At 38.9% G+C, this 288,358-nt stretch overlaps 1 protein-coding gene across 2 annotated transcripts in view; it reads left to right on the plus strand.

Annotated features, from left to right (window-relative positions):
- The first annotated feature begins 275,101 nt into the window (after nucleotides 1–275,101).
- LCORL (ligand dependent nuclear receptor corepressor like) overlaps nucleotides 275,102–288,358 on the plus strand; it is a 675,371-nt gene continuing 662,114 nt past the window's right edge. For both annotated transcript variants that reach the window (XM_053704102.1, XM_053704103.1), the window contains exon 1: nucleotides 275,102–275,211. In XM_053704102.1, the coding sequence (XP_053560077.1) occupies nucleotides 275,115–275,211 (97 nt within the window). In that variant the 5' untranslated portion in view covers nucleotides 275,102–275,114. The remainder of the gene's footprint in view (nucleotides 275,212–288,358) is intronic.

Raw genomic sequence — 288,358 nt, forward strand, 5'->3', positions numbered from 1 at the left:
ATTTACAACCCTGTTCACTTAACTTATATCACCTACTGAGGCCAGTTAGTAACAGGTATAAAAGATCAAATCAAAATTTCAATTCTGGGGGGCGGAGCTAACCGCCGAGCTAGACAGTCGCAGGGGTTCAGAGCTCCGTGAATTTTACCCTTATAAGTTAAACTTTTGTATGTATACTAAATTTGTATGCATTCTACTATAGCTGCTAATCTAAAGGGACTCAAATGAACAGTATTTGGTGACAATTCTACTACGAGAAAACAAACTGGAGGCAGTTATAGAGAGATTCCAGCACCCACATCTGGAAAATTAGGCCTGAGGAATCAGGCCCTCAGTCTCATCGCATACACCGCTCAAAATGGAGGCAGATTACATGGCCATACAAGACCTTATGACCGATTTTGAGCTACGGATGTGTAGCAGATTTGACCGCCTCCTGCACCTAATGGAGTGTACCCATATGCGAGTGAAAACTTCTGAGCCAGTAGCGGAAGAGGCGGCGAAGCCGGCAACTCAGAGTGATGTCAAACAAGTTGCCCTTGAAAGATCTTGGAGACCTGTATTGGCCCCGGAGCGGAGAGAGGCGGTCAGCTTGCTGGGGGTGGTTGAGGACGGCTTCCATGTTTGGAGGAAGAACTATGCAGATGCGGCGATGAGTCTGGGAGCCGATCCGAAGAAGCCTTTGTGTATCGGACTGACTCATGCAACTGTAGGAATCTCTCTGATTCACCCTTGCGGCAGCCTGGTTCAGCGGAGCTGATCATCACTCAACACGCCACACGACGAACCTGTTTGGGCAGAACTGGTATAGGGTAAACCTATCTTTATAGACCGGGCTTGTTTGTGAGCACTTTGGTTTCATTGGCCTAAATGACAGCTTCGTAGCCCGAAGGATCATATGAGACCCAATCTGCGCTGCCAGGCTGTTAGTTAGCAAGACGGATAGTCTTTTCTATTTCATCTCCTCCATGTCATATATACCACGTACAAACTTTTATTTCATAATCATCAGCTTCCCCAGAGCAAGTGTTTCCGAGCCTGTATGTTTATTGATCTGACACCTATGCTGAGTTTGAGCCTTTCTTACTACTGTTGACATTTATTTGTTCTTCAAGCTTCCACAGATCAGGTGTTGGTTGGGAACTATGAGTATGGTTAAAGCTAACTATATTATGAAAACAGATGCTTACGGCTTTCAACAGAGTCCTTACGTACTAAAGACTGCCCACAGCATTTGCACCATGTGGATAGCTGTTTTTTTTTTTTGCCCTGTACATTCTGCTGTATGTTTATTTCTAAAACACTACTAGAGTCCCCTCTGGATATTATATACGACTAGGAAGAAGGGAATGTACAATATAGGTATTGATTAGGTTGAGTGCTATGTTTGGTGAAGGGGACCCTATATCCAGATTTTCACCCGCCCCCCCAAACCCTAAAACCCCTAATGTGTGGTAAGGGATGAATAATTTATCATCCACATTTTTTTTTTTTGGCAGAGTTCTGAAGTCTCTGCCCAGTTTGTAGATCCTCTGTTAGAGTTTGCCCTTATATTAGAGTAAAATTGGCTCTCCAAATACCCATAAGGTCAGACTATTATGACCACTCTCCTGTGTTATATTGCTAGCAGACTCTTCAGCTTTTAATTTTACTATGACTGCTGGTTCAAATGAAAGCCTCTTGACAGTGTTAAGGCTATAAACCTGACTTATATAGTTGTGCCTTGATGATACATTTGTCTCACTCCCAACCCCTATGAAATCATCTCGCATATAACATATTTAAGGGGTATGGGAACTATATATATATATATATAAGTGTGTATCTTTTGATGTACATAATAGCAATCTATGGATTGGTCTTTATCTGGGCATTTTAAACTCTATAGTCCTGTACTCAGTCTACAAATATTAACTGTTATAGTCCTTATAAAATTCGCCCTGAAGGTTGGTGTATTTATTTGGGAGTTCTCAGGCTCCCCCAGAGTTCATTAATCCTGGCAGTTCTTTATATCATATTAACCTTTAAATTTTAAGAAATCTCAGCCTCTTAGAATTTCTGTTTCTTCAAAACTGTGTGAACTATAATGGTGTTAATAGTTATGAGCCTACTATATTAGACCTCAAACCTCTCTGCTTGCATTGTTGTTTTTTTGTTTTGATTTTCTTTTGACAATATGTTAGTTGTCACTAAAGTAACTACTGTGAGTCTATATCATGATATTTTATTTGTCCTCCTTCAATAGTTGTATCTGATTTCTGGACCTACTCAGGGTCCTGGAAGACATTTGAAGGAGAGAGTTTAGTGCAGGCCCAAAAGTGACCTGTGTTATCTAAAAATCCTCTGATTAGTAAGTCAAATTCATTGGAGCCCAGGAGTGGCCCCAGCTATTATAGAGGAAAAAGAGGGTGATGTTAGGTTTGCTCCCTAAATAGTATGCATTTAATTGATATTCCTAGTGTAGAATTACATGGAATTGTTATGCCAAGAGCTTTAGCCTTATATATAATTTCTGTATCCTAACATTCCTGTTATTAATCTTATTATTTAACTTATGTGCTTTGTTAACTGTGCGAACTGTACTTGTATTTGTATCTGCTTGACCCTCAATAAAAAATATTTAAAAAAAAACAAACAAAAAAAAACAATTCTTAAAGGGACACTCAAGTCAAAATTAAACTTTCATGAATCAGCAATTTTAAACAATTTTAAACAACTTCACAGTTTACCTCCATAAACAAAATGTGAACAGTCTTTTTATATTTACAGTTTTTTAATCACCAGCTCTTACTGAGCATGTGCAAGAATTCACAGAATATACATATCTGCATTTGTGATTGGCTGATGGCTGTCACATGATACAGGAGGAGTGGAAATAGACATAACTTTGAAATTTGTCAAAAAAAAATCTACTACTCATTTGTTTAGACATAGGGGCCTATCTATCAAGCTTCGAATGGAGCTTGATGGCCCGTGTTTCTGGCGAGTCTTCAGACTCGCCAGAAACAGCAGTTATGAAGCAGCGGTCTAAAGATCAAAGATCGAAAGATCAAATCAAAAAGACTTTAACGTAGACATACATACATATACATTTCTAAATATGTATATGTGTGTACATATGTATACATAGGAGCCCTTTGCAGTAAAGTAAAGGAAAACGTTAAATATGCAATATGTATATTTAAAGTGATAGTCTAGTCAAAATAAAATTTTCATGATTCTGATAGGGCATGCAATTTTAAACAACTTTCCAATTTACTTCTATTATCTAATTTGCTCAATTCTTTAGATATCCTTTGTTGAAGAAATAGCAATGCACATGTGTGAGTAAATCACACAAGGCCTCTATGTGCAGCAACCAATCAGCAGCTACTGATCATATCTAGATATGCTTTTCAGCAAGTGATATCAAGAGAATGAAGCAAATTAGATAATAGAAGTAAATTAGAAAGTTGTTTAAAATGACATGCTCTTTCTAAATCATGAAAGAAAAAAATTGGGTTTCATGTCCCTTTAATAAAGGTTTTAACTATGAATTTAATATGCAATTTCCTGTATAGGTAACCAGATCTTCAGGAAAAGCAAGAAAACTAGAATCATGACTGTAACATCTAGAAATGACAGAATCACGTCTTTGTGCCAAGGATTTCACTGTTTGCCGGTTCTGTCTTGTTTGATGCTGACCAAGATGATTTTTTTTTTTACCCACACGATTATGGGCACAACAAAAAACAGTATTTACAATATTCAGAACCTTGTGTCTCAATCTACTTATAGTAATGGATATTGCTCAAAGACAAAACCTTTGTGATTTTCCAATTTTGGCTAAATATTTGCTGCTGCATTATTGTAATGGAGGAAACCTTATCACTAAGCGGTTTTATGATTTACAGTGTGAGAACTGTAAAAAAACTTTTTTAGAAGATAATTTGAAGCCACTTCCTTCTAACAGAAACCCTTAAAGTTCTTTTTGATTTCAGATGTAGATCTCACCAAACCGGAAAACAGTTCTGTCTAATCAACAATTGGAAATAAGGGGGAAAAAATACTTTAAAAATATTAAAAGTGTCACTATATTCATTGAGTAAAAGTGGTAGTATACCCATCATACCTATATACAAATGGCATTCAAATTGTTTACTAGTTGGATTACAGAAAACCACAATTAAAAGCTCTTAATTTACGCAAAAAAGGAATTTTGCTAAGGCTTATAGGTTTAAAAGGGGGATAAAAAATAATAATAAAATAGTGAAATAATAATAAATAATATTAATTGGAAATATTTTCACACACACAACTGGTTCAAATTGTTAAAAGTATAAATTAATAAATTTATTAACATCCTCAAAAGCGGTGTAAAGATACGTTCATATAAACACACTATGCCCTGCAATGAAAATAAGCAACTATGTCTCAAAATAGTTTCAAATCCGCTCTTCGTAGTGAGAGAGTTAACTTCCTTAATATTATTCCTTTTCCAGGGAAGATGATAGCCCCAAAGGAACCTCCAAATTATTTCCAAAGGATAGGTAGGTAATGGAAACCGTAAGCCGTCTATGTAGAAAAACAAAATCGGCTAATTAGGTAGATATCGACAGCTGTTTGAAGCTTAGTACACCAGTACTTACGCATAAGTAAAAGGATATCGGCTTAGTCTCCCCAGCTCTCCGTCTCTCCGGCGGCCCTTTAGGAATCCTCTTGCACCTCTCACCACAGACGCCGTCTGGAAACACAGCTTGGCCACCGTTCAGGAAAGATCAAATGAAGAAACCGGTGAGCGCCAAACGAACAGCACCTGAGCAGATTACAAAACTACGGAAGTCCTTAGAATCAAGATCAGGTGTTACAAGCATTCATGAGATCACTGAACAACGTGTTTAAAATCTTTATCAAGCTCAGTTAGCAAGTCAACAATACCGGCTATTTATACCCAATTTCTTAAAGGGGCAGCCTGTATTAAGTTCATATTAGATTCATACAATGATGTTCGGACTTGGAATTTTAAGCAAACATATGCAAAAATGCAAATGGTAGTAATTCAAAAATAGCATACTTAGAAAAAACCATGTTACAAAAAACTTACTAAAAATAATATTACATTAAAAAAAAAAAAAAAACAATTGCATTTGTAAAGGAATACTTATGTGAACATCTTTTGGACTAATCACCCTTACGTTTCAGTGAGTATATTTAGAGAGTGAAGTTGTCATTGCGTGCAACCAATTAGAAATCAGTAGAGACGAAGCCGCTTCAGGGAACCCTATCAGACGTAAGCATCAGGATACGCCCTGAATATACAGCGGCTTATTGGTGCGATGATGGGCGTTCCTAAAGGACGAAGCGGATTGGTGGGGATAGAAGCTGTTAGCACTATATAAGAGGGTGGCACCCGGGCCTCGGTTTGCTCTAACACATTGACAAAGGCTGATCAACACAGCCGAAACGCGTTTGTGACAATTGTAAGCACTTCGGTGCACATCTATATTGGTTTTATTTGCTGTCCCTTGTCCCTGTCACCTGAAGCAGAGGGAGCTGCTATCGGCCAGGAAACAGGGGGACAAGGTGTACAGCGATTTAGTGGGTACTATAAAGGTGTTTATTCTCCTTTTTTTACCTTTAATCAGAATAAAAATTCAATTTTTTAAATCACTTCAGTAGGAACTAGATTAAACCCTCAACCTTAGGTTCCCTTACCTGTTAACTTGTACTATGCTTTAAACAGCTGTCGATATCTACCTAAGTAGCCGATTTTGTTTTTCTACCTAGACGGCTTACGGTTTCCATTACCTACCTATCCTTTGGAAAGAATTTGGAGGTTCCTTTGAGGCTATCATCTTCCCTGGAAAAGGAATAATATAAAGGAAGTTAACTCTCTCACTATGAAGAGCGGATTTGAAACTTGTTCTATTTTGAGACATAGTTGCTTATTTTCATTGCAGGGCATAGTGTGTTTATATGAACGTATCCATTATTATCGATTGTGTTTGAATTGTGTTTGTTTTTTGTTGTATTTTAATGTATTAACTTTTTATTTTTATTTTATCAATTTCTTGCATATCAAGTAACATATACATTTTATTGCTGAATTATTAAAGTACATTTGTTTGGACTTTACACCGCTTTTGAGGATGTTAATAAATTTATTAATTTATACTTTTAACAATTTGAACCAGTTGTGTGTGTGAAAATATTTCCAATTAATATTATTTATTATTATTTCACTATTTTAATTGTGTTTTTCTGTAGTTTGGAGGTTTTGGGAGTACTCCTTTCTTAATTTCTGTTTGCTTGTAGGTCATTGTGCGCTGGTCTTTTACTCTTTGTTACTAGTTGTATTACAATAGGTTAATCTCACAACTGTAAATCATGATTCCCTTACATACTGTACAAAGGAGTTAATCCTAAACAACTCTAACATAACTTTAAGATGTGTGAAACGGCCATTGTATAAATGCAGTTTTGGCTGGATTCCCGGTAACAAACACTTAACAACAAAAACATATTTTCAGGAACTTTTCTAGTGAAAACTTGCTCACAGCTGTGGATTTTTAGCAGCCAAATCCAATATGGATTTTGATAACTGGAATACAGGCTTCCAATATCGACCAAAACCAAAACCTTGTTACCGAAAGCTGATATTGGAAAGATTAGAATCAACCCCAAGGTTAGGTATGGGGATAAAGGTTGTGGTAATGTAATGCTTGTGAGATATTTTCCTATCAGACCAAACTTGGCCAGTAGACTTCTTATCCAGGTGTCAAGTAGAAGGATAAGGAAATATCCCAGAACAAGAGAACTGGCAAGTAAATGAGGTAAGCAGTGCTCACAGTAGAGAGGGCAATCCTTCAAGGCACTACAGAGGATAACTGGATAGTCAGGCGAGCAGAATTCGGCAATAACAAGGCAATCCAGAATATCAGCAATACAGGGGTTAAACAGTCGAGATGTCTGGAACAGGCAGAGTTCAGCAACAATAAGGCAGTCAGCAATTCAGGGGTTAATCAGCAGATTTGTCTTGAGACAGGCAGATTTCAGTAACAATAAGGCAGTCAGCAATTCAGGGATTAATCAGCAGAGTAGTCTTGAGACAGTCAGAGTTCAACAACAATAAGACATTCAGCAGTTCAGGGGTTAATCAGTAGAGTATCCTTGAGACAGGCAGCATTCAATAAGCAATCAGCAGTTCAGGGGATTATCAATAGAGTAGTCTTGAGACAGGCAAAGTTCAGTAACGATAAGGCAATCAGAAATTCAGTTTAGAAAAATAAACACCCAGGAGCACACACAGTAACACCTATACTTGGGCAAAGTGAATAAAGTGAGAGGTACTTACATAGGCACAGGTTCGTGCCAAGAACAGCAAACAGGAGAGCGGCATCAGAGGCCAGAAGCGGCGTGCAGCGATGACATCATCACCACAACAACTGCAGCAACTATGGCAACGGCCGTGGTAGGAGAGTGCAAAGCTGCTGCCAAGACGGAGTGGAGTGACACAGCCCCCATCTCAAAGGGTACCTCAGAGAGGCTTGGAGGGTTGAGCAGTATGAAACCTGGAGACCAAAGATGGAGCATGCACATCACAAGCTGGAATCCCCCACAGAGTAACCCTTCCAATGCACAAGGTATTGAAGTGGCCCATGCCTGTGTCTCGAGTCTAGGATCTTAGCGACCTCATATTCTGGTTCACCATGAATCAAGAGCAGAGGAGGAGGAGGTCTGAGTTGAGTATATCTGTTTGTGATGTAAGGCTTTAGCAGTGATATTTTGAAGACTGGGTGTATGCACAGGGTTCTCGGCAAACAGGAGAAAATCTTTTAAGGACCTTGTAGGGGCCGATATACCTAGGCCCTAATTTATGACAGGGTTGACGTAAACGAACATGTCGGGTAGAGACCCAGACCCATTCACCTACTGAAAAGGCACGAACAGTTGCTCGATGATGATCGGCAAACCTCTTGTATCTGGAGACAGCTGAACGTAACTGAGAGCAAATATGTTGTCAATGAGTAGTGAGGTCAGTAAAGCGATGTTCTGAAGCAGGAACCCCTGTAGGCTGAGCAGAAAGAGGAAAGACACAAGGTTGGTAGCCTGCAGCGGCTTGAAAACATCATAGAGAAGAGTGCCAGTGAGTGTTCTTTGCCAGTTCGGCTAGGGGTAACAATTCAGACCAATTGGCATGTAGAGAATTGACATAGGCTCTGAGATAGGCCTCGAGATCTTGGTTCGTTCTCTCCATTAGCCCGTTTGGGGATGGTAGGCAGAGGACAAGGAAACAGTAGTTCAAATCAGCTTGGAAAAGGATCTCCAAAAGGTAGAGATGAATTGAGGACCTCTGTCAGAAACAATATTCACAGGAATATCATGAAGTCGTACCAATTGGAAAAGAAAAAGAGTCTATAATTCTTGGGCAGAAGGTAGCTTGGTTAAGGGTATGAAATGAGCAAGTCTAGAAAATCGATCCACCACAACCTAGATAACCGTATGATGGTCAGAAGGAGGGAGATCAACAACAAAATCCATGGCTATATGAGTCCATGGCTGTTTGGGTATAGACAATGGTTGAAGTAGGCCATGAGGTAGGGATCGAGGAGTCTTATTAACAGCAGAAGTCTGACAAGCCTTGACTCCTGAGAGTTTGACTTCATGGTAAGCCACCAAACATGTTGGTAAAGGAGTTCTTGTAAAACGAGCATAACCTGTTAGCTTGCTGCCCTGAGCCCAGGAAAGCACAGGAGTTCGAAGATTTAGAGGAACATAAAGGACATCAGGAGCTGCAGGGGCTTCAGAAGGTTTTCTTGACTGGACACGTTGCAGTCTTTGGAGAAGAGAGGGGTTAAGTTGAGCAACCACACAAGAGGGAGGAATGATTTGGTCAATAGGAGCATAAGAAGAGTCATTGGACTGAGGAAACTGAAGGGAAAGTGAATCAGCCTTTTTATTCTTGGTCCCAGGAAGGTAAGAGACTATAAAGTTAAAACGAGAAAATAATAAGGCCCATCTGGCCTGTCGGGGATTGAGTCGATGAGCAGTTTATAAGTAAGTTTGAATGGGGTTGGCGGTGCCCTCCAGCCAATGTCACCACTCAGTAAGGCCCATCTTAATGGCTAGGAGCCAATTCCCCACATCATAGTTCCTCTCTGCAGGGGTAAAACGTTTGGAGAAAAAAGCTACAGGATACGATTTGGAGGTTGAAGGATCCCTTTGAGTCAAGACAGCACGAGTTCCTATCTCTGAGGCATCAACATCTAAGATGAAATGACGAGCTGTATCAGGATGGCGTAATACAGGAGCAGTACAAAAGGCCTTTTTTTTTAGAGAAAAAGCATTCGTAGCTGCTCGAGGCCAATTATTGCAGTCCATGTTTCATTTAGTTAGATCATTGAGGGGAGCAACAATCTTGGAGAAGTTCTTTATGAACTTGCGGTTATAATTAGAGAATCCCAAGAATCTTTGTAGCTCCTTCAAAGTGGTAGGTTGAGGCCATTCCAAAACTTCTGTTAGCTTTGTAGGATCCATGGAAAAAGCCTCCTTTAAAATAACATATCCGAGGAACTGTGGAAAATATGAGGATGTCATCCAAATAAACAATGACATTACAATTAAGGAGGTCACGGAAGATTTCATTGACGAAGGCTTGAAAGAAAGCAGGGGAATTGTACAACCCAAAGGGCATCACTAAGTATTCATAATGACCTGATCTCGTGTTGAAGGCAGTCTTCCACTTGTGTCCTGGGAAGATACAAATGAGGTTGTATGTCCCAAGAAAATCAAGTTTTGTAAAGTAACAAGCATTTTGGAGTGAGTCATAAAGTTCAAGGATCAATGGGGATAGGGTAACGGTTCTTAATCGTGATGTTGTTCAGAGCTCTGTAGTCAATGCATGGGGGCCTATCTATCAAGCTCCAAAAGGAGCTTGACGGCCTGAAGACTCGCCAGAAACAGCAGTTATGAAGCAGCGGTCACAAAGACCACTGCTCCATAACCTGTCCACCTGCTCTGAGCAGGCGGACAGACATCGCCGGAAATCAACCCGATTGAGTACGATCGGGTTGATTAACACCTCCCTGCTGGCGGCCGATTGGCCGTGAGTCTGCAGGGGGCAGCGTTGCACCAGCAGCTCTTGTGAGCTCTTGTATTGCTCTCCGCATTCAGCGATGTCCGCAAGACCTTTGTTAAACAGAGGCCATGGTCTCAAACCACCATCCTTTTTGCTAACAAAAATAAATCCTGCTCCTGCATGAGAGGAGGAAGGGTGAATAAAGCCTTTAGATAGATTCACTTGGATATAGTCCTTCATAGCTTTAGTTTCAGCCTAGGACCGCACATAGGTCCTTCCCTTAGGAAGCAGGGCTTCGGGAAACAATTCTATTTTGCAGTAGGATAAGAGGTACTGAAATCATATTGGCTGTTCAAAACAGCCAATAGGATAAGAGCTACTGAAATACTATTGGCTATTCAAATCAGCCAATAGGATGATAGCTACTGAAATCCTATTGGCTGTTCAAATCAGTCAATAGGGTTTCAGTAGCTCTCATCCTATTGGCTGTTTTGAACAGCCAATAGGATTTCAGAAGCTCTCATCCTATTGACTGATTTGAATTTGAAGAATCAAATCAGTCAATAGGAATGCAAGGTACGCCAATTTTGAAACAACGGCTACCTTGCATTGAAGCTTCAGTGTACGGCGGGGGCCGTATGAAGAGGACACTCTGTGCTGGATGTCTTCTCTGCTCTGCGCCGTTGTGATCAAGATAGAAGACGCCACCGCAATGGATGAAGATGTCGCCGCCTGGATGAAGACTTCTCGCCGCCTGGATGGAGATGGATGTCCGGACTTCAGGAACCATGAGTAGATATTTTGGGTTTAGTGTTAGGTATTTTTTTTATTTTTTGGGCTGTTTTTTTCAGATTAGGGTTTGGGCAATGCCCATACAAATGCCCCTTTAGGGGCAATGGGTAGCTTAGGTTTTTTTAAGCGTTAGGTTTTTTAATTTTGGGGGGATGGTTGGGTGGTGGGTTTTACTGTTGGGGGGACTTTGTATTTTTTTTACAGGTAAAAGAGCTGTTTAACTTAGGGCAATGTCCTACAAAAGGCCCTTTTAAGGGCTATTGGTAGTTTATTGTAAGCTAGGGGGTGTTTTTATTTTGCAGGGAATTTTTTATTTTTATAGGGCTATTAGATTAGGTGTAATTGTTTTTATTTTTGATAATTTTGTTTATTATTTTTTGTAATTTAGTGTTTATTATTTTTTGTCATTTTAGATTTTTTTTAATTTTTCGTAGTGTTAGTTTTTTTAAATTAGTAATTTAGATTTTTTTAATTTGTAGTATTTTTTATTTTATTAGAAAAGTAATGTTAGGTTAATTTATAGTTTAATGTTAGGTTTATTTTTATTTCACAGGTCATTTTTTATTTATTTAAAGAAAGTTATATTGTAATTTTAATTTAAAATTAGGGGGTGTTAGGTTGAGGGGTTAATAGATTAATTTAGTGTTTTGCAATGTGGGGGGCCGGCGGTTTAGGGGTTAATAGGTTTATTTAGTTGTGGAGATGTGGGAGGCCGGTGGTTTAGGAGTTAATAGATTTATTTAGTGTCGGTGGTGTGGGAGGCGAAGGTTTAGGCGTTAATAGCTTTTATTAGTGTCGACAATGTCAGGGAGCGGCAGAATAGGGGTTAATAACTTTATTATAGTGTCAACGATGTCGAGGAGCGGCGGAATAGGGGTTAATAACTTTATTTAGGTGTTGCCGATGTCAGAGGCAGCGGATTAGGGGTGTTTAGACTGGGTTTATATTAGGGTGTTAGGTTTAAACTTAACTTTTTTTTCCCATAGACATCAATGGGGTTGCGCTACAGAGATTTTTCATTCCGCACTTCTGGTGTTAGTTTTTTTTTCTAACACTCTCCCCCCATTGATGTCTATGGGGGAAAGCATGCACTAGCACGTCAAAGCAGCACTTGGCTTTTGTGCGGTATGGAGCTTAACGCACAGCACAAGGAGGCTTTTCAGTAACTCGTAATGGCAGCACTATGGAGAGTGAAATAACGCAACTTTTTTGGCATTCGTTTCGCACCCTTTTTAGCGCAAAACTCGTAATCTAGGTGTTTGTTTCTTTGATTTTATCAAAGTTAGTGAGCACAATACATCAATCAATAATTAATACTGGCACTTTTTTTTATTTGCAGTGCCTTTTTTTAAAACAAAATAAGCACTGTATTATATACAGTATATATATATATATACAGTGGATATAAAAAGTCTACACACCCCTGTTAAAATGTCAGGTTTCTGTGATGTAAAAAAATGAGACAAAGATAAATCATTTCAGAACTTTTTCCACCTTTAATGTGACCTATAAAATGTACAACTAAATTGAAAAACAAACTGAAATCTTTTAGGTAAAGGGAAATAAAAATAAAAAAATAAAATAATATGGTTGCATAAGTGTGAACTCCCTTTTATAACTGGGGATGTAGCTGTGTTCAGAGTTAAGCAATCACATTCAAAATCATGTTAAATAGTAACAGTAATAGTCAGTACACACCTGTCATCATTTAAAGTGCCTCTGATTAACCCCAAATAAAGTTCAACTGTTCTAGTAGGTCTTTCCTGACATTTTGTTAGTCGCATCCTACAGCAAAATCCATGGTCCGCAGAGAGCTTCCAAAGCATCAGAGGGATCTCATTGTTAAAAGGTATCAGTCAGGAGAAGGGTACAAAAGAATTTCCAAGGAATTAGATATACCATGGAACACAGTGAAGACAGTCATTATCAAGTGAAGATAAAATGCAACACGGCCAACAATTTTAACATAACTGTTGTGGAGAGCTTTGTGTGTTAGGAATAGTATTTTGAGTTTTATCCTGGGTAAGGACTGGCATAGAGAAGTAGCAGTAACCCTGGGGAAAGCAGGCATTGCATTAGTCAAGAAATGATATAGTGAATGAGTGGACTTGAATTTTAGCTTTGTATTTAATGAAAAATGAACACAGTTTGCCAATATTTCATTGATGAAAGAGGCAGGATATGGTGAGAGACTGGATGTGGGGCTAAAGGCGAGGACAGGGACAAGTAATGCTTCAGGCAGTAAACAAAGAGGGCCCCATTTATCAAGGTGTTGTCATGCCTGCTGTTACCATCACTTTTTAGACTGCTTCTTCTTCTCTGGTCTATCGGGCTGTTTGGTGTGTTGCCTTTATTGTTTCTACTGCTGGGTTTCACTTCCCTGATTAATTATTCTCCACCTGATCTCAGCAGCCTCTATTTAGGAAATCCTTAGACCTAGGTTCAATGCACCAGCTTTGATGTTATAAAATCACTCTGTGGCTGTTCCAGAGTGCATTTACCTTGTACTTCTAGTTATTCCTGTCCTGTCTGGTGACCTCTGTCTGTGTTCTACTGACCGCAAGTACCCAGATATATTCTGTTTTGCTTCCTGCTGTACTTATCCTAGACACAATTATTTTGTATACTCTAAAATCTGCAACCTATCTCAGTTACCAGTCAAGTATTACTGTGATTATCAATTCATCTGCAACAACCGCATTGTATACTCTGACCCTGCAACATATCTCAGTGGACAGTCAATTATTACTGTGATTATCCAGTCATCTGCTTTAACTGTATTGTATACCTTGACCCTGCAACATATCTCAGTTACCTGTCAAGTATTACTGTAATTATTCAATCATCAGCTACAACTGTATTGTATACTTGGGCCCTGCAACATATCTAAGTTACCAGTCAAGTATTACTTTGATTATCCAGTTATCACTACAATTGTATTGTAAATACTGACGCTGCAACATTTCTCAGTTACCAGTCAAGTATTACTGTGGTTTTCGACATCTGCTACAACTGTATTGTATAAGCTGACCCTGCAACAAATCTCAGTTACCAGTATTTATTAGAGATGCGCAGCAAAGGAAATTTTGTTTTGGATGAATATTCAGTGGCTGCACTATTGGGTATTCATTTAATTTAAAACTAAACAAATACAGAATTTTCGTTAAACATTTACATTTGTTTTTGTTAAATATTAGTGAAACACTCTGTGACATGATTTAGAAGGGAAGGAGATAGGGTAGTAGAAGATACATAGATTTAGGTATAATCAGCATAGAGATGCTATTGAAACCCAAAATGCATATGTGTTTCGAAGGAGGAGGAGAAAGAGAAATATGTATTTACTTGAAGTTTAGTAGATATAAAGTAAAAGGTGTTTACATTTAAATTTAAACTAGTGTCAGTTGTGCATTTCCTACTAATGCTCATAGGAATTTTCAGGAAGTGCCTATAACCAATAAGCATTAAAGGAAGTATACATTAGACAATTAGAAAGAGGAATAAGTCAACGATGATTAGCAGGACTACACAACTGATGCAGCTCTATTCAGTTCCACTTACATTTAAAAGGTTTTTCCTTCCTTTTTTTTTAAAGTAAATCAACATGCTTAGATAATGCTCATTCATATAGATGCTTTGTGTGCCTTTAAGGACTAGATATGTAGCAACAACTTTTCATTTCAGTGTCTGATATAATATCTTCTTTTAGAATCATAACCTCATTCATTTATGACCTGTCTAAAAATCTCTAAGTTTAGCTTGTAAACTATTGAGCATTGGAATTTTATTACTTTATAAATATTGAGGAGGAAAGAGAGATATTGTCGTAATATAGAGCTTATTTAAAACTGAGAGTCTGTGTTAGCCTTTATCCTTCTGTTACCCTGTAAATGTTGCACACATATACATTCATGGTTCATCTGTATCAACCGTATAGAATCAGTCCAGGATTGGACCCAACTGTTAGCGTGAAAAAATAAACAAACGCTAGCACGTTGAGAGGAAACCAGGACGTGACCCACTCAGGAACAAAAAATGAACAGGTTAATTTGTAGAAAAAGAAAACAGTACTCACAGATGCAGGTATTCGGATTAGAGTTTTAAAGCAGGCAGAAGATAAGGCAGTTGAGTGATCAAATGAGGCAGTGAACAATGTCCCTTTAAACAAGTACAAGGATGAGGCGGCAGAGTGGTCAGGCAAAGCAATGGTCAATGTCCCTTTAATCAAGTACAAGGATGAAGCTGCAGAGTGGTCAGGCAAAGCAATGGTCTGTGTCCCTTTAATCGAGGACAAGGATGAGACGGCAGAGTGGTCAGGCAAAGCAATGGTCTGTGTCCCTTTAATCAAGTACAAGGAGGAGGCAGCAGAGTGGTCAGGCAAAGCAATGGTCTGTGTCCCTTTAATCAAGTACAAGGGTGAGGCAGCAGAGTGGTCAGCCAAAGCAATGGTCAGTGTCCCTTTAATCAAGTGCAAGGATGAGGCAGCAGAGTGGTCAGGCAAAGCAATGGTCGGTGTTCCTTTAATCAAGTGCAAGGATGTACTCACGAGCCAGAAAGCAGAAGCTGGAATGCAAACAACAAACGGGTACCGGAGCGATGTCCCGCCGAGGCTTTTAAAAGCCTAGTGACGTGAAGGGGACTGAAACAGGAAGAGATCCGGGAGCCGCGGCAACACGGCAATGATCGGATCAGATCATGACAATCTGATTGTCTTGACTGAGAATGTATAGTTAAAAATCTTTCATAAGAGTTCATTTTGAGGCCACTGTTTACATTAAGTAACAATATCAAAATTATCTATATTCCATAGAATATTGTTTACATAGAAACATTTTAACTAGAAATAAATCAAGTATATGCATATTTTCATAATATGTTATGTAACTAGAGCTATTCAATATCCCATTTTCTCAGAATTACTTTTTAGCATCATTGGCAGGCAAATAAGATAATTCTATCAGTAGAATATTTACATCTCAAACTAAATAGATGAACATATTAGCAAAATAATGGTAAGCCTATAACAATCAGAAAGTTAAAATAATATTATATACACTATATGGCCAAAAGTATGTGGACACCTGACCATCACATCTATATGAGAATGTTAGACATCCCATTCCAAAACCATGGTCATTAATATGGAGTTGCCCCACCACACCACTTTGAATTTGTGCCCATTCAGCATTTGTAAGGTCAGGCATAGATGTTAGATGAGAAAGTATGGCTAGCAATTGGAGTTCCAATTTTTCCCCAAGGGTCAAGGCCAGGGCTTTCTACAGGCCACTTGGGCTCTTCCACACCAAATTCATCTAACCATGTCTTCACGGATCTCACTTTATTCACATACTGGAATAGGAAAGAACCTTCCCTAAACTGTTGCCACAAAGTTGGAAGCACCCAATTGTCTAAAATTACTTTTTATTCTGTAGCATTAAGATGAACACCCATTGAAACTAAAGGGCTTTACCTAAATCCTAAAAAACAGCCTCAGACCATTATCCCTCCAAACAGTAGGCACTATGCATTCCAGTAGGTAGTGCGGCAGCTCAGCCATGGAAACTAATTTTATGAAGCTCCTGATGCACAGTTGTTAAGCTAATGTTGCTTCCAGAAGTAACAGCTGATAGGTGATTTTTACTTGTTACCTGTTTCAGCACTTGGCAGCTCCACTTTGTAAGTTTACATAGTCTACCACTTCATGGATGGGCAGTTGTTGCTCTTAGATGCAATAATAGCACTTACAGTTGAAAGGGGCAGATTTAGATAGGCAGTAATTGAATGAACTGATTTGTGGCAGAGCCATGTTTAAAGTATCTGAGCTCTTCGGTTTCACCAATTGTACTGCCAGTGTTTTATGGCTATGTGCTGGATTTATGCACCTGTTAGCAGTGGGTGTGGCTGAGCACATGAACTGGGGGTGTCAATCATCCCGATCGTTTCTAGGGAAATGCTTTAGCAATGCAGCCCCCTGCAGATTCGCAACCAATCGGCTGCTAGCTGGGGGTGTCAATCATCCCGATCGTATCTGATCGGGATGATTGCTGTCCGCCGCCTCAGAGGCGGCGGATAAGTTAAGGAGCAGCGGTCTTAAGACCACTGCTTCCTAACTTATGTTTCCGGCGAGCCTAATGGCTCACGCAGAAACTGCTGCATTCACAGCATGTTAAATCAGCCCCAAAGTTTTTACCCACTTAACACCAAAAATAGTTTCTTCTTGTATTAAGATTTAAAATGTAGAACATAGAAGAATAACAAAATTTCACACACAATGGGCTAGATTACGAGTGGAGCGTGCTTCCATAGGCTCTAATGGGTGCCTCATTCTTCTGCTGTCAGACACGGCAAACCACCTAGAGCAGCGCAGGGGGCAAATCACGCAGTGTTGGGCAGCAAAATAAAAATATATGTACATGAATATTTACATATATATTTATGTGTTTATTTGTGTATATATTATATATGTATATAAGCAAAAACCACAGTCCCCCATGCAAGGTTTTTTGTTTTTTTAAACATGTTATTTTTTTTTTTTTATGTTACTCTACAGTCCTCTTTATTTTGGGGGGAACTTTTTTAATTAACCAGAGGTCTGACCTCTAGTTAATGATTGCTAGCACTAAGTGTAAAAATGAGCTTGTGGTAGCATTAACCAGTCACTTGTAATGGTTGGTTATTTAACATTCGCTGGTAAAGGGACAAATTTGCCTCTTTACCAGCAAACGTTAAGATAGCGTCTCACTTGTAATAGAGCCCATTGTATTTGACAAGTATGTTATACATTTGTTTTTTTAATTAATATGATTATATTCAAATGGTGTAGTTGTGATTTGTTGTATTGTTTACAAATACATGTAATGTTCCCTTTGTCAGTAAATATTAATTAAACTAGTATTGTAACAATTGTTTACTTTCATAAGGTTTTTTTGTCTCACTTGGTTGAGAGCATTTTCTTTATTTTTAAAATTGAAATGTAATAATGTGTAAACCTTGATAAACTGTAAACTGCAAGCACAATGTACACAATGTGTTTTGACATCTACAATAAAGTTTCACATAAAAATGTTTAATTAGGGCTTAAAACTAACAAGCCCAGTATTATATTCTGCTATATTTATTTAGCTGTTCACTGGCATGGTTTTCATGCTCTTTTGTCCATTGAAAATAAAAAGATATGTTTGTGTCTACTGAGTTTAATTCTAACAAACCTTATAATTTGAATTTGTGTTTTTAGAGTGTCAGTCACTCATTAGTTTCTTAAATAACAAGGAACACACTCAGTCAGTTGGCATTTTCCAGTGTTTTAATTGCCTGCTGTGATATAATTATTGTGACATTTTGGAATACTTTTAACATCCTGAATTAAATATTCTGACATCCCACAGAGCAGTTCATGAAAACAGTGAAACTGTATTCAAGTAATTAGCTGTCTACAGCTGTCCTTATATGTTAAAATTAGTTACCAACACAGAAAGAAGAGCTAGAAATCAAATCGCTTAACAAATAAGTGTAAGTTTAGAAACATACTTCAGCTCTAACAATAATCTAAAGCAACATTTACCAGCCTATTGGTCTGGAACCCTTGTAAGTTCTAGATTTTCTGGAAAGGATAACAGATGTTCTTCTCACTGCAGTACGCCAGATGTTATGATGGATACGGTCATGTGAAAATTAATGCACACAAGCAACATCTTAGCTCTCCAGTCAGCACTCTAAAGCATAACAGTAAGTATGGGATGACAATACATTGACATAATTTGTTGGGAAGTTGAATTAGAAGATAAATAGTCTATGGAAGAGGAAATAATGCAAAACATTATTAAATAAAAAGGAGGAGAAATGAAAGGTGAGGTGGAATGAAATGGAGGTACAATTGATGGAGAAGAATTTATTTACAGTTTTAAATGAAGGATTGCAGAAACTGATTCTGATAGTATACTTTTATTATACTTTTGTCCTAAAGGGGATAAGATTCTCCATAAAATATGCAATTATAAATCACTAAAAATCTTTATTTATTTTGTATCTTAATAAAATTTTCCTCAAGAATTGTTTTTTTTCCTGAAGTGCATAGTGCAGAATTCAGAATCCTGACCCAGGTACAGTTGCAAGAAAAAGCTTGTTAAAGGGACACTGAACCCAATTTTTTTCTTTCGTGATTCAGATAGAGCATGCAATTTTAAGCAACTTTTTCATTATTTACTCCTATTATAATATTTTCTTCATTCTCTTGGAGTCTTTATTTGAAATGCAAGAATGTAAGTTTAGATGCCAACCCATTTTCGCTGAACAAACTGAGTTGTTCTTGCTAATTGGTGAATAAATTCACCCACCAATAAACAAGTGCTGTCCAGGGACTGAACCAAAAAATAGCTTAGATGCCTTTTTTTTTTTTTCAAATAAAGATTGCAAAAGAACGAAGAAAAATTGATAATAGGAGGAAAATAGAAAGTTGCATAAAATTGCATGGTCTATCTGAATCACGAAAGAAAAAAAATTGGGTTCAGTGTCCCTTTAACCCTTAGGTATTAGCTAGATTTCTGTATTGATTACTCGTAAAATGTGATCTGATTTTCATCTAAGCCACAATTATAGACAAACACAATGGTCCCCCATTTAAGAACGTTTGGACAGTAAGGTTCAATTCTGTGAACCTGTCTGCCCAGCATCACGGTCAGCGAGCAGCCATAACCTGCTCGCATTTAACATAACAAAAGCAGGGTGATTTTAATCCGCTAGCTCAGAGCCGGTGTATAGGTTAGGAAGCAGGTGTCCGATGACCGCAACTTCTAAACTATCGGCTGCAGGTTTTTTCATGCAATCCTGCACCAAAGGCGTACCAAAGCTGGATCCCAAGTTTGATAAATGAAGCCCAATGTGACTAAATTAATAACACACAAACAGTTGTACTTTTCACATTTTTATTGAAGAAATTGAATCATTCACAGTGCAGGTTGAAAAAGTAAGTGAACCCTTGAATTTAGTAACCTGTAGTTCCTCCTTTAGAAGCAACAACCTCTGCCAAACATTTTCAGGTAGCTGTTTATAAGACTTTCACAATGTTGAGGATGAATTTTTGATATTTCCTCCCTACAAATCTGTTTCAGGTATATAATAATATCTCTGGTTTGTCGTGATTTCACAGCCCTCTTCAGGTCATGTCACAGCATCTCAGTTGGGTTAAGGTCAGGACTCTGACTTGGCCATTCCAAAACACCAATATTCTATTTTTCCACCATTCTTAAGATAATTTACTTGTGTGCTTTCGGCCATTGTCTTGTTACACCACTCAACCTTTCTTAAGCTGTAAAATGTTTTAATACAATGTTGAATAAATTGTTCCTGCAATGATTACAAGTTGCCCATGCCTCAACCATGCTTCACAGTTGGTATGAGGTTTTGGTGTTGGTGTGCTGTGTCCTTTTTCCTCCACACATAGGGCCAAATTACACGTGGAGCACAAACATTTGCGCCTGTACAATAAGGGGTTTATTGCTGGGGATAGTGCTTGTCGGGCTTACCGCTCACATTGCAAGTTGAAAGTTAAGGCGATCACTTGAGCGCAATCAAGATTTACGCTAGAATGATTACTCTGGATAACTGTATAGTGAAATATAAAAGTTGCCCAAAACACATAAAAAATAAATTACAAAGTACACTTACGCTCATAATAATACCATCTAATAAAAATTATTCAATAATAATATTGCATAAAAAAGTTATAAGGACTCAAATATTAGGTCTCAGGTGTTAGAAAAAAAACTCAGGCAAAGGGTTTTAACATTGAGGTAAATACATATACATCCCTAAAGACAACCACCTGAAGGTTCTGTGAAATAAACAATCTTCAGCAAAAATAGGAACCAGACAAGATTTCTTCAAAAACAGGGGTCAAATTTATTGAAGTTTCGGGTTGTAAACCTCCCCTTCCTTAGAACATGTTCTGAGGAAGGGGAGGTTTACTCCCCGAAATGTCAATAAATTTGACCCCTGTTTTTGAAGAAATCCTGTCTGGTTCCTGTTTTTGCTGAAGATTATATATATATATATATATATATATATATTATATATTATATGTGTGTGTGTGTGTTTGTACTTATGTATTTATGTTACATATTTATATATATATATATATATATATATAGTATACTGTATATATATTTACAGACATATACACATATAAACACATAAACACATATGTACACATATATAGACATGTTTAGTGCATTGGAGCCCTTTGCAGTTAAGTAAATGAAGGTTTTAACTATGTATTTACTGTAAATATTTCACATTCCAATACTCTGCATATAGCAGAATATCTTATATGTATTTATAAATATTCCTATATATATATCTATATATCTATAGCTATATATAATCATCTATCTATCTATATATATATATATATATATATATATATATATATATATATATATATATATATATATATATATATAGGTGTAGATATATATTGTACCAGAAATATACACTGTGTGCAGAATTATTAGGCAAATGAGTATTTTGACCACATCATCCTCTTTATGCATGTTGTCTTACTCCAAGCTGTATAGGCTTGAAAGCCTGCAACCAATTAAGCATATTAGGTGATGTGCATCTCTGTAATGAGAAGGGGTGTGGTCTAATGACATCAACACCCTATATCATGTGTGCATAATTATTAGGCAACTTCCTTTCCTTTGGCAAAATGGGTCAAAAGAAGGACTTGACAGGCTCAGAAAAGTCAAAAATAGTGAGATATCGTGCAGAGGGATGCAGCACTCTTAAAATTGCAAAGCTTCTGAAGCGTGATCATCGAACAATCAAGCGTTTCATTCAAAATAGTCAACAGGGTCGCAAGAAGCGTGTGGAAAAACCAAGGCGCAAAATAACTGCCCATGAACTGAGAAAAGTCAAGCGTGCAGCTGCCAAGATGCCACTTGCCACCAGTTTGGCCATATTTCAGAGCTGCAACATCACTGGAGTGCCCAAAAGCACAAGGTGTGCAATACTCAGAGACATGGCCAAGGTAAGAAAGGCTGAAAGACGACCACCACTGAGCAAGACACACAAGCTGAAACGTCAAGACTGGGCCAAGAAATATCTCAAGACTGATTTTTCTAAGGTTTTATGGACTGATGAAATGAGAGTGAGTCTTGATGGGCCAGATGGATGGGCCCGTGGCTGGATTGGTAAAGGGCAGAGAGCTCCAGTCCGACTCAGACGCCAGCAAGGTGGAGGTGGAGTACTGGTTTGGGCTGGTATCATCAAAGATGAGCTTGTGGGGCCTTTTCGGGTTGAGGATGGAGTCAAGCTCAACTCCCAGTCCTACTGCCAGTTTCTGGAAGACACATTCTTCAAGCAGTGGTACAGGAAGAAGTCTGCATCCTTCAAGAAAAACATGATTTTCATGCAGGACAATGCTCCATCACATGCGTCCAAGTACTCCACAGCGTGGCTGGCAAGAAAGGGTATAAAAGAAGAAAATCTAATGACATGGCCTCCTTGTTCACCTGATCTGAACCCCATTGAGAACCTGTGGTCCATCATCAAATGTGAGATTTACAAGGAGGGAAAACAGTACACCTCTCTGAACAGTGTCTGGGAGGCTGTGGTTGCTGCTGCACGCAATGTTGATGGTGAACAGATCAAAACACTGACAGAATCCATGGATGGCAGGCTTTTGAGTGTCCTTGCAAAGAAAGGTGGCTATATTGTCACTGATTTGTTTTTGTTTTGTTTTTGAATGTCAGAAATGTATATTTGTGAATGTTGAGATGTTATATTGGTTTCACTGGTAAAAATAAATAATTGAAATGGGTATATATTTGTTTTTTCTTAAGTTGCCTAATAATTATGCACAGTAATAGTCACCTGCACACACAGATATCCCCCTAAAATAGCTATAACTAAAAACAAACTAAAAACTACTTCCAAAACTATTCAGCTTTGATATTAATGAGTTTTTTGGGTTCATTGAGAACATGGTTGTTGTTCAATAATAAAATTAATCCTCAAAAATACAACTTGCCTAATAATTCTGCACTCCCTGTATGTAGAAATTATTTGAAGAACATTGGAATGTGAAGTATGTGTAGACCCCACTAACAGGTAATCCTTACTGACTATACACCTGCACAATGCTCTCTATGTCCTTTCTGCTCTTTCTGTCTGCCATCTTCCTAAAACTCACTGCATGCCCTTATAACATCAATAATCCCCACACTATCCTTATCTCTCCCTCCCTTCTCTCATCCCCTATGCTGTCCTCTCATGAACTACTCTGTTTCCTCAGCAATACTTCCCCATCTAACTTTCCTGTGTCTAATCATACACGCTCCTACAAGTCTCACTCTCACCTTCTATCTATCTATCTATCTATCTATCTATCTATCTATTAGGTTCTTGTAAAGCACTGCTATTCACCCGTAAGGGTCTCAAGGCGCTGAGGGTTGCAGTTCAGTCGAAGAGCCAGGTCTTGAGGTCCTTTCTGAACTTAGTTAGGGTGGTAGCTTGTCTGAGGTGCAGCGGGAGGGTGTTCCAAGTTTTGGCTGCCAGTTGAGAGAAGGATCTGCCTCCCGCTGTGGTTTTCCTGATGCAGGGGATGACTGCGAGGGCTTGGTCGTCCAATCGAAGTTGTCTGGCAGGGGTGTAGAAGGTAACGCGGTGGTTCAAGTATTCGGGACCGATGTTGTGGAGGGCCTTGAATGCGTGGGTGAGAAGTTTGAAGGTTATTCTTTTGTTGATGGGGAGCCAGTGCAGGTCCCACAGGTGTTTGGTGATGTGGCATTGACGAGGGATGTCGAGTATTAGTCTGGCCGAGGCGTTCTGGATGCGCTGTAGTCTCTTTTGGGGCTTGATGGTGGTGCCGGTGTAGAGAGCGTTACCATAGTCCAGTCGGCTTCTGACGAGGGTGTGAGTGACAGTCTTCCTGATTTCGGTTGGGATCCATTTGAAGATCTTTCACAGCAGGTGAAGTGTGTGGAAGCATGCAGAAGAGACGGGGTTGATTTGCCGGTCCATGGAGAGCGATGAGTCCAGGATGACGCCTAGATTTCGTGCATGGTCGGTGGGGGTTGGAGGGTGTCCGAGGGCTGTGGGCCACCAGGAGTTATTCCAAGCGGATGTGGTGGGACCGACAACGAGGACTTCGGTCTTGTCTGCGTTCAGCTTTAGGCAGTTGTAGTTCATCCAGGTGGCAACTGCTGTCAGCCCTTCGTGGACGTTTCTCTTGGCGGTGGTGAGGTCACTGGTGAGTGAGATGACTAGCTGGGTGTTGTCGGCGTAGGAGACGATGTTGAGGTTGTGTCGTCGGGCGATGGCAGCGAGAGGGGCCATGTAGATGTTAAATAGGGTGGGGCTCAGCGAAGAGCCTTGGGGTACACCGCAGCTGATTTCTGTGGGCTTGGAGGTGAAGGGTGGGAGTCTAACTTTCTGGGTTCTGCTGGTGAGGAAGGAGGTGATCCATTCCAGGGCTTTGTCGCGTATGCCGGCATCGTGTAGTCGGTTGTGGAGGGTGAGGTGGGAGACGGTGTTGAATGCTGCTGAGAGGTCTAGGAGAATGAGGGCGGCGGTCTCTCCTCGGTCGAGTAGGGCAAGGATGTCATCTGTGGCGGCAATGAGGGTGGTCTCGGTGCTGTAGTTGCTCCTGAAACTGGATTGGGAGGGGTCCAGGGTGTGGTTGGCTTCGATGTAGTCAACGAGTTTCACGTTGATGGACTTCTCAATTACTTTGGCCGCAAAGGGGAGCAGAGAGATTGGGCAGTAGTTCTTCGGATCATTGAGGTCAGCTATGGTTTTTTTCAGAAGGGGTTTTAATTCTGCGTGCTTCCAATCATCTGGGAAGGTGCCGGTTTCGATGGAGCAGTTGATGGTGCTGCAGAGCTCAGGGGCAATGGTGTCACCCGCTTTGTTGAAAATGTGATGCAGGCATGGGTCCAAGGGTGCTCCGGAGTGGATCGATCTCATGATTCTGATGGTGTCCTCTGGGGTGAGGGGGTTCCAGATGGTCCGTGGGGGGTAGGCGGTGGTGTATTTGGGTGAGGTATCGGTGGGAGTTGGTGGTTAGGCGGTGGTGGGTGAGTTCTGGGGTGCGAAGCTGTCACAGATGTCGACGATCTTGCGGTGGAAGTATATTGCGAGGTTATCGCAGAGGTCTTGGGAGGGCGGGATGTCGTTGGTGTCACTGTTGGGATTGGAGAATTCCTTGATGGCTGTGAATAGCTCCTTGCTGTTGTGGACGTTGGCATTGATTCTATCTTGGATGGCTGTCTTTTTGGTGGTTTTGATGAGGTGGTGGTGGGTAGTGATGGCTTCTTTGTAGGCTGTTTTATTTGAAGGGGTCTTGCTGGATCTCCAGGTCCTTTCCAATCACCTGCAGTGGCGTTTGGAGTCCTGGAGGGCAGGGGTGAACCAACTAGCCTTGTTGGTGGGTTGGCGGTTGGACAGTTTCTTGAGAGGGGCGAGGGTGTTGGCACAGTCTGTGAGCCAGTGGTGGAGGTTGCGGGCGGAGGAATTGGCATCTGTGGAGGTAGCTGGGGGGCACTTGTTCAGGGTGAAGTGCAGTTGGTCTTCGGTGATGTTGTTCCAGTTTCTGCGGGGTGGGTGGTGCTGCCAGAGGTGTGTGGTGGGTTTGTTGAAGGAAAAGTGTATGCAATGGTGGTCAGTCCAATGGAGTTCGGTGATGTGGTTCACTGAGATGTGGTTGCCTGCAGAGAAGATAGGGTCGAGGTTGTGTCCGGCTAAGTGGGTTGGGGAGTTGACGAGTTGCTTTAGTCCGATGGTTCCAAGGTTTTCTAAGAGGTTGGTGGTGTTGTGGTCTCTGGGGTTGTCTAGGTGGAAGTTGAGGTCACTGAGGAGGATGTAGTCTGTTGAGGGGAGGGCGTGGGGTGTGATGAGGTCGGTGATGGAGTCGCAGAAGGCAGGACGAGGTCCGGGAGATCTGTAGATGAGGGTGCCGCGGAGGGTGGTTTTGGGACTGACCTGGATCTTGAAGTGTAGGTGTTCTAAGCCTGGTGAGTGGTAGTCGGAGCTGGTTGTGACGTGGAGGGAGTGTTTGTGGACGATGGCGATGCCTCCTCCCGGTCGGTTGCTGCGGTCCTTGTGGGAGATCTTGTATCTGTTGAGGATGGCGATGACAATGTCAGGCATTGATGTGGGGTTCAGCCAGGTTTCTGTGAGGAAGGCAACATCTGGGGAGGGGAAGTTGAGCAGGTTCCAGATTTCGACGGCTTGCTTGCGGACGGAGCGGGTGTTGAGGAGGATGCAGTTGAGGTGGTTGTGGTTGTTTTTGCGTGAGGTGACTGGCAGGTTAGTGGTTCGGAGGGAGGAGAAGGCGCGTGAGGTGACTGGCAGGTTAGTGGTTTGGAGGGAGGAGAAGGCGCAGTTGCGGCAGGTGAAGGGTCCTATGGTGTTCATCAGGGATGCGTGGTGGCAGGCAGATGATCTACGGTGTTGAGATGGAGGAGGGTGCTGGCATCGTAGTGGTGGTGGTTGTCCAGGCGCGGATGGGCGCTGATGGACTTGCCTTTGGTGCGCCAGCGCCATACCCGCTGCGTGTGGCCGCTGCACGGTCGTCCAGCAACCTCCATTAAATAGGTGCTGGGAGGCGGGGGGCAGGGCAGTGGCTGTAGAAAGAAAGTTAACAAAGGGAGTTACCTGTGCTGTGCTGGGAGGCGGGGGGCAGGGCAGTGTGGCATGGGAGAGACAAGCAGGAAGGAGAGCAGGCTGGAAGAAGAAGTGTCATTTATTCAGCCCTTGGCTATAAAATGGCACTGGTGTGTCCCATCTGCGCAACACTCCCAGTCCCACCCAGAGAAATTCCTCCCTGCTACAGCCCCATCACGCTGTAGAAGTGTCACTCTCACTGCTACTACTGCTTGCTGCTGGTGACATCTCTCCTAACTCTGGCCCTGCAGCAATCAACACAATTTTACACTCTTGCTCAGTCTCCAACAATACAAACGCAAGGTCACGCGATCCCAACAATCTCATCTCCATTAACCCACAGCGCTTATCCCCTCTCTTTTCTTGTGCCCTCTGCAATGCATGCTCTGTCTGTAACAAACTTACAACTGATCACAACCTGTTTGTTTCTAACAATTTCAATCTTCTAGAAATTACTGAAACCTGGCTATCTTCCTCTGACACTGCTTCCATTGCTGCTCTCCCAGGTGAGAGACATGGTCAGGGCAGGCGAGGATACATTTTGCCCCCCCCCCCCGCCCCAATTACATACCATCCTATTGCTAGTGAAAGGGAAATGAAACCCACATTTTTCTATCATGATTCAGATTGAGCATGACATTTTAAGCAACTTTCTAATTAAATTCTATTATAAATTTGTCTTCATTCTCTTGGTATCTGTATTTGAGAAGCAGGAAAGTAGGCATAGGAGCTACACTTCCTGATTGGTATATAAATGCAAATCAAACAGTGGTAGTGCAGCATTGCAAATCAAACAATGGTAGGGCAGCATTGCAAATCAGACAGTGGTAGCACTGCAAAGCAAATCAAACTGTGGTAGTGCTGCACAGCAAATCAGACAGTGGTTGTGCTGCATTACACATCAGAAAGCTGTTGTGCTGCATAGCAAATCAGACAGTGGTTGTGCTGCATTACACATCAGACATTGGTTGTGCTGCATAAAAAATCAGACATTGGTTGTGTTGCATTACACGTCAGACAGGGCTTGTGCTGCATAAAAAAACAGTAAGTGGTTGTGCTGCATTACACATCAGACAGTGGTTGTGCTGCATAGCAAATCAGACAGTGGTTGTGCTGCATAGCAAATCAGACAGTGGTTGTGCTGCATAGCAAATCAGACAGTGGTTGTGCTGCATAAAAAATCAGACATTGGTTGTGCTGCATTACACATCAGACAGTGGTTGTGCTGCATAAAAAATCAGTAAGTGGTTGTGCTGCATTACACATCAGACAGTGGTTGTGCTGCATAGCAAATCAGACAGTGGTTGTGCTGCATAGCAAATCTGACAGTGGTTGTGCTGCATAACAAATCAGACAGTGGTTGTGCTGCATAACAAATCAGACAGTGGTTGTAGAAATAAATTATTCCTATTTAAAACTAAATACTTACCTATAAAATAAACCCTAATATAGCTACAATATAACTAATAGTTACATTGTAGCTATCTTAGGGTTTATTTTTATTTTACAGGCAACTTTGTATTTATTTTAACTAGGTAGAATAGTTATTAAATAGTTTTTAACTATTTAATAACTTCCTAGTTAAAATAAATAAAAATATACCTGTAAAATAAAAAAAAGTTACAATTACACCTAACACTACACTATAATTAAATTAATTCCCTAAACTAAATACAATTAAATACAAATAAAAACAATATCTAAAGTACAAAAAAAAACTAAATTACAGAAAATAATAAAATAATTACAAGATTTTTAAACTAATTACACCTAATCTAATCCCCCAAACAAAATAAAAAAGCCCCCCAAAATAAAACAAAAGCCCTACCCTACACTAAATTACAAATAGCCCTTTTGCGTGGCATTGCCCCAAAGTAATCAGCTCTTTTACCTGTAAAAAAAAATTACAAATCCCCCCCAACATTAAAACCCACCACCCAAACAACCAACCCAACTCTAAAACTTACTCAATCCCCCCTTAAAAAAAACTAACACTAACCCCTTGAAGATCACCCTACCTTGAGAAGTCTTCACCCAACCGGGCCGAAGTCCTCAACGAATCCGGCAGAAGTGGTCCTCCAGATGGGCAGAAGTCTTCATTCAGGCGACATCTTCTATCTTCATCCATCCGGCGCGAAGCGGGTCCATCTTCAAGACATCCGATGTGGAGCATCCTCTTCTTTCAATGGCCGACTGAAGAATGAAGGTTCCTTTAAGTGACGTCATCCAAGATGGCATCCCTTCAATTCCGATTGGCTGATAGAATTCTATCAGCCAATCGGAATTAAGGTTGGAAAAATCCTATTGGCTGATGCAATCAGCCAATAGGATTGAGCTTGCATTCTATTGGCTGATTGGAACAGCCAATAGAATGCGAGCTCAATTCTATTGGCTAATTGGATCAGCCAATAGGATTGAACTTCAATCCTATAGACTGATTGCATCAGCCAATAGGATTTTTCCTACTTTAATTCCGATTGGCTGATAGAATTCTATTAGCCAATCGGAATTGAAGGGACGCCATCTTGGATGACGTCACTTAAAGGAACCTTCATTCTTCAGTCGGCCATCGAAAGAAGAGGATGCTCCGCGTCGGATGTCTTGAAGATAGACCCGCTCCGCGCCGGATGGATGAAGATAGGAGATGCCACCTGGATGAAGACTTCTGCCCGTCTGGAGGACCACTTCTGCCCGTCTGGAGGACCACTTCTGCCGGATTCGTTGAGGACTTCGGCCCGATTGGGTGAAGACTTCTCAAGGTAGGGTGATCTTCAAGGGGTTAGTGTTAGGTTTTTTAAGGGGGGATCAGGTGGGTTTTAGAGTAGGGTTGGTTGTGTGGGTGGTGGGTTTTAATGTTGGGGGGTTGTAATTTTGTTTTACAGGTAAAAGAGCTGAATACTTTTATTGTTTTCTGTAATTTAGTAGGAGGGGTTTTGTACTTTAGATAATTTTTTTAATTGTATTTAATTGTATTTAGTTTAGGGAATTTATTTAATTATAGTGTAGTGTTAGGTGTAATTGTAACTTAGGTTAGGTTTTATTTTACAGGTATATTTGTTTTTATTTTAACAAGGAAGTTATTAAATAGTTTTATTTAGGTGGCGGTGGTGTGGGGGAGGGCAGATTAGGGGTGTTTAGACTCGGGGTACAAGTTAGGGTGTTAGGTGTAAACATTCCCGTAGGAATCAATGGGATATCGGGCAGCAGCGAACATCAGCTTTCGCTGCTTTCCAACTCCCATTGATTCCTATGGATTGAAAACCAGGTACGCTGGGCCGGAATAGGGCTGAGCGTACCTGGTATATATTTGATAACTTACAAAAGTAGTCAGATTGTGCCGAACTTGCGTTCGGAACATCTGTAATAACGTAAGCATCGATCTGTGTCGGACTGAGTCCGGCAGATCGTATGTTACGTCACAAAAGTCTACTTTTGCCGGTTTGTAGGGTTTGATAACTAAGGCGAATCAGGCTCGCCACAAATACGCTGCGGAATTCCAGCATATTTGCAGTTGACGGCTTGATAAATAGATGCCACTATCTGCACAACTGAACATACTTTATTTCACAAAGGAATAGATAGTGGGTGGGTACACTGTGGACCTAGATCAATTAAATTGAAGGTACTCAGGTTTCTCCATTCAGAATTGTGGAACTGTTCCTGAGCTGCCATCTAGTGTAAAAATTCGACTGGAGGGGAGGAATTACCCACAACTTAACCTTCATTGCCAATGCAAAACCTACACCTCCTTCTAGAAGGTAATACTCCAAACTATGTGCTATACAGCTACTTTAGTTCCTAATAATACAAACATGATCTAAGGGAGATTAGACACTTCCCTCCTCCATAGCTGCTATCAGATTTCTATATGCTTTCAAATTAATTGTTAATATATCTACGCAATTACCACTCACCACACTTGCCGCTGCTGGGTCCTACTTAATTGGATGTCATAACTTACTCCAAGAAAATCAGTACAAAAATAAAGCAAGCCCTGAACACAATCCTCTGCAATAATTCTCTGATCCTACCCAGCGCATGCAGAAATACTATAATAGCTTTCATAAAGCTACAGACAAAATGGCGTCAAAGAACAAAAACACTGATCGAAGAGCACTGCATCAGGCAAATGTCCACCCAATACCAGGAACACCAAGCTCTTCAGAAGAGGGAACCACAGTCCAAGATCCACACCCAATAGTAGCTCAAATATCGGCCTTATTTCTTTCCAAAATAGAACAGCTACAAATGGGAGTTGAATATCTGTCGACTGAATTCAAACAGTTTTCAAGAAGGCTAACCCATATTAAGCTATCGTGTTTCAGAACATGAAGACCATCACCGAGAACAGTAGCTCAATTGCAACATCAAAACACAGAACATAAAGCACGACTTGACGACCTTGAAAATAGGTCTCGTAGAAACAACCTGCGCATTGTGGGACTTCCTGAAACAGTGCAAAGTTCAACCCTGTTTCACTTTGCAGAAACAGTCCCACAAATTCTCAAGGTAACAGAGGCAAACATTCCTTGTATTGCAGAAAGAGTACACAGCGTGGGACAACCTAGGTCAGGATAGTCCGCCAATGAGACGCCCAGACATGTATTAATCAAATATCTGAACTTTAAAGATCAGGTTGAACTGCTCAGGGCTTACCGAAAGTCTGGACCCTCCTATTTGAAGGAAATAATGTTCTGATATTCCAGGACTACTCCTCAGAAGTTACCAGAAGGAGACGAGAGTTTTCACCATATTGCAAACATCTGATGGACAAAGGCAGAACAGTAGCACTACTATTCCCAGCCAAGCTACGATTACATACATCTATTGGACCAAAGTTCTTTGACACGCCAAAACAACTACAACTCTTTTTACAGTCAGAAGGTGGCGACCCTGTAGTAAACAACCATCATGAAAATCAAATAGCCGTAGCAGAAGGCCCTTGAATCAGCATTGAACAGAATAAGTAATTCATGGGACCGTGAACTGTTTTTCTTCAAAACCTAGCAGAAGGTGGATGTAAAGAACTGGTGGAAGCTGATAACATATCCTTTTCAAATTTCTTTTATAGAGGACATGATTCAGAGGACATAAAGTGTCAAATGGAAAAGTTTACAGTTCTGTTGTTTTTAGGTTATATATGTAACTGTTGGTTATTGTTTTATAATATAATTCTGAATATGTACCGTATGTTTATTTATAGTTGTGAATCCAGAAAGTTTCTACCACTCCATAATCCTTATATATTGCATTTTCTACAATGAAAGAAGCAACAAAGCAAGGAGAGTAATAAACCAGCCCAGGTACCTTACACCCAGATCAAACCGCAAGTATCTTACCCAACATACCAAGTTCACAATGATTGTGTTTACATAACGTTACTTTTATACACCATACCCCTTTGTACCCACAATGGCATTCCTGATTACTTGGAATGTTAGTAGAATTACATCCCCAATTAAAAGAAAAAGCATACTAAGATTACTAAAGAGTAAGGGAACGGACATAGCCATACTAACAGAAACACATCTAAATACAGTGGAACATCTTAAGCTAAAACAAGGTTGGATCCAGGAAGTTATTAGCACTTCATACTCAGAAAGCAGAGCCAGAGGGGTAGCTTTGCTATTTCGGAAAGGTCTATCTTACAAAGTACTACACACTGAATTGGATCCTGAGGGCAGATTTGTACTATTACACATAGAATTTGGAGACTTCCAAATAGCACTAGCGGGAGTTTATGGTCCACTTAACAATAAAGACACCTTTTGGTCCAAAATACATAGACATTTACTAAAATCTGCTCACCTTCCGCTGATAGTGGGGGGGGCGACTATAATATTGCACCACATGTATCGCTAGATAGATACAGAAACCCTGCATTTACACTACTTATACTCCGACCGTTGACATATACTAAAAGAGACACCAGGACCTTAACTAAACTTAAAAAAGGACTTGGATTGATAGATATATGGAGGTTATGAAATCCTGAAGTCAAAGATTACACATGTATTGCCCCTTCTAAACATACTTTATCCCATATTGATTACTTTTTGGTATCCAAAACACTAAGTACTCATATCACAAACATTAAAAATTATGTAGTTACCTTATCTGATCATGCCCCAGTAAAGTTAACCTTAACTGAAAAAATAGGGACTATTTTAAACAGGTCAAATCTGCTAGGATAATCTCTTATTATAAAAAAACTTAAAAGCTACAAACAAAATGCAGGCAAGAATCTATAGATTTGGCAATAAAACTGGTCGCTCCCTTGCAACCCTAACTAAACTAGTCAGACCACCGAATATAATATCTGCAATTAACAATAAGGGAAACATACCGCTAGATTAAGAGTTTTGTCGGTAAAGACCTGCGGTGCTAACAAGCCTTTTTTTTCCAGCGCACCTTTAAGACAACGCTGGTATTACGAGTTGTCTGAATGGCTGCGTTAGCCTCAGAAAAGTGAGCGTTGAGCATAATTTAGCTCCACTTCAACCCTCAATACCAGCGTTGCTTACGGTAGCGGTAAGCTGGAAAAACGTAAATGTGCACGATATCCCCATAGGAAACAATGGGGCTGAGCTGGCTGAAAAAAAAACTAACACCTGCAAAAAAGCAGCGTTCAGCTCCTAAAGCAGCCCCACTGTTTCCTATGATGAAACACTCTCTAAGTCTACACCTAACACCCTAACATGAACCCCGAGTCTAAACACCCCTAACCTTACACTTATTAACTAATCTCCCGCCCCCACTATCGCTGACACCTGCATTATATTATTAACCCCTAATCTGCCGCTCCGGACCCCGCCGCAACCTACATTATACTTATGAACCCCTAATCTGCTGTCCCTAACATCGCCGACACCTATATTATATTTATTAACCCCTAATCTGCCCCCCCCAACGTCACACTTATTAACCCCTAATCTGCCGATCGGACATCGCCACTATAATAAATGTATTAACCCCTAAACCGCCGCACTCCCGCCTTGCAAACACTATAATAAATTTTATTAACCCCTAATCTGCCCTCCCTAATATCACCGCCACCTACCTACAATTATTAACCCCTAAACTCCCGCCCCCAAAGTCCCCGCTACTATAATAAAGTTATTAACCCTTAAACCTAGTCTAACCCTAACACCCCCCTAAATTAAATCTATTTTTAATAAATCTAAATAAAATTACTAAAATTAAATAAATTATTCCTATTTAAAACTTAATACTTACCTATAAAATAAACCCTAATATATCTACAATATAACTAATAGTTACATTGTAGCTATTTTAGGATTTAAATTTATTTTACAGGCAACTAGAGTAGAGTGCTTTTTTTCCCCCGCACCTTTTAAATACCGCTGGTATTTAGAGTTCACAGAAGGGCTGCGTTAGGCTCCAAAAAGGGAGCGTATAGCATAATTTACCGCCACTGCAACTCTAAATACCAGCGGTGCTTACGGACGCGGCCAGCTTCAAAAACGTGCTCGTGCACGATTCCCCCATAGGAAACAATGGGGCCGTTTGAGCTGAAAAAAAACCTAACACCTGCAAAAAAGCAGTGTTCATCTCCTAACGCAGCCCCATTGTTGCCTATGGGGAAACACTTCCTAAGTCTGCACCTAACACCCTAACATGTACCCCGAGTCTAAACACCCCTAACCTTACACTTATTAACTCCTAATCTGCCGCCCCACTATCGCTGACCCCTGCATATTATTTTTAACCCCTAATCTGCCACTCCGTACACCGCCGCAACCTACGTTATCCCTATGTACCCCTAATCTGCTGCCCCTAACACCGCCAACCCCTATATTATATTTATTAACCCCTAATCTGCCCCCCCCAACGTTGCCACCACCTACCTACAATTATTAACCCCTAATCTGCCGACCGGACCTCACCGCTACTATAATAAATGTATTAACCCCTAAACCGCCGCACTCCCGCCTCACAAACCCTATAATAAATAGTATTAACCCCTAATCTGCCCTCCCTAACATCACCGACACCTAACTTCAAGTATTAAGCCCTAATCTGCCGACCGGACCTCACCGCTACTCTAATAAATGTATTAACCCGTAAAGCTAAGTCTAACCCTAACCCTAACCCCCCCTAAGTTAAATATAATTTTTATCTAATTAAATAAATTATTTCTTATTAAATAAATTATTCCTATTTAAAGCTAAATACTTACCTGTAAAATAAACCCTAATATAGCTACAATATAAATAATAATTATATTGTAGCTATTTTAGGATTAATATTTATTTTACAGGCAACTTTGTATTTATTTTAACCAGGTACAATAGCTATTAAATAGTTAATAACTATTTAATAGCTACCTAGTTAAAATAATTACAAAATTACCTGTAAAATAAATGCTAACCTAAGTTACAATTAAACCTAACACTACACTATCAATAAATTAATTAAATAAAATACCTACAATTATCTACAATTAAACCTAACACTACACTATCAATAAATTAATTGCATACAAATACCTACAAATAAATACAATTAAATAAACTAACTAAAGTACAAAAAATAAAAAAAGAACTAAGTTACAAAAAATAAAAAAAATATTTACAAACATTATAAAAATATTACAACAAATTTTAAGCTAATTACACCTACTCTAAGCCCCCTAATAAAATAACAAAGCCCCCCAAAATAAAAAATGCCCTACCCTATTCTAAAATAAAAATTGAAAAGCTCTTTTACCTTACCAGCCCTTAAAAGGGCCTTTTGCGGGGCATGCCCCAAAGAATTCTGCTCTTTTGCCTGTAAAAAAAAACATACAATAACCCCCCCAACATTACAACCCACCACCCACATACCCCTAATCTAACCCAACCCACTCTTAAATAAACCTAACACTAAGCCCCTGAAGATCTCCCTACCTTATCTTCACCACGCCGGGTATCACCGATCCGTCCAGAAGAGGGTCCGAAGTCTTCATCCAAGCCCAAGCGGGGGCGGAAGAGGTCCATCATCCGGCTGAAGTCTTGATCCAAGCGGGGGTTGAAGAGGTCCATCATCCAGCTGAAGTGTTGATCCAAGTGGGGGCTGAAGAGGTCCATCATCCGGCTGAAGTCTTCTATCAAGCGGCATCTTCAATCTTCTTTCTTCCGGCTCCATCTTAATCCCGCCGACGCGGAACATCCATCCTGGCCGACGACTTCCTGATGAATGACGGTTCCTTTAAGGGACGTCATCCAAGATGGCGTCCCTCGAATTCCGATTGGCTGATAGGATTCTATCAGCCAATCGGAATTAAGGTAGGAAAATTCTGATTGGCTGATGGAAACAGCCAATCAGATTCAAGTTCAATCCGATTGGCTGATCCAATCAGCCAATCAGATTGAGCTCGCATTCTATTGGCTGATCGGAACAATCTGCCGCTCCGTACACCGCCGCAACCTACGTTATCCCTATGTACCCCTAATCTGCTGCCCCTAACACCGCCGACCCCTATATTATATTTATTAACCCCTAATCTGCCGCCCCCAACGTCGCCGCCACCTACCTACAATTATTAACCCCTAATCTGCTGACCGGACCTCACCGCTACTATAATAAAGTTATTAACCCCTAATCCGCCTCACTCCCGCCTCAATAACCCTATAATAAATAGTATTAACCCCTAATCTGCCCTCCCTAACACCTAACTTCAAGTATTAACCCCTAATCTGCCGACCGGACCTAACCGCTACTCTAATAAATTTATTTACCCCTAAAGCTAAGTCTAACCCTAACACGAACACCCTCATAAGTTAAATATAATTTTTATCTAACGAAATAAATTATTTCTTATTAAATAAATTATTCCTATTTAAAGCTAAATACTTACCTGTAAAATAAACCCTAATATAGCTACAATATAAATTATAATTATATTGTAGCTATTTTAGGATTAATATTTATTTTACAGGCAACTATGTATTTATTTTAACCAGGTACAATAGCTATTAAATAGTTAATAACTATTTAATAGCTACCTAGTTAAAATAATTACAAAATTACCTGTAAAATAAATCCTAACCTAAGTTACAATTAAAAGAGCAGAATTCTTTGGGGCATGCCCCGCAAAAGGCCCTTTTAAGGGCTGGTAAGGTAAAAGAGCTTTTCAATTTTTATTTTAGAATAGGGTATTTTTTTATTTTGGGGGGCTTTGTTATTTTATTAGGGGGCTTAGAGTAGGTGTAATGAGCTTAAAATTGTTGTAATATTTTTATAATGTTTGTAAATTATTTTTTTATTTTTTGTAACTTAGTTCTTTTTTTATTTTTTGTACTTTAGTTAGTTTATTTAATTGTATTTATTTGTAGGTATTTGTATGTAATTAATTTATTGATAGTGTAGTGTTAGGTTTAATTGTAGATAATTGTAGGTATTTTATTTAATTAATTTATTGATAGTGTAGTGTTAGGTTTAATTGTAACTTAGGTTAGGATTTATTTTACAGGTAATTTTGTAATTATTTTAACTAGGTAGCTATTAAATAGTTATTAACTATATAATAGCTATTGTACCTGGTTAAAATAAATACAAAGTGGGGGCGGAGCCAACTACTGATGGAACAGGACGCACAACTCCTGAGCTCCGGCAAAAACTAATGAATATTTAGCTTTATAGAAAGTATAATTTACACTTTACACCTGAATCCTTGACCTATACTCATGTAGCAGTGGAGCAACCTTCTTACAGCCTATTTCCACGAAGTTTATACATCCACTGCGGTATCTGCTTGACCCTGTTCCAGCTGAACTAACCACGAGGCAGAAGTGTTTTTTATACGGACCCTCTACTACCCAACTAAATATGTCGGATTTCTACAGGCAGATGAAAGCCTTGCTGGAAAATCTAGAGGAGAAATTGGATCAGAACTTTATGGATGTAAAGTTCATACTCAAGGAGCAGCATGTTATGCAGAACAGCCTAACACTTAAAATGGCGGCTATTATAGACCCTGATGAGACCGGCGAATCCTTCCAGCTTAGCGCAAAAGCGCTGCCTTCGGAGCTAGTTATTTACCATGGGGAACGAGAGTCTCCCCATCCCAAAGAACTACCCCTGCAACCCTCCTCGCCCGCAAAGAGAGCTGTCGAGACTGTCCCTTTGGACCGGCAAGGGAGTGTAATACAGATGGGCATGAAATCTCACCCACATGGTTCATCTGGGTATGTAGTGGCGAGAGTAGCAGCATTGCGGAGCGCTGCTGGGCTGTTTCCACATCGGGCAGAACCATTCTCCAGAAACATCTCCCAGCTCTTTGGTAGTTTTTTACCGCAGATCAGCGGATTGCATCTGTATGGGGAGAGACGGATCATTGACACAGGCCAAGTGTCATTTGCAGTGGAGTCTGTTGCCTACGCATCCGGAGCGGCGGTGATGGCCCTTAAAGAGCAGCTCCCAGGAATACTCTGGAGAACACAGAGAGCTGCTGTAAACTCCAGACTGGCCAGCGGTATAGGTTAGAGGAAAGACAAGCTAAAGGAGAGATATAACCCGGGCAGGTTATATTATTGGGGACATTTTTGTGACAATCGGTAGATAGTGTTTACCCCAACAGTTATTTTTGTCCTCACTGAATATGCACTGTTATTACCTTGTTGGTCCCCGCAAGTTAATTATTTTTAATTATTACTATATGTTCAAATGAGATAAGTATTGCATATATGTGATTACTACTAAATCGCTTACATGCTGTTTCTGAGTTAAACATGCCAGTGTTTCATGCAGATGCTTTATTTTATCTGTCTTACTCTTTTTAATAACTAAAATAGCCAAAATGTAAATAAGTGTTCTGGAATATTGTGACCCTTGTATGCTTCGTACCTCACAGTATAGCTTTATGTATGGTTTTATTGTCTCCCACACGCTGCAACCATCCTAGCAGAAGGATCATTTTACAAATGGTTCCTTTTACCATACTAACTATAACACTAGCCCTAATTAGATCAGGACATTTAGAGATATAGCTCTTACAGAATTTTACTTATGGGACACTGATTTTGCACCTAAGGCATGGATGACGACATCACTGCCAGATAATGGGTCCCTATTTTTCCCCTAGTTTTCGCCTCCTTTGGGATACATACTCCAGATATTATGCATCCTAGCTTACAAGCCAGATAATGTTTATATACTATTTGGACATTATATATTGTTTGATTTTGTTGAATTATAAACCATTGTCCATTATCCATGTTAACATCCCAAATAAGGTGGCTTGCACTACTTCACAAGGATTCTCAGTTACGCCCTCATTTTAGTTCATTTATGCTAGAATGGATATGTTCTTGTCCCACTCCATTTTTATTAAGTCTCTTGTCCTGAAGCTAAATGTTTGCTCTCTGCACACTTAAAGTTAGAGATATGTTCAAGGGCAAAGGTATGGTATAGGGGCTTGAGGGGACATTAAAGTTTTTATATATATTGGTTAGATAGCAAGGAAACCAGTTGCATTTTGCTTATAATACCCTACATGCAATGCAACAGTCTGTAAATGTGCATAGATTAGATATTTTCTCGCAGAAATAAGTTATGAGATATGAGATTCAGATTTATATCTTTATTTTGCTAAAATACTCTTGCATCGCAATCCTGCAATATAGGCCTAGAGGATAACCCTATTATATATTCAAGAGCTAGTATCTTTAGGCTTTATTGCAATATACTATACGTATATGCGACAACTCTTAATCCCTATAACTCCTCCACATTATCTACATTCCTCAGAGGAGTTAACCCCTTTTATATTTATACCAACATACGGTGTAGATTTATATAAATTTGTTTGGAGCCCACAGCTAACCTATCCCAAAAGCTATCTTTTGAATTGTTGCATCCTTTTACTTAGCCTGCACATGTTCCCTGCCAATAATGATATACTCCCTATGTAGAATTTACTGGTAGCACGAATCTCCGGCTCCAGCTGAGCTCCTCTCCTCCCTTTCCCGCTGGTTTACTGCCTGTGGGTCATACCCTTACTCCTTTTTCCCACATCGCTTATAGCTAGCATTTCCCCAGGTGAGGAGCTCCCCCAGAAGTTCCCTATATGCCACACTTCCTAATATCCCCGCTCCTGCAGAATTTTACTATGGTCAAAATCAGCCTAACCCCATAATCTCCTGGCCCATAGTTTATAAGTCTTACTATGATGACAGTGCTAAGCCATCCTAAGACCTGATAATGCTCCTCTACTAACTAATTTTCCTTCAACCCTATAGGTACATTCATATTATTAGAGGGGAAGCTTAATGACAGAGAATACCCTAATCCGCCCTATGATTTACTAGATATAACCTTCCCTAGATAGTTCTGGGGTTCCTCTACTTGAACATTTCTAAGCTCCTACCTCATACTTTAAAATACTCATACTTATATAAGGCTCCGCCCCCCCCGCCTCTCCACCATCTCCCCTATATGTATAGCGGTGCTTACCCGCTGAATATCCCCCCCCCCCTATATATCTCAGCCCAAGAGTGGCTGACACATAAGCTAATTCTCCACAGCCTGATACCTCTAACTCTGATATTCTATTAATTGTTTTCTATAGTACTGTGGAGATCATTTGTTAATAATGTAACATAAAATGAAGTTATATTCCACCTCGCCTAAACTTTTGTCTATCTTCATATTAAGATTTAATATGTGATTATATTGTTACATGTGTATAGACAATGTATTATTTACTCTGATGTAACATTGGCCTCAGGGCGAATTCTGTTTGTTAATCTATACTTTAACTTCAATAAAAAAAAAAAATTATTAAAAAAAAAAAAAATACAAAGTTACCTGTAAAATAAATATTAATCCTAAAATAGCTACAATATAATTATAATTTATATTGTAGCTATATTAGGGTTTATTTTACAGGTAAGTATTTAGCTTTAAATAGGAATAATTTATTTAATAAGAAATAATTTATTTTGTTAGATAAAAATTATATTTAACTTAGGGGGGTGTTAGTGTTAGGGTTAGACTTAGCTTTAGGGGTAAATAAATTTATTAGAGTAGCGGTGAGGTCCGGTCGGCAGATTAGGGGTTAATACTTGAAGTTAGGTGTCGGTGATGTTAGGGAGGGCAGATTAGGGGTTAATACTATTTATTATAGGGTTATTGAGGCGGGAGTGAGGCGGATTAGGGGTTAATAACTTTATTATAGTAGCGGTGAGGTCCGGTCAGCAGATTAGGGGTTAATAATTGTAGGTAGGTGGCGGCGACGTTGGGGGCGGCAGATTAGGGGTTAATATAATATAGGGGTCGTCGGTGTTAGGGGCAGCAGATTAGGGGTACATAGGGATAATGTAGGTTGCGGCGGTGTGCGGTCGGCAGATTAGGGGTTAAAAAAAATTATTAGAGTGGCGGCGATGTGGGGGGACCTCGGTTTAGGGGTACATAGGTAGTTTATGGGTGTTAGTGTACTTTAGAGCACAGTAGTTAAGAGCTTTATGAACCGGCGTTAGCCCATAAAGCTCTTAACTCCTGGCTTTTCTCTGCGGCTGGAGTCTTGTCGTTAGATTTCTAATGCTCACTTCAGCCAAGACTCTAAATACTGGCGTTAGAAAGATCCCATTGAAAAGATAGAAAACGAAAATGGCGTAGGGGGATCTGCGGTATGGAAAAGTTGCGGCTGCAAAGTAAGCGTTAGACCCTTTCCTGACTGACTCTAAATACCAGCGGTAGCCCAAAACCAGCGTTAGGACCCCCTAACGCTGGTTTTGACGGCTAACGCAGAACTCTAAATCTAGGCGATAGCTATTAAATAGTTAATAACTATTTAATAGCTACCTAGTTAAAATAATTACAAAATTACCTGTAAAATAAATCCTAACCTAAGTTACAAGTACACCTAGAACTACACTATCAATAAATTAATTAAATAAATTACCTACAATTATCTAAACTAAAATACAATTAAATAAACTAAACTATAATACAAAAAAAACAACACTAAATTACAGAAAATAAAAAAAATTACAAGAAGTTTAAACTAATTACACCTAATCTAAGCCCCCTAATAAAATAAAAAAGCCCCCCAAAATAATAAAATGCCCTACCCTATCCTAAATTACAAAGTAATCAGCTCTTTTACCAACCCTTAAAAGGGCTTTTTGCGGGGCATTGCCCCAAAGTAATCAGCTCTTTTACCTGTAAATAAAAATACAATACCCCCCAACATTACAACCCACCACCCACATACCCCTACTCTAAATCCCACCCAAACCCCCCTTAAATAAACCTAACACTAACCCCCTGAAGATCTCCCTACCTTGAGTCGTCTTCACCCAGCCGAGCCGAATTCTTCATCCACGTGGGGCAGAAGGGGTCCTCCATCCGGTTGAAGTCTTCATCCAAGCGGGACAGAAGAGGTCTTCCATCCGATTGAAGTCTTTATCCAAACAGAATCTTCTATCTTCATCCATCCGGAGCGGAGTGGCAGCATCCTGAAGACCTCCGACACGGAACATCCATCCGGGCCGATGACTTCCCGACGAATGACGGTTCCTTTAAATGACGTCATCCAAGATGGCGTCCCTCGAATTCCGATTGGCTGATAGGATTCTATCAGCCAATCGGAATTAAGGTAGGAAAAATCTTATTGGCTGATTCAATCAGCCAATCAGATTGAAGTTCAATCCGATTGGCTGATCCAATCAGCTAATCGGATTGACCTCGCATTCTATTGGCTGTTCCGATCAGCCAATAGAATGCAAGGTCAATCCGATTGGCTGATAGTAGCGGTGACGTTGGGGGCGGGAGTTTAGGGGTTAATAATTGTAGGTAGGTGGCGGCGATGCTAGGGAGGGCAGATTAGGGGTTAATAAAATGTATTATAGTGTTTCCGAGGCGGGAGTGCGGCGGTTTAGGGGTTAATACATTTATTATAGTGGCGGCGATGTCCGGTCGGCAAATTAGGGCTTAATAATTGTAGGTAGGTGGTGGTGACGTTGGGGGGGCAGATTAGGGGTTAATAAATATAATATAGGTGTCGGCGATGTTAGGGACAGCAGATTAGGGGTTCATAGGTATAATGTAGGTGGCGGCGATGTCCGGTCGGAAGATTAGGGGTTAAAAAAATTTATTATAGGGTTTGCAATGTGGGGGGGCCTCGGTTTAGGGGTTCATAGGTAGTTTATGGGTGTTAGTGTACTTTTTAGCACAGTAGTTAAGAGCTTTATGTTCCGGCGTTAGCCCTTAAAACTCTTAACTACTGACTTTTTTTGCAGTTGGAGTCTTGGCGGTAGAGGCTGTACCGCTCACTTCTTCCAAGACTCGTAATACCAGCGTTAGCCAATTCCCATAGAAAAGATAGGATACGCAATTGACGTAAGGGGATTTGCGGTAGCCTCGAGTTGCGGAAAGAAAGTGAGGGGTAGACCCTTTCCTGCCTGCGGGCGTTAAAAAGCAGCGTTCGGACCCCTTAGGGGTCAGCGCTCGTCGGCATGTATTAGCTCTAGAATTACCACAGTTATCCAAGTAACGGTCGGAGCGATCAAAGGAACCATAACTGATTTAATGAGCCATTCGCAGTTTCACTGTACCGGCCGTGCGTAAGTGCTTAAGGCCATACAAAATACACCCCTTGGTAACACCCCGGGTCCAGATGGTATGCCTTTAGAGTTTTATAAGTTATTGAAAACAGATCTCTGGAACCCTAACTAATTTATACAACAGTATTGTTACAGGACAAACCCATCCCAGTCAAAGATTCACTGAAGCCCATATTAGTATAATTCTAAAACCAGGGAGAGATCCCATACAGCCAGCATCATACCGCCTAATCTCACTACTCAACACAGACTATAAGCTACTGACCAAGATTTTAGCAACTAGGATAGGACTGGTATTACCATCAATTATTCACGAAGATCAAACAGGTTTTGTACAGGGTAGGTCCTTGTTTAAAAACATCAGAAATGTTTAATTCTATCTTATTTTTGGAAACATAGAAAGGCACTAGACAGGGTTGCCCACTCTCCTCTCTACCATTTGACATCGCAATAGAGCCTCTTGCTCAGGCCATAAGAATGGAAATGGCAGGCTTAAAGATTGGAACCTCCACCATGCATTTATCGCTATATGCAGATATATTAACCTGTTTCATCTCAGACCCATACTCTAATTTACCTCAGATAATGGCACTAATTGAAAGGTATGGCAGTATCTCAGGATACCATATCAACCAGGACAAATCAGAACTGATCTGGTTAACTAGAGAAGCCCCCAAATATATCCTTGGTTATGATTTTAAGGTAGTCTCAAAATAATTTAAATATTTAGGAATTAAGTTATACTTAACCCTAACTCCTGGTACGGCCTTAATTATAACTCCCTGATTGGGAAAATAACAGATCAGTTGATTAGCTGGAAAGATTTACCCCTCTCACCATCTGGACGAATAAACTTAGTTAAAATGATAACCTTCCCAAAATTATTATATGTTTTCCAAATGTTGCCAATTCTACTAGAAAAAAAAGACCTAGAAGTACCCAATTCTAAAATCCTAGATTTTATCTGGGCAGGAAAGAAACACTGTTTAAGCTCCCAAAAGCTTTCGAGTTCAGTATCCCATGGAGGCTTGGGCCTCCCAAATCTTTTATTCTATAATTGGGCTGCCCTCTCAAAATTTAGATTAGACTGGCTAAGTCAACAAAATCACTTCACTTTCAAAACTTTGGAAGAATAAATAATTAAACCTTATTCGCTAGCAGTACTACCTCATTTAACTCCACAGCAAATCCAAAGACACTTAGGTGAAATACTTCTTATTACAGGGCCTTTAAAAGCTTTGAGATCACTTTGTAAGTGGCTTAAAATCCCACAAAATTGCACTAAATACCTGCCACTTCAGGGAAACCCTAACTTTATTCCTGGCATCACTATACAACCTTTCCAAATATGGCACCAAAAAGGGCTCCGAAATATTCAACATATACTTGATGAATCAGATAACTCAATCAAGAGTTTTAGGGCACTACAAACGCAGTATAATATACCAAATGCACTTCATTTTGTATATCTCCAAACGAGACACTATGAGATGGATATACTAACAAACAAACAAGACCTATTACTCAACTAGTTTCATTAGTTACTCAAGGGATATATACAATCTCTCCAATATATAGATTACTGTTAGAACCTAGAACCTATAAACACTTCTACTGTTGTACAGGTGGCTGAAAAAAGGTCCAACTCGGTGGAGGATGCAGTAGCACACTGCTAATACAGACTGGCATAAAAACTCTACGTAAAATAACTCTGTCTCAAGACTTGCGAGACTCACATATTAGAATGCTACATCAAGCTTACATAACTCCCAAGTTTTATCAGAAGTGGGCACCACAAATAGCAAATGTTTGCCCAAAATGCCAAAAAGAAAACCCAGATTTGATACATTTGCTGTGGCGTTGTCCTCAATTGGTAAGATATTGGAAAACAACAGCATACTGACTTAAAAATAAATGTATCATTGACTTCAAAGTAGACAATGAATCCATAATCTTACTGAAATTACGGAAGGGTCTAAAAAGAATGGATAAACTATTGGGAACGGTTTTATTAATTGCTAGAACACCAGATGACAATTGAATTGTATGACTCAGTAGGTGACATGGCACATAGGACATCTAGATTTATGCATAAATGGGAATGCTATATACATAGTCTACCTCAGCACTACAAACACAGCTATTGTATCCTTCGAGAACTACAGAGTTTATCCTAAATGCCAGACTTAGAGGAGAATGGTTGCTAGACTTTGATTGAAAAGTTTAATACTATTGACACTAGAGAGGATTATTTGTTTTAAAGGTTGCTATAAATTAACAATATCTCTGACATATCACTGGATATCACAACTGCTTGGTTAAAATCTTTTATTGTATTTTGGTTTTAGTTTAATTTTGTTTATTTGTTTGAATTGTTTGATTTGATTTTAAAAAGTATAAAAACTCAGAAGACATTGCTTCTTAAATATTAACCTATGACAAGGACTAATATGTACTTCACTGAATGCATGGGCACTACAAGCTTTGAGAATATTTTCTATTGTACTCAACGTTAACTATTGTATTTTATTTAAGTGACTGTACTTCATAATATTGCCAATGTCACTGAGATGATAAATAAAAATATTTTTTTAAAAAATTGGGGATTTAATGGGCTTGTAAAAGAGCTGAATGCCCTTTTACGGGCAGTAAAAGAGCTGAATGCCCTTTTAAGGGCAATGCCCATACAAATGCGCCTTTAGGGGCAATGGGTAGTTTAGGTTTTTTTAGTGTTAGGTTTTTTTATTTGGGGGGGGTTTGGTGGGTAGGGGGATTTACTGTTAGGGGGGACTTAGTATATTTTAAATGTAAAAGAGCTGTTTAACTTAGGGCAATGCCCTACAAAAGGCCTTTTTAAGGGGTATTGGTTGTTTAGTTTAGATTAGGGGGTGTTTTTCTTTTGGGGGGGCTTTTTTATTTTCTACACCTAGATTACGAGTTTTGCGTTAGAGGCTATGTGGTGCTAACGAGCAGTTTATGCTCACCACTCACTTACAGGCAGCGCTGGTATTACAGGTTTTTACAACCCAGACAAGAAGTGAGCGTTGAGAAAAAGTTTGCTCCTTACCGCACTCCAATACCAGCGCTGCTTACGTTAGCGGTGAGCTGGCGTAACATGCTCGTGCACTATTTCCCCATAGGAATTAATGGGGAGAGCCGGCTGAAAAAAAGTCTAACACCTGCCAAAAAGCAGCGTAAAGCTCCTTAATGCAGCCCCATTGATTCCTATGGGGAAATACATTTTATGTATACACCTAACACCCTAACATGAATCCCAAGTCTAAACACCCCTAATCTTATACTTATTAATCTCTAATCTGCCACCCCCGACATCGCCGACACCTACATTATATTATTAACCCCTAATCTGCCGCTCCGGACACCGCCGCCACCTACATTATACTTATGAATCCCTAATCTGCTACCCCCAACATCGCCGACTCCTACATTATATTTATTAACCCCTAATATGCTGCCCCCAATGTCGCCGCTACCTACCTACATTTATTAACCCCTAATCTGCTGCCCCCAACGTCGCCGCCACTATAATAAACATATTAACCCCTAAACCGCCGGACTCCCGCCTCGCAAACATTAGTTAAATATTATTAACCCCTAATCTGCCGGCCCTAACATCGACACCACCTACCTACATTTATTAACCCCTAATCTGCCGCCCCCAACGTCGCCGCCACTATATTAAAGTTATTAACCCCTAAACCTAAGTCTAACCTTAAACCTAACACCCCCTAACTTAAATATAATTAAAAGAAATCTAAATAAAAATACTATAATTAACTAAATTATTCCTATTTAAAACTAAATACTTACCTATAAAATAAACCTTAAGGTAGCTACAATATAACTAATAGTTACATTGTAGCTAGGTTAAGGTTTATTTTTATTTTACAGGCAAGTTTGTATTTATTTTAACTAGGTAGAATAGTTACTAAATAGTTAATAACTATTAAAACTACCTATCTAAAATAAATACAAATTTACCTGTAAAATAAAACCAAACCTAAGTTACAATTACACCTAACACTACACTATAATTAAATTACTTCCCTAAATTAAATACAATTAAATAAAATTATTTAAAGTACAAAAAAAACACACTAAATTACAGAAAATAATTAACAAATTACAAGATTTTTAAACTAATTACACCTAATTTAATCCCCCTAACAAAATAAAAAAGCCCTACCCTACACTAAATTACAAATAGCCCTTAAAAGGGCCTTTTTTCGGGGCATTGACCCAAAGCTCTCTTACCTGTAAAAAATTTTACAAATCCCCCCCAACATTAAAACCCACCACCCACACAACTAACCCTATTCTAAAACCAACCCAATACCTCCTTAAAAAAACCGAACACTAACCCCTTGAAGATCATTCTTGAATTCTATAAGCCAATCGGAATTAAGTTAGAAAAAATCATTTTGTCTGATGCAATTAGCCAATAGGATTGAAGTTCAATAATATTGGCTGATCCAATCAGCCAATAGGATTGAGCTCGCATTCTATTGGCTGATTGGATCAGCCAATAGGATTGAACTTCAATCCTATTGGCTGATTGAATCAGCCAATATAATTTTTTCTACCTTAATTCCAATTGGCTGATAGAATTCTATCAGCCAATCGGAATTGAAGGGACGCCATCTTGGATGACGTCACTTAAAGGTACCTTCATTCTGTGTTAGCCGTCGATTGAAGAGGATGCTCCGCGTCGGATGTCTTGAAGATGGACCCGCTCCACGCCAGATGGATGAAGATAGAAGATGCAGTCTGGATGAAGACTTCTGCCCGTCTGAAAGGCCACTTCACCCGGCTTGGATGAAGACTTCTCCCAGCTTCATTGAGGACTTCGGCCCGGTTGGGTGAAGACTTCTCCCGGTAAGGTGATCTTCAAGGGGTTAATGTTAGGTTTTTTAAGGGGGTATTGGGTGGGTTTTAGAGTAGGGTTGGTTGTGTGAGTGGTGGGTTTTAATGTTGGGGGGGATTTGTAATTTTTTTTACATGTAAGAGAGCTGATTACTTTGGGGCAATGCCCCGCAAAAGGCCCTTTTAAGGACTATTTGTAATTTAGTGTAGGGTAGGGCTTTTTTATTTGGGGGGGGGGGGCTTTTTTATTTTGTATGGGGGATTAGATTAGGTGTAATTAGTTTAAAAAATCTTGTAATTTGTTTATTATTTTATGTAATTTAGTGGGGGGGTTTTGTACTTTAGATAATTTTATATAATTGTATTTAATTGTATTTAATTTAGGGAATTAATTTAATTATAGTGTAGTGTTAGGTGTAATTGTAACTTAGGTTAGGTTTTATTTTACAGGTAACTTTGTATTTATTTTAGCTAGGTAGTTATTAAATAGTTAAAATAAATACAAACTTGCCTGTAAAATAAAAATAAACCCTAAGCTAGCTACAATGTAACTATTAGTTATATTGTAGCTAGCTTAGGGTTTATTTTATAGGTAAGTATTTAGTTTTAAATAGGAATTATTAAGTTAATTATAGGAATTTTATTTAGATTTATTTAAATTATATTTAATTTAGGGGGGTTAGGGTTTGGGTTAGACTTAGATTTAGGTGTTAATAATTTTAACATTAATAATAATGTTAATATTTAACTAATGTTTGCGAGGCGGGAGTGCGGCGGTTTAGGGGTTAATATATTTATTATAGTGGTGGCGATGTCCGGTTTGGCAGATTAGGGGTTCAAATTTTAATTTTAGTGTTTGCGATGTGGGGGGGGCCTCGGTTTAGGGGTTAATAGGTAGTTTATGGGTGTTAGTGTACTTTTTAGCACTTTAGTTAAGAGTTTTATGCTACGGCGTTGTAGTGTAAAACTCTTAAATACTGACTTTAAAATGCGGTACCAGTGATGACAGGAGAGGGTCTGCCGCTCACTTTTTGGCAGACTTATAATACCGGCGCTATGCAAGTCCCATTGAAAAAAGAGGATACGCAATTGATGTAAGTGGATTTGGCATTTCCAAAGAAGTGAGCGGTACACCTGTACCTTCAAGACTCGTAATACCAGCGGGCATTAAAAAGCAGCGTTGGGACCGGCCAACGCTGCTTTTTAAGCCTACCGCAAGACTCATTATCTAGCCGATAGGGATTAGGTTTAATTTTTTTATTTTTGATAATTTTGTTTATTTTTTTCTGTCATTTAAGACTTTTTTTTTAATGTTAGATTAATTTTTTTGTAATTTAATGTTAGGTTTTATTTTTAAATTAATTTTAGGATTTTTTATTTTAATTGTAACTTAGTTTATGTAATTGGGGTTAAATTAGGGGTGTTAGGTTAGGGGGCTTAGTAATTAAATTAGTTATTTGCATTGTGGGGGGGTTGGCGGTTTAGAAGTTAATAGGTTAATTAGGTTTATTGCGATGTGGGGGTTTGGCAGTTTAGGGGATAGTAGGTTAATTAGGTTTATTGCAATGTGGGGGGTTGGTGGTTTAGGGGTTAATAGGTTAATTAGGTTTATTGGGATGTGGGGGGTTGGCAGTTTAGGGGTTCATAGTATAATTAGGTTGTTGTCTGTGTAGGGTTTGGCAGTTTAGGGGTTAATATTGTAATTTATTTAGTGGTATTGTGGGGGTTTGGCGGTTTAAGGGTTAGGTAATTTCTGCTGTGTAGGTTTGGCGGTTTAAGGGTTAGGTTTTTTTGTTAATACTTCGTGCGGGCAGTTGTTGTTTTTTTAATACTTTGTGTGGGCGGTTAGTTTTATTTTTATTTTCATACTTTATGCGGTTAGGTTTTTTTTTTTTTCTTGATGCTGCTTCGTTTGACTACGCTGCATCCCGGTTGATTCCGAAAATGTCAGGGTGGTGAAAGAATCCAGGTGGATTCAGGTGGATTCTTTTGGCTGCGCGCGCAGCCAACATTCATTTTTTTTGAGGATGCATGTGCAACTGGCGGCGCCGATGGACACGTTACAAACGTGATTATAGTATAGATGAGTCTAGCATGAGAAGAGGTGATAGTCGCAGATGCAAGGAACAGGTCATTGTTGGATCTTAGTGGGCGGGCTGGAAGAAACTTGTTTATTAGACAGGATTGGTAGAGGGGAGCGGCGTTGGTGAGAGCTTTGTATGTAAGGGTGAGAATTTTGAATTTCATTCTGCTGTGAATGGGGAGTCAATGAAGGGACTCGCAGAGAGGTGCAGCAGATACAGAGCGACGGGAAATGTGGATCCGCCTGGCAGAGGCATTTAGGATGGATTGAAGGGGGGAGAGGCGGGAAAGATGAAGGCCAGTAGGTAGGCTATTGCCGTAGTCCAGTCATGAAATAATAAGGAAGTGGATAATTTGCTTTGTGGTGTTAGCGCACAGAAAAGCTCGAATCTTGGAAATATTGCGTAGATGGTTGTGGCAGGATGTAGAAAGCGATTAGATATTGGGGCCGAAGGATAGATTTGAGTCAAGTGTAACTCTGAGGCAGCGGACTTGGGGCGATGGGGAAATGGTGATGCCGTCAACAGGGATAGAGAAGTCAGAAGTTGGCTTGAGCTTGAGGGGGGATAAGAAGGAGCTTAGTCTTGAACATGTTAATCTTTATGTGGTGAGAGGCCATCCAGGATGAAATACCAGATAAGCTTTTAATTTGAGTTTAAATGGATATGAATTTTTCTTTTATGATAAAGAAAGAACATGCAATGTTAAAAGATATCAAGAAAACAAAGCAAATTAGATCATAGAAGTAAAATAAAAAAATGTTCAAAATTGCAAGCTCTATCTGAATCATGAAATAAAAATGTTGAGTTTCATGAACTTTTAAGCTGCTGTCCAGCTGCTCCTCTGCTGCCCTGAAGATCATCTTCATAGCAAAAAACAGACAAAATCAATTTCCATTAACAAACAAATTCCAAACAACCCCATGAGCAAATATTAGATAAAACAAAATAACTTTCTTTTGTGATGAATGATTTGTCTGATAATGAATGAATATACAATAATTACAGTTACTTATAGTTATAAAACAAGTAAGATCAAGGAGGGCAGTGTAGCTTGTTAATTTTCAGTAAAATATTTCCATTGTTATTTAAAACTGGAATATTTAATAATATATTTATAATATGTGCTAGAATATTTTTTTTTATTTTTTTTTATAAACATTTTTTTATTGAAGTCTTAAACATATACAGCATGCCCCAAAACATTTACAGAAAAAGGTGCATATACAGTAACATTAGATGAGAATTACAGAGAAGACCCTATAGAAAGGGCATTATGTATCCATATAGCTCAAATATTATTATAAGATTTGGGCAATTGATAGTAAGACTTCAGTTTTATAATAAAGGTAGTGAAAACAAAAATGGTCCCCTCTGTGCCGTATAGAAAGTAAAAGTAGAGTATCTATTCAAGTAAAATTTGTGCCAGGGGGGAGTTAGCTTTATAATTTTATGGGAGGGGGGAATGCAGCGGGCGAGAGCCGCTCAATATAGAGTGGGGGGGGTGAAGGTGGAGGGCGGAGCCAGTCAGCATGTCAGGTTTGTAGATATGGGAAACTATACAGAATGAAGTATGATTTATAACATAGCTATTGGAATGTGAATATATATGTATATCATCCGTCTTTTGGGGAAGTATGACATCAGGGCTATCAGGATATAACGCTGTTGTATAATATGTATAAACAGATAAGTGCCTGAAATCAGCAATGATAAGTCCTGAGTAGTGTAAGCATGTACAAGTAAATAATGGGAGGATCATTCTATAACCCCTACAGGGATTTTATATAAGTGACTGTTTTAGGGGCAGTTCCTAACCCGAGAAATCCGAAATCAGGGGACGGGGTGTATAACTAATGCTTACACTAAGATTACGAAGGAAAATTTCTCCAATGTTAAATATTGCCGATGATATCGTTCTTGCACGAGTAATGTGATAAAAAGCTTGAATAAGACTTAGGTGTTTTGTCATAGGAGGTAGAAGGTGTCAATAAGTAGCTACTATAAAATAGAAATATGGTAGAGCAAATTAGGAGATGCAGTCTACATAATGCTAGGATTCTTGGGACCTGTCATGGGCTCATTACTTAGGGTCATGGCTCGGAGGCTTAAAGTCGTGATAGCAATTAATAGGGTAGGTTTTTCTCTCAACTACCTAGGAAAAAAATGAGGGGCTACATTTTTGATCTACCCTTAGAGCATGCACGTATGATAGCCTACTAGAAGGACTTTGAGTCTGTATTACACTTACCATGACTAAAGTCTATGTCTCTATAACGTAAGAGAGGAACCACAAATTAGGTATCATCTAGGGATCATAGCTAATTGCAACCAACATACATAGGAACAGAACATATCTTTTCACATTAAGACTTTAAACAAAACGCCACCATAAAGTATGCAATGTCAACAGTAAACGTCATAATGCTAGCTAACTCTGTTTAGCAATAACTAAAAATAGCATTTATCACATTAAAACTGACATATAGAAAAGCATAGTTAGCAAAGTGAGAGGAGTCCTAGAAAGATCTCAATAAACTATATTGCATCATATAGCATTGCCCATAGTAGGTGAAGTAGCAATGACCGCTAATAAATAAATGAAAGGTAGATAAAATATTAAACTATGAAATAGTTGTGGCTTATGGTTATCTTATAAAAAAAAATATTCTGGGTGGTCCACTATTTTATCAGAAATTAGCCTTTCTCTACCTATGGTAGCTTAAATATGAGTAGCCATCACAACCCACCCACTAATGGTTGTAGCATGTATATATCCCGCAAACATTCAGAGTGTCAAGGTCATACAGAAAAATAGAACAAAACCCCATAAAAATATTAGGCAATTAGACTTTGTAGACAAATATTTTCCTATTTATACTTAGGACAAATAATCTATTAACTATATTATTCAGGCTAGGGGTAACTATTGGGAAGAAGTCAGTATAGCCCTTAGGAAGATTATATCTGGAGGATATCCCCTAAGACTCTGTTTTGAGATATATAAGTTTCCAGCATAATATAGAGGTCAGAGAACAAAACGGATATGTACAGAAACCAGTGAACCTAGGATCAATTTAGTGTATACATAAACTTAGCAAGCTGCACTAATATGAACGCTATACGTTAACAAGTAATATTTAGTAAGCAAAGTGTCACTAGGAGTTAGATGAGTTAGGGCAAGGTAATTATTTCCTAATAAGAACATAACCACACTTATCAAAACCTTTGTACTCCAATAGAGGGAGCCTAAAAACATATGTAGGAAGTAAAATTAGGCCAACTTTAGATGTATTGTAGATAACATGAGAGTATTAACTAGGCTCATGACTATTATGAGACCTTGCTGTCAGTGGTAGTAGGCTATTATAGGAAGTAACAGAACATACAATGTAAGACTGCACGTGATGGTCCTAGGTACACAATCATGTAGTTTCATTTGCATCCATAAAATCCCGTAGGAGCCCTCAAACCTTGTCACATAAGTAGATAAGTAAATCGGAAAGGTCTTCATGTATCTTAGAAACTTTAAAGAATATGTGTTGCTGAACAGTGGGGATATGAGCATATTATGGGCTGAGCTTGTTTGTTGTGAATCAGGGTGATGTGGCAACCTGTTAATAAGCATATAACATCAAATCACAGGAAGATATCAGTCCCAACCAGGATTAAGCTGTACTACACAATAGTGAGGAGAAAACCTAAACCGCATTTGTATGAGTAATAATTAAAACAGCAGGAACACAATATGGGGACACAAACTATTGCTAATAAAATAGAAATCCTGTAAGACGTTTAACCTCAAACAAACAGTACAAAATGGACAAATATTACTTATAACATTCAAGAAATAAAATAAGGAACGGGTGCTCTCAGAAGTAATAGTTCTCTGGGGTAGCGAGTGTGAGCAGTCAGAGTCCTTGAATTAACATGCTTAGAAGTTCTCTCTGCACTAAAGAGGAAGGCAATAAGCCGACTTCCCTGACACAGTTGGAAAATCTCTCATTACCCCATGCCACACCTGTCGATGTGGTATCGGACAAGTGGGACCTTCAGGTAGAGAGGGGCTACCATCACTGGAGCGTCGTTAATCAGGATCGGCCAGGTTTCAAGTAACAAAGAGAAAGCTCCCGCCTCAAGGTTCAGGGTAATGCGCTGTGCAGCGAATACTTCTGGTGGGTTTAGTCTCATGTGGGGGCTAAAAGTCACTGAACCGGATTTAAATGTGAGAGTGGCTCCTAAAATACAGGAACAATCCAATCCATAGCCCAAACAGTCGGCTGCATCTACCCAGGTCACAGACAGTTCATCCTCCAATGTTATTGCAATATTAGGCGATGTGGCGGAATGACAAAGGATCTCCGGTACTTGCGTGTCCATATCGACTTCCTGAGGTTTCCAATATGCATCTCGAGTCAGTAGCGATCCATCGTATGCCGGCTCAATCATGTGTGAGAAGAGCTGTGAGTTGTTTTGTGGTTTGACACTGTCTGCATTAGCCACCACATTGCGCTCTGCAGGATCTCTCTCCCCAAGTTCCCTGTACACCTTGTCAGTTGGACCCAGCGAACTTGCAATGTTTAGAGCTGGAGCATGGGGCCTATCTTTTACAAAGGGCTTACCAGTCGCTTCCCTCAAGCTCCCGGATAGGGCAGCAAACTGTTCCTCCATCTTGTGAGTGAGCTGTTCCAAAAGCATAATCATCTCTGACGCCATATTTGAGTAAATTAGCAGGTCTTCATATGCCAGAGTTGTCTAGGAGAGGGGGGTATGTCCTGAGCTGTTTAGTGTATTACGGTCCGCAAACTGCAAGGCTCTTACCCAGTCTCTGTATGCTGTATATTTAAACTGCGGAAGTTAGGGCCCTCTTCTGCACCGTTACTGCTCCGGAGCTTCCAATGCGCCGTTATTAAAACCCACTGCTTGTTCGCACAGAGCTTTCATATTCCATCTAGAATCAGTGTTAAGGTTGCACCAGAGTGGCTCTCCAAATCAGTGTGAGTCGAAGATATCAGGTTCGTGGGTAACCAGGCCGTCTCATCGTAATGCTTTACACCTCCAGCCAGGCCTCAGTTAGTTTTCAGTGAGAAGTCCACTACACCGTGACTAGATGTCTGTTAAAATATAAATCTGCGATCCGGTGGCTGCCCCCAGTAATTTATAGCACTAAATTATTAGTTTATAGATACTTATAAAAATGTTCCTGTACGGAGCTCCTAATATGTGCGTCTTCACCGGTCGGCTGTTGGCTCCGCCCCTAGAATATTTTTTAAATATCTTTCATCCATAATAAAAATAGTTAAAAAATATTATTAAAAAAAAATTACAGCACATTTTTTTCTGAAATAAGTCTGCTCTACTACGGAAAAGGTAAAGGGACAAAAAATCAAAATTAAACTTTCCGGATTAAGATAGAGCAGACAATTTTAAACAACTTTACAATTTACTTCCATTAACAAGATGTGCTCAGCGTTTTTATATTTACACTTTGTGAGTCACAGAATATATGTAAATGCATTTGTGATTGGCTGATGGCTGTCACATGATAGAAGGGGAGTGGAAATAAACATAACTTTGACATTTGTCAGAAAAAAAATCTACTACTCATTTGAAGTTAAGACTAAGGGGGGGGATTATCAAGCTGAGACGGACAGGGGCGCATATATGCGCCCCTGCCTGCCACAGCTCCCCTCTGGCAGTCTGACTTCTCCTGGAGAAATTCAACATTGCACACAAGCGCTATTTTGCGCTCGCGTGCAATCCCGCCCCCTGCCCGCGCACAGCCAATCATGCGCAGGCAGGAGCTGTCAATCTCCCCGGTCAGAAAAAAAGACTGGGTAGATTGAATTTCGCCAAACAAGAGGTGGCTAAGAGGTTAGCAAAGCAGCGGTCTGATGACCGCTGCTTGTTAAATACGGCGTGCAGGTGTAGGGGCTCAAAGGCTGGCGAAAGCTTTTGAAAAATCGACCCCTAAGTGCTATTGCATTGCCTTTTTATCATGCATTTGTTGATTATGCAAATCTATTGTATTAACTGGTCCTTTAAATTAGTCTGTGCAGCAAAAAAAAAAAAAAATTGAAGCCTGATGGAATGAAATATATAACATGCTGAAGGACATGCACTAAATGTCTACAAATGCTTTCAAAACAACGGAAAATTACTGCAATTGCTATGCTTTATGCACTCTTTTTGACATTTAAATAGGACATAAACCAACATTTTTTAATGGAAGTAAGGTCTCTACTAACAAGATAGAAATTTCCTGTGCAACAAAAAGATATTTTAAGGTCAAGCAATACAAATATAAATCATAAAAAAGTGTTTGGTAAGTATACCCGTACAAAATCTCAGATTTACTTCTGAGATATAACATTATTACATGTAAATAATAAGCACCATACTGAAGAGGTGTTTACACAAGACATATCTAATTGAAAGCAAAATCACCCAATGCTCATTATCTATTTTGTATTATGCTTGTTAATACATACATGCAGTTTTTTTTCCTTTTTTAAAAAAATATTAATATGTGATTACTCAAATTATAGTAATTTTTAAAAAAAATACAATTATTTTTTGTGGTTGGTTTAAAATTATAATTGATCTTTTATTGTATGAAAAATAGCTGTTTTCAAGCTTAATATTTATTTTGGAATACAAGCAATTCTTCAGTTAAAATGAAATAATGTGCATTGTGATATTATCAAAATACATTTACTACTCAATAGAGAGAAAAAAACATTAATGTGAGACAAAAATAATTAGTTTGTTTTATCATACAGGCAATAAAAATAATAAAATATTAGTGTTGACAGATATTGAAAAAAATCAGCTTTTACTTATTTGGTAATAAATATAACACAGTATTTAAAAAACATGACTCCAGTCAGAATTGTGGTTTTTTTTTGTTTGTTTGTTTTTTTAAAGGCAATTAGGCATTTTGAAAAATGTGTTAAATTTATAAAATGCTTAATCTCAATATATTTTATAAACAGATACAATATGGAATATATGTATCAAATAACATACAAAAAAACATAAACAGAAAAGTATTTTATTTTTATTCTAAAGTGTACAAAAAGATGTCAGTCAATTAGCTATGGAAAAAGAAAATTGAAGAGATCCTGATTAGCATAAGCAAATCACAGATGGCATTTTTCAATAGAACTTACATGGTTAAATCATTGTCTTATTATATCCAATAGATTATAAAAGAAAATGGTAATTACTAGTAAAAATGTCATGTGGGTCACGTAATTCAATCACATAACCATGAATCTATTTAGCAAGCGTATTATATAAAAACATTTTTGTAAAAATGCTTTATGATCATATACCAACCAACTATATATTAATAATGCATGTATTAAATAATTTGGTTATATAATCAAAAATTATTTATCTCATAAATTATTTTTGGACTGTCTCTAAAAAAAATATTCAAACACCAAAGTCAATTTTTGTTTTTTTCCTATCTGGGGAAACCAGACTGCATATAAATAGTTAGAATGACCTTATTCTCTATAGATCAAATGACTTAGTCTAACATGGGGCGCGATCCGATATAGATCGTAGTTTGCGGCGCAAGCGAGGGAACCCGCGTCGCCCGCAGTTTCAGCTCGCAACTCGAGCTATCCCATATACGGCGCCGTCAGATGCTAACATGCCGTAAGTCAGATAAACCAGCGATGTCCAGAAATCTGCGCAAGTACAAATTTCTGGCGTCACCAGTGCTTTGCACCACGTTAGAAACTGCCGGCGCCTACAAAACCTGACTAAAGTCTAAATCACCCGCACTGTCTAACACGCCTCCTAAACATAGCCCGACACGTCTAACCCTCTATCCGCTATCCCCCCTCACTATCCTAACAACAAAATATGTATTAACCCCTAAACCGCCACTACCTAATAAAGTTATTAACCCCTAAACCGCCGCCAGCTATATTAAATCTATAACCCCCTAAAGTGAGCCCCTAACACCGCCGCCATCTACCTTACCTACCCCCTAAAGTGAGCCCCTACCCCACCGCTATCTATTTTAAAATTATTAACCCCTAATCTAATCCCCCTACCCCGCCGCCATCTGTATTAAACTGTTTAACCCCTAAAATACTAAACTATCCCTACCACTAAACCTAAGTCTAACCCTACAAATTGCCCTGAAAAGGGCTTTTTGCGTGGCATTGCCCCAAAGTAACAGCTCTTTTGCCAGCCCTTAAAAGGGCTTTTTGCGGGGCATGCCCCAAAGAATTCAGCTCTTTTGCCAGCCCTTAAAAGGGCTTTTAGCGGGGCTTTGTCACAAAGTAAACAGCTCTTTTGCATCTAATCTACATCCCCCTACACCGCGGCCACCTATAATAAATGTATTAACCCCTAATCTAATCCCCCTACACCGCCGCCAGCTATATTAACTATATTAACCCTAATTATATTAGGGTTAATATAGTTAATATAGTTATTATATTATATATATTAACTATATTAACCCTAATTATATTAGGGTTAATATAGTTAATATCGTTATTATATTATATATATATATATAAAGTATAATAACCCTATCTAACTCTAACATCCCTAACTAAACTCTTATTAAAATAAATCTAATATTAATATTATTAATTAAAATATTCCTATTTAAATCTAAATACTTACCTATAAAATAAACCCTAAGATAGCTTCAATATAATTAATAATTACATTGTAGCTATGTTAGGGTTTATATTTATTTTACAGGTAAATTGTTAATTATTTTAACTAGGTATAATAGCTATTAAATAGTTATTACCTATTTAATAGCTACCTAGTTAAAATAATTACCCAATTACCTGTAAAATAAATCCTAACCTAAGTTACAAATACACCTACACTATCAATAAATTAAAGAAACTACAAATATCTATCTAAAAATACAATTAAATAAACTAAACTAAATTACAAAAAAAAACAAACACTAAATTACAAAAAATAGATAAAAGATTTTTAAGCTAATTACACCTATTCTAAGCCCCCTAATAAAATAATAAACCCCCAAAATAAAAAAAAAATCCCTACCCTATTCTAAATTAAAAATAGTTCAAAGCTCTTTTACCTTACCAGCCCTTAAAAGGGCCTTTTGTGGGGGCATGCCCCAAAGAAAACTGCTCTTTTGCCTGAAAAAAAAACACAATACCACCCCCCAACATTACAACCCACCACCCACATACCCCTAATCTAACCCAAACCCCCCTTAAATAAACCTAACACTGCCCCCCTGAAGATCTCCCTACCTTGTATTCACCCCGCCGGGCAGAACTCTTCATCCGATCCGGGCGATGTCCAGTCAAGCGGCAAAGAAGAATTCTTCATCCCGGTGATGTCTTTCTCCAAGCGGCAGCAAAGTCTTCTTCCATCGGGCAGCATCTTCCATTAAGCGGCATCTTGAATCTTCTCTCCACCGACGCGGAGAATCCATCCCGGCCGACGACTGAACGACGAATGAGGTGCCATTAAATGACGTCATCCAAGATGGCGTCCGTCGAATTCCGATTGGCTGATAGGATTCTATCAGCCAATCGGAATTAAGGTAGAAAAATCTGATTGGCTGATTGAATCAGCCAATCAGATTCAAGTTCAATCCGATTGGCTGAACCAATCAGCCAATCGGATTGAACTTGAATCTGATTGGCTGATTAAATCAGCCAATCAGATTTTTCTACCTTAATTCCGATTGGCTGATAGAATCCTATCAGCCAATCGGAATTCGACGGACGCCATCTTGGATGACGTCATTTAAAGGTACCTCATTCGTCGGGAAGTCATCGTGCCGGAAGGATGCTCCGCGGCGGAGGAGCGAAGGAAGAAGATTGAAGATGCCGATTTGCTTGAAGACATCGCCGATGGAAGAAGACTCTCTGCCGCTTGCTTGAAGACATCACCCGGATGGAAGAAGACTTCACTGCCGCTTGCTGGAACATATCGCCCTGATCGGATGAGGAGTTCGGCCCGGCGTGGTGAAGATAAGGTAGGGAGATCTTCAGGGGGGTAGTGTTAGGTTTATTTAAGGGGGGTATGGGTTAGATTAGGGGTATGTGGGTGGTGGGTTGTAATGTTGGGGGGTGGTATTGTGTTTTTTTTTTGCAGGCAAAAGAGCAGTTTTCTTTGGGGCATGCCCCCACAAAAGGCCCTTTTAAGGGCTGGTAAGGTAAAAGAGCTTTGAACTTTTTTTAATTTAGAATAGGGTAGGGAATTTTTTTATTTTGGGGGGCTTTATTATTTTATTAGGGGGCTTAGAATAGGTGTAATTAGCTTAAAAATCTTGTAATCTTTTTTTTATTTTTTGTAATTTAGTGCTGTTTTTTTGTAATTTAGTTTAGTTTATTTAATTGTATTTTTAGATAGATATTTGTAGTTTCTTTAATTTATTGATAGTGTAGGTGTATTTGTAACTTAGGTTAGGATTTATTTTACAGGTAATTGGGTAATTATTTTAACTAGGTAGCTATTAAATAGTTAATAACTATTTAATAGCTATTATACCTAGTTAAAATAATTAACAATTTACCTGTAAAATAAATATAAACCCTAACATAGCTATAATGTAATTATTAATTATATTGTAGCTATCTTAGGGTTTATTTTATAGGTAAGTATTTAGATTTAAATAGGAATATTTTAGTTTATAATATGAATTAAATTTATTTAATAAGAATTTAGTTAGGGGTGTTAGGGTTAGATAGAGTTAATATAGTTAATATAAATACTATAGTAACTATATTAACCCTAATATAATTAGGGTTAATATAGTTAATATATATAATGTAATAACTAAATTAACTATAATATACTTAGGGTTAATATAGATAATATAGCTGGCGGCGGGGTAGGTAGATTAAATTAGGGGTTAATAATTTTAATATAGATCGCGGCGGTGTAAGGGGTTCACATTAGGGGATAGAGCAGTTAGATGGTGGCGGTTTTAGGGGTTCACATTAGGGGATAGATCAGTTAGATGGTGGCGGTTTTAGGGGCTCACAGTAGGGGGTTAGTTTATGTAGATGGCGGCGGTTTAGGGGTTAAATACTTTATTAGGGATTGTGGCGGGGGATCGCGGTTGACAGGGAGATAGACATTGCGCATGCGTTAGGTGTTAGGTTTTATTTAGCAGATCGCGGTTGACAGGGAGATAGACATTGCGCATGCGTTAGGTGTTAGGTTTATTTAGCAGCCAGTTTAGGGAGTTACGGGGCTCCAATAGTCAGCGTAAGGCTTCTTACGGCTGCTTTTTGTGGCGAGGTGAAAATGGAGTAAGATTTCTCCATTTTCGCCACGTAAGTCCTTACGCTGTATATTGGATACCAAATTGCGCGGGTTTGTTATACCTGCCTATGGCCCAAAAAACTATGGGCGACGGCAGAAATATACGCGCGTAACTTCTAGGTTACGCCGTATATAGGATGCCAAACCCGCGCAAATATTGGCGTTGCCGACTTTTGCGGGCGACGATTTTTATCGGATCGACCCCATGATTTCCACTAACTTGCTTTAGATAAGATATTTTTATATTTTTTGTATCTACATTTTTACTGGAATATATATATATATATATATATATATATATACTGTGCTAGATACACAAATCTGTTTTAACAAAAAGCTTTAGAAGTTTAAAATATGCATGTTCTAATGTTTTGGTTATTATTCTTATTATTGCTATCATTATTATTACTTTTCAGTAGCACTATATAGGAGGGATAAAATATAAATATAGGACAGGGACAGACAGTTTGAGAAAATATAGGTGAAGTATATTTTTCTCAATATCACAAAAACCATTAATGTATTCTATTAAAGGATTCCACTAAATGATGCCCAGGGCAAGGCCATCAAAAATGTGAGATCCATTCATTGCCCAAGAATTAAGGAACCCAGCTATATAGTACCCCCTACTTTAAGGCCTCCGCATCCTTAAGGATCCTGTCCATGACCTTAGCGTAAAAGATCCCCCAGGGATCCTGACCCACTAGTACCTCCAAAATATAACTACCTACCACACATTTAAATACTTCCCTCTGCTTGTGTCAATCTAATCTGTCCCTTAACTAATCAAATTTTCAAATACAATAGAAAGCTGTAATACCTTTTTCTTTTTTTTCTACTTTTGCTAATAAACTCCCTGAGGAGTACTATTTTGATGAGTTTTTACTTAACCTTGTAACCTTGAAGCCATTTTGGGAAGATCACAATGAAGGGTTAAATAAAGTATGGATATTTCTTAGGGGTATTTAATAAACTAAGGAACTCAAGTACATTAGGGTCCACAATGCTGGGTAATAGGGTGGAATGAGTGAATGACAGCAGGAACAAAGAATACTGTGTGAGTATTAGTAGCCAGTTATGGTTAGGTATTCAATATTGTCGGGGTGTTTTGTAGTGGGTGGGTCTGGATGTAAGTGGAGTTTTATAAGGGAAGGCATTGGGATAGTGGGTCTTGCACTGGTGGGTGCATTCTTTTTTACAGGTTTTAATGTATGAGTAGCACCCAAAGTTGTTGTAATTTGGTTGTTTGGTTCAGTGTGGGGTCAGAAAGCCAGTGGGTTGTTTAAAGTGGGGACAGCTGTGATAGGTAGGAATTATGATACTGGGGGTTTTTAGGTTATGAGATTAATGCGATTGGAGGTCTTGGGCTAAGGGGTGTTAATGTGGTGGAGGGAAGAAGTAATTAATGTGGTGGTGGTGGTGATAGGCAGAGATGATTTACAGTGGGGAATATTGTATGGGTTATGTGGGAGTGTTTTATTTTTAATATTTTTTTATTATTGTTTTTATTGAGGAGTTCCATAAAACAAATATTATACATACATAAAAGAAAATATGCTTAGAAATAATACAAATAATGTTTAGAATGCATTCACATAATTCTTAGACAATAATCCTCATTTTTGTCCCTGTTGATAGGAATTCGGATTACTCTTGGATCCTTGATTTAATATAAGAAAGAGATATAGGGATATCATGGATTTGTGTAAATTAAAGGCCAAAACTAAATATTCTAATGCAATATTAGAACTAAATATATTGCACCCTGCTCAGCTATGTTGCATATACACTGTGATCAAAGGGGTGTGGAAATGTAGAAACAGAGAGATAGAGTATGTACCATGTTTATATTTCAAATTAGGTTGATTCCCCACACTGGGTATGGGGCCGAATGGATGGATTTTCAACAATATAAACAAAGAAAACAATAAGGCTGCAGGCTTGTAGGCAGAAACGGTATTGTGATCCCCATGGAATTATCATTGTTTGGGTAACTTCCAGTATAAAACGACTAATAAACTTGTAGTATATTTGAGATGTCCTTTTTTCTTATTTTTTACCCCTCTCTCATGGCTCCGGCCACTAGCCACAAGAGAGAAACCATTATGGCACTAGGCAGGCATGTAAAAGTAATAGTGTTATGTTAAATACATCTCGGCAGCTTAATGGGTAGATTAAGGATGGAAACTATGTGTGTAATACATTTTATCCTAGGAACATTTATCTAGCCTATTGCCTCAATAGAATAACTTTAACTGTAACATAACCAGTAATACTTAAGACTAACATATATTTATGGGTTAAGTGATATTATCTAGGCTGTGTGAAACAAAGCTAACATAATAGAACACAATGGAATGCTTCTAGTAATATTATAACCATCCCCTTAGTGCAAGTGGCAAAAAGGGTAAGTTACTCTTATTCCATCAACCCCAAGATTTAGATAGTAAGAAAGGCAGAATCTTATTCACATTGTAATAGTCTATTTTGGAGAAGTTATTGAGGTGTTTCAGGTCCAGATAGAATGTTAGGTTAGTGTCTTTTGCAGCCCTTCTAGAAAACTTGAGGATCGTGTATTATCGTACCATTTATGGAGAACATCAGGTTGGTGAGCGATTTCACTGGATATATCATCTGGACCAGTGGTAATGAGCAAGAAGCATGCTTGTGTTTTGATCGTGGCATTGCGGGAGACCCCCACTAACTCCCAGTCAGCCACGTATATTGGTGAATGTCCTCCCGTCTGAGAGAAGTCACTCCGTATGCTGGAAGGTTCCTTTATGGTCGAAAGTATTTTATTTGAGCATCCACCATTTGAAGTTGCCACAGGAGGACTGCGTGAGATCTCTGATGATGCCCCTCCATGCTGTGGCCTGGGTAGTGACCCGGATTCAACCTCCGGGTGTAGAAGTTCCCTCTGCTGGATGTCAATAATGGGCAGGTTTATTTCTGATATTCTCTCATCGGTTTCTAACTCTGTGTGTGTGGCAGAAAAATGCCTCAGCAGGTAATCCAAAGGAGCATTGTTTATGAGGTATTGACATAGTTCCTCAAATCTGGCCATGTGGTAACTCAGGCTGTCTTGTGGATTTGCATTCCTTGCGGTAGCCATTTTAGTCTTAGGATGATTGAGGTCTTTTGTGTCGACTCACCTTTCTTGAAATATGTCTTTTCGTTTGTGTCCTTTCTTATGAAAAGTTTATGTGGGTAAATTCTGTGCAGGTCTGGTGATGGCAGAATACTTCGGAATACTGAGTGGGGTAGCGTTGCCTACTGTGAATCGTTGCTCTATGCCTCTACTGTCTTGTTCCAGGCTCCAGTATCAAAAATACAGGGTGTATTAGGATTTTTAAAGCACTACTATGTGCTAAAGCCCAGTAGTGTTCAATAGAATTGATTTATGCTGTGAAAATTTCCTGTAATCGGCGGGTTATTGGAGTCTCTGGAAAGTGTGACCACTCAGGATTGCTGCTAAGACACCCCCTCATATGGGAGTGGTTTTTATGTTATTTATGTACAAATACTAGTGTAAGAAAAAGCAACCTCACATCAATCTTGCTTTCCCAAAGTAAATATGACTTTTAGAACCCCGTCATCAAGTATTCAAATAACTGCTCAGCAAGTCCCAAGCAAACCTAAATAATGAAATAAACGTCCCACACTTCAATCACTGAAAAAGCAGGTAAGCGCAATACTGAACCGCAGCCCGCCACAAACTGTAGGTCCTGGCATCCACTCAGCAGAGAAGGGGACCAACTCACCCTTCTGCCAAGACCTGCCCAACACGAACCGGGTCGGATGAATGATCCTCAGACGGAGTGTAATATACATTTTTACCTTTTACACATTCTCTATCAAATTGTGAGTCTAGTCCTTTAAACATTTATTAATATATATTAAGGTTTGCTAATCTGCATTGGTCTGTTTATCAATCATGATTTACATCATATTGCATAGTGCTGTGATTTGCATCATTATGTATAGAAGACTGCTATCAGAAGACAATGTCAAAATATTTCTAGTACAACATTTATATTATATTAAATTTTATTGTATTTACCTAGAGTATGTATATACATGTTGAGGAAAAATGTTTGATTATGTATTCCTCTTCTTCTCCACAAAGTCTATTTGTTAAATATAGTTCTTAGGATATACAGCTAAAAGGTTAACGTGGGAGTGTTTTTACTTCTGTATTTTGACCAATCACTGTGAAAGGATGTATTTTTAAACTGACACCTATTAGTGGTTAGTAGGTCTACGATTATGGCTCCTACCGAAACGCATAAGACCGGCTTGTTTCCTGTGTACCCAGTGCTGGTGTTTATGAATTGTATCCTTCTACAATAATGTTTTGGATTTTAACCTTTCATGGACCCAGGAATTCCTTTTTTTATGTACAAATATTATCTCAGTGTTACAGCAATCAGTGCCACCAGATTATGGCAGACCTAATAAGTAAGATATTACAGAAATTATACTGATTGCTCACAATCATTTGCAAGATGCTTGTGACGGACAACACAATGCCTTAAGCACTTCTCATGGAAGGTAAAAGTAAGTTTAATTTCATGAGACCCTTAAAGATATAGTATATTGTTAAGCACCAGGAATTTGCAGCTCTTAAACCATTGAAGCAAAATAATTTTATATTTGTAAAACATTGTATGATTTAGTAATTACAAAAAAACAACAAAAATAATTTTACAATTAATAACAACCATGAAATAATTTATAAGCGATTCAAAAAGGAGTATAGTATAGTATAGTATAGTATAGGAGTAACAAGTGTGCTGATTAAAAGGAAAGTAACAAACAAACAAACTGATCCTCCCACACACTCACAAACATCTTGACTTCGGTGAGCTGTTCAGACAGAACTGAATTCCTTCAGCTCTCTAAAGCAAATCTTTTACAGAGTTTAAAGGGACTTTAATTTTTTTTTCTTTCATGATTCAAATAGAGCATGCAATTTTAAACAACTTTCTAATTTACTCCTATTATCAATTTTTCTTCGTTCTCTTGCTATCTTTAGTTGAAAAAAGAAAAGTCAGAACCCTGGACAGCACTTGTTTATTGGTGGATTAATTTATCCACCAATCAGCAAGAACAACCCAGATTTTTCATTGAAAATGGGCCGGCATCTAAACGTATATTCTTGCTTTTCAAATAAAAATACCAAGAGAATGAAGAACATTTGATAATAGGAGTAAATTAGAAAGTTGCTTAAAATTGCATGCTCTATCTGAATAACAAAAGAAAAAACTTGGGTTCAGTGTCCCTTTAACTCTGCAATAACTTTGAATTCAAATACAGACAATTAATTCTGTAAGCCAATACATGTTCATATATTACTCTGTGATTTAAAAAAAAATACACAGAATAAGTACAAAATAGTTTCTTTAGAAAAAAATCGAATAATTTTAAATTACAGAACCATGAACTTTGAGGGGCCACAAGATTTATCTTACCAAATGTATGCAGGAGAGTTTGTCTTAAAATATGCAATCCACTTATTACAATGACAGAAAAAGAAATGAACTTCAAACTAGAAACAAATACATGTATAATGACAATGACACTGCCAATTTCATTTTCATTTGCTTATATAAAATAATTTTTTTATCAGTTCTGGGTGGTCACTGTTAAACTAATTTTACGCTATGAGATTCTCTTGTTCAGAGAGCATTACAACTTTGGGAGGCAGCTAGATACTGGAGCTTTCAAGTTTGTCTCCTTTTAAGAGAATTCAGTAAGGTCAGGAAGCGAGTCCCCAAATCTTTTTTCAGTACTTATTATCAATCTATCCATCTTTTTATATATGGCAGATTACAGTCTTTTGGTTTTTCTTCTTTGACATCTGAAAAACAGGAGCATCCTTTTTATATTACAGTGATCACAATCTTTCACAATTGACAGCTGAGGCTGATAACTGCTGCTAGGTTCTATACCGATTCCCCAAAAAGGCACTCTTAATGGTCAATAAAGATCAACAAACAGTGGACAAAAAAATAAAAATATCAACAAAATCTAAAATGGTGAATTATTTTTTTTTTTACCTTACATCACATTGCCCCTATCAGAGAGTGCTTCCTTTTATAGTTGTATAATGGAGTTAATAGAGTCTATGGGGTAGATATATCATGGTGCTGACGAACATGATCCACTGTAGCGATCATGTCCGCCGTACATCGATAAATACCGACAGCATACGCTATCGGTATTTATCATTGCACAAGCAGTTCTGGTGAACTGCTTGTGCAATGCTGCCCCCTGCAGATTTGCAGCCATTCGGCCGCTAGCAGGAGGTGTCAATCAACCTTATTGTAAGTGGTTGGGCGGACTGATGTCTGCAGCCTCAGAGCAGGCTGACGAGTGAAGGCTCGCACGGAAACAGCTGCATCAAGCTCCATTCGGAGCTTGATGAATCGGGCCCTTTGAGCGTGTGTTTTGCAGTTAGATAGAATAGTGTTTATGTTTTTACTAAAATAAGTTTTAAAAGCCATATACTGATGGGTATATATTGGTATTGATATTTGTATTGATTTTGCAATAGGCAATATACTAGATATGTTTCCTTCATGTTTTTGTATTCACATAATGATGATGATGACATATTTAGTATTCTTTGTTATTTGGAGCAAATCGATCGTCATCAAAAAGGGCCATCAGCGTTATTAACATGAGCTGCGTCACTTTGTTTTTCTGTTCCAAGCATTCTTACACAAAGATTGCAAGTTTTGCGCTATACTGGGTGCATAAATAATGCAAAAAAAATTAGCATTATCACACTTTCCCATAGCGCTGCCATTACAAGTAACTGAAAAACCTTCTCTTGTTTTGCGCTATGGTGCAATATCAGTATAGGAATATCAGTCAGCCAATAGGAATGCAAGGTACCCCATTTTTAAGCGGGTACCTTGCATTCAAGCTTCAGTGTATAGCGGTGATCGTATGAAGAGGATCTTCCACGCTGGATGTCCGCGCCGCTGGTGACTATGCTCCACACCTCCGCCCCACCCGGATGAAGATAGGAGATGCTCCCGCGATGGATGAAGATGTTGCCACCTGGATGAACACTTCTCGCCGCCTGGATGAAGATGAAACTATGAGTAGATTTTCTGGGGTTAGTGTTAGGTTTTTTTTGGGGGGTTGGGGGGGGTTTAGATTATGGATGGGCAGTAAAAGAGTTGAATGCCCTTTTTCAATGCCCATACATATGCCCCTTTAGGGGCAATGGGTAGCTTAGGTTTTTTTTTAGACTTAAGTTTTTTTTATTTTGGGGGGTTGGTTGGGTGGGCGTGTTACTGTTAGGGGGACTTTGTAATTTTTAGGTAAAAGAGCTGTTTAACTTAGGGCAATGCCCTACAAAAGGCACTGTTAAAGGGACACTGTACCCAAATTTTTTCTTTTGTAATTCAGAAAGAGCATGCAATTTTAAGCAACTTTCTAATTTACTCCTATTATCAATTTTTCTTCGTTCTCTTGCTATCATTATTTGAAAAAGAAGGCATCTAAGCTTGTTTTTGTTTCAGTACTCTGGACAGCACTTTTTTATTGGTGGATGAATTTATCCACCAATCAGCAAGGACAACCCAGGTTGTTCACCAAAAATGGGCTGGCATCTAAACTTACATTCTTGTATTTCAAATAAAGATACCAAGAGAATGAAGAAAATTTGATAATAGGAGTAAATTAGAAAGTTGCTTAAAATTTCATGCTCAATCTGAATCACAAAAGAAAATTTTTGCGTACAGTGTCCCTTTAAGGGCTATTGGTAGTTTATTGTTAGGTTAGGGTGTGTTTTTATTTTGGGGGCTTATTTGGTTTTATAGGGGTATTAGATTAGGTGTAATTTTTATTATTTTGGATAATTTAATTTATTATTCTTAGAGTTTTTTATTTTTTGTAATTTTAGAGTTTTTATTTTTTTGTAATGTAATTTTTTTTATTTTTTCATATTGAGGATCTTTTTAATTAGTAATTTAGTTTTTTTTATTTTTCGTTAATTTTATTGTTTCAAAATAGTAATGTTAGGTTACTTTACAGTTTAAACTTAGGTTTTTTTATTTCACAGGTAAGTTTTTATTTATTTAAAGATAGTTATATTGTAAATTTAATTTAAAATTAGGGGGGTGTTAGGTTTAGGGGTTAATAGTTTAATTTAGTGTGTTGCGATGTGGAGGGCTGGCGGTTTAGGGGTTAATAGGTTTATTATAGTAGTTGTGATGTGGGGGGCAGCGGTTTAGGGGTTAATAGGTTTATTATAGTAGTAGCAATGTGGAGGGTCAGTGGTTTAGGGGTTAATAGGTTTCTTTAATGTTGGTTATGTGGGTGGGCAGTGGATTAGGGGTTAATAAGTTTAATAAAGTATTTGCGATGCGGGAGGGTGGCTGTTTAGGGGTTAATAGGTAGTTTAAGGGTGTTAGTTTACTTTGTAACATTTTAGTTATGAGTTTTGTGAAACATTTTTGTTTTGCAAAATCCATAACTACTGGTCTCAGATCGCGGAATGGATCATGGAGGTATAGGCTGTAACGCAAGCATTTTAGCTAGACCGCACAACCTGTAATACAGCAGTATGGAAAATCCTGCACTCAAACGTCATTTTTTGAGTGCCGAATGGATCATTGCGTAACAGGCTAAAACGCTTGCGTTATAGCTATACCGCCACGACTTGTAATACGGGAGACCTGCCATCCACGCGCAATGGCCAATTTTTAAGCGGCATAACCGTACCGCACCATACCGCAAAACTTGTAATCTTGCCCTTAGATTGTTGGCCCCTGTATGTTATCATTTTATACGTGGTTGTTGAGCATTTATCAAATTCCTTTGGTTGTTGAACTCAATGTGTACAATGTTAGTATAGGTTTCAACAGGCAAAAAAAACAATTTCAGATAGCAAAATAAATGAAAAGGAACTATTTGTAAATAATGTTATATAATCCAGTAGGTAAGAGGTACCATTAAAATGTCAGAAAGGGAGAAGATTTTACAGTACAATGTGTCTACAAATAAAGACATCAGACCATTTATGATTGTAATGTAGTGTTTGCACAGTTAAAAAATGTTAATGTTATGCAAAATGATACAAAAAAAGTGTTAATAGCCCATTTCAAGAATTAATATTATTGATTAAATTTAAAAAATGCATTTCAATACATTTGGCAGTCATCATCAATAATTAGACATTCTAATTATTTAGCCACTTATCTTTTGCTTCAGTAAATTTCAGTGGAAACTTCTGTAAAATCATTTGAAAAGCCTGTGAAACAGCTGTTTTTACAAATATAGGGCTAAATTAACATTTCACTGTTCTTCACATAGAAGAAAATGTTCTTTTAATTTTTTAAATATTTGTTTCTATACATAGCTGATTATTTTTTAAAATATATATCTATACCTATATATCTATATGAATATACAGTATACAGGTAGCTATATATAGAGAAACATATGGAAATACAAAGGACATTTTGTTATAACTGAATGTAAAATATTTACATTAAAAACATACTTAAAAATATTAAAAATGATACTTCATGTTCTTAGGTATTTGACTGGAAAGGGCTCCAAAATGTATACAGCATGTGTGTGTGAATGTGTGTGTATATATATATATATATATATATATATATATATATATAAAACACGGAAGGGGACAGCACTCTCAGACCGGACCAGGTGCACATCCCATGACCCTGCAACATGCACAGCCCTGGGTGCAAAAAACAGCACTCTCAGGAGAGCCACAGGCAGTTAACCCAAGACAGGTCTGGGTGCACGGCCCAAATGGGTAAATTACCAAAAATATATACGATAATATAGCACACAGAGGCCTAGATTTGGAGTTTGGCGGTAGCCGTCAAAACCAGCGTTAGAGGCTCCTAACGCTGGTTTTGGCCGCCCGCTGGTATTTGGAGTCAGTGATTAAAGGGTCTAACGCTCACTTTTCAGCCGCGACTTTTCCATACCGCAGATCCCCCTACGCCATTTGCGTATCCTATATTTTCAATGGGATCTTTCTAAAGCCGGTATTTAGAGTCGTTTCTGAAGTGAGCGTTAGAGCTCTAACGACAAAACTCCAGCCGCCTGAAAATAGCAGGAGTTAAGAGCTTTCTGGCTAACGCCGGTTTATAATGCTCTTAACTACTGTACCCTAAAGTACACTAACACCCATAAACTACTTTTAACCCCTAATCTGCCGACCGCCACCTACGTTATACTTATGTACCCCTAATCTGCTGCCCCTAACCCCGCCGACCCCTGTATTACATTTATTAACCCCTAACCTGCCCCCCACAACATCGCCGCCAGCTACTTAAAATAATTAACCCCTAATCTTCCGACCGCAAAGCGCCGCCACCTACGTTATCCCTATGTACCCCTAATCTGCTACCCCTAACACCGCCGACCCCTATATTATATTTATTAACCCCTAATCTGCCCCCCTCAACGTCGCCGACACCTGCCTACACTTATTAACCCCTAATCTGCCGAGCGGACCTGAGCGCTACTATAATAAAGTTATTAACCCCTAACCCGCCTCACTAACCCTATCATAAATAGTATTAACCCCCTAATCTGCCCTCCCTAACATCGCCGACACCTAACTTCAATTATTAACCCCTAATCTGCCGACCGGAGCTCACCGCTATTCTAATAAATGTATTAACCCCTAAAGCTAAGTCTAACCCTAACACTAACACCCCCCTAAGTTAAATATAATTTACATCTAACGAAATTAATTAACTCTTATTAAATAAATGATTCCTATTTAAAGCTAAATACTTACCTGTAAAATAAATCCTAATATAGCTACAATATAAATTATAATTATATTATAGCTATTTTAGGATTAATATTTATTTTACAGGCAACTTGGTATTTATTTTAACTAGGTACAATAGCTATTAAATAGTTAAGAACTATTTAATAGCTACCTAGTTAAAATAATAACAAATTTACCTGTAAAATAAATCCTAACCTAAGATATAATTAAACCTAACACTACCCTATCAATAAAATAATTAAATAAACTACCTACAATTACCTACAATTAACCTAACACTACACTATCAATAAATTAATTAAACACAATTGCTACAAATAAATACAATTAAATAAACTAGCTAAAGTACAAAAAATAAAAAAGAACTAAGTTACAAAAAATAAAAAAATATTTACAAACATAAGAAAAATATTACAACAATTTTAAACTAATTACACCTACTCTAAGCCCCCTAATAAAATAACAAAGCCTCCCAAAATAAAAAATTCCCTACCCTATTCTAAATTAAAAAAGTTACAAGCTCTTTTACCTTACCAGCCCTGAACAGGGCCCTTTGCGGGGCATGCCCCAAGAATTTCAGCTCTTTTGCCTGTAAAAGAATAAATACAATACCCCCCCCCCAACATTACAACCCACCACCCACATACCCCTAATCTAACCCAAACCCCCCTTAAATAAACCTAACACTAAGCCCCTGAAGATCTTCCTACCTTGTCTTCACCATACCAGGTTCACCGATCCGTCCTGGCTCCAACATCTTCATCCAACCCAAGCGGGGGTTGGCGATCCATCATCCGGTGCTGAAGAGGTCCAGAAGAGGCTCCAAAGTCTTCCTCCTATCCGGCAAGAAGAGGACATCCGGACCGGCAAACATCTTCTCCAAGCGGCATCTTCAATCTTCTTCCATCCGGTGCGGAGCGGGTCCATCTTGAAGCAGGCGACGCGGATCCATCCTCTTCTTCCGTTGTCTCCCGACTAATGACGGTTCCTTTAAGGGACGTCATCCGAGATGGCGTCCCTCGAATTCCGATTGGCTGATAGGATTCTATCAGCCAATCGGAATTAAGGTAGGAATTTTCTGATTGGCTGATGGAATCAGCCAATCAGAATCAAGTTCAATCCGATTGGCTGATCCAATCAGCCAATCAGATTGAGCTCGCATTCTATTGGCTGATCGGAACAGCCAATAGAATGCGAGCTCAATCTGATTGGCTGATTGGACCAGCCAATCGGATTGAACTTGATTCTGATTGGCTGATTCCATCAGCCAATCAGAAAATTCCTACCTTAATTCCGATTGGCTGATAGAATCCTGGACCCGCTCCGCACCGGATGGAAGAAGATCGAAGATGCCGCTTGGAGAAGATGTTTGCCCGTCCGGATGTCCTCTTCTTGCCGGATAGGAGGAAGACTTTGGAGCCTCTTCTGGACCTCTTCAGCCACCGGATGATGGATCGCCAACCCCCGCTTGGGTTGGATGAAGATGTTGGAGCCAGGACGGATCAGTGATACCTGGATGGTGAAGACAAGGTAGGAAGATCTTCAGGGGCTTATTGTTAGGTTTCTTTAAGGGGGGTGTGGGTTAGATTAGGGGTATGTGGGTGGTGGGTTGTAATGTTGGGGGGGGTATGGTATGTTTTTTTTAAAAGGAAAAAGAGCTGAAATCCTTGGGGCATGCCCCGCAAAGGGCCCTGTTCAGGGCTGGTAAGGTAAAAGAGCTTGTAACTTTTTTAATTTAGAATAGGGTAGGGAATTTTTTATTTTGGGGGGCTTTGTTATTTTATTAGGGGGCTTAGAGTAGGTGTAATTAGTTTAAAATTGTTGTAATATTTTTCTTATGTTTGTAAATATTTTATTATTTTTTGTAACTTAGTTCTTTTTTATTTTTTGTACTTTAGCTAGTTTATTTAATTGTATTTATTTGTAGGAATTGTGTTTAATTAATTTATTGATAGTGTAGTGTTAGGTTAATTGTAGGTAATTGTAGGTAGTTTATTTAATTAATTTATTGATAGGGTAGTGTTAGGTTTAATTATATCTTAGGTTAGGATTTATTTTACAGGTAAATTTGTTATTATTTTAACTAGGTAACTATTAAATAGTTCTTAACTATTTAATAGCTATTGTACCTGGTTAAAATAATTAAAAAGTTGCCTGTAAAATAAATATTAATCCTAAAATAGCTATAATATAATTATAATTTATATTGTAGCTATATTAGGATTTATTTTACAGGTAAGTATTTAGCTTTAAATAGGAATAAGTTATTTAATAAGAGTTAATTTATTTCGTTAGATGTAAATTATATTTAACTTAGGGGGGTGTTAGTATTAGGGTTAGACTTAGCTTTTGGGGTTAATACATTTATTATAGTAGCGGTGAGGTCCGCTCGGCAGATTAGGGGTTAATAATTGAAGGTAGGTGTCGGCGATGTTAGGGAGGGCAGATTAGGGGTTAATACTATTTATGATAGGGTTAGTGAGGCGGATTAGGGGTTAATAACTTTATTATAGTAGCGCTCAGGTCCGCTCGGCAGATTAGGAGTTAATAAGTGTAGGCAGGTGTCGGCGACGTTGAGGGGGGCAGATTAGGGGTTAATAAATATAATATAGGGGTCGGCGATGTTAGGGCAGCAGATTAGGGGTACATAGGGATAACGTAGGTTGCGGCGGTTTACGGAGCGGCAGATTAGGGGTTAAAAAAAATATGCAGGGGTCAGCGATAGCGGGGGCGGCAGATTAGGGGTTAATAAGTGTAAGGCTAGGGGTGTTTAGACTCGGGGTACATGTTAGAGTGTTAGGTGCAGACGTAGGAAGTGTTTCCCCATAGGAAACAATGGGGCTGCGTTAGGAGCTGAACGCTGATTTTTTGCAGGTGTTAGGTTTTTTTTCAGCTCAAACAGCCCCATTGTTTCCTATGGGAGAATCGTGCACGAGCACGTTTTTGAGGCCGGCCGCGTCCGTAAGCAACTCTGGTATCGGAGTTGCATTTGCGGTAAAAATGCTCTACGCTCCTTTTTTGGAGCCTAACGCAGCATTTGTTTAAACTCTCGATACCAGAGTTAAATTTATGGTGCGGCCAGAAAAAAGCCTGCGGAGCGTTAACAGCCCTTTTATCGCCAAACTCCAAATCTAGGCCAGAGAAAGTCCAGCACTCACTTACAAGCTGTCAACTAAGATAAAAAGTAACAATGGAAGAGTTAGTTACCGCATCTGGCCAAATGGGACAAGCCCAGGTACCACGTCAAGGTCTCTTCCAAAAACCTGGGTCCCTAAACAGCCACACAATATTTAGATTAAAACAGTGAAACATACTAAAAAATATTAAAAATGATACTTCATGTTCTTAGGTATTTGACTGGAAACAGCTCCAAAGTGTATACAGTATATGTATATAAGTGTGTATATATATATAGATATAAACACATAAATATACATGTATACATATATATATATATATATATATATATATATATACATTCATACATTATAGCCCTTTCCAGTCAAATACCTTGTCATATACCATATAACTTTTAACCCTAATAAAAAAAAATATAATATTTAAATGAACATGTACATGTTGTGTTTGGTGAACTTTTTTTAACCCTTTACGCTAAGTGTTTAGGCATGATAATCAGTTGAGCTAAAATTTAGTTTGCCCTGAAACGCAGCTGTTTGCTTTCAACTTGTCATATGCACTTAATTTAGCATGCCACTTGTAATTTAGCCCATAATCATAGTTTCTTGTTGTATCATTTATTTAGTTTGAGGGCTATTACTAATTCAATTGACAACACTTCTAATGATTTAGAACAGTTAAGAAAATGAAGACAAAAATCCCCCAAGCTATACAAACTTTTATTTGATGGTCTAAATATATACACTATCAGGGTTTTTTCCCTGTTTTATTTGCCATGTGCTGCTGGCAGTCATTTTACTCACCTCTCTTGCTGACTGCATACTGTGTGATGCTGCTCATTTCCTGCACTTCCTTTTATGGCCAGACTGGTGTACATCATACGTGTGAGATGCAGTCTCAGAATTGTGATGTCATCACTTATTATTTAAAGGGCCTCTGTTCAGTATGCTTTGCCCTTGCATTGTCTCAGACCTGTTTGTGAGAGCTCCTGTGTATTATCTGGCTGTCTGACATCCCTCTTGGTTCCTGAGCCCTGGTTGTTCCTGACTCTGTTGTTCTCCTTGTTCCTGATTCCGGCTCGTCTGACTACTTGCTTTGGCTCCTGACTCGGCTCGTCTGACTATTCGCTTTGGCTCCTGATTCGGCTTGTCTGACTACCAGCTCTGGTTTTGATTCCTGGCTTGTTATTTGACTTATGGAATTTTTATTATTTTTTTGCTATTAATAAAAGGTGTGATTATTTTTGCACTCCTCTCAGTCTGATTCTTGGCATCCTGACATTACGCAAGGGCCATGAATCCTGATGGTGCTAATAATCCACCTGTACCTGCCATAATTTCCAGGATGGATGAACAGGATCACCGCTTGGATCAATTTGCACTAGCCCTGCTGACTCGCACTGCACATTTGGACCAAAGTGTCCCGCATGGCTCTTCCTGTCTCCACTGCTGCACCTAGTCCTACCAGGAGCATGTCCGGTTCTGCACCTCTACCTCAGCGATATGGAGGTGATCCTAATCAGTGCAGAGGGTTTTTGAACCAGGTGGCCATTTACTTTGAGATGTTACCTCAGGTGTTTCCCTCTGGCAGAGCTAAGGTGGGATTTCTCATCTTGTTACTCTCTGACACAGCTCTTGCCTGGGCTAATCCCTTGTGGGAGACTAATAAACCTGTGATTTCAAATTACCCTGAATTTGTGGCCTCCTTTCGAAGGGTATTTGATGTTCCGGCTTGCTCCTCCTCTGCTGCTAAACGACTCATGTCCATTCAGCAAGGTACAAGATCTGTTTCTCAGTATGCCATTGAATTCCGTACGCTTGCCGCAGAGGTAGGTTGGAACAATGAAGCCCTTGTTGCCGCCTTCTTTCATGGGTTCTCTGATGCGATTAAAGATGAAGTTGCTGCCAGAGATTTACCAGAGGATCTCCTACGTGTTCATTCCCACCCATGCCTCCCTCTCCTCCCATGCCTCCTGGTCCGAGTCACCAAGTACTGCTGAGCCGATGCAGTTGGGATTCATGCGTCTCTCCACAGCGGAGAGGGCCTTTAGGAGGAGCGAGGGACTCTGCCTCTATTGTGGGTTACAGTGACACCTTTTAAAGTCTTGTCCTACACGGCCGGGAAACGCTCACACCTAAGGTACTGTCGGGGGCAGACCTTGGGTGGTTTATCCTCGTCCCCGGAACCGCTAAAGGAGAAACCTTTGGTCACGTTTGTCCTTTCCTGGGTGGACTCCTCCATAGTCACCCAGGCCCTTGTTGACTCCGGTGCTGCGGGCTATTTCATTGACAGTGCTTTTGTATCAAAGCACTCCATTCCTGTTTTGCCTCGTCCGTTTCGCTTGCTATTGAGGCCATTGATGGCAGGCCCCTGCAGCCCGCACTCGTTACTCACGAAACTGCTCCGTTATCCATGGCTGTTGGGGCTCTCCATTTTAAACCCTCAAGTTCCAGGTGATAAACTCTCCTCATTTTGCGGTTGTTCTGGGTTATCCCAGGCTCCAAAAGTACAATCCCAGTCTCGACTGGATTAGGTCCGAAATTTTGTCATGGTCTCCCCAATGTATTTCCACTTGTCTTCGGAAACCAGTTAAAGTTTTGTGCACTTCTTCGGTATCTCAATTGCCAGAGGAGTACCGAGAGCTCCTCAACGTTTTTGACAAACGTGTGCCATAGACCTGCAACCCGGAGCCATTCCTCCTCGGGGCCGGGTTTACCCTCTGTCTGTTGCAGAGAATTGTGCTATGGAGGAGTATGTTGCTGATGCTCTGTCGCGGGGGATCATCCACAAATCCTGCTCTCCTACAGGGGCTGGCTTCTTCTTTGTGAAGAAAAAAGGTGGCGGTTTAAGACCATGCATCGATTATAGGGGTCTTAATCGTCTTACCATTAAGAATGCTTACCCTATTCCGCTCATTACAGAACTCTTTGACCTCCTCAAGGGAGCTACGGTCTTTACTAAACTTGATTTGAGAGGAGCGTACAATCTCGTTAGGATCAAGGAGGGCCACAAATGGAAAACAGCATTATCTTGTAATGCCATTTTTCCTATGTAATGCTCCTGCTGTTTTCCAGGAATTTATTAATGATGTCCTACGATATATGTTGCAACAGTGTGTTGTGGTGTACTTAGACGACATCCTCATACACTCACCCACACTTGAGGCTCATCGTTCTGATGTTACACGGGTTCTTCAGAGACTACGTGAGAACGGCCTGTTTTGTATACTCATTAAATGTGAGTTCCATCAGACTCAAGTAACCTTCCTAGGTCAAGTTATCTCCGTTGCAGGGTTCTCCATGGATCCCGGAAGTTATCTGCAGTTCTGCAGTGGCCTCGCCCAGTTGGTCTTTGGTTTATTCAATGTTTTTTGGGGTTCGCCAATTACTATAGAAAGTTTATTAAAAACTTTTCTTCCTTGGTCAAACCTATCACAGACATGACCCGTAAAGAGAATGATCCACTTCTTGGTCACCTACTGCCATTAAGTCTTAAGACTGCCTTTGCTGCCACTCCAGTTTTGGCTCATCCTAACCCTGTCCTGCTTTTCGTTCTTGAGGTCGATACGTCTGAGACTGGAGTAGGTGCCGTCTTGTCTCAACATCCTATGCCTGACGGTTCCTTGCATCCGTGTGGTTTCTTCTCTAAGAAATTGTCTCCAGCAGAGTGCAATTATGAAATTGGCGACAGGGAATTACTGGCCATAATTTTGGCACTCAAAGAATGGAGGCATCTACTCGAGGGTACTAGCGTGCCAGTGCTCATTCTTACTGACCACAAGAATTTAACTTATCTATCTGAAGCAAAACGTTTGTCGCCCCAACAGGCCAGATGGGCGTTATTTTTGTCTCAGTTTAATTATGTGGTCTCCTACCTGCCTGGTAGTAAGAATGTTAGGGCTGATGCCCTCTCTCGACAATTTTCGCCTCTGTCTGTACCTACTCCAGTTATACCTCCTCACCATATTTTGGCTACCATACATACTAATTTGACTTCTCCCTTGGGGGAGGAGATCCTGGCTGCACAAACCAATGCACCTCCTGAGAAACTTAGTGGTAAGTTATTTGTTCCTGAGAATCTTCAAACTAAACTTTTGCACACTTACCACTATACTAAAGCCGCAGGTCACCCAGGCAAGAACCAAATAATTTGGTCTGTCACTCGACAATTCTGGTGGCCAGGTCTTTGTTCTGATGTTGCTGCGTATGTTGCCTCCTGCTCAGTTTGTGCACAGAATAAGACTCCTCGATGTCTTCCTGTGGGTGTTCTTCAACCTATTGCTAATGGTGAGCGTCCTTGGACACATCTTTCCATGGACTTCATTGTCGAGCTCCCTGTTTCCAATGGCAATACTGTTATCCTTATGTTGGTTGTCTGTTTTTCTAAAATGTCACATTGCATTCCCTTGAATAATTTGCCTACCGCTCAGGAGCTTGCTTCAATTTTTTGCCCGGGAGGTCTTCCGTTTACATGGGTTACCCAAGGAGATAGTGTCGGACCAGGGTAGCCAGTTTGTCCCCAGATTTTGGCGTTCCTTTTGTGCTCAAATGGGGATCCAGCTTTCCTTCTCCTCGGCATATCACCCTCAATCCAATGGGGCTGTGGAATGGTCTAATCAAGCTCTGGAACAGTTCCTCCATTGCTATGTCTCAGATCACCACAATAATTGGTCTGAACTGTTACCTTGGGCAGAGTTTGCTCGTAATAATGCTATTAATGCTTCCTCCAAGTTATCCCCGTTCATGGCGAATTATGGGTTTCAACCATCCTTGTTGCCCGATTCATTCATGTCTCAGGGTATTCCGGCTTTGGAGGAGCATCTCCAGCAACTCCGTTCCTCGTGGGTGCAGATGATTGCCTTCATCGTTCTATGCAGCGCCAAAAGTTCCATGCTGATCGTAGGCGTCTGCCCGCGCCTTCCTTGCAGGTTGGTGAGAGAGTTTGGCTGTCTTTCTGCAACTTGAACCTTCGTGTGCCTTCCAATAAACTGGCTCCCCGTTATGTTGGTCCTTTTCGAATACTCCGACGGGTCAATCTTGTGGCCTATGCTCTTGACCTTCCTCCTGCAATGCGCATCTCCAATGTTTTTCATGTCTCCCTCTTGAAACCATTGGTTTGTAATCTGTTTACCACTGTGTTGCCTCGTCACTGTCCTATCTTTGTTGACAATCATGAGGAGTATGAGGTCAGCAGCATTACTGACTCTCATATGTCCAGGGGCCGCATACAGTATTTGGTTCACTGGAGTGGCTACAGTCCAGAGGAGCATTCATGGGTTCCCTCCTCTGATGTTCATGCTCCCGCCCTCCTCCGTGCCTTCCATGCCCGTTTCCCCAATAAGCCTTTTGTCCTTCCGTGGGGAGGGGTCGTTGAGGGGAGGGTACTGTCAGGGATTTTTCCATGTTTTGTTTGCCATGTGCTGCTGGCAGCCATTTTACTCACCTCTCTTGCTGACTGGGTGATGCTGCTCATTTCCTGTACTTCCTTTTATGGCCAGACTGATGTACAGACTGATGTACATCATCTGTGTGAGACAGGATGCAGTCTCAGAATTGTGATGTCATCACTTATTATTTAAAAGGCCTCTGTTCAGCATTCTTTGCCCTTGCATTGTCTCAGACCTGTTTGTGAGAGCTCCTGTGTATTACCTGGCTGTCTGAAGTCCCTCCTGGTTCTTGATCCCTGGCTTGTTCCTGACTCTGTTGTTTTCCTTGTTCCTGATTCCGGCTCGTCTGACTACTCACTTTGGCTCTTGACTTGGCTCGTCTGACTATTCACTTTGGCTCCTGACTCGGCTCGTCTGACTACCAGCTCTGGTTTTGATTCCTGGCTTGTTATTTGACTTAAGGACTTTTTATTATTTTTTTGCTATTAATAAAGGTGTGATTATATTTGCACTTCTCGTCTCAGTCTGATTCCTGGCATCCTGACAATACTCTCACCGGTCACTTTATTAGGTACACCTTGCTAGTACCAGGTTGGACCCACATTTGCCTTCAGAACTGCCTTAATTCTTCATGGCATAGATTTAACAAGGTGTTGGAAACATTACTCAGAGATTTTGGTCCATATTGACATGATAACATCCCGCAGTTGCTGCAGATTTGTCCGCTGCACATCCATGATGCAAATCTCCTGTTCCACCACATCCCAAAGGTGCTCTATTGGATTGAGATTTGGTGACTGTGGAGGCTATTGGTGTACAGTAAACTCATTATCATGTTCAAGAAACCAGTTTGAGATGATCTGAGCTTTGTGACATGGTGCATTATTCTGCTGGAAGTAGCCATCAGAAGATGGGTACACTGTAGTCATAAAGGGATGGACATGGTCAGTAACAATACTCATATAGGCTGTGGCATTTAAATGAAGCTCAATTGGTACTAAGGGGCCCAAAGTATGCCAAGAAAATATCCCCTACACCATTACACAGGATGGATCCATGCTTTCATGCTGTTTACGCCAAATTCTGACCCTACCATCTGAATGTTGCAGCTGAAATCAAGACTCATCAGACCAGGCAACATTTTTCCAAACTTCTATTGTTCAATTTTGGTAAGCCTGTGCGAATTGTAGCCTCAGTTTACTGTTCTTAGCTGACAGAAGTAGCACCCGGTGTGGTCTTCTGCTACTGTAGCCCATCTGCTTCAAGGTTTAACATGTTGTGCATTCAGAGATGGTATTCTGCATACCTTGATTGTAACAAGTGGTTATTTGAGTTACTGTTGCCTTTCAATCATCTCGAACCAGTCTGCCCATTCCCCTCTAACCTCTAACGTCAACAAGGCAATGCTGTCCACACAACTGCCGCTCACAGGATATTTTCTCTTTTTTGGACCATTTTCTGCAAACCCTAGAGATGGTTGTGCATGAAAATCTCAGTTGATCAGCATTTTTTAAATACTCAGACCAGCCCGTCTGGCACCAACAGCCATGCCACATTCAAAGTTACTTAAATACCCTTTCTTCCCCATTCTCATGCTCAGTTTGAACTTCAACAAGTCGTCTTCACCACATCTAGATGCCTAAATGCATTAAGTTGCTGCCATGTGATTGGCTGATTAGCTATTTGTATTACCAAGCAATTGAACAGGTGTACCTAATAAAGTGGCCGGTGAGTGTATATCTGCTGTCTCTTTAAATGAGAAGTCACCTGCTAATTTTTGTGATTCTACTTAGCAAAATAATAAAGATTAGATAGCACTGTTCCAGCAACCACTAGAAGGGCCTGTGGCATACGGGGCTCATGGAAAAGAAAATGCATAAAGGACTAAAATTTCCACAATGCCGTAGGGTGCTGACCAAAGAATCTCAACAACGCGCCTCAACAGTCAACCAAATGCAAACAGTCCTCTCAGTACATGAAAACTAAAAGCAATGCCTTACTTAAGCTGTTTAAAAGTAAGTGTACATGGAGGGATTAGATAGCACTGTCTTTCCTAGAGGGATTTTAGTGTAGGAGCATATCTTCACAAAACAGTACCTAGAATAATTTCAGCCATGTGTCAAATCTTGTTAGATCTGTGTGTGTTTTTTCACCTGGGAGCATTTGTCTACAGGCATCACATATATCCAGCTGTATTTAAATTTTGACATATGTAAATTTGCCACATCATTTCACATATTCACAACAGATTCAGATTACACTGTGCAGTAAATTTAAACAGATAAAGAAAAAACAGTGAACATTGTGCACTTGATAAGGAGTAGGTGTATAAAAAATAATTATAGACCTCAGTTATGGTGGAGAAAACCTAATCAAAGCTATAATATATACATGCATTTAATGAGTTTTTTCCCACCTTTGTTCTTTTTCTTATTACAAACCATAAGATGAGATTTAAAAATATGAAACATTCTATGAGTGACTACAAAATGTTTATTTAAAAAAAAAAAAGAAAACATTTTCTAGTATATATTTTACAGAGCTGTGAAATATTTTGTACTTATCTTGCATCTGGAGGGCTGGTCACTAATTGTCAGATAGGTCAGGGGGCAAATTACCCTTATTCTTCTACTAGATATAATGCCTAAATTATTGTTTAAAAATATAGACAATATCTTTATTACCCATTCCCCAGTTTTGCATAGCCAACAGTGTTATATTAATACACTTTTTACCTCAGTGATTACTAGGGATGGGAGAATGTGCTGTAAGTGTAATTTGTTTGGTAGAACGAATAGTCATGTGGACATTAGTTTTGGACAATCGAATGTTGATAACAATGAACATGTAATTTTCAAATGTTCATAATAAAATCGAATATACACATTTTAAATTTTTAATGTAACATTCGATTTAACAAATACTATTTGGAAGGACAATAGTTAATGTGGTAGGGAATTTAGTAAATTGATACATAATAGATACAAATATATCAATTTGAATGTTTCTATTTCGAATATTGCATTATTTGAATATAACATTTAAAGAGAATACTGTATTAGAAATACTATTACAAATAAATAGATTCAAATGTTAAGAATTCTTTTATTGCATAATTCAAATATTACATTTAAAGAGAGCATTAGAAATACAAATATATAGATTCAATTTTTTTAATTCGAATACTGCATAATTTGAATCAAATTATTAGAAAAATTCGAACTGAATAGTACATTTAAAGAAAGCATTAGAAATACTATTATATTAAACAAATGTTAGAATGTTGTTGTGCAAACATTCAAAATTTGAAACAAACAAATGTGTTAAAATTTGTTTAAATTTTCGAATGTTGCAAAACATTTGTCCATCCCTAGTGATTGTATCTGAGCCTCTATAGACTTGCATTTTAGCCAATCAGTGCTGCTTTATAAATAACTCAATGGGAGTGAGCACAATGTTTTCTATATGACACACATGAACTAGCGCTATCTGTGAAAAACTGTCAAAATGCACTAAGATAAGAGGCCGACTTAAACGGCTTAGAAATCAGTTCGCGTTTTCCTAGGCTTAGCTTTCAAGAAAGAATACCAAGAGAACAAAGCAAATTTGATCATTGGAAAATTGCTGCATGCCCTGTTAGAATCATGAAAGTTTAATTTTTACTTGGCTGTCCCTTTAAATTTACATAGGAAATTAGTTACTATTACTGTAATTTAATTTTATACACCATTATTTCTCAACCTTTTGTTTGCAAATACCCACACAGGCAATGAGTTTTGTCTTATGTAACCCAAACTGCAACAAGTAAATATTACTAGGCAATTGTGTACACCCAAGAAAGTGATAAATTGTTTTCAGATATGTTTTTCTGATTTCAGGAATTTATTTTAAAATTCAGTTTTACTGAATGCTAATACAGCCAATGCCTGTAAATATTACAGAGATAAATAATAAAGAAATCAATTTATAACTAAAACACACAAACACAACTCTCATATGGTTCTTTAATATTATGACACTTAAATTAGAAAAATAATACGATGAGGAAAATTATATTTCTGCATCTAACTTCATCACACACGCAACTTATCAAGCTAATTTTTTGGTGGCACACTTGGCTATAGAACACTTTATCTGGTATATTTCATAATGGCCTATTTTCCTTGGGATATTTTACTGTGGTCTATATCTGGCACATGTCTCTGTGGCCTATGTGGACCTATTCAACAGAGGACCCTTGTGAAAACTTTTTGGGCCCCCCGAAGATTACAAATTAGTAATAATATACATATTTCTCTTTATAATGATTTTGTGTCTTTAAACAGTATAAAAATAAAACACTGGCAGCGATCACACTGTGCTGTATAATTTGAGTTTCTATTCACTAAACCCTGATAAGCATGCTGCTCTGTATAAATATGATGAGCATATACCCTTTAACAGGGCCAGCCTTTGGGGTGTGCGACCTGTGTGGTCGCACAGAGCGCAACACCCAAGAGGGCACCAAGGGCACCTAATTTGCAGACAGAGGGCAGTTTAAAAAAAATATATATATATTTTTATCACCAAGGGCAGCAAGGGGGGGGCAGGGCAGTGGCAGGTGCACGCATGACGCTCAAGTGTAAGTACAGTGGAGCCAGGGGGCTTGGGATGTAAAGGGCGCAGAGTGGTCTCCTTGGTAGCACGCATCAGCACATTTGTTTCCTGGGGTTGGGGCACCCATATCACGTGATGCTGCGCAGCCCACGCTCAGGCTCAGAGGAGAGGCAGTAGTGCTCATATTGAGGCCGCGGCTGGTGCAGGGTTCAGAGCGGTGGAGGTGACCTGACCCTATGATTCTGACATGGGGCTGGTGAGAAAATCCCTGGGTCAGCACCAAGTAAATCTGGTGCTTATTAACACCCCAAGTTGTGCGTTCATGTTTTAACGCTGAAAATATAGTCATTTCAGCATTAAAACAGCACAGCAGCCATTACAAGTCTTGTCGGTATAGCTATACCGCAAGCCTTTTAGCCTGTACGTCAGTCTCGCACACGTAAAAATTATGTTTTTTTCATGGGCCTTCCATAGTGCTGCCATTACAAGTTTTTGGTGTCAGACTAAAAAGCTAGCTCTGCAGCCTATACCGACAAGATCCGTTCCGCAATCTAAAAGCAGTAGTATAATGCTTTAACAGCAATTAGTCAGTTTGGTGAATGTAGCTTTTCTTAATTAGAAAGGTTCACAGTTATAGTTGTGTTAAACTTGCAGGAATCACTGTTTAGATATGTAGCAATGTCCATGAGAACATGAATCAAGAAATACTTGCGTTTGGTAGAATCATTGTAGAGACTGTTAGAGAAGTTGCAGCTGCAGAGCGGTCCGGATCGGAAGCGAGGCAGATGACGTCACAGTCGGAGCGGTCTGCGTGTAAGTCACTACGCAGGGCTCCGACGAACAGCTGATGTGAAGGGGAATCCTGGAGTAGCGTTTTCGCTACGGAACAATGTAGAAGGTAACTTAAGAAAACCCAAAAAGTTAACAAGCAAGATTCTCAGAACTTAACTTGATAGATGAATTCCATGAGACAGGAAACATAGCGGAACGAGTTGGGAACTCAGAGAAATAAGTAGGATCAATTAATAAGGTTCTGGATCAGAGGAAATAATACTTATGACTAACAAATTATTCAAGCAATGAGTAACAGGAAGTAGGTTCCGTATAAAGGGTGTATAGATGGAAGGAGTATATACCTTAAAGGTATAGGTGAACATCACAAGTAGTTATGAGTTTTACGCTACAAAACTGTAACATAAAGCTCATAACTAAACTGCTACAAAGTACACTAAACACCGACACACTACCTATTAACCCCTAAACCGAGGCCCTACCACATTGCAAACCCTATATTAAACATATTAACCCCTAATCTGCCGCTCCTGACATTGCCGCCACTAAAAATAATTATTAACCCCTATTCCGCCACTCCCCAATATCGTCACCACTATAATAAAGTTATTAACCCCTAAACCGCTGCCCTCCCGCATCACAAACACTATTTAAATATTATTTTCCCCTAATCTGCCATCCCCCCACATCGCCCCCACTGTACTAAAGTTATGAAGCCCTACACCGCCGCCACTATAATAAACCTATTAACCCCTAAACCGCAAGCCCCCCCACAGCAAAATATACTAAAGTAAACTATTAACCCCTAAACCGAAAGCCCCCCACATCGCAATAAACTAAATTAAACTAGTAACCCCTAAACCTAATGCCCCCTAACTTTATATTAAAATTACAATTTCCCGCATCACAAACACTATTTAAATATTATTTTCCCCTAATCTGCTGTCCCCCCCACATCGCTCCCACTGTACTAAAGTTATGAAGCCCTACACCGCCGCCAAAATAATAAACCTATTAACCCCTAAACCGCAAGCCCCCCACAGCAAAATATACTAAAGAAAACTATTAACCCCTAAACCGAAAGCCCCCCACCTCGCAATAAACTAAATTAAACTAGTAACCCCTAAACCTAATGCCCCCTAACTTTATATTAAAATTACAATTTCCCTAGCTTAAACTAAATTAAAACGTTCATGTCAAATTAAAAGAACTAAGTTTAAACTAACAATTAAACTAATATAATTATTAAACTAAAATTAAACTAACTACCAGTTAAATAAAACTAAACTACACATTAAAAAAATCCTAAAACTACTCTAAAAATTACAAAGTATCTAATAACAAAAAATAAAAAAGACTAAATTACAAAAAATAACGAAATAGCCCTATAAAAATAAAAAAAACCACCCAAAATTAAAAAAAACCTCTAGCCTACAATAAACTACCAATAGTCCTTAAAAGGGCCTTTTGAAGGGCATTGCCCTAAGTTAAACAGCTCTTTTACCTGTAAAAAAATGCAAAGACCCCCCCAACAGTAAAACCCACCACCCAACCAACAACCCAAAATAAGAAACCTAATTCTAAAACACCTAATCTACCCATTGCCCTGAAAAGGGCATTTGTATGGGCATAACATTATGTAGGTGGCAGCAATGTCGGGGGCAGCAAATTATGGGTGTTTAGACGTGGGGTTTATGTTAGGGTGTTAGGTTTAAACGTTACTTTTATTTTCCCCATAGACATCAATGGGGCGTTACAGAGCTCTTCATGCCGCGATCGCAGGTGTTTTTCTAACCCGCTTTCCTCATTGATGTCTATGGGGAAAGCGTGCACGAGCACATCAAAACAGCGCTTGAATTTTGTGCGATATGGAGCTCAATGCAACCATATCGCACGCACAAGCCGGCTGTTTGAAAACTTGTAATGGCTGCGCTATAGGGGGTTAAATAACACAACTTTTGTTGCGTTCGTTAATTTCCCTATATCGCGCATAACTCGTAATCTACCTGAAGGTTATTTGTTGTTAATATTATTATTTTATTTATTATAATCCAAATACTTCTGAAAGTGTTTATATGTCAGATTTAAGGAATAATTTTATATTTTTGTGATTTCACATAAAATAATAAACACATTCTGTTATGTGACTGCCGTTTTGCGACAGTGAAGTTGTCAACCATCATCTTCAGCTATGAATGTTGCAGGCAGGAGATCTATTGCAAAAGGTTAAACACAGAGAACTGCTTGTCCAGATCAGGGCCAATCAGCTGCTGCGTTTCTGTGATCCTGCCAAACATTGGCTGCGTTGCATTTGTGGCTCTAAGCAGGACTTTAAAGGGCCATAATAGTTGAAACCATATAGAGAAGCAATACAGGGTTTATTGTCTCCAAATAATGCATTTTTTTATAATTTAATTAAGGATATATATATATATATATATATATATCCTTAGTTAAATTATAAAAAATGCATTATTTGGAGACAATAAATCCTGTATATCTAAGTACATTGGAGGGCTGGGGGTGCTTATTATATGGTTCTCTGTTTTTGTTAAAGGGACAGTAAAGTCAAATTTAAACTTTCATGAATGCAAGTAATTTTAAGAGACTTCAGTATGCTTATATTATTCTTTTTTTTTTTGGTATTCTTTGTTGAAAATTATTGTTACCAGTGTTTCCAGTTTTTTATTATTGTACTTGTTTGCACTTGAACATAAATTATCTCTAATTAAAACTAATTATTTATTCCCCACGCTGGAAACTACCAAATTATCTATGGTCAGATCCAGAGTTTAAGACCCTCATCCGCTCCTCTATAGTGGATTTCTTGCACACAAATGTTAATCCTCAAATATCGGACCAGACTCTTTGGGCAGCCTTGAAGGCTGTCTTGCGAGGAGTATGCATTAAAAAACAGGTATCCATGAAAAAACAGATGGGAGCACCTTTGGGTCTCCTTGTGGCCCAGCTTCTGGCCAAGGAGATCCTAAATAAGACTAGCCCATCCCAGGCTTTATCTGAGGAAATTGATAAAATTAGGGGCCAGATTAAGGGAAAAGAAACCAAGAGGGTGAAGAGTGCGCTCCTTAGATTTAAACAAATGCTTTACTACCAGGGCAATAAAGCTTCAACTCCACTGGCCCATAAACGTTGTGGTTTAAGGGTTGCCTCTAGGATTTATACAATTGACAGTAACGGCACTATGGTTACGGCCCCCGAAGATATAGGAGATGCGTTTGCCCAGTATTATACTGGACTATATAATCTTCAAGCCCCAAAGCCAAACCCAGGCCCAGCGATTGATAAGATAAAGACATTCTTGATGAAGCTAAATTTGCCAAGACTCAATAGCGATGCCAAAGACAAATTACAGGTCCCCTTCACAAGCAGGGAACTCTTTGAAGCCATAAAACAGCTTAAAAGCAATAAAGCCCCTGGACCAGATGGCTTCACTCCCATATTCTTTAAGTCCTTCCATGACCTGATCTCCCCCCTCCTACTTGATATGTATTCAGAGGCTAGAGAGTCGGGTCAATTCCATAGAGAGCTACTGGAGGCATCAATTTTAACTATCCCAAAATAGTAGCTACTGCCCAATTTCCCTTATTAATACAGACATGAAGCTGTACGCCAAACTATGGGCCAATAGACTGTGTACTATACTACCATCGGTGCTACATACCGATCAGGTGGGATTTACACTAGCTAGAGAGGGACCAGATAATACGTGCCGAGTGTTAATACGGAGGCGGATAGACTCCATTCCCCCCTGTTGGCTCTGTCCCTTGACACCAAAAAAGCATTTGACAGGGTCAACTGGGTTTATCTCTGGGAAACACTCTCACACTTTGACTTTCCAAGCGAGACAATAACGGCTATACAGGCGTTATATTCTTGACCCCATGCAAGAGTGATAGACTTAGGATTTTGCTCAGAGGAGTTCCAGATTACTAATGGCACTCGTCAGGGGTGTTCTCTTTCATTCTTGATCTTCACACTAGCAATAGAACCACTAGCTCAGGCCATTAGAACGACAGATAGTATTCAAGGGGCGCAATTTGGACTGCGGGCGGACAAGATAGCCTTGTTCGCCGATGACATAACATTATTCCTTTCTAAACCCATAAGTTCCCTGTCGGCCTTGTTTGATCTTATAGCACAATTCGGCGAACTCAGCTATTACAAAATTCATTTCCAAAAAACTGAGGCTCTGCCTATTCATATTCCTGATCTTGAGCTGGCATTTCTGCAAGCTACCTACTGTTTGAAGTGGTCTAGAGACACTTTGAAACATTTGGGAATATACATAGCCCCTCAACTTCAGATAGTGAGATCTAAAAACTACGACCATTTACTTTTGGAAATACGCGGACTTTTAAATTCCTGGAACTTTTGAGATGTCTCCTGGCTTGGCCGCATAGAGGCGGTCAAAATAACAATCCTGCCTAAAATTCTTTATTTGTTTCGCTGTCTCCCTTTAGACCTCCCTAGGGAACTGTTAAATAAATATAATACCCTAATTATGTGTTACATTTGGCAAGATAAGAAGTCAAGAATAGCTAAGAGGACTCCCCAAAAACCACATGAGGCCGGAGTAGTTTTCTGCCAAATTTGTTTGCATACTATGAGGCGGCTCGTCTTTCACATTTATCTCTTTGGAACATGGCAAATATTGAAACGGGCTGGTGGAAGGTTGAACAATCCTCCTTGCCACCTGGAATACTTTTGGTAGATCTCCTTTGGATCCCTGATTATCAACTCAAAGGGTTAGGTATCCATAACAGAATTATCTTACAGAATTTAGAATGCTGGAAGTCTACTAGACATTACTCTGAGGTGGCCCCCCACCCTTCACCAGCACACTCGATTCCGGGTCTGCTCAGAGGCCTTCCGGAGTCCCATGTATCTGTGTGGAGGTTCTGGAAGATAAACACGATTGCGGATCTCTACAATCAGGGGTCCCTACAAACATCTGCAGAGGTACCCCCTTAGATACTGGCTCCACCAATCTGGTGGAGATTTGAATACCATCGACTCCACAGCTTTTTGGCTGCCTGGGGATTCCCAAAAACAGGGCTGAGAGCTTTGACCCCATGGGAGCAGAAATGGATCTCGGGGACCAAGGCAGTTAAACTACTTTCCTCTCACTATCACTTGATCCTAAAGGAGACCTCAGGAGATAGAACATGGCAATTTAGGGCTTGGGGTGGCGATATAGGCAAGGAGATTTCTGATGGGGAGTGGGCCAGTGCTATATTGCTAACAAAATCAACACTTCATTGTGCTAATTCATTAGAGCTATACATGAAATTTGTTCTACGTTGGCACTATACCCCCCTCCGCTTATCTCAGATGGTCGGCTCGCACTCCTCCAGATGCTGGAGAGACTGTGGAGAGATGGGCTCTGACCTCCACATATGGTGGAGTTGTCGGAAACTTTCTAAACTATCGGAGGAAGTTTTTGCACTACTGACATCTATTCATATTGACATCAGACTGAACCCCAAACCTGCCATACTCAGCTTATTTGCTCCAGTGCTCCCTAGACATCAGAAACAGTTAGCTATCTTTCTCTTTGCAGCCACCAAACTTGCTGTAGCAGGAGTTTGGACACAGAAAAAACCCCCGCAGATACAAACTTTAATAAAAATTATGGACACATTTGCTAGCATGGAAAGAAATTTTTACCAACAGACAGATAATTCAGACGCCTACTGGATTATTTGGACTCCCTGGATTGATTGCTGACTTAGCATACACATAGAACTTCTCTTTTCCCACTCACTCCCACACTACTATTCCGCCTATACCTTTTCTTATCATTCTACAGACAAGAGATTCCCCCCCACCCTCCCCTCGAGCTGTTCCCTTCCTTCTCCCTCCCTCCCTTCCCCCCCCATCCTGCTACCCTCTGGCCTGGGGCCAAGACCTTTATGAGATCTAGGCTGGTCAGAATGGAGACCATCATTGAGTGGGGGTTGGTAAAAGCCCTCTTGCTTGCGAGAGCTCTGCCTCGCAGACATATGTAGTTTGCAGATGGCCTGGATACCTATGTTCTTATCATGCCAGTAAGTTGATGTTACTCTTTGTTTTTATTGAGTTAATTTTTTGTTAAAGTATAAAGTTAACTATAAACAATGCAAAGAACAAAGGAAAATTACCAAGGGCATTGAAAAGTTTTTTTAGCAATACAAGTGAACTTTTCTAACTTTCTTGATCTGCCGAAGCTCCTTGGTTAACCCATTGGATATGTGGGAATGGACCCATTTTGATGGTTATGTTCATGTTGCTTGAATGCTGTATACTCTGAATCTTTGTCAATAAAGCTCTTTAAAATATAAACAAAATTAAAAAAAATAAAAAATATTTATTACAAAGATTTTTTTTTCCTCTTCTTTTTTGTTGATGTTTAGGTAAACATGGGGGGGGGGCACCACGGGAGTAGCCCGCACAGGGTGCCTGAACACCTAAGGCAGGCCCTGCCCCCTAATGAATATGCTGTTCTGTATAATGATGGAATATCTATACACTAATTGTAAACACTATGCACTGTATAATACTGTGAGTAGCTAAACACAGATAAAGACCACATAGGCAAACACTTATTTATAGACTGGCTGCTATGTCCCCCCAAGGATTTGGGCCCTGGTTTTCACTGTACCTGCTGAACCGAATTTAGTTCCGCTGTTCTATCAGAACAGTGAATTAATCAGACTAGCGAACGGAAGTGACGTTCCGTTAGCTGTCTGATAACAAACCCATACCACGCATACGCTCCTCATTGTAGTTGCATCCCAAAGCGACTACGTCACATTCACTGTGCTGATAGAACAACATTCACTGTTCTGGTAGAACTACCCCTATCATACAGCCACCCTTAAATTAAACTGATGTAGCTCCAGAAGTAGGCTTATACTATATACTGTATATACCCTGACATATCAGTTTGGCAGAACATGTGCCATGTGTCACGGCAATAAAGCACTTAGCTTTGTACTGGGAGGTGTGGCGCGGAGAACAAGAAAGGACAATAGTGACACATTCACCTCCTTAGTATGACACACATAGCCATGTGGTGGGGTATGAGATTAAAGGAGGTGAATGTGTCACCATTGTCCATTCTTGTTCTCTGCACCACACCTCCCAGTACAAAGTGTTTTATTGTAGTGACAAATTGCACATGTTCTGCCAAACTGATATGTCAGGGTATATACAGTATATAGTATAAGTATATAGTATAAGCCCACTTCTGGAGCTACAGCAGTTTAATTTAAGGGTGGATTTATGAAAGGAGAAATTCTATCAGAACAGTGAATGTGATGTAGTCGCTTTGGAATGGGACTATGAGGAGCGTGTGCGTGGTGTGGCAGCTGACGGAACGGCACTTCCGTTCAGTAGTCTCATGAATTCACTCTTGTGACAGTACACCGCCTCTGTCTGAGACACCTTTTCACAGTGCTGTACACTTATCCTGACACTTTCTTTTTTTTTTTTTTTTTTTTTTTTTAACATAGTGTAAGGTAAGTAACCTTTGATGTGAAGGGGCCACTCATGGACCCCAAGTGAAGGACCTCTTATTTTTTATTTTTTGTGATACTATATTTCTGATGAACATTTTAACAAGGTAGGATAACACTAAAAGATTGTTGGTATGGCTCTGCCTGAAGTATAAATGCAATATAACATTAAAGTATTACGAAAATACTGAATGGGAAATGTAACTGCTTTAAACTTTGGTGATTATAGCTACATAAAATATTAGAGTTGAAAAAGTAAGAGGGAATTATATGTGAGGTTGTCCCAAGGAAGGGGTCTCCACCACCAAGCTAAATGAGGAGATAGATAATATTCAGCCAGAGTCTAAAATGGCAAAACACACCCAGACCATGTTCCAGGGTAAATATACACCCATATTGACAGTTTATAAATGATTACTAGTAACCAGAAAAAGTGAAGAGATAAATAGATGTCCCGCTACCTCGGCCGCTGGGAACAAGACATCATCTTAAAATGGTTCACTAAGGTATTATGGGTGTAAGCAGGGTTCAAAGGTTGTAATGTGGTCTAACGCATAAATGAATAGGTAGCTAAATACCCTCTCTATATAAAGGCAAGAAAGGAGCATATAGGTAATATAACGTTTATGGAGTGTACATACTGCTGAGTATTGAAAAGTGATTAAAAAAAAAAAAAAAAACCCACAAACAGCTAGGGGCCATGTAAATAGGAAATGTGTGGTCCTTAGATAATTATATGAGCATTTCAGGCAACCAGATCAATCACACATGAAATATAAAACATCATGGCTATAGGATTAAATACCCATGTGATTAGTTCCTATCATGGTACACTGATCCTGAGATCCCCTGACATGGAGTACATACTATTATGTCGTCACAAAACTTACTATTGTTCAAATGGAGATTCAGTAGCGTTATATAAAGATAACAGGGTACATGATACATCATAAGTTCCTACTATATCACTGAATTAAACCCCCCTATAAAAACAGTATATATGATTATACTGTCATGTGACATGAAAATGTATAAAGGGGTAGCCTAGGTAGCTACAACTGCAGGGATAAATGACTCGATGTTAAATCAGGGCCCCCTGGTGAACACAGATTATTATAAACAAGTAGATGGATGCAGGACACAAGGTGTTGCTAGGCACGAAATATTTGGTGTGTCATAGGTATTTAAAACTTTGAAGGATATGCCACAAGTCCCTGGAGTGGTCTCGTATGGAGTACTGGTATATAAACTATAATAAGAGGGGAACCATGACCCCACTCTCACATTAGAACAATCGTCCACTATATGAAATAAAACTTATCTAGGATATCTGGTATACCATGTGCTAAACACTGTATCGCCAAATGGGGGAAATATTGACTCTTAACCTTGGTAATATCAAACGATAGTGTTCCAACATAAACATGACCAAAATATATACACCATTATCCATAGCATTATGACCACTGTTATCCGTCACAACTCCAGCTAAATTGCAGCAAGGCCACCTAAAAATGAGTGCAATGATCATGGAGTCCACATTGAAATAGAATTGGTCAGCTTGCTCCAGCTACCCTTGCTGCCAAAAAGGAAGAGGCCCAAATCAGACCGCCAGGATCCCATTGAGGTTGCAACGATACCGCAGAGACAAGGGTGCCAGGTGCGGTAAAGCATTGTGTTTCCTCCCGCCGTCTGCAGAAACTGTTAATGAGTTTACACATTGAAGAGCTCGTGGGCGATTGTTCAGTAGTCCTCTGCCGAGGTATGGTGAGTAATAGGCTCGCCGGTGTAATAGACACCCACACATCTGACTTGGTGTTGCAAACAGTCTTACTAGCGTCTAGCTGAACAGCTCTGTCGGCCACTCCAGTGGACACCGCTGTATTACTCCCCCGGTCTCTCATCAATGCAGTAGAAGTGGGTAGTGAGCTCCAGGAGTCCAGATTACCATTAAGAGAGACCTTGTTTTCCCAATCTTGCGGCATATGCTCCTCTCGTGTGACTGCATGGGGCGAATGATTAACCCCAGGATGGAAAGCGTTTTGTAAGATAGACTCGAATGTAGCATGATGTTCCTTCAGCAAACGGCTCAGCTCTTTCAGAATATCAGTAGCACAATCCATTATCTTCGATGCAGTTCTCTAATCAGGCAGATTATAGATGTGATGATTTGAGTTCAGCACTACGTGCTGCCTAACGACAAGGTTTAGGTGAACCTCGCCGGGGGGTAGATACAAGGCCTCAGCCTTAGGCTGTGCTCCGGGTGCTCATTAACATGATCATCTGAGAGGTGGTAAGCTCATCTAAAGCAGGATCTGTAGCGCTTCCAAAATCAGGCAATGTAGCATTTAAATGAGGCATTTGAAGTGCTATTTTAAGTAAAACTGAGAGATAGGCTAGAGCAGAGTGGTAAAGTGCGACCTATCATGGCCGCCTCCCGGAAGTTCCCCCCTGACACTGTGCTTGAGAGTAGAAGTGAGAAATACATTGACTATTTATCTGGGCAAAAGAATTCTGAAAGCGGAAACCATTGAGTACCAATTACCAAAGTAAACGTACACAGGACTCAAACTCTCTATTGTTAAGAGACTTAATGAGTAGGGTGAACTGCTTTATCAATAGCAAATCACTGATATCTGGGGGGTTTTCTCAGTGGTAATAAGGGTCACACAGAAAATGGCTGGGTGTGGCTCATGAGCTGGGGTAGCCTTTTTTTAAACAAATTGATCTATAAAATCAGGATACAGGTACAGATAATAAGCACATTCTGTGCAACTATTTCAGCTGATTGATAAAAACAGAAAAGGATAGACAGTTTATAATTAGTTCATAACTTTATTAATATACAACATATGTACATTGCCAGTGGCAGATGCAAAAAAACGAATGATGGTAATTATTGTATGACAATAAGATATACTGTATGTACAAATGGATACATTTGGACATTTATGCAAGATGTTCATAATGAACAGATGCCAGAGCAACTAGTTTTAGTTAATTTGTTGATGAAGTGATTAACTCTGTGTGACTATTGTATGGATACATCTTTTTATAATTATTTATTTTCTATATAATTGTTATCACAACCTGCTTTAAAAAATCAAGTCTTAAGAACATTATATTTAGAAAAATGTAAGTTTCATACCTTTACACTTTCAGAGTTAAAATCTATACAGAAATTAAAGAAGCTGAAAGGGTGTTACAAGCAGGCTGTTAGTGTAAGGAAGAGGTTAATGAATCTTCTCCATTCCAAGGTCGCATGCAATCCAATTATTGCTTCAATATCATTATGTTTAGTCAATAATACTTCCTCAGTATATTTTCCTGTAAGAATGGCATGCAAGAAAATTGTGTCTGTAGTTCAAGAGGTGCTTCCAATTGCATCATAATAACAGGAATATTTCAATTATGAGTTCAGTGTAAAGAATATATTCTATAGTTTCAAACCGGTTATCATTTGTATTATTTAGCAAAATGCTACATTTACACGAACAAAAAAAATCTACATCTATTATTAATTAAAAAAAATAGAATGTAATATAGTGTTTAATTTAGTTTGTGAAATTAAATAATGAATAATAATTAAATAAAAAGATTCTCTTTATAGGAAAAACATATTTATTTTACTTAAGTAATAATAACATAAGCTACAATGTTCACTCATTCTAATCTTTTTTTTTTTTTTTTTTTTAATATTGTACTAAATGATAATATATTATAATAAGCCAGCTCTCTGTGGTTATTTGTGTTTAGACGAAGAAAAAAAAAGAAATGCACCTTGACTTAAATGTGTTGTGTGATGTAAATCTCAGCTTTCTTGCTTAGAAACAGATGGCTAGATTACGAGTTTTGCGGTATGAGTGAAAAAGCAGCGTTATGGCTCTTTTTTACTACCGCTGGTATTACGAATCTTGCAGGTTTAGCTGCACCGCACACTTTTTTGGCCGTAACGCAACGTAACTACCACAGCTTTCAAAAAGTCATTTTTCAATGGGACTTCCATAGCGCCGGTATTGCGAGTCTGCCTGGGAGGCCAAAAAGTGAGCGGTACAGCCAATACCGTCAAGATCCATACCGTAAACTGAAAGTCAGTAGTTATGGGTTTTACGCTACAAAGCCATAACATAAAACTCATAACTAAAGTGCTAAAAAGTACACTAACACCCATAAACTACCTATTAACCCCTAAACCGAGGCCCTCCCGCATCGCAAACACTATAATACAAATATTAACCCCTAATCTGCCGCTCCGGACATCGGCGCCACTTAAAAATGTATTAACCCCTATTCTGCCTCCCCTAACATCGCCGCCACTATACTAAAGTTATACAAAGTATATAAGTATAAAGTTAATTTGTATTTATTTTAACTAGGTAGTTAGTAAATAGTTAATAACTATTTACTAACTATTCTAACTAGTTAAAATAAATACAAACTTGCCTGCGAAATAAAAATAAAACCTAAGATAGATACAATGTAACTATTAGTTATATTGTAGCTAGCTTAGGGTTTATTTTACTGGCAAGTATTTAGTTTTAAATAGGAATTACTTAGTTATTAATAGTAGGTTTTATTTAGATTTATTTTAATTACATTAAACTTAGTGGGTGTTAAGGTTAGACTTAGGGTTAGGGTTAGGGGTTAATACCTTTAGCATAGTGGCAGCGACATTGGGGGCGGCAGATTAGGGGTTAATAAGTGTAGGTAGGTGGCGGCGATGTCGGGGGCGGCAGATTAGGGGTTAATAACTGTATTGTAGGTGGCGGTGACATTGGGGGCGACAGATTAGGGGTTAATAGCTGTAATGTAGGTGGCAGCGATGTCGGGGGCGGCAGATTAGGGTTAATAAGTGTTATGTAGGTGTCGGCATTGTCGGGGCGGCAGATTAGGGGTGTTTAGACTCGGAGTTTATGTTAGGGTGTTAGGTGTAATCATAAATTTTCTTGCCACATAGGAATCAATGCGGCTGCGTTACGGAGCTTTACGCTCCTTTATTGCAGGTTTTAGGCCTTTTTTCAGTCGGCTCTCCCCATTAAAGTCTATGGGAAAATCGAGCACATAAAAGCAGCTCACCGCAGCGCTGGTATTGGAGTGCGGTATGGAGCTGAATTTTGCTTTACGCAGCAATATTGCCTGCTAACTCCGGGTTTTTGTAAACCTGTAATACCAGCGCTGTAGGGAGGTGAGCGGTGACAATAACTTGCAAGTTAATACCGAGCACCTCTTATTTTTGTGATTTTGATAAAAGAGCCTTAAAACTGAAAGTGCCTAATAGTTGCCTAGATTTAGAGTTCTGCGGCCAAAGGGGTGCGTTAGCTACACGTGCTTTTTTCCCCCGCACCTTTTAAATACCGCTGGTATTTAGAGTTCCCAGAAGGGCTGCGTTAGGCTCCAGAAAGGGAGCGTATAGCATAATTTACTGCCACTGCAACTCTAAATACCAGTGGTGCTTACTGACGCGGCCAGCTTCAAAAACGTGCTCGTGCACGATTCCCCCATAGGAAACAATGGGGCCGTTTGAGCTGAAAAAAAACCTAACACCTGCAAAAAAGCAGCGTTCAGCTCCTAACGCAGCCCCATTGTTTCCTATGGGGAAACACTTCCTAAGTCTGCACCTAACACCCTAACATGTACCCTGAGTCTAAACACCCCTAGCCTTACACTTATTAACCCCTAATCTGCCGACCCCGCTATCGCTGACCCCTGTATTTTATTATTAACCCCTAATCTGCCGCTCCGTACACCGCCGCAACCTAGGTTATCCAAATGTACCCCTAATCTGCTGCCCCTAACACCGCCGACCCCTATATTATATTTATTAACCCCTAATCTGCCGCCCCCAACGTCGCCGCCACCTACCTACAATTATTAACCCCTAATCTGCCGACCGGACCTCACCGCTACTATAATAAAGTTATTAACCCCTAATCCGCCTCACTCCCACCTCAATAACCCTATAATAAATAGTATTAACCCCTAATCTGCCCTCCCTAACATCACCGACACCTAACTTCAAATATTAACCCCTAATCTGCCGACCGGACCTCGCCGCTACTCTAATAAATGTATTAATCCCTAAAGCTAAGTCTAACCCTAACCCTAACACCCCCCCTAAGTTAAATTTAATTTTTATCTAACAAAATAAATTATTTCTTATTAAATAAATTATTCCTATTTAAAGCTAAATACTTAAATGTAAAATAAACCCTAATATAGCTACAATATAAATAATAATTATATTGTAGCTATTTTAGGATTAATATTTATTTTACAGGCAACTTTGTATTTATTTTAACCAGGTACAATAGCTATTAAATAGTTAATAACTATTTAATAGCTACCTAGTTAAAATAATTACAAAATTACCTGTAAAATAAATCCTAACCTAAGTTACAATTAAACCTAACACTACACTATCAATAAATAAATTTAATAAACTACCTACAATTATCTACAATTAAACCTAACACTACACTATCAATAAATTAATTACATACAAATACCTACAAATAAATACAATTAACTATTCTAAAATAAAAATTGAAAAGCTCTTTTACCTTACCAGGGGCTGGAATCAGCCAATCAGATTCAAGTTCAATCCTATTGGCTGATCCAATCAGCCAATCAGATTGAGCTCGCATTCTATTGGCTGAACAGCCAATAGAATGCAAGCTCAATCTGATTGGCTGATTGAATCAGCCAATCAGATTGAACTTGAATCTGATTGGCTGATTCAATCAGCCAATCAGAATTTTCCTACCTTAATTCCGATTGGCTGATAGAATCAGCCAATCGGAATTTGAGGGACGCCATCTTGGATGACGTTCCTTAAAGGAACCGTCATTCATCGGGAAGTCGTCAGCCAGGATGGATGTTCCGCGTCGACGGGATGAAGATGGAGCCGGAAGAAAGAAGATTGAAGATGCCGCTTGATAGAAGACTTCAGCCGGATGATGGACCTCTTTAGCCCCCGCTTGGATCACGACTTCAGCCGGATGATGGACATCTTCATCCCCCGCTTGGATCAAGACTTCAGCCGGATGATGGACCTCTTCAGCCCCCGCTTGGGCTTGGATGAAGACATCGCCCGGATTGGATGAAGACTTCGGACCCTCTTCTGGACGGATCGGTGATACCCGGCGTGGTGAAGACAAGGTAGGGAGATCTTCAGGGGCTTAGTGTTAGGTTTATTTAAGGGGGGTTTGGGTTAGATAAGGGGTATGTGGGTGGTGGGTTGTAATGTTGGGGGGGGCATTGAATGTTTTTTTTTACAGGCAAAAGAGCAGAATTCTTTGGGGCATGCCCCGCAAAAGGCCCTTTTAAGGGCTGGTAAGGTAAAAGAGCTTTTCAATTTTTATTTTAGAATAGGGTAGGGCATTTTTTTATTTTGGGGGGCTTTGTTATTTTATTAGGGGGCTTAGAGTAGGTGTAATTAGCTTAAAATTGTTGTAATATTTTTATAATGTTTGTAAATAATTTTTTTATTTTTTGTAACTTAGTTCTTTTTTTATTTTTTGTACTTTAGGTAGTGTATTTATTTGTATTTATTTGTAGGTATTTGTATTTAATTTATTTAATGATAGTGTAGTGTTAGGTTTCATTGTAACTTAGGTTAGGATTTATTTTACAGGTAATCTTGTAATTATTTTAACTAGGTAGCTATTAAATAGTTATTAACTATTTAATAGCTATTGTACCTGGTTAAAATAAATACAAAGTTGCCTGTAAAATAAATATTAATCCTAAAATAGCTACAATATAATTATAATTTATATTGTAGCTATATTAGGGTTTATTTTACAGGTAAGTATTTAACTTTAAATAGGAATAATTTATTTAATAAGATTTATTTTATTTCGTTAGATAAAAATTATATTTAACTTAGGGGGGTGTTAGGGTTAGGGTTAGACGTAGCTTTAGGGGTTAATTCATTTATTAGAGTAGCAGCGAGGTCCGGTCGGCAGATTAGGGGTTAATACTTGAAGTCGGTGATGTTAGGGAGGGCAGATTAGGGGTTAATACTATTTATTATAGGGTTATTGAGGCGGGAGTGAGGCGGATTATGGGGTTAATAACTTTATTATAGTAGCGGTGAGGTCCGGTCGGCAAATTAGGGGTTAATAATTGTAGGTAGGTGGCGGCGACATTGGGGGCGGCAGATTAGGGGTTAATAAATATAATATAGGGGTCGGCGGTGTTAGGGGCAGCAGATTAGGGGTACATAGGGATAATGTAGGTTGCGGCGGTGTGCGGTCGGCAGATTAGGGGTTAAAAAAATTTATTAGAGTGGCGGCGATGTGGGGGGGCCTCGGTTTAGGGGTACATAGGTAGTTTATGGGTGTTAATATACTTTAGAGCACAGTAGTTAAGAGCTTTATGAACCGGCGTTAGCCCAGAAAGCTCTTAACTCCTGGCTTTTCTCTGCGGCTGGAGTCTTGTCGTTAGATTTCTAACGCTCACTTCAGCCAAGACTCTAAATACCAGCGTTTGAAAGATCCCATTGAAAAGATAGAATACGCAAATGGCGTAGGGGGATCTGCGGTATGGAAAAGTCGCGGCTGCAAAATGAGCGTTAGAACCTTACCTACACGACTCTAAATACCAGCAGTAGCCCAAAACCAGCGTTAGGAGCCCCTAACGCTGGTTTTGACGGCTAACGCAGAACTCTAAATCTAGGCGAGTATGAGTAGTCATTTGATGATTGATTTGCTGTTTATCGGAAATGTATATTGGAAAGTTTTTTATTACATTTAATATTACAATTTAACCTTCTGAGGGCCAGATTACAAGTGGCAAGCTAAATTTTATTTTTTGCTCCAGCACAAACATTGCTTGAGGTAAACTTTTAGCATGGCTGGTTAGTGCATGTACTACAAATTGAAAGTAAATTGTTTGTGCGCAAGCAAAAGCAGATGTGCACTAACTTCGGGACTTCAGCTCATGACTGTGTTAACTTCTCCCCATAGATTTCAATGGAACACTTGTGTGCTAACACATAGAATAAGTGTTATTTTTATTGTTATATATACACTGTATATAGATAGATAGATAGATAGATAGATAGATAGATAGATAGATAGATAGATAGATAGATAGAGAGATAGATAGATGATAGATAGATAGATAGATAGATAGATAGATAGATACATAGATACATAGATAGATAGATAGATAGATAGATAGATACATAGATAGATAGATAGATAGATAGATAGATAGAGACAGATAGATAGATTGATAGATAGATAGATAGATAGATAGATAGATAGATAGATAGATAGATAGATAGATATCAAAATAACAAGAGTATTGCATTGAGCAATGATACTTTTTTATTGGACTTACTATACATTTATAAGGTGAGAAGCTTTCAGAAGAGTGTCTTCCTTTTTCAAGTCTGAAGCAATACTGACCAATTTGATGGAATTTACAGATTATATCTTAAAACACAGGCTAGAAAGACAGAAAGTGTTACAGAGGTCTGAATGCAGGGGGAGGAGGGGGTGTAGTAAAATCATGAGGGGGGTTTAGGAGACAGAGGCAGACAGTGTCCAGTGAAGGATAACAGACAGGGGAAATATATGGTTATACATAAAGCATATACTGACATAAAGCTATATATCAACATAGAATCCATATTTATAAAGATGTGAAATAAGGTATACAGGGGAATATAAGATAGTCAAATAAGGAGAAAGGAAAGAAAGAAAAAAAGGGGAATAATAATAATGACAAAAGTGTGGACATAGGCTTACCACCGTACCTATGCATAGAGAATGTGGAATATACAATGTAATTGACTACAGTATATGAAAGTACATTACAAAAAAAATGATAATGGGTTAAGAAACCAGAGTCCACATTTAGTCCAGAATTTAGCAACTTAAAGTGCATTATCATTTTCATTTCAAAGGTTTTTCTTTGCATGGTGTTTTTAAAGTTGCCTCTGAGAATCTTGATTTTGAGGTTTTGGATGGAGTGGTCAGGTTGGGTGAAATGGTGACCAACAGGGGTGTAGTATTTTGTTTAACAGTGGTTTTTGATTGAGTGTCTGTGTAAGTTCATCCGAAGTGCAATGTATCATGTATACCACATTTGCAGATATACATGATCATGGGATCTGATAAATATTATAAAAGAAAAACAAATAAAGTCAATTCAATATATATATGTCTTCTTGGTGTTTAAAAAAACAATTGTGAATAGATGGACATGTAGAGGGGTAGACAACTTTGAATTACTGGTCCGTTTGGGAGTCTACTTACACTCCTTCACCTCAATCCTATGAGGTAAGTGCAGCGCAGTGCAAGGGGAGTTCCTTGGGATCACAGTTGCAGGTTGTGCTACAATGTCTTCTGGAACAGCTGCCTCTCTTCAAGAATCGTTCCCAGGTATATATGGCATAAAAAACAGAAAGCAAATAATAGTGCAACCCTGTATAATATAGTCACACAATTTATTATGATTCAAGGTATATGCTTACAATAAAAGCCCTCAACAGTATATGAGGTAATTGATTACTGGTAATGCCATATGACATAAAAAGTACAAAAATGTCCTGGTTATGAAGAGTACACTATGTGCAAACGTTTATAAGAGGTCCTGACGCATTTCGAAGGGAGCACACAGATTTAGACCCTTCTTCCTCAGAGGCTATCACCATTTGCCATTGAAAGTTGGTTTAAAAATAATTCCCGGGGCGGCGGCTTGCCCCCTTTTCTGGTTCGTAATTCATTGGTTTCAAATAAGGACTACTACGTAGGCACCACGTGTACTGATATCACGTGGTACTTCATTCCGTTCATTGGCAGTGCTATAATCTATAAACAAAGACTTGGGTATTTTACGTATTGTAATAAATAATACATTTTTCAAAAGACCGGATGGCTTATTACCCCACAAAATCAAAGCATACTTAATCCCCAATATGTAGCTTATTAATATTTGTGCAAAACTAGTATTACGGAATGGATATTCCACTTAGTTGTTTTTATTGTGCGGCTGATACCAAATGCGCTCTGCTGTGGCACCCTATTTCCTGTGTGTACTGGCCTGATTGACAAATTAGTGAGACCATAGTAATACCGGGGAAAAGATGAAATATAGTATTAAATGACCAATTCCTATATATTGTTTATAAATATGTATGTTTCAGAACACTGAGGTAATTAATCCTAGATAGGATATTATACAGCAAGGAATTGGGGTGTAAGTAATGTTTAAAACGATACTTGTATTTTGATGGTTTCTACGATCTAACGATAACCCAAACAGTACTAACGATTACTTCTATTTAAAGTTACAGCATCAATTAATTAAAAAATATATGTGTAAAATTAATTAAAAAATATATGTGTAAAGATTGCAGGTATAAGTGCCATTTGATGTTAAGTTGAATTACCTAGTAATACCAACATGTACAGATAAAGTCTACAGCATTTCAACAAATACTTTTAACTACTATATGTATCTGAGTGGTGGTTTGGCTATATTTACCTACAAATCATAAGAAATTATTTAGTCTCCAGACTCACTCTTAGATTAGCATAAAAGTAAGATTATTGTTGTTATTACTACACATAGTCGTATTGAATGAATATAATAGTGATATCACTATACAGTACTACTTATATGGTGCTATCTAATGTCTACCTATTCATAATGATTTTGATAAAATATTTTATTAAAATTTAAAATGTAAACCTATAATTTAATTAATGTTTATTCTGTACTTAAAAGAAGTTAATAAAACATTCTCATTTGAAAATGTTAAGATATCTTATACTCAAAATTAAGAAATTAAAAACATAAATTTAGTTTAGATACAAAAGTTGATTAATAGATTAGTGTTAAAAAATATATTATAATAAAAATATATATTTCCTTAAAAATTCACGTTTTGAGTATTTATATTATATATAGTTAATTTAATGTTCTACTGATTGAATTGCACTAATGGAAATATGCAATGGAGAATATAGATTTGATTTAGTAAAATTGATAGAATGGTTACACTAAAATTTATTTTAGAATTTTAATGTTTAGTTGCATTCTATGAAGATATATATGGAAGAACCAATAAAGAATTAACAGGTATAAGTGAATTAGACTAAAAAAGCAGCCAGATCTATACCTTTATTCAAACCCTGAGGTACCAGTGTTTGTAGAGTATAGATCCAAAAGGTTTCTTTTTTTTTCGAAGTTCCAGTTCTCTGTTCCCTCCTCTTTTTCTTTCGGGGATATATTCAAGCACAGTCACCCTTAGACAGCTCGGATCTTGATTATGTTTCTTTAAGTAGTGAGCTGAGAGATTGTGAGTCTTTTCTCCCGCCTCTATATTATTCAGATGTTCCAACAGCCTTTTTTTATAAGGTCTTGTGGTGCGACCTATATACTGCAGGCCACACCGACATTCCAATAAATAAACAATATTCTCAGTTTTACAATTACAGAGAGTATTGATATTGTAACTTTTTTTGGTGGTTGTAGACACTATTTTCTTGGTAGGCTTATTTTTCATGTAATGATGTTCACAGGCTGTGCAGTTCCATCTATTGCATTTGAAAAATCCCATTGCGGATTTACTCAGCCAATTTTTCTTTGTATCAGAATCTCCTTTTAGCTGGCTGGGTGCCAAAATAGTTTTGAGATTCTGATTTTTTCTATATATATATCACTTTGGGTACTGTCTCTGTTATTTCTTTAAGTAAATCATCCTTTTTCAGGATATTCCAGTGTTTCATTATTATATTTCTAATTTCCACAGAACCTTCATTGAACGTGGTTATGAAGTTTACCGTATTGTGATTCATATCAATACATTGTGTCTGCTTTGTTTTACCTGTGTTTAATAAATTACTTCTATCCATTGTTTTGATTCTATCCAAAGTATTTTTCAATTTGTATTTATTGTAACCCCTTGCCATAAATCTTTTTGTGAGGTTGTTAGCTTCCTGTTCGAAATCCTCCTTCTTGGAACAATTTCTCTTTATTCTTTGATATTGTCCCATTGGTATATTATCAATCCATTTACGATTGTGGCCACTTTGGGCATGAAGATAGCCATTGCTGTCTGTATCTTTCTTATAGAGTTTGGTCTGTATCTGTTGATTTTCTTGGAAAAATATCACATCTAAGAAATCTATCTCAGTGGTACTTCTTTTTCCTGTAAATTAAAGATTATATTCATTTGTATTGAGTTGTTTCATAAAGATGTCCAAGTCGATATCTGTCCCCTTCCAGATAAAGATAATGTCGTCAATATATCTCCCCCAGATGACTATATTTGGGAGATATTTATTGTTGTACCAAATATGTACCAAATATTTTCTTCCTCCCATGCCCCATATATAAATTGGCATAGCTGGGGGCAAATTTTGTCCCCATTGCCGTGCCATTTATCTGGAATTAAGTATTTTTCTTCAAATAGGAAGAAGTTTCTATCCAAAATAAACTTAACAGAATTTAGTATAAATCCTTGATGGTCCTTTGATAAAGTTGTTTTTCCTTTTAGCCAATAATCTATTGTCTTTTCTTTTGTCATGGGGTATGTTGGTATAAAGGGCACTCACATCGTGTGTAACCCAGATGTAGCCTTCTTCCCATTTGATTTTATTTAATTTTTCCATTGTATCTGGAGTATCTCTGAAGAAGGACTTCATAGTTGGCAGAGGCGGTTGTAAAAAGATATCTATATATTCGATATTCTTGATGTTAAGGAATCTATCCCAGAGACTATAGGTCTTCCCGGGGGATTGTCCAGATCTTTATGGACCTTGGGAAGATGATAGAAAATAGCTGTTGTGGGTGTATCATTTCTTAGATATTTACTTTCCTCCTCATTGAGTATACCTAGATGTTTTGCATTGTCTAATAGATGTCTATATTAAGTTAGATATTTCTTTGTTGGATTTCCCGCAAGTTTTCTATATGTATTTACATCATATAGCATCCGATAGACTTCTTTAAGGTAATTTTCTCTATTTTGGATTACCATACCCCCTCCTTTGTCCGCTTCGCGGATTATGATGTTCTTATCCTTCTCCAGGTTTTTTATAAATTCCTTGTCCTTTTTGTCCATATTGTCCTTTTTAATCTTATAATTTTTACAAAGGGTATCAAAATCTTCCTGTACCATTTTTGAGAATACTGGTATATAGTTACCTTTCGAATGAACCGGAAAAAAAGTGGATCTGGGCTTTAGAACCGTATGGATTTCATTTTCCAGTTGTTCCAAATCCTCCCCCTTCCCAGGTATATCTATATTTTCATCTTCAAGAGAAATTAATATATTGAGAGTATCAATATCGCTTTCTTGTATAGTCTGGGGATATTCTTTATTTTTATCTATATCCTCATTGTTTTTATTTTTGTTCTTTTCAAAGTGCCTTTTTAAGGTCAAACTCCTCATGAACTTATTTAGATCTAGGAACAGTTGGAAGGGGTTCGGTCCATTTGTGGGAGCAAATGATAGTCCCTTCTGTAGAACTTTCATTTCTTTGTCCGAAATTTTTTTACTAGACAAATTAAATATTTTGGTTTCTACATCTTTGTTTGAAGTATCTGTGCTGCCTTTTTCCTTTTTGCTCCTGTTCTTTCCTGTTTTTTGAATTGTAGATACTTGGTTCCCCTTATTTCTTTCTATTTTTCTTGGACTTTTGTCTAAAAAATGATGGTGATATGTATTATCTTGGTGTCTTTCTTTATATTCATAGTTTCCAAATTCAGCTCTCCCTTCCCATCTCCCTGATGCTCTGTTGTCCCTATTGGAATAGTCATTTTGTTTATAGGCAAGTTTAAATTCCCTACCTCTTGTTTGTGTATCATTAAAGTAGTTATTGTAACTATAGTTTTTACCCTCACGTCTTATTCTTGGGTTATAATGGGATTGGTAAGATCTTCCATCAGTGATGGTACTATATTGTCGATATTCCTTTTGTTCAAACCTATTAAGATTTCTTTCATTATAGTAACCTCCATTTTCTCTGGGTTTTCTCCATTTATGTTGATTCTTATCCGAGAACCTCCTAGTATTACCATTCTTTTTATTATTTTTATTAGTATTGGCATATGATAACTGCCTATTCCTTGTACTATCTGTTTGAATCGTGTCCATATTTTTTGTAACCGTATTTGTTACACTATCATTTAATTCTCTATATTGTTGGTTAACTTAAAAATTAGGTGAATCTATTTGTAACCAATTAAGTACATCTTCATCTCCATTCGGGGTATTTGGTAGATTATTATTCCAAATATTCATATCTTCATTCTTTTCCATTTCTTTTTTATTCAAATTAAAATCTCTATAGAATTTATTCAATTTTTTAGACTCTACTACTTTATCAAATCTCTCAATTTTAAGTTTATTCTCTTTGTCTAATTCACTGTAGGAGACATCTCCTTTAAAGGGATTTAGTTTTCCCCGTATATCTTTTATCTGTTCTCCCAAAATTTTGACTTTTTTGTTCCTAAATCTGATCAAGATATCTATAAATTTTAAACAACATTCTTCCAAAGCAGTATCCCATTCAGTTAGCAATTTAACCTCAGTACTGTCTATTATAGATTTTTTTCTCTAATTTTAGTCCCTTCGGTATTAATTTATATTTATTATACCTTTCTAGGTTGTTGCTATCATGCCAGTTGAGAATCTTTTTACGGCTTAATTTTTCTAGTTCAAATAATAATTGTTTGGGATCTACTGTACAAATTTCCTCTTGATGTTCTAACACTTCTTCAGTAATAGTTAGATTTCTTGATCTTTTGCTGGGGTAAAAATAATTCCCATACTCTTCTTCCATTGAAAGAGACATGGATTAATAAAAAAAGGGAAAGTTATAGAATGTATAAATATAAGATTATATGTTGTTATAGTAATTAGTAAAAACTATACTGGATGAGTTCTATTGGTAATTGATTCAGAAATACTAGGATATATTCCCTGCTGACTCCTATTAGGGAAAAAAATATATATTATGTGAAATATATTTTAGAAATTATTACACTTCTAACAAAACAGTGTCAGTGGTATCAGTTATTGATGTATATAATACCTCGATACAAGAACATAAATAACCATACAAAAATAACCACATATATAATATGCACTGTACTAGAGCAGATATATGGAAAAAAGGATGTATTGTATACTCAAAACAGATAAGACTGTAAAATATCGATAACTATATATATAGTCACTCATACATTGTAACATGCAAATACCAATGCAGTATTATGCGAACATAAAAATAATATGACAATAGGTTAAAATATTCAAATATATAGCATACAAAAACAATATATACAAGATGAAGTATATATGTATATAATCTAATAAAATTGAGATATAAGAATCTCACATAGTACTTAGTTCTACGAATATTCCCAAAAACTAATGGGATCTGAAAAATATTATAAAAGAAAAACAAATAAAGTAAATTCAATATATATGTCTTCTTGGTGTTTAAAAAAACAATTGTGAATAGATGGACATGTAGAGGGGTAGACTACTTTGAATTACTGGTCCGTTTGGGAGTCTACTTACACTCCTTCACCTCAATCCTATGAGGTAAGTGCCGCGCAGTGCAAGGGGAGTCCCTTAGGATCACAGTTGTAGGTTGTGCCACAATGTCTTCTGGAACAGCTGCCTCTCTTCAAGAATCGTTCCCAGGTATATATGGCATAAAAAACAGAAAGCAAATAATAGTGCAACCCTGTATAATAAAGTCACACAATTTATTATGATTCAAGGTATATGCTTACAATAAAAGCCCTCAATAGTATATGCGGTAATTGATCACTGGTAATGCCATATGATATAAAAAGTACAAAAATGTCCTGGTTATGAAGAGTGCACTATGTGCAAACGTTTATAAGAGGTTCTGACGCGTTTCGAAGGGAGCACACAGATTTAGACCCTTCTTCCTCAGAGGCTATCACTGTTTGCCATTGAAAGTTGGTTTAAAAATAATTCCTGGGGCGGTGGCTTTCCCCCTTTTCTGGTTTGTCATTCATTGGTTTCAAATAAGGACTACTACGTAGGCACCACATGTACTGATATCAGGTGGTACTTCATTCAGTTCATTGGCAGTGCTATAATCTATAAACAAAGACTTGGGTATTTTACGTATTGTAATAAATAATACATTTTTCAAAAGACCGGATGGCTTATTACCCCCCAAAATCAAAGTTTTTTTTTTTAATTCTTTTTTTTTAGAGTAAGCTTGGGTGTGGGTGGTGGGTTTTAATGTTGGGGGGTTGTATTTCATTTTTTACAGGTAAAAGAGCTGATTACTTTGGCGCAATGCCACGCAAAAGGCCCTTTTAAGGGCTATTTGTAATTTAGTATAGGGTAGGGATTTTTATTATTTTGGGGGGCTTTTTTATTTTATTAGGGGGATTAGATGAGGTGTAATTAGTTTAAAATTCTTGTAATTATTTTATTATTTTCTGTAATTTAGTGGGGGGGGTTTTCGTACTTTAGTTTATTTAATTTAATTGTAATTAATTGTGGTTAGTTTAGGTAATTTATTTAATTATAGTGTAGTGTTAGGTGTAATTGTAACTTAGGTTAGGTTTAATTTTACAGGTAAATTTGTACTTATTTTAACTAGGTAGTTATTAAATAGTTAATAACTATTTATTAACTATTCTACATAGTTAAAATAAATACAAAGTTGCCTGTAAAATAAAAATAAATACTAAGCTAGCTACAATGTAACTATTAGTTATATTGTAGCTATCTTAGGGTTTATTTTATAGGTAAGTATTTAGTTTTAAATAGGAATTATTTAGTTAATTGTAGTTATTTTATTTAGATTTATTTAAATTATATTTAAGTTAGGGGGTGTTAGGGTTAGACTTAGGTTTAGGGGTTAAGAACTTTAATATAGTGGCGGTGACGTTGGGGGCGGCAGATTAGGGATTAATAAGTGTAGGTAGGTGGTGGCGACATTGGGGGCGGCAGATTAGGGGTTAATAAATATAATGTAGGTGTCAGCGATGTCGGTGGCGGCGGATTAGGGGTTCATAAGTATAATGTAGGTGGTGGCGGTGTCCGGAGTGGCAGATTAGGGGTTAATAATATAATGCAGGTGTCGGCGATGTCGGGGGCGGAAGATTAGGGGTTAATAAGTGTAATATTAGGGGTGTTTAGACTCGGGGTTCATGTTAGGGTGTTAGGTGTAGAAATAAAAAGCATTTCCCCATAGGAATCAATGGGGCTGCGTTAGGAGCTTTACGCTGCTTTTTTGCAGTTGTTAGGTTTTATTTCAGCCGGCTCTCCCCCATTGATTCCTATGGGGAAATCGTGCACGTTTTGCCAGCTCACTGCTACCATAAGCAGCGCTAGTATTGAGGTGAGATGTGGAGCAAAATTTTGCTCTCCGCTCACTTTTCTGCGGCTAACGCCGGGTTTCTAAGAACCTGTAATACCAGCGTTGTCTGTAGGTGAGCGGTGAGGGAAAACTGCTCGTTAGCACCGCACCTCTGTTACAGCAAAACTTGTAATCTAGGTGTATGTTTGCCGTATTTAACATTAAAAATATTTTTTTTTCTACAGGTTCATTCAGGGTGCAGGTTAATGTAATAAATTGTATTTTTAACATTAAATGTTTGTACGAGTTTTTCAACAACAATTGTGTGTATAATATAGGCCTTGTCACATATTCCTCATATTAACAATGATTTGTGTTTGTGTTTTATCTCTGACAGATGACCAATTCCCAGGGGAGGATCCTGCCCCAGCCTTATCACCAGTGATGTAAGATGAGGTGGCTGGAGTCGAATGCAAGAAAACTTAATATTAGGTTTTAACAATTGTATCTTGATAATGAATTTGTATAACATTTTTTATTTTGTATTTTTATATATCTTGATCAGGGGACCCAGATAGAGCCCTACCTGGCTGAAATATTTAGCCAGCTGGCAGAGGGGCTGGACATTGTCTCCAGAGCTGTGCGGGCCCTGCAGGAGGCCATGAGAAATTTTTATTAAATTGTTTTATTTATTTAAAAAGAAAAAAAAAAGAAAAAAAAAGTTTTATAATAAATATATATTAAATCTAAATTATAGTGTAGCTGTATTCATTTAAATATTATTTTAAAGTGACATGAAAGCAAAATATATGTTGAATGATGTATAAATAGCATGCAATGTGGTATTTTTTTTTTTTTTGTTTTATATTTTTTTTTTATCTATATTTAATTTCTCTTGATCTTTTAAATATCCTTGGATGAAGAGCATATGCAGATAAACTATGTAGCTTGTGATTGATGACTGCACATAGATGACTCATGTGATTGGCTTGCACATGTGCATTGCTATTTCTACTAAAAAGGATTTCTTTCATGATTCAGATAGAGCTTGCAATTTTAAGCAAATTTCTAATTTACTCCTATTATCAAAATATCTTCATTCTATTTCTATCTTTATTTGAAAAGCAAGAATGTAAGTTCAGATGCAGGCCCATTTTTGAAGAACAACCTGGGTTTGACCTTGCTGATTGGACAGCACCAATAAACAAGTGCTGGCCAGGTTCTGAAACAGAATTTGTTTGGCTCCTTAGCTTAAATGCCTTCTTTTTCAAATAAAGATAACAAGATAACTATCCTATATAATAAAAGGCCAAGTGTGTTTGTCCGAAGCTGTTATGCACAGTAGAGACTGCGCGCAAGGACAAACACACCTGGCCTTAATCCAACTGACTTCAGGCTCACCTGGCATCTGGCGTGGAAAGGGAGTGGCCGGCCAGGCGGGATGTTGGCGTGGCCGGGCGTGGCGCGGGCGGGGCGTGGGCGGGGACGGATGCTGTGACCGACTGAGAGACAGAGAGCTCTAAAGAGGGGATATAGAGAGAGCAGAAGAGGGGGGATAAAGAGAGGGAGAGAGACAGCAAAAGAGATGGGGGGAGAGAGAGCAAAGGAGGGGTCATAGAGATAGCAAAAGAGAGGGGGGGGAGAGCAAAGGAGAGAGGCGAGAGAGAGAGCAGAAGAGGGGGAGAGAGAGCAAAAGAGAAGAAGAGAGACAGCAAAAGAGAGAGGGGGAGAGAGAGAGAGCAAAAGAGGAGGAGAGGAGAGAGAGCAAAAGAGAGGGGGAGGAGAGAGAGAGAGAACAAAAGAGAGGGGGGAGAGAGAGCAAAAGAGAGGGGGAGAGAGAGCAAAAGAAAGGGGATAGAGTAAAGAGAGAGGGGAGAGAGAGCGCGCAAAAGAGAGGGGGAGAGACAGCAAAAGAGAGGGGGTAGAGACAGCAAAAGAGAGGAGGGAGAGAGTTAAAGAGAGGGAGAGATACAGCAAAAGAGAGAGGGGAGGGAGAGATACAGCAAAAGAGAGGGGAGGGAGAGAGAGCAAAAGAAAGGGGAGAGAGTAAAAGAGAGAGGGGAGAGAGAGCGCAAAAGAGATGGAGATATAGAGAGTGCAAAAGAGAGAGGGAGAGAGCGCAAAAGAGGGAGAGAGAGCACAAAAGAGAGGGTGAAAGAGCGCAGAAGAGAGGGGGAGAGAGAGCAAAAGAGAGGGAGAGAGACAGCAAAAGAGAGAGGGGAGGAAGAGATACAGCAAAATAGAGAGGGGAGAGAGCAAAAGAAAGGGGAGAGAGTAAAAGAGAGAGGGGAGAGAGAGAGCAAAAGAGAGGGGGAGAGACAGCAAAAGAGAGGGGGGAGAGACAGCAAAAGAAAGGGGGAGAGCAAAAGAGAGGGGAGAGAGCGAGAGCAAAAGAGAGGGGAGGGAGAGAGCAAAAGAGAGGGGAGAGAGAGAGCAAAAGAGAGTGGAGAGAGAGAGAAAAAAGAGAGAGAGAGCGAAAGAGAGGGGGAGAGAGAGAGCAAAAGAGAGGGGGGAGAGAGAGCAAAAGAGGAGAGATAGAGAGAGCAAAAGAGAGGGGGAGAGAGAGTAAAAGAAAGGGGAGAGAGTTAAAGAGAGAGGGGAGAGAAAGAGAGCAAAAGAGAGGGGAAGAGAGAGCAAAAGAGAGGAGGGAAAGAGAGAGAGCAAGGGGTGGGACCTCTGAACTGCAAAAAATGGCCCGTGTACACAGGCTTTAGGACCACTATAGGGACAACATTGTTTAGAACAAAAAAAAAGGAACTTAGGGACATGTAAATATGTTTGCAAAAGATTTCTGACATAACATATATATATATGTGTGTGTGTGTATATATATACTAAAATATGTATGTACAATATTAACAAGAATTTGAATAATTTGAATAATTCACTCTCCACTTTGCACCAATTATGTCGCTGCTTGCTGTATTCACAATTAGTCCTTAATAATAATAATACATTTACACTATTCTATATACAGGGAGTGCAGAATTATTAGGCAAGTTGTATTTTTGAGGATTAATTTTATTATTGAACAACAACCATGTTCTCAATGAACCCAAAAAACTCATTAATATCAAAGCTGAATATTTTTGGAAGTAGTTTTTAGTTTGTTTTTAGTTTTAGCTATTTTAGGGGGATATCTGTGTGTGCAGGTGACTATTACTGTGCATAATTATTAGGCAACTTAACAAAAAACAAATATATACCCATTTCAATTATTTATTTTTACCAGTGAAACCAATATAACATCTCAACATTCACAAATATACATTTCTGACATTCAAAAACAAAACAAAAACAAATCAGTGACCAATATAGCCACCTTTCTTTGCAAGGACACTCGAAAGCCTGCCATCCATGGATTCTGTCAGTGTTTTGATCTGTTCACCATCAACATTGCGTGCAGCAGCAACCACAGCCTCCCAGACACTGTTCAGAGAGGTGTACTGTTTTCCCTCCTTGTAAATCTCACATTTGATGATGGACCACAGGTTCTCAATGGGGTTCAGATCAGGTGAGCAAGGAGGCCATGTCATTAGATTTTCTTCTTTTATACCCTTTCCTGCCAGCCACGCTGTGGAGTACTTGGACGCGTGTGATGGAGCATTGTCCTGCATGAAAATCATGTTTTTCTTGAAGGATGCAGACTTCTTCCTGTATCACTGCTTGAAGAAGGTGTCTTCCAGAAACTGGCAGTAGGACTGGGAGTTGAGCTTGACTCCATCCTCAACCCGAAAAGGCCCCACAAGCTCATCTTTGATGATACCAGCCCAAACCAGTACTCCACCTCCACCTTGCTGGCGTCTGAGTCGGACTGGAGCTCTCTGCCCTTTACCAATCCAGCCACGGGCCCATCCATCTGGCCCATCAAGACTCACTCTCATTTCATCAGTCCATAAAACCTTCTTGAGATATTTCTTGGCCCAGTCTTGACGTTTCAGCTTGTGTGTCTTGTTCAGTGGTGGTCGTCTTTCAGCCTTTCTTACCTTGGCCATGTCTCTGAGTATTGTACACCTTGTGCTTTTGGGCACTCCAGTGATGTTGCAGCTCTGAAATATGGCCAAACTGGTGGCAAGTGGCATCTTGGCAGCTGCATGCTTGACTTTTCTCAGTTCATGGGCAGTTATTTTGCGCCTTGGTTTTTCCACACGCTTCTTGCGACCCTGTTGACTATTTTGAATGAAATGCTTGATTGTTCGATGATCATGCTTCAGAAGCTTTGCAATTTTAAGAGTGCTGCATCCCTCTGCAAGATATCTCACTATTTTTGACTTTTCTGAGCCTGTCAAGTCCTTCTTTTGACCCATTTTGCCAAAGGAAAGGAAGTTGCCTAATAATTATGCACACCTGATATAGGGTGTTGATGTCATTAGACCACACCCCTTCTCATTACAGAGATGCACATCACCTAATATGCTTAATTGGTAGTAGGCTTTCGAGCCTATACAGCTTGGAGTAAAACAACATGCATAAAGAGGATGATGTGGTCAAAATACTCATTTGCCTAATAATTCTGCACTCCCTGTAATAAAAGGCCAAGTGTGTTTGTCCGAAGCTGTTATGCACAGTAGAGACTGCGCGCAAGGACAAACACAACTGGCCTTAATCCAACTGACTTCAGGCTCACCTGGCATCTGGCGTGGAGTGGGAGTGGCTGGCCAGGCGGGATGTTGGCGTGGCCGAGCATGGCGCGGGCGGGGCGTGGTCGGGGACGGATGCTGTGACCGACTGAGAGACAGAGAGCTCTAAAGAGGGGATATAGAGAGAGCAGAAGAGGGGGGATAAAGAGAGGGAGAGAGACAGCAAAAGAGATGGGGGGAGAGAGAGCAAAAGAGGGGGCATAGAGAGAGCAAAAGAGAGGGGAGAGAGAGCAAAGGAGAGAGGAGAGAGAGAGAGCAGAAGAGGGGGAGAGAGAGCAAAAGAGAAGAAGTGAGACAGCAAAAGAGAGAGGGGGAGAGAGAGAGAGCAAAAGAGGAGGAGAGGAGAGAGAGCAAAAGAGAGGGGGAGGAAAGAGAGAGAGAACAAAAGAGAGGGGGAGAGAGATCAAAAGAGAGGGGGAGAGAGAGCAAAAGAAAGGGGAGAGAGAGTAAAAAGAGAGGGGAGAGAGAGCGCGCAAAAGAGAGGGGGAGAGACAGCAAAAGAGAGGGGGGAGAGACAGCAAAAGAGAGGAGGGAGAGAGTTAAAGAGAGGGAGAGATACAGCAAATAAGAGAGGGGAGGGAGAGATACAGCAAAAGAGAGAGGAGGGAGAGAGAGCAAAAGAAAGGGGAGAGAATAAAAGAGAGAGGGGAGAGAGAGTGCAAAAGAGATGGAGAGATAGAGAGTGCAAAAGAGAGAGGGAGAGAGCGCAAAAGAGGGAGAGAGAGCGCAAAAGAGTGGGTGAAAGAGCGCATAAGAGAGGGGGAGAGAGAGCAAAAGAGAGGGAGAGAGACAGCAAAAGAGAGAGGGGAGTGAGAGATACAGCAAAATAGAGAGGGGAGAGAGTAAAAGAGAGAGGGGAGAGAGCAAAAGAAAGGGGGAGAGACAACAAAAGAGAGGGGGGAGAGACAGCAAAAGAAAGGGAGAGGGCAAAAGAGAGGGGAGAGAGAGAGAGCAAAAGAGAGGGGAGGGAGAGAGCAAAAGAGAGGGGAGAGAGAGAGAGCAAAAGAGAGTGGAGAGAGAGAGAAAAAAGAGAGAGAGAGCAAAAGAGAGGGGGAGAGAGAGAGCAAAAGAGAGGGGGAGAGAGAGCAAAAGAGGAGGGATAGAGAGAGCAAAAGAGAGGGGGAGAGAGAGTAAAAGAAAGGGGAGAGAGTTAAAGAGAGAGGGGAGAGAAAGAGAGCAAAAGAGAGGGGTGATAGAGAGAGAGCAAGGGGTGGGACCTCTGAACTGCAAAAAATGGCCCGTGTACACAGGCTTTAGGACCACTATACAATAATGTGCTAAAGAGAAATGTGCTTGTTCTTGGACAGTAATGAAATGGTATAAATAAAGTTGGGAAAAACCCTAATAGCCATGAGATCGATGACTGTTAGTTAACAACAGTCCGATGCTCTTCGCATCGTACTTGACGTGCGTGTTTTTGACTGCTTTTTTGATAAATAAGGAGATCGTATTCAGAGCCGTGATGTTTGGTGATGTTTGGCGAATGTATTGAAGCCCGCGACTGCAACATAGTTGGCGCTTTGATAAATAGACCCCTTAATCTCAAAGAAGAGCTATATCAAAACAAGGGACCATTATCTGAGTTTGCAGGGCAGCCGGTTCAGAAGTGAATTGCTTGTACACTTTTTTAAATGAAAAAACTAATAAAAAAATTGGGAGAGATAGAGAGAGCAAAAGAGAGGGGGAGAGAGAGTAAAAGAAAGGGGAGAGAGTTAAAGAGAGAGGGGAGAGAAAGAGAGCAAAAGAGAGGGGGAGAGAGAGCAAAAGAGAGAGAGCAAAAAAAACATTGAGTAGTACAAGATATATAGTAGTAGATATTTCAGAGTAACATTAATGGTGTTGTCACAGATATAACAAAGTGGGGCTACATATATTGGCTTAAGTTACCGTAAATGATAAAGTGCATAAAAAGAAGAAGGGAGCCAAGCGTTGGTGAGGAGAGGAGGAAAAAATAGGTAAACAGGTAAGGATGCGAGAGAAAGGGAGATAGGAAGGGTAGTTAGGTTCCTGGTATATGAGTAAAATCTTTTATTGAGTGAGAATGGAGTATGGTTACAACGCGACTATAGGGTGCCAGTTAGGTTTATATTTAGCCTGCCATTCTCACCATATGAGTTTGAACAAGTTACTATTACCCAAGGTAAAGAAGATGTTCCTTTCCATGGGGTTAATAAAAGCCATTATATCGAGGACCTTGGTTCAGTTTGGGGGAGCTTCTCTTTTCCAAGCCCTAGCAATTGATAGCTTAGTTGATGTCAGCAAGTAGATGCAGAGATATCTTTCATGTTTGAATAGAGGGTGTATGCCTATGTGTAAGAGTGCAGTTGCTGGAGTTTTTGGTATGTGAATACCTAATCTGGTTAAGGTAGCAAAACTCAAGTTCCATAATGTTGCAAGTTTAGGGCAGCTCTGCCATGTGTTTAAGGAATCTCCTATTTGTCCACATCCCCTCCAACAATTCGGTGAAGGGCTGATATTTCATTTAAATAATCTAGTAGGTACATAGTACCAATGAGTAAGGAGTTTATAGAAATTTTCGAATAGAGATGTGCAATGTATGGCTTTAGTGGTTAGGGTAATAGTCTTAGTCCAGGTTTGTGAAGGAATGGTAATATTCAATATGTCCTCCCATTTAGTTATGTGAGGTGCTTTAAGCGCCTTCAATGAGGGAATAGTGTTTAGACATTGGTTTATCTAGTTTTGCAACATTATTTGTAGCTTTGCTATACAATGTTGCAAAACACTGCTGCCAGAGTACTAAAGACAAGTGCAAAGTCATGAGCTCATATGAGCTTACCTAGTTTTACTCTTCAACAAAAGATACCAAAAGAACAAAGAAAATTTGATAAAATAAGTCAATCAAAAAAGTTGCTTAAAATGGCATGCTTTATCTGAATCATGAAACTTTAATTTTCACTTTACTGTCCCTTTAAGGCTATATTATTCATTGTTTACTCTTCAAATGGATATATGGGAAGAATAGATGGGAGACATAGCAAAATCTATGTTTCTATGTTCTAAGGTTAAAAAAATAAATGTTTCAAAGTGTTTTTTGTTTTTTTTATTTAAGGCATTCATGTAATTTACTATTTAAGCACCACATGGTTGCTTCCTACTCAACTTCCTGCCATGTCAATAACTTCAATGTTCCAGATTTAAGAAAACCAAAAGTGCACTCAATGATGGGCCTGGTTATTATATGGAGCTGGTTGGAATTTTATTACTATGTCTGTGAGCCCCAGGTGTGAACAATAAAGCCCTACAACTATACCCTGTGTTTTCTAAAATACAAAACAAGTGATAATAATAAGCTACATGATTTCATATCTAAGGTGGACATCAAAATACCTTTCATACAATTCTCATAAAGATTATGCAATGTTTTTCTAGACAAGAGGCAATCATGTTTTTGTTCCTGTGTGTTAATGTGTGCTTGGTGCGTTGCAGTACCTTATAAAAGTGTGGCAATAATCAGGTTGCCCTGAGTGTGTTGAATTGTGACAGAATGTGATATATCAGTGCAACAGGAATCAGATTTTTTGGATCATCTTTGTTATCCCCTAAGGAAACATTTCCTCTTAGTGCTTTTCAGGAGCTGAGTTGTTAGTAAACTGACATACAGGTGAGTGACCAAAAGAGCAACCTTGATGTAAGACTTACTACTGAGCGACCAGTAGGCACATGCTTGCTGCTGAGACACCAGAGACAAAAGAGAAATTTGATTACAGTCTTTTCTGCCAAAAAATGACCTAAAAAAGGAACCCCTATGTAAAGAAAGAAATCTTCCCTTCTAACAGAAAAGGCTGGAATCATATTTCTCTTTTACTGCATTTGGATGTGGTAAATCCTGGATTGATGGATTTAGTGTCGAGTGTGCTGTGTGTGCTGACACATTTGATTATTGAGAGGAAGAAGACATGGGCTTGCTGTGAAGAGACCTGGGGGATACAGGTTTTCTGGGGGGGAAAAAGAGATACAGGATCTGGAGACATATACATGAAGATAGAGCATGAAATAAATTATTATATTATCTATCAATGCTATCTCCATTTAAAGGGACATAAAACTGTAAAAAGCTGACAAGAAAATGTCACCTGAACATCTCTATGTAACAAAAGGAAGATATTTTACTCAAAATGTCTTCATCTCACAATAGTATGTGCTCAGTGAACAGTTATGCTTCAGCTACTGTCCAGCTGCAGGTTGGGGAAAAAAACGATAGCCAATCAGCATCAGCAGTGCTGAGGTCATGCTTTGCTTTACTGTGATGTCATGAGATTTTACTGAAATGTCAGAAATAACATGACTGTGCCTGCACATGCCAGATATATGCTCCCTTTGAAGTCCTAGGACTTGCATCCTGATTGGCTGCTGAAAATCCTTTTACAATGGGATATGGCTACTGAGGAAATTTCAAGGTAAAATATCTTCCTTTTTTACATAGAGATGTTCAGGGGATATTTTCTAGTCAACTTTTTACAGCTATCTTGCATTACTTTCAAGCGCTTCAATATTTGGGTAATATGGCCCTTTAAGCATCTTCTATATGATTACGTAATTTACATAGACAAATTATGCAGTTCTTATAAATACTTATATATACTTGTAGGGGTTGAAACACATACGTAGCGTAGGTAATTAAATCAGATATATATATATAGATATATAAACCCATTGTCATTGCATTGTCTTTAATTTGCTTTCAATCCATTATTTTGATAGTGTAATGAACATGTTCTTTAAATAAAAACATAATTACACCAGTGTTAAGATTAAATTATATTGCATAACATTTTGACAATGCTCATTTTCATATGAGTAATTATCTCATAATGCAGTCTCCCTTATTGTTTTCGGGGGGGGGGGGGGTTCTGTTTTGTCATATTTTTATGTTGAGGGATAGAAATTCAATGTATGTCATTAAAGGGACAGTCTACACAAGAATTGTTATTGTTTAAAAAGATAGATAATCCCTTTTTTACCCATTCCCCGGTTTTTTATAACTAACACAGTTATATTAATATATGTTTTACCTCTGTGATTACCTTGTATCTAAGACTCTGCAGACTGCCCCCTTATCTCAGTGCTTTTGACAGACATGCAGCTTAGCCAATCAGTGCAGACTCCTAAATAACTCCACGGGAGCGAGCACAATATTATCTTTATGACACACATTAACTAGTACTGTCTAACTGTGAAAAACTTTCAAAATGCTCTTAGTTAGGAGGCAGATTTCAACAGTTTAGAAATCAGTTTGAGCCTACCTAGGTTTAGCTTTTCAAAAATACCACCAAGGGAACAAAGCAAATTTAATGATAAAAGTCCATTTGAAAGTTGTTTAAAATTGCATGCCCTATCTGAATCATGAAAGCTTAAATTTGACTGGACTGGCCCTTTAAAGCCACGTCTGACTCTCTGAAAAGATGAGGTGTTTGAATGTTGCTACATGGGGCCCTCTCAGCATATGTGTGCATGCTGCTGGAAAAACAGTAACAACTTTTACTAGATTGCTTATGGAAGTACATTACAAAAATCCTTATGTTTAAAAATGAAGTGCTTTCCATACACATTTCAATTGTGACCTTTCTATATATTTAATGTTCACACTCTGTCCTTTTAATGGCATTTCTCTTTCAAATGGGACATAATAGACTAGCGATCACAATGGCAAAAGCAATTACCTGATGCATCTATATGTATAGGGACAAAATCTTGAGGGGGTGGTTCCTCACTTCCCCCCCCACACACACACTACACAGAGGTGTAGGTGACCCTGGCTCTGGGCTAGGTAAATGCTTTGTAGATTTGATATATTTTATTCATTAGGAAACTTAGCAATTCGAAAGAGGTCCTTATAAACCCATTCACAATAGAAATATAACATTGAGAAGAGGGGTGTCCTAACAAAAGGTTTGTGTCATTATATCTGTCAGGTAATTCTAATACTAATAATGATCACCATGGCAGCAACAGCTAGCATCATTTTGTTTTATTGTTGATAAAAGGGTCATAGATCCTAAGTTGATTCAATTTGTTTTTGTATCCTAATAAATGGGAGATATGAGTATGTGTAAAACTAGTTGGAATTCTATAAAAATCTAGATCAATTTTTTTATTTTTGTTTAGCATAGATATGTTATTTTTCACTTCTTTTCACTTTTTTTTAATTGAGCCAAGTGAGTTTAGACAGGGGTAAAATCATGTATATGATGTCAAACTAACCTTACATACCTTGTGAAATTAGAATTTTGAGTAGTTTTATCATTTTATTATGGTTTAATTGCTAGATATTGTATTCCTGCTCTTTAATGGAAGAATATGGTACTAAAGGACAGGAGAAAATATTCCATCTTCTAATTTACATTCATTTTTAAAGGGACAGTAAACACCAATTTTCATATAACTGCATGTAATAGACGCTACTATAAAGAATAAGATGCACAGATACTGATATAAATATCCAGTATAAAACTTACTTAGAAGCTCTTAGTTTAGCTCTGTTTAAAAAGGTAGCTGGAAAGCCCACTGCAAGTGGGAAATAAGACACTCCCCCCCTCCCCCTTCTTTTGCATATGAAAAGACCCTTTACACAAACAGGAGCAAGCTGGAGTAGGTATCTGCCGGTATTCTCCTAAAACTTTGGGGCTTGGTTAGGAGACTGAAAATCAGAGCAATGTTATTTAAAAATAAGCAACACTATACATTAAAAAAAAAAAAAAACTTTATGGGCTATATAAATAGATCATCTACAAAACATTTATGCAAAGAATAAATGAGTGTATAATGTCCCTTTAATTGAAAACATAAAGATGGAATCTTGTCTTTTGATGTATTGGAAAGATAAATGACACTAAGGGGCATATTTATCAAGCTCCGTATGGAGCTTGATAAATGGATAAATGCTATCGGCATTTATTGATGTGCAGTGGACATGATCCGCTATATCGGATCATGTCCACTCGCACCATAGTAAACAGGCCCCTAAGAGCCAGATTACAAGTGGAGCAACTAAATATTGCTTTCATGAAAGCAATATTTGCGCTCTATTGTGTAATACCAGTGCAAGTTAATGTGCGCTGGTGTTACAAGTTCACAGCAATATGAACACGGCCTCGCATTCACATTGCTGGGAAGCATTGCGCTCATAAGAGCGTGCTTCCATTAGCTCCATTGACAGCATCAGAGCTTCAGCGCAGCGAAGGAGGTAAGTAGAGCAGCAATGGCAGCAATTTTAAATATTAAAGGGACACTGAACCCATTTTTTTTCTTTTGTGATTCAGATAGAGCATGCAATTTTAAGCAACTTTCTAATTTACTCCTTTCATCAATTTTTTTTCGTTCTCTTGCTATCTTTATTTGCATCTAAGTTATTTTTTTGGTTCAGCACTTGTTTATTGGTCAGTTAAATCAATCCACCAATGAGCAAGAACAACCCAGGTTGGTCACCAAAAATGGGCTGGCATCTAAATTTACATTCTTGCTTTTCAATTAAAGATACCAAGAGAATGAAGAAAATTTGATAATAGGAGTAAATTAGAAAGTTGCTTAAAATTACATGCTCTATCTGAATCACAAAAGAAAAAATTTGGGTTCAGTGTCCCTTTAATGTATATACACATATTAACACATAAATAGATATGTATATAAGTATATACATATATATTTACAGGGAACACACAGTTCCCATAGACTGCAATGTTATGGCACTTTTCATAGCCGTTTTTTTTTTTTTCTAACAACCTACTCCCACCAACTTTAGCCCCAAAATACTGTCTGGTGCAGTAATTTTATTAAAAAAAATAAAGATGCTGCTTTTTATTATTTTTTAATAAAATACACTAGACGGTATTTTGGGGTCCATTTGGGACACATTTATAAAATTAGAGTTATTTTTTTAAGCACCAATTACTAAGGCGAACTCGCGGTAGCAATAACCAGCTACTTGTAATGGCAAATTTGCCTGTTTGTGGGTGCGCGATAATTTAGCGCTCTACTTGTAATCTAGCCCTAAATGTAGAATAAAGTGTTTGATTAAAATATTTAGGAAATAACTACCATGTTGGTGTCTATTATCTATTCTACAGAAAATGGCAAATTTCACTTTTGCATTTCAAATGGTGGCTTTTTGCCATTTTTGTATAGTCCTGCAAACTCATATTATTCTATAAAAGTGCTGCTCTGCTGAAAAAAAAATATTTTTGTGGTTAAGTCACAGTAAAAAAGACTGGTGTTGCTCTTTAAATGCAATGAGTATAAAAGATTAGAACAGCTTCAGCACTTGGCTTAGAATTGCCTCAGCAGTGAAGAGGTTAAATCACAAAAGGGATATCTTGTTAAATGATACAGTACCAGGCCTGTAGTAAATTGGTTAGGGAAATTATTTCTGCTTTCTTATATTCTTCTATAATCTGTAATTTGTTCACAAGACACCAATTTATTCTGCTGAGTGGAGCTCACCATATATATTTCAGCTGTGTGGATTAGTAATTTTTTTTAATACTCATCTTTTCACAAATTTCAAAGCATTTTTCTAATCATTCACCAAATGAGTTTTAAAAGTATGCACATATTTTAACTAGGATATAAAATCTGTTTAATGACCAAGTCGTGTGGCATCACATACATTAAATTATATTTACCATAACCACATAGTACAAAAGTATTATTTTTTTATTACTGGAGATCAATGTGCAACAATAATTGCACATTTGTATTTATTTTTTAAAGACCATTTTTTAATTTAACTAATTGTTTTTCCTATACTTTAAAAAAAAGATGGATATTAAATATCTTCTCAGTTTACTGATCTCATCAGTACCTAGTAATATAATATGTTTGCCTTTGAAGATCATTTTGCTCATTTGTGCCAGTCCACTACATTTTGTATTTATGCTTTTTTTCTGCTTTGCATATTTTAATAAATTGTATTAATTAAATACAACCACATTAAAATAAAGAAAAACAGAACATATATTATTTATCATATTTTTAATGACGTGCCTTTGATAAGGAAATAGATACTATTGAAAATACAAGGTCAAGTTAAATTTGTTTTCACATAAAGACATTTTTATGTCCTGCAAAGAAGGCTATTTGGGGGAGGATTTGGGTTTCTATGGAGATTCCCTTCCCCCTTTTCCTTATTTACAAGAGCACAGATAAAATAAAAATGAAGCAAACAATAGAACGGCTCAACATCAGTTTATGTTCAGCTGTATCCCTAGTCCCACCTAATAATTACATTTGGAATCTATTCCCTATGGAGTTGGTATAGCATAAATGTTTTGGGGCTAGTATAGATGGTAGATATTTATAATCTTCTCCATCAGCCGTAATGGTTTGCAGTTACAAATAGAAAGGTAAGCTGATTACCTTATATAACATTTTACAAATTAAACAGCAGTACAAGATAATGGATCTGTACATTTACATAGATCCTATCCAATCTAATTTATATTTCTTTCCAGATAAACTTACAATTTCAAAAAGTTATTAATGTTTTCATTAGTGACAATGAATATTATTATCACCCTTTTTATCACATTAAACAAATTTGAAGTAACTTTATAATATTCTTTAGATGCCATACGCAACAGCTGCAAGACTTTTAAATATCCATATAGACTTAAATAATCACACAAATACACTGATATATTTATACAGATAATGATACTGAAATATATTTTCAGATGGAGTTTTTTTCTGAGTCCGGCTTTTGTCTACCATAAATAGGCTAACTGATGATTATCTAATTTGTAGCTTTAACCCCTTAGCTGCTAGAGTGGGTTGCATTAACTATTAAAAAAAGACAAAATAGTTTACTCATATAGTGAAAAATCATACATCTAATCAAGAAAATGATGCAAGCTACACAGCACTATATTGCCAAATGTATGTGGACACCTGACAATCACACGTATATCAGCTTTTTGGACACCCCATTCCAAATCCATGGGCATTAATATAAATTTGCCCCCTCCATCCACACTTTTTGGCTCCTTTAACAGCCGCAACTCTTCTGGGAAGGCTTTCCAATAAATTCTAGAGTGTCTTGGACACCCCAAGATTATAGAGTGTCTTGGACACCCCATTCCAAATCCATGGGCATTAATATATATTTGCCCCCTCCATCCACACAGAGTGTCTGTGAGAAATTGTGCCCATTCAGTCAAAGGAGCATTTATTAGGTCAGGGTTGATATTAAATGAGAAGATCTGGCCAGCAATCGGTATTCCAGTTCATGCCAAAGGTGTTCAATGTTGAGGTCAGGGATTTATGCAGGCCACTCAAGACACCAAACTCATCAAACCATGTTTTCATGGACCTCACTTTGTGCACTGGGGCACAGTCATCCTGGAACGGGAAAGAGCCTTCCATAGCCTGTTGCCTCAAAGTTGGAAGTATCAAATTGTTAAGGGGCCTAGCCCAATCCCGGAAGATCCAACCCAGGCCATTATCATAGTCAATCAAACTTTACAGCAGGCAATAGGCACTATGCATTCCTGTTTGTTTTGTGGGATTCTTGCACCTGTTAGCAATGGGTATGGCTGAAACACCTAAACTCATTACTAGCATGGGTGTGCACATACTTTTGGCAATCTAGTGTATATTGTAAATCGTTCATGGTTTAACCCCTTACCGATCAGCGCCGTATCCTCTACAACGCTGGTTGTTATGCCCTTAAGGACCATTGGTGGGTGGGAGGATAAGGAGAGAGGCGGGTGGGGGGCCCATCACTGTAGGAGGCAGGAGGAGTGCGGGAGCGGGTGGGACCGCTACGTCACGCTACAAAAAATCTGCGTCATTGAGGGGGAAGGAGGGAGGTAGGGACAATGAGAGGGATCCTATGTGGGATCCGTTGCCATAAAGGGATCTGGGAGGGGGAGGGTGGTAGGGTATTGAGGGGGGCAGCTACACTACAGAAAAAAAATATTATTTTAATTTTTTGGTAAAAAATTTGCCTAGTTTGTAGAAAACTAGTTACTGGCAGACATCTGCCAGTACCTAAGATGGTGGTAAATAGGTAGAGGGGGAGGGTTAGAGAGCTGTTTGGGGGGATCAGGGATGTTGAGGACTAAGGGGGATGCAACAATGCAGAATATTTATTTAAAAAAAAAAAATTATAATAAAAAAAGCCTTTTATTTTAGTACTGGCAGACTTTCTGCCAGTACTTAAAGGGACTCTAAACCCAAAATATTTCTATCATGATTCAGTTAGAGAATACACTTTTAAACAGCATTCCAATTAACTTTTATTATCTAATTCACTTCATTCTTTAGATATCCTTTGTTGAAGACATAGCAATGCACATGGGTGAACCAATCAAATGAAGCATCTATGTGCAGCCACCAATCACCAGCTACTTGAGCCTATATAGATATACTTTTTAGCAAAGGATATCACGAGAATGAAGCAAATTAGATAATAGAAGTAAGTTAGAAAGTTTTTTTAAAATTGCATGCTCTTTCTAAATCATGAAAGAAAAAATGTGGGTTTCATGTCCCTTTAAGATGGCGGTGACAATTGTGAGGTGGGGGAAGGAAGAAAGCTGTTTGATAGGGGCCAGGGAGGGATCAGGGGGTGGGATGTGTCAGGTGGTAGGTTTATCTCCACACTAAAGATAAAATTAACCCTACAAGCTAATTAATTAACCCCTCCACTGCTGGGTATAATACAACTGTGGTGCGCAGCGGCATTTAGCGGCCTTCTAATTACTAAAAAACAATGCCAAAGCCATATATGTTTGCTATTTCTGAACAAAGGGGATCCCAGAGAAGCCTTTAGAACCATTTGTGCCATGATTGCACAAGCTGTCTGTAAATAATTTCAGTGAGAAACCTAAAATTGCAATTTTTTTTAATTTGATCGCACTTGGTGGTGAAATGGTGGCATGAAATATACCCAAATGGGCCTAGATCAATACTATATATATATATAGTTTTGTCAGGTAAATATATAAAAAAGGGCTCTATTTCTGTTTAAATGCAGTAAAGGCAAAAATGCTCTGGTCTTTTGGGGAAGTTTTTGTCTAAAATGCCCAGTCCTTAAGGGGTTAAAGGGATATAACATTCAAAATTAAAATACCATAGAGTTAAGATTCATTAAAGGGACACTCATAAACTTTTATGATTCAGAAAGCGCATGGAGTTTTAACACACTTTCCAATTTACTTCCATTATCAAATTTTGCACAATTTTTTATGTTCACACTTTCTGGGAAACAAAATCCAACTGACACGTATACTACTCTGTGATTGGCTGGTGTCTGTCAAATGATACAGGGAGCTGAAAATGGAAGAAAAAAAAATGTTAGAAAAAAATCGACTGCTCATTTGAAATTCATTGTCTTTTAGTATGCACTTGTTAATTATGCAATTCTACTGCACTGAGTGGCCCTTTAAGTATTTTAAAAGTATATTGGAAAGTTTCCATTTTTTAAATTGCATGCTTTATCTGAATCCTGGAACTTTAATTTTGAGTTTAGTGTCCCTTTTTAACTACAAATAAATATATCCTTGTAACAAACACTTTAACCGTCAGAATCCTAATAGTGTACTAATGATGTTTTAAAAAACATAAAGAGAGAGAGAAGGATTTACCGATATAAGTTTATAAATGTTTTTGTTTAAAGGAACAGTTTACTAAAAAAATAGTATTGTTTAAAAAGCAAGATAATACTTTTATTACTCATTGCTCAGTTTTGCTTAACCAACACTATTATATTAATACACTTTTTACCTCTGTGATGACCTTGTATCCAAGCCTCTGCAGACTGCCCCCTTATTTCAGTTCTTTTGACAGACTTACATTTAAGCCAGTCAGTGACGACTCATAAATAACTCCACAGGAGTGAGCAGAATATTATCTATAATGCATACATGAACTAGCACTGTCTAACTGAAAAACTGTCAAAATTCACTGAGATAAGAGGTGGCCTTCAACATCTTAGAAATCAGTGACGTGCAGTGAGGTCAGAGGCTGGTGAGGCACTAGATATGATACGCCGGAGAAACACATGTACAGAGGGCCGCAAGTACCCCCAACAGGGCAGGTTTAAATTATAGCTGAACCAGTGCACAGGTGACATAATCAGGTGATGGGTGAGAGCAAGTTAGTAACCACTGAGTTACTGATCAGCTGATTACTTCACCTGTGCACTGTTTCAGCTATAATGAAAACCTGACCTGTTGGGGGTACTTGAGAACCATTGTTGAGAAACACTGCACTAAAGCACCAGCTCATCGGAAATGTATTGATTACCTGGAGAATAAAGCACGCATACTCTGCTCACTGAACCCACACACACTCTGCTCACATACACACTCACACAATTCTGTGGCACAGTGCCAGTTACTAAGCAATTAGAATGATCCACAATCTCTTCTCTACTCACTACTGTATTGTAAAAATAGAAATAATTTACCATACAAATTTTAAACAAAGGACAAGTTATCAATACTGCCAACACAGCTGCTGCAATATGGTGTTCAAGAAACGCACGTGCACATCCCACTTAGGTATGCTCTTCAACAAAGGACACCAAAGGATACCAAAAGAATGAAGTACATAATAATAAAAGTAGTAAAATAGAAAGTTTATTTATTTATTTATTTTTTGTGCAATTTCTATCTGAATGATGGAAATGTAATGTTCCTTTCAAAAACTAATTTGATTTGGTGACATGGGGCCAGTAACAGTTGATGCTAATTCTCAAAATATAAAAAAGTCTATTAAAATAGCATGCTCTACCTCAATCATGAAAGTTTCATTTTAAATGTCTCCTTTGACTATGTGTTTAACCAGTTACTTTACAGTGGCATTATTTCTAAAAACATTTAACTGCAATAATTACATATATGTTTTAAATGACTCATTATCTCCATTTTATTAATATAAACTTGTATAAAAGCAGCACATAGGGGAATGATTAGCGCTGCAGAATCTGTTGGCGCTCTACAAATAACCGATAATAATAATAATGAAAGGTAGCAGAGTCTCCTGTAATGGAGTTAAGAGATGAGCATGACAGGCTAGTGAAAATCCCAGTGCAGTGTAGTAGCAACAATGTTGCAGAGTAAGGGGAGGTCTTAGGCTTACCATTTATAAGGTAAGTTCTGGAACAATCCGGCTTCTTCTACTTGGGATTTTCAAGGAGAAAGTTTCTGTGCCATCCTTCCAGTGAAGATGTCCCATTCCAGGAGAAGTGCTGTTTTGCCCATTCGCTTTAGAGAGACGTCTGGGAGATCCTTGCAAAGTACACCTAGAATAGAGGAAGAAGTTGAGGAGGTGGTGCCACCAACTCCGGGTTAAAGACAGGCCTGTATCCTCTGCTATCCCACCCATCCATGCTGTAACTAAAATTTCCCCACCCCAGGTGGCTGTATCCGCCGGGCCTGGTACTGCTATGGTTACAGGCCAGGAGGATGCAGTAGCTGAAGGGGTGCCTTCGAACTTAGAGAGGGCATTGGAGGCTGGCCTGGGGCCCCTTACAGCCTCTGGCATGTCCCAAGAGGCGGCAGCGGCTGTAGTGGGCCTGTTTAAGGCTCTCATTGCCGCGGTTTTGCCTCCAGTTTCATCCTCAGCGATTTTGGGGCCTAATCCCACCCACCCTCCGACCAGGCCTCCTGGACCTAACCCCAGTACTTCATTGGTGGCTTAGTCGGAGCCTGCTACCACCAGCGCAGGCTCCGGTTGCAGCCTAGCGTCGGCCGATCCCACTTCCGGTTTGACGTCTGCTACTCGTGACGTCACTTCCGGTGACAACGCGAGCAGATGGCCGGAACAGGGAAACAGGGAGCGGCAAAAGGAGCTCCAGGGGCAAGGAAGAGGCCGAGCCGGGTACACACCACAGGTGAGTGGGGAGTATCCAGGCAGGCCTGCTCAGCTGCGCATCGCTCTGCAGCTTTAGGGACTGGAACTAGAAACCCATTAGTCCAAAGGGGGTGTGGCTTGCAACGGGGGAGGCTTAGAGGGGCTAAATTTTATGCCTATGTGGGGGTACGCAGCGCCCAAAGGGGGTATCAGAGACCAAACCAAGGGGTTAATGATAATGCTGCATATGTTCAACAAGCAGGAGAGAGTGTGGCAGATGTCGGTTTGAATGATGGGATGGTGCAGCAAGTATGCGCAGAGGTACTGCGCGGCTCTAGGGTCAATGCTGAGGGTGCTCAGGGAACAAGCGCTGAGGTAGTGCACGGCCCTAGGGTCATGACCAGCCAGACAGGGTCAGAGAATGAATGGGGTGGGGCTCATGATGTGGAGTACGCGAGTGGGGTTTCCAATAGGGCTGGGGCTAGCACATCTACCCCCTTTCGGGGCGGCTGCCAAGGGGGGCATGTGGCAGGCCTGGATACTCCCCTCTCATTTGTTTCTTCTTTCCAGGATACAATGGCTTCAGCGCCAGTGGCGGAGACCTCCAGCGCAGCAGGAGCAGTTACAGTGGTGCAGGCAGCAGGAGGAGGATCAGCGGGAGCAGCATCCGCATCCACAGCACCTTCTGCCTCTGCAGCTGGTGAAATTTATTGCAAATGTCACACACCATTGACACTGATTGTAGCACTGATTCAGACTCAGATGGGGGAAGGAAGCTAGGGCTTAATAGCAAGGGGCAGCGTTGCATGTTTAGGATGCTGAAGCTACTGGTTGCTGAGCGAAATCAGGCTAGGGGTCTAGGTAGTGCAGATCATTCGCTGCTGCCGGCAGTGCAGAGCGTCTCTGTGGCCTCCACGAGCAGCGCTGTGGGAGTGGCTAGTGGTGGACAGGCGCAGGAAGAGGCGGTCAGCGTGAGGAAGGTGGCCCTGCAGGGGGATTCATACCCTTGTAAGATCCACTGCCTCCATGCGCATCTCAAGCCCAAGACAGTTCAGAAAATTCGGGATCACAAATATGTGAACATGTTCGAACTGTCGCTGGAAGCACAGGGCGACAAAGAGCGCAGCGAGGATGGTACTGGACCAAAAAAGATCCAGCGTCCTGATACTTTTGAAGAATGGAGGCGGTGCTTCCGAGTCTTCTCCTCCTGTTACATAGAACAGAGGCCGGAGGCCGCGGTGGATGTGATCAAGTACGCGGAAATTATAGAATGCATTTATAACAGGTATAGAGAAGGCATGTGGAGAGCCTACGATAGCGAATTCAGGAGAAAAATGGCCACTCAAGACACTCAAGACACCAAACTCATCAAACCATGTTTTCATGGACCTCACTTTGTGCACTGGGGCACAGTCATCCTGGAACGGGAAAGAGCCTTCCATAGCCTGTTGCCTCAAAGTTGGAAGTATCAAATTGTTAAGGGGCCTAGCCCAATCCCGGAAGATCCAACCCAGGCCATTATCATAGTCAATCAAACTTTACAGCAGGCAATAGGCACTATGCATTCCTGTTTGTTTTGTGGGATTCTTGCACCTGTTAGCAATGGGTATGGCTGAAACACCTAAACTCATTACTAGCATGGGTGTGCACATACTTTTGGCAATCTAGTGTATATTGTAAATCGTTCATGGTTTAACCCCTTACCGATCAGCGCCGTATCCTCTACAACGCTGGTTGTTATGCCCTTAAGGACCATTGGTGGGTGGGAGGATAAGGAGAGAGGCGGGTGGGGGGCTCATCACTGTAGGAGGCAGGAGGAGTGCGGGAGCGGGTGGGACCGCTACGTCACGCTACAAAAAATCTGCGTCATTGAGGGGGAAGGAGGGAGGTAGGGACAATGAGAGGGATCCTATGTGGGATCCGTTGCCATAAAGGGATCTGGGAGGGGGAGGGTGGTAGGGTATTGAGGGGGGCAGCTACACTACAGAAAAAAAATATTATTTTAATTTTTTGGTAAAGAAAACTAGTTACTGGCAGACATCTGCCAGTACCTAAGATGGTGGTAAATAGGTAGAGGGGGAGGGTTAGAGAGCTGTTTGGGGGGATCAGGGATGTTGAGGACTAAGGGGGATGCAACACTGCAGAATATTTATTTAAAAAAAAAAAAATTATAATAAAAAAAGCCTTTTATTTTAGTACTGGCAGACTTTCTGCCAGTACTTAAAGGGACTCTAAACCCAAAATATTTCTATCATGATTCAGTTAGAGAATACACTTTTAAACAGCATTCCAATTAACTTTTATTATCTAATTCACTTCATTCTTTAGATATCCTTTGTTGAAGACATAGCAATGCACATGGGTGAACCAATCAAATGAAGCATCTATGTGCAGCCACCAATCACCAGCTACTTGAGCCTATATAGATATACTTTTTAGCAAAGGATATCACGAGAATGAAGCAAATTAGATAATAGAAGTAAGTTAGAAAGTTTTTTTAAAATTGCATGCTCTTTCTAAATCATGAAAGAAAAAATGTGGGTTTCATGTCCCTTTAAGATGGCGGTGACAATTGTGAGGTGGGGGAAGGAAGAAAGCTGTTTGATAGGGGCCAGGGAGGGATCAGGGGGTGGGATGTGTCAGGTGGTAGGTTTATCTCCACACTAAAGATAAAATTAACCCTACAAGCTAATTAATTAACCCCTCCACTGCTGGGTATAATACAACTGTGGTGCGCAGCGGCATTTAGCGGCCTTCTAATTACTAAAAAACAATGCCAAAGCCATATATGTTTGCTATTTCTGAACAAAGGGGATCCCAGAGAAGCCTTTAGAACCATTTGTGCCATGATTGCACAAGCTGTTTGTAAATAATTTCAGTGAGAAACCTAAAATTGCAATTTTTTTTAATTTGATCGCACTTGGTGGTGAAATGGTGGCATGAAATATACCCAAATGGGCCTAGATCAATACTATATATATATATAGTTTTGTCAGGTAAATATATAAAAAAGGGCTCTATTTCTGTTTAAATGCAGTAAAGGCAAAAATGCTCTGGTCTTTTGGGGAAGTTTTTGTCTAAAATGCCCAGTCCTTAAGGGGTTAAAGGGATATAACATTCAAAATTAAAATACCATAGAGTTAAGATTCATTAAAGGGACACTCATAAACTTTTATGATTCAGAAAGCGCATGGAGTTTTAACACACTTTCCAATTTACTTCCATTATCAAATTTTGCACAATTTTTTATGTTCACACTTTCTGGGAAACAAAATCCAACTGACACGTATACTACTCTGTGATTGGCTGGTGTCTGTCAAATGATACAGGGAGCTGAAAATGGAAGAAAAAAAAATGTTAGAAAAAAATCGACTGCTCATTTGAAATTCATTGTCTTTTAGTATGCACTTGTTAATTATGCAATTCTACTGCACTGAGTGGCCCTTTAAGTATTTTAAAAGTATATTGGAAAGTTTCCATTTTTTAAATTGCATGCTTTATCTGAATCCTGGAACTTTAATTTTGAGTTTAGTGTCCCTTTTTAACTACAAATAAATATATCCTTGTAACAAACACTTTAACCGTCAGAATCCTAATAGTGTACTAATGATGTTTTAAAAAACATAAAGAGAGAGAGAAGGATTTACCGATATAAGTTTATAAATGTTTTTGTTTAAAGGAACAGTTTACTAAAAAAATAGTATTGTTTAAAAAGCAAGATAATACTTTTATTACTCATTGCTCAGTTTTGCTTAACCAACACTATTATATTAATACACTTTTTACCTCTGTGATGACCTTGTATCCAAGCCTCTGCAGACTGCCCCCTTATTTCAGTTCTTTTGACAGACTTACATTTAAGCCAGTCAGTGACGACTCATAAATAACTCCACAGGAGTGAGCAGAATATTATCTATAATGCATACATGAACTAGCACTGTCTAACTGAAAAACTGTCAAAATTCACTGAGATAAGAGGTGGCCTTCAACATCTTAGAAATCAGTGACGTGCAGTGAGGTCAGAGGCTGGTGAGGCACTAGATATGATACGCCGGAGAAACACATGTACAGAGGGCCGCAAGTACCCCCAACAGGGCAGGTTTAAATTATAGCTGAACCAGTGCACAGGTGACATAATCAGGTGATGGGTGAGAGCAAGTTAGTAACCACTGAGTTACTGATCAGCTGATTACTTCACCTGTGCACTGTTTCAGCTATAATGAAAACCTGACCTGTTGGGGGTACTTGAGAACCATTGTTGAGAAACACTGCACTAAAGCACCAGCTCATCGGAAATGTATTGATTACCTGGAGAATAAAGCACGCATACTCTGCTCACTGAACCCACACACACTCTGCTCACATACACACTCACACAATTCTGTGGCACAGTGCCAGTTACTAAGCAATTAGAATGATCCACAATCTCTTCTCTACTCACTACTGTATTGTAAAAATAGAAATAATTTACCATACAAATTTTACACAAAGGACAAGTTATCAATACTGCCAACACAGCTGCTGCAATATGGTGTTCAAGAAACGCACGTGCACATCCCACTTAGGTATGCTCTTCAACAAAGGACACCAAAGGATACCAAAAGAATGAAGTACATAATAATAAAAGTAGTAAAATAGAAAGTTTATTTATTTATTTTTTGTGCAATTTCCTTTCAAAAACTAATTTGATTTGGTGACATGGGGCCAGTAACAGTTGATGCTAATTCTCAAAATATAAAAAAGTCTATTAAAATAGCATGCTCTACCTCAATCATGAAAGTTTCATTTTAAATGTCTCCTTTGACTATGTGTTTAACCAGTTACTTTACAGTGGCATTATTTCTAAAAACATTTAACTGCAATAATTACATATATGTTTTAAATGACTCATTATCTCCATTTTATTAATATAAACTTGTATAAAAGCAGCACATAGGGGAATGATTAGCGCTGCAGAATCTGTTGGCGCTCTACAAATAACCGATAATAATAATAATGAAAGGTAGCAGAGTCTCCTGTAATGGAGTTAAGAGATGAGCATGACAGGCTAGTGAAAATCCCAGTGCAGTGTAGTAGCAACAATGTTGCAGAGTAAGGGGAGGTCTTAGGCTTACCATTTATAAGGTAAGTTCTGGAACAATCCGGCTTCTTCTACTTGGGATTTTCAAGGAGAAAGTTTCTGTGCCATCCTTCCAGTGAAGATGTCCCATTCCAGGAGAAGTGCTGTTTTGCCCATTCGCTTTAGAGAGACGTCTGGGAGATCCTTGCAAAGTACACCTAGAATAGAGGAAGAAGTTGAGGAGGTGGTTCCACCAACTCCGGGTTAAAGACAGGCCTGTATCCTCTGCTATCCCACCCATCCATGCTGTAACTAAAATTTCCCCACCCCAGGTGGCTGTATCCGCCGGGCCTGGTACTGCTATGGTTACAGGCCAGGAGGATGCAGTAGCTGAAGGGGTGCCTTCGAACTTAGAGAGGGCATTGGAGGCTGGCCTGGGGCCCCTTACAGCCTCTGGCATGTCCCAAGAGGCGGCAGCGGCTGTAGTGGGCCTGTTTAAGGCTCTCACTGCCGCGGTTTTGCCTCCAGTTTCATCCTCAGCGATTTTGGGGCCTAATCCCACCCACCCTCCGACCAGGCCTCCTGGACCTAACCCCAGTACTTCATTGGTGGCTTAGTCGGAGCCTGCTACCACCAGCGCAGGCTCCGGTTGCAGCCTAGCGTCGGCCGATCCCACTACCGGTTTGACGTCTGCTACTCGTGACGTCACTTCCGGTGACAACGCGAGCAGATGGCCGGAACAGGGAAACAGGGAGCGGCAAAAGGAGCTCCAGGGGCAAGGAAGAGGCCGAGCCGGGTACACACCACAGGTGAGTGGGGAGTATCCAGGCAGGCCTGCTCAGCTGCGCATCGCTCTGCAGCTTTAGGGACTGGAACTAGAAACCCATTAGTCCAAAGGGGGTGTGGCTTGCAACGGGGGAGGCTTAGAGGGGCTAAATTTTATGCCTATGTGGGGGTACGCAGCGCCCAAAGGGGGTATCAGAGACCAAACCAAGGGGTTAATGATAATGCTGCATATGTTCAACAAGCAGGAGAGAGTGTGGCAGATGTCGGTTTGAATGATGGGATGGTGCAGCAAGTAAGCGCAGAGGTACTGCGCGGCTCTAGGGTCAATGCTGAGGGTGCTCAGGGAACAAGCGCTGAGGTAGTGCACGGCCCTAGGGTCATGACCAGCCAGACAGGGTCAGAGAATGAATGGGGTGGGGCTCATGATGTGGAGTACGCGAGTGGGGTTTCCAATAGGGCTGGGGCTAGCACATCTACCCCCTTTCGGGGCGGCTGCCAAGGGGCGCATGTGGCAGGCCTGGATACTCCCCTCTCATTTGTTTCTTCTTTCCAGGATACAATGGCTTCAGCGCCAGTGGCGGAAACCTCCAGCGCAGCAGGAGCAGTTACAGTGGTGCAGGCAGCAGGAGGAGGATCAGCGGGAGCAGCATCCGCATCCACAGCACCTTCTGCCTCTGCAGCTGGTGAAATTTATTGCAAATGTCACACACCATTGACACTGATTGTAGCACTGATTCAGACTCAGATGGGGGAAGGAAGCTAGGGCTTAATAGCAAGGGGCAGCGTTGCATGTTTAGGATGCTGAAGCTACTGGTTGCTGAGCGAAATCAGGCTAGGGGTCTAGGTAGTGCAGATCATTCGCTGCTGCCGGCAGTGCAGAGCGTCTCTGTGGCCTCCACGAGCAGCGCTGTGGGAGTGGCTAGTTGTGGACAGGCGCAGGAAGAGGCGGTCAGCGTGAGGAAGGTGGCCCTGCAGGGGGATTCATACCCTTGTAAGATCCACTGCCTCCATGCGCATCTCAAGCCCAAGACAGTTCAGAAAATTCGGGATCACAAATATGTGAACATGTTCGAACTGTCGCTGGAAGCACAGGGCGACAAAGAGCGCAGCGAGGATGGTACTGGACCAAAAAAGATCCAGCGTCCTGATACTTTTGAAGAATGGAGGCGGTGCTTCCGAGTCTTCTCCTCCTGTTACATAGAACAGAGGCCGGAGGCCGCGGTGGATGTGATCAAGTACGCGGAAATTATAGAATGCATTTTTAACAGGTATAGAGAAGGCATGTGGAGAGCCTACGATAGCGAATTCAGGAGAAAAATGGTCGGGAACCCCGTACTTAATTTCGGGGTCAAGGACTTGGATCTATGGTCACTACTTGTACCCGAGAAAGGGGGGGTCACTGATGCGAGCGGGGCCCCCTAGGCCGCAGGGGCTGGTCAAGCAGCGGGGCAGGGAGTGTTGGCGGTACAACGAGAAGCAGTGTGATAAAGGGGCGTCCTACTCCTTTCGGCACGCCTGCATGTACTGCGGCGGACAACATCCAGGCTCCGACTGTCTGAAGCGGAAAGAGAGTGGAGCTAACCGCGGGCCAAACAAAGGGGGTGCTGGACAAAAGAGCTCCAACACCCCTGAGGCTGGACGCAATTAGGCCTTGGTTGGCGGCCTACCCAAATAGGGAGGCGGCTAGCCGGCTTTTGGAGGGGATTAGTGAGGGCTTTTGGATACCAACAATGGGTGCGGTGGTTGGGTCGACCTCACACAAAAACTTAAAGTCGGCCTATGAGATGCCGGGGGAAGTACGGGTGAAATTGGGCAAGGAAATTGCCCTTGGGAGGTTCGTGGGTCCGTTTGAAAAGCCTCCCATCCCCGCGCTGGTTATTTCACCACTTGGTGTGGTCCCTAAGAAGGACCCGGGAAAATTTTGCCTGATACAACATTTGTCATATCCAAAAGGCGGGTCCATCAATGATGCGATCGACCCGATGATAAGCTCGGTGTCATATCAATCTTTTGAGCAGGCATTGGAGTTGGTTATAGCAGCGGGGCCGGGCGCGCTGCTGGCCAAGATGGACATCGAGTCCGCTTTTGCTTACTTCCCATACACCCCACTTCATTCAGATTGATGGGGTGTAAATTCGAAGGCAGTTACTTCGTCGACAAATGCCTGCCCATGGGTTGTTCGCTATCCTGCGCTTATTTCGAGGAATTTAGCACGTTCTTGCATTGGGCGATCGTGACAGAGGCAGGCAGGGGAGTTGTCGCCCACTACCTCGATGATTTCCTTCTGGTGGGCGGCGTGGAAACTCGGGAATGCGACCGGCTCATGACAGTAATGAGGGGATTAATGGCGCGATTCGGTGTACCGCTCGCTGAGGATAAGACGCAGGGCCCCTGTACGAGACTCACGTACTATGGGATCGAGATAGACACTGCTGCAGGGCTATGTCGTCTTCCCCCATGAAGGAGCTGCAATCAGTGCTGGGGCTGCTCAATTTCGCATGCAAAATCATACCCATGGGTCGCGTGTTCAATAGGAGGATGGAAGCTATGCTTTCCGCCCCCAAAAGAGCGCGGAAGGTCGCTGTGTCGGAAGATATGCGAGAAGACCTTAAGGTATGGGAGCGTTTTCTGAGGGAGTTTAATGGAACGCTGCTATGGCGTGCCCTCCAGGCTTCCAGTCAGACAGTGCATCTTCTGACGGACGCAGCTGGGGCATTCGGCTATGGAGCTTACCTCGATGGCCTATGGAGGGCCGAACCATGGCCTCTGTCATGGGTTCAAAGGGGCTTGACCAGGAACCTAACACTCCTGGAGCTCTTTCCCATAGTCGGGGCTATGGAACTCTGGGGACCGGTCCTAAAGGACCGGTTCATTGTGTTTTTGAAAGACAATGCTAGCGTAGTGTTCGCCATAAATAGATTGTCACCTTCATCACCAATAGTTGTTAGATACTTGCGCCAGCTGGTGCTTAGGTGCTTGCAATACAATGTTCAGTTTGCTGCGAGACACGTCCCCAGGGTCAATAACACCTTGGCGGACGCACTATCAAGATTCCAATGGGAGCAGTTCTGCAGACTGGCTCCCAGCGTGTCTGCAGCTGGCTTACCTTGTCCCCCCTCTATTTGGCAGTTGGCGGGGCATGGAAGTCCGTAGGGCATCTAGTGCGGGCGTCGCTGGCCCCGAACACTTGGAGGGCTTATTCATAACACTGGGGTGAGTGGGTAGGTTATTGCCTTGAGCGGGGCACTGTGGTTGAGGAAGCCCCTAGAGAGCTGTTCTTGGAGTGACTTGCCGGCTGGAATAGGCAGGGGATTTCTAAAGGTGCTATTGCTAATAAGATAGCAGCTATATCCTTTTTCTGTAATCTGTTAGAGTTGCCTAACATTATGAAGGGGTTTATGGTACGGCAAGTGATTAAGGGTTGGGGCAGGTTAGAAGGCAGGGCGAGGGATGCCCGGGAACCAGTGACTTTGTGCAGGTTAACCAAACTGCTCAATGCCATAGTGGATGTTTGCATCGAACCCGGAGAAAAGGAGCTGTTTCAGTGCGCCTTTTCTTTGGCATTTTATGCTGCCCTTAGGCCGGGGGAGTTGGTCGCTGCCTCAAAGTAGGCGGTTAAGTCGGTAATGCAGTTGGCCCATGTCAAATGGGTGGGGGATAATCTGTTATTGTTTATCCCGCATTCGAAGACGGACCAGGAAGGGAGAGGGGCATGGGTGACCCTGACCCCTTCAGCCTCAGGTGCCTGCCCAGTATTGTTGACAAAGGCTTACGTTGCGCAGCGCACGCATGGTCCTTCTCAGTTCCTGGTGCATTCTGATGGGTCCAACCTGTCCCGGTATCAATTTGCTGCGGTGCTAAAAAAAGGTGGTGCTTGCGGCAGGTTTGGGGGATTGCAGAATCACTCCCCACTCCTTTCGGATAGGGGCTACCACCAGCGCAGCGGCGCTGGGTTGGAGGGGGGAGCACATCCAGAGATTGGGTAGATGGAGGTCCCTATGCAAATAACTACTGCGTGTTGCAGTTTTTTTTGGTTGTGTTTCTTTGTGCGGATCCTTAATCATTGTAATCCATTTTAGGTGTGGCTATGGGTCCTACTCAAATCTGGATCATTGGGCACCAATACGTGCACTGGGCGGCCCTGAGGGCTCTCTCTCATCCTGAAGGGCAGCAACTAGGGCTACCGACGGCAAGGGCATCAGGGAGATGGTTGGGCCGTAGAGGCTTACAGTGGGATGGTTTGCCTGCCCTCCTCCAGGATGCTAGACATAGATGGGGCAGCCCCATATTATCCTCCTCCACATGGGGGGAAATGACCTAGGATGCGCACTGGCTTTGAACCTCATCAATGCTATGAGGTCTGATGTCAGGTGGATTTGTACAACGTTCCCGGGGGTTAGGTTGGCCTGGTCTAACATAATCCCCCGGCTGCGTTGGAGATTTTTCCCCACACCCAGAGTAGCTTACAGGGTTAGATAAAAAGTGAACAGGGAGCTGGGTAGAGCAGTGTTGGCTGTAGGCGGTTTTGTGGTCCGCCATGATCAGATCTCAGCAGATAAAAAAGGGCTGTATCGCCCAGACGGGGGGCACCTGTCTGATGAAGGGCTGGTGATCTTCTTGGCGGACCTCAAAAGGGCCTTGGTTAGCCATATTTAGCAGGTGGCGGCAAGAGTCCGGTTTTGGAAGTGCCTGGCTCTTGTGGCGGGAGGTCATAGCCGTTAACAACTGAGGGCGGAGTCTGCAGAGGTGACAGTTGGGCTAATGGGCGGGGGTGATGTCCTCAGGTCTGCTGGCTGAAGATCCTTTAGGACGTCCGCGCCTCCTAGACGGAATGGGGTGGAGCCACGTTTTGTGGCCCCCCCTTTGCATTCGCAATTCCACAACACATGGCTGCGACCTCCGGTCATATGGAGCTAATAGTGATCATTTTACTAGGCCTCGAATGCCGCCACAGGTTAAATACTTAGTGACTTCCGTTGAAGTCAAGTTTATTCAAATGTTAATAAACATGACCAAGATATGGTCTTATACCCAGCTCTCTGTGTCGTGTGTTTATTTGTTATATTAAATAAGTTAAATAAGTGTTAGTAAGAGGTTGGAACTACCAAATACAGCATTAGCCCTTAGGGGAATGAAAGGTAGCAGAGTCTCCTGTAATGGAGTTAAGGGATGAGCATGACAGGCTAGTGAAAATCCCAGTGCAGTGTAGTAGCAACAATGTTGCAGAGTAAGGGGAGGTCTTAGGCTTACCATTTATAAGGGAAGTTCTGGAACAATCCGGCCTCTTCTACCTGGGATTTTCAAGGAGAAAGTTTCCCTCCCTCCCGACCCCCTTGTTTTTGAATAGTTGATATAAATGTTAACAAGTTAATGGCGTCATTCAGGCAAATGGCTTCCTAGTCGGTTGCTGATCCTTAGATGCTAAAGGCGGGGATAGGGTTAGTTGGCCTAATCGTTGTAAGACCTTAGAGGTAACTTTAGGTGCTTCCTGGAAGTGGGTATTGCTGAAAGGCTTTGCTCCACCAGTGCCTTAGAGGTAGAAGCGCATATCAAGAGAAATACATCTCCTAGCGGCGGGAGGTCGTAGCCATTAAAAACTGAGGGCGGAGTCTGCAGAGGTGACAGTCGGGCTAATGGGCGGGGTGATGTCCTCAGGTCGTGACCTGGGGGGCCCCGCCCGCGGATCTGCTGGCTGAAGATCCTTTAGGACATCCGCGCCTCCTAGATGGAATGGGGTGGAGCCACATTTTGCGGCCCCCCTTTGCATTCGCAATTCCACAACACCTGGCTGCGACCTCCGGTCATATGGAGCTAATAGTGATCATTTTACTAGGCCTCGAATGCCGCCACAGGTTAAATACTTAGTGACTTCTGTTGAAGTCAAGTTTATTCAAATGTTAATAAACATGACCATGATATGGTCTTATACCCAGCTCTCTGTGTCGTGTGTTTATTTGTTATATTATATAAGTTAAATAAGTGTTAGTAAGGGGTTGGAACTACCAAATACAGCATCAGCCCTTATTAAAAACACAATGCAACAGTTTTCAATTGATTTGTGAATTACAAGTTAACAGCAGTCTTTAAATAAATGGAGACACAGAGAAAAATAAAAATATATACTGCATCCTCTGACTGAACAGACATAACATATATGGAGTTTGTACCTAATTAAATCAAATAACCATGAAAAAGGGAGGCTTAGCAATATTCAAACTTTAATTTAAATAATGTGGACACTGCACACTTCAAACTCTGGGTTTTAAATGATGGATTTATATTTGAATTGACCCTTTGACTTCCTGGCAGTATTTGGTTATGCTCACTTACTGCCCCCCCCCCCCTGTTAATGAGCTGTATCTGAACACAATTTGTGAATCACAAGAGATGTAGAATACTACTTTACTCTTCTGCTTGGTGTCATCTGTTCTTAGGTTACCTCAACTTCCAGTTGTGTCACATGACCCTGCTCACTGCATCTTCCTTCTGATTAATCTATATATCCTTCACTTGCTAGGAGGCATCAAGACGGGTGCCTCCTATTGGTCCCATTTTTTGCTGCTAATATATTGACAGAACACAGGTGGCGCTGCAGCACAGCTTTTCCTTTGACCCATGTACTGCAATGGAGAGAAGCATTCATGTACCTGCCTCTTCATAGCATTACATGGGGGGGGAAATATTTTTTTTTTACTTTTTTTTTGTTTTAATTAAAATTTAATTAAAAGGACACTGAACCCAAAAAAAATTATTTCGTGATCCAGATAAAGCATGCAATTTTAAGCAACTTTCTAATTTACTCCTATTATCAATTTTTCTTTGTTCTCTTGTTATCTTTATTTGAAAAAGAAGGCATCTAAGCTTTTTTTTGTTAAGACTCTGGACAGCACTTTTTTATTGGTGGATGAATTTATCCACCAATCAGTAAGGACAACCCAGGTTGTTCACCAAAAATGGGCCAGCAACTAAACTTACATTCTTGCATTTCAAATAAAGATACCAAGAGAATGAAGAAAATTGATCATAGGAGTAAATTAGAAAGTGGCTTAAAATGTCATGCTCTATCTGAATCATGAAAGAAAAAATTTGGGTTCAGTGTCCCTTTAAGCTTTGGCCACATATGGCAGGGTAGGCACTGCCTCCCCTGCCTCCTATGAGTGCACGTCCCTGAAATCAGTTTGAGCCTACAAATGTTTAGCTTTCAACACAGAATACCAAAAGAACAAAGCACATTTGATTATAAAAGTAAATTGCAAAGTTGTTTAAAATTGCATGCCCTATCTAAATCATGAAAGTTTAATTTTTACTTGACTGACCTGGGGTATCGCTTGGAGCCATTGTAAAACTACCAGGTGTGCAGCCAGTGCATTTGTACTGGGGCCCAAAGAGCAGTGGGACCAGGTGCTAATAGACCAACTGCAATAACTTTAGCATTGATAACTTTAAACAGAAGCAGTTTTGTGAACACAACTTTATTAGAAATAACAAATTATTCTAATGCTACGGAAAATCACTAGCATGCATTATAGCAACTAATTGATATTCCTTTAACAACAATCAATGAAAAAGGAATATTTACACAACTTACAACAGTTTAGATATTATGTTTGCTAATATGTATATTGACTTTTCCCTGCATCTGCTCAACACATATTTGTTTTGCCCTCTACCCTTACAGCTATAGCTCTACATTTACAGTTACTTATTTAACAGCCGAATTATAATGCCTAAAGATAAAACTAGTTAAAAATGAAATGTTGAAGAATTGTATACTCATTTTCAGAAACCTCAGCCTGAAGCCCCGATATTTAAAGCATTGATAAATCAATGAGAAATGTCGGCCTCACATCCTTCAGTCTGTCGATATGTTCTTAAAAAGGGGGCGGATCTGATAAGTATCGTAGAGTGGTGATGTGTCTCTCATAGGATATAATGGGAGCTATACATCGTCAGAATATTGCCAACATCGCCACTAGTCGGCGCTTTCTGTGTGCAGGGGCCATATTTAAGGTGTTCCTTCATAGCACAGAGTGTATATATGGTAGTCCAGCGCTAAGATAATCCCTATGCTGTGATCCAAAAGAGGGTCTAACCAGCCCCCAAAAGGGAAGACAATGAGATAGATTGGTGGACACAGCGCCAAAAAGGCCTAGGGGTGGGTATACACACAAAAAATGGAATTGGAAATAAAATTGAATAACATTTATTACAATGAAAACTTCACAAAAAAGAGGATGTAATATACTAATATAGGAAAATTAAAACGGTTATTGTCTGTACTGCGTGATGAAACACTGCTCCCTACATGGGAGAGTAGGATATAGATGCAGATAAAACAAAAGACAAATTACAAATGAAGGTCTGTACTTAGGGAAATACCAACTGTAGCCTATTTATAGATACAGACCCTTGCTAAAAATAATGTCTAAAATACTAGCACACAATCATAAAAATTGGGTGTAAGCAGCTAATTACTGGTTGAGGTGTCCCAGTAAAGGCTGGATGTGGCGGCTGAATAATACAGTGCTCCTTGGTAAGCAACTTTTCAATATTTTTGAGCATTTGTAAATTGTGTTACGCTATGTTTAAATTTTGGTTTTAGGAATTCACTGGGACATTAAAGGAGCAGCTAATTGCCATCAAGGATTCATTTGGATCCAAGGTTTCTACTTTTACACCTTTTGAACTTTTATATTTGGAGTATCTTTGCATTTGGATTACAACGTGACTGTTATCATTATTTTTCACTGACATTTTTTCACTGACATTTTTTCACTAAAACTATTTTTTCACGATCCTTTGTTGGACATCATTTTTTGATTTTTACTTTTTTTCTTGTTTCTATTGATTTTGATATTCTTTTGACCTGCTTTCACCTTTTTCACCATTGTTTGTGACATTTGTTTCATACCGTTGTCTCACTTGATATATTTTTATTTTTATTTATCCACACTCGCATATTGTTATCTGTGCATATATATTTTATTAACACATATTTTCTGTACACACTTTGCGAGAGCACTGTGTTTTTGCTATTTGGTTTATCTATTGTGATCACAACCCTCTCTCAGCACTACATGTATCATTTCTTTTGAACACACAGCACACCACGGTTATACTATCAGATTATGGATCCATAATTGTAAGCTGTTTTCTATCGTGCTACGTTAACCTTGCACTGTATTATTCAGCCGCCACGTCCAGCCTTTACTGGGACACCTCAACCAGTAATTAGCTGCTTACACCCAATTTTTATGATTGTGTGCTAGTATTTTAGACATTATTTTTAGCAAGGGTCTGTATCTATAAATAGGCTACAGTTGGTATTTCCCTAAGTACAGACCTTCATTTGTAATTTGTCTTTTGTTTTATCTGCATCTATATCCTACTCTCCCATGTAGGGAGCAGTGTTTCATCACGCAGTACAGACAATAACCGTTTTAATTTTCCTATATTAGTATATTACATCCTCTTTTTGTGAAGTTTTCATTGTAATAAATTTTATTCAATTTTATTTCCAATTCCATTTTTTGTGTGTATACCCACCCCTAGGCCTTTTTGGCGCTGTGTCCACCAATCTATCTCATTTCCTTCATAGCACAGACAGACCACTCACTGAAACCAAGCACGTTTTTTTGTGTCAAAACACTTTAAATAATACCTGTGTGACCTTACTTTCCCTAAATCTACACTACCTGCCTCATACTGTAAAGTCTTGCAACTGAAAAGGTGGTGAGACAAACATGGCTGACACTCAACTCGTAACCTGTACATTGGAACATTGTAACATTCAGACATTGGAATATATTGCACTGTTGGCGATGTATCCCATTCAAAGTGCAGGATACTCCCCTGGAATGCCTAACTAACTCCCACAGAACGCCTACACCTACGTCATATTTTAGCTATACTCCCCCTAGAACGCCCAGCTAACTTCCTTATACCGCCTACACCTATGTCATGTCTTAGCTACACTTCCCTGGAGGGCTTCTTTTGTTATTGGTCAAAAAAGCTATGTTCACTTCAGGGTAAGAATAGGTTGTCTTTTTTTAATGGGCAAAAGAGTTGAAATTTTTTCAATATGCTTTTTTTTTTCATTGTAGAAGGGGACTTTTTTTTATTTCTTTTTAGAAAAAGAGAAATGCATTACAAAAAGCCCATCTAAGGGCTATTGCTATACAGGTACATTATATATTCTAAAATCAGAAATTCCAAAATCCAAATTTTGTAAAGGGACCTGAAACCCAAAAATTTTATTTCATGATTTAGGTAGAACATACAATTTTAAACAACTTTCCAGTTTACTTCTATTATCAAATTTGTTTAATTCTCTTGGTATCATTTGTTGAAGGAGCAGCAATGTATTACTAGTTTCTATCTAAGCACATGGGTGAGCCAATGACAATCGGTATAAATATGCAGCCACCAATCAGCAGCTAGAACCTAGGTTCTTTGCTGCTCCTGAGCTTTCCTAGATTTCAGCAAAGGATAACAAGAGAAGAAAGCAAGTTAAATAATAGAAGTAAATTAGAAAGTTATTTAAAATTGTATGCTCTATCTAAATCATGAATGTCTAATTATGTCCCTTTAATTATTATTATTTTTTTTAATTACTATTTAATCTGCCTTTAAGTCACAAAGGTATTAACATTATATAAAACTACCTTTAGTTGCATGTATAAGCTGTATTTATTTTAAATATTGCCTAAATGACATAAGATATTGTTGTTTACACTTGGTCCCATCCCCTCCCCCAAATGTCCCATTTTAAAGATGCAAATATTCCAAAATCCAAACCTTTTCCGGTCCCAAGCAGTTTGGATAAAGGGTTTTCTACCTGTAGTAGTTTTTAATGTTAGTTTTAAGATAGGCATAACTGGGTTTTTTGTTTTTTTTATGGTAGTGCTTTTTTTAAATTTTGTAATGTAAGTGATTGTTATATTGTGTAACTTAGGGGGTGTTAGGTTAGTGGTCTTGGGGCGTTAACTGTTAAGTAGTTATGTAGTGTAGAACTAGTTTGCGTTGGGGGTAGTGGCGGTTTAGGGGTTAATAGGTTATGGGTGTTTGCGTTGGGGGGGTTGAAGTATTCAAAAGTGCTGACATTACTGTTTAAAGGTAGCATCGCTGAGAGGCGTTTTAAATTACATCGCCAATGTTGGTGCCGATGCTGCTTGGAATATTTTTCAAGCATCGCCACCCATTACAATGTATAGTAAAACACTGCTCAGCGATGCTGCCTTTAAACAGTAATGTCAGCACTTTTGAATACTTCCCCGGCATTCTCAACATTGCGTTGGATCCCTTTTGAATATATATCGCCACCTCACACTTTCGATCATCAGGGTCTAAATGAGCAACATTTTTAAAGTAATAATATTAAACAGTACAAAAGCTAACAGAAAATATTTATAAACATATGTTAGTATTTTGTTGAAATGGGGAAGGTATTCTACAATTTAGTTGGGGGCAAATATTGAAAAAAATAATGGTATCAAGAGGAGAGATAGTGTATATAAATACAGACATTTATCAAAAAAGTGTCCTCACAGTAATAATGCTTTAACCCCTTAATGACCGGACCATTTTTCAATTTTCTTACCCTTAATGACAATGGCTATTTTTACATTTCTGCGGTGTTTGTGTTTAGCTGTAATTTCCCTCTTACTCATTTACTGTACCCACACATATTATATACCGTTTTTCTCGCCATTAAATGGACTTTCTAAGGATACCATTATTTTCATCATATCTTATAATTTCCTATAAAAAAAATATAAAATATGAGGAAAAAATGGAAAAAAACACACTTTTTCTAACTTTGACCCCCAAAATCTGTTACACATCTACAATCACCAAAAAACACCTATGCTAAATAGTTTCTAAATTTTGTCCTGAGTTTAGAAATACCCAATGTTTACATGTTCTTTACTTTTTTTGCAAGTTATAGGGCCATAAATACAAGTAGCACTTTGCTATTTCCAAACAACTTTTTTTCAAAATTAGCGCTAGTTACATTGGAACCCTGATATCTGTCAGGAATACCTGAATATCCCTTGACATGTATATATTTTTTTTTAGAAGACAACCCAAAGTATTGATCTAGGCCCATTTTGGTATATTTCATGCCACCATTTCACCGCCAAATGTCATCAAATAAAAAAAAAAGTTCACTTTTTCACAAATTTTGTCACAAACTTTAGATTTCCCACTGAAATTATTTACAAACAGCTTCTGCAATTAAGGCACAAATGGTTGTAAATGCTTCTTTGGGATCCCCTTTGTTCAGAAATAGCAGACTTATATGGCTTTGGCATTGCTTTTTGGTAATTAGAAGGCCACTAAATGCTGCTGTGCACCACACGTAAATTATGCCCAGCAGTGAAGGGGTTAATTAGGTAGGTTGTAGGGAGCTTGCAGGGTTAATTTTAGCTTTAGGGTAGAGATCAGCCTCCCACCTGACACATCCCACCCCCTGATCCCTCCCAAACAGTTCTCTTCCCTCCCCCACCCCACAATTGTCCCCGCCATCTTAAGTACTGGCAGAAAGTCTGCCAGTACTAAATAAAAGGAGTTTTTCTTTTTTTTAATAAAAAAAAATAAAATGTTTTAGCTGTGATGGACCCCTGCCTTAGCCCCAACCTCCATGATCCCCCCCCCCCCCAGCTCTCTAACCCTCTCCCCTACCTAATTGCCGCCATCTTGGGTACTGGCAGCTGTCTGCCAGTACCCAATTTGCCCCAAAAACAAGTGTTTTTTTTTGCAATTTTTAATGTTTTCTGTAGTGTAGCAGCCCCCCACAATACCCCAACCCCCTCCCCCTCCCAGATCCTTATATATTTATTTTTTTTAAATATTTTTTCCCCCCTCTTCCCTTCTCATTGGTGTCAGTGGCCAGCTAATCGCGCGCGCACGCGCGCCCCCGCACGCTCCCGGCACCCGGCGTGCACATAGCACTTACAGGAACCGGATGCCGGGTAGCGATGGGCCGCCCACCCGCCTCCCTGATATGCTCCCACCCACCAACGAACCGGCACCATCGCTACCGGTGCAGAGAGGGCCACAGAGTGGCTCTCTCTGCATCGGAGTCTTCTGAAAAGGTATTGCAGGATGCCTCCATATGGAGGCATCACTGCAATACCCTGAGAGCTGCTGGAAGCGATTGCGATCGCTTCCAGCACTCTCTTAGACAACTGACGTACCAGGTACGTCTATTGTCATTAACTGGTTGTTAATGCATGACGTATCTGGTACGTCAGTTGTCATTAAGGGGTTAAAGGGACATGAGACACATTTTTTTCTTCTTTCATGATTCAGACAGATCATACAATTTTAAACCATTTTCCAATTTACTTCTATTATCTTATTTGCTTTGATCTTTTGGTATTGTTTGTTGAAAAGCATACTTAGGTAGGCTCATCAGCTTGAAACTAGCTGCTGAATAGGGCTCGATTTATCAATCAAGGGCGAACAGGGGCATACATTTTCGCCCCTGTCCACCCCAGCTCTCCTCTGGCGGGCAGAAATCTGTAGAAGCCTGCTCTAGTTCCATTCCCTTGCAGCTGGAGTCTACAACTGCACAAGCAAGTATATGAGCTAACCGTGACGTTTCATGATAAGCCTCTAAATTAGGAGCAGAGGACCCTCTCATAGCTACTCTAGGACATTTGCGGCACCATATAAATGCATTAGAAGCCTTTTGGAATTGAAGTATGAGTGATTTAGGGAATACAGATAGGTAGACAGTGAAAAAAATAACTGAGCTAAGATAGTAAATTAATTTTGAAGGAACCAATCCTACCCGGCCAAGATAAAAAAGGAATGCCCCAACGTGCAGTACTATCAACGATGGTAAGCAAGAGGGGTGTGAGGTTAGATAAAATAATAGTTGCAATATCATATGAGAGATACACACCCAGATTTTTAATAGATGTGGTAGACCACAAGAAGGGAAGTTAGTCTGTAACTCAGAGGGTCAAATGTCGTTTTAGCATCCATTGAAAGAGTGACAAGGAGTTGACCAAACTGACTTGCTTAAAAAAAAAAAAAAAAGTCTGCACCTTTTATCTCGGCTTTGCCGCCCCATAGTGAAGCCTCCCTGATCTGGGTTGACTAGAACTGGAAGAATAGTACTAAATATTCTTTTACAGCTAGATTACGAGTTTTGAGCGCTATAGGGATTTTAACAACCGCCACAAAAGAGTTTTAAAAAAAGGCTTGTGAGGGCGATATGGTTGTGTTGAGCTCCATACCGCACTGAAATCAAGCGCTGCTGTTACGTGCTCGTGCACGATTTCCCCATAGACATCAATGGGGAGAGCCGGCAAAAAAATTTCAACACCTGTGATCGCAGAATGAAAAGCTCCGTAACGCAGCCATATTGATGTCTATGGGGAAAATAAAACTAATGTTTAAACCTAACACCCTAACATAGACCCCGAGTCTAAACACCCCTAATCTGCCACCCCCAATATCGCCGCCACCTACATACAGTTATTAACCCCTAATCTGCTGCCCCCAACATTGCCGCCCTCTACATAATGTTATTAATTCCTAATCTGCCGCCCCCAACATCGCCGCCACCTACATAAAACTATTAACCCCTAATCTGCCTCTCCCGATGTCGCCGCCACTATACTAAAGTTATTAACCCCTAAACCTCTGGCCTCCCACATCACTATCACTAAATAAATCCATTAACCCCTAAACCTAACACTAACCCTAACCCTAATGTAACCCTAAGCCTAACACCCCCTAACTTTAACATAATTAAAATACAGCTAAACAGCTAAAGTTACAATTATTAACTGAATAATACCTATTTTAAACTAAATACAAACTTACTTGTGAAATAAAACCTAAGCTAGCTACAATATAACTAATAGTTATATTGTAGTTAGTTTAGGTTTTATTTTTATTTCACAGGTAAGTTTGTATTTATTTTAACTAGGTAGACTAGTTAGTAAATAGTTATTAACTACTTACTAACTAGCTAGTTAAAATAAATACAAACTTACTTGTGAAATAAAACCTAACCTGCCTTACACTAAAACCTAACATTGCAAAAAAATATAAACACTAAAATTACTAAAAATAAAAATAACTAAATTATATTAAAAAAACAAACACTAAATTACAAAAAATAAGAAACAAATTATCAAAAATAAAAAATAATTACAGTTTACGGCAGTGACCGTATGAAGAGAATGCTCCGCGCCGGATGTCTTCAGGATGGACGCACTCCACGCCAGATGGATGAAGATAGAAGATGCCGTCTGGATGAAGACATCTTGCCGTCTGGATGAGGACTTCACTGGCTGGATGAAGATCGAAGAGGCCGCCTGGATGAAGACTTCTTGTTGCATGGATGATGACTTCGCCGGCTGGATGGATCCTTCAAGCGGGACCTCAAGAACTGTAAGTGGATCGTCGGGGTTAGTGTTAGGTGTTTTTAAGGGTTTTTTGGGTGGGTTTTATTTTTAGTTTACGGTCTGGGCATGTAAAAGAGCTAAATGCCCTTTAAAGGGCAATGCCTATACAAATGCCCTTTTCAGGGCAATGGTTAGCTTAGGTTTTTTTAGATAGTTATTTTATTTGGGGGGGTTGGTTGTATTTTTTTACAGGTAAAAGAGCTGATATCTTTGGGGCAATGCCCTACAAAAGGCCCTTTTCCGTTGTGGGGGGCTTGCGGTTTATGGGTTAAAAGGTTTATTATAGTATATTTCATTGTGGGGGCTTTCGGTTTAGGGTTTAATAGTTTATTTTAGTATATCTCATTGTGGGGGACTTGCGGTTTAGGGATTAATAGGTTTATTATAGCGGTGATGTGGGCGGACGGCAGATTAGGGGTTAATAATATTTAAATAGTATTTGCGATGCAGGAGGGCGGCGGTTTAGGGGTTAATAACTTTATTATAGTGGCGACGATGTCGGGGAGCGGTGGAATAGGGGTTAATACATTTCAATAGTGGTGGCGATGTACGGAGCGACAAATTATGGGTCAATAAATTTATTATAGTGTTTGCGATGCAGGAGGGCCTCGGTTTAGGGGTTAATAGGTAGTTTATGGGTGTTAGTGTAGTTTGTAACACTTTAGTTATGAGTTTTATGTTACAGCTTTGTAGCGTAAAACTCATAACTACTGACTTTAGATGGCGTTACGCATCTTGTGGTTATAGAGTGTATCGCTCACTTTTTGGCCTCCCAGGCAAACTCGTAATACCGGTGCTATGGGAGTCCCATTGAAAAGGACTTTTTTAAAAGTGCGATACTGACGTTGCGTGACAGGCTAAAAGGTGTGCGATACACCTATACCGACATGACTAGTAATAGCAGCGTTAGGGAAAATGAAGCGTTATGGGCCATAACGCTGCTTTTTCAATCATAACGCAAAACTTGTAATCTAGGTGTTATTGAGGTTGTGCAAATACAAGAAAAAAAGAAGAAAAAAACATACAGCGAATGCCTTGTAACATCAATAACAATATGTCAGTTAAGTAATAAACCATGATGTAAGGTAGGGAATGATGACTGAAAGAGGGACGAGACAAAATGGGCTTCTGAAACCTCTATTTTTTTTCCATAATAAAAGCGTATATGAATGACTATTTAGACGGTCATTTGTGGACCCTATGTTTAAGGAAAAGGAATGGAATGTGATAGTCATACTAATGACCTCTTTGAAACTCAATGACAATGCATAAATGTTAAAATATCTATATGGGGGGTTAGCGTTATACAGTTTAAGGAAGCTTTGAAACAGCCAAAAAAATTAGATACTCAAATATTATTCAATTGCTTAGCAGTAATCATAAAAATAATAACAACATTCCCTCTAAGTAGTTAGCTCTCTAACAGTAATCTCCCTCTTGTACCAAACTAAGGGCTTCAGCTAGATCCCTGAGTATATATAAAAGATTAGATGTATACAGTAAACAACTGGGTTCTACATAAGAACCTAAGAATATAGTATGTGATGTTTAGGAGGATTGTTTGGTAATAACAACACCCATTCCTTATGTATTGCAATTTAAGTTATAAGAAGAAGAAAATTAGCAACTGATATAACAAATAAAAAAGAAGAATATATACATATATATACTGACGTAACGTGAGCTAATAGAAAATATTGGATTAGCATAATGAAATTAGTCTTACACAAACTGATTGTACCAGGCATTTGGGGGGAAGCACCTTATTTAGGAGGTTCCTGAGTTAGGAAAGAGTTGTCCAGTAGATGAGCTTGCTAATATTGGTGCAGTGACCTGGTATCCTGCATGTAAATAGTAAACCATATTTAGTCTATAAATAAACTAAGCGAAGGTTGTGCGGTGTAGTAAAGAGTTCTGAGACTAAACAGTAAAAGTTGTCTACAAACATTTTTGCAATAAATTAATGTAAGCATGAAGGGGCAGTTTGATTCAATGTTGAGATACATGAAAATAGCTAAGATGCTCTCTCTTTGAAAGTCTAAACTTCTCAAATCCCAAACAATATTAAGATGGCCTTAATGAGCTAGTCTTTTGGCACAGGTATGTCGCTGCTGATTTAAAAAGGGAAACATAGGAGGCTAGAAAGTTATGTGTTATGTTCTCTTAGTCAGATGCCTATAAAACATATAAAGCTCTTCCTCACACAAGGGCACAATAATAAGGAAGGAGCAGATGTAATATTTGTCAAGAGCCTAGATTTTTAAGTGGTCTTTTGCGAAGTTAGTGCCCACCCCTTTCCAGGGTATCGCCCCATTTCTGGAGGTAAGAATACTGTATTAGGTTTCCCTGTTAGTGTGTGTCGTCCTAACATATTGTTGCCAAGAGAATAAATAGAATATATCGAAACAAGTAAAAGGTCCTAAAACATATGAAACCTCCTGACTTATGTATAGACATGTAAATTTAAGCTACACACACAAGACACTTTAATCCCCCAGTAAGTATTCTGGAATGTAGTAGTACCGCATTTTAGAGGGACAAATCTAGCTGGCTTAAGTTGCAGCTGTATACCAGTTAGATAGTGAGATTTGATCTCATATACAATTGTTGATATAGGAGTACATACATTAGGGAATGTTTATAATATAGCAGGCATTAACAGTGAGAGCTGAAACCTTTTATCATAGGCACCCCTCAATATTGAAAGCATAAATTCAATTAAGATTGACATACATAACCATGATATGCATTACTTTCCAACAGCTACAACTAGGAGATTCAGAAGTATTCTCATAGGGGAAATTAGTCCAATGTTCCGACATTGCTATGAGTTGCTTATGAAGGTAAATAGCAGAGTAACAAAGAGAAAAGTAAAGGGTTTGTGGAGTGTTAGCCTACACCAGTTCTGAGTTGAGGCGATATGGAAGCTGCTGTATAGTCCAGCTTGTAGGTTAAACTATCATACCTGGAATGGGTCTCCTGACTTGGCAAATCAAGGCCGACCACAGTTAGCTGTATGCTAGCGGAGGATCTGTGGGAGCGCTGCTCTCTCTCTAAACTCCAAGCTTCCCATGCATCTCTGATAGTGAATTTGAGGGGAATGTGGTAGAAAGTATTGTGGTCTTGATCGTAGAAGTCTGGAGAATTGCTTGATCGCTGTTCAGACCCTGTCATAGTTGAGGAACTTGTAGGACAGTGATAACGTAGTTTAAAGTCCTTTAATATTTCTGGCTGCTCGGGGGTTAAAGCCAGCAACCTCCCACCGGGGGTCGGCTGCATTCCCCATACATGGCAGGAGCTGAGGCAAGGGGCACGAGACTCGCTAATGAGTTTCTCATTGTGCAGACAGGCTCATCTTCTCTCGCAGATGCAGTCGTACCTATTTGTGTTTCCCTCTGCTGATCTTTGGTCTTAGCGAAGGTCTCTGATGCAGAAATGGCCGCCACCATGTTAACACCCTTCACTATTGACCTGAGTTTCTCAAATCTTCTAGACATCTTTTGATCCAAATGTAATAGTAGGTTGCGGATGGTTATAGTTGCTTCCTCCATATTCAAGAATATAAAGTGTGTCAGTAGTGTACAGGTTGCTGCTAGACCCCGGGAGACCGGGGGAGGTAGAAATAACAGAGTTGTAGGCCCGAGTTTAATATTCTGGTTTAGCTCTCTGGGATCATTCTCACGGAGATCTTGATCTTAATGAGTACAGTAGAATTAGATTAAGCAAATCTCTGTATCTGTGGTGAGGATGATGCCACTTACATAGGATATTTAGTAGATATCCTATCTTTCTTTCAGAGCTCCTGAAATTGAGGCTATGCTCAGTCGCTGCTTAGACACCAGATCTGGAGCTGTTTTTTACTATGTGTCAAACCCCTTTGAATTGGTTAAAACCATTGTTAAATGCAAGCACAAGTGTAATAATAAAATGTTCTAAAATCTTAAACATTTTGTATTTGCTCTTTTATGCCCATACAGTCCATTTAAAAGTTATAGCTTAAATATGTAATTAAATACTGTACTATATTTTAAAATACAACAAAATTTATAACACGATAAAAACATTAATTCATTAAAAATGATATGACTGTGTGTTGTATGCGGTCTATTATCTTGTGTCATCCTGGGAAGGTGATAGATAATCATAACCAAGAAATCTCAATTTACTTAAAAAATAATTTAAAGTGACAGTAAAGTAAAATAAAACTTTCATGATTCAGATAGACCATTTTTAAACAACTTTTACAATCAGATTGAGCTTGCATTCTATTGGCTGATCGGAACAGCCAATAGAATGCGAGCTCAATCTGATTGGCTGATTGGATCAGCCAATCCGATTGAACTTGAATCTGATTGGCTGATTCAATCAGCCAATCAGATTTTTCCTACCTTAATTCCGATTGGCTGATAGAATCCTATCAGCCAATCGGAATTCGAGGGACGCCATCTTGGATGACGTCATTTTAAGGAACCTTCATTCGGCGAGTAGGCGTCGGTAGAAGAGGATGGATCCGCGGCGGCTGGAAGAAGATGGCTCTGCTCTGCTCCAGATGGATGAAGATAGATGATGCCGCTTGGATGAAGATGTCTACTGGTCCGGATGTCCTCTTCTGCCTGGATAGGATGAAGACTTCTACCACTCCGGATGTCTTCTTTTGGTCCATCAGTGCCCGGTTGGGTGAAGACGACTCAAGGTAGGGAGATCTTCAGGGGGGTAGTGTTAGGTTTATTTAAGGGGGGTTTGGGTTAGAGTAGGGGTATGTGGGTGGTGGGTTGTAATGTTGGGGGGTGGTATTGTGGTTTTTACAGGCAAAAGAGCTGATTTCTTTGGGGCATGCCCCGCAAAAAGCCCTTTTAAGGGCTGGTAAGGTAATAGAGCTGTTAACTTTTTTAATTTAAATTAGGGTAGGGTATTTTTTTATTTTGGGGGGCTTTGTTATTTTATTAGGGGGCTTAGAGTAGGTGTGATTAGCTTAAAATTCTTGTAATCTTTTTTTTTGTAATTTAGTGTTTGTTTGTTTTTTTGTAATTTAGTTTAGTTTATTTAATTGTAGGTACTTGTAGTTAATTGATTTAATTTATTTATTGATAGTGTAGTGTTAGGTTTAATTGTAACTTAGGTTAGGATTTATTTTACAGGTAATTTTGTAATTATTTTAACTAGGTAGCTATTAAATAGTAAATAACTATTTAATAACTATTGTACCTAGTTAAAATAAATACAAAGTTGCCTGTAAAATAAATATAAATTCTAAAATAGCTACAATATAATTATTCGTTATATTGTAGCTATATTAGGGTTTATTTTACAGGTAAGTATTTAGTTTTAAATAGGAATACTTTATTTAATAAGAGTTAATTTATTTTGTTAGAATAAAATTATATTTAACTTAGTGGGGTGTTAGGGTTAGGGTTAGACTTAGCTATAGGGGTTAATACATTTATTAGAGTAGCGGCGAGGTCCGGTCGGCAGATTAGGGGTTAATACTAGAAGTTAGGTGTCGGCGATGTTAGGGAGGGCAGATTAGGGGTTAATACTATTTATTATAGGGTTTTTGAGGCGGGAGTGAGGCGGTTTAGGGGTTAATACATTTATTAGAGTAGCGGCGAGCTCCGGTCGGCAGATTAGGGGTTAATAAGTGTAGGTAGGTAGCGGCGACGTTGGGGGGGCAGATTAGGGGTTAATAAATATTATGTAGGTGTCGGCGATGTTAGGGTCAGCAGAATAGGGGTTTATAGGTATAATGTAGGTGGCGGCGGTGTGCGGTCGGCAGATTAGGGGTTAAAAAAATTTATTAGAGTGGCGGCGATGTGGGGGGACCTTGGTTTAGGGGTACATAGTTAGTTTATGGGTGTTAGTGTACTTTAGAGCACAGTAGTTAAGAGCTTTATAAACTGGCGTTAGCCCAGAAAGCTCTTAACTACTGACTTTTTCCTGCGGATGGAGTCTTGTCGGTAGAGGCTCTACCGCTCACTTCAGCCAAGACTCTAAATACCAGCGTTAGGAAGATCCCATTGAAAAGATATGATACGCAATTGACGTAAGGGAATCTGCGGTATGGAAAAGTCGCGGCTTGGAAGTGAGCATTAGACCCTTTCCTGGCTGACTGTAAATACCAGCGGGCAGTAAAAAGCAGTGTTAGGAGCCCTTAACGTTGCTTTTGACGGCTAACGCCAAACTCTAAATCTAGGCGTAAGTATTTTTTATTAAATAGTAAAACTGGGTTGGCCCATAAGAGCTCAGGAGTGTGCACGTGTCTTTAGTACTCTATGGCAGCAGTGTTGTGCAACATTATTTGTAGCTTTGTTATACAATGTTGAAAAACACTGCTTCAATAGAATACTAAAGAACCGAGCACACTCCTGAGCCTACCTAGTTTTGCTCTTCAATAAAAGATGAAAAGAAGTAAATTGTAAAGTTGTTTAAAATTGCATGCTCTATCTGAATTGTTAAAGTTTAAATTTGACTTTACTGTCCCTTTAATGCACAGGATATAGCGAGTTGGTGATAAATAGCAATTGGAAATGTTAAATCCCCAAAACAATTAATTTACAGCTAGATTATGAGTGTTGAGCGCTATAGGGATTTTAACGACCGCCTCAAAAGCGGCGTTATTTCACCTCCCTATAGCGCTGCTATTACAGGTTTAAGAAAAGCAGACTTCTGCGGGTGGTATGGTAGCGTTGAGCTCCATACCGCACCGAAATCAAGCGCTGCTTTGACGTGTTCATGCATGATTTCCCCATAGACATCAATGGGGAGAGCCGGCAAAAAAAAAAGCCTAACACCTGCGGTAGCGGAATGAATAGCTCCGCAAGGCAGCCCCATTGATGTGTATGGGAAAATAAAAAGTTATATTTAAACCTAACACCCTAACATAAACCCTGAGTCTAAACACCCCCAATCTGCCACCCCCGACATCGCCGCCACCTTCATAATGTTATTAACCCATAATATGCTGCCCCCGACATCGCCGACACCTACATACAGTTAATAACCCCTAATCTGCCACCCCTGACATCGCCGCCACCTACATACAGTTATTAACCCCTAATTTGCCGCTCCCGACATCGCCGCCACCTACATACAGTTATTAACCACTAATCTGCCGCTCCCGATGTCGCCACTATACTAAAGTTATTAACCCCTAAACCTCTGGCCTCCCACATCACTACCACTAAATAAATCCTTTAACCCCTAAACCTAACACTAACCCTAACGTAACCCTAACCCTAAAGTAACCCTAACACCCCCTAACTTTAACGTAATTAAAATATAGCTAAATTAAAGTTACGATTATTAACTAAATAATACCTATTGAAAACTAAATACTTACTTACCTGTAAAATAAAACCTAATAGTTATATTGTAGCTAGCTTAGGTTTAATTTTTTCACAGGTAAGTTTGTATTTAGTTTTAATTAGGTAGACTAGTTAGTAAATAGTTATTAACTATTTAATAACTACCTAGTTAAAATAAATACAAAATTACCTGTGAAATAAAACCTAAGCTAGCTACAATATAACTAATAGTTATATTGTAGCTAGCTTAGGCTTTATTTTTATTTCACAGGTAAGTTTGTATTTATTTTAACTAGGTAGACTAGTTAGTAAATAGTTATTAACTATTTAATAACTACCTAGTTAAAATAAATACAAAATGTCCTGTGAAATAAAACCTAACCTGCCTTACACTAAAACCTAACATTACAAAAAAAAATAAACACTAAAATTACTAAAAAATAAAAATAACTAAATTACATTAAACCCCCCACACACTAAATTACTAAAAATAAGAAACAAATTATCAAAAATAAAAAAGAATTACACCTAATCTAATAGCCCTATCAAAATAAAAAAGCCCCCCAAAATAAAAAACCCTAGCCTACAATAAACTACCAATGGCCTTAAAAGAGCTTTTTGTGGGGCATTGCCCCAAAGATATCAGCTCGGTCACCTGTAAAAAAAATATAAACACCCAGTGGAGGCTCCTCACGTGAGCCCCCTGTAAAAGCCGCACGTGAGCCCCCTGGAAAAAAAAGAAAAAAAGAAAGAAAATCATTTTTTTGGCTGAATAAATATAATTTCTCCAATAGCCCCCCTATTGGAAAAATTATATTTATTCAGTCAAAAAAGGTTCCAGTCTACTGTCCAGTTTAATTTAAAAAAAAATCCCTTTTATATACCTCTATATATAGATATAGCCTGCCATAGCCCTTTGCACATTTTTTCTATGTGCATGCTGCTCCGCCCATAACAGAGCCTATACCTTTGCTAATCGCACAATTTTCAGTGTGCGAGTTAGACCAGTTAGTGTGGAGCAGTTAAAGCAGTAGAATTCGCCCCCAGCCAGAGCCTGCTCCGTGTTACTGGGGCTGATGATGGAGCTCTCATTTCACAGTAGTTGTTCATATTATCAGGCATCTGTTTACTATCTTTTGCTGTCTGTCTGGTAAGTGGACTAAACCTTTTCAGAGCAGGAATTCCTGATGTTTATTTCCCTGCTGCTGGGAGAATTTAGCACCGTTAGCTGTCTGTGCAGGGCAAAGTGTCAGTCACTCCTCCAGCTTCAGACAGACCCCAGAGATAAACGTTATTTTTTTTTGCACTAGGTTATTTAGCTAAAGGGGTTAAGCCCTACTTCCTCCCTTTCTGCTTTTTGTTGGATGTAACCCCTTTGCTGCCAAAGAAGACTGAAATGGTAGCCAAGGTACTTAAAATTACTTAAACAAGCACATGAAACACAACACATATACACACCCTACAAAGCAAAAAAAGCAGTACAATTGTGCAAAGTTGTTTTATACCAGTGTCTGCTGTACTTTATGTGTAGTCAAATGCCTTCTGTATATCAAGTTGTGTTGTACATTAGTACAGTACTATGTGCAATGCAATTCTGTTGTGTGTGTAGTCACACTAATAGTATACCCCCGGTTATACTACAGTGCTGTATGTGATGTAATACAGTTGTTTGTAGTCACAGTTCTGCTGTATATATAGTGCTGTGTGTAGTGCCATTGTGTCTGACTGTATATGAAGTTATAGTCACACTCCAAGCTGTATATAGTGTGCAACCCTTATGTGTATATTTTTACATGGTACTGCATATATGTAGTGTGTATCTACACACACACATATATATATATATATATATATATATATATATATAAAACTATTTTACATAACTGGTCCATGAACCCCCAATTGAATAACCCACGAGCCGCCACTGCAAACACCCCCCCAACAGTAAAACCCACCACCCCCACAACCAACCCCCCCAAATATAATAACTATCTAAAAAAAACTAAGCTCCCCATTGCCCTGAAAAGGGCATTTGTATGGGCATTGCACTTAAAAAAGGCATTTAGCTCTTTTACATGCCCAGAAGCTAAACTAAAAATAAAACCCACCGAAAAAAACCTTAAAAAAACCTAACACTAACCCCCTTGAAGGATCCATCCAGCCGGCGAAGTCCTCATCCATGCGGCAAGAAGTCTTCATCCGGGCGGCCTCTTCCATCTTCATCCAGCCGGCGAAGTCCTCATCCATGCAGCAAGAAGTCTTCATCCAGACGGCATCTTCTATCTTCATCCATCTGGCACGGAGCGGGATCATCCGGCACGGAGCATCCTCTTCATACGGTCGCCACCGTAAACTGGAACTTCAATGCAAGTGACGTCATCCAAGATGGCGTCTCTTGCATTCCTATTGGCTGAAAGATTTCAATCAGCCAATAGGATTAGAGCTGCTAAAGTCCTATTGGCTGTTCCAATCAGCCAATAGGATTTGAACAGCTCTCATTCTATTGACTGTTCCAATCAGCCAATAGGATGATTGGAACAGCCAATAGGATTTTAGCAGCTCTAATCCTATTGGCTGATTGAAATCTTTCAGCCAATAGAAATGCAAGGGATGCCATCTTGGATGACGTCACTTGCATTGAAGTTCCAGTTTACGGCGGCGACCGTATGAAGAGGATGCTCCGCGTCGGATGTCTTCAGGATAGACCCGCTCCGTGCCGGCTGGATGAAGATAGAAGATGCCGTCTGGATGAAGACTTCTTGCCGCATGGATGAGGACTTCGTCTGCTGGATGATGATGGAAGAGGCTGCCTGGATGAAGACTTCTTGCCGCATGGATGAGGACTTCGCCGGCTGGATGGATCCTTCAAGTGGAACTTCAAGAACTGTAAGTGGATTGTCGGGGGTTAGTGTTAGGTTTAGTTAAGGGTTTTTTGGGTGGGTTTTATTTTTAGATTAGGATGACATTTAAAGGTACCTCATTCCTCGTTCAGTCGTTGTGCCGGATGGATGCTCCGCGGCGGAGGAGCGAAGAAAGAAGATTGAAGATGCCGCTTTGCTTGAAGACATCGCCGGATGGAAGAAGACTTCTCTGCCGCTTGCTTGAAGACATCGCCGGATGCAAGAAGACTTCTCTGCCACTTGCTTGAAGACATCGCTCGGATGGAAGAAGACTTCTCTGCCGCTTGATTGAAGACATCGCTCGGATGAAGAGTTCTGCCCTGCTGGGTGAATACAAGGTAGGGAGATCTTCAGGGGGGTAGTGTTAGGTTTTTTTAAGGGGGGTTTGGGTGGGTTTAGAATAGGGGTATGTGGGTGGTGGGTTGTAATGTTGGGGGGTGGTATTGTGTTTTTTTTTTACAGGCAAAAGAGCTGTTTTCTTTGGGGCATGCCCGGCAAAAGGCCCTTTTATGGGCTGGTAAGGTAAAAGAGCTGTTAACTTAGGGTAGAATAGGGTAGGGAATTTTTTTTATTTTGGGGGGCTTTATTATTTTTATTATTTTATTAGGGGGCTTAGAATAGGTGTAATTAGCTTAAAAATCTTGTAATCTTTTTTTATTTTTTGTAATTTAGTGTTTGTTTGTTTTTGTAATTTAGTTTAGTTTATTTAATTGTATTTTAGTTTAGATATTTGTAGTTTATTTAATTTATTGATAGTGTAGGTGTATTTGTAACTTAGGTTAGGATTTATTTTACAGGTAAATTGGTAATTATTTTAACTAGGTAGCTATTAAATAGTTATTAACTATTTAATAGCTATTGTACCTAGTTAAAATAAATACCAAGTTACCTGTAAAATAAATATAAACCCTAAAATAGCTACAATGTAATTATTAATTATATTTTAGCTATCTTAGGGTTTATTTTATAGGTAATTATTTAGATTTAAATAGGAATATTTTGATTAATAATATTAATATTAATTAGATTTATTTTAATAAGAATTTAGTTAAGGATGTTAGAGTTAGATAGGGTTATTATACTTAATATATATATAATATAATAACGATATTAACTATATTAACATTAATATAATTAGGGTTAATATAGTTAATATATATAATATAATAACTATATTAACTATATTAAACCTAATATAATTAGGGTTAATATAGTTAATATAGCTGGCGGCGGTGTAGGGGGATTAGATTAGGAGTTAATGTTTTTAATATAGGTGGCGGCGGTGTAGGGGGATTAAATTAGGGGTTAATAATTTTAAAATAGATGGCGGCGCGGTAGGAGCTCACTTTAGGGAGTACGTAAGGTAGATGGCGGCGGTGTAAGGGGCTCACTTTAGGGGGTAGGTAAGGTAGATGGCGGCAGTGTAAGGGGCTCACTTTAGGGGGTAGGTAAGGTAGATGGCGGCAGTGTAAGGGGCTCACTTTAGGGGGTAGGTAAGGTAGATGGCGGCGGTGTAAGGGGCTCACTTTAGGGGGTAGGTAAGGTAGATGGCGGCGGGGTAGGGACTCACATTTGGGGGTTATAGATTTAATATAGCTGGCGGCGGGGTCCGGGAGCGGCGGTTTAGGGGTTAATACATTTTTTATTGTTAGGATAGTGAGGGGGGATAGCGGATAGAGGATTAGACGTGTCGGGCTATGTTTGGGAGGCGTTTTAGACAGTATGGGAGATTTAATAATTTTTTTTTTTTTTTTACTTTTTATTGAGCAAATAATATCTTTACAGTTTTGTAAATAGTAAACACATTGTTTTTTTTTTTCACATTTTGGATTTTTACAGATCCCGTTATTTCGAGTTAAACTTAAACATTATGAGCAAAAACATAAACATCAGCATTAGATAACAATTAAAACATATTTAGCATGTTGCAACGCAACCGCACGCAGAATCAGGCTTATTCTTACTTCGAATTCTTATTCATAGAGATTCTGAGTTTCTAAATCTTATACCTTTCTTCTTATTCCAAGATAAGGTAATAACCTCGTACATAACTCAGAACCCAAATAAACGGGAAGGGGAAAAGACAAGAAGCACACACAAAAAAAAAAAAAGTTAGCAAGAGATGAAGGGTTAGTCCCCCCCCCCCCCTCACTACCTACCCTACTCGGGTAGCCATATCCTTGGGAATGTTCCTCTATCTATCTGTTGTATAAACCATTCAGATTTCCTGAAAGCAGATGTTAATTGTATTTGAGAGCTTATAGGGAGAGCCAAAATTAAAGGTTTCCATTTAGCAAAGAAGCGATGCAATTGTTTGTTACTACAGACTTTCGTGTTGTATTGCTCCAGTACTATTTGGCATTGTGCTTTATTCAAAAATTCTGAGAACTTCGGCCTTCCCTTGCTTTTCCAGTTAGTGAATATAACATTCCTACCTACCAATATTATTGCATTCAGGAATCTATAATTAATTGCTGGTGAATCATAATTGAAAAGGAACAATATCTCCTTTTGTGTAATCTGTATCTGGTTTCCCAAAAGTTTATTACACCAAAAGTTCACTTTATTCCAAAATTGCGCTATTTTAGGGCAATTACAGACACAGTGAATTAAATCTGCCATTGTCTGTCTACATTTAGGGCAATCACCTCGCTCTGTAGTACCCATCCACTTAGAAATTCTAGCTGGGGACAAATATGACATATTCAATAACCTGAGATGAGATTCTTGCCAACTAACTGAAGTTGTGGCTTTGGATACTAATCTCATACTACCAGCGACCCATTCCCTCTCCACCCAAGGTGCTACCTTCTTCCATTTCTCTGCTAATCTGTTAATATGTAAATCACCTTGCACGTTGATCAAGGTTTTATATAAGTGGGTAGTTTTGTTATTTCCTTCGTAGTATAATTTAATTATTCTCCCTACTTCTCCAGTCTCTAATCCCAAGCCTGTTTCCCGCCTCAAATTCCCTATCCAGTGGCTTACCTGCAAATACGCGAAAAAGGATGTGTTTGCTAATTTATATTTATCTTTCAAATCCTCAAAGGACCTTATTGTCAACTTATTTTCTAGGCACATTTGACCAAGCGAATTGAGGACTTTTAAGGCCCATTCCGAGAACACTGATGGCTTCAAACCTGGCAGAAAACTGGGATTACCCGTTAAAGGGAGAAACTGCGATTTACGGAAATTACTCTGTAATACTTTACAAATTCTCTGCCAAGCGCCCACAACATCTTTCAGCGTAAAGAGTTGTGCTACATTAGCTGGAAGTTTCGTCACTGGGTTATGAAGTATCGCTTTCAGATCGAAAGGGGTTATTAAATATGATTCCAGATCATACCAGGTAACCTGTTCTTTTCGGGTGATCCAATCAAGCGCGAACTTCGCCACCGCCACATAGTTATAGAATCTAATATTCGGACACGACAGGCCCCCATACATTTTTGGGAGAGTTAAGGTTGAGAGGGCTATACGTGGCTTCTTCCCACGCCAAATAAAGTTATTAAAGATCCTCTGAATTCGAGAGATGTCTTTATTATAGAGCAAAAGAGGAAAGTTTTGTAGAAAATAGAATAATTTAGGAAACATAATGGTCTTAATAAGCATAATTCTTGCTGAGATAGAGATTTAATAATTTAGTCAGGTTTTGTAGGCGCCGGCCATTTCTAAAGTGCCATAAGTCAATGGCGACTCCAGAAATTTGTACTTAGGCAGATTTCTGGACATCGCTGGTTTGTCAGAATTATGGCACTTTAGCCTCTGACGGCGATAGCTATGGGATAGCTCGAATTGTGAGCTGAAACTACGGGCGGCGGGGGTTCCCTCGCTTGCGCCGCAAACTACGATCTATATCGGATCGCGCCCCTGGATGTTAAACAGTAGATACAAACTAGACATAATGATGTATTCAAACCAAAGATAAACCTTAAAATAATATTTAGTATTTTTTACAATGATATTAGTTGTTTAAATATTGAAAATGTAATTGTAAAGGTTTAGTTTTTATAAATTACTTTAGTTTGTACAGTAATGTATGCTGTTTGAACTAGTTTTCTATTTATCTGTGTTTGTCTGTGTTTGTGCAAACAACGTTGTGTGGAATCCCTTGTTGGACAGTCTCTTTTTTTGCCTGTTTTATACCTGTTCCTTATTGTCTTCAGCAGGGGAAACAGATAAGTGGTAACAAGTTAAAACATGTAGTGTTTGCTTAATTTAAAAGGTCCCCTGTTTATGTATTACTTGCAGTCTATAAATAAGACCTCTACGTGTACTCCTGGCTGTCAAGGGGTCAAATCACTATTATGTAGCCAGACAGGAAAACACGATGATTTGATTACTCACAACCAAATGGGATAAAATGTCTATTTAGTTGTGAACATATGCATGGTGGGATCAAGGGCGCTTCATAAAGAAGACCTTTTACGCTGGCAATTCTATGACCCCCACCTACCACTCATATCCAGTCGACCCGCAGGTTGTCCAGCTGGTAACCCTAACCATAATAGAATAATTGCCAGCTAATCCCACTAAAGCCAATAGACTGTCCAATATAATAGTCCTAAAAAAATACATTAAATATCTTTTGAAACCCTAAATTAATATTTGAAACCAATAACAGTACAGGGAGTGCAGAATTATTAGACAAATGAGTATTTTGACCACATCATCCTCTTTTTGCATGTTGTCTTACTCCAAGCTGTATAGGCTCGAAAGCCTACTACCAATAAAGCATATTAGGTGATGTGCATCTCTGTAATGAGAAGGGGTGTGGTCTAATGACATCAACACCCTATATCAGGTGTGCATAATTATTAGGCAACTTCCTTTCCTTTGGACAAAATGGGTCAAAAGAAGGACTTGACAGGCTCAGAAAAGTCAAAAATAGTGAGATATCTTTCAGAGGGATGCAGCACTCTTAAAATTGCAAAGCTTCTGAAGCGTGATCATCGAACAATCAAGCGTTTCATTCAAAATAGTCAACAGGGTCGCAAGAAGCGTGTGGAAAAACCAAGGCGCAAAATAACTGCCCATGAACTGAGAAAAGTCAAGCGTGCAGCTGCCAAGATGCCACTTGCCACCAGTTTGGCCATATTTCAGAGCTGCAACATCACTGGAGTGCCCAAAAGCACAAGGTGTGCAATACTCAGAGACATGGCCAAGGTAAGAAAGGCTGAAAGACGACCACCACTGAACAAGACACACAAGCTGAAACGTCAAGACTGGGCCAAGAAATATCTCAAGACTGATTTTTCTAAGGTTTTATGGACTGATGAAATGAGAGTGAGTCTTGATGGGCCAGATGGATGGGCCCGTGGCTGGATTGGTAAAGGGCAGAGAGCTCCAGTCCGACTCAGACGCCAGCAAGGTGGAGGTGGAGTACTGGTTTGGGCTGGTATCATCAAAGATGAGCTTGTGGGGCCTTTTCGGGTTGAGGATGGAGTCAAGCTCAACTCCCAGTCCTACTGCCAGTTTCTGGAAGACACCTTCTTCAAGCAGTGGTACAGGAAGAAGTCTGCATCCTTCAAGAAAAACATGATTTTCATGCAGGACAATGCTCCATCACACGCGTCCAAGTACTCCACAGCGTGGCTAGCAAGAAAGGATATAAAAGAAGAAAATCTAATGACATGGCCTTCTTGTTCACCTGATCTGAACCCCATTGAGAACCTGTGGTCCATCATCAAATGTGAGATTTACAAGGAGGGAAAACAGTACACCTCTCTGAACAGTGTCTGGGAGGCTGCTGCTGCACGCAATGTTGATGGTGAACAGATCAAAACACTGACATAATCCATGGATGGCAGGCTTTTGAGTGTCCTTGCAAAGAAAGGTGGCTATATTGGTCACTAATTTGTTTTTGTTTTGTTTTTGAATGTCAGAAATGTATATTTGTGAATATTGAGATGTTATATTGGTTTCACTGGTAAAAATAAATAATTGAAATGGGTATTTATTTGTTTTTTGTTAAGTTGCCTAATAATTATGCACAGTAATAGTCACCTGCACACACAGATATCCCCCTAAAATAGCTATAACTAAAAACAAACTAAAAACTGCTTCCAAAACTATTCAGCTTTGATATTAATGAGTTTTTTGGGTTCATTGAGAACATGGTTGTTGTTCAATAATAAAATGAATCCTCAAAAATACAACTTGCCTAATAATTCTGCACTCCCTGTAGTTCCCAATTCCTCTTCTGCAGACCTAAAAAAACAGTTCCTCTCTGCTTGAGCAGAGGCGACATAATCAGGCTCAGTTACTTTCATTAAGACACCTGGACTCAAGCAGCCATGGACTGCATGCTGTCACCATGGATGGGACAGCTCTGGAGGGCAGCTGACAAATCAAACTGATTGTATTTTACTTCCACAGAAGCTAATTTGATTTTTTACCTTATTTCTAATTTGCATGTATGTAATTAATGCAAAAATAATAATAGACCAATGCCTATTAGGATCAGATTAAAAGAACAAGGATTGGTTTAGGGAAAATGTTTATATTAAAATTCCTGAGTTCCCTTTGATAACTTATATGTTAATGTGAAAAATCATTACATTTTTAGATTCTTGGAATGTTGTTTTTTTTTATTATTTCCACTGAGATCAGATAATATTAAATCTAACAGTAAATCCATAAAGCTCATAAAAAGTTATCTATTTCTAACATATTGCTTGTTTAGAGTGTGCAGTTTAAACATTAACCATGCAATCATAGAATATGCATTTTATTTTATTTATTTTTTTAAATGCAATTTCCTTCAGGAAACTAGACCTGCAAGTCACAAATTAAGCAAAACCTAGGTATAAAAAACAAGGAGATGTGACTGTCCCTTGTGACCTGAAGCCATCTGTTAAACTTGTGGTTGGTGAGAAAAAGGAAGCAAGTTATTTGTTCTTTACATACAATTACTTTAACAGTACTGGTTCCCAGAAGAGGTGCACTCTGGTGAAACACTGCTCCAAAATAGCTTTTAGAAGACAAAAAGAATCCTAGAAATATAAATAAAATGTAGGTATATTTTTTTTTCAATATTTCTACTAGTTCAGTTATGACATTTCCTGCAAGTACTCTATGAAGAAAGGAGTGTATGAATTTCAAGTTAGCTTGTGTTTGCATGCAAATGTAAAGATAAATTAATCGTTTTTCAAGGCTGCAGGTGCACTAACAAACACTGTTATGAATCTGAGTCCCAAAACAGCATGATGCAAGTGTTTCGTGTACAACCTTCACAACAATAATTCTTCTTCCCATCTTTCTGCTTTCAATGAATATGTGGAGCCTTTTCATAGCATGAAATATTCTCCTACTGAATCATTCCTTTTATTAGTAATCATAGAGAAATATTTTAGAAATATTAATCTAGTAACAATAAATGGAATTTGTTATGGGTGCAACAATGCTAAAAAAATTGTTTTAGCAAAATAGAAGATTATTTTTGCAAGGACAGTTTTAATATAAGATTGACCCTAGGTTAATTTTATTTTGAGTGCTCATCTTTGGAAGTATATTATAAAACCTGTTATGGGCACAAAAAGGATATTCACTGCTTCTAGAGTAGATTTTAACTGATACAAATTGAATGTGATGATGTACAGTGATATTTAGCAGCAAACCTATTGCTGAAATTACACTTTATTTGCTTAATAAAAGGGTGTAATATATTTTCAGACAACTAAAAGTATCTAACATTTTAGATCTGAACTGTGTATTCTGTTGCAGTCACATTTGTATACTACTGAATATAATTTTTTGTGTTAGTTTATATGTATATGTTTATCTGTCTATTGATCTATATAGAAACATATAAACAGATAACCAAAAAGGCCCATCAAGTCTATCTATATTACTTTTTTCTTAGAATAGCCTTATGCATGTCCCAGGCATTGTTAAATTCCTTTACAGTATTTGTGTTTACCACCACAATTGGAAGTCTATTACATGAATCCACCACCCTTTCTGAAAAAAAATGCTTCCTCAAATTTCTCCTGAATCTGCTACCATCTAACTTAATACTATCACCCCTTGTTTTGGCATTTGTTTTCTGTTTTCTGTGGAAAATGCTTTCAGCTTCCACATTATTAAAGGGACGTTAAACACTTTGAGATGGTAAAATAAAATAATAAATTGTTGTAGTGTTTACATTATATGATAGACATTTTTCACCAGTGTTATTTTGGAACAGACTTGCCAGACAACTGCAACAGTACATTCTTCAAATGGACTCCTTGGGGCCTACCTATCAAGCTCTGATTGGAGCTTGATGCCCAGTGTTTCTGATGAGCCTGCAGACTCGCCAGAAACAGCAGTTATGAAGCAGCGGTCACAAAGACCGCTGCTCCATAACCTGTCCCCCTGCTCTGAGCAGGTGGACAGACATCGCCGGAAATCAACCCGATCAAGTACAATCGGGTTGATTGACACCCCCTGCTGGCGGCCTATTGGCCGCGAGTCTGCAGGAGGCAGCGTTGCACCAGCAGCTCTTGCACTGTCGGATCAGGTCCGACAGACCTTGATAAATAGGGGCCCTTATCTCTATGCTGTGAGCGCAGCATTTGTGCTAATTTTTATATTGGATTTTATTTCTCCAAATAAAGTTTACATATTCACACTTGAGAGTTGCCGGAGTTCCTTGTTTAGTATTCTCCATCTATTTTCCTGGCTGATTCTTGGTGTGAACTGACTAATAGACTTTCTATACGTCAGGGTGCACTGTGACATCTTCCTGTTACGTGCCGACAAAGTTTGGCGTGAGGCTGAGAGTAGCCCATCGAAGTATTGGAGCCAGTACCGGATAGTTTTCTACAATCTGCGTCTACAGCAGGGTAAGGCAAGACAGGATTACACGGGGACCCGGACCGATGTGGGGTGCACATTCGGCTTTTTCTGGTGAACTATCCATTTGTATGGCTGGAGCTAAGCCAAGTTATACCTGCTGCCACGGATAAGCATTTAATCCGGGTGAGTTCTGCAGTTTGTTTTTAATTTCTACCACAGTGACACAGTGTTTGGAGTTGCCTAAAGGGGAGCGGACTGTTTTCTATAAGCCCATGTGTGTATATATATTATTTTATTTTTTTTTAAAAACACAGTAACATTTTTAAATACTCTATTTTAGAGTGAAAAAAAAACTATACAGTGTCTCTTTAATAAATATTTTTAAACTAACGTTTTTCAATGAACAACTTAAAGAATATATAAAGTAATGTTACAAGTACGAGAATAATTTAAAAGCCCATTAGTGGAAGTTGTATTTCTTAGAATAATAATGGATTTCAAAATAAACACATGAATAAAATGAGTCAAGTCTGTATAATTGGGGAAGTGTGTAAGTGAAAAAAAAGTGTTTTGACCCAGCTGGGCACCCAGAGATTCCAGGGGTTAAAGAGGGAGAAGAGGTGTAATGAGGCAGGGCAATTTTGGAGAAACTATTTTAGGTATAGTACAATGCATTAATAGCCATCTTTCTTTGCCTTGTTTTTCTATACTAGTGAGCTTGTAAAATTTAAATGGTACAAAAGGAGCCAATTTCCATAGCATATTATAATTTACTTAAAAGTTTAAAGCTAATATTAATAATTCTATTCACAGAAGCAGGAACATTTAGGAATATACAATGTAATCAAGCTTAAGAACTATATGAATATATTTGCCACCCCCTGTGCACGTCTTTAAGTGGCCCTCATAATATCTGGTCACCAATGCTTGTGTATGGTACATGGATATTGGGTAAAAGGAGGAATCATCTGTTTTTTAATCAAGCAACATAAAGGAGCGTGAGAATTCACTTTAGAAAGGGGGTTTCCCTGCTGCATATAAAACCATCACATAATTATGAGATTTCAAACATATTCATAAAGTTTAAAAAAAAATTAAGTTGTCTTAAATATGTTTTAAAACTAAAGATTAATTTTATGCAGAAAAATATTTGAAAATAATATGCAAAGTGCCTTATTCATATTTTATTTTATTTACAGACAAATAATACAAGTTGGTAATTATATAATATATTACAGGAAAACACAGGAATAATATAACAAAATCCATATGCACCAAGCTAAATTTAGGTGCTGGTGGTCTGGACTGTGGGGCACCCATGGGCCTCTTGAGGATTCTAGACCAGGACACCAGTGCTTAATTTTAAGGTGCCAGTGGCATCCTTGACTATGGGTTTGTCAAGCCCTGGAGACATTAAACTTCTGAGTAAAATTACACTAGCATGGTTACTACTCACCATGCTACTTTTTTAATCCTGTAGCTGCTTCTATAAAGACGTTCTCTTATTTTAACCAATTACAGAAGCCTATTGGTTAATGTTCGGCATCTCTATAATGGGCATCACCATCTTGGAAGCATGTATTGTTGTACTCCATGATAGAAGCCATGCTATCACAGATCAGAGATACTACTGGGTTTTTGACCACAGTCCCTTGCACTTTAGGTTCACATGCACAGATGAAAGTTGAAGCTTTACATTTTTCATTTGAAATGTTAAGCAACAAACATAAAAAAAAATACCTTTAGGAATAATATAGAGCAATGCAGACACTTCAAAAACATATGGCTCCTGCTCTGTATTGTGTATTGTAAACTGCACAATATGTATAGCAAGAAAACAACAAAATTAAAGATCTGTGAATGTGTACCATTTCTGTCACAGAGTCCAAGAATATTTAAACTCCAAGATGGTGGTGCCCAGTGTGAATATGCAAAGCTTGACTAACTTTTCTCCCAAAGGAAGCCTCAGCAGAGGCAACAGGATCAAATTTGTAGAATTTGGAAAAAGGTATGTAATGAGGACCATGTGGCTGCCTTGCAAATTTGTTCCACAGAATCTTCATTTTTGAAAGCACAGGAAGAAGAGACAGCCCTAGTGGAAAGAACCCTAATTCTCTCAGGAGGCTGTCTCATAGGCTAACTGGATAACACTTCTCAACCAGAGAGAAAAAGAAGCAGAAGTGGCCTTCTGACCTTTACGCTTACCAGAGAAAACAACGATCAGGGTAGATGATTGCCGAAAATCCTTAGTAGCTTGAAGGGACAGTACACTGTAAAATTGTTTTTCCATTAATGTATTTTAAATGACTCGTTATACCAACTGCAGAGTATAAAATATTTGACCATTTTCATGCTTATTTGTGTATATGAAGTAGCTGATTTTGTGCTTTGAAACCACAGCCTATTGCAATGGGTTGAACTTAAAGGTGATATCAGATGTCATTATGTTCTAAGTTTGTGTAAACAGACTTGTTTCCTTATCTTTTATTTGGCTGGAACACCAAAGCTCAATACATAGAGAGAACAATGGAAAATGATCATTTTATTACTTAACTATCCTGCATCTCACTGAGAGTATAATCTCCTCAGCTGGCTGTGTATACATAGGCTATTCAATAGCCTATACTCCAGTATTAATTTGTTCAGTATAGGTGGCGATACCACAGGCTAAATCAGCTATTTCAAATGCTGAAATAGGAGTAAAGGAGTTACTTGTAACCAATTTAATACACTCTAGCAGGTTAAAAGGATCATTGGGAATAATTTAAAGGGGAGAAAATCTTTGGGTGAACTGTCCCTTTGAAGGTAAAACTTCTGAGAAGAAGGATTAGGACCAAAAGGAAGGAACAACAAATTCCTGATTGATTTTGCGATCCTATACCACCTTGGGAAGAAATTCCAACTAAGCACAAGGACCGCCTTATCCACTTGAAAAATACGGTAGGGGAATCACACTGCAGAGCCGAAAGCTCGAAAACTCTGTGAGCAGAAGAATTAGCAAGAAGAAACAAAACGTTCCAAGATAACAACTTAAGATCATCCGAATGCATCGGCTCAAACGGAGCCTGCTGCAAAACTTTAAGAACAAGATTAAGGCTCCACAAATTAACCGACAGAGGGAATATGTCAGAAATATGAGCCCAAAACACTCAGAGCACTATAAGGGTCCATAAAAATGGACTGAGTAGTGAAGATAAGTGTGAAAAAAGTATTACCCTAATCCCCACACACCATAAAATCAGGGTTAGCAATAGAAATAGAAATACCCTGCTATGGAAGCGGCAAAATTCCCCTTTGTAGCTGCTCAGCCGCAATATAGCTGAAGAACAGGTATATAAAATTAATAAAATGTGAACCCCTTCAGCAGGTAACAGGTCCCACCAGGTTCTTGATCTTCCAGTCCTGTCTCTAGAAATGTCCTGTGAAATATATATGAAAAGGACTTATCCTCCAGGGTCTTCTGCTGTGGAGCAGTCACAGCAACTCCAGGTGTGAAAGCTTCCTCTGATCGCTGACAGGGATCTGAAGACACAAGAAAAACAGAGTAACCAAGCCTGGCTTTCAAGCATAAATGTTGGAAGGTAAGCAAGGACTACCTCACCATCTTCCAACTGCTAAAATCCACCATTACTCTTACTAAAGAGATTTACGGACACAGCATAGCCCCAATCCTTGCTTGCAGGGAAAAGTACCCATAAAAGGATTAAAAATCTTCAGACATATCTTCACACATCCTCCCAATGATAGAGGCAAAGAATGACTGGGGATTATGCGTAAGGGAACTGACACTTAACAGCTCTGCTGGGGTGCTCTTTGCCTCCTCCTGCTGGCCAGGAGTTGAATATCCCACTAGAAATTGGAATGAAATTGTGGACTCTCCATGCCATAGGAAAGAAATACTGGTTACTTATGGAGCAGAAAAAGGTGGGGGCAATCAAGGGGGTGAACTCACTGTTTACATGTGTTATTGGCAGCTAAATAGGTACAATTATTGATTTGTATGTTACTGGCAACCAGGGGCTAAAATGACTGCTCAGTTGTGAAACATATTCATGTAGGATCAAGAATGTGGCCTAAGGTACAGCTTTTGAGGGGGGGCAGTACAGCTTTTGAGGGGGGGCATTGTGTAAACCCCACCTACCATTGTGCCCAGTCACCGACAGATTGTCCAGTATTTTTTTAGAAGACAGTTGGCAACCCTAGGCACAGAAGGAAAAACAATAGCACAGTAAGTAGTAACCACTACTTCTGTGGTTGTATCTAGCAGTTTAATGTCCCTTTCAATATCATCTGAATTTTAGAATTTGGAAGTGAAATGCAAGACTAATACTCAATGAGGTGCTCTGGTCTTCTCATTATGTCAACAAGTTGCATGCTAAGAGCAAGATTACGAGTGGAGCACTATTTATCTCGAATTACAAATTGAAAGTAATTTATTTTACATATACATAACTTTTTTGGTAATATGATGTAATTTGATAATTATATATATATATATATATATATATATATATATATATATATATATATATACCTATATGTATATTATCAATTTTTAAATTTTTAATTCTAAATGTAGCCACCAATAAGTAAGCGCTATCCAGGGTGCTGAACCTAAAATGGGCCATCTCCTAAGCTTTACATTCCTGCTTTTTGAATAAAGATAACAAGAGAACGAAGAAAAATTTATAATAGGAGTAAATTTGAAAGTTGCTTAAAAATGCATGGAAAATAGTACAAGCGTACAGTTTACTCCAGTAGAATTGTGATGGTGCCGGGTACAGAGAATTTGTATGGTTGTACATATGTAAGGCAATTCCTGCAAATAGAAATGTCCCTGTGTGTGGAGGGTATCGTAGCGGTAAGGTGCAAAATGTATATGCTGAGGGTAGTAAAACTCGTTATTCACAAATGGACGAACTCACCAGCTCGACAGGAGAACCGCAACATCCAACCGGTCCTGTTTCAAAGGCTTATATATTTACAGCCCAAATTTGACCGGTATACCTGTTCGGCGTTCTGTGCCTTCACCTCCGCGAGGCTGCACAACTATGCGCAATGGCACTTCCTGTTTGCGGGGTACTACGTCAGCTCCCGAACAGCACCAACTCCAAGCAGCGCTACTCTCTCAACCCTCCTCCACACATAACAGCAGTGCTCAAGAAAAGTACAACCACCATGTAGACAGAAGGGCTCCTTACCCTTCCAGATAAGCAGAAAAAAATATAAGTCCAAAGAGTCGCCAATGCAATTAAATAAAAGTCCAAATTTTATTCAGGATTCATATCCAAATTCGTTTAAAAGCATATGAAGGTAACATCAAAGGATGGTGGAAGATACAAAACAGGTCTTACATGTTTCGGCAGAGTATAGCCGTAATCATAGACATAATTTGATACAGGTGTCACCCTTATTTACACAGGTAAAATGTTCCTCATTGGTTAAAACATAAAAACACCCCTCCCCTCCCATCCCTTACAAGTGAACAAAGTTTAACCCTTAACTCTTCACTGAGGCTAAACATTAGTACTTAACTTGATATAAAGAAAAAAACAAAAAAAAACAACAAAAAAAAAACATATTAACAATACAGTTACATCTAGATACTTTGAATAAAGCTATTTAAGTGTAAATGACAGATCATTATGATAGGAACTGATACTAGAAGGTAAATGCAAATAATTCCAGAATTCAAAGTATTAGAACTATTAGGTAAAATTCATTAGAATCCTGTTCAATGCTATAAATCAGAATTCCTGGAATAATTAACAATTGCAATGAGATCACATTAATTGATTCATACATAAATATATAAATGCATATAATGCCAATTTATCAGTCTATACCTTAGATAAGAGTTTAAAGCAAGTCCCTAATCTAGAACCATTCATTGGTACCCTTTTATCTTTTATGCATGACAGAGAAAATGTATATATAAGTAAGAGTAATGAAATAATGTGACCCATAATAAAGATATACTTTCAATACTATCCTAGATCATCAAATCCTAGATAGAAAGAACAAAGCAAAACGAAATCAAGTAAAAACAAAATGATTCAAAGTAGGGCCAGCACTGATGTATAGTATCAAATCTAAAAGCCTAATGTAAGATATAAATAGATAGATAAACACACATCTGATAGATAGTAGATTAATGAACCTTTACCTTATTGAACATTTATTCCCAGAAATTGATAATATCGTTTTCTGAGTTAAATCCATGAGGGGTTAATGTGCGCATTTTGTTAATCCAATAGACCTCTTGTCTAGAAAGAATAAACCACTTATCTCCTCCCCTTGGGGGTCTATTTATGGTCTCTATTGCATTCCATTCAAAATCACGCACATCTCCCCTATGAACAGTGATGAAATGTCTCGCCAATTCTGAACAATCAACTTTATTTTTTATGTAGCCCAAGTGTTCTCGTATCCTGGTGCGAACATCACGACTTGTCATACCTATATATTGTAAATTGTGGCTCTTACATCCAATCAGATAAACCACAAAAGAGAGACAACCAAGAAGTAATGGAAAATCTGGTAATCAACATCTCTCACTATTATCTTAATGATGTTGAAACTAGAGATCTTAATCTGGGTTTAGGTTTTTGTCCAACTAGAAAATTTTATATTTTTCAAACTATTCTAGATTTGAATAAATTTGTGCGCAATTTAACTCTGCGCAGGCACTTTAAGAATGAGGGTGCTCCTAGAGAGGATTCATTGGATTCTGACACTGATAATACTGGTAAAAATGTTTTGCTTCTGAACTTTGATGAGATGTGTGATTTGACTACACTCCAATCTTTGGAGAATGAACAGTGTCCCGATTCTGGTATGACACACACACAAACTCGAAGTTCAGAGGTAAATCTAAATTCTATCCTGTGCAGTCTAGGGGTAAAGCCTTGGAAAGCTTTCACAAAAGGGTTCTTGAAGATCTGCATGCTCTAGACAGAACCACAACTGTAGACCACTCAAATTTAAATAGACATGAAAGGGACGCTATTGTATCTCTACAAAACAATTTGTCTATAGTGGTCAAACAGACCGATAAGGGCGGCAATATTGTGGTAATGGATAGAGATATGTATGTTAATGAAGCCTTACGCCAATTGAGCGATGTCTCTTCATATAAAGCCCTAGGCTTTAATCCCACTAGATTGTATCAGGGTAGATTACGATCTATCTTAGATGATGCCCTATTTTTGGGTATCATCGATCAGGATACTTTTGAGTTCTTGTTTATTTCTGAACCAGTGGTACCTATCTTCCACCACCTGCCCAACATCCACAAGAGTTTAGAGGATGTAAAGGGACGACCAATTGTTGCAGGAATAGGGTCATTATTTGAGCACCTATCCGAATGGATAGATAGCATCTTGCAGCCATTGGTCATGTCACTTCCCAGTTATTTATGGGATGCTACTCATATACTCAACCTTGTGGATACTGTGCAGGTGGTGAAGGGTATGACATGACTAACTGTGGATGTCGTGGCCCTGTATATGTCAATGGGTACTTTCTCTGAACATGAAGCAAAATGTTTTGTTGGGTACCTCAATTCTTGCATTCCTGACATTCAGTTTACTTATGAGTGGCAGCCCAACACTATACATTTCTTGGATGTAGAACTAAGTTTCAATAGGTGTACAAATAGAATAGATACTGGTATGTATCGCAAACCTATTGCAGGCAATTCCATTTTGCATTCTTCTAGTTCTCATCCTAGACATGTTTTTAGGGGGATTGCCAAGGGACAATTTCTCAGAACTAGGAGGATTAGCTCAAATGATGCTACTTTTCACTCTGAGTCTCAGTCGTTAAGGAAAAGACTTGAGAATAGAGGTTACCCTATTCAGACAATTAATGATGCAATGAGAGATACTGATCAAATTGATCGTTCTAGTCTCTTAAAATTTAACAGACACAACATGCAGTCTAGAAGACAAACTGATGAGAAACCATTTTTTATTACTAAATATTCCATGCAATATTATCAAATCTGTAATATCATTAAAAAATATCTATCCATTCTATATGGGGATGATCTTTTGAAAGACACTATTAGTAATGGTTGTAGATTTGTGTACAAAAGGAACCTTACACTAGGTAACATGATATCCCCTAGTCAACTCCGAACCCCTGGGAATCAGAGTTCTTGGCTTAGACACAATGGCACCTATAGGTGCGCTAAAAACTGTAAGGCCTGTGATGTTATCAAAATAGGGCCTAATTTTAGATCCTATGTTACTGGAGATGAGTATAATACTAAGGGCTGTGTCAATTGCTCTACCACTTTTGTGGTTTATCTGATTGGATGTAAGAGCCACAATTTACAATATATAGGTATGACAAGTCGTGATGTTCGCACCAGGATACGAGAACACTTGGGCTACATAAAAAATAAAGTTGATTGTTCAGAATTGGCCAGACATTTCATCACTGTTCATAGGGGAGATGTGCGGGATTTTGAATGGAATGCAATAGAGACCATAAATAGACGCCCAAGGGGAGGAGATAAGTGGTTTATTCTTGCTAGACAAGAGGTCTATTGGATTAACAAAATGCGCACATTAACCCTTCATGGATTTAACTCAGAAAACGATATTATCAATTTCTGGGAATAAATGTTCAATAAGGTAAAGGTTCATTAATCTACTATCTATCAGATGTGTGTTTATCTATTTATATCTTACATTAGGGTTTTAGATTTGATACTATACATCAGTGCTGGCCCTACTTTGAATCATTTTGTTTTTGCTTGATTTCGTTTTGCTTTGTTCTTTCTATCTAGGATTTGATGATCTAGGATAGTATTGAAAGTATATCTTTATTATGGGTCACATTATTTCATTACTCTTACTTATATATACATTTTCTCTGTCATGCATAAAAGATAAAAGGGTACCAATGAATGGTTCTAGATTAGGGACTTGCTTTAAACTCTTATCTAAGGTATAGACTGATAAATTGGCATTATATGCATTTATATATTTATGTATGAATCAATTAATGTGATCTCATTGCAATTGTTAATTATTCCAGGAATTCTGATTTATAGCATTGAACAGGATTCTAATGAATTTTACCTAATAGTTCTAATACTTTGAATTCTGGAATTATTTGCATTTACCTTCTAGTATCAGTTCCTATCATAATGATCTGTCATTTACACTTAAATAGCTTTATTCAAAGTATCTAGATGTAACTGTATTGTTAATATGTTTTTTTTTTTTCTTTATATCAAGTTAAGTACTAATGTTTAGCCTCAGTGAAGAGTTAAAGGTTAAACTTTGTTCACTTGTAAGGGATGGGAGGGGAGGGGTGTTTTTATGTTTTAACCAATGAGGAACATTTTACCTGTGTAAATAAGGGTGACACCTGTATCAAATTATGTCTATGATTACGGCTATACTCTGCCGAAACATGTAAGACCTGTTTTGTATCTTCCACCATCCTTTGATGTTACCTTCATATGCTTTTAAACGAATTTGGATATGAATCCTGAATAAAATTTGGACTTTTATTTAATTGCATTGGCGACTCTTTGGACTTATTTTTTTCTGCTTAAAAATGCATGCTCTGTCTAGATCATGAAAGAAAAAAATTGGGTTTAGTATCCCTTTAAAAATACTTTGGACATATTCGCCTATGTGAAGAACATTGGTATTTACAGTAAATACATAAACACTTTATTAAATATGAATATTGCAAAAATATGATTTTACATATTTTCAGCTACTTGATTGCAAAGGGCTCCAATGCATTTTTATATATATTTCTATATGTGTATACATATGTATTTATGTGTTTATATGTGTATATATGTCCATAAATACATAAATATATGTACACAAATACAAATATATATATATATATATATATATATATATATATATACAGTATATATATATACAGTATATATATATACAGGGAGTGCAGAATTATTAGGCAAGTTGTATTTTTGAGGATTAATTTTATTATTGAACAACAACCATGTTCTCAATGAACCCAAAAAACTCATTAATATTAAAGCTGAATAGTTTTGGAAGTAGTTTTTAGTTTGTTTTTAGTTATAGCTATTTTAGGGGGATATCTGTGTGTGCAGGTGACTATTACTGTGCATAATTATTAGGCAACTTAACAAAAAACAAATATATACCCATTTCAATTATTTATTTTTACCAGTGAAACCAATATAACATCTCAACATTCACAAATATACATTTCTGACATTCAAAAACAAAACAAAAACAATCAGTGACCAATATAGCCACCTTTCTTTGCAAGGACACTCAAAAGCCTGCCATCCATGGATTCTGTCAGTGTTTTGATCTGTTCACCATCAACATTGCGTGCAGCAGCAACCACAGCCTCCCAGACACTGTTCAGAGAGGTGTACTGTTTTCCTTCCTTGTAAATCTCACATTTGATGATGGACCACAGGTTCTCAATGGGGTTCAGATTAGGTGAACAAGGAGGCCATGTCATTAGATTTTCTTCTTTTATACCCTTTCTTGCCAGCCACGCTGTGGAGTACTTGGACACGTGTGATGGAGCATTGTCCTGCATGAAAATCATGTTTTTCTTGAACGATGCAGACTTCTTCCTGTACCACTGCTTGAAGAAGGTGTCTTCCAGAAACTGGCAGTAGGACTGGGAGTTGAGCTTGACTCCATCCTCAACCTGAAAAGGCCCCACAAGCTCATCTTTGATGATACCAGCCCAAACCAGTACTCCACCTCCACCTTGCTGGCGTCTGAGTCGGACTGGAGCTCTCTGCCCTTTACCAATCCAGCCATGGGCCCATCCATCTGGCCCATCAAGACTCACTCTCATTTCATCAGTCCATAAAACCTTAGAAAAATCAGTCTTGAGATATTTCTTGGCCCAGTCTTGACGTTTCAGATTGTGTGTCTTGTTCAGTGGTGGTCGTCTTTCAGCCTTTCTTACCTTGGCCATGTCTCTGAGTATTGCACACCTTGTGCTTTTGGGCACTCCAGTGATGTTGCTGCTCTGAAATATGGCCAAACTGGTGGCAAGTGGCATCTTGGCAGCTGCACGCTTGACTTTTCTTAGTTCATGGGCAGTTATCTTGCGCCTTGGTTTTTCCACACGCTTCTTGTGACCCTGTTGACTATTTTGAATGAAACGCTTGATTGTTCGATGATCACGCTTCAGAAGCTTTGCAATTTTAAGAGTGCTGCATCCCTCTGCAAGATATCTCACTATTTTTCACTTTTCTGAGCCTATCAAGTCCTTCTTTTGACCCATTTTGCCAAAGGAAAGGAAGTTGCCTAATAATTATGCACACCTGATATAGGGTGTTGATGTCATTAGACCACACCCCTTCTCATTACAAAGATGCACATCACCTAATATGCTTAATTGGTAGTAGGCTTTCAAGCCTATACAGCTTGGAGTAAGACAACATGTATAAAGAGGATGATGTGGTCAAAATACTCATTTGCCTAATAATTCTGCACTCCCTGTATATATATATATATATATATATATATATATATATATATATATATATACATACACAAATTTAGACATGTACTCTATATGTATGCATCTCTAAGTTAAAGCTTTTTGCAGTCCTTTTTTTAATAACACCTGAGACTTCATATCTTTGAGCTCTTATAATTAGATGGTGTTAATATGAGTGTAACCAGAGCTCTGAATTCACGCTATCCCGACATGCATTAAATTCAATTGCGCTCAAGCAAGTACATTTAATTTCAACCTGTAATAAGCGTGCACAAAGAGCCACGATAAACCCCTTTTCACTTGTGCACAACAGTTAGCGTGCCACTCGTAATCTAGCCTTTAAATAAGCATTAGAGTTGTAGGAATATTAAAGGAGCATTTTAGATTTTCCTGGCATTTAAATGTAGGCATTTTTGGGATAAAAAATATAATGTAAAAGCTTTTTAAATTTAATTTCAAATAGTATACAAGTACAATTTGGGTACTGCCTATTAATGCTAGTTGGCTATAATTTGTTCTCCTCTTTAGTGTATTCCCAATGATCCGTTTTACTGGCTAGAGTGTATTAAAGGTACAGTAAACATCTTTTTTTGTATAAAATGTTATGTAATGAAACAAATTGCAAAATATTTATTTTGACCCCTTTTCAAGTAATTTAGCTCTCCGTATTTAGCTCCTGGTAGTGCATTGCTGCTCCTTCAAAAAAAGATGACAAAAGAATGAAGAAAATCATATAACCAAAGTAAAAGCAAAAGTTGTTTATTAATGAATGATCTATCTGAAGCATGAAAGAGAAAACATAATTTATGTAAGAACTTACCTGATAAATTCATTTCATATTGGCAAGAGTCCATGAGCTAGTGACATATGGGATATACAATCCTACCAGGAGGGGCCAAGTTTCCCAAACCTCAAAATGCCTATAAATACACACCTCACCACACCCACAATTCAGTTTAATGAATAGCCAAGCAGTGGGGTGATAAAGAAAGGAGTAGAAAGCATCAACAAAGGAAATTTGGAAATAATTGTGCTTTTTACAAAAAATCATAACCACCATAAAAAGGGTGGGTCTCATGGACTCTTGCCAATATGAAAGAAATTAATTTATCAGGTAAGTTCTTACATAAATTATGTTTTCTTTCATGTAATTGGCAAGAATCCATGAGCTAGTGACATATGGGATATCAATACCCAAGATGTGGAGTCTTCCACTCAAGAGTCACTAGAGAGGGAGGGAATAAAAATAAAAACAGCCATATTCCGCTGAAAAAATTAATCCACAACCCAAAAAAATAAGTTTATTTAATCTTTGAAAGAAAAAAACTTAAAACAAAAGAAGAAGAATCAAACTGAAACAGCTGCCTGAAGAACTTTTCTACCAAAAACTGCTTCTGAAAAAGCAAATACATCAAAACGGTAGAATTTAGTAAATGTATGCAAAGAGGACCAAGTCGCCGCTTTGCAAATCTGATCAACTGAAGCTTCATTCTTAAAAGCCCACGAAGTGGAGACTGATCTAGTAGAATGAGCTGTAATTCTCTGAAGCGGGGCCTGACCCGACTCCAAATAAGCTTGATGAATCAAAAGTTTCAACCAAGAAGCCAAGGAAATAGCAGAAGCCTTCTGACCTTTCCTAGGACCAGAAAATAAAACAAATAGAATGGAAGTCTTCCTGAAATCTTTAGTAGCTTCCACATAATATTTCAAAGCTCTTACCACATCCAAAGAATGTAAGGATCTTTCCAAAGAATTCTTAGCATTAGGACACAAGGAAGGGACAACAATTTCTCTACTAATGTTGTTAGAATTCACAACCTTAGGTAAAAATTGAAAAGAAGTCTGCAAAACTGCCTTATCCTGATGAAAAATCAGAAAAGGAGACTCACAAGAAAGAGCAGATAGCTCGGAAACTCTTCTAGCAGAAGAGATAGCCAAAAGGAACAACACTTTCCAAGAAAGTAGTTTAATGTCCAAAGAATGCATAGGCTTAAATGGAGGAGCCTGTAAAGCCTTCAGAACCAAATTAAGACTCCAAAGAGGAGAAATTGATTTAATGGCAGGCTTAATACGAACTAAAGCCTGTACAAAACGTGAATATCAGGAAGTATAGCAATCTTTCTGTGAAACAAAACAGAAAGAGCGGAGATTTGACCTTTCAAGGAACTTGCAGACAAACCCTTATCCAAACCATCCTGAAGGAACTGTAAAATTCTAGGACTTCTAAAAGAATGCCAGGAGAATTTATGAGAAGAACACCATGAAATGTAAGTCTTCCAAACTCTATAATAAATCTTTCTAGAGACAGATTTACAAGCTTGTAACATAGTATTAATCACTGAGTCAGAGAAACCTCTATGACTTAGAACTAAGCGAGTTGCTTAGTGAGATAATCTGCTTCCCAATTGTCTACACCTGGGATATGCACCGCAGAGCTTAGACAGGAGCTGGATTCCGCCCAAGCAAGTATCCGAGATACTTCTTTCATAGCTTAGGGACTGTGAGTCCCACCCTGATGATTAACATAAGCCACAGTTGTGATATTGTCTGTCTGAAAACAAATGAATGGTTCTCTCTTTAGCAAAGGCCAAAACTGAAGAGCCCTGAGAATTGCACGGAGTTCTAAAATATTTATTGGTAATCTCACCTCTTGAGATTTCAAAACCCCTTGTGCTGTCAGAGATCCCCAAACAGCTCCCCAACCTGAAAGACTCGCATCTGTTGAGATTACAGTCCAGGTTGGCCGAACAAAAGAAGCCCCTTGAACCAAACAATGGTGATCTATCCTCCATGTCAGAGAGTGTCGTACATTGGGATTCAAGGATATTAATTGTGATATCTTTGTATAATCCCTGCACCATTGATTCAGTATGCAAAGCTGTAGAGGTCTCATGTGAAAACGAGCAAAGGGGATTGCGTCCGATGCTGCAGTCATGAACCTAAAACTTCCATGCACATAGCCACTGAAGGGAATGACTGAGACTGAAGGTGCCGGCATGCTGCAACCAATTTTAAATGTCTCTTGTCTGTTAGAGACAGAGTCATGGACACTGAATCTATCTGGAAGCCAAAAAAGGTGACCCTTGTCTGAGGAATCAAGAAACTTTTTTGTAAATTGATCCTCCAACCATGTTTCCGAAGAAACAACACTAGTTGATTTGTGTGAGATTCTGCAGTATGTAAAGAATGAGCTAGTACCAAGATATTGTTGAGATTACAGTCCAGGTTGGCCGAACAAAAGAAGCCCCTTGAACCAAACGATGGTGATCTATCCCCCATGTCAGAGAGTGTCGTACATTGGGATTCAAGGATATTAATTGTGATATCTTTGTATCATCCCTGCACCATTGATTCAGTATGCAAAGCTGTAGAGGTCTCAAGTGAAAACAAGCAAAGGGGATCGCGTCCGATGCTGCAGTCATGAGACCTAAAACTTCCATGCACATAGCCACTGAAGGGAATGACTGAGACTGAAGGTGCCGGCATGCTGCGACCAATTTTAAACGTCTCTTGTCTGTTAGAGACAGAGTCATGGACACTGAATCTATCTGGAAGCCTAAAAAGGTGACCCTTGTCTGAGGAATCAAGAAACTTTTTTGTAAATTGATCCTCCAACCATGTTTCCGAAGAAACAACACTAGTTGATTCGTGTGAGATTCTGCAGTATGTAAAGAATGAGCTAGTACCAAGATATCATCCAAATAAGGAAACACCGCAATACCCTGTTCTCTGATTACAGATAATAGGGCACCCAGAACCTTTGAAAAGATCCTTGGAGCTGTTGCTAGGCCAAATGGAAGAGCAACAAATTGGTAATGCTTGTCTAGAAAAGAGAATCTCAGAAACTGATAGTGTTCTGGATGAATCGGAATATGAAGGTATGCATCCTGCAAGTCTATTGTGGACATATAATGTCCTCGCTGAACAAAAGGCAGAATAGTCCTTATTGTCACCATCTTGAAAGTTGGTACTCTTACATAACGATTCAAAATTTTCAGATCCAGAACTGGTCTGAATAAATTTTCTTTCTTTGGTACAATGAATAGGTTTGAATAAAACCCCAAACCTTGTTCCTGAGGAGGAACCGGCATGATTACCCCTGAAGACTCCAGGTCTGAAACACACTTCAGAAAAGCCTGAGCTTTTACTGGATTTACAGGGATGCGTGAGAGAAAAAATCTTCTCACAGGAGGTCTTACTTTGAATCCTATTCGATACCCTTGAGAGACAATGCTCTGAATCCAATGATTTTGGACAGATTTTATCCAAAAATCCTTGAAAAACCTTAATCAGCCCCCTACCAGCTGAGCTGGAATGAGGGCCGCACCTTCATGCGGACTTAGGGGCAGACTTTGGTTTCCTAAATGGCTTGGATTTATTCCAATTTGAGGAAGGCTTCCAATTGGAAGCAGATTCCTTGGGAGGAGGATTGAGTTTTTGTTCCTTATTCTGACGAAAGGAACGAAAACGGTTAGAAGCCTTAGATTTACCCTTAGATTTTTTATCCTGAGGCAGAAAAACAGAATTTATGCTTACCTGATAAATTACTTTCTCCAACGCCCACCCCAGTCATTCGACCGACGGACAGGAGGAAATATATATAGGAGAAACCATATGGTACCGTGGTGACTGTAGTTAGAGAAAATAATTCATCAGACCTGATTAAAAAACCAGGGCGGGCCGTGGACCAGACACACCGTTGGAGAAAGTAATTTATCAGGTAAGCATAAATTCTGTTTTCTCCAACATTGGTGTGTCCGGTCCACGGCGTCATCCTTACTTGTGGGAACCAATACCAAAGCTTTAGGACACGGATGAAGGGAGGGAGCAAATCAGGTTACCTAAACGGAAGGCACCACAGCTTGCAAAACCTTTCTCCCAAAAATAGCCTCCGAAGAAGCAAAAGTATCAAATTTGTAAAATTTGGCAAAAGTGTGCAGTGAAGACCAAGTCGCTGCCTTACATATCTGGTCAACAGAAGCCTCGTTCTTGAAGGCCCATGTGGAAGCCACAGCCCTAGTGGAGTGAGCTGTGATTCTTTCAGGAGGCTGCCGTCCGGCAGTCTCATAAGCCAATCGGATGATGCTTTTAAGCCAAAAGGAAAGAGAGGTAGAAGTCGCTTTTTGACCTCTCCTTTTACCAGAATAGACAACAAACAAGGAAGATGTTTGTCTGAAATCTTTTGTAGCCTCTAAATAGAATTTTAGAGCATGGACTACGTCCAAATTGTGTAACAAACGTTCCTTCTTTGAAACTGGATTCGGACACAAAGAAGGTACAACTATCTCCTGGTTAATATTTTTGTTAGAAACAACCTTAGGAAGAAAACCAGGCTTAGTACGCAAAACCACCTTATCTGCATGGAACACCAGATAGGGCGGAGAACACTGCAGAGCAGATAACTCTGAAACTCTTCTAGCAGAAGAAATTGCAACCAAAAACAAAACTTTCCAAGATAGTAACTTAATATCTATGGAATGTAAAGGTTCAAACGGAACCCCTTGAAGAACTGAAAGAAATAGATTTAGACTCCAGGGAGGAGTCAAAGGTCTGTAAACAGGCTTGATCCTAACCAGAGCCTGAACAAATGCTTGAACATCTGGCACAGCTGCCAGTCTTTTGTGTAGTAAGACAGATAAAGCAGAGATCTGTCCCTTTAGAGAACTTGCAGATAATCCTTTCTCCAAACCTTCTTGTAGAAAGGAGAGAATCTTAGGAATTTTTATCTTATTCCATGGGAATCCTTTGGATTCACACCAACAGATATATTTTTTCCATATTTTATGGTAAATTTTTCTAGTTACCGGTTTTCTGGCCTGAACCAGAGTATCTATCACAGAATCTGAAAACCCACGCTTCGATAGAATCAAGCGTTCAATCTCCAAGCCGTCAGCTGGAGGGAGACCAGATTTGGATGTTCGAATGGACCCTGAACAAGAAGGTCCTGTCTCAAAGGTAGCTTCCATGGTGGAGCCGATGACATATTCACCAGGTCTGCATACCAAGTCCTGCGTGGCCACGCAGGAGCTATCAAGATCACCGAGGCCCTCTCCTGATTGATCCTGGCTACCAGCCTGGGAATGAGAGGAAACGGTGGAAATACATAAGCTAGGTTGAAGGTCCAAGGTGCTACTAGTGCATCTATTAGAGTCGCCTTGGGATCCCTGGATCTGGAGTTATTTGGGCAAAGATCTCCGGATGGAGTTCCCACTCCCCCGGATGGAATGTCTGACGACTCAGAAAATCCGCCTCCCAGTTTTCCACGCCTGGGATGTGGATCGCAGACAGGTGGCAGGAGTGATCCTCCGCCCATTTAATTATTTTGGTCACTTCTTTCATCGACAGGGAACTCCTTGTTCCCCCCTGATGATTGATATACGCAACGGTCGTCATGTTGTCTGATTGGAACCTTATGAATCTGGTCTTTGCTAGCTGAGGCCAAGCCCTGAGAGCATTGAATATCGCTCTCAGTTCCAGAATGTTTATCGGGAGAAGAGACTCTTCCCGAGACCATAGACCCTGAGCTTTTAGGGATTCCCAGACCGCGCCCCAGCCCACTAGACTGGCGTCGGTCGTGACAATGACCCACTCTGGTCTGCGGAAGCTCATTCCCTGAGACAGATGGTCCAGGGTCAGCCACCAACGGAGTGAATCTCTGGTCTTTTGATCTACTTGAATCATTGGAGACAAGTCTGTATAATCCCCATTCCACTGTTTGAGCATGCACAGTTGTAATGGTCTTAGATGAATTTGTGCAAAAGGAACTATGTCCATTGTTGCAACCATCAACCCTACTACTTCCATGCACTGCGCTATGGAAGGACGAGGAACAGAATGAAGCACTTGACAAGAGCTTAGAAGTTTTGATTTTCTGACCTCTGTCAGAAAAATCCTCATTTCTAAGGAATCTATTATTGTTCCCAAGAAGGGAACTCTTGTCGACGGAGACAGAGAACTTTTTTCTATGTTCACCTTCCATCCGTGTGATCTGAGAAAGGCTATAACGATGTCCGTATGAGCCTTTGCTTTTGACAGGGACGACGCTTGTATTAGAATGTCGTCCAAGTAAGGTACTACTGCAATGCCCCTCGGTCTTAGAACCGCTAGAAGGGACCCTAGCACCTTTGTGAAAATCCTTGGAGCAGTGGCTAACCCGAATGAGAGGGCCACAAACTGGTAATGCTTGTCCAGAAAAGCGAACCTTAGGAACTGATGATGTTCTTTGTGGATAGGAATATGTAGGTACGCATCCTTTAGATCCACGGTAGTCATAAATTGACTTTCCTGGATAGTGGGTAGAATCGTTCGAATGGTTTCCATCTTGAACGATGGTACCCTGAGAAATTTGTTTAGGATCTTCAAATCCAAAATTGGTCTGAAAGTTCCCTCTTTTTTGGGAACTACGAACAGATTGGAATAAAATCCCATTCCTTGTTCCTTTATTGGAACTGGGTGTATCACTCCCATCTTTAACAGGTCTTCTACACAATGTAAGAATGCCTGTCTCTTTATTTGGTTTGAGGATAAGTGAGGCATGTGGAACCTTCCCCTTGGGGGTAGTTCCTTGAATTCCAGGAGATAACCTTGAGAAACTATTTCTAGCGCCCAGGGATCCTGAACATCTCTTGCCCAAGCCTGAGCAAAGAGAGAGAGTCTGCCCCCCACTAGATCCGGTCCCGGATCGGGGGCTACTCCTTCATGCTGTTTTGTTAGCAGCGGCAGGCTTCTTGGCCTGCTTACCCTTGTTCCAGCCTTGCATCGGTTTCCAGGCTGGTTTGGGTTGTGAGGCATTACCCTCTTGCTTAGAGGATGCAGAATTAGAGGCCGGTCCGTTCCTGAAATTGCAAAAGGGACGAAAATTAGACTTATTTTTAGCCTTAAAAGACCTATCTTGTGGAAGGGCGTGGCCCTTTCCCCCAGTGATGTCTGAAATAATCTCTTTCAATTCTGGTCCAAATAGAGTTTTACCTTTGAAAGGGATGTTAAGCAATTTTGTCTTGGATGACACATCCGCTGACCAAGACTTTAGCCAAAGCGCTCTGCGCGCCACGATAGCAAACCCTGAATTTTTCGCCGCTAATCTAGCTAATTGCAAAGCGGCATCTAAAATAAAAGAGTTAGCCAATTTAAGTGCGTGAACTCTGTCCATAACCTCCTCATATGGAGTCTCTCTACTGAGCGACTTTTCTAGTTCCTCGAACCAGAACCACGCTGCTGTAGTGACAGGAACAATGCACGAAATTGGTTGTAGAAGGTAACCTTGCTGTACAAAAATCTTTTTAAGCAAACCTTCCAATTTTTTATCCATAGGATCTTTGAAAGCACAACTATCTTCAATAGGAATAGTAGTGCGTTTGTTTAGAGTAGAAACTGCCCCCTCGACCTTAGGGACTGTCTGCCATAAGTCCTTTCTGGGGTCGACCATAGGAAATAATTTCTTAAATATAGGGGGGGGAACAAAAGGTAAGCCGGGCTTTTCCCACTCCTTATTTACTATATCCGCCACCCGCTTGGGTATAGGAAAAGCGTTGGGGTGCACCGGAACCTCTAGGAACTTGTCCATCTTGCATAATTTCTCTGGAATGACCAAGTTGTCACAATCATCCAGAGTAGATAACACCTCCTTAAGCAGTGCGCGGAGATGTTCTAATTTAAATTTAAATGTCACAACATCAGGTTCAGCTTGATGAGAAATTTTTCCTGAATCTGAGATTTCTCCATCTGACAAAACCTCCCTCATGGCCACTTCAGATTGGTGTGAGGGTATGACAGAACAATTATCATCAGCGCCCTCTTGCTCTTCAGTGTTTAAAACAGAGCAATCGCGCTTTCTCTGATAAGTAGGCATTTTGGATAAAATATTTGCTATGGAGTTATCCATTACAGCCGTTAATTGTTGCATGGTAATAAGCATTGGCGCACTAGATGTACTAGGGGCCTCCTGCGTGGGCAAAACTGGTGTAGACACAGTAGGAGATGATGTAGTATCATGTTTACTCCCCTCATCTGAGGAATCATCTTGGGCAATTTCATTATCTGTGGCAGTACTGTCCTTACTTTGTTTGGACGCTATGGCACAATTATCACATAAATTTAAATGGGGAGACACATTGGCTTTCATACATATAGAACATAGCTTATCTGAAGGTACAGACATGTTAAACAGGCTTAAACTTGTCAACAAAGCACAAAAAACGTTTTAAAACAAAACCGTTACTGTCTCTTTAAATTTTAAACAGAAAACACTTTATTACTGAATATGTGAAAAAGTATGAAGGAATTGTTCAAAAATTACCAAAATTTCACCACAGTGTCTTAAAGCATTAATAGTATTGCACACCAAATTTCATAGCTTTAACCCTTAAAATAACGGAACCGGAGCCGTTTATAAATTTAACCCCTATACAGTCCCAGCTATAGTCTTTGCTGAGACCCAACCAAGCCCAGAGGGGAATACGATACCAATTGACGCCTTCTAGAAGCTTTTCCAGCAATTTTTAGATCCTTACACATGCATCTGCATGCCCTGCTCTCAAAAAACAACTGCGCAGTAATGGCGCGAAAATGAGGCTCAGTCTATAACTAGGAAGGCCCCCTGACTGGAAAAGGTGTTTAACACAGTGCCTGCCGTTTAATAAATGTTCCCCAAGTTTATAAATGCAAATTGTCAGCCTAAATCTGAATAAAATGCCCAAATAAAGCAATCGATTTAGCCCATAAAAATGTCTACCAGTTTTTTAGCCCATAATAAGCCCTTTATTCTGTTTGTTTGACTAAGAAAATGGCTTACCGGTCCCCATGAGGGGGAATGACAGCCTTCCAGCATTACATGGTCTTGTTAGAAATATGGCTAGTCATACCTTAAGCAGAAAAGTCTGCTAACTGTTTCCCGCAACTGAAGTTACTTCATCTCAACAGTCCTATGTGGAAACAGCAATCGATTTTAGTTACTGTCTGCTAAAATCATCTTCCTCTCACAAACAGAAATCTTCATCCTTTTCTGTTTCAGAGAAAATAGTACATACCAGCACTATTTTAAAATAACAAACACTTGATAGAAGAATAAAAACTACATTTAAACACCAAAAAACTCTTAACCATCTCCGTGGAGATGTTGCCTGTGCAACGGCAAAGAGAATGACTGGGGTGGGCGGAGCCTAGGAGGGACTATATGGCCAGCTTTGCTGGAACTCTTTGCCATTTCCTGTTGGGGAAGAGAATATCCCACAAGTAAGGATGACGCCGTGGACCAGACACACCAATGTTGGAGAAAACTCCTTTTCCTCCAGTGATAGTTGTAATAATAGAATCCAACTGAGAACCAAATAAATTATTACCTTGGAAAGAAAGAGATAGTAATCTAGATTTAGATGTCATATCAGCATTCCAAGATTTAAGCCACAAAGCTCTTCTAGCTAATACAGCTAAAGACATGGATCTAACATCAATTTTGATAATATAAAAAATGGCATCACAAATAAAATGATTAGCATGTTGCAGTAAGCGAGTAATGCTAGATATGTCAGGATCCAATTCTCGTTGCGCTAAATTCTCCAACCAAAAAGTTGAGGAAGCCGCAACATCAGCCAAAGAAATAGCAGGTCTGAGAAGATCACCTGAATATAAATAGGCCTTCAAGCTTCCTATCTAAAGGATTATTAAAGGAAGTACTATCTTCCATAGGAATAGTTGTACGTTTAGCAAAAGTAGAAATAGCCCCATCAACTTTGGGGATTTTTTCCCAAAACTCTATAGATTTTGCTGGTAAAGGATACAATTTTTTAAACCTTGAGGAAGGAATAAAAGAAGTACCTGGCTTATTCCATTCCCTAGAAAACATATCAGAAATAGCCTCAGGAATAGGAAAAAACCCCTGGGGAAACCACAGGAGTTTTAAAAACAGCATTTAAACGTTTATTAGACTGAACGTCAATAGGACTGGTTACCTCAATATCCAAAGTAATTAACACTTCTTTTAATAAAGAACGCATATACTCTATTTTAAATAAATAAGTAGATTTGTCAGTGTCAATGTCTGAGGAAGAATCTTCTGCAACTGGCAATGTACTACTACTGATGGAAACACTATCTGCATGTAAAAGTTTATCATGACGACTATTACAAATGACATTTGGTGGAATAATTTCTACACTTTTACAACAAATGCACTTAGCTTTGGTAGACCCGATGTCAGGCAGCAATGTTCCAGCAGAAACTTCTGAGACAGGATCAGATTGGGACATCTTGCTCAATGTAAGAGAAAAAACAACATATAAAGCAAAATTATCTATTTCCTTATATGACAGTTTCAGGAATGGGAAAAAATGCAAAAGCATAGGCCTCTGATAGAGAAAAAAGCAAGAGGCAAACATCAATGGGGTATTGAAATAATGAAAAAAATTTGGCGCCAAGTATGATGCACAACGTAACGTAATCTATTTTGGCGCCAAAAATAACCGGAAATGACACACTTGCGTCACTAATGATGCCGCCGTGTGAAAGGTCTCTGCGTCACGTATGACGCCGTAAATGACGAAGTTGCGCCATAAACTTATTTTTTTGCGCCAAAAATATTTTCGCACCAAGAATGACGCAATAAAGTTTAGCATTTGACGCACCCGCGGGCCTAATACCCGCAATAGCAAGAAGCAGTCAATTGAAAAAAAGACTAAACCCCAGGTAAGAAATAAATTCTTAAAATGTTTAAATTCCCCAAATATGAAACTGACAGTCTGCTGAAGGAAATACATGAACCTGACTCATGGCAAATATAAGTACAAAACATATATTTAGAACTTTATATAAATGCATAAAGTGCCAAACCATAGTTGAGGTGTCTTAAGTAATAAAAAACATACTTACCAAAAGACACCCATCCACATATAGCAGATAGCCAAACCAGTACTAAAACAGTTATTAGTAGAGATAATGGTAAATTGAAAGTATATCGTCAATCTGAAAAGGGAGGTAGGAGATGAATCTCTACGACCGATAACAGAGAACCTATGAAATAGACCCCCGTTAGGGAAATCATCGTATTCAAATAAGTGATACTCCCTTCACGTCCCTCTGACATTCGCTGTACTCTGAGAGGAATCGGGCTTCAACAATGCTGAGAAGCGCATATCAATGTAGAAATCTTAGCACAAACTTACGTCACCACCTCCATAGGAGGCAACCTTTGTAAAACTGAATTGTGGGTGTGGTGAGGGGTGTATTTATAGGCATTTTGAGGTTTGGGAAACTTTGCCCCTCCTGGTAGGATTGTATATCCCATATGTCACTAGCTCATGGACTCTTGCCAATTACATGAAAGAAATGTTGTGTTTCATGCCACGTATAAGGCTAACCCTGCTACATACATGTTCCCAATCAGCTTTATTAGAGAACTACAAATCAACACACTTTATAATAACTTTATGACAGTGGCTAACCTTGTGCACTAAAGCCCAGATTGAAGTAAAGAGGGTGCTCATTTGTTTTAACATTAAGACTTGACTGATATGTTATTCTATATGTCTTTCCATTTTTCTCTCTAAGGGCCTGATTATCGAAAACCCACCATCATGGAGAGAAGTCACACAAAATCTTCAAGGGGATTTAAGCATTATATTCCAATGTATAAAAAGCTCTCAAGCTTCGATTTGCATTTCTAAAATGGTCTGAAAGGTCTCACCATACTGATGAGACTTCTTAAAGGGATATTAAACAGTGCTCATTTGGTAAAAACAAACATGTTAAATCAAAGTAAATATAAAAAGGAACAGATTGTGTAAAAAAAAAACAGCAAACAACTTGTAAAATTAGCTTTCAGAATTTCTCAGTGTTGCCCCTGCCCCCATTGTTTTAAGAGCAGAGGATTTTCAAAACCTAAGTTTTCTTCTATTAGTTCTGGGCATGAGCAAATCTGACTGACTCCTTGTTATCTGGTCTCTTCACTAGCCTAGAGGTTTTATGACATCAGGCTAAGATAACACTTCCTGCAAAGGCTGCCGCCTCCTCCTTGTAGGGCTGTGACATGAAGCACAAATGTGGTGTTAAAAAAATGAATAAAAGGTAAAATATATTTAAATAGATGAATAAAACATATTGCAATGATTTCTATTAAAGGGACACTGAACCCAATTTTTTTTTCTTTTAAGATTCAGATAGAGCATGAAATGTTAAGCAACTTTCTAATTTACTTTTATTATCAATTTGTCTTCGTTCTTTTGCTATTGTTATTTTAAAAGCAGGAATGTAAATCTTAGCAGCCAGCCCATTTTAGGTTCAGCACCATGGATAGCGCTTACTTATTTTAGGCTTACATTTACCCACCAATAAGCAAGCATAACCCAGGTTCTCAACCAAAAACGGGCCGGCTCCTATGCATCAAATTCCTACTTTTTAAATAAAGACAGCAAGTAGAAGAAAAATTGTTAATAGGAGTAAATTAGAAAGTTGCTAAAAATTGCATGCACTGAATCTGAATCATGAAAGAAAAAATGTGGGTTTAGTGTCTCTTTAAGTAAAAGCAACTGCTTAGTGAATTGTTATTGCAACAATGAAATCGACTGTTTATTATTTAACCTTAAATAATCTCACCAGAGCGGAGAGGTTTAGATCATCAGCCCCTAAGTACTGGTATTTGATAATAAAGTGATAGATAAAACAATATGAACTATATATATATTTAAAAAAGAGAGAGAATATGTGAAAGAGAATGGATAAATAAGACGAGGTCTACTTTCCCTGCAAACAAAGCCCATTTGATTGTTTTCTTTTATTTTTATTAACAGAAACTATTTCATATACAAAAATAAACCCAAAATAAGCCATTTCCCTTAGATTTTAAAAATCTTCAAAACCAATTTTACAGCACGTTGTCCCTTTAAAGGCACACTCAACCTTTTTTCAATGAGCTTTAGCAAATAAAAAAATATCTATCAACCAGTGAGTATCAACAGAAAGTACCAACGAGCCAAAAAATAATAGGAAGAACTGATACCGTCACATTAGTTTCTATTTAAATTTAAAAAAAGCTTTTACAGATGCTACTCTTTGATATGCATTACAGCAAGTTTTTGAGTACAACGTACCTTTACCAAGGAGTTTGGATATAATACTTATAGTCCACTTACAATAAATAGAATCTCATTTTAACTTCTGGAATAGAATGGAATTTAGAAATTGTATTTTATCCAAATGGGCATGAAAACCAAAATTAAACATTCATGGTTTAGATTGCATAATAGAAGTAAATTGAAATGTTGTTTAAATGGATAGGAAAGTCTAAATAAAATTTAAAGAATAAATACGCACATATCCTACACTAGTGGGAGCTAGCTGGTGACTGGTACCTGCAGACATCCCAACCTGCAAAAACTTGTTTCAGGGAGGTGGCTTCACCCGCTACTGCGCTACTCCCCCCCCCCATCCCTCCCAGTTATATATTGGACACCTTGAAACACTAAATAGATAGAGGGGGGTAGTTATCAAGCCGTCTACTTTTCTGGCTTCGCCGGCCCAATACGCCCGCCTAAGCTCGCCTACCTTCGCCGCCGCGGACCTGAAAAAATACGCCTAAGTTATCAAATAAAGCTGTCAAAAAGCCGCGGGGCGATGAGCAGCGGACTGTGACAGTTATCACTCATCCGATCTCGCTGATCTTCGGCTTTTTCCCAGCTTTATTGCTAGCCTGTCACTAAGCACTCACACTAAACTACACTGTTCTACCCCCTATACCGGCGCCCCCGGAGCCTCCCGCAACTCAATAAAGTTACTAACCCCTAAACCGCCGCTCCTAGACCCCGCCGCAACTCTTATAAATGTATTAACCCCTAAACCGCCGCTCCTAGACCCTGCCGCAACTCTTATAAAGGTATTAACCCCTAAACCGCCGCTCCCGGACACCGCTGCCACCTACAGTATACCTAGTAACCCCTATCCTGCCCCCCCTATACCGTCGCCCTCTATAATAAAATTATTAACCCCTATCCTGCTGATCCCGCACCTCTCCGCAACTAAATAAATAGTTTAACCCCTAAACCGCCGCTCCATGAACCCGCCGCAACCTATATTAAACCTATTAACCCCTATCCTGCCCCCCCTACACCGTCGCCACCTATAATAAATTTATTAACCCCTAATCTGCCCCCCCTACACCGTCGCCACCTATAATAAATTTATTAACCCCTATCCTGCCCCCCACTACGCCGCCGCCACTGTAATAAAATTATTAACCCCTAAACCTAAGTCTAACCCTAACCCTAACGCCCCCCTAACTTAAATATTAATTAAATAAATCTAAATAAATTAACTCTTATTAAGTAAATGAATCCTATTTAAAACTAAATACTTACCTTTAAAATAAACCCTAATATAGCTACAATATAAATAATAATTATATTCTAGCTATTTTAGGATTTTTTTTAATTTTACAGGCAACTTTCAATTGATTTTAACTAGGTACAATAGCTATTAAATAGTTATTAACTATTTAATAGCTACCTAGCTAAAATAAAGAGAAATGTACCTGTGAAATAAATCCTAACTTAAGTTACAATTAAACCTAATACTACACTATCATTAAATTAATTAAATAAATTAACTACAAATAACTACAATTAAATACAATTACATAAACTAACTAAAGTACAAAAAATAAAAAAAGCTAAGTTACAAAAAATAAAAAAATAAGTTACAAACATGTTACAAATATTACAACAATTTTAAGCTACTTACACCTAATCTAAGCCCCCTAATAAAATAACAAACCCCCCCCAAAATAAAAAAAATGCCCTACCCTATTCTAAATTAAATAAATTTCAAAGCTCTTTTACCTTCACAGCCCTTAAAAGGGCCATTTGTGGGGGCATGCCCCAAAGAAAACAGCTCTTTTGCCTGTAAAAGAAAAATACAACCCCCCCCAACATTAAAACCCACCACCCACATACCCCTAATCTAACCCAAACCCCCCTTACAAAAACCTAACACTAATCCCCTGAAGATCATCCTACCTTGAGTCGTCTTCACTCAGCCGAGCCACCGATGGAACTGAAGAGGACATCCGGAGCGGAAGAAGTTAATCCTCCAAGCGGCGCTGAAGAAATCTTCCATCCGATGAAGTCATCATCCAGGCGGCGCTGAAGAAAAGTCTTCGATCCGGCCGATGTCATCTTCAAAGAGGCGCTGAAGAGGTCTTCTATCCGGGCGAAGTCTTCTTCCAAGCCGGGTCTTGAATCTTCCTTCCGCCGACGCGGAACCACCTTCTTCACCGACGGACTACGACGAATGACGGCTCCTTTAAGGGACGTCATCCAAGATGGCGTCCCCTCAATTCCGATTGGCTGATAGGATTCTATCAGCCAATCGGAATTAAGGTAGGAAAATCTGATTGGCTGATGGAATCAGCCAATCAGATTCAAGTTCAATCCGATTGGCTGATCCAATCAGCCAATCAGATTGAGCTCGCATTCTATTGGCTGATCGGAACAGCCAATAGAATGCGAGCTCAATCTGATTGGCTGATTCCATCAGCCAATCAGATTTTTCCTACCTTAATTCCGATTAGCTGATAGAATCCTATCAGCCAATCGGAATTGAGGGGACGCCATCTTGGATGACGTCCCTTAAAGGAGCCGTCATTCGTCGTAGTCCGTCGGTGAAGAAGGTGGTTCCGCGTCGGCGGAAGGAAGATTCAAGACCCGGCTTGGAAGATGACTTCATCGGATGGAAGATTTCTTCAGCGCCGCTTGGAGGATTAACTTCTTCCGCTCCGGATGTCCTCTTCAGTTCCATCGGTGGCTCGGCTGAGTGAAGACGACTCAAGGTAGGATGATCTTCAGGGGATTAGTGTTAGGTTTTTGTAAGGGGGGTTTGAGTTAGATTAGGGGTATGTGGGTGGTGGGTTTTAATGTTGGGGGGGGTTGTATTTTTCTTTTACAGGCAAAAGAGCTGTTTTCTTTGGGGCATGCCCCCACAAATGGCCCTTTTAAGGGCTGTGAGGGTAAAAGAGCTTTGAAATTTATTTAATTTAGAATAGGGTAGGGCATTTTTTTATTTTGGGGGGGTTTGTTATTTTATTAGGGGGCTTAGATTAGGTGTAAGTAGCTTAAAATTGTTGTAATATTTGTAACATGTTTGTAACTTATTTTTTTATTTTTTGTAACTTAGCTTTTTTTATTTTTTGTACTTTAGTTAGTTTATGTAATTGTATTTAATTGTAGTTATTTGTAGGTAGTTTATTTAATTAATTTAATGATAGTGTAGTATTAGGTTTAATTGTAACTTAAGTTAGGATTTATTTTACAGGTAATTTTGTATTTCTTTTAGCTATGTAGTTATTAAATAGTTAATAACTATTTAATAACTATTCTAACTAGCTAAAATAAATACAAAGTTACCTGTAAAATAAATATAAATCCTAAGATAGCTATAATATAATTATTAATTATATTGTAGCTATCTTAGGGTTTATTTTACAGGTAGGTATTTATTTTTAAATAGGAATAATTTATTAACGTATAGTGTAGTGTTAGGTGTAATTGTAACTTAGGTTAGGTTAGGATTTATTTCACAGGTACATTTCTCTTTATTTTAGCTAGGTAAGCTATTAAATAGTTAATAACTATTTAATAGTTATTGTACATGGTTAAAATAAATTGAAAGGTACCTGTAAAATAAATATAAATCCTAAGATAGCTAGAATATAATTATTATTTATATTGTAGCTATATTAGGGTTTATTTTAAAGGTAAGTATTTAGTTTTAAATAGGATTCATTTACTTAATAAGAGTTAATTTATTTAGATTTATTTAATTAATATTTAAGTTAGGGGGGCGTTAGGGTTAGGGTTAGACTTAGGTTTAGGGGTTAATAATTTTATGACAGTGGCGGCGGCGTAGTGGGGGGCAGGATAGGGGTTAATAAATTTATTATAGGTGGCGACGGTGTAGGGGGGGCAGATTAGGGGTTAATAAATTTATTATAGGTGGCGACGGTGTAGGGGGGGCAGGATAGGGGTTAATACATTTAATATAGGTTGCGGCGGGTTCAGGGAGCGGCGGTTTAGGGGTTAATACATTTATTATAGTTGTGGTGGGCTCCGGGAGCGGCGGTTTAGGGGTTAATATGTATAGAGTAGCTTGCGGTGGGCTCCGGGAGCGGCGGTTTAGGGGGTAATAACTTTATTTAGTTGCGGCGGTGTAGGGGGGGTCAGATTAGTGGTGTTTAGACTCGGGGTACATGTTAGGGTGTTAGGTGTAGACAGCTCCCATAGAAATCAATGGGATGTCTGTCAGCAGCGAACTTGTACTTTCGCTATGGTCAGACTCCCATTGATTCCTATGGGATCCGCCGCCTCCAGGGGTGGCGGATCGAAAACCAGGTACGCTGGGCCGTAAAAGTGCCGAGCGTACCTGCTAGTTTTTTGATAGCTAGCAAAAGTAGTGAGAATGAGCCGCACTTGTGTGCGGAACATCTGGAGTGACGTAAGAATCGATCTGTGTCGGACTGAGTCCGGCGGATCGATGCTTACGTCACAAAATTCTACTTTTGCCGGTCTCGAGCCTTTGATAACTAAGGCAAATCAGCCTCGCCACAAATACGCTGCGGAATTCCAGCGTATTTGAGGTTGACGGCTTGATAACTAGGCCCCAGTGACTTATCATTAAAGTAGCTTCCCACTAAAGTCAAATTAAAAAGGTAGCTTTATTGCACAATCACATACAGCAAACCTATTTTTCAGTGATTGTACGCTTGTTGAATGCTTAAATATTTTAGAATACAAAGTTTAATTACGTGCAGTAAATAAGGTAGTATTTGTGTTTTTATTTTATTAAAATCAGTGGGGCCTTTTTGGTTACTGATGCATGCTTTGAGGGTTCTATAACGTCCCAGCAACTAAAGGCATTCCTTAAAGAAACACTTTTGCGGATTTGGGCCACATTGGATCATGGTACTTGGTGTTTTAGGGAGATTCCATTGCATTTGCTGGCATCAGGGAGCCGCTATTACAATCAGGGAGATTCCCTGAACTTCAGGGAGAGTTGGGATGTCTGTACCTGCATACATTTGTCTCTTGTGATTGGCTAACTAGATGTGTTCGCCTAGCTGCCAGTAGTGCAACGCTGTTCCTTCCACAAAGGACAAAAAGAAAATAAGCAAATTTGATAATTAAATTAGATCTTAAAGTTGTTAAAACTGTATGTTCAACTTCTATCCAAATTATGCAATACAAATTTGGGTTTTCCTGTCCCTTTAAAATTGCATGCTCTGGGGGGCGGAGCTAGCAGCCATTAGGAACAGACGTGTTCTTGCTTAGCTCCGAGACTAGAAACAAATTAAAAGTAACTGGAAGACTCAAAAACACTACAGAGTCACTATAAAGTGAGGTGAGAGTACCCTGATAACCGTCTGGGACAGACCAGCTGCAATTGACAGGTCGGAAAGAGACTTAGATACCGTTATTAAGGTCTCCTGGGCTCGGACCACACCGGCTGACAAACTAACGATTCCTGTACACAGACAGTCCGGAGGGTCGGGGCTCTGCTCCGGAGCCGCAATCTGCATAAGTTTGGCAGGGAATCTGTGGAACGAAGCATGGAGAGATCAGATCCAGCTACCGAGGGGGCGCAATATCACGTGAGTGGAGGCTGCGGCCTGGAAACATAAGAGACTGGTATATCTATAGAAGCCCTAAAACGGGTTAGGAGAGCTGCAGTGGCCACTACGGAATATCCAATGCAGAGATTATAAGGTACCAGTACAGGGACCTCGGCGGAGCGGATACGAGGAAACCCTAGATATTTTCTTTAGAGACCGCCACGTGGGCCACGTAAGTGCGCAATTTGCGCTGCTCCACTACACATCTATCTATTATATGAACCCTCAGTCCATGGCAGGCCATTAACTAAGAGTAGATTACAGATATGTAAAAGGTGCAAAAGACTTTCTTAGAGTGGCTCCATATAAGGCTAGACACTGATCTGATATTTATAAGAGTGGATGTCTCTGGTTTCGCTGGATGACTGTAATCATCACATTGACATTAATTATAAACCCGAATAACACAGCTGCAGGGGGCCATTCACAGGTTAAAACAGACATACACTGATAGGCTGCCCTCTATCCCCTCCATTTTCTGTTGACCAGGGTCAGCAGGTCATATCCCACTATCCCTCTCCAACTTTGTCCAGTGTGGACATTTGCCCTGGGGAGAAGAGACAGTCCTAGGGAAGCAACAACCTAGATTCAAACCTGTAGTGTGTTCCCTTGTTTATTCAGCTTGGAGAAAGGTGCTGACTCAAAAAGTGAAATGGTCGCCTAGAGGAGTTTGTCTGGGTAGTCTGACAGAAACACAATGACATAATTATTGAAAGACTCTCTTTTTTGTATTAATGAAGCAAAGCCCTTGTTTTCAAAAGGATGTCTAACTGTGCTACTAATATGCGCTATAACAAATGACAAGGGCAATACAGTTAAAATGAGTGTGGATCCCAGATGAGCAAAGGGTGAATGCTGGTAAAAAAAATGTGATTGTGCATATCTAGCTAATTAACAGAGGTTGGGAGAACTACCTGCCTTTTCCCCTTCCAGCTAAAAGAGGGAGGAGACTAAATATATATTTCCACACAGCAAATTAAGCAATCTCACCACCATACAGTGAATTATTGCCATCTTTTTCACTTTTCCTAGAGACTAGGTGAGAGGGAAGATTGAATATATATTTCTACGCAACAAATTAAGGGGCCTAACTACAGTACAGTGAATTATCATCATCTTTTGCATTCACCATGTCCACCAGAAAAGGCTCCAAGAGCGACAAAGGGGCGAAGTCCATATCGGTGGATACATTATTCAAATCATCCAAACTACCCAAAATTTCAGGATCATCTCGCGGCTGAGACAGAAGAGGATTTGGGATCTGATACTGAGTTGGGCCCTGAAGATATGATTCCTGTGACTAGGGCGGATCTTTAGTCCTTGGTATCTAAACAAGACATAGCTTCCAATTTTGAAAAATTGTGGGAGAAAATGGATAGCTTTCAAGCAACAGTCACTAGCAGCCTTACTGATATTAAGAATGAGATTTCGGAGCTGGGTAACCGTGTGGATTCACTCGAAACTGCTACAGATGAAATGGGTGAAAAAGTTAATGCAGTGTCAGAGTCTTTGGCTTCCCAACAACAAATAACACTGGAGCTGGAGGGGAAACTAGAGGATATGGAAAATAAAAGCAGAAGGTCTAATATTAGACTCAAAGGAATCCCAGAGACTATAACTGCTGAAGAGCTCCACACCTACCTTCAACAACTGTTCCATGCCATCTTGGGAACACCAAATGGCTCGGAGTACCCAATAGAAAGAGCTCATAGAGCTCTTAGGCCCAAGCCTAAGCCAGATCAACCTCCAACTAGTCAAAATCCCACATTCAAGTTCCAAGGAAGCATAATTCAATTTTTCCAAGACCTCTGCGTTAAGATGCTTCAGAGGTGAAATGCACTGCGACCTCTTACTCTCCTCTTAAGGAAAAATCATATCCCATATAGATGGGGCTTTCCTTTTGCGCTACATGTGGTGCGAAATGGGAGAACGACAACTATCAAGACAATAGAGGAGATACCAGACATCTGTAAATTTTGGGATCTGGAACCTCCAGATACCTTGAATGGAGAAACACCAGCGCACCCGTCTGACGCTTCCCAACCTCGTGCGAAACCTCAAAGGCTAAAATGGAAGAAAATCACTAAGAAGAAATCTAAAACCTGAAATAGTCAGATGAGAGACACACAAGATCCTTACTCTCTATGGAAGAATATGGGACTCTCCAGAATTTAATAACCTCTGAGTTAAAAGAGAGGCTAACCAGATGTAAGTTCTAAAGGATTACTGTAGATCTATCACTCATTAAGAAATACATTTTGTTATGGTTTCTGGTAAGACTACATGTTTGACACAAATTGTGTTTGTTTTGACATATGTTCATTCAAAAGTTATGTCAATATCAGTTAATGCTGATTTTATTATTGTTTACATTTATGTTATATGGAGTTATGAAACACTGCACAAAGATTTTATGCTCATCAACAAATGTTGATCTGTGGAAATGCTGGAGATGGATGGAGAACCAAAGGCTCCTAGAGCAGTGGGATGGGAGGGATAGCACTGTTTATAATATAAGTGACAGACAGTCACTGTGCCTTGCATTACTGCAGATTACGGGTAGGGAGAGATTAGCTCACAGATACACCCGAGATAATGACATTACCTAAGATTGTTCTGATCTCGCATAATGCAAGAGGTTTAAACATTGATGTAAAGAGAAGGACAGCTATGACTAATTACAGACGTTTGAAGGCCACTGTTATTTACCTCCAGGAAACTCACTTCCTTAAAACTACCATCCCAAAATACTGGGCAAAAGATTATCCAATGCAATTTCATTCCGCCGTAGACTCAAAAAAAAGGGGAGTTTCTATCTTAATACATTTATCCATACCATTTACACACAGAGAAACCATTTTAGATACAGAAGGCAGATATCTATTGGTGGAGGGGGGAGGTAGATGTGCTTATGTGTAATGTATATGCTCCTAACGAGCAACAAGACACATTTTTTGACAATATCTCAAACTTACTGACTGGTTGGTCCAGGATGCGAATACTTTTGGCAGGAGACTTTAATATTGACCTTCAGGCACTAGTAAAACAAACCCCTACCTTACAATCTAAAAAAAAGCAACGTCAAAGAATAGCTGCTAAAAACATTCTAGGTTACTTGAACTACACACTTTACATGACACCTGGCAGGCATTAAATTGAGGGACTGGGGATACGACTTTCTACTCATCAGCTCACGATAGTTATACTAAAATAGACTATGTGTTCACTAGCCAGATTTTACAACCGGCAATACAATCTATAGATATCCACCCCTGTGTGTGGTCAGACCACTCAATTACACAACTTAATTTAGGTAACCTATCATACCCAAAAAGGACAAAACTTGGACATATGACTCATCCTGTACTAAAACCCCACTCATAAAGAACAACAAACTTAAACACTTGGAAGAGTACTGGCAGATTAATATAGACTCCACAGAAAATCCTATCACACCCTGGGCGGCACATAAGACGGTGTTGAGGGGAATTCTAATTTAAGAAAAAACCTTGTATAGGAAACAGAATGAGTCCCACATAAAACAGTTATACACAGAAATAAACTCATTAGAGAAACTACATAAACAAACTAAGTCAAAAACTATACTAACACGACACGAAAAAAAACAGAGCTTGCAAACGTTGTTAAATGAACAATCTTTAAAAGCTGCACACAAACTGAAAATAAACTATTTTATTTTTGATAACAAGCCTGATAAGTACTTAGCGAAAAAAATTAGAGATAATTACCAAGCTCTCTCTATACTACATATAGTCAAGTGACTTCTCATCCTCAGGAAATTGTGGACACATTCGCCCAATTTTATAGTAAGTTATATGATGGCACAAAAGTACAACATAATCCCTCAACGCAGCAGATACTTGACTCTTTTTTACAAAAAGCAAATATGAAGCCAATAACTGAAGAAGATAGGGTTATTCTAAACGCTAAAATCACCCATGCAGAGGTGCTGGGAGCTATTAAAGATCTCAAACCAGGTAAAGCCCCAGGACCCAATGGGTTCCCAGGGGAATATTATAAGGCATTTAAGGATATATTGGTACCCCACTTAGTAGTGTTTGCCAATCATATTATGGAGGGAGGGAAAATACCTGCGGACCTGCTCCGTGCCAAGATAGTGGTCATACCAAAACATGGGAAAAATCCCAACCTTTGTGCTAGCTATAGGCTGATCTCTCTTATCAACCAAGATCTCTAAATAGCAACAAAAATATTGGCCAATAGATTAAAACACATTCTACCCTCTGTTATACACCCTGATCAGGTTGGATTTATTAAAGACAGGGAAGCCCCAGATAATATTCGCAAAATGATATTGATAATAGACTTTCTCTGCGACAGGGGAGTGCCTTCTCTGGTCCTATCTTTGGATGCAGAGAAGGCATTCGACAGGGTCGATTGGAAATATATGCTAGCGGTACTGACAACAATGGGGTTTGACGGTAGATTTCTACAAGCTATTAGAGGCTTATACTCGACACCCACAGCCCAGGTTAGGGCAATTGGACATCAGTCAAAGGATATACACATCCTCAATGGAACAAGGCAGGGATGCCCGCTTTCACCTTTAATCTTTGCACTGTGTATTGAGCTGTTGGCAGCATATATACAAAATTGTCCAGACATATTAGGTTTAGAAATAAGAAAGATACATCATAAAATTACCCTGTTTGCGGATGATGTGCTGCTCACTATTACGAGTCCATTAAAATCACTACCTTTTGTATATAAAGCAATACAATTATTTTCCCAAATATCTGGCTATAAAATTAACGCTGAAAAATGTGAAGCATTCCCTTTATCTATACTAAAACATACGATTAAGTTAATTGAGGCAAATTTTGATTTTCAATGGATATCAGACGGACTGAAATATCTAGGGATTAAACTAACAATACACTCCTCGAAACTATATGTAGCAAATTATGTTCCCCTGTTCAAGGCAATTAGATCGGATTTAGGGAAATTGAGAAAATGTTTTTTTCCTTGTATGGGAGACTGTCTGCGGTGAAGATGACAATCCTACCTAGAATTTTATATTTGTTCAGAGTGCTCCCAATTAAAATTAATACCCCAGACCTTGATAATCTTTAAAGAGATATACATAGATTTCTGAGGGATAATAAACACCCGAGGATCTCGCATCACATATTGGGCAGACATAGACCCCTAGGAGGGATAGGGGCCCCTAATTTACACGACTATTATACAGCAGCGAGATTGGCCCAGAACTCCACATTGGGGAGACGATAGATGGATATTCTATGGCCTGCTCTAGAAGCAGAAATTATGAAACAAGAGACGCCAGATGGTATTCTCTGGAGCAAGGAATTTTGCGGGACTCACGCTACATACCAAAATAAAATTACTCTGATTGCTAGACAGCAATGGACGTCCTCCCGACAGTTAGGCAACGTAATCCCCACACACTCACTGATAGTACCTCTAAAATATATAATAAATGATGAATTGAAACATCACGTTACGAAATGGGAAAATAAAGGGTTACAAAGGGTGGCAGATCTACAGCTCCATGGTAAGATACTGACATTTACCCAACTTCAACAAAAACTAGAGCCCATTCCTTTGCATTGGTTCCTATATCTTCAAACAATTTCAGCCATACAAAACTACTTAGACACAAATAGAGTACAAAACCAACAGACCACTCTAGAACATTTATGTACATCCCTTAACAGACCTAAGAGAGCAATTTCCAGACTATATATCTCTATTCAAGAGACTAGAGACCGAGCTAAAACTCCATTGATACTTAAATGGGAAACAGATTTAGGTAAAGAGTTTGAGACAGACAAGTGGAACGAAATATTTCATCAGGCTAGTAAAGGTCTCATTAGTGCTGATCTAAGAGAGAATGTACTGAAAACATCCTTCAGGTGGTACTTAATACCAACAAAAACAGCTCACATGGTTAAAGGGAGCTCCAACCACTGTTATAGAGGCTGCAAGGTAGTAGGATCCTATCTCCACATGTGGTGGGAATGTACTAAAGTAAGCAGAATTTGGCAAGAGTTGTCTAAACTGTTAAGTAAGGTGTTAAATGAACAGATCTCTCTCACTCCAGCCCAGGCATTATTACATGAGAACATCCCAAGGTTGAACGCACACATAAATATTTTTATCAAAATTCTGTGCACCACAACAAGAATAACCATTGCTAAATATTGGAAGACGGAAATACCGTCTTGGACAGAGGTCTTGGCTAGAATTCAGATGGTATATCTGATGTATGAGTCAGCATCATCTATACAAGACAAAGAATCTCTGTTCCAAAAGATCTGGTTCTATTGGATAATGGAAAGCAGTAAAAAAACTGACACAAAATGGTATGTAGAAAGGTTCCAGGGAAAAGAAGACAGCTAGTAATACTTTACTGGGAGGAATGGAGAGGAAGGGGTTTGGTGGCTAGCAGGATCAACTAGATTTTACAGGTAGACAGTTGGATGAGCAAGCAACTTTTAGATACCGAAAATATAAATTGTGCAGTAGCAAAATATAACTCTATAGATGTTTTTAAATATTTGGTTTATTAGTTTTATTTGTTTGTATTTGCTATGTTGATATTAATGTTGAAGTTATACTGAGATATTGCCCCCCACACTAACTTACTCCCCATATTGAGGATTAGATTAACTGAGACTGAAAGGGAGTAATAAGGGGAAAATTTAATGAAAATGAGTAACTCCTCATCTCAGCATCAAGAAGACTGAATCAACAATACAGGTTATGATTTGGGGGGAAAAAAAACATTGCCGAATCTTCATAATAGCAACCGGGAGATAATGCATATGGACTTAATAAAAAGGGTCTCTTCCAGGTAGAGAAATATTTGGAATAGAGGTACACCTATGTTAATAAGATTCTGTATTGTGACGTATGCTGTACTCAGATTGTAAAATGTATGTGTATTTTCAGTTGTAAATGAAGGAGGAGAGAAGTTAATAAAAATTATTTAAACTAAAATTGCATGCTCTATCTGAACCATGAAAGAAATGGTCTAGGTTACATGTCCCTTAAATATTAAGAGGTATTCTTAGTATATATAAAATTATTGCTTTGTGATACAAATCTCATTTATTAAAAAAAAAAAAAAACACAAAGTGCTTCTTTATAGCTGATTACATTGAAGATGTAGCTTTTCACTGCTGAGCTGAACAGTAACTCTTATCTGCAGAATTGCTTGTTGTTAGTATCCCTGCAGGAAATGATACGTCTTATGTGGTGGCCTGTTGCAGGGTGCTGTTTACAATGTAAAAGTATTAGGTAATATTTGTTTAGTTTTATTTTAGAAAAAACAAGAAGGTCATCAAAAATGTTATAATCCAGCAAAATGCATCAAGAATGAAATTGGTTTTATGTTTGTTTTTAAAGTATTTGTTTTAAAGGATTATGTGATATTAAGAGAGCGAGAGCTGAAAAAGCGCTTTGAGTCCCACTGGGAGAAAGGCGCTATATAAATACTAGTTATTATTATACGTATATTATAACCCAACCATGCTGTTTTTTTGTAGTTAACGGAAAACAAAATATTTTTAGATTGTATTACAAAATACCAAATTACACTCAGTAATAGAGGTGTAAGTATTTAACCACTTAAAGGAAATAAATAAATACTGATGAATTTCATCAGTATTTATTTGCTTTTTTAAAATTTTCGGGTGCATTCATGTGGATATTCGTTTCGTTAAGAAACAAATGCACATTTCTACTCAGTAATTAAACTTTGCAATATATCATCATTATTTTTTTGTTCCCATTCCCTGTAAAGTAACTTTGAAAATTGTGGTCTTTCCAATTCTGAGAACTGGTAGTGTACACTGCAGACTTCATAAGCCTAACCCTGCTACATATGTTTCTAATTGCCTAAGCAGAGGATATAATATAAGATACTGCAAATCAATGTAAGGGGTACTAGTAGAATGATGGTAGATAGTTATGTCTACTCCAGTAAAATGCCGGATTGGCTATTCCAAGTACGGCGAAAAGAGGGAGGGTTTGGTCACTAAAAACAATTGCAGCAAACAATATGCTTATGTATTATGGATTTGTGTTCATGTCCCTTTCAATCTCTTGACAATCTGTGTCATTTACCAACACTTAATAATCTTTTGAAAATTGGAAACATAGAAAGGTATTGATATTATGTGTATGCTTTTTGGTTCAGTGAAATAATACCTTTGCAGCTGAACAAATAAAGAAGAATACTACTATTTTTGAGTAAATGAATCACTGTTTCATTTATTAAAAAATTCAATTGTTTTTGGTATATGTTAGTGAAAGAATTGCAGTGTTTCAACCTTATTTATTAGGTCGCAATGAGAAGGATTAGTCATGCCTAAAGCCCAAATCACTCAAAGGATTCGCTTTGAATTTGTCAGGGAGCTAAACCCTAAGGTATTTTGATTTTTAAAACAAAAACATAGATATTTAGCTATACAATGTCAAAATACTGATTTAAAGGGACAGTAAACACCTTGAGATTTTAATGTTTAGTTATGTGTAGCAAAACAACTTTCCAATATACTTTCATTATTTATTTTGCCCTCTTTTCATGTTATTTAACTCTGAAGATTGTTTTTGTTCTTAGAGGTGGAAATGCATCCTACTTATTTTTCAATTCTAACTCAGCTATATATCTCTCCCTTATTGGTCACAGCACGCCATTAAACTGAATGTAGCTCGCTCCTGCTCTGGTATAGTAGTGGGAGCGAGCTACATTCAGTTTAATGGCACGATCAGGCATGCTGGGACTAGACAGCGTGCCCGATGCGCTTAGGTAAAAAAACAGACCCGCTCAGTAGAGCCAGAAGCGGCATTCTGAAAAATAGATTTTCGTAGGTAAATATCTTTGCAATACTCTGCTTTAGAAACCTTGCGCTAGGCTAATGTTATATAATTCTGCACTGTGTGCAGAATTATATAACATTATTTGGTGGGGTTACTGGCCCTTTAAAGTGATGTTAAATTTTAAGTCTTTCAAACACATTTTTGAATTCTACCTAACCTTATTACTTAAACTGCTACTTATTTTAAAGAAATTTGTACTCATATACTGTATATATTAAATGTATTTTTTCTTCTTACTGTTTTCGGCTGCTTACTCTGGCTCCTAACATTTGTTGGGAGTGTTCTTCTTCTGTGACGCTGAGAGCGGTCCCACCTGCTCTCTACCTAGACTGCAATGTGCACTCCTGAAACAGGAAATGGTACGCATGCACATATGATCTTGAGCCTCTCCAATGTTAACAATGAATCCCTGCATTAAAGTAATAGTCTGGTCAAAATTAAACTTTCATGATTCAGATAGAGCAGGCAATTTTTTAGCCACCAAACAGCAAGAGCTATCCGGGTGCTAAACCAAAAATGGGCCGGCTCCTAAGCTTACATTCAAATAAAGATAAAATAAACAAATAGAATGGTGTAAAAAATACACTGAGTGGCGCTATATGCAATTATATGTATCCAAGAATAAATATATAAAGTAGTGTCACTATACAACTAAATACACAGAAATATAAAAAAAAAAATAATAATAATAAATGTAAAATATAAATATAAATACTAATTAAAATTCCAGATAAAAAATGTCCACCAATACAAGTGATATAATGTACCACTGAATCCGTCTGCTCCTCTGATAACGGGTAGTTCCAAAGGGACCCAATAGATAATCTAAAACAAACAAAAGGAGGAGAGCGCAACGATTCAAGTGTAGAGTAAGGAATTTTAATACCAGTTCACACTCAAAATAGAGCAATTCACAAGATCTATAGTAAAAAACAGCGGATCACAGAAGATGAGCTAGATGTAAGCAAGTTGAAGCTTGACTCCCGGTCTGTACTTTAGCCACCAACTCGAAGCTTGGCACTCAGTTCACGGTTATCGGAAAGTTCTGTGTGAGAACTGATGAGATTTCACTGTTATATCCACAGCATGAAACTTCCTCCGTGTGAGTAACAAGGTAAGTCCGCTGAAAATTCGAAGAGAATACAAACCCTCAGGTCTAACCACTAGACACCTCAATACAACGAGAATCTACGGAAGCCTCTCAGCGTCATACTTCTACAAACAATACTTCAACGCTTTTTGTCCTGATCGACTGGACTTTCTCAAGAATGTTTTGTAGAAGGAAGCTCGGGTCTATATAAAGGGCAATTGGTGCTCACACCCAAATAAAACAGAAAAAAAAGTTATACAATAAATAATCCTAACTACATACAAATAACCTATAAAATCATGAATAAATCCACAATCTACCCATTATTATGCAAATAGTAATAATATAAATTCACATATATAAAAAATCAATGCATATACACCATTAGAATCATGTATCCTCATATAGTAATCACTGCGAAAAGTTTCTGAAAATATACTCAATCCTATATAATAAATGGCCAAGTATGTTTGTCAGATGCAGTCATGCGCCATAGAGACTGCACGTGACAAACATACCTGACTGTTTGGATCCTGACACTCAGCACTCAGCACAGAGCAAGGCTGAAGCGGAGTGTCAGGGAGCGTGGCCGATGGGGGCGTGGCCGGACGTTGTGAGGGGCGTGACCGGGCGTCGCAAGGGCATGGCCGGGCACAGCGAGGGGCATGGCCTGACGGGTGTCGCCGTGATGGGGCGTGGCCGGGCGGGGGTGCCGCGATGTGGGCGTGGCCAGAGAGGCAAAGGCTTGAAAGTTTCAATTAAGATGGAGCAAGAGAGGGGGGAAGAAGGGAGCAGGAGAGGGGGGGGAGAGAGAGCCAAAGAGGAAAGAGAGCCAAAGAGGGAAGAGAGCCAAAGAGGAGAGAGAGCCAAAGGGGGGGAGAGAGAGCCAAAGGGGGGGGGGAGAGCCAAAGCGGGGGGGGGGGGAGAGAGAAGTAGGGTTGCCACCTGTCCCTTAAAATACAGAACACTTATAAGTTACACATGTTGCAGGGTGTGCAGGGAGGAATATGAATAGTGCTGTCCAGAAACACAATACATGTTCCTCCCTGCACACCCTGCAGCATGTGTAACTCATAAGAGTCCAGGAAAACATGGCTGAGGTGGCAACCCTAAGAGAGAGAGCCAAAGGGGGGGGAGAGAGAGAGCCAAAGGGGGGGAGAGAGAGAGACAAAGGGGGGGAGAGAGAGAGCCAAAGAGGAAAGAGAGCCAAAGAGGGGAGAGAGCCAAAGAGGGGGGAGAGAGAGCCAAAGAGGGGGGGGGAGAGAGCCAAAGAGGGGGGGAGAGCCAAAGAGGGGGGGGGGGAGAGCCAAAGAGGGGGGAGAGAGAGAGCAAAAGAGGGGGGAGAGCCAAAGAGGGGGGGAGCCAAAAAGGGGGGGAGCCAAAGAGGGGGGGGGAGAGCCAAAGAGGGGAGAGAGCCAAAGGGGGGGAGAGACAGCCAAAGAGGGGGGAGACAGAGCCAAAGAGGAGAGAGAGCAAAAGAGGGGGGGGGGGAGAGAGCCAAAGAGGGGGGGGAGAGAGCCAAAGAGGGGGGGGAGAGAGCCAAAGAGGGGGGGGGAGAGCCAAAGAAGGGGGAGAGAGCCAAAGAGGGGGGAGAGAGAGAGCCAAAAAGGAAAGAGAGCCAAAGAGGAGAGAGAGCAAAAGAGGGGAGAGAGCAAAAGAGGGGAGAGAGCAAAAGAGGGGAGAGAGCCAAAGAGGGGGGGGGGGGAGAGCCAAAGAGGGGGGGGGAGAGCCAAAGGGGGGGAGAGCCAAAGAAGGGGGGAGAGGGCCAAAGGGGGGGGAGAGCCAAAGAGGGGGGTGAGAGAGAGCCAAAGAGGAAAGAGAGCCAAAGAGGAGAGAGAGCAAAAGAGGGGAGAAAGCCAAAGAGGGGGGGAGAGAGCCAAAGAGGGGGGGAGAGGACCAATGAGGGGGGAGAGATAGAGCCAAAGAGGAAAGAGAGCCAAAGATCTTTCTTTACGTACAGCCAATATAAATTAGGCCATATTTGCAGGTTAATTGACACACAACATAAGTTGTGTGACACGTACATCTATGTTTGCATTTGTATGTTTTACTACCATTAAAATTAGTAAAAACAGAACCTTTTTTTGCAATGCATGGACACATTATACAATCTTTTTGTTTGCAAGGGTAAAGGCCCAAAAGGGCTCCACACCAATTAGAGAGGTGTCCAATTTTGATTGAAGGTTGTTTTAATTTGGTAGGTGCAATATAGTTTTTTATAGCTTTATTCTTTCTAAAGATAACCTCTGGTTTGTCTCCTAATACTTTTTCCAAAATAGGATCTAAATTCAAAAGTAACAAACTTAGGGTTACTTATTTTTAGACTGGTTATTTATGAGTAGAGACCTATCCATACCAACTACCTTGTTCATGCTGTCTCTTAGGAGTTTTTGACTATATCCTTTTTCTAAAAATGTATTAGTTAGAATATCTGATTCCATTTTAAAATCTTCTATATTGGTATAGTTGCGCTTTATTTTCTGATATTGCCCTAGTGGAATATTATTCTGCCATTGTTTTAAATGGCTACTTCTAGCATTAAGAAGGCTATTTCTATCAGTGGGTTTCCGGAATTATTTTACATATATACGGCTAGATTACGAGTTTTGCGGTATGAGTGAAAAAGCAGCGTTAACGCTATTTTTCACTACTTTTCATTGGTGGCTGAGCGGACACATGGCAGAGATCTGTGGAGACACTCCCATCTTCATCACCTATCAGAGATCAATGACGGTGTCACTGTCCCTCCTCCAGTGACGTCACACGCTATGATAGCGTTATACGGACAGTACACGCGTGTTGGAAGTGTTCAGGAATAACACGCTAAAGATAAGTACACATCTGCTTTCATATCACGATTTATGATCCAGTCTGCAACAGGAATTGTTTGCCCTTTATACAACGTCTATTGCATAACGAACTTATGTTGGACCTGTTCCACATCTATGTTTTTTTGTCCTAGGCATCTTACTATCTACATTGATGTTCTATATGTAAGGTTGCCACTCTTTAAACATAGCTTGTTATAGGTATTTCCAGGCACATTGTTTAATCAGACTACATAATTAAGGTTTTGCAGCATACGTATGCTTAGGCAGGTTCTGTCCTACCTCATTGCACCTTACCATTTTTACTGTGGTGTTTTATGTAAATATTTTGTTCACTTAATATGGTGTGGCTAAGCTCAAAACAATGTCCCACTAACGTGTTGTTGGAAAATTAATAAATGAATTGAAATTTTTCTATTGATTTGTCTGTGTGCCTATATTTTACCCTTGCTGTCTCAGAACACCCATGTATGCTCTGATTGTTAGTCTCCCTATATAGATTATTATACTTCATTTTTTAAGGGTGGCACCAGCATGATCTATTCAGCAATATTATCTACTCTCTCTTACCCTTTTGATTTTTATATTTTTCACTACCACTGGTATTACGAGTCTTGCAGGTTTAGGGGCACCGAACACTTTTTTGGCCATAACACAACGTAATTACCGCAGCTTGCAAAAAGTCCTTTTTCAATGGGACTTCCATAGCGCCGGTATTACAAGTCTGCCAGGGAAGACAAAAAGTGAGCTGTACACCCTATACCACCAAGATCCATACCGTAAACTGAAAGTCAGTAGTTACGAGTTTTACGCTACAAAGCTGTAGGATAAAACTCCTAACTAAAGTGCTAAAAAGTACCCTAACACCCATAAACTACCTATTAACCCCTAAACCGAGGCCCTCCTGCATCGCAAACACTAAAACAAAATTATTAACCCCTAATCTGCCGCTCCGGACATCGCCGCCACTATAATAAACTTATTAACCCCTAAACCTCCGTACTCCTGCATCACACTAGTTAAATATTATTAACCCCTAATCTGCCGCCCCTAACATCGCCACCACCTACCTACATTTATTAACCCCTAATCTGCCGCCCCCAACGTCGCAGCCACTATACTAAATGTATTAACCCCTAAGTCTAACCCTAACACCCCTTAACTTAAATACAATTAAAATAAATCTAAATAAAAATGACTATCATTACCTAAATAATTCCTATTTAAAACTAAATACTTACCTATAAAATAAACCATAAGCTAACTACAATATAACTAATAGTTTCATTGTAGCTAGATTAGGGTTTATTTTTATTTTACAGGTAAGTTTGTATTTATTTTAACTAGGTAGAATAGTTAGTAAATAGTTATTAACTATTTACTAACTACCTAGCTAAAATAAATACAAATTTACATGTAAAATAAAACCTAACCTGAGTTACACTAACACCTAACCTTACACTACAATTAAATCAATTACCTAAATTACAAAAGAAAAAGAAAAAGAAATTATCAGATATTTAAACTAATTACACCTAATCTAATAGCCCTATCAAAATACCCCCCCCCCAAAATAAAAATAAACCCTAGCCTAAACTAAACTACCAATAGCCCTTAAAAGGGACTTTTACGGGGCATTGCCCCAAAGAAATCAGCTCTTTTACCTGTAAAAAAAAATACAAACAACCCCCAACAGTAAAAACCACCACTCACACAACCAACCCCCTAAATAAAATCCTAACTAAAAAAACCTAAGATCCCCATTGCCCTGAAAAGGGCATTTGGATGGGCATTGCCCTTAAAAGGGCATTTATCTCTTTTTCAAGTGCCCAATCCCTAATCTAAAAATAAAAGTCACCCAATAAACCCTTAAAAAAACCTAACGCTAACCCCCGAAGATCCACTTACAGTTTTGAAGACCGGACATCCATCCTCAACAAAGCCGTGAGAAGTCTTCATCCAAGCGGCAAGAAGTCCTCAACAAAGCCGGGAGAAGTCTTCATCCAAGCCGGCAGAAGTGGTCCTCCAGACGGGAGGAAGTCTTCATCCAGACATCATCTTCTATCTTCATCCACCCGGCGCAGAACGGGTCTATCTTCAAGACATCTGGCGCGGAGCATCCTCTTCTTACAACGGCTCTTCTAGAATGAAGGTTCCTTAAAGTGACGTCATCTAAGATGGCATCCCTTGAATTCCGATTGGCTGATAGAATTCTATCAGCCAATCGGAATTAAAGGTGAAAAATCTTATTGGCTGATGCAATCAGCCAATAGGATTGAGCTTCAATCCTATTGGCTGATCCAATCAGCCAATAGGATTGAGCTTGCATTCTATTGGCTGTTCCAATCAGCCAATAGAATGCAAGCTCAATCCTATTGGCTGATTGCATCAGCCAATAGGATTTTTTCACCTTTAATTCCGATTGGCTGATAGAATTCTATCAGCCAATCGGAATTCAAGGGACGCCATCTTGGATGACGTCACTTAAAGGAACCTTCATTCCAGAAGAGCCGTTATAAGAATAGGATGCTCCACGCCGGATGTCTTGAAGATGGACCCGCTCAGCGCCGGATGGATGAAGATAGAAGATTGTGATTGCCCCATTTGGGTTTAGCGGGGAAATTGTGGTTGCTGATTCAAACTAGAAAATGTATTTTCTAGGGGAACATCATATCCTTTAGGTTCCCCTGCATTCATATGATTCCCATATGTATCCATATTCATATGTCACGCCGTGCCGCTCTAGCCGTTGCTAGGGGCGTGGCGTCTCCTTCCTGCTCGTTGCCAGGGGCAGTGTCGGCTCAGGCGTCTCCTTCCTGCTTGTTGCCAGGAGCAGTGTCGGCTCAGGATGCGTGCGGCGCTGACGTCATCACCGCACGCTCCTGATGCCGGTAGGAGCTCACTGGCGTGAATCCTGCGCCTATTTAAATCCTGCACTAATGATCTGTCACTGCCCAAGTATAGGTGTTAATCTGTGTGTTCCTGGGTGTGACAGATCGTTCTATGTACCTAAATACCATTGTTGCTGAACCTGCCTGTTTGCTGACTACTCTACCTGCCTTAACCCTTAAACTGCTGGACTGATCATTGTTGCTGAACCTGCCTGTTTGCTGACTACTCTACCTGCCTTAACCCTTAAACTGCTGGACTGATCATTGGTGCTGAACCTGCCCATTTGCTGACTACTCTACCTGCCTTAACCCTTAAACTGCTGGACTTATCACTGTTGCTGAACCTGCCTGTCTGATGACTACTCTACCTGTCTTAACCCTTAATCTGCTGGATTATTTACTGTTGCCAATCCCTGCCTGCCTGAACATTCTAATGCTTTATCCCTGGATTGCTCTGCTGTTGCCGCTGGTTACTGTCCTGCATGTGGTGAATGCCATCTTCCTCATCTCATTGACTTTCTCTGCTCTGGGATATTCCCTATCATTCCGGCTCGATGCCGGTATAACAAGACTACTGGCCGAGTTCGGTCTGATAGAGGAGTATCCCACGAGCATTAAATCATATTAGTATTTGATCTACGAAGCCCATTTTGGTTACTTTTATTTTTGTTATTAAAATTTGTATTACTAAAATTCTTATTGTTATTATAACCACTCTTTTGTATAGGGAAGGGGGATTGAGGACGAGTATGATTTTTTCCCTGATTAAGTGCGGGAGTGGGATCAAGGATAGGCAAGGTGTCCGTACACGGACACTGGTGTCCGTGACTAGCCCTTGCAGTGTCCGCCACAACCTTAGTATATCTTTTCTTTCTGATTAAATAATAGGAATAAAAAAAATATGTAGTGTGAATAAAGTTAGTGGCTTGTCAAGAGACTGCTAGCAATATTGGGTGATAAGTTATGGAATAAAGCCTGAGTGAAATACTGGATGTGTATCTGCATCTGTATAAGTACACCCAGCTCTATAGAAAGACACAGTAGTGACACTGGCACATGCGTATATCCAGACAAGGGTTGGTTATAGGGTCAGTGGTATCTGCATCAGTATAATAACACGCAGCGCTATATAATGACACAGTAGTGACACTGGCACATGGGTATAGCCAGATGAGGGCTGGTTATAGGATCAGTGGTATCTGCATCAGTATAATAACACCCAGCGCTATATAATGACACAGTAGTAACACTGGCACATGCGTATAGCCAGACAAGGGTTGGTTATAGGGTCAGTGGTATCTGCATCAGTATAATAACACCCAGCACTATATAATGACACAGTAGTAACACTGACTCATGGGTATAGCCAGAGGAGGGCTGGTTATAGGATCAGTGGTATCTGCATCAGTATAATAACACCAAGCATTATAAAATGTTTTTCATTTCAAATTTACCTTGGTGTCCTTCACTAAGGTCTGTACTTTGGAAAATGTCCGCCACAGCATTTGTCTGTGCCTATCCCTGAGTGGGATCTTTGGCAGGTGTATCGTTAGAAGTTACTGTATTCTTATATGAAAACACCTGATCTGTTCTGAAATCCTCAACATTTCTCTGTAATCTTTTTTATTCATTTCTAATTATTTGGCAAAGTTATCAACCCTTTTTTGAATATTCACATTCAATTCCTTCCATTGTTGGATATTTTAAAAGGGTTGTACTTTAACCACAATTTTGTTTATTTCAGTTTTAAGAGATTCTAATTTGTGCTCCCTATATTTTGTAAGGAGCTTGATGAGAGCTTTAGAACAATTATGAAGGATCTGTTCCAATTCAGACTGGTATTTAACTTCGTCCAGATTAAAGGTTGGGAACTTGAAAATTCTTAGACCCCTAGGAATAACATCATGTAGAATATAGTTGTCTAAAAGCACTAAATCTTGACACTCTTTGGCATCTTTCATCAGTAGTTTCTCTAAATCTCTGAATAGTTGTACAGGGTCATCAGAATTAATTCCTACTGCATTTCCCTCTAATAGATTAAATGATCATTGTTTATTGGTTCTATGATTATTGGTTCCAAACATATTGTTAACAATCATTTCTTCTATATTAGATACAAAAAAGTATACTGCTGTCACTCTAAAGGAAATAAATATAAAACAAACAAAACAGAATGGTGTAAAAAATACACTAAATGGCGCTATATGCAATTATATGTATCCAAGAATAAATATATAAAGTAGTGTCACTATACAAATAAATACACAGAAATATATAAAAAAAATAACAAAAAATAAATGTAAAATATAAATATAAATACCAATTAAAAACTATTAGACTATTGAGACTCCACGAAAGGGAAACGTTTTGGATAAAAAATTTAGATTGTTTGGAACCCAAAGGGTTAAATATTGAGTTAGATATTCAGGCATTTTTAAATTTGGTCTTTTAATAAGATATTGAGTATATTTTTAGAACCTTTTCGCAGTTATCGCTATATGAGGATACATGATTCTAATGGTGTATATTTATTCATTTTTTATATATGTGTATTTATATATTTATTTGCATATCAATGGATGGATTATGGATTTATTTATGATTTTAGTTTAATCTTTTCTTTATTAAGATATATCAAGGATGTACAAAACATCCAAGAAACAGATACAGAAACATATACAAAAAGGAAAACAAAACAAAAACAAAAATTACCACAGAAAAAGTAGTGCTTTGCCATAATTGCATTTCTGTTCAAGTCCATTAACATTACATCTTCAGAATTCAATCCTTCTCTTGGTGCCCTCTAATATCAGAGCATCATATCAATGAAACATGTTGAAAACAGATAGAGAGTATTAAGCCCATAAAATTCTTCCGTGGCAGCGGGTTGTTAACAAAACCAATCATCTATAAATTTAACAATTTAACAGTCAAACAGTTAGTCCCGTAGCATCAATTTTGGACTGTATTGACAGGGGTTTGTACCTTGTTCACGCAGATAAATAGATAGAATATAATAGAAAAAAATAGAATAAAATAAATTAAATAGAGTAAAAGAGGATAGGAGCTCTACCTACACGTATTTCTATTTTGTACAAGGATCTCTCTGTTGAGTCCTGGGATGGTAAAAGGATTCCCATAAGAACATAATTTCTGCAAAATACTCCAGTCTTCCTACTGAGTAATAGTAAAACCTTTCTAATGATAGATTAGTTTTCATCTGTACATTGATAGTATTGGTTCAGACTCTAGGGATAACTTGTTTTGCACTGCATATGGCTAATTGGAAAAGTGAGGTGTGTTGTTTGAAAGGACATTTGGGGATAATATGAAATAAATACACCATTGGGTCTAGTGGGATGTCAAAATTCAATAACTTACACATCTCGTCATTGATGCTCCTCCAAAAGCCTTCTATTTTGGGGCATTCCCACCATATATGGAAGGGGGTTCCCTTACCTGCACATTTCCTCCAGCATCTATCAGATGCCTCGGGGAATGTAAATTTTAACCTATGGGGAGTAAGATACCATCGGAGTAAAAATTTATAGTTTGTCTCCAATAAGGCTGCTGAGTGTGCAGATTTTGCTGTGTTCTGGAAGATTATTAGCCAATCATGTTCTGTAAGAGTGTATGGAAGTTCTTTGTGCCAGAGGCTAATTGTTGGCATTTGTAAAGGCTCTAAAGGGGCAAGTAAAAGTTGGAGATCATATGCGACTGTGGAAAGTCTTGAGTGCAAAATTTCTCCATTGTGGTACGTTCTCTTATAATCAGGTGTTTAGGCTTGTGAGAGTCAATAAAGTGTTTAAGCTGTAAATATCTAAACCAGTATGTAAAATGTGTGGTAGTCAGTTCTTCAAGGTGTTGCTTCGAGACCAATTCTCCCTCTTCGATTGGAGTGTATAATGGAAGGAATTCTGTATAAAAATAAGTAACCAGCGCCCAGGACTGATATCTGCTCACTATAATAAAGACCCCCTAAATAGGTCTAAAGAACAGAACATAGATTAGGATATATAGGAGCGCCACTGGCTAAGATATACCACAGGAGTCAAAATATTAAAATCAAATATTTATACAAGTCTTTAATAATTGACAAAAAATGACAAAATTTGACAAAAATTAACAAAAATTAACAAATGATGAGATCAGAATGTTGAACCAAACTAATAAACTCACTATAGTACAGAATCTAGGGAAAATAACCCTTTAATTCCTACTACATGAATATAATCCAGAAATGGATTGGTACAGCTCATAAATTTAAATAGAGTCGTGAAACATAAGTGTCAATATAACCATAAAAATGAAAAACTGATTTCAAATAAAGAAAAAAATATAATAGTGAAGATAACAATCCAATTAAGGATTAGTTTCTTAGTGAAGGACCCATATTTTGAGCCTCAAAATAAATTCATTTATCAAATTTGGAATAGATAGTGATAGAAAATGGGATAAAAAATGTATAAATATATAGGAACAAATCAAATCCCTGCAATATATAATACTCTTGAGTGTAATGTGCAATAATATAGTACAATCCAAAAATAAGTGAATTAAAACAATACAATCAAATTATTCAATCAATGCAATACTATCAAAGTTGGGTGGGTCTCACCATTTAAAAACCTAAAACTCAACTAGGCTGGTACCAGCTGTAATTCTATTAGCTTTGGGACACACTGGTCTATTCAAATAATAAACTTACATAATAATTGATATAAATCTAGTTATAAATTCATATCAAGTAACAAATTAGATAATAAACTTTTCCAATAATTGATATAAATCTAATTATAAATTCATATCAAATAACAAATTAAAAAACAATTAAAACATTTTAAATGATTGAATGAAATTATTGAATGAAATTATAAAAACGAGTAAGAAAAAAAAATTGTCCAAAAAATATAGTCCAAAAAATATATCAAATCCTGATGAAATGTAAATGGTAGTTCCTTCCTTAAAAGTAAAAGTCCTTGAGTCTATTGAAGTCCAAAGTCCTAATCCTTTGATAGATGTGTATATATAAAAAACCTAGAAAAAAGGAAAAAAGTGCACTAAACAAAATGTGCTTACTGGGTATGGACTATTGGAAATAGTCTTACCGTTCAAAAAGCCCGGTCCTGGATATGATTAGCCTCTCAATCTTAATTTTCGGATAGTCGTCTACGCGTTTCGGCCCTCTCAATGGGGCCTTTTTCAAGACATGTGGAGGCTTAATCAATGTTGACCTTTTATATATTTTTGTATTGGGCGTTTCACAAAATTGCGCCAAAAAATTGCGCCAAGGAAATCCCGCCGAAAATTGAGTCCGATATTGCCAGTTTGTTTGTTGCCACTCTGTCTCACTTCCGCTCAACAACCGGATGTCTGTTGTAGGTGCTTCCGGTTTTTTACCACTTCCGGTGTCGCGGAACGGGCAAAGAGGAACAACAAATTTTTCGGCTAGACCGGATGTCAATATGTGCGGTTCTTCCGGTTTGAAGAAACCATTTTGGAAAAGGGCAAATTTTGTCTGATATCGGGCTAATATATCCAGGACTTACAATGTTTATCATGTATATTTATTTCCATGACAATATAACCCTATTTTATGTTGTATTATTCAGTATCTCATATATAATAAACTTAAATACCAATTGAAATAAAATCGTTGTTATATAAAATTCATAAGTGGAGTGAGTATTTGAAAATTAAAAAATAAAAAATAATAAATAAATAAAGTTTGCAAAATTATATATATAAAATATATATATAGAAAAATATAAAAAATATAAAAAATATATATAAAAAATATATATATATAAAAAAGATATTTAATATCTTGGAGGGATTAAAGATATTTTTTATTTTGTATTTAACTTTCAATGTTTTTTAATCTAGGTCTAAATTCATTATCTAATGATGGATTTGTGCATGATATTAGGTATTATCTAGACTGAATTCAATGCTGGATTTGTGCATTATACTTTCATTAGATATTGTTTACTACCTTTATTTGGCTAATTGACAATATCTTTTTCTTTGAGAAGATACTGAGACATATTACTCAATATGGATTACTTTTGATAAACTCCAATTAGCTTAAACAGTTTACAAATGAGGTTCACAAAATTTCTTAATCTAATGTTAGACATCTTTTCTTTACTGTTGAATAATCAGATGAATTTTATACTGAGACCTATAAGTATTTTTCAGATCTGAAAAATACTTATAGGTCTCAGTATAAAATTCATCTGATTATTCAACAGTAAAGAAAAGATGTCTAACATTAGATTAAGAAATTTTGTGAACCTCATTTGTAAACTGTTTAAGCTAATTGGAGTTTATCAAAAGTAATCCATATTGAGTAATATGTCTCAGTATCTTCTCAAAGAAAAAGATATTGTCAATTAGCCAAATAAAGGTAGTAAACAATATCTAATGAAAGTATAATGCACAAATCCAGCATTGAATTCAGTCTAGATAATACCTAATATCATGCACAAATCCATCATTAGATAATGAATTTAGACCTAGATTAAAAAACATTGAAAGTTAAATACAAAATAAAAAATATCTTTAATCCCTCCAAGATATTAAATATCTTTTTTATATATATATATTTTTTATATATATTTTTTATATTTTTTATATTTTTCTATATATATATTTTATATATATAATTTTGCAAACTTTATTTATTTATTATTTTTTATTTTTTAATTTTCAAATACTCACTCCACTTATGAATTTTATATAACAACGATTTTATTTCAATTGGTATTTAAGTTTATTATATATGAGATACTGAATAATACAACATAAAATAGGGTTATATTGTCATGGAAATAAATATACATGATAAACATTGTAAGTCCTGGATATATTAGCCCGATATCAGACAAAATTTGCCCTTTTCCAAAATGGTTTCTTCAAACCGGAAGAACCGCACATATTGACATCCGGTCTAGCCGAAAAATTTGTTGTTCCTCTTTGCCCGTTCCGCGACACCGGAAGTGGTAAAAAACCGGAAGCACCTACAACAGACATCCGGTTGTTGAGCGGAAGTGAGACAGAGTGGCAACAAACAAACTGGCAATATCGGACTCAATTTTCGGCGGGATTTCCTTGGCGCAATTTTTTGGCGCAATTTTGTGAAACGCCCAATACAAAAATATATAAAAGGTCAACATTGATTAAGCCTCCACATGTCTTGAAAAAGGCCCCATTGAGAGGGCCGAAACGCGTAGACGACTATCCGAAAATTAAGATTGAGAGGCTAATCATATCCAGGACCGGGCTTTTTGAACGGTAAGACTATTTCCAATAGTCCATACCCAGTAAGCACATTTTGTTTAGTGCACTTTTTTCCTTTTTTCTAGGTTTTTTATATATACACATCTATCAAAGGATTAGGACTTTGGACTTCAATAGACTCAAGGACTTTTACTTTTAAGGAAGGAACTACCATTTACATTTCATCAGGATTTGATATATTTTTTGGACTATATTTTTTGGACAATTTTTTTTCTTACTCGTTTTTATAATTTCATTCAATAATTTCATTCAATCATTTAAAATGTTTTAATTGTTTTTTAATTTGTTATTTGATATGAATTTATAATTAGATTTATATCAATTATTGGAAAAGTTTATTATCTAATTTGTTACTTGATATGAATTTATAACTAGATTTATATCAATTATTATGTAAGTTTATTATTTGAATAGACCAGTGTGTCCCAAAGCTAATAGAATTACAGCTGGTACCAGCCTAGTTGAGTTTTAGGTTTTTAAATGGTGAGACCCACCCAACTTTGATAGTATTGCATTGATTGAATAATTTGATTGTATTGTTTTAATTCACTTATTTTTGGATTGTACTATATTATTGCACATTACACTCAAGAGTATTATATATTGCAGGGATTTGATTTGTTCCTATATATTTATACATTTTTTATCCCATTTTCTATCACTATCTATTCCAAATTTGATAAATGAATTTATTTTGAGGCTCAAAATATGGGTCCTTCACTAAGAAACTAATCCTTAATTGGATTGTTATCTTCACTATTATATTTTTTTCTTTATTTGAAATCAGTTTTTCATTTTTATGGTTATATTGACACTTATGTTTCACGACTCTATTTAAATTTATGAGCTGTACCAATCCATTTCTGGATTATATTCATGTAGTAGGAATTAAAGGGTTATTTTCCCTAGATTCTGTACTATAGTGAGTTTATTAGTTTGGTTCAACATTCTGATCTCATCATTTGTTAATTTTTGTTAATTTTTGTCAAATTTTGTCATTTTTTGTCAATTATTAAAGACTTGTATAAATATTTGATTTTAATATTTTGACTCCTGTGGTATATCTTAGCCAGTGGCGCTCCTATATATCCTAATCTATGTATAATGGAAGGAGACTGCCAAGACCACCCGGCAGCCCCGGCCTTAAGGACAATCCTGTTAGGAAGTCAGCATTGGACAGTACAGTTGTCAGAGGGGGGAGGATATGTGTTTATACCTGTGTAGCACATTTGACCATACATCGAACGTTTCTTTTATTATTGGATAGTCTTTGGATAATAATGGTTGGTTTCTTTTGGGTTGCCAGCAGTATGTCCCTAATTGTGTGGACCTGGTGAGATCATGCTCCAAGGTGACCCAAAGTCTGTTTTGATTTAAGGGGAGTGTACACCAGTAAACTATTCTTCTCAGGACTACTGCGTATCGATATCTGGATAAGTCTGGTATCCCCAAACCTCCAAACTTTTTCGGTAAATAAAGGGTGGATCTAGCGACTCTAGGAGGGCGCTTTCTCCAGATATATTAGTTCAGCACTTTCTGTAACCTAGAAAACAGAATTTATGTTTACCTGATAAATTTCTTTCTCCTACGGTGTGTCCGGTTCACGGCTTCATCCTTACTTGTGGGATATTCTCATTCCCTACAGGAAATGGCAAAGAGAGCACACAGCAAAAGCTGTCCATATAGCCCCCCCTCTGGCTCCGCCCCCCAGTCATTCAACCGACGGTTAGGAGAAAAAGGAGAAACTATAAGGTGCCGTGGTGACTGTAGTGTACAGAAAAATAAAAATTTTAAACCTGACTAAAAGCCAGGGCAGGCCGTGGACCGGACACACCGTAGGAGAAAGAAATTTATCAGGTAAACATAAATTCTGTTTTCTCCTACATTGGTGTGTCCGGTCCACGGCTTCATCCTTACTTGAGGGAACCAATACCAAAGCTTTAGGACACGGATGAAGGGAGGGAACAAGTCAGGTAACCTAAATGGAAGGCACCACAGCTTGCAAAACCTTTCTCCCAAAAACAGCCTCCGAAGAAGCATAAGTATCGAATTTGTAAAATTTGGCAAAAGTATGCCGAGAAGACCAAGTCGCTGCCTTACAGATCTGTTCAACAGAAGCCTCCTTCTTGAAGGCCCATGTGGAAGCCACAGCTCTAGTAGAGTGAGCTGTAATTCGTTCAGGAGGCTGCCGGCCGGAAGTCTCATAGGCCAAACGGATGATGCTTTTTAGCCAAAAGGAAAGAGAGGTAGCAGTAGCTTTCTGACCTCTCCTCTTACCAGAATAGACGACAAACAAAGAAGATGTCTGTCTAATATCCTTTGTTGCTTCTAAATAGAATTTTAAAGCACAAACTACATCTAAGTTATGTAACAAACGTTCCTTCTTCGAAACTGGATTCGGACACAGAGAAGGAACAACTATTTCCTGGTTAATATTCCTGTTGGAAACCACTTTTGGAAGAAAACCAGGCTTGGTACGTAAGACTACCTTATCTGTATGGAATACCAGATAGGGTGAAGTACACTGCAAAGCAGACAATTCAGAAACTCTTCTAGCAGAAGAAATAGCAACCAAAAACAGAACTTTCCAAGATAGTAACTTAATATCTATGGAATGTAAGGGTTCAAACGGAACCCCTTGAAGAACTGAAATAACTAAGTTTAGACTCCATGGAGGAGTCATAGGTCTGTAGACAGGCTTGATTCTGACTAACGCATGTACAAACGCCTGTACATCTGGCACGGCTGCCAGACGTTTGTGCAACAAAACAGACAGAGCAGATATCTGTCCTTTTAGAGAACTAGCTGACAAACCTTTATCCAAACCCTCTTGGAGAAAGGAAAGTATCCTAGGAATTTTAATTTTACTCCAAGAGTATCCCTTGGATTCGCACCAACAGATATATTTTTGCCATATCTTATGGTAAATTTTCCTAGTCACAGATTTTCTGGCCTGAACCAGAGTATCTATAACTGAATCTGAAAACCCACGCTTAGATAGAATCAAGCGTTCAATTTCCAAGCAGTCAGTTGCAGAGAGACTAGATTTGGATGTTCGAATGGACCTTGTACTAGAAGATCCTGCCTCAAAGGTAGCTTCCATGGTGGAGCCGATGACATATTCACCAGGTCTGCATACCAAGTCCTGCGTGGCCATGCAGGAGCTATTAGAATTACTGAGGCCTTCTCCTGTTTGATCCTGGCTACAAGCCTGGGAAGGAGAGGGAACGGTGGAAACACATAAGCTAGATTGAATGACCAAGGCGCCACCAAATCATCCACTAGTTTCGCCTTGGGATCCCTGGATCTGGACCCGTAGCGAGGAACCTTGGAGTTCTGACGAGACGCCATTAGATCCATATCTGGAGTGCCCCATAGTTGAGTTAACTGGGCAAAGACCTCCGGGTGAAGCTCCCACTCCCCCGGATGGAAAGTCTGACGACTCAAATAATCCGCCTCCCAGTTGTCTACTCCTGGGATGTGAATTGCAGATAGATGGCAGGAGTGATCCTCCGCCCATTTGATGATCCTGGATACCTCTCTCATCGCCAAGGAACTCTTTGTTCCCCCCTGATGATTGATGTACGCTACAGTCGTCATGTTGTCCGACTGAAATCTTATTAATCTGGCCTTCGCTAGTTGAGGCCAAGCCAGGAGCGCATTGAATATCGCTCTCAGTTCCAAAATGTTTATCGGGAGAAGAGACTCTTCCCGAGACCATAGACCCTGAGCTTTCAGGGAGTCCCAGACCGCGCCCCAGCCTAAGAGACTGGTGTCGGTCTTGACAATGACCCACTCTGGTCTGCGGAAACTCATTCCCTGAGACAGGTGATCCTGAATCAACCACCAGAGGAGTGAGTCTCTGGTTACCTGGTCTACTTGAATCTGGGGAGACAAGTCTGCATAATCCCCATTCCACTGTTTGAGCATGCACAGTTGCAATGGTCTTAAATGAATTTGAGCAAAAGTAACCACGTCCATTGCTGCAACCATTAGTCCTATTACCTCCATGCACTGAGCTATGGAAGGCTGAGGAATAGATTGAAGAACTCAACAAGCGTTTAGAAGCTTTAACTTTCTGACCTCTGTCAGAAAAATCTTCATTTCCACAGAATCTATTATTGTTCCCAGAAAAGGAACCCTTGTGGACGGGGACAGGGAACTCTTTTCTATGTTCACCTTCCACCCGTGAGACCTGAGAAAGGCTAAAACAATGTTTGTATGAGCCCTTGCTTTGGAAAGGGACGACGCTTGGATTCGAATGTCGTCTAGATAAGGTGCTACAGCAATGCCCCTCGGCCTTAGGACCGCTAGAAGGGACCCTAGCACCTTTGTGAAAATTCTTTGAGCAGTGGCTAAACCGAATGGAAGAGCCACGAACTGGTAATGTTTGTCCAGAAAGGCGAACATCAGGAACTGATGATGATCTAACTGATGATGATCTTTGTGGATAGGAATATGCAGGTACGCATCCTTTAAGTCCACGGTAGTCATATATTGACCCTCCTGGATTGTTGGTAAAATCGTCCGAATGGTTTCCATTTTGAATGAAGGAACTCTGAGGAATTTGTTTAGAATTTTTAAATCCAGAATTGGCCTGAAAGTTCCCTCTTTTTTGGGAACTACAAACAGGTTTGAGTAAAAACCCAGACCTTGTTCCGCTGTTGGAACTGGGTGTATCACTCCCATCTTTAATAGGTCTCCTACGCAATGTAAGAATGCCTGTCTCTTTATCTGGTCTGAAGATAAGCGAGACATGTGGAACCTTCCCCTTGGAGGAAGTTCCTTGAACTCTAGAAGATACCCCTGAGAGACTATTTCTAGTGCCCAGGGATCCGGAACATCTCTTGCCCAAGCCTGAGCAAAGAGAGAAAGTCTGTCCCCTACTAGATCCGGTCCCGGATTGGGGGCTACCCCTTCATGCTGTCTTGGTAGCAGCAGCAGGCTTCTTGTCCTGTTTACCCTTGTTCCAGCCTTGCAATGGTTTCCATGCTGGTTTAGGCTGGGAAGCGTTACCCTCTTGTCTAGAGGCTGCAGAGTTAGGAGCTGGTCCGTTCCTGAAATTGCGAAAGGAACGAAAATTAGATTTGTTCTTAGCCTTGAAAGGCCTATCCTGTGGGAGGGCATGGCCCTTTCCCCCAGTGATGTCTGAAATAATCTCCTTCAATTCTGGCCCGAAAAGGGTCGTACCTTTGAAAGGAATATTAAGCAATTTTGTTTTGGACGACACATCCGCTGACCAAGATTTTAGCCAAAGCGCCCTTCGCGCCACTATTGCAAAACCTGACTTTTTCGCCGCTAATTTTGCCAATTGAAAAGCGGCATCCAAAATAAAGGAATTAGCCAACTTTAGTGCGTGAATTCTGTCCATGACTTCATCATATGGAGTCTAGTTTTGGAGCGAATTTTCTAGTTCCTTGAACCAAAAAGACGCCGCCGTGGTGACAGGAATAATGCACGAAATTGGTTGAAGAAGGAAACCTTGCTGAACAAAAATCTTTTTAAGCAATCCTTCCAATTTTTTATCCATAGGATCTTTGAAAGCGCAACTGTCCTCTATAGGAATAGTTGTGCGCTTGGCTAACGTTGAAACTGCCCCCTCTACCTTAGGGACCGTTTGCCATGCGTCCCTTCTGGGGTCAACAATGGGGAACATTTTCTTGAAAATAGGAGGTGGAACAAAAGGTACACCTGGCTTCTCCCACTACTTAGTCACTATGTCCGCCACCCTCTTGGGTATCAAAAAAGCATCAGCGTGCACTGGGACCTCTAAGAATTTGTCCATTTTGCACAACTTCTCTGGAATCACCAAAGAATCACAATCATCAAGGGTAGCTAGCACCTCCTTAAGCAGGGCGCGGAGATGTTCTAGCTTAAATTTAAATGCCACGATATCAGGTTCTGCCTGCTGAGGAATTTTTCCTGAATCAGAAATTTCTCCCTCAGACAGACCCTCCCTCACTGCCAACTCAGATTGATGTGAGGGTATAACAGATAAATTATCGTCAGCGCCTACTTGCTCATCCTCTGTATTTAAAACTGAGCAATCACGCTTTCTGGGAAATGCTGGCAGTTTGGATAAAAGAGCTGCTATAGAATTATCCATTACTGCTGTTAATGGCTGCATAGTAACAAGCATTGGTGCGCTAGATGTACTAGGTATCACCTGCGCGGGCAAAACTGGTGTTTACACAGAAGGAGAGGATGATGAACTATCCCTACTATCTTCATTTGAAGAATCATCTTGGGCAACCTTATTAAATGTGACAGTACTGTCCTTACTTTGTTTGGACGCCATGGCACAATTTGCACATACATTTAATGGGGGAACCACCTTGGCTTCCATACACACAGAACATATGCTATCTGAAGGTACAGACATGTTAGACAGATTTAGGCAGGCTATTAATGCAATAAAAACAAATTTAAACAAAACCGTTACTGTCGCTTTAAATAATAAAAAGAGCACACTTTTTTTTCTGAATGATCGAAAAACTATCAAAGAAATATCCGATCTTTATGAAATTTACACCCCAGTGTCTTAATGCATTGAAAGTATTGCACACCGAATTTCAAGTCTCTAAACCCTTAAATGAGCAAACCGGAGCTAATAGTTCAATTTACCGGTTTAAACACACTACAGTCCCTGCAACAGACTTTGCAATCATACTCCTCTTTTAACAGAAATCTTCATCACTTTCTGTTGTAGAGTAAATAGTACAAACCGGCACTATTTTAAAATAACAAACTCTTGATAGAAGAAATAAAACTACAACTAACACCACATACTCTTTACCATCCCCGTGGAGATGCTACTTGTACAGAGCGGCAAAGAGAATGACTGGGGGGCGGAGCCAGAGGGGGGGCTATATGGACAGCTTTTGCTGTGTGCTCTCTTTGCCATTTCCTGTAGGGAATGAGAATATCCCACAAGTAAGGATGAAGCCGTGGACCGGACACACCAATGTAGGAGAAATATACGTTTCTGGAAGCGGTATAGGGAGGGACTGGAACATATAAAGTATTTTAGGAAGAATGGTCATTTTAGTAACGCCAATTCTACCCAGCCAGGATATTTGTTTGTGTAGCCAAAGAGAGGTGTCTTTGCTGATGTTGGCCAGTAAAGCTCCGTAGTTCAGATCAATTAATTTCTGTCTGTCATCGGTGAGGTGAATGCCTAAATATTTTAATGCGGACTGTTTTATCTGATATGTCAGTATATTTATGAAAATCTTAGCAGTGCTATCCAAATAATATATATAAGTTTATGGCAGGGTTATAAACACAATACAAAGAAATAGAAACCCTTATCAACCATGCACCTACTAGACCATACAATTAATATAAATATCTGAATTCTTTTATTTAGTTAATATCCATAAACATATTGAAGTATATTTGCAATAAAAGGAAATTAAACAAAATTTATATGCGTTAAAACCAACTCTTAAAATATGCTATCCTTCTTACAAAACCCAGAAAAATATACCTTCACAATTTAGCCTTATTTATTTAACACAATGGGATTAAAACCTTTAACATCCAAGCAATACAATTCTAAACAGTGTTTATAAAACAATAGGATAATATATGTATTCTGCTATTTAACTGCAATTTATCCTAATACAAAATTAACTGAAAATATCAGAACTTGCATAGATGAGTTACTTGGTCAATCAGACGCAGATTTAAACAATATATATATATAGGCTGTGAAATGCTAACTTAAAAAGAAAAACACACTGCTTCTTTAAATCTATTAAATACAAATTAACTATGCATATAACTTATCTTATAAAAACCTTGTATACATCACCCAAATAAACAGCAATCCGGTTCCCAATGTTTTGCAACAGATCCAATTCACCTCAGAAATTCAAAATTGGGGTAAAGCATATGGAGTCCAAATGGTAGATGTGTGCTTTTGATTAATAACTGCCGCAGTTACCCTTTCTGGATCAAAATAACACAACCCTTTCTTAGTCTCTATGCTGGGGTTAAATCATCTCATCTCACCCCTCCCCTTTTTGATTATTTATCAGTCATTGGTGAATATTGGAAACGCCCACGGCCTTGTCTTGGATTAGTTCTTTGCAACTGAACATGGATTGGTTTATTTGGTAAATGTGTTGTCAAGGAAATGCATTCTTTGCAACAACCAATCATCTCATGGTTGCAATTCCGCATCATAACACTAGGTGGCAGCAGACGTACAAACAAACAAATACAACAAGACCATCTCTAACATTTTTAAGCAAGTTAAAAAAAAAAATTTCTTTCATAAAATGGTTATTTAATCAGATCACACTCTCTGCATTAATCATATATAACCCCAATTACAGATGGTTAATATTAGGTTATTTTTTTCTGATTATTCTGATACCAAATATGTTATATTATTAACATTTTATTTTATTTAGGTAATTTAATACTGCTAATTATTAGTTTAAAATGCATTACAATGTTATCGGTATCCTGGCATTTATATGTGAATAATAGCTTATTTTTAATTCAGTATTGTACTGTATTCCAAGTGAATCCTGTCTATGTAGATCTGAAATAAAATAAATGTTAATAATCACTTCTCTTCAGGTCCATAAACATCTATTCATGTTCTTAAACACACAGAGGCTAAGATATTCATGCTTTCAAAACATACACATATATATATATCATATATATATATATATATATATATATATATATATATATATATATACACATACACACACACATCTCATGTCCATTAAAACATATACTGTTGCTTTGAAATCATAATGTAAGTCATTTGTCTTCACTGTGTTATTCTAACCCCCGACACAACGTCTGTGTTACGTGTATTCTGATGTTATCATCCAAACAGCCTGAGTCACTCAACAAGTCTGTGCCAATTATCAGTTCCTTTGAAGAATGTTTGTATCTCTCACATTTCTTCAGACGGATCGGCATTTCTCTTGGAGGAAATCCATATATTTGCTGTATCCTGAAACTGTGTTAGTTTCCATTTCCTTTCAAAATTACTTCCCCCAACATTCCTCTAAGTGACTGTTCTGAAATTTGGCAGGCCAAATGTTCCATTGTCTCCCCCTGTGTGTTCAGCATAATTTTACATAATGAATGTGGGAGATCTCTTAGGAACAAACCTTTGTCTACAGACCATGTTCATATCCACAGATCTATTAAATAAAGACAAATATACCTCTATATATTATTTAATAACATTTCAAATACCTTGACATAAATCCCCCTTTCCAATTCAAAAATATGTAGGACACATGTATTTGAATTGGATCAAAGTTAGTGGTATTTGGTGAGGATGTTGACCGTACACATCATGGACAGTCTTCTATGTAGATAGTCTGTCAATTTTTAACCTTCATGTTTATCAGTTAGGCATCTTTAAACTATAGTATGTCTTTAGTTCATTTGGGGATATGACACTTCATTCTCCCTCTATGACTTGTAGTTGGGATCTGGGATGACACGCTCGCAATTGATTGATATGGACCCATTTATTTATGAAACCTTCATTTTTGGGGATCCGTATTTTATAGGCCACTGGAGATATTTTGTCAGTAATGACAAAAGGACCTTTCCATGAGGGAAGAAATTTCTTCTCCCTAACCTGATCTCTTCCAAAGTTATAAAGATAAACTTTATCATTTATTTCATATTCCTTTTTGGATGTTTTGAGATCATAATAGGTTTTAGTGGCAGTTGCGGCTCTTTCTAAATTCCTTTGAGCAAATGCAAAGGCATGTTGCAGGTGTTTCCTTAGGTTTTCCACATATTGATGTGTATTGGCAGCGTTTATCAAATTTTGGTCTGATGTACGGTACAGCAGATGCTGAGGTAGAACCATTCTTCTACCAGTCATCAGTTCAAAAGGTGACATCTTGGTAGCACTACTTGGAGTTGCTCTTAATGCCATTAAGACTAGAGGTAGTTTTACATCCCAGTCTTTACCTGTTTCACTCACAAACTTTTTGAGGATTTTAACAATAGACTGGTTGTAACGCTCTACACCACCACTTGAGGCAGCTCTATAAGCAATATGGAGCTTTCTTTTAACCCCTAGTATTTTCCACATTTTTGTCATCACTTCGCTAGTGAAGTGGGTCCCCCGATCTGATTCGATTCTTTGGGGCAAACCAAATCTGGAAAATACATGGTTGATGAGCAATGCTGCACATGTTTCAGCACTATTGTTAGGTGCACTAATGCACTCTACCCATTTAGTGAACAGGCATGTCACTGTTAACATGTATTTGTTACCTCTTGATGACCTTGTTACTGGACCAATAAAATCAATTTGTATATCTGACCATGGCATTACCATCCCCCTTTTCTGCAATGGCGCTCTATGCATTGGTGCAGTGGGTTGGAATTGTGGGCAGATTAAACACCCTTGACAGTAGGTTTGAACGTCTTTCAACATGTGTGGCCAAAAAGCATAATCACGCAATATTTCATACGTGAGTTTGGCACCGCGATGTCCAGATGTGGGAGCATCATGGGCATGTTGGAGCATTAGACCTCTGAACTTGGTGGGTACTACCCACTGCTGGATGCCAGTTTTGGAGGTTCTAATTAACAAACCATCCTGTAATTTGAATTGTGATTTAGATTTTATTAAGATTCTCAGATCTTCTTTGCCAATACAATCATCTTTTGAGATGGGGTTGCTTTCAGGATCTTCTATGTGTTTATAGAAGATGCCTACAATGGGGTCTTCTTTTTGACTAGTGATCAGGTCCTCACTAGGAGAATCCTGACTCCATTGTACCAAGTTAGGCTCACTCTGTTGTTTTGCCTGGTTTCTGGTAATGGCTTCTACCTGAATTGCACCCATTAAATGGTCAATATTAAGGAGTTCTCCAGTTATGGCTCCTTGTTTGGCTAATGAATCCGCAAGGTCATTGCCTTCCTTATCAGGACCTAGAACTCTGGAATGACCCTTGGTCTTTTTCCAGTGTATTGTTAAATCATTGGATACTACCAGATTATCAATCTCGCAGAACAACTTGCCATGCTTGACTGGTTTGTTATTGCTTTTCTGCATGCCATTTCTTTTCCAAGTTGGCAGGTATTCAACAAAACTGTCACGCACATAATTTGAGTCAGTTATGATCACAAATTCATGAATACCATGTTCAATAGCCATTTCAATGGTTTTGAAAACAGCAGTTAGTTCTGCAACTTGACTGGATCTTGGTCCAATGTTGAAACCTATAGATATATTTGGGAATCCATTTGCCCCAGTTATACCAATGCCAGCGACTAATCTGCGCTCATTATCAATAGTGGCATGGTAAGAACAACCATCAACATACACCCAAGGTAATGTTTGGCAATTTTCCTCATTGTACATTTTATATGGGGAAAGCAATTGTTCCTCCAGAAAATCATCTTCTGATAATTCTTCCCCAGGATCTCTATCAGTACAGTCGTGGAGCTCAGCAAGTCCTTGTGCGACTGGATTCTTTTTATTCTGCTTGTAGCGAATTTCTAATGGCCAGCCTTGCAAGGAAAGAGTCCACGCTGTTATGCGGCTATTAGACAAATTCCCATCTCTTATTCTCTCACTTTGCAAATATAGCAAAGGCTGGTGGGCCGTTTCTACAATAATTTTCTCGCCCTGTATATAGCTGCGGAAATTTTGTAGAGCCCATACAGTAGATAAGAGGGCTTTTTCGCAATCGTTAAACTTTATTTCTACTGGGGATAGATTTTTGCTCGCATAAGCAATGGCTTTGTTCAAATTATCATGCTTTTGGTATAACACAGCACTCATGCTTATATCTGTGTAACCTGTCTCTAAGAAGAAAGGTTTACCACCTTCAGGGTACGCTAAGCAAGGTGCTTGAGTGAGTTTTCTCTTCAGCTCTCTGATGGCTGTCTCTTGAGACTCACCCCAGTGCCATTTCACATCTTTCTTTAGAAGAAGTAGTAGTGGTTTAGCTAATTCCGCATAATTATCAATGAATTTGCGAGAATAATTCGTCATACCCAGGAATGATCTCAATTCCTTTAAGTTAGTTGGGTTTTTAGAATTCACTATAGCTTCCACCTTTTTCTTCTGGGGATTTAATCCATCAGAGGTAACTTCATGTCCCAAGAAGTTTACACGAGTGCGGCACCATTGAGCTTTTTGCAGGGATAATTTGACACCTGCCCTTTTAAGTTGGCTGAGGACATGTTTAAGTTCTGTGATGTGTTTTTCAAAGTCTGTGCTTTTGATTAAAACATCATCAACATAAGATAAGGTCCCCCTTTCCAGTGCGTCAGGCATAGCCTTATGCATGAATACAGCAAATTCATGTCCAGAATTTATGTATCCAAATGGAAGTCTCTGGAATGCATATTGGACCTTTTGGAAGGAGAATGCTAGCTTATATTGGTCCTCTTCATGTACCTTTATGGTCCAATATCCCTGTGCACAATCAATGGCAGTGAATATTTTGGATCCTTGCATTTGTGCTAGGCACTGGTCAATGTATGGTACAGGCCAGCCAGACATGTATACTCGTTTGTTTAGCTGTCTTAAGTCAGCACACAAACGCCATTGTCCATTGGGCTTAAGGACACCTAGAATAGGATTATTATAAGAGCTGTGCACCTGTCTGATAATACCTCTTTCTTCCAAATTCCTTATGATCTCTGCAAGAGAATCATATGAGGCTAAGGGAAGTCTGTATTGTTTGACAAATACAGGTGGTGCATCGGGATCTGTTTGTATTCTTGCAATGTGCAAGTCTGTAGTACCACAGTCATAAGAATCCTTAGCAAAAATATCCTTGTACTCCATCAGGAGTTCTCGCAGCTGTTGGCGTTCATCATCGCTGGAACAGCCATTAGCTAAGGATATTTGCTCTTCGACTATTTGCTGAAATCCTGGAAAGATTTCAGGCTGTCCTATTTCATAGGCTTCTTCCAGTCTAGAGGTGAGATCCCCTTGATTATAATTTACATTGCTCCCATGACTCTGGGTATTGGGGTAATCTTGCTGTTTGATTGGCTGATCAAACACTAGAGAGGCTTCTTCAATTTTACAGATGCCTTCCTCTGAGCTGAAGGGATAAATAGACTGAATATTAAATAGACCCTCTGGCATAGATGCAAAGGATTGTTCTATTAATTGTTCTTCAGTTAGGTATCCTTCAGGTATTAGCCCAATTACATTATTCTGGAATCCAAAAGTGTAATAACTTGATTCCAGTGCATATCCTATGGTAGTTCCCTTGGATAATGTTATATCCTGTGGGGTCATGTTATGCACAATAATATTTATTGGAACAGTTCCAATATTCACCATAGGAGTGTAGGTTACTGAGACACCCAGATTTTGTATTCTATGGGAGAGGCAAATCAGTGTTTCAGAAGTTTTTAATTTCTGACCTCTCTTTACCTGTAAGGGTAAAAGAAATTTATCAGCCCCAGCAGGAATTATGACATCGCTAGATACCTGCATATTCACAGCATATGGCAATTGCTGGTTTGATTTCAGGGCTGCATTTTCATCCTGAAATACTTCAGGGTCCCCCTTTAACCTGCTCCAGAGGCAAGAATTAATCAAATCTATTTGTATGGCATATCTATGTAAGATATCATTGCCAATGTATATTTGATTATGGGGAGTATTTAAAACTAAAAACAGGTGCTTCACTGACTTATTTCCTATAGAGATAGATAATAAGCACTTAGCAGTGATGTTATAGCTTTCAGACCTGTCATCCAGGTTGCTGACACTGTGGTCTTGGGGAGAAAGATATTTAATCACTTTAGGTTCAGCTATCTGCGCTAATAAACCTTCGCTTATATAGCTAGCTTCCTGTTTTAAGTTTATTTTAGCATACTCGGTTTTACCAAGGTCATGCACTTGTATAGGGATAAATAGATCCTCTTTAACTCTCTCAATCCCTGTGAGGTATTGAGTGTGGCCTCCCCCCTTAGGGATTTTATGATTCCCCCTTGTGGAGTGATATGGTTAATACATCGCCATCTAGGGAAATATTCGCTATCTTTCCAGGCGAAATTTTAAAAGTATTACCATCAGAACCACTAAAAGGAGTCTGATCGTCTATTTGTAGAATAGTGATTTCAGGTGCAGAGTTATTCCTGAAATGAATCTCCACAGCATCTGGTTTCTCTTCCACCACGTGACAGCTATGTCGGGCGTGAGATATACCAGATTTTTCATAATTGATAGGCCGTTTAACTTGCGACCAAATTACATTATTTATGCAATCAATTATGGTGCTTAATCGTTTCAGGAGATCACTACCAATAATTAAACGATCAGTTGGCAGATCCACTACAATGACAGGGTGTCTTATGACCCTGTTCCCCAATTTAAATTTTAACCAGGCAGTACCGTAAACTTTTAGGGAGTCACCCCCAACACCTATTAGAGAACCGTCAAATTCTTTTATTTTAGGTTTGTGGGGTGTTAGCTCATTTAGCTGTGTGTAGTATCTGTGGGATAAGATAGTTGCCTGTGACCCAGTGTCAATTAATCCCCTGATAGGGTTGGAGACTGAATCTTGCAGCTCAACTAGTACATAATATCTTCCTGCAGTTTCTATCATTTCACACATAAAATTTGCATTCTCATACATTTGTGGGCTTCGCCACGTATTACCTGAGTTTGCCATGCTTTCCGATGCAGAAGAAGCTTCATACCTACCTGTTTCCTCTATGACAGGGTCGGCTGGATTCTTTTGTACTGCATCTGTGGAAACAAGGTTAAGAGAGAGCTGCAAAGGAAGAGATTTGTTAACTTTTTCCGGCTGATGTCGCTCATTGTCACAGCTAATTTGTCCGTTTCCGGTCTGTGGGGAGATAACATGATTAGTATCATTGATATTTATTACTACATTTTGTATATCTCTCCCCTCCCCTTCAGGTGATACTGCAGTATTTATGACTGTGCCTGTGGTCCACTGCTGACCACTGGCTGTACCCCTAAAAAAGTATTGTTCGGTTGCTGAGCCGTAGATTTTTGACTCATATTAGCGATTTGTTCGCTCAACCGATTTAATTGGGTAAACAGCATATCTACCTGATTGTACAAGTTACCTCTACCCCTGGGCCTATCTCTTGGTGCCCCATTGTACTGATTCCTGGACCATTGGGTTCCCTCAGAATCAGGGCCACTATTTCTATTCTGGCGTGGTTGCCCCTGGGGTTCAGCTTGTTCAGTATTAATATTTTGGGAAGCATTATATACCTGGGGTGTCTGGTTACCCTGAGAATATCTTCGCCGTCTATTGTGTCTACCCTTGCGCGGATACCAATTATTTGGTGAGTATTCTCTTTGTGAGTAATTATTCACCTGATTATGTCCCCCACTTTGGTTATAGTCTCCCTGCGCCTCAACCTGTGTAGGGGGAGGGGCAGAATTAAACCTCTGTGGAGATGGCCTGTTTTGACTGGCCACCTCTGCATAAGTCCTCTTGTTAGACTCCAAATTGAGGGGGCTAGGTGACACCCTAGTTTCTGCCACAATTTTGGGTTTTGACTCCTTTTTAACCCCCTGCTCACTGGACTGCTGAATAGAGTATAACTTCGTACTCTCTTTGATCAGCCATTCCAATGAGCAGTCCTCATCAAAATCTCTAGCTAAGTTGATTTTGATGGGTGTAGGCAATGCTTCAAAAAATAAATTTACAAATTCTGAGCCATCAAATCTGGGATTATCTTCAGCCATACTGTACGCATTTTTCAATACAGAAAGGAATTCGACTGGACTCTGATTCGCACGACACTTTAAACCATATACCGCTATTTTCGCGGCAGTTTTAGTGCGATATTGCCCGAATTCTTTTCTGCATTGTTGTTTTACCCCATTCCAGGAATGAATATTCATATCCTTTAGTGAAGCAAAGAATTTGTGATGCTTACTGTCAAATACCCAAGGCAGAAATTCAATTTTCAATTTCTCACTTGTAACATTCATTATAGCTAACGCATTTTCAAAAGCCTGTAAATGATCAATTACAGATGTTGTTCCCTTATTGGAGAATATAGGTACTGCGCGTTGTACGAAGGTGATTATTTTATGGGAATCATAGACTTTATCAGACTTATTTTGGGATTCTCTGTTAGAGTTTCCCTCCCCCACATCAGCTGCGCTACAGCTGTCCTCTGGATTTACATCCTGAGGGGATTGTCTATTTGGGAAATCTACTTCTGACCCGTTAGGGGTCATTTGTCTATGTTGTTCTATATATTTTCGTACCTCGTCCCTGACGCGTTCGCTAAAGGAGTTAGCATTATCTGTATTATTCTCATTGCTAATATAGGGGTTTTCATTATGGCGATATGACCTTTTTAAATCGCTTAGTTCTCTCTGGCTTTGCGCAAGCTGTTTATTTAAATCTTGTATCTGCGCGATTAAGTCCATATTGTGCTTATCTAAGGTGGCTAGGTTTTGGGCAAATTCATCCATTTTATTTTTGGCTATTTTTAAACCCTCTTCGCGTCTGCGCGAGGAACGAATACTATTTTCTAGCTCCTGTATTTGCAATCGTTTGTCTGTGACACAAAACGACATTTCGTCAATTATGCATATTAAAAGGGGCCAGGATTTTAGTATTAGTTCGTCTCGCTTTTTGGGAGCTTCGCATTGATTAATCATTAATAATTCCTGGAAGAATTCATTCTCTTCATTCCACATATTATTATTAACGGTAATATTTTTAGCCCTAGTTTCAAGCATATCAATAAAATCATTTAATTCACCCGCAATATTAAACTTCCCTTTAAGGTAACTTAAGATATCTTTCTTAAGGACCTGACCTTTAGTAATAGGTATGGTTATGGGACCAATTTCATTGCTATGTATAGAATTAAATGAGTCACTTCTGGCTACAGACATTATTATATTGGTTTAGTACTTAGTTAAACTAAAACGCTAATACAATTTTTGCCAATAAAAAGAGAGAAGGAAAATTTTTATATTTCAAAAAAAAATATTATTAATTTTGAAATATGAAAAATTAATATTCCAAAATATGAGAAATTAATATTTTTGATTAACTTTGAAAATATGAAAAATCAATATTTTTGATTAATTTTGAAATATGAAAAATTAATATTTTTATTAATTTTTCAAAATTAATCTTTAATAATATTTCAAGATATTAATGTCAATCTCGAAATATGAAAATTAATATTTCAACTTTTCAAAAAAAATTATATCTTCGAAATATGAATTTTTTTTTTTTTCTCTTTTATAATAATTTCTATTTACTTACAAATATATTATATCAATTATGATGGAATATTAATAAATCTCAGAAAAAGTGCCTCCAATTATTATGTCAGTATATTTATGAAAATCTTAGCAGTGCTATCCAAATAATATATATAAGTTTATGGCAGGGTTATAAACACAATACAAAGAAATAGAAACCCTTATCAACCATGCACCTACTAGACCATACAATTAATATAAATATCTGAATTCTTTTATTTAGTTAATATCCATAAACATATTGAAGTATATTTGCAATAAAAGGAAATTAAACAAAATTTATATGCGTTAAAACCAACTCTTAAAATATGCTATCCTTCTTACAAAACCCAGAAAAATATACCTTCACAATTTAGCCTTATTTATTTAACACAATGGGATTAAAACCTTTAACATCCAAGCAATACAATTCTAAACAGTGTTTATAAAACAATAGGATAATATATGTATTCTGCTATTTAACTGCAATTTATCCTAATACAAAATTAACTGAAAATATCAGAACTTGCATAGATGAGTTACTTGGTCAATCAGACGCAGATTTAAACAATATATATATATAGGCTGTGAAATGCTAACTTAAAAAGAAAAACACACTGCTTCTTTAAATCTATTAAATACAAATTAACTATGCATATAACTTATCTTATAAAAACCTTGTATACATCACCCAAATAAACAGCAATCCGGTTCCCAATGTTTTGCAACAGATCCAATTCACCTCAGAAATTCAAAATTGGGGTAAAGCATATGGAGTCCAAATGGTAGATGTGTGCTTTTGATTAATAACTGCCGCAGTTACCCTTTCTGGATCAAAATAACACAACCCTTTCTTAGTCTCTATGCTGGGGTTAAATCATCTCATCTCACCCCTCCCCTTTTTGATTATTTATCAGTCATTGGTGAATATTGGAAACGCCCACGGCCTTGTCTTGGATTAGTTCTTTGCAACTGAACATGGATTGGTTTATTTGGTAAATGTGTTGTCAAGGAAATGCATTCTTTGCAACAACCAATCATCTCATGGTTGCAATTCCGCATCATAACACTAGGTGGCAGCAGACGTACAAACAAACAAATACAACAAGACCATCTCTAACATTTTTAAGCAAGTTAAAAAAAAAAATTTCTTTCATAAAATGGTTATTTAATCAGATCACACTCTCTGCATTAATCATATATAACCCCAATTACAGATGGTTAATATTAGGTTATTTTTTTCTGATTATTCTGATACCAAATATGTTATATTATTAACATTTTATTTTATTTAGGTAATTTAATACTGCTAATTATTAGTTTAAAATGCATTACAATGTTATCGGTATCCTGGCATTTATATGTGAATAATAGCTTATTTTTAATTCAGTATTGTACTGTATTCCAAGTGAATCCTGTCTATGTAGATCTGAAATAAAATAAATGTTAATAATCACTTCTCTTCAGGTCCATAAACATCTATTCATGTTCTTAAACACACAGAGGCTAAGATATTCATGCTTTCAAAACATACACATATATATATATCATATATATATATATATATATATATATATATATATATATATATATATATATATACACATACACACACACATCTCATGTCCATTAAAACATATACTGTTGCTTTGAAATCATAATGTAAGTCATTTGTCTTCACTGTGTTATTCTAACCCCCGACACAACGTCTGTGTTACGTGTATTCTGATGTTATCATCCAAACAGCCTGAGTCACTCAACAAGTCTGTGCCAATTATCAGTTCCTTTGAAGAATGTTTGTATCTCTCACATTTCTTCAGACGGATCGGCATTTCTCTTGGAGGAAATCCATATATTTGCTGTATCCTGAAACTGTGTTAGTTTCCATTTCCTTTCAAAATTACTTCCCCCAACATTCCTCTAAGTGACTGTTCTGAAATTTGGCAGGCCAAATGTTCCATTGTCTCCCCCTGTGTGTTCAGCATAATTTTACATAATGAATGTGGGAGATCTCTTAGGAACAAACCTTTGTCTACAGACCATGTTCATATCCACAGATCTATTAAATAAAGACAAATATACCTCTATATATTATTTAATAACATTTCAAATACCTTGACAGATAGGATACCTGTGACCTAAGCTTTTGGATATCTAGACTATTTATGTTAATAGGGAGAATTTCTGACTTATTTCAATTGACCGAGTAATTGGAGCAGGAGCCAAATTCCTCTAGGGAGCTCTGTACCGCAGAGAGAGATGTAAATGGGTGTGTTAGGGTTAGCAGCAGGTCGTCTGCGTATAGCGCGAGTTTATGCTGGGTGGCATTTATGGTAAATCCATGAATGTTAGGGTTATTGCGTAGTTGTATGGCTAACGTTTCCATGGAAAGGACAAATAGCAGAGGGGATAATGGGCATCCTTGTCTGGTGCCGTTTGAGATTACAAATGGAGTGGACAAGATACCGTTCACTTTAATTTTGGCCGTCGGTTGTGAATAGAGGGCAAATATTCTTGAAATTAAACTGTCGGGGAAACCAAATTTTTTTAAAGTCAAAGTCAGGAAGGTCAAGTCTGTCAAAAGCTTTTTCAGCGTCAGTTGAGAGTAATATGGAGGGTATTTCATTATTTGTTGCGTATTGCATCAATTGAAGTACCTTCACGGTATTATCTTTTGCCTCTCTCTGCGGCACAAAGCCCACCTGATCTGGGTGAATAAGCAGGGGTAACAGCTTATTGAGCCTGGTGGCCAATATTTTCGTGTAGATCTTCACATCCACATTTAGGAGTGAGATCGGGCGGTAGTTTGAAGGGATTGTGGGATCCTTGCCTGGCTTGGGTAAAACCTTCACTATAGCTTCAAGCATGGACGGTGGAAATATACATTCCTGGCCAACCTGGTTAAAGACAGAGAGTAGGTGTGGTATTAATAAGTGTTTAAACTTTTTGTAATATGAGTTTGTAAGTCCGTCAGGCCCTGGACTTTTCCCTGCCTTTAATGAGAGGATTGCTGCGCTAATCTCTTCTAGCGTGATTGGGGAGGTAAGGGATTCTAGGTCATCTGATGGGATAGTGGGTACAGTCACCTGATCCAAATATTGGAGACAGTGTGACATGTGTTCCACCTTATTTCTATTGGGGGTCAAATTATAAAGGGCAGCGTAATAGTCTCTAAATATCTCCGCCATTTTGTAAGAATCCACCGTGGTTTCCTTATTTGCATCTTGTAACGTGGCGATAAAATGAGTGGCTTGCCTAGCTTTAAGCGCTCTCGCAAGTAGTTTGCCCGGCCTATTGCCCTCAACAAAAAAATTCAGTTTCAGTTTCAGGGCTTGTGCATGTGCCGAGTGTTCTAGAAATGTTGTGAGGTTGTTTTTAGCATGATCTCTTTGAGATTTCAGTGATTAATCTTGTGGGTTCAGTTTATGAGACCTATCAAGCTGTTTTTGTCTGTGAGATCTTGATGGTGTGCTCTATGGTTTTTACTTTGAGTTGCCTTAATTTTTATTATCTCGCCCCTTAAAAAACATTTATGGGCTTCCCAAAGAGTATGTGGGGCAATAACCTGTGTATTATTGTTTGAGAAGTATTCAGTCAGTGATGCTTCTATTTGTTGTAGTGTAGGAGTGTCATTGAGAAGAGCATCATCAAAACGCCATTGGAAGGGTTTAGGAGGGACGGATGTCCAGTGTGTAGTGCAGATGACTGCCGAGTGGTCTGACCAGGTGGTGGGGAAGATATCAGTGTGTGTGACAGAAGAAATTGATAGGTGATCTATGAGGATATAATCAATGCGTGAGTGAGAGCGCTTTGACGCAGAGTAGAAAGTGAAGCCTTTACTAGTGGGATGCAGAATACACCATGGGTCATGTACACCTAAGAGCAATAGATCATCCCTAATGGATTTAAGTGCTCTTTTCGATAGTTGGGATTGAGCTGTGGAGCTATCTAGTAACGGGTTCAGTGGCGTGTGAAAGTCACCTCCGATAAATAATGAACCTTTATGAAAAGCTAGGACATTGTTAAAAATTTTGCGGAGAAAGGTTGCCTGAGGGGCGTATATGTTAACTAACGTGGCCGGTTTGCCATGTAACAGGCCTAGTAAGGCCAAGTATCTCCCTTCGTTGTCACTCTCCACTTGTTGTATATGAAATGGTATTGACTTATGAATTAGTATACTAACCCCTGAGATCTTTTTGTCTGGGTGGCTACTATGGTAGTGGGTGGGGTATAAGGGTGCGAAGAACCTAGGTTCTTGTCCCTTCAGATAGTGAGTCTCCTGTAAAAATAAGATATCAATTTGCTTATGTGTAATGTCGGCAAAAGCGACCCGTCTTTTAGGGGATTATTAAACCCTCTAACATTCTGTGTCATAAATCTAATCTGTTTTCTACCCGTCATTGGTCATCTAGAGCTGAGAACTGACATATAGAGGGCAGAATAATGTACCGTCTTAACCTGATCTGATCATAGGTATTATTTAACACTCTAGATAGTAATGTAGTATGAACAAACCTAATATTGAGCAGTTTAGCGAAATTCTGTGGTTGACAGAAAAAAACAATAAACAAACAACAAGATAACAATATAAACATAAATAAAAGCAAACCAATTGACATTAAATGTCACACAGTAGGGGAAGAACAGCCTACCCCATTTTATGTAGATAAACAATTAGAGAACTTAAAGGGCCACTGTAAGTAAATATTTTCTATGCCTGTTACTAACTAACTACCCCAAATACGCTTTTTATCAATAGCATTTCATTAACATATCTCTACCGTATGTCAGAAATCAAGTCTGCAAATTTAATTGTTTTCCAGACCCACTCTGTGGGTATCCTTTGCTCTGTACCAATCCGTTTACAATACCTAGGTTTCAAAATGGCTCTTTAAGCACAAAGTTATTGGTTTAAGTATTTTGAACACTCAGTGCTGAAAATAGTGGGCAGGATAACGTGACATCATCGGCGAATAAAAGATATAACTTTTAGAACGTTATGAAACTTCGTTTTGGAGAAAATATAGGTCAGTAGGTTTTAATTAATGTTTATTAACTTTAATATGTTAGTTGTTTAGCTTAAAAATTATAACAGAAAGTAATCCTTTAACATTCTTATTTAAACTAGCAGTCTATAAGAGTCATTGATTCAAATTATTATCAAGTAAACCATTTGTTGGTTACTATACAGCCCGAGTATATGTGAAAAAGAGAGGGCTAAATGTTCATCTTGATCAATACTTGTACAGATATGAAATTATCTCACCCAGTTAAAGCGTCCAATCTTCAGGTATTGTCGATACATGGTTCCTCCTGTGTCTTCCTGGGCTTCCTGGAGCGTTGCTGTTGCCAAGTCGGTTTTAATGGTCTCACGAGATTTGCTGTGCTAGCATGTTCAGGGCTCCCCCCGAGTGCTCCAGAGGGTGGGGGGTCCAACCCCAGTGCTGTACACATTTCTAAGATGCCTTCTGGTGTTTTGCAAATGTGTTTCACACGTTTATGAGAAATATTGAGGAAGCAAGGGAAACCCCAGCAATATGGAATTGCTTTTGCTCTAAGCAAGGATGTTAGTGGTTGGAATTCTCTGCGTCTCTGTAGGGTATAAGGAGCCAAGTCAGCAAATATTTGTAAATGAAAATTTTGAAAAGTGATGTCCTTAGCCAGCCTGGCAGCTTTGAGGATTTCTTCTTTCGTTTGATAGCTTTTAAGTTTAAGAACCACATCGCGTGGCGGAGCTGAATCTGCGGGTTTAGGCCTGAGCGCCCTATGGGCCCTATCTATATCTAAGTCCATATCGGCTGTGGGGCCCAAGAGAGACACAAAAAGGCCTTTAAGGAACTCAGGGATGGTGTTTGGCAGGACAGACTCTGGTATCCCTCTAATGCGTAGGTTCTGGCGATGTTCCCTGTTCTCTAGATCCTCCAGCTTATCTTGTAGCTGTGTGATTAGTAAGTTGTGTGCCTGAGTGGTAGTTTGTAGGGTGGATATTTCAGTCTGGTTGTATTCGACATCTTCTTCCAACGCCTCCACACGAGGTTATTTGTATGTAGTTAGGATTATTTATTGTAAAACTTTTTTTTATAAAATTTTTATTTTATAGTGTGTACTGTATGAAATATTTTGTGTTTTTTATGTCAATAGTCAATGAATTGTATATTTCATGGGGTTGTTCATACGGTGATTTGTTTAAATGTGTAATATGTCTTATTTCTAATACCTTGACATTGTGTCTTGTATATATTGTTGTCATTTTTACTAACTGCCAATGGAATTTGTGTTTTATGTGGGTCTGAGCACCAATTGCCCTTTATATAGACCCAAGCTTCCTTCTACAAAACATTCTTGAAAAAGTCGATCTAGACCAAACGCGTTGAAGTTTGACCCTGTGAGGCTTCCGTAGATCCTCGTTGTATTGAGGTGTCTAGTGGTTAGAGACTCAAGGGATTGCATTCTCTTTGAATTTTCAGCGGACTTACCTTGTTATTCACAAGGAGGAAGTTTCATGCTGTGGATATCACAGTGAAATCTCATCAGTTCTCACACAGAACTTTCCGATAACCGTGAACTGGGTGCCAAGCTTCAACTTGCTTGAATCTAGATCATCTTCTGTGATGTGCTGTTTTTTACTATATATCTTGTGAGTTGCTCTATTTTACGTGTGAACTGGTATTAAAAGTCCTTACTCTACACTTGAATCTTTGCGCTCTTCTCCTTTTGTTTGTTTTAGATTATTCAAATAAAGATACCAAGAGAATGAAGAAAAAATTATAATAGGAGTAAATTAGAAATTTGCTTAAAATTGCATGCTGTATCTGAATCAGGAAAGTTTAATTTTGACTAGACTATTCTTTTAAGAGCAAGATTACCCTGCATTAACATGCAATCATTATGGTAATGGTGTGAACTTTATATCAGTATATAGATAGTATTAATTTTATGTAAAAACAAGATAAATATTTAACCCCTTAAGGACCAGAAGAAAAACTTGCCAAAAAGACCGAAGACTTTTTAGCATTTTTGCTATTACTCTATTTAGTTGAAATATATTTTTATTAACCACACTCCTCCAACAGCAAAAAAAAAAAATACAGACTTTCAATCATTAAATACCATCATTGCATGGGGAACAGTAAAACATATTTCAAAACGAGTGTCTTTCAATGTCATTTCTGATTTCAAAAAAGTCTCTCCTGTATTTGAAAGTACATCCATGTTGCTATATTAATCTACTACCAAAGACAGTAGACGGATTTCCACTCTGTAATTTTGACCAGAACATTCCCCTTTGTTTTATGGAGTCTGCTGTACATTTTCAGCCAGAAGTGTGTTGTTTAAACATAAACCCACGATCCCCCAAACATTTTCTTAACAGTTCCCATCATACTTTATCCGTTTGGGGAGCACGTGATATGTATGAGGCATAACTATCGAGGGTTTTCAATCCCTATAACCAAAAACTTAGTACTAAAAACTGTGTAAACATAAAAACAATAACCATCAATGCACGATTCAAACTCAAATCTCAATACTTCAGCGTTGTATTTTATCTTTTTAACACTCTAAGGAGTTATTTGCTCATCCTGTTTTGCTCCTAATCTAACCAGCTGATTCTAATCCCCGTCACCCCTCCTCTCCTCTTGATCAGTACCTCTCACTCCTTCCCGTTCCACCTCCCTCTCAGCTACTGCCGATGTACGGCCATTGTTCCCAGATAATATCCAATAAAACCATACTTTCTGAAATTGGACCTCTGTGTCTTGAATTTGTGCTGCTGACTCATACATTGAGTACACCAATTTAATTCTGGCTATTACCTCTAACCACGACGGTACCTCTGTTTTCCAATATTTGGCTATCACTATCCTGGTCGTAGTGCACAGTATTCTAATAAACATATTAATGTGTTTGTTCAATTCAGGGATGCGTTCATGTAAGAGAGCCTGGGCGGGAGTGAGACTGATCCTCTCGTCTAACACCCTCCCAAGTAGTGAGGACAAGTTCTGCCAAACCTGATACACTTTCGGACATTCCCACCACATGTGAAGGTATGAACCTACCTCTCTGCACCCTCTGTAGCAAAATTTAGAGCTTTCTTTTCCCATATGGGCTGTTTTAATTGGGGTCAGGTACCATCTAAAAGATGTCTTGAGAGCATTTTCTCTCAGGTCAGCACTAATGAGGCCCTTACAGGTTTGGTGCAATGTTTCTTGCCATCTGTCTCGCTCTAATTATTTATCTAGGTCTGCCTCCCAATTTGCCATTAATGTTGTCTTAGAGTCACATTTAATTTCCTGAATTGAAATGTATAACCTAGATATTGCCCTTTTGGGTCGAGCCGTCGCTGTACATAAGTGTTCAAGCTCAGTTTGTTTGGTGCATGTTGAGGATTTGTCCATGTATGTACGTGTAGCTGATATCACTTGGAGGTATAAAAACCATGGTAATGGAAGAGGTTCAAGTTTCTGTTGGAGCTGGGTGAAAGTTAGCGGGTTACCTTGGGAGTATATGTCAGCTACTCTATATAATCCCTTGTTTTCTCATTTTCTAATGTGATATTTAAATTCGTCATTAACTATATATTTCAGGGGTATCGCCCTAGAACGTGAAGGGAGAATTCTCTCCATGTTTCTGGAAGTTGGCCACTGTCGTCTAGTGAGTAATGTGATTTTGTTTCGGTATATAACATGTCCCTTAGTCAAGTCTTTACACCAAAGGATGCCATCCGGAGTCTCCTGCCCCAGCATCTCTGCCTCTAAAAGAGGCCATATTACATCTTGCTGTCTCCTACCTAAGAGGGAGTCTTGGGCCAGTCTTGCTGCTCTATAGTAGTCAAGTAAGTTGGGGATACCGATCCCCCCCAGTTGTCGGTGTCTGTTTAAGATAGTGTGGGGTATTCTCGGATGTTTATTATCTCTTAAGAAGCTATGTATGTCTCTCTGAAGGTTGGTTATTTCTGTAACATTAATTCTAATCGGGAGCACCCTGAATAAATATAACACTCTGGGTAGGATCGTCATTTTTACCGCAGATAGTCTCCCATACCAAGAAAAACCCATTTTCTTCCATTTTCCCAGATCGGATCTGATCATTTTAAGTAAAGGGGTGTAATTTGCTTCATACAGCTTCGAGGAATGTGACATTAATTTAATACCCAAATATTTCAACCCATCTGGAGCCCACTTAAAATCAAAGTTTGCTTCTATTAATTTGATAGTGTGCCTAGGAATGGAAAGGGAAAGTGCCTCACATTTGTCTATATTAATTTTGTATCCCGATATTTGAGAGAACTGCTGTATTGCTTGATACACATACGGCAATGACTGTAGGGGTTTAGAGATAGTTAGTAACACATCGTCCGCAAATAGGGTGATTTTATGATGGAATTTTCCTACCACTAGGCCTGATATATCCGGACAATTGCGTATATATGCTGCCAATGGCTCAATACATATGGCAAAGATCAGAGGTGAAAGAGGACAGCCTTGTCTAGTGCCATTAAGTATGGGGAAATTATGTGATTGATGCCCTATTGCTCGAACAAAAGCTGCGGGTCTGGAATATAGCCCTTGTATCGCTTTCAGGAAATTGCCCTCAAATCCCATATGTGATAGAAGATCTAACATGTATTGCCAATCAACCCTATCAAATGCCTTCTCCGCATCCAGTGAAAGGATCAGAGAAGGCATTTTTCTATCTCGCAGTAAATCTATTATCGATACCATCCTGCGAATATTGTCTGGGGCTTCCCTATCTTTAATAAATCCCACCTGGTCAGGATGAATAATATTGGGTAGGATATTTTTAAGTCGATTGGCCAGGATTTTTGTCACTATTTTGACATCTTGGTTAATAAGGGAGATGGGCCTGTAACTGCTACACAGATTAGTATTTTTCCCCTGTTTTGGTATGACCACGATTTTGGCTCTAAGAAGTTCCTCTGGTATTGGACCTCCCTTCATAATGTGATTTGCAAACGTTATTAAATGTGGCACTAAGACCTCCCTAAATGCCTTATAGTACTCCCCCGGGAATCCATCAGGTCCCGGAGCCTTCCCAGGTTTAAGATCTTTTATAGCTGCTATTACTTCAGCTCTTGTAATCTCAGCGTTCAGATTAGTTCTGTCATCGTCAGTTATCACTGGCAAGTTCGCCTTCTCTAGAAAGGAGTCAAAGACCTCCTTCGTCTCTGGGTTATGTTGCACTTTCGTGCCATCATATAAAATCTGGTAGAACTTGGCAAACGTGTCAACGATGTCCTGTGGGTGAGTGGTAGTTTGGTTAGTCGATGTCTGAATGCATGGTATAGAAAGGGATTGGTAATTGTCTCTGAGTTTTTTTGCTAAATATTTATCAGGTTTGTTGGCAAAAATAAAGTAATTTGTTTTAAGTCTATGCGCCGCTTTAATAGAATGCTCATTCAATATAGATTGTAGTGTTTGTTTTTTTTCAAGCAGTTTGGTGAGTGTAGTTTTAGAGTGATTCAGTTTATGTTGTGCTTCTAACGTTGTGATTTCGGTGTTCAGTTGGTTAATAAGGTCATTATTTCTTTTCCTACATAGTGTCTTTTCTTTAATTAGGACCCCTCTGAGCACCGTCTTGTGCGCTGCCCAGGGTATGGCTGCGTTTTCTGTGGACCCTATATTAATATTCCAGTACTCTTGTATATGTTGTAAGATCCTACTTTTAACAGGTGGGTATTTGGTGCTAGTCGCGTCATATGTCCATGTTCTAGTTCTCTTGGGGTCTGTTAGGTTTCCCATAGTGAGCACGGTCAGGGAGTGGTCTGACCAAACACACGGGTGAATGTCTAAGGAGTGAACTGCTGGTTGTAGAATTTGACTAGTGAATACATAGTCTATTTTTGAGTAGCTGTCATGCGGTGCAGAATAAAAGGTAGTGTCTCCCAACCCTTTATGCAGAATTCGCCAAGTGTCCTGCAATGTGTGCTGAGCCAGAGTCTCTAGGATATGTGTAGCCATACTTTTCTGTCTCTGTTTTTTCTTAGTCAGTTGGGTATCTGTTGGCCTGGTCAGTGACTGCAAGTCAATATTAAAATCCCCCGCCAGAATTATTCTTATTCTAGACCAGTCAGTTAGCAAATTTGAAATGGCAGCAAAGAATTTGTCTTGTTGTTCATTAGGGGCATATATGTTACATAAAAGAATTTCTGTATTTCCCAAACTCCCAAAAACTAAGAGGTATCTACCCTCCTTATCAGAGATAGTCTCTCTATGTGTAAAGGGCACTGATGAGTGTATTAAAATAGAGACCCCCCTTTTTTTGGAGTCTAAGGCCGAGTGATATTGCTTTGAGTAATCTCTTGCCCAGTATTTGGGGATAGTGTCTTTAAGGAAATGTGTCTCCTGAAGATAAATAACGTTAGCCTTCAGCCGTCTATAATGTGACATAGCAGTCCTTCTTTTGATGTCTGTGTTTAGACCTCTCGCATTATGCGAGACTAGAACTATCTTAGGGATAATCATCAAAATCTATATACCAATGTGTCTTCCTATCCTCCTTTTTAGCAACACGGACCCCAGATAACTTAACTCTCTCTATATCTTGATAGCTGAATATATAATATAAGAGTATAAGCCTGTAGTTTTCCCCCTTCCTCCCCTGACTCTCTAGCTGTGTTTCCTTATTTCTATGGCTCTGTAGAGCATTTCTACAGGATGAGCATGCTAAAATCAAACAACATTTCGTGCATTTAAGTATTGATAGTACATACAAACAAATATAATAACATAACATTAAATAACAGTTAAACATTTGAATACAATCATGTCGGATCCAGCACATAAGATTTGTACTGTGTATCTCCAACATGGAATCTCTACATTGCATCACTTACATCAGGCGAGGAGTCTCATTCCCCACCTGTGAGTTCAAAGTTTGATCTGCTTCTTGGTCATTTTCAGCCACCCATAAGACCGATGGCAGACCACAAAATATAGGAGAAGGAGTAGATGTTCTCATCCAGGACGTTTATGTGTTGCTTGGACTGTTCATGTTTTGGATTTCTTTTTATTTGTCACTTTCTTCCATTTTGATCTTTGGGACTTAGGCTTTAGTGACGAACTTTCGGAGGGGGCAGGTGCCAAATCCTCTCTTGGGATGTCTGGTGGTTCCAAGTCCAGGAGCTTACAGATGTCCGGGATCTCATCAATGGTTTTAAGAGTTAGCATTTTACCATTTCGCATCACTTGTAACGCGAAAGGGAAACCCCATCTGTAGGGGATGTTGTTTTTTCTCAGCAGTAGAGTGAGAGGTTTCAGCGCATATCTTCTCTGTAGTGTCTTAATGCAAAGGTCCTGGAAGAACTGGATAATATTGCCCTGAAACTTGAACGTGGGGTTATTTCTAGCAGCTAGTAGTTTTTCTCTGTCAGGGAACCGCAAAAACTTAATTATGACGTCTTGTGGTGGCTGGTCTGGTCTGGGCTTCGCTTTTAGGGCCCTATGCGCTCTTTCTATTGGACATTCAGAGTCCATCGAGTTTCCTAGTATCGCATTGAATAGTTGCTGGAGATAATTGTGTAGTTCATCTGCTCCAATGGACTCAGGGATGCCTTTAAGTCTGATATTAGAGCGTCTGCTCCGGTTCTCCAGATCTTCAATCTTTTCTTCTAGATCTTGTATATGCTGGTTATGTGAGTTAAGAGTCTGGGAAACCATTGTAATCTCCTCTCCCATTTCCTCTGTAGCTGTTTCTAAGGAATCTACTCGTGTTCCCAACTCGAGCATTTCTGCTTTAATATCCGTAAGGCTGTTAGTAACTGCAGTTTGGAAGCTGTCCATTTTTTCCCATAGTTTCTCAAAGTTGGAAGCTATGTCCTGTTTGGATACCAGACCCTGCAGGTCTGCTTTAGTAGCGGGAATGTGTTCCGGGGATTCCTCTTCGTTCTCAGAATCCATATCTTCTTCAGTTTCCACTAGGGCGATTTCTTGAGATTTGGTGGATTTGGAGGCTTTAAAGAAGGTATCTACTGATAAAGATTTTAGGTTTTTGTCTCCTTTAAGACTTTTTCTTGTAGCCATGTTGTATAATTTGGTAGACCAGTTGTTTTCTATTGCTTTTCTTTTGCGGTTTTTCAAGTGTCTATCAAGTGTGTTTAAGTTCCTTTATTTCTATTGTGGAGAGGTGCCAGTTCCTCCTGACCTCCGCTGAGAAGTAAGGTGTATTTAGCTATTTCTGCTCCCTCCTTTTCTCATCCTGCTCCTTCCAGAGATATTTAGTAGATAAGAGATGCTTCACCTTTCATAGCTTAAGTAAGCCTGTGTGCAAATATATCATCTTCATAGTATCGGTCTATGAGAGGCAGTGACACTGCAAGTGATGCAATAGTGGGTATTGGGTCAGCGTTTAATCATCCATGTCGGAGCATCTCATCATATTATGGTTCTGGCTTCTACATCCTCTGTGTTAACTGTCTCTATGCCTTGAGTGAGCGCTCTGACGGGAAACTAAAATAGTCACTGAAAGTTCCCCCACCCCAGGGAAGCTGTCCTCACTGGACGGAAACGGAAAAAGGAATTGGGGTATGACCTACTGATATTTCAATCAGCAGGAAATGTAGGGGAGAGGGAACCACACAGCGACCCCCAAGCTCCTGAAATATGCTGAGAGGGGGGCAGATGGGGAAGTGCTGCAGATGACTCTTCTTTATTTGATGTTACACCCTCTCCCCCCTCCTCCACAGCAATAACAACTTGTTGCAGCAAACAAAACTTTTTCCAGCATGGGTTGTAGACTATATTAAAAGCTTCAGTATAACTGTCAAATAATCCACAAACAGATCTCCCTTTAGGTATAGTGCACTGATTTTCCCCAAACCGTATAATTTCTAGACAGTTTGTGTCTGCAGGGGCATTAAGATCTTCTCACATTAAACATATGTAAAGTAATATCTGTAATCCCGTTTCTGATTTGTGATTTTGGGGAACTTCTCTTTAATTATATCTGGGAGCTATGGTGTAGTTAGCTGGTATTGATATTTGGTGTCAGTCACTTTTGTGGTAGGGTAAAGAAAAGGAGAGAGAGACCGGAGCTCCAACTTTCTCTGCTCTGTGTGCTAGTGCTCTCAAAATGGCGTCTTTTCGCACCACTGGGCTCTGTCTGATACGGCTCAATGTGCGTTATATACAACTTGGACTTGGGTGGTTTAAAATCAGCACATATGGGGTGAAAGTAAATGAATGTCTCTCTGGAGTAACCTCCGGTAATTGCTTACCCCTCCAGAGTAGATTTGAAAGGCTGCGTTAGATAAGCCCACTTCTGTCTGCCTTTCCAACTTTCTTAGGTTGTTCAGTCGGCTCCGGAGCGGGTCCCGACCCTCCGGAGGTGCCGTCCGGCTGTTGTATTAGTGCGGGTCTCCTTTTCTCTGTGTCCTCACCCCAGAATAGGAGCGAAGTGAAGAAAGTATCTGTTAGAGGGATTCCCCTTCTGAATATGTGCGCCGGTTCTCCTCTCCTCGTAAGATGCCGCTTCCCGTCCAAGCTCCTAATTGCTCCTCACAGATGCCCCACTATATAAAATAGCAAATTAAGTCTTTTGGGGCAAATTTACTAATAAAAGACACCTAATTACTGAGGTTTTTTTGAGGAGCTACTGTGTGTTGCGTCCATTCAGCTCGGCTGCTAGCTCCGCCTCCCCGCTATTACTCTATTTAAAGGGACAGTCTAGTCAAAAATAAACTTTCATGATTCAGATAGGGCATGTAATTTTAAACAACTTTTCCAATTTACTTTTATCATCAAATTTGATTTGTTCTCTTGGTATTCTTTGTTGAAAGCTAAACCTAGGTAGGCTCATATGCTAATTTCAAAGCCCTTGAAGGCCGCCTCTTATCAGAATGCATTTTAACCGTTTTTACAACTAGAGGGCGTTAGTTCATGTGTGCCATATAGATAACTTTGTGCTCACGCGTGTATAGCACTGAGTGGCTAAGTATGTGAAAAGAACTGAAATAAGGGGGCAGTCGGTATAGGCTTAGATATAAGGTAATCACAGAGGTAAAAAGTATATTATTATAACTGTGTTGGTTATGCAGAACTGGGGAATGAGTAATAAATGTATTATCTATCTTTTTAAACAATACAAATTCTGGTGTAGACTGTCCCTTTAAACAGAAATAGAGCCTTGTTTTTTTTATTTACCTATCAAAACCATATATATATATATATATATATATATATTATTTGACAACCCAAGGTATTGATCTAGGCCCATTTTGTTATATTTAATGACACCTTTTCCCCTCCATGAGCGATCATATTAAAAAATATTGTTAGCTTTTCACAAACTTTGAGGTTCTCATTAAAAGTATTTACATACAGTGTATGCAGTCATAACACAAATGGTTTTAAAAGATTCTCTGAGATCCCCTTTGTTCATAAATAGTAGACATGCATGGCTTTGCCATTACTTTTTTGATAATCAAAAGGCAGCTAATTGTAGCTGTGCACCACACTTCTGAAATTCCCAGAAGTGAAGGGGTTAATCAGGAAGCTTGTAGGGTTAAAGGGACAGTATACACCAATTTTCATATAACTGCATGTAATAGACACTACTATAAAGAATAAGATATAAAAATGATATAAAAATCCAGTATAAAACGGTTTAAAAACTTACTTAGAAGCTCTCAGTTTAGCTCTGTTTAAAAGGTTCCTGGAAAGCCCACTGCAAGTGGCAAATAAGACACTCCCCCCTCCCCCCTTCCTTTGCATATGAAAAGACCCTTTACACAAACAGGAGCAAGCTGGAGTAGGTATCTGTCGGTATTCTCCTAAAACTTTGGGGCTTGGTTAGGAGTCTAAAAATCAGAGCAATGCTATTTAAAAATAAGCAAAACTATACATTTAAAAAAAACAAAAAAACTTTATGGGCTATATAAATAGATCATCTACAAAACATTTATGCAAAGAAAAAAATTAGTGTATAATGTCCCTTTAAAGGGACAGTCTACAGTAAAATAGTTTTTCCCTTAATGTGTTTACAATTGCTTTTTTTACCAACTGAAGAGTAAAAAAAATATGAAAATTAGCTTTTTAAGGTTTATTTGTGTATATTAAAGCTCTGATTTTGTGTTTTGAAGCCACAACCTAATTAATGGGTTGAACTTGTAGGTATAATCAGACCTCATTACTGTATCACATTGTGAACATATACATGTTTCTTTATCTTATATCTGTCCATAAAACAATCACCAGTACCTGGAGAGAACAATGGAAAAATCAACATTTTATTACCTTATCTCTGCTATATCCCACTGGGAGTGTAATTTCTTCTGCTGGCTGTGTTTACAAAGCTTATCTCTATCTTGGACCTGCGACCACAAACTTTCAGAATAGGTGGGGATATCGCATGCTAAATCAACTATTTCAAATGCCAACATAAGGGTAAAGAACCTACTTGTAAACAATTTAATACACTCCAGTAGGTAAAGTGGATCATTAAGAACAAATTAAAGGGGAGAACATTTTTGAGTAAACTGTCCCTTTAAGTTTAATTACAGCATAGAGATTACCATTTCAGCTAACACTTCCACCAACTGATCCCTCCTAAACAGTTGTCTTCCCTCCCTCACACCCCTCTGGTCACCACAATATTAGGTGCTGTTTAACCCTCATCCCTTCTAGTCTCTACCATCTTAGGTATTGGCAGCTGTCTGCTAGTACCCAATATATATTTATTTAGTAAAAATAACATTTTTCCAAGCAATCATCATGCAGGTCCCCTTTCCATTATCATGATCTTTTCTGCAGTGTAGCAGATCCCTCCCAAACCTTTTCTGTAACAGCAGTCCAGCCTGCTCCCAACTCCCCCTTTGGGCGATGTTATCTTTGAATAGAAACATATTTGCAATATACATGTGTTGACAAAAATGCTTCTAGTAAAAGTTATCACTGTTTTAGTGTTAAAATTTTTCCCTGCACGTGCATGTGAAGCATAGCTCGATATTCTTAGTGCACAGCATGTTATATACTGCAGCTGCTCAGTGCACAAGTGGGGCTTGTACCATGTCAGAAATGAACAAACTGAGTCATTGCCAGATGGTACAAGCCCCTTAGGCTTTCTGAGCAAGTGCTGTGTTTAAAATGCTGGTGCACGTTGCATACTTAAATACACATTTGAAACAGCTAAAGCTTTTATTAGAAGCATTTTTGCTAAAACATGTATATTAATAAAATGCTTCAATTTAAAACTGAACTGCTTCCATGTGGATTCCAATTTTGGCTGGAATATCCCTTTAACTTTATTTAAATTTAAAGGGACACTGAACCCAATTTTTTTTCTTTCATGGATCAGTTAGAGCATGCAATATTAAGCAACTTTCTAATTTACTCCTATTATCAAATTTCCTTCGTTCTCTTGCTATCTTTAGTTGAAAAAGAAGGCATCTACGCTTTTTTTTGGTGCAGACTCTGGACAACACATTTTTATTGGTGGATGAATTTATCCACCAATCAGCAAGGACAACCCAGGGTGTTCACCAAAAATGGGCTGGCATCTAAACTTAAATTCTTGCATTTCAAATAAAGATACCAAGAGAATGAAGAAAATGTGATAATAGGAGTAAATTAGAAAGTTGCTCAAAATTTCATGCTCTATCTGAATCACGAAAGAAAAAAATTGGGTTCAGTGTCCCTTTAAGCTGCTGTCCAGCTACTCTTCTGTTGCCTTGAAGATATTCACCATCAGAAACAGTAAACATATACTATTTCACTAACAAATTACAACCAACCTCATGGCTGGATATAGGATCAAATGAAAGAAAGAATATTTTTGAAGAGTGATTCATCCAAAACACATTTTTGGTCTGTGCACGTCTAATTTTAAATGCCTTTTTTATATATCAATTAAATTATAGGTGTGCTAACTTTAAAAGGTTTTAGAAAAAAAAATAAGATCAATTATATGATAACAATACTAGTCTTGTGAGTAATAATAGGTTTTTAGAAAACAAAAATCATTATCTCAGAAAGATTTAACAGATCTGACATTTTAAGTAAACAGCATACTACACCAAATATTTAGGGCTGTATTATTAAAGATTCAAATTTTCATCTGACAAAACATTATAACATTCAGCTGGAATGCTTCTGTTTGTATATACATAACAAACAAAAAACCTATTCATGCCAAAAAAAGATTTGTTTGAGAAATTATATTGAAAGCAAACAAGAAAAATAATGCATAGCTTAATAAATGTAAACGTAGTATTTAAATGGATAATGAAAAATGTAAAACCATATAGAAATGTTAATCAAGGTAAGGTATATTATTTTCAATATTTTGGAATATGCCCATTTACTGTTTAGACCATAACTATTAGATTGTTACCACACTAAAGAATTGAAGAGAAACTAAAGCCATTTTTTTCCAGGTTGCATTCAATTTAGTGTATTCAGGGTCGTCTTTAATATTGACTGGAACCTGCCCCCCCCCCCCCATGCAATTTCGCTCTCCATCACAACATCCCAAAAAAGAACTAAATCAATTTATTTTATATATTTTTTTAAATTGATTAGCCCAGCAGTGGATCATCCACTGCTGGTTTAAAGGGACACTGAACCCAATTTTTTTTGTGTGTGTGATTCAGATAGTGCATGCAATTTTAAGCAACTTTCTAATTTACTCCTATTATCAATTTTTCTTCGTTCACTTGCTATCTTTATTTGAAAAAGAAGGCATCTTAGCTTCTTTTTTGTTTCAGTACTCTGGACAGCACTTTTTTATTGGTAGATGAATTTATCCACCAATCAGCAAGAATAACCCAGGTTATTCACCAAAAATGGGCCGGCATCTAAACTTACATTCTTGCATTTCAAATAAAGATACCAAGAGAAGGAAGAAAAGTTGATAATACGAGTAAATTAGAAAGTTGCTTAAAATTGCATGCTTTATGTGAATCATGAAAGAAAAAAAATTGGTTTCATTCTACCTTTAATCATTTAAAAAAAAAAAAATTAAATAAATTGCAATATGTGAAACTGGACCTAAGCAGTACTAATAAGTAAATAAATATATAAATTCCTCCACTGTGGGTTAATTTAATATATTTATTTACTAATTAATTAATTAATTAAATGTTGTTTTCTAATTTATTTATATTTTGTACAGTATATTTTTTTAAAGTACATCCAATTTAATGCAATGCACAGCATCGCATAGTAAAATTCAGTGACGGACCTAATGTCTACAGGGCTCCGGTGCAAAAAATTATTTTGGGCCCCCCTAAAAGCATCTCACCAGTTTTGGGATATTCACTACATATTTATTGTTTAGACAGCCACTGTACCGCAAAATACCAAGGGAATACCTAACATAACAAACTCCCCTAACCCATATACACACACACTCTCCAGAGCATACACATACACATCTACAATTGTACACACAAACACACACTCTCCAGAGCATACACATGTACACACAAACACACACTCTCCAGAGCATACACATGTACACACAAACACTCACTCTTCAGAGCATACACATATACATGTACACACAAACACACACTACAGAGCATACACATATACATGTACACACAAAACACACACATTCCCTCTTACACACACATACTTTACAGCATACATAGTAATAACACTTGGCACAAAAAACAGCACACGTTAAATAAACGACAACTAAATGTTGTCTCACAGAATGAATTTAGATGGGGTGTTTTTTTATTTCCAATGAAAATGGAAAAGGCTCTAGTAATCTTTATTGGGGCCAATATTAAAAATACAAAGTATGTGTGCACTGTGCAGTATACTGAGGTGTGTCTGACTTGTAAGGGGGAATCCTGACATTTGGAGAGAACAAGATCAGATATGGATCATGTAATCAATCAAGCTGATGCTTTTGAATGTGATTCTGGTGTGAGGTTAGCTGGTTAAAGAGATTTAGGGCTGGTTAAAGACATTTAGGGTAGCCAACAGGAGCAAAGCAAGGTAAAGACTGAGGAAGAAGCATGAAGGTGCAGACAAATATAAGTTTACTGACTGGAACAGCAGGACTACTATGGGAAGCTGTAAAATCTGAGACAGAGAGAAAAAATCTATAACAATAAACCTCACCTTAATGTGTATCAGCATGACATTATACATCAGCCACAGCAGCACATGTCACTTCTCTGCTATTAACAAGTTCCCTCTCACCCTGCACTAGATGATGCTGCATGGGGAGGGGCATGTGTGACCTCACTTATTCTTCCCACTGACACCTTTCTACAAAGCACTGCTCCCCTAACAAACTTCAGTTAGTTGATCTGAGGGCCACAGCAGAAAGAGCAGAGCTGAGGGGACAAGCAGACTGGATGTTGTCTGTCCAAAGTTGCAGGGATACAGTGTGAGACGAGTCACACAGCCTCAAGACTGAAGAAAGCAGTGTCTGCAGCTGCACATGTTCAAATCATCACGTGCCTGCCGCTCCAGCTTTCAGTCAGCCCTACCCTGAACAATCCCCACCACCAGAGCAGTTACTTGGTAACAGTGGTAACCCCAGCAGGACCTTTACTGATGCAGTAGGATTGGCTGGATGCTAAATTAGGGCTTAGCATTCAGTGCTGCACAGTGCACACCTAAAACAGCACATGGCACTAGTTTGGCATGTCACATGACACAGGCACGGTCTGGCACAGTTTCTCACAAATAAATATATGACAGTATTAGGACTGACTGTGTGTGCCCCCCCATGTCACATGACATCAGCAGTCTGGCAGGACTCTTGGGCCCCACAACAAAACTGGGCCCTGGGCAGCTGCCCCTTTTGCCCTGTGTTAAAGTGTATTTCATTATTTATTATTTAGTTTATCTATATTATGTATTTTAAAACAAATATCATGTGCTAACAAAACAATTGCTATGGGAATTTTGCTTTTTAACCACTAAGATTTTAAATTCCAGTAATAAAGAAATGTGCATTTTTTCCCCTGTTTCAACATCAATTGAAACAAGCTTTACTAATTGTCATAAGTGCTTCTCTTGTATACAAAACTACCTAACTACCTAAAACATATATGTCAAAACATTACAGATAAGTTTCAGAATAAAATATATTGACACATCAATTATTTAATGTGTTTTAGAAAAACACTGTTTTCTGTAGCTTCATAATTAAAACTTTCCACTCACAATGTCAGAGCTAAAACTAAAATTGAAACAGCACAGAATTATTTGAAAAAAGTCCCAATATAAACATCAATATAATAACGACATGAAGCCTCTGAATGTACATATGTAATATATATAGCTATATATATTTTTTTTATTTAAATTTTTTTTTGTTAACACTGGCGAGAGTGGCACACAGGGTTGTTGGACCTAGCACTGTCTGGGGTGAGGGTATGAGAAGGTGCAATATGCATCCTCTATTTTGTCTATAAAGAAATGTTCATGGTGTCAGGAGGTGTAATATATTGTAATTTTTTTTATATTGGACACACTGACTGTTGGGACATGAGTGGGCCATACCGTGGCAGGGCATACAGGGAGAGGAAGGGGGGGGGGCTTGCTCAGGGCCCTGCAAATGGTAAGGGCGGCTGTTAACATGAATATACACATATAAGTGAATGCTTAATTATTTCATTAGTAGTCTTGGCATTGACAATTATAGGTGCTTCCTCTACTTTTGAAAGTGGAACTTTAGTGACCCCCCCCCCCCCCGTACACACGTGTCCGGGAGAGATTCCTCTGCTTACTAACCCCTCATTTTTATCCTTATTTCAAGCAGAAAGGCACACACCATAGTGCATACCACCCAACAGTGATGGATATTATGGGATTATCACTGGTAGGAACTTCCTGTTGTCCCTCCTGCAGTTTTCCTAGTCAGTGTAAATGTCCCAGCTTCCAGGGACTGCCCCAGTTCTACCCATAACAACCCCTACCTAACCCATGGCACACCCACAGCCTGCAGCCCTCCTTTCACATCTCTGCCCACTAAACACCAATAGGCCGGTTTAGTGTGTGCTAGGCACAATGAGTGTTAGGTAGAGTGGGTGCTAAGTACAGTGTGTACTAGGTACAATGTGCATCTCACTTGTCTCTGGAATTTTTTGTTACCTGCATCACATGATGTTGACAGAACCTGCTCCTCAATCTATATGGACAAATCCATTAATACATATTACTGCAACTTATCCTGACTTGATCTTTGGAGCATTAAATTTAATGTATTAAGTACCACCTCCCCCCCTCCCATATTCAGAGCCCACACCAGGGTTCAATCTTGTTGAATTATTTTCACCACAAATCCATGCAATTTACTTATGATGTATCAATGTTTTGACAGATATTGCAACCGGACCTGTGTGTCCGATCCTTTTGTTTGTGTATGTTTGAACAGGGGTCCTGCGTGTCCCCAAGTGTTACCTTTCATTCAAAAACTGAATAAAAATTCATTTAAAAAAACAACAAAAAGAAAACACCAATAGGCCGATGCTTACAAGTGACCCTCACCTACCCATTCAGGCCAGTCAGGAAAATTTTGGAGTTATGATAGTGAGATATCAAAAAAACAAGTATCTGCAAAGGAAAAGATCTACACTTATAGGAAGAAAATCATACAAAAGCCTTGTAACCTTAAAGGCAGGGCGGAACTACAGGTGGTGCAGAGACCACAACTGCGACCGGGCCACCGAGGGTGGGGGCCCAGCTTAAAAAAAATAAAAAAATTGTCCCCAATAAAAAATGTTGACCTGCCACTGCCTGCACTGATATCATGTGAGCGTGATGTGATGCTTCACTAGTGTCTCTGACTACAGGGGTTTGTGTTTCTGTTTTACCCATTGGTGTTTATGTGTATGTGTGTATGTGTCTGTGTGTGTATTTATGCATGTATGTGTGTTTGTTTGTGTGTATGTGACTGTGTGTATTTATGCATGTATGTGTGTGTATGTTTGTGGAACCAGCAGATTACAGACCTTGTTATTACAGCATGGGGGGGGGGGGGGGCAGGGGGTAAACAGTGTCACTATACAGTACCACTATATACAGTACGGGGGGGCTGGACCATGTAACAGACTACTGTGGTCACTTTATAAAGTATTGGGATGGGTAGGGTCAGGCCAGCAATCTCACCGGCAGATTACATTCTGTGTCACTAACTCACTATATACAATACTGGTGGGTTAAACAGTGTCACTATACACAGTAATAGGGGGTCAGACCATCTCACAGACTGTGGGCACAGGGTACCTCCTTTTGCAGGCGTAATCTAAATCATATTTGTTGTTTCTGTGATAAATGTTAAAAAAATTAAATAATACAAAGATATCTATAAAATTCACCATTTTTTTTTGGGGGGGGGGGCTTCTTAGATTCTTGCACCTGAGCCCTGTGGTTTCTAGTTACGCCTCTGATTAAAGGACATAAAACCCAATTTTTTTCTTTCATTATTCCGATAGAGCATGCAATTTTAAACAACAGTGCGTTAAGCTCAGGATCATGCATGTGTCTGGATTATTTTATAGTAGCAGGTTTGCAAAAATGTTATCCATTTGCAAGAGTACTAGATGGGAGCAATATTTCCTGCCATGTAATGCTCCAGACACCTATCTAGGTATCTCTTCAACAAAGAATACCATGGGAACAAAGAAAATTTGACAATAGAAGTAAATTGAAAACTTTTTTTAAAATTGTATGCTCTGCCCGAATCACAAAATAATTTTTTGGGGGGTTTCATTTCCTTTTAAAAGAAAATGCAATTGTGTTTGAGCATTTTACTATTGCATTGATTATTGCAGATAACTGTGTTGAACTCTTGCAAAGGGGTCAAATGCATAGTTAAAGTTAGCTACAGAGCAGCAGTGCACTTACAGTACTAGGAGCTACAGGGACATAACCGTTTAAAGCCAATGTCAAGAGCAACACTGTATGCATGTAGCCACCGATTACCAACTTGCCTCAGTAGTGAATTGCTGCCTATCTAGGTATGCTTCTCAACTAACAGAAGTAAACTAAAAAAAATCTTAAAACTGCATGTCCTGACCCATCAAAGATTAAGTTTCATGTCCCTTTAAAGGTCATAAAGATATTTCTAAATAATGTTATGTTTCATAGACGTACGAGACAATCAGCAATATCATGGTTATCTTCTACAGAAATAATTAGTTGGGCATCGTGCACTAGAAGCTGGACTTACAAGTATTTATATATCAGGGAGGAAGCCTGGTCAGATTGTGTAACGTGCAGCATAAGTGAACACATTTTTATAATGATGTGCTAAGTTTATTCTGGTTTTACTCAATAATATCACACAAAATAACAAGATAACAGATCAAGCTGCTAATATAAATCAAGATAATTTGAAAAGTATTAATGGTACAACATTGCACTCCTAATTTGTTTCAATATATAGACTCACGAAGAAAATAGAAATATTCAAGGCTGGAGGATACCCATATCACTCTTAGGACAATTAGGTTAATTGAACACCTTCCATCTTCCATTACAATGCAGCACTTTGCATAAAACCACAGCTGTAATGAGGAAATGTGGGCTTATTAGTATCCATCAGTATGTATTTTGAATAGAACTCACTGTTTTTTTTTTTCAATATATATATTATTTATATACAGTATATATGTTACGAGTAAAGTCAGAAATCCAGGTAATGCTAGGATTACCCAAGCGGCTATGGGTAAAGCCCAATGTACTGTAATTCAGATGTGTGTAAAGCCTGATGTACTGTAACTCAGTAGCAAGCAATAGTAATAATGCTCTATATAGTGATATTGAGGATAGATAAATGAACCTGCAACCGACACTAACAAAAAGCTCCATTGCATTAAGAATGTGCACACATGTGTAAAGAATGGCTGCTATGCCCCCCCCCCCAGCACCAATGGTAGTTCAGTCCCTGCCAAGTTCAGTGATTCTAAAATGCTGTTGTTGAGATGCCAGGTGTGACAGTGCCATATTTAATCAGTCTGGCATTTTAAAGAAAACTCCAGCCCAAACTGAAATCCACATCAGTGAATTTAAGATTTAAATACATGCATTTTTGCAATATAATTTTGCAAAAATGCTTCAAGTAAATGTTATCACTGTTTTCAGTGATAGCTTTTACTTAGCATATACACAAAGCATATCTAGCTATGCTACATGTGCAAGCATTTTAAATACTGTGCCTGCTCACAAAATAAGCGGTACCTTGTATTGTGTTGGCGATTACTAAATTTACATGATACAAACCATTGCCAGTGTTCTATTGAGAACTCCGATCTGTCGAAAACTCCAATCTGACGTCACTTCCGGTATTTCCATACATCTGATTAGTCCGTGTCCAATGAGTGACAGGATTCATAACCAATCAGATAGGCCCTGTAATCGCCATTCTTCACTATCTATTTTGCGTCCACCTGGGGGGTTCAAAGGGGGCGAAGCCCCCCTTGTAAACCTCATTCCCCAAGGTTTACTTGGGGTGTGTGCCAAAGGGTCTGCGGTGGCCCCCCAGACAGAGACAAAACAGATATGAAAATAAAAGTCACCGGAAGTGACATCAGATTGGAGTTTTTGACGAATTGGAGTTCTCGACAGAACACCGGTGTCCTGTCAAAACCCCCAAGTCGTCAAAATCTCCAAATACACCTGAACCATTCATCTGATTGGTTGTGCATCCTGCCCTCATGGAGACACATGCCAATCAGATAGGCACTGTAATTCAGCATTAGCGCCTATCTTGACTATCTATTTTTGCCTCTGTCTGGTGGGTTCAAAGGGTGGATGCCATTGCCAGAGAATCGGCGGGGCGCCCCCCTAAAAGAGGCAAAAACAAATAGTAAAAATGGGAGAGTCACCGGAACTGACATAATTGGAGATTTCCATGACTTGGCATTTTCAACAGAACACCGGCTCTCTGGAAACACACACTCGGCTAGATTTAGAGTTTGGCGGCCAAAGGGGTGCGTTAGCTACGCGTGCTGTTTTTCTCCCGCACCTTTTAAATACCGCTGGTATTTAGAGTTCACAGAATGGCTGGGTTTTCAGTGCGTTAGGCTCCAAAAAGGGAGCGTAGAGCATAATTTAACGCCACTGCAACTCTAGATACCAGCGGTGCTTACGGACGCGGACAGCTTCAAAAACGTGCTTGTGCACGATATCCCCATAGAAAACAATGGGGCAGTTTGAGCTGAAAAAAAAACGTAACACCTGCAAAAAAGCAGCGTTCAGCTCCTAACGCAGCCCCATTGTTTTCTATGGGGAAACACTTCCTACGTCTGCACCTAACACTCTAACATGTACCCCGAGTCTAAACACCCCTAACCTTACACTTATTAACCCCTAATCTGCCGCCCCCGCTATCGCTGACACCTGCATATTATTATTAAACCCTAATCTGCCGCTCCCTACACCGCTGCAACATACATTATAGTTATGTACCCCTAATCTGTTGCCCCTAACACCGCCGACCCCTATATTATATTTATTAACCCCTAATCTGCCCCCCACAACGTCGCTGCCAGCTACCTACAATAATTAACCCCTAATCTGCCGATCGGAGCTCACCGCTACTATAATAAATGTATTAACCCCTAAAGCTAAGTCTAACCCTAACACTAACACCCCCCTAAGTTAAATATAATTTTTATCTAACGAAATAAATTAACTCTTATTAAATAAATTATTCCTATTTAAATCTAAATACTTACCTGTAAAATAAACCCTAATATAGCTACAATATAAATTATAATTATATTGTAGCTATTTTAGGATTAATATTCATTTTACAGGCAACTTTGTATTTATTTTAACCAGGTACAATAGCTATTAAATAGTTAAGAACTATTTAATAGCTACCTAGTTAAAATAATTACAAAATTACCTGTAAAATAAATCCTAACCTAAGTTACAATTAAACCTAACACTACACTAGCAATAAATAAATTAAATGAACTACCTACAATTATCTACAATTAAACCTAACACTACACTATCAATAAATAAATGAAATACAATTCCTACAAATAAATACAATTAAATAAACTAACTAAGTTACAAAAAATAAAAAAATATTTACAAACATTAGAAAAAAATTACAACAATTTTAAGCTAATTACACCTACTCTAAGCCCCCTAATAAAATAACAAAGACCCCCAAAATAAAATAATGCCCTACCCTATTCTAAATTACAAAAGTTCAAAGCTCTTTTACCTTACCAGCCCTTAAAAGGGCCCTTTGCGGGGCATGCCCCAAAGAATTCAGCTCTTTTGCCTGTAAACATACAATACCCCCCCCAACATTACAACCCACCACCCACATACCCCTACACTAACCCAAACCCCCCTTAAATAAACCTAACACTAAGCCCCTGAAGATCTTCCTACCTTGTCTTCACCATGCCAGGTATCACCGATCGTTCCAGGCTCCGAAATCTTCATCCAAGCCCAAGCGGGGGCTAGACATCCATCATCCGGCTGAAGCCTTCTATCAAGCGACGGCTGAAGAAGTCCGGAAGAGGCTCCAAAGTCTTCATCCTATCCGGGAAGAAGAGTAGATCCGGACCGGCAACCATCTTCTTCCAAGCGGCATCTTCTATCTTCATCCGATGACGACCGGCTCCATCTTGAAGACCTCCAGCGCGGACCCATCTTCTTCTTCCGACGACTTCCCGACGAATGACGGTTCCTTTAAGGGACGTCATCCAAGATGGCGTCCCTCGAATTCCGATTGGCTGATAGGATTCTATCAGCCAATCGGAATTAAGGTAGGAAAATTCTGATTGGCTGATAGAATCAGCCAATCAGAATCAAGTTCAATCCGATTGGCTGATTCAATCAGCCAATCAGATTGAGCTCGCATTCTATTGGCTGTTCAGATCAGCCAATAGAATGCAAGCTCAATCTGATTGGCTGATTGGATCAGCCAATCGGATTGAACTTGATTCTGATTGGCTGATTCCATCAGCCAATCAGAATTTTCCTACCTTAATTGCGATTGGCTGATAGAATCCTATCAGCCAATCGGAATTCGAGGGACGCCATCTTGGATGATGTCCCTTAAAGGAACCGTCATTCGTCGGGAAGTCGTCGGAAGAAGAAGATGGGTCCGCGGTGGAGGTCTTCAAGATGGAGCCGGTCGTCATCGGATGAAGATAGAAGATGCCGCTTGGAAGAAGATGGTTGCCGGTCCGGATCTACTCTTCTTCCCGGATAGGATGAAGACTTTGGAGCCTCTTCTGGACTTCTTCAGCCGTCGCTTGATAGAAGACTTCAGCCGGATGATGGATGTCTAGCTCCCGCTTGGGCTTGGATGAAGATTTTGGAGCCTGGAACGATTGGTGATACCTGGCATGGTGAAGACAAGGTAGGAAGATCTTCAGGGGCTTAGTGTTAGGTTTATTTAAGGGGGGTTTGGGTTAGATTAGGGGTATGTGGGTGGTGGGTTGTAATGTTGGGGGGGGGTATTGTATGTTTTTTTTACAGGCAAAAGAGCTGAATTCTTTGGGGCATGCCCCGCAAAGGGCCCTTTTAAGGGCTGGTAAGGTAAAAGAGCTTTGAACTTTTGTAATTTAGAATAGGGTAGGGCATTATTTTATTTTGGGGGTCTTTGTTATTTTATTAGGGGGCTTAGAGTAGGTGTAATTAGTTTAAAATTGTTGTAATTTTTTTCTAATGTTTGTAAATATTTTTTTATTTTTTGTAACTTAGTTCTTTTTTATTTTTTGTACTTTAGTTAGTTTATTTAATTGTATTTATTTGTAGGAATTGTATTTAATTTATTTATTGATAGTGTAGTGTTAGGTTTAATTGTAGATAATTGTAGGTAGTTTATTTAATTTATTTATTGATAGTGTAGTGGTAGGTTTAATTGTAACTTAGGTTAGGATTTATTTTACAGGTAATTTTTTAATTATTTTAACTAGGTAGCTATTAAATAGTTATGAACTATTTAATAGCTATTGTACCTGGTTAAAATAATTACAAAGTTGCCTGTAAAATAAATATTAATCCTAAAATAGCTAAGATATAATTATAATTTATATTGTAGCTATATTAGGATTTATTTTACAGGTAAGTATTTAGATTTAAATAGGAATAATTTATTTAATAAGACTTAATTTATTTCGTTAGATAAAAATTATATTTAACTTAGGGGGGTGTTAGTGTTAGGGTTAGACTTAGCTTTAGGGGTTAATCCATTTATTAGAGTAGCGGTGAGCTCCGGTCAGCAGATTAGGGGTTAATACTTGAAGTTAGCTGTCGGCGATGTTAGGGAGGGCAGATTAGGGGTTAATACTATTTATTATAGGGTTATTGAGGCGGGAGTCAGGCGGATTAGGGGTTAATACATTTATTATACTAGCGGTGAGCTCCGGTCGGCAGATTAGGGGTTAATTATTGTAGGTAGCTGGCGGCGACGTTGTGGGGGCAGATTAGGGGTTAATAAATATAATATAGGGGTCGGCGGTGTTAGGGGCAGCAGATTAGGGGTACATAGGGATAACGTAGTTGGCCGCGGTGTACGGAGCGGAAGATTAGGGGTTAAAAAATTTAAATATAGTGGCGGCGATGTGGGGGGACCTCGGTTTAGGGGTACATAGGTGGTTTATGGGTGTTAGTGTACTTTAGAGCACAGTAGTTAAGAGCTTTATAAACCGGCGTTAGCCCAGAAAGCTCTTAACTACTGACTTTTTTCTGCGGCTGGAGTTTTGTCGTTAGATTTCTAACGCTCACTTCAGCCACGACTCTAAATACCAGCGTTAGAAAGATCCCATTGAAAAGATAGGATACGCAATTGACGTAAGGGGATCTGCGGTATGGAAAAGTCGCGGCTGGAAAGTGAGTGTTAGACCCTTTAATGACTGGCTCCAAATACCAGAGGGCGGTAAAAACCAGCGTTAGGAGCCTCTAACGCAGGTTTTGACGGCTACCGCCCAACTCTAAATCTAGGCCACTGTCTTTAAATGCTGGTGCATAAAGTATATTTAGATATACTTCATGTGCACATGCACAGTGAAAACTCTAAAAACAGTGGTAGTTTCTACTAAAAGCATTATTGTAAGAATGCTTCTATTCATAACATAAATTCACTTATGTATTATTCTAAAACAATAAAATAAAGGTTTGTTAACAAAGGCTAAATAGACAGGGTGCAAAGTGATAATGGGGGTGCATCTCATCTTCTGCTACCTATTCCTGTCTTTATCTATTTATTTATTTTTAATTCTGCATTTCAGTCTTTCCTTATCCTCAATAGAGCAATGCGGGCATATAAGAAAGGGACTACTTTGCAAATCCAAGCCAGTTAATACTTTTAAGGTGCTACAGTAGAAAATGGGGTCTGATATGAGGCCTGAAGTGAGTTTATACCTGACAGGAGCTGAACAGCAATTGGCTGTGATATGAGGTCTGAACATAAGCCCATCTACTGCTTTCTCTATGCCACTCGCTGGTCCTTCAGTATTTTTGAGGAGTGCAGCTGGCAGACCTACTCAGGACCATCTTTAACACAGGGCAAAAGGGGCAGCTGCCCAGGGCCCAGTCTCTGTTGAGGGGCCCAAGAGTCCTAAAAAAAAAAAAAAAAAAATTTTTTTTTTTTTAATGGTTCATACCCGACTGCTGATGTGACATGGGGAACACACACATTCAGTCCTAATACTGTCACAGTCAAAAGTACTCTGCTTATATATATATATTTTTTTTAAAAACTGTGCCAGACCGTGCCGGTGTCATGTGACATGCCAAGCTAGTGCCATGTGCTGTTTTAGGTGTGCACTGTGCAGCACTGAATGCAAAGCCCTAACTCGGCATCCAGCCATTCCCACTGCATCAGAAAAGGTCCTACTGGGGTTACCACTGTTACCAGGAAACTACTCTGGTTGTGAGTATTGTTTCTGGGTAGGGCTGACTGTAGACGCATGCAGCAGAAAGCTGGAGCGGCAGGCACATGAGGATTTGATCATCTGTGCAGCTGCATACACTGCTCTCTTCAGTCTTGAGGCTGTGTGACTCATCTCACACTGTATCCATGCAGCCTTGGGTAGACAGCATCCAGTCTGCTGGTCCCCTTAGCCCTGCTCTTTCTGCTGTGGCCCTAAGATCAACTAACTGAAGTTTGTTAGGGGAACAGTGCTTTGTAGAAAGGTGTCAGTGGGAAGAATAAGTGATTGCACACACGCCCCTCCCCACGCAGCATTGTCTAGTGCAGGGTGAGAGGGAACTTGTTCCTAGCAAATAAGTGACACGTGCTGCTGTGGCTGATGTATAGTGTCATGCTGATACTTCACACATTAATGTAAGGTTTATTTTTATAGTTTTTGTTTTCTCTGTCGCAGATTTTACAGTTTCCCATAGTAGCTCTGCTGTTCCAGTAAGTAAACTTATATTTGTCTGCACCTCCATGCTTCCTCCTCAGTCTTTACCTTGCTTTGCTCCTGTTGGCTGCCCTAAATCTCTTTAACCAGCTAACCTCACACCAGAATCACATTCAAAAGAATATTAAATGAATCCACAGTGGAGGAATTTATATATTTATTTACTTATTAGTACTGCTTAGGTCCAGTTTAAAATATTGCAATTTATTTCATTTTTTTAAATGATTAGCCCAGCACTGCAGGGCTAATAATTTTTAAAAAAATTATAAAATAAATTGATTCAGTTGTTTTTTTGGGATGTTGGGGTGGAGAGCGAAATTGCATGGGGGGGGGCAAGAATTTTTTTGCCCAGGGTCCAGTGAATATTAAAGACGGCCCTGGACCTACTCCATTTTAATTTGGTGACCCGCAAGTAGCAAACTGTAACTAAATAGAAGCAGCACGAGTATGATCTGACTACTAATAGATCTTCATCACTGGAAAGCCACATTTGTATAGTACTGCTCTGTTTTAGTGACCAGCATGAGATAATGACGCCCAGCAGTATATTATGGCCTTCAGTTGAGGGTATTACACTCACTGAATTAGGATTGAGGGTTTCATAGCTTGACAGATAGAACCGTCAATCTTTTGCAGCCACACCCATATTCAGTACGCAGACCAATCTCCTTCAGCCACGCCCACCCCCAACAGAGGAACGTCAGAACGTGTGTCAATCACCGAGTGCGTTCCGCCCACCTCCTCAATGTGTCTAGTGAGTGAGTTGTAAGTGACGAGATGTGACGTCAGACGCAGATGGAAAAAGGGAACCGACAGAATGGCTGCCCAGTGCCGGAGCCCTCGGTGCACGGCGGAGAGGAAGGGATTCCGGAGGGAACTCGACTCTTGGCGGCACCGGCTCATCCACTGTGTAGGTAAGAGACTTGTGCATGTTTCCTTTTTCTGCTCGGGGCTTTTGTTTAGTGGCTGTGTACTGGAGAGGGGAGTAAAGATGCTGTCACTTTGCCTGCTGGGGAGGGGGTCCTACTCTTGACAGGAGGCGGATGGTTCGGTAATTAAAGAGTTAACATGCAATCAACCATATGCGCTTTATTGTAGAATGCAGCAAGTGAATACAATTTGTGTTAACTTTTTATAAAAACATAAATCGTTATTTACGTTGCTAACTCTAGCATTGATTTTGACAATAGGAAATCTGTTATGTTATGATCCGTCATCTCACGTACTTTATAGTGTTGGGTTGGAATTGTTCTCTTGCTTTTGTTTAAAATCTCCCACTTTCCTACTTGCCAATGTTTTCTTTAGTCAGCTGCAAGAAAGTCTTGTAATGCATTTTAAAGCCATTGAGTAAAAAAAAGACATTATTTAGTTGTATTTCGCTGAAACATCTGTGTGGAACATAAACAGCCTGTATATTTCATATTCGGCTTTTTGTGTGAAAAATGTAATATCAATAAAAAAAAATAGTACCATTTGCTATCAAATATACCAATATTGCTTCTATGTGTAATAGTTTTATCCTTTTATCTACGATTTCACACGTGGTAGCAGATCGTTATATAAACATCTTTTGATGCTTCATTTTTAAATAAGAAGAGCCCCATCAAAGCAACCTGCAACACTAAAATAACTGTAACCTATTTATTATTATTATTATTTTTGCTGTTGAGATCGATCTTTAACTCTTTTGCTGTCAGAGTGTTATATCGCATTGCAAAACATGAGGAAGTTTTGGAAATGTAGGGGTTAAAAGATCTTTGTTAAATAGATGAGCTGTCATAGCGTGGGGTGCTCTCCTTTTGGCAATCAATATCCCACACCTCAGTGTGTATTCAGCAGGACACACCCCCTCCTGTCAAAGCTGCAGTTTGCTGAGCTCCCTTTCAGCCATAAGGAGCTTTTCAAACCACGTATATAAAAAATAATTCTTCCACCTGCGGTCGGGATTTTGACATCTAGATTAGCCCATCTGTCAGCCAAACTGTTAGTTAACCCTTGCCTCACGTTTGCGGAGGCGCACGAGACACGCCTTCTTGTGGTCCCAAATACTCTTGCTCTCGTGCTCCCTGCTGTTGGGCCGCACCACTATCTTTTATGTGCTGGGGGATAGACAGCTGAACTCCTCCCTCTAAGTGTGTCCTGGTGTAATGGGCAGGTCATTATCTCTCATTTGATGGGTACGAAAGCGTTGGACTCTTTTTAGTGAAGACGTGACCCCAGGGTTGACATGTTACCATGGCAATAGGGATGTTCTCAATAGTTTTCAGCGCTTTCCCCCCAGAGTTTGAGAAAGGGGACCTGGGCGCGTGACAGGTTTGCCTCGCGCTTCCCTTTGCTTGAGGTGTCTTTGCACTTAGCGTGCACTTCCCTCCCTCCCTCGCTTCCTGGTTTATGTTTTGACAGCAGGAGGAATCTTGCGGGATCATGACTGACTGCTGGTGGGGTTACTGGGCAGATTTCGGATAGCAGTAGCTCATGTTACCGATGCGAAGGAGATGGTATGACCCTACATTTTATTTACCTTTTTAATTTCCGTGGATACAACTTTATAGTTTTGTTCTTCCGTTCATGTTCGAGATATATAAATCGAAATGTTTAGTTAGTTTCTTAGCATTCTTGCAATCCAGTTCGTCACCAAATAATTGAAAACAAAGTGCAACATATTTCGTAACAGTTTGGAATCTTCCCCCAAACCCTAAAGTTTAATTTCCAATTGGTCAGCCACGGAGTTGATCCACCTGTTAAAATCAAGGACATCTTTATCTTTTACAAAACAAACTTTGGATACATTGTTAGAAATCCCTTTAACATGAACATTATTTAACATCAAATAGGTTTATATGTACGATTTAATAATGGGAAGAAAGCTTTACTAATAATGAGGATAAAAATGGTTATTTGTCAGTGAGCATTTTAATTTTAACCTATGATAATATATATCTGCATATGATTTCCTATTTATTCTGAAATTCCAATTTTTTTCGTATGTTCTTTTTAATATGAATTATTAAAATTCAAATGTGTTTGAAATCCTTGTTTGATAATCTACATCTGATCAGGCATGTTCCATGACTGATTTAATTAACCACTCCTGCATTGTTTGCTGCTGAAATTTTTGTAATTGGATTTCAGTCTCTGCCCTACAGAGATGTCAAATTACTGAATTTTGTATATCCAATCATAAAATACTCAAATATTGAAGTTATAATTAATACTAGATAAGTGGGGTAGACCAGCGTGGGCCACGGAGTTACAAAGTAATTCATCTATATCTGTTAATCAATTTGACCCGTGTACTAAGATAACGTGCTAGAGAACTAACCTTAATAATCTAAAATCATAAAACAACCAAAAAAAGTAATGACGCTTTACTATTTTTCTGTGATTTTTGTTAGTGTGTAAAGCCATATAGCATCATTAAAAAAAAAAAAAAAAAAAAAAAAAAGCATTTCCTAGTTTCACTAAGTTAAAGGGACACTGTACCCAAAAATTTTCTTTCATGATTCAGATTGAGCATGCAATTTTTAGCAACTTTCTAATGTACTCCTATTATCAATTTTTTTTCATTCTCTTGGTATCTTTATTTGAAATGCAAGAATGTAAGTTTAGATGCCGGCCCATTTTTGGTGAACAACCTGGGTTGTCCTTGCTGATTGGTAGATAAATTCATCCACCAATAAAAAAGTGCTGTCCAGAGTACTGAAACAAAAAAAAAAGCTTAGATACCTTCTTTTTCAAATAATGATAGCAAGAGAACGAAGAAAAATTGATAATAGGAGTAAATTAGAAAGTTGCTTAAAATTGCATGCTCTTTCTGAATTACAAAAGAAAACATTTGGGTTCAGTGTCCCTTTAAGTTTGATATGGGAAATACTTTCACTGTAAGTATTTTCGATACTTATACAGTACATTCATTTTTTTTTTATATATTTGAATGGAATATATGATCACATAATATATTGCAACTTTTCTATTAGTGTTACAAATAATGTGCAGATTTAAATGCCCAATTAATGAATTAGAGCAAATAATCCTTTTTTTTATTTTAATACTATTGGGGCCCTTTTTAAATCTGTTTATCAGTCATTATATGAATGCCAAATTCAAGTTAGACAGCAAATATTGTAGTAATGCAGGATATGTATGTCTATATTTAAAATATTAAAGTTTTTTTTCAGTTAATGACACTTGCTAATTAATAAGTTCAAGTGTTTGTGCAGTGCTTTCTAGTAAATACATAACTGCTTATGCTTTTTGCTGACTGTGACCCTTGGTCAGCCTGTTGTAAAACAGGTTGACAAATTTTAATGAAACATATGAAGCAGTAAAAAAATTTTGTTTATCAAGTCAGAGCAATTTTTTTATATTGATATGTAGCATAATCCAGAAAAATTTAAGTTTTAGGAGTTTTGGATTATTTGTCAAATACTATGTTAAAACATAGTTTCCTTTTGTAGAATTTTTCTATTTTTCAGATATGTCTGTATGAAAGCTGTGTCCATATGCTACTTTAAAAATTTAGATTTAGTTAAAGGGACAGTAAAGTCGAAAGTAAAATTTTTACAGCTTGTAATTTTTAAACAACTTTTCCAATTTACGTTTTAAATTTGCTTTGTTCTCTAGTTCTTTTGTAGAATCATAAACCTATATAGGCTGATAGGAGCTTAGGAGTATACCCATGTATTTAGCAGCATATGGCAGCAGTTTTTAAATCATTGTATAACACTACAATAAACAATGGTTAAAACAATACTGCCATGTGGCTGTACACAAGTGCGTGCTCCTAGGATTACTCTTTAACAAAGGATATGAAGATAGCTAAGTAAAATTGATAATGGAAGTATATTGGGCAGTTGTTTAAATTTTCATACTCTAGCCAATTTGTTTCATTTTGGCTTTACTTTCCCTTTAAAAAAATTTGTAATGTTACAGGATCTATTTACATGATCACTGGCTGACATTTGTACTACAGTGCTAGGTTAATGGCATGTTGAATATAGTGCTAGCCTTACCAGGTCTGTTCGACATGCATTGTTGGATGGATTTCTATGTATCTTGTGGGTGTATTTACAGAATTCCAAGTTCATTACTTATCTCATTATTATAATTTTTCTTTTTATGGCAAAGAGAGCTGCATGCTTTTTCTATAGCTGGCTTATGGCTAGTTGAAAACTTCTTAAAGGGATAGTAAACCCCAACTTTTTTTTTTTTTTTGATTTTAGATAGAACATACAATTTTAAACAGCTTTCCAATTTTATTCTATTATCAAATTTTCTTGTTATCCATTGCTGAAGGGACAGCATTGCACTACTGACAGGAAGCTGTAAATATATATTTAGCCAATCCCAAGAGACAAATGTGTGCAGGCACCAATTAGCAGCAGTTCCCACTAGTATATGATATGTGTGTATTCATTTTTTAACAAGGGATACTAAGAGAACGAAGCAGATTTGAAAATAGAAGTGAATTTAAAAGTGTCTTAAAATGACATGCTCTATCTGAATCATGCAAGTTTAATTTTGACTTTCCTACTTCTTTAATTGCCTGATCTCTATGTTGACTTTGGGCTTTTTTTTTTTTTTTAACTTTAACTAGTAAAGTATATGGAGATCTTACAAGATATGCATTTTATATTTCATTTTGCTTGCACATTGTACTTTCCAGTCAGGTTATATTGGGGCAAAAAAAAGTCTTGGTCTGTGTATTATTTGGATAAGTAGATTTTAAGGACAGCAAACTATGAAGGAACAGTGAAGTCATAATTAGACATTCATGATTTAGACAGAGCATTTGTTGAAAGTTCTATCTAGGTAAGTTCAGAAATGGCAAATAACCTAGGTTCTAGTAACTTATTGGTGCTGTGTGTGTGTATCTCTGTCTGTCTATCTGTGTGTCTGTCTATCATCTCGTTCCAGAAGGAATGGTTGTAAATTGAAACCCAGTTTATAATGCAAGTCAATGGGAAGTGAGGGAGTTAGGTTCTAGGCCCCTCTCAAAATTGACATAAGTAACACCTAATACATTATTTTTAAAGCTTTGAAATGAAGACTTTAAATGCGAAACAGCATTATAAACCTAATTAAATAATCACACAGTCTGTATCATCAAACTAAGTTTAATGAACAAAAAACATTTTTTTTACTTGCATTTTCTGCATTGTTAGCATGTTAGATAATATTGGGTCTGCACCTATTCTATGCATTTCAATCTGGACTGATGAAGCAGTTAGGCACCCTCACCTCAAGCAGCTGGACAGGAAGATAATAGGGAAGTGGCTGCTAGATCTTTTTGCTTTGAACGCTGCTTGATAGCTAAGATCTGTTCTGTGTACATAGATTAATTTCAGTCTGCTAAGCTTGCTTAACTTTGCTGCAACACAGACAGCTCCACCCAGTGGCTATTTTAATTAGTGCACTGCTTTTCAATACTTTTCAAAAGCAGTCACATGACTGAAAAAAAGGTTGTTATTCTGAAACAGTGCAAATTGAACCGGCTTAAACCGAGGGCCACCTGTGTAGATATAGATATATAGGTAGATAGAGAAATACTGTATTCTCATTGGCTCACCCATGTGTTAGAAACCCATAGTGCTTTTTTGCTCCTTCAACAAATGATGCCAAGAGAAGGAAGCAAATATGGCAATAGATGTAAACTGGAAAGTTGTATGTTCTACCTAAATCATGAAAGAGAATTTTTTTTGGGTTTCATGGCCTTTTAATTAGCACTGGGGGAATGCTGCATTTGTTAGACATATCAGGCATCTATTAAAGAACTAACTATGTGAAAAGAGTGACAAATATGATTACAGTCCCTAGCCTTAAATCCACCTACTAAAGTACAATGGAGTATTCATGGGCTCTATAGCAACCCAAGGGTTGCAGGTTTGATCCCCAGCGAGGTCCACTCAGCCTTTCATCCTTCCGAGGTCGATAAAATAAGCAGCGCCTTGAGACCCTTACGGGGGATTAGCCACGCTTTACAAGTACCCCATACATACATACGTACTGTACGTACATGCAAACCCAAGGCAGAACATAGAGTGATCTTAGATGTCATCGCAGAAAATGCAGCATGTCTGCAGAAAGAACAGCACTTGAACTTTTCAGCACTGCTCCACATTAGGCTGTTCTTTTTAAACACAGCTGTTCTCTGGCTGCATTGTATAAGTTTTCCTTAACACAGTGCATCCAGAACAAAGTGCTGTTTGAAGAAAACAGTCAAATATGCAGTAGTGCTGCAAAGCAGCAGTGCATTGATTGTTTGGCTCTCAGATTTTCGCAAGCTCGTTCCCTAGCTTTTCAGTCTGCAAAGCCGTTTTTCTCTGACTGTAAGATGTTCGTATAAGCAATGCACCTTTTTTTTATTACTACATTTCTATGTTAGACTAAGAGAAAAGGAAACAAATTAATTCAAGAGAAATTTTACAATTACTTTTTTTGCCTGCAGCTAATTTGCAATGCAATTTTCAACTACTGCACTAGATTATACAACTTTAAATATTGCTTTATTCTCCAGTTAGCCAACACATTGCAATTGATCTGGTGCTTTAGTGTAATTGACAAATTTACAATTTTATTTCATTTAAAATGACCTGCAGAAAAAATTTCACTAATAAAATCTCATCGCAGAAAGTGAAAAAAAGTTCTGCTAGTTCTCAGTCTGTATGCCCAGAGGCAGAACACATCGGGTGAACCAGTGACGAGGCATATATGTGCAGTCACCAATCGCCAGCTTGCTCTAAATAGTGCATTACATCTCTTTTGTCTACCTAGGTATTGCATGTCAGCAAAAGATACGAAAAGACAGACTCAAGTTCAATAATAGAAATACTGTAAAGTTGTTAAAAGTTCCATACTCTCTTAATCTTTAAGTTGGTGTGATGCGCTTCTCATTGTTTGGGCCCTTCCAAACCCATCAGGAATTTTTTTTTTTTTTTTAGCATAACTGTATTTTTTTATAAACTAATTCTGCAACCTAGGTAACTGCAAAAAATCTTCTGAAAGCCTAATCCTATTTAATGTAACTTAAAGGGATATGAAACTTTCTTTTTTCCTTTTTTTTCTTTCATGATTCTGAAAGAGAATACAATTTAAAAAAAAAAAAGCTTCTATTATCAAATTTGCATCATTCTTTTTTGTTATTCTTTGTTGAAGAGATATTTAGTTAGGTAGCGTGCTCTTGCTAAATGTATAGCATTGTTACAAAACTGCTGCCATATAGTACTGCAGACATGCGCACCCTCCTGAACTTACTTTCCTGTTTTTGAACAAAGGATAACAAGGAAACTAAGACAATTTTGATAATAGTAAATTAGAAATTGTTTGTTTTATCTGAGACACGAGAGGATTTTTTTTTGGTTTTATGTCCCTTTTGATAAATTTAAATGACCGTGATTCTAGTTCTTTGTAAAGTGCTGAACGTTACCTCTCATCAAAATAGCGTTCTGCCGTGGGCTGCCTGAGCAGCTCAGCACGCTGAACACTTCAAACAAAGGAACTTTCAGCATGAAGTATTTTATACTTCATGACTGAAAGTCCCCTTTATTTGTTCCAATGGTAAATCCTAGCGTTTCACAAACACTAAGATTTACCATCCTTTTTAATGCTTCACAACAAGTTCTATTAATATGATGGATGTGCTAACTATATGCTGTTAGCTTTTTTTTGTATGCATCTGTACATTGTTAGCACATATCCCATGGTTCGATTAATGTTTGTCTGTTTTTGTTTTTTTAAGATGATTTTTTAAATTTTAGTAATATAACACCCCAGTTAACACAATTCTCTTGATATTTAAAGGGACACTGAACCCATTTTTTTTTTCTTTCGTGATTCAGATAGAGCATGACATTTTAAGCAACTTTCTAATTTACTCCTTATATCAAATTTTCTTAATTCTCTTGGTATCTTTATTTGAAATGCAAGAATGTAAGTTTAGATGCCGGCCCATTTTTGGTGAACAACCTGGGTTGTTCTTGCTGATTGGTGGATAAATTCATCCACCAATAAAAAAGTGCTGTCCAGAGTGCTGAACTAATAAAAAAAAAAAGTTAGGATGCCTTTTTTAAATAAAGATAGCAAGAGAACAAAGAAAAAATGATAATAAATAGGAGTAAATAAGAAAATTGCTTAAAATTGCATGCTCTATCTGAATCACAAAAGGAAAAAATTGGGTTCAGCGTCCCTTTTAAGAAAAGCATAGTCATCTCTTAGACCCTTGGTTGTTGCCTGGCTACCTTATTTCCTTTCCTCAGACACCCCTGCCCTCATTCTTGGCGACTTCAACATCCCTCTTGACAATCCCACTGCCTCCTCTGCAAAACAACTTCTGCAACTCACTTTTTTTCGGTTTGTCACAATGGACTGATTCGGTCCCTCCCTTGACCTGATCTTTAGCTATCGATGCACTATTTCAAACTTCACAAACTCCTTCCTCTATTTGACCACCATCTCCTCACTTGCAAAATATCATCCCTCCCTACAACTCTCCCTCCTACTCCTCACACCAAACCTCAGTCGCATTATGTCATTAGATCAGCAACAGCTTGCTAATTTCCTCTAACTTCTCCTTTTCATGCCCTGACCAATCTATCTGCCACTATAATTCCACCCTTACATCCATTCTTGACAATCTGGCCCCTCTTACCATAGCTTGAAAATCGCACACTACGGCTGGGCGATATGAGGAAAAAATGATAATTGTGATTTTGGGCCCCAAAAAACACGGGTTTGCGATTTTAATTAAAAAAAATAACTCTCTCAATGTAAATATTTGCATAGGAAATTAGTACATCTAAGCAAGTATCCCCGCTTGGTTTCCCCCCAGAAATTCTTAATATGAATATATATAATGTGTGTCGCAAAGTCCTGTGTAGGAATGCACACCATATATTTAGTAGCAGCTGCCAGGGTGCAATGTCAACAGTATGTACTATGCGAAAAAAGGCATCACTCGCTGGTCATTTGTAAGTAAAATTTAGCTTTTAATAATACAGAAAGTTAAAATCTTGGGAAGAACATGACGTTTCGATGCCTAACTGGCATGTTTTTCAAATGTCCCAAAAGGTAAATCCAAAGTGGTCACACCAGCTATGTGGTGTTCCCCATGAGAGCATAAAACTACTGGCTGAATGTGTTATATTTATACAAGTCATAGCTGACATCAAGGCTGTGTTCAGCTGTGGATAATCACTTGCAAATCTGATCAGCTGGTTCCGTTCCCACCCACAAGCTTTATACTTCATTGCGCTGTTAGTTGAGCAACTGCATGGCTAATTTGAATATGTGGGAGTGATCTGCGCCAGAGTAGTGTCCAATGATCTTGCGATGTTTTCAGGCGTCATCATACACGCCCACTTGTCTCTGCTGTGAGTGAAACTTCCCCAAACAAAGGGATATTGGCCTGTGACTTGTGAACTGCTTCTGGCACAACAATGCCGTATGTTTCACACAGGTTGGTGAGGGGTCACCTTTTGTCAATCAACGTAGAAACTGCATGTTCACCTTGGCGCATGATGTACTGAACATTGTACTGGGATGTAATGCACATTCAAAAGTTGTAGTGAGGAGATCAAATGTCCCACCTATAGCGGGTACACCCTCACATTTATTCATAGAGCAACAGCTAATGCAGGAATATCAGGAAATATCAATGGGGTGTAATACACATTCAATCTATTCAAATCAGACAACACAAATGCCCCACTTGTAGCGGGTACATCCCCATTGGTTAATATGAAGCTCCCATGTAAGATTAGCAGAAAATGCTTGATAGAGCACACAATCTAGCAACATGTGGGGGGTGGAGATGTTGAATAAATGACATCCAATAACACATTAGCCAAGTAGCAAAGGAAGAGAAAAAATGTAGAAAAAAAAAATATGGAAAAAGTTAAAAACATAGTAGAAACTGGAACAATGAGCAAATTAAAAAAAGTGTCCATTTTATAATCCAATGATAGAAACATTTTGTGCATTTGTATTCATTCGTGGATCAATTTTATCCAATGAACGGCCCAAAGTCCAATTTAATGATTAATCCTTTAGGAGAGACGGTGTCCAACATGTAGATCCGTCTGGACTCTAGTCTAAGTAACATATTGTTGCAGTCTCATCCCCTTTTTGGAATAGGTAGATGATCAATAATCATGCAGCGTAGACTGGAGATGCTATGTTTCTGTGTAGCAAAGTGTCGGGCAACTGGGAGATCAGATGTTCCATTCTTCAGTGCCTCCCTAATGGAGCATCTGTGATTCGCCATTCTATCTTTGAAAGGGGTGGTCGTTTTCCCCACAGAGAACAGGGGCAAATTAGGATATATATGACATATGAGCTGTTACAATTCAGACGGTAACGAATGGTGTATCTTTTATTCTTGTGTGGATGTTGAAAAGAATCTCCAACTTGCATGGAATTACAGTTAACACAATCACCGCATTTGTAGCAACCACTTTTTCGAGATTTTAACCACGTATCACCTTGATGGGAACTTTTGGGATCATTTTTTACCAGTAGGTCCCTGATACTCCTCGCCCGTCTGTAAACCACTCTTGGAGTGTTAGTTTTCCAGGATGCCAGGCTCCTGTCGGTCTCAAGTAAGTCCCATCTATTGTGAATGGAATCCCTTATGGTCTCATGTGATGGAGAGAATGTGGTAATGAAGTTTAACTTTTCTTAAGTCGTGTTTTTTCTTTCTTTATGTTTTAGGAGCGAATCTTGGTTACACATGTGGAGTTTCTGTCTCGCCATATTAATATCCTTAATGTCATATAGCCTTTCCTCCAATTTCTTACACATAGCATCCAATTGTTCACTGCAGATTTCTGGTTCGGAATTATTCCTGATTACTCGCGTGAGTTGAGAGGAGATAATGCCTAACTTTTGGTGTCGTGGGTGATAGCTAGAAGCCAGCAGCAGCAGCGAGTTTCTGTCAGTGCTCTTAGTGTATAAAGATGTACCAAATCTAATGTGTTGTTCAGTTCTGACTTTAAAAATATTTAAATCCAAAAAGTGTATTTATTCATGATCACATTCCATTTTGAACCTAATAGGGCCTTTGATCTGATTCAGATGTTCTTCCCATAGTATCAAGTCCTGTTCACTGCCACGCCAAATCAAAAACAAGTCATCTATGTATCTAGTGTACATAAGGATTTTGGGATGTGTGTAGGGTTGCATAATATGATGCTCATACCAGAGCATAAAGATATTGGCATAGACAGGGGCCATGTTCAAGCCCATGGCTGTCCCTGCTATCTGCAAATAAAACTTACTTTCAAAAGAGAAATAATTTTTAGTTAAGCAATGTTCCATAAGTTCCAAAAGGAACTCTAATGGAGGACTCCTATAGTCTGGGTTCCCCGTGGCCATGGATCTAACAGCCTCCAACTCCAAGTGGGGGATGACAGTATAGAGTCTGTCAACATCCATGGTCACGAGGATATCCTCATCAGTCAATAAATGAAAAGTTTGTAGTTTACGTATCATCGCAGATGAATCTTGTAAATATGATCTCGAATTAGTAACTAGGGGTTGAAGGTGATGGTCAATGTACTTCGCTAATCCTGAGCATATAGAGTCCCTGGCGGACACAATAGGTCACCCAGGTGGGTGTGTCAGTGACTTATGTATTTTGGGTAATAGGTATAGTATTGGTGTTTTTGGAAAGTCTATGGATAGAAAGTCACTTTCTTGTGTGGTAAGATATCCCATATGGAGTCCAAAATCAATGGATTTATCAACACGTTTTTTTATAAGACAATGTGGGGTTAAAAGATAACCTTTTATAAGTCGAGGCATCGGAAAGTTGGCGGAGTGCCTCGAGCTTATAGTCATCGTAGTTTTGAATCACAATGGCACCCCCCTTATCAGCAGGGTGTATGGTGATTGTCAGGTCATGCATCAGCGTATCAAGGGCCACTTGTTCTGTTTTAGTTATATTTGAATAAACTGGTTTAGATTTCTTTTTTAAGTTCTAATCATCCTTGTAAAACTACGTATGGAGGGATTTAAAGTGGGTGGGTCAAAAGTTGATGGTTTCTTAAAACTGTAATTACAGTCAGTTTTATTTTGATCCTTGAAAAATTCTCTGATATTTAACAGTCTTTGGAAACGGTAAATGTCAACCTCAGTCTGGAAATTATCCGGCTTAGGTGTGGGTATAAAAGACAAACCCTTGTTCAATACTTTGTTTTCATCAAAGGATAAGGGTCTAATGCTCAAATTATACACTGTCAGTTTTTTGTGAGTGATTTTTCTTCTTGTACCCCCCTTGTCTGATATGACTCCTTCCAAGTTTTTTGACTGACTAGTAGTAAATGAGTTTTATTTGCTGATCTAGTGGTAACCGTGGTCCCTATCTTAGTTTTACCAGAATTAGAATCACTGCCTGAGCTTTCGCAACTGCTGGTGTCTATGGTGTCAACAGTGTTCTTGATAACTCTTGTTTGTGTGAGTCTCCTAGGGATGTGTTCCCTACGTCTATCGTCACTCCCATAAAGCCATTTGTACAACCTTTTTTCTCTGTAGTCTGTCTCTACTGTGCAGAGTTTTCTATTTGTAAAAGCCAGCAATTCACTATTATATTTCTTGACTAGTGTATCTAATTTGGTGATCCAATTGTCAGTTTTATCATCTATTAACACCTGATAACTTTCAGCCTTAATTATCTCTATCTCAACTTGTATTTTATCCTCTAAACGGGAGACTTCCTGTATGGTGAGTAAAATTAGATCACCATTTTATGCAAAATTCAGGATTAGTTCTTCCTAGTGTAGGTACATTAGCAATCCTAAAGCCCCTTGGTATTAGTTTGTTTTTATAATAGTTAGACAAACAGCGTGTAGGTTGTAATCAATTTTGCGTTGGTTTCAATTCAAAAGTTTGTGATAAATGTCAATAGGGATATCTCCCCTCAACTCAGGCAAGTCAGTGGTGTTCAGGATCTGTGCAGCATCGTCCTCAGTGAACATCAGCGTGTCAGTGTTCACTTGATCATCATCTATCCGATGTGTATTAACTCCTGGGGGGGAGTAATTGATCGCACCAGCTTCCATAGAAAAA

This window comes from Bombina bombina, chromosome 2 (assembly GCF_027579735.1).
Source record: "Bombina bombina isolate aBomBom1 chromosome 2, aBomBom1.pri, whole genome shotgun sequence".
Lineage (NCBI taxonomy): Eukaryota > Metazoa > Chordata > Amphibia > Anura > Bombinatoridae > Bombina > Bombina bombina.